This window comes from Meleagris gallopavo, chromosome 5 (assembly GCF_905368555.1).
Source record: "Meleagris gallopavo chromosome 5, MGAL_WU_HG_1.1, whole genome shotgun sequence".
Taxonomy (NCBI): Eukaryota; Metazoa; Chordata; class Aves; order Galliformes; family Phasianidae; genus Meleagris; species Meleagris gallopavo.
The window spans coordinates 4,493,734-4,738,328 of NC_139408.1; the positions used below are offsets into that span (position 1 = coordinate 4,493,734).

General features: G+C 47.3%; 21 protein-coding genes and 4 long non-coding RNA genes across 50 annotated transcripts; 10 read left to right on the forward strand and 15 right to left on the reverse strand.

Moving 5' to 3' along the window:
* Positions 1 to 10,618: 10,618 nt before the first annotated feature.
* Positions 10,619 to 18,310, reverse strand: LOC146544213 (uncharacterized). 2 transcript variants are annotated; one of them, XR_014883345.1, is made up of 3 exons: positions 18,169 to 18,310; positions 16,165 to 16,789; positions 10,619 to 11,356 (listed from the first exon to the last, which is right to left on the reverse strand). It is a non-coding gene; the product is annotated as an uncharacterized LOC146544213 (long non-coding RNA). The 2 variants fall into 2 exon arrangements; XR_014883346.1 differs by lacking the exon at positions 10,619 to 11,356 and adding an exon at positions 11,369 to 15,392.
* Positions 18,311 to 37,345: 19,035 nt separating this feature from the next.
* E2F8 (E2F transcription factor 8) lies at positions 37,346 to 46,984 on the forward strand. 3 transcript variants are annotated; one of them, XM_085223921.1, is made up of 14 exons: positions 37,350 to 37,700; positions 37,797 to 38,036; positions 38,321 to 38,477; positions 39,220 to 39,525; positions 40,124 to 40,285; positions 41,129 to 41,266; positions 41,613 to 41,822; positions 42,186 to 42,270; positions 42,527 to 43,036; positions 43,071 to 43,074; positions 43,994 to 44,212; positions 45,022 to 45,157; positions 45,299 to 45,615; positions 46,226 to 46,984. In XM_085223921.1, the coding sequence occupies exons 1-14, from the start codon at positions 37,683 to 37,685 to the stop codon at positions 46,397 to 46,399; spliced, it is 2,676 nt and encodes an 891-aa protein (XP_085080047.1). In that variant the 5' UTR covers positions 37,350 to 37,682; the 3' UTR covers positions 46,400 to 46,984. The 3 variants fall into 3 exon arrangements, with proteins under 3 accessions (XP_085080046.1, XP_085080045.1, XP_085080047.1); XM_085223920.1 differs by lacking the exons at positions 43,071 to 43,074; positions 46,226 to 46,984 and having other exon boundaries at positions 37,346 to 37,700; positions 42,527 to 43,039; positions 45,299 to 45,455; XM_085223919.1 differs by lacking the exons at positions 43,071 to 43,074; positions 46,226 to 46,984 and having other exon boundaries at positions 37,348 to 37,700; positions 42,183 to 42,270; positions 42,527 to 43,039; positions 45,299 to 45,455.
* Positions 46,985 to 47,704: 720 nt separating this feature from the next.
* On the forward strand, positions 47,705 to 58,029 carry CSRP3 (cysteine and glycine rich protein 3). Of its 3 annotated transcripts, XM_010710734.4 has the most exons (7): positions 47,705 to 47,860; positions 50,871 to 51,007; positions 54,533 to 54,701; positions 56,037 to 56,172; positions 56,840 to 56,933; positions 57,714 to 57,785; positions 57,919 to 58,029. In XM_010710734.4, coding segments are annotated over exons 2-7 (585 nt in total). In that variant the 5' UTR covers positions 47,705 to 47,860; positions 50,871 to 50,895; the 3' UTR covers positions 57,921 to 58,029. The 3 variants fall into 3 exon arrangements, with proteins under 3 accessions (XP_010709036.1, XP_085080055.1, XP_010709035.1); XM_010710733.4 differs by lacking the exon at positions 57,919 to 58,029 and having other exon boundaries at positions 47,706 to 47,860; positions 57,714 to 57,864; XM_085223929.1 differs by lacking the exons at positions 56,840 to 56,933; positions 57,714 to 57,785; positions 57,919 to 58,029 and adding an exon at positions 56,556 to 56,787.
* A 904-nt stretch (positions 58,030 to 58,933) lies between these two features.
* On the reverse strand, positions 58,934 to 71,205 carry ZDHHC13 (zDHHC palmitoyltransferase 13). 6 transcript variants are annotated; one of them, XM_085223923.1, is made up of 17 exons: positions 71,062 to 71,205; positions 70,320 to 70,622; positions 69,841 to 69,963; positions 69,309 to 69,386; positions 68,707 to 68,851; positions 68,080 to 68,144; positions 67,471 to 67,633; positions 66,672 to 66,797; positions 66,204 to 66,337; positions 65,275 to 65,377; positions 63,877 to 63,999; positions 62,887 to 62,949; positions 62,405 to 62,498; positions 61,762 to 61,845; positions 60,708 to 60,865; positions 59,828 to 59,925; positions 58,934 to 59,135 (listed from the first exon to the last, which is right to left on the reverse strand). In XM_085223923.1, exons 2-17 carry the CDS (start codon positions 70,514 to 70,516, stop codon positions 59,003 to 59,005), a joined length of 1,887 nt encoding a protein of 628 aa, XP_085080049.1. In that variant the 5' UTR covers positions 70,517 to 70,622; positions 71,062 to 71,205; the 3' UTR covers positions 58,934 to 59,002. The 6 variants fall into 6 exon arrangements, with proteins under 6 accessions (XP_085080049.1, XP_085080050.1, XP_085080052.1 ...); XM_085223924.1 differs by having other exon boundaries at positions 69,841 to 69,981; positions 70,320 to 70,465; positions 71,062 to 71,202; XM_085223926.1 differs by having other exon boundaries at positions 70,320 to 70,462; positions 71,062 to 71,195.
* Positions 71,206 to 74,075: 2,870 nt separating this feature from the next.
* LOC104916581 (7-dehydrocholesterol reductase-like) lies at positions 74,076 to 80,909 on the reverse strand. The gene is made up of 3 exons (XM_085223928.1): positions 80,877 to 80,909; positions 76,157 to 76,288; positions 74,076 to 75,590 (listed from the first exon to the last, which is right to left on the reverse strand). Exons 1-3 carry the CDS (start codon positions 80,892 to 80,894, stop codon positions 75,126 to 75,128), a joined length of 615 nt encoding a protein of 204 aa, XP_085080054.1. The 5' UTR covers positions 80,895 to 80,909; the 3' UTR covers positions 74,076 to 75,125.
* Positions 80,910 to 81,963: 1,054 nt separating this feature from the next.
* On the reverse strand, positions 81,964 to 97,413 carry LOC104916135 (uncharacterized). The gene is made up of 9 exons (XM_085223819.1): positions 95,748 to 97,413; positions 94,565 to 94,703; positions 93,676 to 93,772; positions 93,213 to 93,351; positions 92,849 to 93,098; positions 89,651 to 89,715; positions 88,853 to 89,550; positions 83,560 to 84,426; positions 81,964 to 83,147 (listed from the first exon to the last, which is right to left on the reverse strand). The coding sequence occupies exons 1-9, from the start codon at positions 97,411 to 97,413 to the stop codon at positions 82,482 to 82,484; spliced, it is 4,587 nt and encodes a 1,528-aa protein (XP_085079945.1). The 3' UTR covers positions 81,964 to 82,481.
* Positions 97,414 to 104,621: 7,208 nt separating this feature from the next.
* Positions 104,622 to 114,744, reverse strand: LOC104910963 (palmitoyltransferase ZDHHC13-like). The gene is made up of 11 exons (XM_085223941.1): positions 114,618 to 114,744; positions 111,981 to 112,058; positions 111,379 to 111,523; positions 110,752 to 110,816; positions 110,143 to 110,305; positions 109,106 to 109,231; positions 108,638 to 108,771; positions 107,708 to 107,810; positions 106,311 to 106,433; positions 105,324 to 105,437; positions 104,622 to 104,944 (listed from the first exon to the last, which is right to left on the reverse strand). The coding sequence occupies exons 1-11, from the start codon at positions 114,713 to 114,715 to the stop codon at positions 104,807 to 104,809; spliced, it is 1,287 nt and encodes a 428-aa protein (XP_085080067.1). The 5' UTR covers positions 114,716 to 114,744; the 3' UTR covers positions 104,622 to 104,806.
* A 63-nt stretch (positions 114,745 to 114,807) lies between these two features.
* On the reverse strand, positions 114,808 to 121,831 carry LOC100550588 (7-dehydrocholesterol reductase-like). 4 transcript variants are annotated; one of them, XM_085223940.1, is made up of 8 exons: positions 121,813 to 121,831; positions 121,422 to 121,522; positions 120,528 to 120,750; positions 119,286 to 119,376; positions 118,392 to 118,605; positions 117,762 to 117,966; positions 116,669 to 116,800; positions 114,808 to 116,104 (listed from the first exon to the last, which is right to left on the reverse strand). In XM_085223940.1, the coding sequence occupies exons 2-8, from the start codon at positions 121,514 to 121,516 to the stop codon at positions 115,640 to 115,642; spliced, it is 1,425 nt and encodes a 474-aa protein (XP_085080066.1). In that variant the 5' UTR covers positions 121,517 to 121,522; positions 121,813 to 121,831; the 3' UTR covers positions 114,808 to 115,639. The 4 variants fall into 4 exon arrangements, with proteins under 4 accessions (XP_085080066.1, XP_003206156.2, XP_085080064.1 ...); XM_003206108.5 differs by lacking the exon at positions 121,813 to 121,831 and adding an exon at positions 121,701 to 121,782; XM_085223938.1 differs by lacking the exon at positions 121,813 to 121,831 and adding an exon at positions 121,617 to 121,757.
* A 78-nt stretch (positions 121,832 to 121,909) lies between these two features.
* On the forward strand, positions 121,910 to 140,612 carry NADSYN1 (NAD synthetase 1). Its single transcript, XM_010710891.4, is given in 22 exon segments — positions 121,910 to 122,105; positions 122,185 to 122,245; positions 122,378 to 122,439; positions 122,442 to 122,493; positions 124,334 to 124,387; positions 124,752 to 124,841; positions 125,935 to 125,986; positions 126,538 to 126,626; positions 128,092 to 128,209; positions 129,421 to 129,552; positions 130,244 to 130,318; positions 130,496 to 130,620; positions 130,795 to 130,843; positions 131,175 to 131,277; positions 131,977 to 132,145; positions 132,526 to 132,661; positions 133,792 to 133,898; positions 134,688 to 134,819; positions 136,056 to 136,125; positions 136,973 to 137,101; positions 137,711 to 137,887; positions 140,099 to 140,612. Coding segments are annotated over 22 exon segments (2,211 nt in total). The 5' UTR covers positions 121,910 to 121,930; the 3' UTR covers positions 140,153 to 140,612.
* On the reverse strand, positions 127,375 to 140,758 carry LOC146544214 (uncharacterized). The gene is made up of 3 exons (XR_014883347.1): positions 140,618 to 140,758; positions 133,819 to 133,917; positions 127,375 to 129,576 (listed from the first exon to the last, which is right to left on the reverse strand). It is a non-coding gene; the product is annotated as an uncharacterized LOC146544214 (long non-coding RNA).
* A 67-nt stretch (positions 140,759 to 140,825) lies between these two features.
* VPS51 (VPS51 subunit of GARP complex) lies at positions 140,826 to 147,760 on the forward strand. The gene is made up of 10 exons (XM_010710888.4): positions 140,826 to 141,035; positions 141,780 to 141,909; positions 141,994 to 142,140; positions 142,803 to 143,025; positions 143,574 to 144,315; positions 144,771 to 144,989; positions 145,412 to 145,633; positions 145,953 to 146,074; positions 146,666 to 146,753; positions 147,140 to 147,760. Exons 1-10 carry the CDS (start codon positions 140,826 to 140,828, stop codon positions 147,398 to 147,400), a joined length of 2,364 nt encoding a protein of 787 aa, XP_010709190.2. The 3' UTR covers positions 147,401 to 147,760.
* Positions 147,761 to 148,808: 1,048 nt separating this feature from the next.
* On the reverse strand, positions 148,809 to 154,156 carry BET1L (Bet1 golgi vesicular membrane trafficking protein like). Of its 2 annotated transcripts, none has more exons than XM_085223945.1 (4): positions 154,034 to 154,156; positions 153,519 to 153,610; positions 152,996 to 153,052; positions 148,809 to 152,304 (listed from the first exon to the last, which is right to left on the reverse strand). In XM_085223945.1, exons 2-4 carry the CDS (start codon positions 153,591 to 153,593, stop codon positions 152,137 to 152,139), a joined length of 300 nt encoding a protein of 99 aa, XP_085080071.1. In that variant the 5' UTR covers positions 153,594 to 153,610; positions 154,034 to 154,156; the 3' UTR covers positions 148,809 to 152,136. The 2 variants fall into 2 exon arrangements, with proteins under 2 accessions (XP_085080071.1, XP_010709191.1); XM_010710889.4 differs by lacking the exon at positions 154,034 to 154,156 and adding an exon at positions 153,787 to 153,947.
* RIC8A (RIC8 guanine nucleotide exchange factor A) lies at positions 153,845 to 164,490 on the forward strand. 4 transcript variants are annotated; one of them, XM_010710884.4, is made up of 11 exons: positions 153,845 to 153,986; positions 154,406 to 154,596; positions 156,927 to 156,974; positions 158,436 to 159,050; positions 159,658 to 159,752; positions 160,642 to 160,792; positions 161,592 to 161,687; positions 161,974 to 162,118; positions 162,265 to 162,409; positions 162,645 to 162,764; positions 163,326 to 164,490. In XM_010710884.4, the coding sequence occupies exons 2-11, from the start codon at positions 154,513 to 154,515 to the stop codon at positions 163,444 to 163,446; spliced, it is 1,620 nt and encodes a 539-aa protein (XP_010709186.1). In that variant the 5' UTR covers positions 153,845 to 153,986; positions 154,406 to 154,512; the 3' UTR covers positions 163,447 to 164,490. The 4 variants fall into 4 exon arrangements, with proteins under 4 accessions (XP_010709186.1, XP_085080062.1, XP_085080063.1 ...); XM_085223936.1 differs by having other exon boundaries at positions 153,845 to 153,982; XM_085223937.1 differs by lacking the exon at positions 153,845 to 153,986 and adding an exon at positions 154,153 to 154,177.
* Positions 164,491 to 166,156: 1,666 nt separating this feature from the next.
* SIRT3 (sirtuin 3) lies at positions 166,157 to 170,894 on the reverse strand. Its single transcript, XM_085223943.1, is given in 9 exon segments — positions 166,157 to 166,834; positions 167,684 to 167,871; positions 167,874 to 167,892; positions 168,301 to 168,462; positions 168,588 to 168,688; positions 168,841 to 169,073; positions 169,223 to 169,417; positions 170,341 to 170,416; positions 170,684 to 170,894. Coding segments are annotated over 9 exon segments (1,206 nt in total). The 3' UTR covers positions 166,157 to 166,813.
* On the forward strand, positions 170,854 to 181,315 carry PSMD13 (proteasome 26S subunit, non-ATPase 13). Its single transcript, XM_085223944.1, has 13 exons — positions 170,854 to 170,987; positions 171,994 to 172,072; positions 173,006 to 173,040; positions 173,119 to 173,174; positions 173,531 to 173,574; positions 173,814 to 173,900; positions 174,477 to 174,648; positions 175,139 to 175,218; positions 175,303 to 175,428; positions 175,987 to 176,049; positions 178,768 to 178,848; positions 179,849 to 179,965; positions 180,499 to 181,315. Exons 1-13 carry the CDS (start codon positions 170,893 to 170,895, stop codon positions 180,592 to 180,594), a joined length of 1,131 nt encoding a protein of 376 aa, XP_085080070.1. The 5' UTR covers positions 170,854 to 170,892; the 3' UTR covers positions 180,595 to 181,315.
* On the reverse strand, positions 180,685 to 183,805 carry LOC116216646 (uncharacterized). The gene is made up of 3 exons (XR_004159806.2): positions 183,620 to 183,805; positions 182,397 to 182,607; positions 180,685 to 182,104 (listed from the first exon to the last, which is right to left on the reverse strand). It is a non-coding gene; the product is annotated as an uncharacterized LOC116216646 (long non-coding RNA).
* A 1,593-nt stretch (positions 183,806 to 185,398) lies between these two features.
* On the forward strand, positions 185,399 to 195,638 carry PGGHG (protein-glucosylgalactosylhydroxylysine glucosidase). Of its 3 annotated transcripts, none has more exons than XM_010710882.4 (14): positions 185,399 to 185,541; positions 186,307 to 186,571; positions 187,318 to 187,528; positions 188,450 to 188,885; positions 189,853 to 189,972; positions 190,127 to 190,258; positions 190,342 to 190,453; positions 191,311 to 191,383; positions 191,827 to 191,963; positions 192,553 to 192,686; positions 192,774 to 192,869; positions 193,318 to 193,415; positions 194,960 to 195,165; positions 195,334 to 195,638. In XM_010710882.4, the coding sequence occupies exons 2-14, from the start codon at positions 186,319 to 186,321 to the stop codon at positions 195,396 to 195,398; spliced, it is 2,073 nt and encodes a 690-aa protein (XP_010709184.1). In that variant the 5' UTR covers positions 185,399 to 185,541; positions 186,307 to 186,318; the 3' UTR covers positions 195,399 to 195,638. The 3 variants fall into 3 exon arrangements, with proteins under 3 accessions (XP_010709184.1, XP_010709183.1, XP_019470858.1); XM_010710881.4 differs by having other exon boundaries at positions 185,524 to 185,639; XM_019615313.3 differs by lacking the exons at positions 193,318 to 193,415; positions 195,334 to 195,638 and having other exon boundaries at positions 185,524 to 185,639; positions 194,960 to 195,128.
* A 1,027-nt stretch (positions 195,639 to 196,665) lies between these two features.
* Positions 196,666 to 198,380, reverse strand: IFITM5 (interferon induced transmembrane protein 5). The gene is made up of 2 exons (XM_019615314.3): positions 197,470 to 198,380; positions 196,666 to 197,081 (listed from the first exon to the last, which is right to left on the reverse strand). The coding sequence occupies exons 1-2, from the start codon at positions 197,644 to 197,646 to the stop codon at positions 196,863 to 196,865; spliced, it is 396 nt and encodes a 131-aa protein (XP_019470859.1). The 5' UTR covers positions 197,647 to 198,380; the 3' UTR covers positions 196,666 to 196,862.
* A 156-nt stretch (positions 198,381 to 198,536) lies between these two features.
* On the reverse strand, positions 198,537 to 200,270 carry LOC100551205 (dispanin subfamily A member 2b-like). Its single transcript, XM_003206112.5, has 2 exons — positions 199,857 to 200,270; positions 198,537 to 198,942 (listed from the first exon to the last, which is right to left on the reverse strand). Exons 1-2 carry the CDS (start codon positions 200,040 to 200,042, stop codon positions 198,781 to 198,783), a joined length of 348 nt encoding a protein of 115 aa, XP_003206160.1. The 5' UTR covers positions 200,043 to 200,270; the 3' UTR covers positions 198,537 to 198,780.
* Positions 200,271 to 200,524: 254 nt separating this feature from the next.
* Positions 200,525 to 202,153, reverse strand: LOC109363691 (interferon-induced transmembrane protein 2-like). Its single transcript, XM_019615315.3, has 2 exons — positions 201,920 to 202,153; positions 200,525 to 200,843 (listed from the first exon to the last, which is right to left on the reverse strand). The coding sequence occupies exons 1-2, from the start codon at positions 202,097 to 202,099 to the stop codon at positions 200,682 to 200,684; spliced, it is 342 nt and encodes a 113-aa protein (XP_019470860.1). The 5' UTR covers positions 202,100 to 202,153; the 3' UTR covers positions 200,525 to 200,681.
* Positions 200,850 to 203,964, forward strand: LOC109367643 (uncharacterized). 2 transcript variants are annotated; one of them, XR_014883348.1, is made up of 3 exons: positions 200,850 to 201,406; positions 203,530 to 203,697; positions 203,877 to 203,964. It is a non-coding gene; the product is annotated as an uncharacterized LOC109367643 (long non-coding RNA). The 2 variants fall into 2 exon arrangements; XR_014883349.1 differs by lacking the exon at positions 200,850 to 201,406 and adding an exon at positions 202,015 to 202,152.
* A 300-nt stretch (positions 203,965 to 204,264) lies between these two features.
* Positions 204,265 to 205,646, reverse strand: LOC100539142 (dispanin subfamily A member 2b-like). Its single transcript, XM_003206118.5, has 2 exons — positions 205,336 to 205,646; positions 204,265 to 204,747 (listed from the first exon to the last, which is right to left on the reverse strand). Exons 1-2 carry the CDS (start codon positions 205,546 to 205,548, stop codon positions 204,544 to 204,546), a joined length of 417 nt encoding a protein of 138 aa, XP_003206166.1. The 5' UTR covers positions 205,549 to 205,646; the 3' UTR covers positions 204,265 to 204,543.
* Positions 205,647 to 206,498: 852 nt separating this feature from the next.
* Positions 206,499 to 226,344, forward strand: B4GALNT4 (beta-1,4-N-acetyl-galactosaminyltransferase 4). 5 transcript variants are annotated; one of them, XM_085223932.1, is made up of 21 exons: positions 206,499 to 206,644; positions 212,596 to 212,708; positions 214,038 to 214,139; positions 214,451 to 214,546; positions 214,806 to 214,896; positions 215,233 to 215,333; positions 215,698 to 215,765; positions 215,943 to 216,021; positions 217,349 to 217,415; positions 218,594 to 218,758; positions 218,927 to 219,070; positions 219,315 to 219,424; positions 219,674 to 219,774; positions 220,119 to 220,201; positions 220,562 to 221,768; positions 222,904 to 223,211; positions 223,567 to 223,720; positions 224,500 to 224,572; positions 224,662 to 224,815; positions 225,138 to 225,264; positions 225,398 to 226,344. In XM_085223932.1, exons 1-21 carry the CDS (start codon positions 206,518 to 206,520, stop codon positions 225,510 to 225,512), a joined length of 3,585 nt encoding a protein of 1,194 aa, XP_085080058.1. In that variant the 5' UTR covers positions 206,499 to 206,517; the 3' UTR covers positions 225,513 to 226,344. The 5 variants fall into 5 exon arrangements, with proteins under 5 accessions (XP_085080058.1, XP_085080057.1, XP_085080059.1 ...); XM_085223931.1 differs by lacking the exon at positions 206,499 to 206,644 and adding an exon at positions 206,849 to 207,733; XM_085223933.1 differs by lacking the exons at positions 206,499 to 206,644; positions 218,594 to 218,758 and adding an exon at positions 206,853 to 207,733.
* A 3,682-nt stretch (positions 226,345 to 230,026) lies between these two features.
* Positions 230,027 to 238,055, forward strand: PKP3 (plakophilin 3). Its single transcript, XM_010710877.3, has 13 exons — positions 230,027 to 230,380; positions 231,095 to 231,171; positions 232,141 to 232,862; positions 233,223 to 233,346; positions 233,486 to 233,690; positions 233,938 to 234,112; positions 234,375 to 234,492; positions 234,773 to 234,940; positions 235,282 to 235,467; positions 235,668 to 235,821; positions 236,227 to 236,419; positions 236,627 to 236,714; positions 237,075 to 238,055. Exons 1-13 carry the CDS (start codon positions 230,149 to 230,151, stop codon positions 237,108 to 237,110), a joined length of 2,478 nt encoding a protein of 825 aa, XP_010709179.1. The 5' UTR covers positions 230,027 to 230,148; the 3' UTR covers positions 237,111 to 238,055.
* Positions 238,056 to 238,150: 95 nt separating this feature from the next.
* SIGIRR (single Ig and TIR domain containing) lies at positions 238,151 to 243,023 on the reverse strand. 2 transcript variants are annotated; one of them, XM_010710878.4, is made up of 11 exons: positions 242,861 to 243,023; positions 242,185 to 242,250; positions 241,343 to 241,456; positions 240,610 to 240,796; positions 240,403 to 240,533; positions 240,063 to 240,203; positions 239,815 to 239,958; positions 239,592 to 239,694; positions 239,364 to 239,514; positions 238,833 to 239,016; positions 238,151 to 238,744 (listed from the first exon to the last, which is right to left on the reverse strand). In XM_010710878.4, exons 3-11 carry the CDS (start codon positions 241,347 to 241,349, stop codon positions 238,548 to 238,550), a joined length of 1,245 nt encoding a protein of 414 aa, XP_010709180.1. In that variant the 5' UTR covers positions 241,350 to 241,456; positions 242,185 to 242,250; positions 242,861 to 243,023; the 3' UTR covers positions 238,151 to 238,547. The 2 variants fall into 2 exon arrangements, with proteins under 2 accessions (XP_010709180.1, XP_031409280.1); XM_031553420.1 differs by lacking the exons at positions 241,343 to 241,456; positions 242,185 to 242,250; positions 242,861 to 243,023 and having other exon boundaries at positions 240,610 to 240,806.
* Positions 243,024 to 244,595: the final 1,572 nt, after the last annotated feature.

Consider the following 244,595-nt stretch of genomic DNA (forward strand, 5'->3'; position numbering starts at 1 on the left):
ACAGAAGTAAGTAGGGCACTTACCCTGCTTAAAGTCACTGCCATGCAAAGGTGAACGTTGAAAGCGTTTCAAATTCATAATTCAGCCCTTATTAGAGAGGAAGGAAAAATGCATAAATGCACCCATGCAGTTCTGACAATCTCAAAGGAAACGCTTTAGCAGGTGAAACTTGGATCCTTTCATTACCTTCTAGGTCTGGTTCGATCCCACAGCCAGCTAACTGGTGTTAGTTAGTTACCAAAAGAACAGCACCTCCATCTGAACATTCCTATCCTCACTGAGTACAGGTGAGGGGGATTCGTCACAGGTGGGGCAAGGAGGTCTTCATACTGCAGGGAACAAGCCTCAGCTAGGACAGGTTTTGTATTGTTTTTATTTCTGCCTGAGCCAACAGGATGGATGCATTCATTGTATGCTTGACATAATGTCATTCATGCAGAGAAAAAGAAGCGTGATGATAAATAATGACTGGATTGGATCGACTGCTCCTCAGCCCCTCCAAGATACCAGCTCAGATGTGACATATCCATGGGCACAGAGCTGTCCTCTCCACACACAGCTGCAAGGAGCCAGCAGGATGCAACAGTGCCAACCCACATCTCTGCAGAGCTCTCTGCTGAGCACGCAAGCTCCGGGTCTGACTGCTTCTCTACCTCTCCACGGTGAGAATGAGACATGGGATGAGATGTGCATCTGGTATGTGAAACAACCAGCATGCAGCTAACAGTGTGGTGTGGGTGCTGTGACCAAGGAAGGCTGCTGCAACAGCCAACAGCTGGACAGAGCACACTTTGTGAAAGGCTCAGCTAAAATTCATTCATCAGCTGTAACTGTTCAACCCACAGCAATGCACTGCAAACACGTGCCTGCAACTGCCACCAGCAAAAAAGCACATGGGAGCCAAGTCAACACTCACATGCACCAAACTAAATCCAAACAGTTCCCGGATCTCTTTACATGTCAGGCAGATCCACATATTAACAGTAAATCCGTGTTATAGCACAAGATACTTCGTAGAAAAACGTGCCAAAGCCATTTCCCCTCTAGGTTTACTTTCTGGACTTACAGCTAGCAACTACTGAATTTATCTTCCAGGTCCTCCCATCTCTTCAAATGGGCATCAGCGTGTTTTTCTATCCAGAAGAAGGGCACACACACCCTGTTAGCAAAGCTATCAGTGCTACCATAGGCAAGATGTTCTCTTTACCTGAAGTCATACTTGTGCCAACACAAGCACAGAGAACACCAGAAATAATAAATAAAAAACCAGCAACAACAAAAAAAACCAGTATCAGCAGGAAGACAAGGGTAAGTATTTGGAAATAGGAAGTTGCCATACCAATATTCCTTTCCCTGAAGTGCCTATACCAAGGCAGATCTACTGTAGAGAGACTTCTCCAACTTAGTCACTTAAACAAAGCACGTTCGTATAAACAAACTTCACAACGCGATTATACATCGACGACTGCTGTAACAAAACTTGTTTTAACCTTTTAAACTTTGGGTTTGTTCTTGGTCACTGAGAACACAACAGAGCTTCATCTGAAGCTTAGAAAACGGAGTGTTAACCCTACACTTCCAATTATGTTCTCATCGTGTTCTCAATGAACACTAACACAGCTGGGGCTAATATTTAAAATCAAGGGTTAACTTATCATGGAAGGAAGTTTCCAAAAGCCACAAACTTGCAAGAAACCACAACCAAAACACCCCCATGGTCTCTCACTGACAAATACAAATCAAGAAGAGGTCACAGCACATCAGCACTGCATTTCATCACAAAAGTGGGTTCCATTGAACATTCTGCTTTAGAGTCAGCCCTTAAATAAAAGGGATGGAAATAAATAATCAGAATACTCAAGAAACAGACTGTGTACCAGAAACTTAGGAAGGCAGAAGATAGATTTTGAAGTACAAACTCATATAGCAAATGCATTATTTTCACTGCAACTCTAACCTTTAAAATGAGTAGGCAGCTAATTGCAGAGCAACTGTCCACGTCTTCCAGTGATACTCAAGCAAGGAAACAGGCTGTGATTTTTATTTATTTATTAAATGTAAAGCTCTTCTAGTAGTGAGAACAGCTGGTCAAAGTAATCATTTGGCAAGGCCTGCCAAGGTCTAAAAACGTATTCGTTGTGGTAGATTACATACTTTAAACCAAAATGATAGGCTTAAGCATACAAATATTTATGAAAGACTAGGGTGTTTTATACATATAGATTGCACAATTTGGAAGTACATGTGTATATACACATCCCGGTTCAGCGTGCTATAAACATATCCCTTTCATTTTCTACTTTGCTGCTTAATTCTTTCCCCTGACCCATCCTCATGAATCATGCATGTTTCCGTCGATACGCACAGAAATAGATGCGTTTCAACGCACAGACTGCCAGCCACATCTGCAGGTAATTGCACTTACCGCACAGCTCTGCTTCCACTTTGACCAACACCATGCCTAATTCAGAGCTGTATGAGAATTATTATGCCTTAGATTTGAACTGAAAACGCTAAGGACACACAACACATCTCTGGGAAACATCCGTAAGAGTTGCTTTCTATTTTTCTGTGTTAATAAACCATATGTTACCACCTAGATGACCTCAATAAGGAAAATATTGATCAAACATTCGTATGAGCGAGCCCTCATACACCCATCATAGCACAGCACACCGACGTTTTAACTCAAGCTTCTTATTTTGCAGAAGAGCCTATGGGACATAGTACACACCAACAGTGAACTCAAGGCTTTATGCTGAGCTATAAGCTAATACAGCTTCACACTGAGCAACCTTCCCATGGAAGAGCCGAAACTTGAAAATCTGGACCACATCCCTGCTAATTCTCTCTCTGGTTCACTGCATGAATAATAAGATAATTAAATAAATAAAGGAACTTTCAGCAATAATCATAGGATAGAAAGTCTTCCAGTATTCATACTCCAACTCTTGGAAAACATGGAGACTTACAGAACCCAAGTCTTCAAAAAATATTTGCTCAGAATTGCTTATTAACATCATTCAAAAACCTAGAAAAGCGATCGAATAAAACTAAGATACAATCTAAAAACAGTTTGAAAGTTAGAATTTCTAACCTCATCTCAAAGCATCTGAGGTGAGCATTCTGCACCAAGCAGCCCAACAAATGGCTCAGGAACTACTTTTTGCAGCGATCTGCTAGTGATGTAGAATTGTGGCAATATTGTCTGGCCTTCTGGCAATTCCAGACCTTATCACTCAACAACAGAGGAGTGCGGACCGCACATTGAAGCGGCAAAGCACAGCCACAGGCATCTAGTGGGGAGCATGATGACAGTGCATGATCAAAGCCTACATTCATTAAAGGATTCAGTTTTTTTGTCTACATTTCAAGATGCATATTCAAGGACAAGTCATACAGGTTGTTCTGGCCTAAGACAGGTATTTCAGCTACCAACCATACAGGTTAAGCAAGCCAAAAGCCCTACATAATAAGACTTATTCTTCCCAGCTCCTGTGCTGTCCATCACACCCTTACCATGTGCACTTCAGCCAGGCTCACAGTACTAGAAGGGAATCCCTTGCATCATGCAATATCAAAGATGCACATACGTTTGTAAAGTGAAACTGAAGGGCCGGATTGGCAAGTGGCCATGCTCATCTTCCAGTAGCAGCACACCAACCTCAAGAATGCACTGAGAAGCCAAATATATTTGTATTATTTTCACACTGTTTGAATCAATATCACAAATTAGCAATTCCTTCACAGATAGAGAATCTTTTCAACTCAGCATGAGTATTACAGTCCAAGCTACTAATTTGCAAAGGACAAGAACAGCAAATCTCCTCAAATCATATTTGAAGCAATGTGCCATAGAGCAATCTGCTTACACATTAAGAATGGCCAGTTCTGGATTCGAAATCAAAGTTTTGTTCCTGTGCAAAACAGCATCCAACTCTAAGCAACGCGATGGAAATCTGAATGTTCCTGATGGAAAAATGTTGCAGTGTTTTGTGGCTGAAAATCACAGGATTTTTCATGTTATTCTGTGCCTCTAGGTCCTCACCTCTAAGCTCTTAACAGCAAGCAATTGTACTGCTGAGAAAGTACATCTTTGTAAACACAGCAGTGGAAAAAGCTGGTGTTCTCTGGCAAGTCTTCTTGCTTTTTGCAGAGGAGCAAGTCTTCAGCAAGCACGTGGCCAGAGCACCACACATTCCTCCCCTCAGTGTTATCTCTGTATGCTGTAGGATCTTCTGCCGGGTCTGGAGTTGCAATGGTACTTCAAGTACAAGTCCAGAAGGAACAAGGAGCATTATAAAGCCTCTTGCGCAAGGCCTAAAATGAGAAAATTCATTTTTCTTTAGAGTGTATCAACATAATCACCAGCACTGAAACCAGCAACTATTCAGTGGATCACATACTGAAATTCAGGGCACAAAAGGCAAAGCCTGACTTTCACACAGGAGCTACAAGTACTCACGGAAATAACACTGGCCTTACCATGAGTACTGGCAGCCTCCAGTAACACACAAGAATACAAGCTCAATTGTGAAAAGACTACAAACTCCTTCCATCCACAGAAAGTCAACTACCACAGCAATTTGTAATCTTTTTCCTTTCTTTTCCACCAGTTGCTGTGCTTTGTTTCTCAGCCTTGAACAGACTGCTGATGCAACACAGTTCACCTACCTCATCCAGATAACTGGAAACAGCACACCCAGAAACTGCTGCTTTGGGCCATGTTTCTTGCTTCTCATTTTCCAATGGAAAAAGAAGGATCAGAGACGATCACAGTCACAAAAACAACAGCGTATCTCTACGGACAGAAAAGTTGCAGCAAAAATCATCACCTAATATTGATGGCACAAGTATGCTGTGTGCCCTTCCACAGAGAGATGAGGGAGTCCTCATCCCAGAGATCATATGTTCTATTTAGACAAAGAGAAGGATGAAGGCTGTGGAATAAAACAGAAGGCAAAGATGCAGACTGCTCAGCACCTGAACACTTTTTCCTTCTCCTTGCATGAATACACTTTGAAATACAGCTCACAATCAAACGCTCAGTGCAAGAGTAAATAATTTCATCTTTTTTAATGAGACCCCTATAATCATTCCTCTGTGCAACACATTTTCCTTTCTTTTTCCAGCTTTATTTGAGCACATATCCCGGCACACAGTTAGAACAACCTTTTAGAAGATATCAGCTTAGTCAGGTTTTTGAAGTAGGCTCAAAACACGAGAGAGGAATGCAAAAGAAAGTCACGGCTGTCTTTTCTCAGCCACAATCCTGTTTCACGGCCCTTCCCATCTTTATCCCACATCCCTCCGTTCCACCGAAAAGTTTCTGCATTTTCTCAGTTGGTCTCTGCTCCAAACCAGAGGTTTTCTGGATTAGAAAAATCTCCACCATAGGAAAGTAAACACAACCCTCCTCCCATCTAACCAGTATGTCCCCAAAATAACTGTTTCTCTGATTGCCCCACCAGTACATCAGCAGTTATATATAGAACATATACACAAACACACATATATATCTCCCCCTACCACTGAAGCTTGCCTGCCTGAAATAGCAGACGATGCCCACTCAAGCAGCTTTTCTGCACTCAGATCCCTGTCAATTGCAATGCAAATTCCCCATGGAACACTAAAAGCAACAGGGCCCTGCAAACATTTATAGCATAATTCAACATGGTTAATGAAGTCACCGTGACACAAACCAGAGAGAATACCCATTAAATGTGTCAGGCGTTAGCCATGTGAATAGAAATTAATATGTACACAGATATTATCTAACCCATGAAACTACAGGTTCTGCATTAATAAACAGTGCAAGTGTCAAAACACTGAAGATCCCTAGGAATCCAGTAGGTAAAGAAGTTCAAAAGACAATTATGCACACAGCAGAAAAGCTATTAACTTCATTTCATGAAAAATCTGGTGTGGAAATTCATCATAGATGATCTAGCAACTCACAGCTCAGTTCTTTTACATCCTAGATATTGCTTATCTTGCAGAGATACCCTGAGGTGCAATCTGCTCCAGCACCTTCAGAAAGGGAAAAAAAAAAAAAAAAAAAAAAGCAGCTTCAGGTTACGTGCCATCAATAAAAGACGTACTATAGCAACTGAATGAAGTGTAATTACATGAAAGGTACCCAAGTGCAATAATACTGTGCATCTCAACTTCCAATCATCAGTTTTACATTTCCTACACAATGCCTAGAAGATAAACATCTAGCGTTCTGTGCTTATCAGCACACACTGGCAATTTCATGCAGTTTTGCCTACAAAAATAAGATTTCTGAACTATAGTCACCTCGCTTTTTCTTTTCCTTACAAGTACTTGCTATCTATCATTAAAAAGAATATACAAGGCACCTACTGATCCTAAAGTTCTTCTTTCTCGTGGTAATTTCTTTTTCAATATGCTTCTATGTTCATACGGTCGTGATTCAGCCACTATAATAGGAAGCTGCTATCAATAAAATTAACAACTTAATATTCTACTCCCACAACATTATAAAATCCTACAGCATACTACCACTCATTACTCTTTTCCAAAAGCAATACCTAAATTACAGCGTGTGAAATGAATTGCATTAGCTCCCTAATTAGATATTCTTTTCCTAATAACAAAAAATTGGTATTTGATGCAATGAAAGCACGCACAACACATTGATAATCACAGTCAACAATGTGAAAGGTTGCAAAGATGACTACTCATCACTATGGAATCTGGGAAGGTAGCCAAGAAAGAAAAACACACGGATATTAAGTTATCACCAATAGTTATGAACAGTTGTTGGTTTCCAGAGTTCAACATGAGGCAGCGTATCAGATGCTGGAGGTCTGCCTATGAAAGCCTTGAATTCAAGAGGGTTTGTAGCTGCAGTCAGCTCACAGTTACATGACACGCGTTGCAGCGCAATACGACTGACAACGTGCATAGACTGTAGGCCCACAACAGTTAAGATCCTGGAGTCTACGATTTAATTTTGATTTATTTGCTGAAGAACACAGACATATTTTCCTCTAAGTGGTATGGATAAAGCTAGCCTATTAAACACAGTCATTTTATTTTACCTTTGACGCTATCTGCAGAAAAGACACTACATTACAAAAAGTCCTCAGACAGGCATTACATAGAAGTCAAAGTAGACTGTTCTCGTTATTTAAATGCCAACAAAAAATCCTAAATCGGAACCCACGTTTTATTTATTGAAGAATAGATGTGATGATAGAAGTCCCTGGAGGTGTTCAAAGAATGTTTAGATGTTGTGTTGAGGGACATGGCTTAGAGAGAACTATTGGTGATAGGCGGACAGCTGGATTGGATGAACTCGGTCTTTTACAGCCTTAGTGATTCTATTATTCTAAGTCAACTATAATGGCGTAAAAAACATTCTAGATTAATAATCTTAATTGGCAACAAAAGCTGTCACTATTCTTCATTATAGGAAATGACTTGCAGTAGAAAAATTTCAGCATACCATTTTCTTACACAAGAAACTCTGCCATTCCAAACTCCCAGAAGAGCTAAGAAGAGACCTGCCTTTGTTTAGCCCTTCTGATAGCTTTAACCCTCCAACTTAAACCATGTTCCCTGCAAAAAGAGAAAAATAAATTCTCTCTGCTTTGAACATTACAAGTACTCTTACTGAAAAGGCTTACTATGGCAGCTGCAAGCTTAGTTGCTACTGTAGTTCATAGAAGGATGCATACTTCACAGTACTGCCTCGTTCATTCGAAACCATGAAATAAATTAGAAGCTTACTTAAAAAACACTGAGTAAGAGAAATTAACCAGCATGTTTAATTGGTTTGTAGGTGTACCTTTACAAAGAGGTTCAAAGCCATGATTGTATCAGTACTTCGTATTCACCAGCTCTTACTGCACAAACACAGTCAAGATTCACCACGGTAAGGCAGAAGAAATAAAAGGGAATGGGAACCTTGGACCCATGGTGCCAGAAGGCTACAGAAGGCCGGCCAGATTCAGTGGACCTATCAGGAGCTGGTACGTTGCTCTTTAAATGGGTGCTCGTACACACAGAAAACAAAAACAGCTGCCACAATGAGCTGAAAATACATTACTTTCAGGTCAAATGAAGACAGAATAGTTACAGAAGACCATCAACAAGACATTGTGTTTATGACATTTTTGGCCACAATATATACTACCACACCTGGATTTTTTTGCTATCATCATTCAACCCCATCATTTGGAAGTTCCAAGCTGCTTTCTGAAGTGATTGCTATCCCATGTTAGAAACAGGCTGCCAATAGGCAGAAGTCTTTTACATTATCTCAGGAACTTTCCCACAGAAAGATGCTGATGGCTAGGAATGCCAGGAGAACCATGCAGATTTGTAGTTGATAGCTTTTTCCATCAACAGCGCTGCCTCTCCAGTTACAGGATCAACAGACATGACGTTGTCATATTTCCATAACTGTCAGGTGTGCTCAGACTCATTGGATTCCATCATAACACCTTCACTTCAGATTCAGCAACTGAGCATGGATGACATTCAACCTTATGCCCCAAAGTTTACTGTTCCATCCTCCTCCCAAAGCCATCATCCACCTATAGAGTTTCCCTCTTTGCACGTTTTCATTCAGCTTGGTGTCTCAACAGGCTGCACCACACTCAAAGTGTATGCAGAGTCTACACAAGGTGAAAATCATTCCCTGTACCCAACTTTCATCCTCTGCCAGATGATTATTATGTTTATGCTTTGACTTTAAAGAGATGCATCCATGTATTTATTTTCCCACCTGATAAATATTTATGAAGATTGTGTTCCAGTCCTAACACATAAGTAGTATAACTTATCTTCCTTTTATTTAGTCAAGGAGAGGAGCTTAAAGGAAAAGGAGTTTAAAGACAAGCTACTCCTACTGCTGAGCCTCAGCTCCCCAGATCAGCACATTCAGTGAAACCATGCAGGTTTGAAAGGCAAATTCCAAGGGAAAAAGATTGTAATCACAGAAACCAGAAACTCCAGGACTCAAGCACCTAGGTCATGGCACGAACAGCTCTTCAGCACTATAACAGCACACAAAATTAACATGAGTTTCACAGCAACAGAGAGGAGTAGGTACCTAAACCCATCAATAATTAAACACAATTGCAAGTAAGATCCCTCCTGGCGCTTGGAGATGATTTTCTGCATTTAATGGCACAGAAGCTGTCAGCCTAATTAACATTAAAGCACAGTTTCACACCACTATCAGATAACCAATGCCACTTCCACTCATTCTAGTATTTAATATTGATTTTCATCAAGTCTTCAGCTCTGGCTGATGCAGAAAGAGCACAGCTTTTTCAAAAACTAAACTCCCACTGTCTGGTCTTTTACATTGTTGGCCAACGCAATTAATGAAATGGAAGCCCAGTTCCTGCTAGTCTCCCAGTGAGTCACCACATCCTTATCTCCAAATTGAAGGGATGTGGATTTGACGGGTGGACTACCCGATGGAGAAAAATTGGTTGACAGGCCATAGACAGAGGATGGTGATTAATGGCTCTGTGTCCAGGTGGAGGCCGGTAACGAGCAGCGTCCCCCAGGGGTTCGGTCTTGGGACCGGTGCTCTTTAACATCTTCATCAACGACACTGATGGCATCGAGTGCACCCTCAGCAAGTTTGCTGATGACACCAAGCTGAGTGGTGAGGTTGACATGGTGGAAGGAAGGAAGGGATGCCATTCAGAGCGACCTCAACAGACACAAAAGGTGGGGCCGGGTGAACCTAACGAGGTTCAGCACAGCAAAGTGCAAGGTTTGGCACTTGGGCTGGAGGAATTCCAAGGCATCTATACAGACTGGAAGGAGCAGTCCTTGAGAGCAGCCCTGCAGAGAAGGACCTGAGGGTCCTGATGGATGAAAAACTGAACATGAGCCAGCAGTGTGTTCTTGCAGCTCGGAAAGTATCCTGGGCTCCATCAAATGAGAGGTGGTCAGCAGGGACAGGGAGGTGATTGTCCCTCTCTACTCTGCTCCTGTGAAGCTCCATCTGGAGTCCTGTGTCCAGGTCTAGGGGCCCCAGTACAAGAAAGACAGAGAGCTGCTGGAGAGGGTCGCAGAGGAGCCACAGAGATGATCAGGGGACTGGAGCACCTCTCCTATGAAGACAGGCTGAGGAACTGGGCTTGTTCAGCCTGGAGAAGAGAAGGCTGTGGGGTGACCTCATTGCAGCCTTTCAGTACCCAAAGGGAGCCTACAAACAGGAGGGGAATCAACTCTTTGAAAGGGTAGAAAACAGCAGGACAAGGGGAAATGGTTTTAAGTTGAGGGAGGGAAGATTTAGGTTGGATGTCAGGGGAAAGTTCTTTGCTATGAGAGTGGTGAGGTGCTGGAACAGCTGCCCAGAGAGGTTGTGGATGCCCCGTCCCTGGAGGTGTTCAAGGCCAGGTTGGATGGGGCCCTGGGCAGCCTGGTCTGGTATTAAATGAGGAAGTTTTTGGCCCTGCATGTGGCAGGGCGGTTGGAGATTCATGTATTCTTGAGGTCCCTTCCAAAGCCTTGTAGTTTTGTGCTTGGGTCTGTAACTCTCATTCCTACTGTGCCCAAGGAAAGCTCACAACTTCTGAATATCACAGCAATAAGTCTAAGACATTTGAAAAATTAATTATTTTGACATAGTACAGATTAATCAATGAAGACAACAGGAGGCATTTGAATTGAGGAAATTCAGAGAAATACACCCAAATAACACAGGCAATTCCATCTGACTTGTTACATTTTTTGAGTACTCCTATCAGATGCACGTTGTTTATTCAAAATCCTCCAAGTTACTGAAGATCTGATAGTCGCTGCTGTCATCACGACGAAGAACTGAAAGACTTCAGAAAATAAACAAACATGGTACAAGCTAACTGCTTGCAGCACGTAGGTTTCTGGCTTGCCACCTATTTAAGAGGTTTTTCCATAACAAGCTTACCTTTTCTGCACTGATATCTCAACTTATTCTATTATCCAGTCTTGGAAGCTATTCCCCAGCCCCTCAGTTCCCTCGAGTACATCTTCTTTTTAAGTGCACAATGCTGAAAAAATAGCTACACAAGTCTGAGTACATATTTATTACCATCAACGTGTGATAGCCTCAAGAGACATCCACGCATCACATCCAGTTAGCACGAAGAGGAATCACAGTCCTCAGTACCACTCTATTTTTGCCTAATGCTTCAAGGACAGGCTCACGTGCAAGTCGGTTTGCTCCTTTCTAACAGATGAATGAGTTTGCTGTTAAGGAGAGAATAAGGCTTGTTCTCTCACTGTATTTTACTGCTATAGGAATGTCCCAGGAGCCTCTCCCCATCAAACGCAGGCTCCCAAAGCCAGGTCTGGTTCCCATCAGAAGCTGCAGCAGGCTCTTGAAGGAACAGAAGAAAAGTCTCGTTAGGCACATGCATGAGATCAACCTCTCCTGTACTGCAATAGGTATGCCTCTACCATCTATGATCATGCCTTGTCCTAACTCTGGGCTACTCTTCATTGCCAGAAAAAGAGAAATAAAGAGTGAACTGTTCATGGGGAAGAGTGGTGCAGGAAAACAGAAGAAGAAAAAAAAAAAAAAAAAAGAGGGGGAGGCACAGATGTACTATTTCTTCCAGTTTTATTCTGCAAATAAAGAAAATGATGGCTTGATACAGAAAACATTAAGAGCATAAAGATACTGCTTCACAATCAAATTCCAGATTGGAAGAATAAGTTAAGATAGCTTAGTCTAGCAGTTTCCTGCCAGTGACACCGAGTTAGACACAGGTAACCTATAACAATTTGAGACAAAGCTATCACATGTATCAGTTTTCACCTGTAATGCAGCTGTTTTACTACTTGGTTGTATTGTGCTCTTGATATTCTTGTTAGCAATCCTTTGAAAATAATACATGAACTTAAATTCATTCACAGACAGTGATTCTCCAATAGAACTACGTAGCTAGGAAACATGTCTCTCACCCTTGCTAACAAAACTCCTTCGTCTGCACTGAAACATTTTAGAAAGCCACAAACTGCATCACTAGGTATGTTTAAAGATGTAGATCTAGCACTACAGACAACACAAATTTAATTTCTTCGCTGAAGAATATGCAGTAGCTTTATTGCTACTCCACATTGCCATTACTTTTTCTTAAATATTTAAGAGTTGGTGCAATTTGCAAGCGTAGGCGACCTTACAACACAGCTGTCCAACTAGACTATACACAGCAGAGAAACAGACAAGTAGAGAGAAAGCCCCAACACTTGGTGCATGGAAATAAGTGCTGATGAATACGTGTCTGCCTCTCTAATGCCTCTCCCCTTCTGCAAGGCCCCTGAGGTAAGCTTAGCCCTGCAATAAGGCATTAAATTAGTAAATAAGTCAGTTTTATCACAGAGATTATTTCCTCTGTGCTCCTTCCCCCTTCTTTCTATTCCCTTTGCCTTTCTTACCGCTTCCTTCGGCACGAATATCAAAACAGATAGCAGACCTCAGGGATATCAACCTTGCTTCCAGGCACAGACATCACAACAAGCAATATCTGACTGTCCAATATGAGGTTCCTGGCTATTTAGGGTTTGAAGAATATTGTGGCCCAGATTTTCTTCGTAGGACAATTACTTCAAGGCCAGGGGCTATCCATTTGCATAATAATGAACGTATTTCTAAAGGATCGTGCAGGAACCTACACGCTAATGAGTTCTAGTGTATGTTATCTGAAAGTCACGCCTGCTTTATAAAAACACTTTAATTAAAAACAACCTTTAAGGCTTACCTACTTGCATCTTTTAAATAACAGGCAATGACAGGCACCTGCTTTGTGCAATGGACAAACACACACAGCTCGTTTCGCAGCACCGACTGACCTGAAGAAATTCGGTAATTCATGTTGGACTGTTCACACATGGAAGGACTTCAGGAGTCAGGATTTGCAAAACACACCCACATGGTCTACAAGGGTATGCTACATTCTCTGGCAAAGCTGCTGTGCTGATACATTGATATTTTTCACTTCCTCAGAACTTGGTATAAATTCTTCAGTAAATTCTTCATTCAGAGTAAAGCTACTGTAACTCAAGCAGCTTTACTCAAGAAGGGGAAAAGAAGAGGGGTCTCAGTGATCACAGGATTTTGTTAGTTATTTCAACCCTGATCAACAAAAGAACAAATCTTTCAATCAATCAAATGACTTACAGAATTTAATCTAGCATCATCAGTCAAAAACAGGATGGAAGCATGCCAACCCACCTAGCCTGAAACACTCCAACGCATTCTTTGAAGCTAGATTTACTCTGATGTACGTGTCGTTCAACACAACTTGACAGATATGAGAGAGTCTCTGCACATCAGGCAAAGTCATTATTTGAACTTTGTTATCTGCTCTTGAGGTATCCCCTTCTCATCATACCACACAATTATCATCAACCAGAACACATCGGGATGGACTCCTTCAGCGATAACTGTTTGGGAAGAGTCAACTGAAAAAAAATGTAATGATAATAACAACCCAGCACACCTCCCTCACAAAACCCATCCAGATACACTCCATCTGGTTTTGGAGTTAGGTACAGCATTTACACGCTTCCACACAAGAAAACAGAGGCAAAAAACATCAATCTGCACAAGCACCAGCTGGACCTCCAAAAGCCACATATCAGCTTCCCCCATGTACAGTAATGCAGACGTGGGGAAAGTTCTGTACTGCTCTAGTACAAGCTGAATGGAATGCAGCTTTGTAATTCTTACTAGAGCCAAAAAAGTTGTGCTGCTAGATGCCACGATACTCTGAACATTAACATTAGAGCCCTTCTGAAGTCCGCACAGAAAGCACAAAGAACCTGCTTCTTCTGAACTCAGCAGTGTCCAACAGTCCAGCTTCTAGTTCTCAAAGATCGGACAAAACACAGATAGCAAAGCCTCATACCACTACACAATAGACACAAGTATTAAATGTTATCTCACTCCAATCAATACAATATGATGTAGATATCTAGCAATATGCTTACAAGAAGAAAAAAGCAAAATTAAGCACTTTATTTCTATACCAGAAATGCCAACCCAGTTCCGTGTTATTTCACTTAGACGAGGTATGCCAGATCCATCATTGGCTGGTATATATACACACAGATTTCTTGGCAGTTCAAAAATACTAAAGAAAGGTTGACTTAATACCCATAAAATATACCACTATAAAAGAAAGTGTCTGTCTGATTTAAAATGAGCTTGGTCTCATTTCCTTCCAGCACAAGTCTTATTTTTCAGTACCAGAAGTGCCTGCTGGTGATTAACTCTATTGGCCCTGGATCACACACACCCTTTTTCCAATCAGAAATCAAAGAACGCAAAGCTTAAGAACATCACAGTTTATACTGCTACCCAACTCCAGAATAATGGCCAAGCTGTATCAACATTTTATTCCAAAAATATTTTTCCCAGTAAACACAAGCCTAAGCTAAGCTTTCCTCAGTAACCTGAAAAATACAATAGGAAATGAAACGTAATACTCTATTAAGACTTGTTTTGCAAACAGAAGTGAGAGAGATCACCCAAGCACGAAGAGCCATTAAAATGGATCTTACATATATCATTATAAATTTAATAATCTCCATGACGGCTAGAGTTCGAGTTAAAATGAATGTCAGCAAAGCATGACCAATTGATGTTATCCCAGCTGCCACCGAGCCTCACTTGGGGTTATATTATACTTTCAGAGGCCCCATAGTACATGTGCACCAAATACCCAGAGCCAGGAGCAGATGGGAGATGTAGGCTTCTATCCCTGTCAGCAAGGAGAGGCAGACATAATTGCGTATTAATCTTGATGCATCAGGACAATTATTGTATACTTTAGTGTCTCAGGTCCCAAATGTTTTTCCCACTACACTCAATATGCAGTACACAGTTGTATATTTAAAGAGGGGAAAAAAAAACACCAAAAAAAACATAGGAGCAGCTTTCAGAAATGAAATCAATAGAAGGATTTTATTTCAACTCTTACTGATTTACTTTGGCCCCAAAACACTTCCTTGAAAAAGCAGAAGGAAGACCTTGTCAGCTTATCAGCTGATAGATTGTGCTTGGTGCTTGGTGCAACAGAAATATATTTTGGGCTTTGAGATGGTTGTGCTCCTTAAATCTGAGAAACAGCTGCATTTTATCTCATATCTGCAAGTTTTCCAGGCTGTTTTGATTTCTAACAGAGCAACATGAAAACCACTGTTATTCTGCAGCAGACTTGAAGAAGTTGTGACACACAGTTTCTCTCACCAATATTCGGCAGCATCTCAAACAGCTGGTGGTCATTTCTGCTTCCAACTCATTTCAAATGCAACAAAAATCACACACGTCTATGCAAAAAGGAAGCTCTTCTTCACACAAGGCCAAATACAGGGGACTGGGTTTCTTTGTTTTTAAACCAACAAACGCTCTGGGAAAACAACACAAGTTATGTACACAGTACAAGCATTTCAAGTGTAATCGTTTGCTTCACTCGTGCCAAAAAAACAACTTAGAAGTCTCAGCTGTTTGCAAGCCACATTCTTCCCAAGATGGCAACTTCATTTAGGTCAATTTAAAACACATAGCCAATCAATTATTATTAAACAACACAATACCACCTTGACACACTAGGCTTCCAGAAAGCCCTTGCACAAAATAGGATCTGGCAGCTGACATTACCTATGTTCCACTGTGTGTTTTGTGTTGTTTCAAGTCAGAGACACGTCTAGAAACTATACAAAAATGATAACGTTATCATCAGGACAATCAGGACACTGACAAGCGTGCCACATTTCCAGTGAAGTTACTGGCCAGATCCCAAGAAAGCAATTTTTTAGCCTCTCTAGTGATATCAATAAGAGTGAAAGCCACAACAAATCAATGATCTAACCAGACTTAGCAAAAGTCACTAGACCTCACTTCATTATAAGCCTCTTCATCAACAACTCTCCAGCATTCTGGGGATTTCTCCCCTCCTTCACTCATACTACAGTATTCCTTGCAGTGTGCTTCGTATACTGCAACGAGTCGGACAGGAAGACAACAATTTTGTGAAAATATCTAGCAAGGAAGAGAGATCTGCAGCCGACTGAGCACAGTTAGCAGCAATTGTAATTGACAGAAGAGTTACAAGAAGCTCTTCTGCCGCTCACGTCTCATGCAGCAATTTAAGCAGAAGCCTTCTGCCTTTTGTCACTTACCCTTTTTTGATCTTCCAGTCCATGTGTCACTGGCTTTCTCTTCTGATGCTGGCTGGATTCAGAGCCAGGTTCCATTTCCCAGCTACAAACACTCCTCTGGCCTTTTTCAGCTTTCTCTAAAAATCCATAGTACGAACAACAACAAAAACCTCAAAGTCATTTAAAAAAAAAAAAAAAAAGCAAGAGAACTCCTTCAGACCTCAGCCATGTTTTTTATCATCCTTCCAAGTTCTCACTTGCCATCACTGCTCATTATTCTAACAGGCAGACAGTCTGTAAGCCTCTGTTCCCTATTTGAGCTCAGATGCAGAATCCCGTTGCCGTGCCTTGCAGAAGGATGACAGAGCTGAATCCAAACCCAGTATTTTGTGCCACATTATTGCCCCATCAGCAGCCGTTTCAGTGCATTCCTGGCATGGATAATTTATATGTCAATAAAGGTGTAAATGTGCATTTAATCCACTGGGTTGATATTATCAGCATCCCTCTCTTGGGCCACCTTCCTCCCATAAATCAATGTAAACACTTCACAGCAATAATTGCCTTTTGCACATCTAGCAGGTGTTAATTACGTAAAATTGTCCAGGCACGCTTGTCATCATCTTCTATGTATTCAAACAAACACCTAAAAGAGACAAGGAAAAAAAACATTTTTTACCAGCTTGAAAGAACACACAGCTATTGATACTCTTTGCCCACCACCAGCGCTCAGAACTGACACAGTAATTATGCATTTTGTACACGTTACACTTTCCACCCAAACCTCTCCAGTCGCTTTGATTCCTGTTTAATGCCTTACCTTGCCTTTGTGGCTTCTTTTACAAAGACAGCTGAGAGAGACAGACCTGTGCACCACTGCTGAGGCTACACAGCCCGATGCCTGGAAGCCTCACACAGTCGCTAAGGTTGGAATAGACCACTACGTTCAGCTAGGCCAATTGTCAGCCCATCCCCGCCATACCACATGCCTGACTGCCACATTCCCAAACACATCACACATCGACCCAAAAAGCTCTGCCCTCCAGAATCGCAGTTCTGCCCCTACGGCCAAATTCAGCGCTGTGCTTCGGCCTCAAACCCAGATATGGTGTGCTACCTCCCAAAAGCACGTGGAGGAGAGACACGTGGAGGAGCAGGTTCTGCCACGAGTCCAGAAAGAAACCCAACACCTGGAGCCACAGGTTCCCAGCTCGGCAACCTTAAAGCACTGAGCTCCTCGGAGCAATGAGAACAAGTTCACACATCACAGCCCAGCATAATCCCCGAGGCAGGACTGATACCAGTCGGTTTCCACACCGAAACACCACAAAAGGTACTTTTACTAAAATAGGCTCCAAAGCAAAAAAGGCCGAGGATTAAACTAATTTTAGGGGCTTTGGCTGAGCGTGGGATAAGCGCACACGTTTAGCTACACGGGTCACACAGCAAACACCAAGAAACGCAATTCTAAGCCGCAGCAGCACGATTTAGGAGAGCCATTCGCCCAGCAGCCGCTGAGGAGCGCAGCAGAAAGCGGCGCCCGCAGACAGTCAGCTCTCGGCGACAGAGCTCCGGCACCAGCCGAGCAGCGACGGGAAAGGCTCCCGAGCGCTCGCAGCCGCTCGGCGCAGCGCGGCACAACAGGTAGGGAGCGCGGCCGCGCGCACTTCCCACGCCGCTCCCCGCCGCCAGCTCCGCGCGGCCGCTCCTCCCGCAGCCGCGGACGGCGGGGAAGCGGCGCCCCGGGGCAGCACCGTCCCCGCCTGCTCCCGCAGCGCAGCGACACGCGCCGCCTCAGCCGCACCGGGACGCAGCCGGAGCCAGCGAGGAGCGGAGCTCCTCCCCGCCGCCCGGCAGCACCGGGAGCAGCGCCGTGCCGGAGACCCGCCGGGATGCTGCCCGGCCCCGCCGCGCCCCGCGCCCCCCCCACGAGTTGTGCTACCGGCGGGCACCTTCCCTTCCCGTCCCGTCCCGTCCCTCCCCGCAGTCCCCCCGGGACAAACTTTAGCTCCTCTCCTCCGGTACCTAGGGCCGGGCGGGCGGTGCCGCGCCCGGGGCAGCGCAGGGCAGGGCGAGGCCGCCCGGCTCCGCCGCTCCGCGCTGCCGCCGCCGCCGCTACTCACTCTCCCGTTACCGGGACAACCGCCTCCCGCCCCCCGCCGGTCTCGGCCCCGCCCCCCGCCGGCCACGTGGTGCCCGAAGGACCAATGGCGGGTGGGGGCCGCGGCCGCCCACGGCGGTGAGGAGCCGCGCGCCGGGCGGGAGGCGCTGCCAGGGCGGGCCGGGGTGCGGCCGCCGCGCTCCGCCCCGCCGCGAGGCGGCTCCGTCCCGGGGCGCCCCGCCCGGCCGCGTTACAGCGCCGCCCTGCGGCCGCAACGGGCGCCGAGGGGCCGCCCCCCGCAGGCGAGGGCGCTGAGCGGCGGCAGCAGGTGCCCGATGCGCGGCGGTTACGTCGGGCGGTTTTGCCTCAGATTCCAGTGCCAGCGCACCTCGTTCTGGGAGAAAGAAAGTCCCCACCCCACGGTCTCTGAGCCGTATCCTCACGCGCCCCTGCCCAGCAGCCTTCAGGACTCCTGCTAACACGGGACTCCATAAACGTACACCTGATCTCGACGGCTTCTTTCACCTGAACACCGCAGCACGGCACCTGCGAGCACCACGGGGCGCCTGAGCTGCGGAACTGGACCTTTGGTACATCCACAGAAAGGAACCGCTGAGGAGGAGCGGCAGCCTGTTTCTGTCGGATCTCCACAGCAGTTGGTGTGGAAGAACACCAGGTTCCCCCGAGTTAAGTGCCGTAAATCATATTCCAAATGCCCTGTTCTCCGAAGCCGTTTGAAAACGCGAGGCTTCCTTTGCAAGCACCTATTTTCTGACACTGCTAAATGACACGGAAAGTTCAGTTACAAAACAGTGGAAGATGCTTAAAAATGCTGACTGTTACTCATATTCTTGAAGAACTACCGCTTTAGAGTAAGTGAAAAATAAGTTTCATAGCTGGAAAACAAAACACGAACAAATACATGCAATTCATCATCTAAAGAATTTAAATAATTCAAGTGAGATAATTCAGCTTTGATCTTCAGACTACAAAAGTCAACATTTCCTGAGGTGTTCTCACAGCCTTCAGGACACTTTTGAGTTCATCTGTCTGTGAATCTGCTTCAGGGTGTGGTGAAGCACTGCAGTAAAGCCAATGGCTGCAGTGGTCGGGGTGTTCGGAGAGCAGCAAACAGGGATGTTAAACTAAAATAGCACCTCTTTCATTAATTTTTCAGGCTCTGTGACATACCTTATAGCTTTTGGCTATAGCTAATCAAATTGAATGTTCATGTAAGTTCTGACTTACGGCAACGAGTTCCTAAAAATGTCTTGTTTTGCCTTTTTTAAATAGCATTTTGTAATGCAAGTGCATTAGAAAGAGTTGCTGCTTTGAGGGATAGAATGCATCTTGCGAATCTATTTACTCCTATTATTAGGATCAACCTCGGATGTATTAACCCTTAAAGGGTGATAGGTTTCCTCTTTGGCAGGCAGACACTGTCATTCTTGGTTTTGTTTTCAGGAGGGCAGTTCAAGTATTAAAGATTTCTTTACGCAGAATAAAATCGACTGCACATCTGATGAATGGAGCAAGACAGATATCCAGTGCCTTTGAAGCTGCTTCACCAATTTACTTCTTCTATGGTCTGAAAACCATTGAGCTAAAGAGAAAGTTCAAATGTTAAATATAAGTGGCAGCTTTGAAAGAAAAGGGACAGCTGTTGTTAGAGAGTTATGGCTGCCCTATCCTCACTGGGACACGGGTAGCCTGTCTCTGGGAAGAAGTACTTATGTGGATGCCTCTCTCACTGCTGATAAGGACAGCTGCTTATTTGGAATAATCTAGTGTAAAACCATGTCTCTACAGCAGTTCTTCTGAACTGAGAATGTGTTATACAGTGCCTTATGTTTAATATTTGAAGGCAACCCTTGTGATCAACTACCGTATTGCAAGTGAGCACCTCTCTCATTCCCAGCACTCTCACTCTACTACCATGGAATACTCATCTCCTCAAAGTAGCAAATGTACCCATAGCTTGTATCCATGCACAGTCCACATCAATCGTTATTACAATAAAATCCATTGGCAATGGTTTGTATTGATTGCTGTAAGCCATTGCCTCAAAGTTTAGCATGATTCCCATGCTGCTTACACAACCTGCTCGCTCCTTTAACCATCACATACACTCTTTCAGAATGTCAGAATTTCCTAGGAAGTAGCATCTTGCTATGCTGTAATTCCATCAATATCAATGGCATTATTCTCAGCCAGTACTTACTGTGCATAAGGGCATCAAAACCTTGGTATTGGCCAACGTGCTTTAGGATAAAACAGAAGAGGGAAGACACGATCTGCTCATGCTTAATCCTTGCTCTGGCAGGTAAGGCTAAAAGCAAACATGAGCTGTTCTTCTGTGTTCCCAAGGTCTTCCCTGAACATCTGCCATATGTGACATTCTTAAAATTCTCTCTGCTGTTACCGTCTCCTGGGCCTCTGAAGCCTGGCTTTGCTGCCTAATTGGAAACAAACCCTTTCTCAGGCTTTCAGAGGAAGTGGGATGTACAAACCTCACATCACGCCTCAGCCTGCAACTGCGTTGTCACGGGAGGATTGGTACTTGGCAGTAGGGATACCACTAACCATGGACATCTTCACCATGCAAAATGCTTATTAACTGCTACTCCCTGGAAAGAAAAGCCAGCCAGCTTAAGTCCATTGAAGACCTGGAATATCCCTCATGATTTCCAGGACAGAAACCTTTATTTTGTCTGAATGGGGCACCCCAAGAGTGTCTAGGGAGATCAACATTCAAACAACTTCTCCAGAGCATATTCTCCATCTCTTCTTTTATCTGAACTGAATCTGTCTTACAAGTTAGTCATCCAGCCTGTTACACCACAAAAGGTTACAGACTGCATATAAACATGTTTAATGAAGCTGAATACTGCAAGCATAAGCAGCAAAAATATTTTGTTTATTTAACATTTACACACACTCAAGTAAAAGCTTGTTAAGTTTGGTTGGCTAAGCTTGTTTTCAAAAGGGACCTAGAAGGCTGAAAAAATTAAATAAAATACGCATAACAACACAATCATTCATGTTAACATTCTAGTTTAGTAAATGATTAATTTTCCTTTGAGGAAGAAGTGGTGTTAAAACAACTCCAGTCTAATATCTAGTAGTAATATTACAGTCAACTAAAAATTCCGGATTATATCAGCATCATGCATATGTAACACAGGAAAAACTTTAAAAGGAAATCTGAATAAAAACATGCTTATTTGAGTATTTGAATACAGATTCAAGCTAGCTACCCTCCATAACTGACTTGCAGATATCTGTTTGTGTAATAAGGAGGTCACTAGAGGTTTGTATCGACATTACGTGACTGATCTGGAAGAGGAGGATAGCAGCACAAAGGAATTACTCTGAAATAAAATGGCTGTAGTTGGAAAGGGTCATATAAACCCTCCAAGAGGATGATGAGAGATGCAATATTTTTAAAAAGCCATGACTAGAGGCTCTGCTTTGGACAACTAGATCCTCACCATCAGAGATGTTTTTGATGAGCTTTGAACACAGGTTGGTGGCGGTGCGTGTCTGCACTGACAGAGCTCTCTATCCTGCTTGTTAATAAAGGTTGCAATAACAAAAAGCTTTACCCAGATGGGAGCTGTGTGAGCAGCACTGGAGAGAAAACTGAAACCTTCTGCAGAAGGTCCGTCTTCTCACAGTGGCTCAGAAGACAGGAAACTGATCCTTTCCTCTTGGGGAAAATGAACGCCACTATGGGGAAGCCCGGTATGGCTTAAGAGGGCAATCGTGAATGCCTGAGAAGAAAACAACTTACTGCAGATTTTATTTCGTGGCTGCAGCAGAGAGGGAAATTCATATCTTAGGAGGGGAGGACTTTCAGTACACATAACAAGAAGCTGAGTTATCTCATGATCCTGTGAAAGCAGAAAATACAGAAACTAATGCAGATGTTAGGATAGAAAATAGTTCCATCTAGGAAACAAATCACACATTCTGAAAAGATTGTGTTATGCCAGTTATTCTGCAGTCTGAAATTCTGTAAATCTGATAGTGGAACTTTTATTTCCTAATACAAGCTTATGGAGACTAGTATGACCCTTTCAACACTTAAGCAGTTCAGCTGGATTTAACCAAGGACCACATTTTCGGGGAGCAGTGAAACAGAGAAAAAGATTAAAACTTCTGAATTTTTTTAACATTAACTTCAATTTAATTCAATTATTAAATTATTAAATTAATATTAATTAATATTTAAAAAATATGGGCATTTGCAAGCTCACATTACCTGTGCATCGCATAAAAAATAAATTGCCTCGATCCTAAGCTAACGTATCATCTTAAAGACCATGGAACAGGTGAGCTAAGGGAAAGAAGGAGAGCAGTTGTGGGTTCACAGTTTGTCTTTAATATTAATATTTTGCACTTCTGTAATCCCTTTCATCTAAGGATTTCAAAGCACTCTACAGACATTAATGAATTAAGCCTCACAGCGGTCCTGAGAGAAAAGGTGATGATTGAGAGACTGGAATTCAAAGAGATGAATGGATAAAAGTGGTAAATGGCATTCTTAAAATATCAAGCAGTGCAGAGCATATGGAAAATCTGCCATTTTCCTCTATTTCCACTATTTATAGCATATGCACCTGCAAAGCAATTCACAGTACTGCAAAAAATTGTTATGGAATGTTTACAGTTGTTTACAACTACTTAAATACAGACAAAATCTGTCTGTATACAGTTTTATCCTGCAGCAGAAACAGACAAGGAATAGATCAGATTGCAATAAACCGATTGTTTCGAGCATATTAAATTTACGGAGGCAACAGATTTTCCAGAGCACATTTGTATTAAAATTGATTTGCTTTACAAATTAAAAAGTTCAGGACTGTACTATCACGTGGAATTCTGTTATTTATTCTGGTGCTACTGATAACACGTCTTGATTTGCCAGCCAGGATGCTTGGCATTCTCCTCAACCTAGTCATGAATCCAAAGGAAGAGATGGTCTGAAAAGGCTCCTGACTTACATCTTTATTAAAGATCTTGATGAGGGGATTGAGTGCACCTTCAGTAAGTTTGCAGATGACTCCAAGTTGGGAGGGAGTATTGATCTGCCTGAGGGGAGAAAGGCACTACAAAGGGATCTGGAAAGACTGGATCAATGGGTCAAGGTAAACTGTATGAGTTTCAATAGGGCCAAGTGTCAAGTCCTGCATTTTGGTCACAACAAATCCAGGCAACCCTACAGCCCTGGGGAGGAGTGGCTGGAAAGCTGCCTGATGGAAAGGGACCTTGGTGTTCTGATGGACAATCGGCTGAATATAAGCCAGCACTGTGCCCAGGTGGCCAAGAAGGCCAATGGCATCCTGGCTTGTATCAGGAATGGCGTGGTGAGCAGGGCTAGGGAAGTCATCCTGCCCCTGTACTCGGCACTGGTGAGGCCTCACCTCGAGTCCCGTGTTCAGTTTTGGGCACCTCAGTCCAGAAAGGACATGGAGGTGCTGGAGCAGGTCCAAAGAAGGGCAACAAGGCTTGTGAAGGGTTTGGAGAATGTGCCCTACGAGGAGAGACTGAAGGAACTGGGGCTGTTCAGTCTGGGGAAAAGGAGGCTGAGGGGAGACCTTATTGCTCTCTTCAAATACCTGAAAGGTGATTGCAGTGAGAGCGGGGTTGGTCTCTTCTCACTGGTGATAGGATGAGGGGAAATGGCCTCAAGTTGTGCTAGGGTAAGTTTAGGTTGGATATCAGGTAAAACATCTTTACAGAAAGGGTTGTTAAGCGCTGGAATAGGCTTAGACACCTAGGTTGAGACACCATCCCTGAATGTGTTTAAAAACCATTTGGATGTGGTGCTCAGGGACATGATTTAGCAGGGGTTAGGGTACTATGGTTAGGTTGTGGTTGGACTTGATGATCTTTAGGGTCTTTTCTAACCTGACTGATTCTATGATTCTCTGATTCTATGATTCTTAGCTCTTCATCACAGTTAAGTGAAAACTGTTAAATATTTTGGCCCAAAGAGTCAAGGCCAAAGTACATGAGTCAAGTGAGGGTACACATCGGTGAAAAGTCTGAAATACCTTAATTAAGACCAGTCAAGTCAGAGAAATCCTCAGCTGCTCTGAACCAAACCCAATCTGAGCACAGAGACCACAGAACAAGGAAGGAGTCTTGGCACTCGGTGAAATGGAGGCAAGGAAAATGCACAGTATGCAATACATTAAAATGCACTTGCTTCTTTATGGCCCAGCCAAATTCCTCTGCCTTTGCTAACCTGACAAGTTTTGTATATAGTTTTCTTGATAGCTAGCAGAGTTTGTCCTAAAGGATGTGAAATCAGATGCAGTGATAAAAATCGTATCTTTCAGGAAGCATGCAAAGCTTGGGGATGCGTGGGGACATGGAAATGGAGGATGTGAGCAAGTATTAACTGAATTCTTGCAACTTTTCTCCCTCTTTCATGTTTTGATTGGTCACAGATACATTTTCACTCTCAGTTCTCCAAGCTGTAAAATGTCATAAGCAGAACAAGATAAATTGCCTTCTATAATCTAGGAAGAATTTGTGCTGTTATCATTTAATGAGAGATCTCTCTTGATGTACATCTTTCATTCAATGGAAGAGTCAACAGCCGTGTTAAAGGCATGTAATTTCCTAGTTCATAAGTAGTTCTTGCTGTCCTGGGGCATTTGGAAATAAACTTCTTTGCAATTCTGATATTTTTTTTAAGGGTTTGGGATGGGGCTGTTTTGTAATTGATTATTCATACTCTGAATAGAGCTAGAAAGTTAGAAGTATCTTCTTACAGAGAAAAAGAGAGATCACCAATCAAGAAAACCTGAACTTAAGAAGTGAAAGCTCATTTCACACTCTCTGTAAAGAGCAAACAGGTAAATAGATGGCCAAGTATAGGCACCCATGCACTTCACGTAATTTCATCTTTTGTTTGTATTAAAATAGGCAGACTTTTGTACTCTGTATTAATTGTCTGTTACTGGGCCAGAAAGAGTCACATAGACTTGGTCATTCTCCACAGCTGAATAATTTAGACATTCTATTGATGTATGAGAAAGACAACTATTCAGCACATGTATCTTTAGTTGCTAAGTATGAGTAAGCAAAACTATGTCCCAGATAATACCGTATACTTTTTAACATCTTTTGAAACAGAGCTGCTTATGCACTAGCAGTTCTTCATCAACAGAGTCTGATTTTTTTCATATAAAAACTCTAACTAACAGTTTTAACAGCAACAAATAAAATTGTTTGGTCAAGACATCACTTACCCCAGGCTAACAGAGCTCAGAAGACCATGGCCTCCCACATCATCTCAGGCAGACTCTTTAATCCAGACCTGGAAGCACTGAAGGTAGAGCAATTTCAGGTCTCAGCTGTAGTTACTTTGTTCTGATGCATAGAGGTATCTTTGGAGTGTTCAAGTGTTTAATTCTTATTTTCTGACAAGCTCTTCCCTTATCTTTGATTTTAACTTTCAAAATCTTTCCCTTAGACCACAGAAGTGTGGCTTCTTAAACTCCACATCTCCAAGTAATGTCTGAGTTTCCTTTGTCAGCGTGCAACATGTTCTTCCTGTGCTATCTGTAAACAAGAATTTTTACCAAATTTATAAATCCAAACATTCAGATACTGTGAAAATCAGATTTACAGCTTAAAAACAGTGAGTAACACCTTTCTTTTTTCATGTTACACATTCAAATCCAAAGTAATTCCACATTTTATGTATCGACTCATTTACTACTAACATTGGCATCACTGTTATCCCATACTTGTAGGGAGATGGTAAACATAGATTGCCTTTGCTTGTATTACTCACTCAGACAGTGAATGCTCAATTACAGTTTATGTATTTCCATGATACTGGCACTACCAAGTTCAAACACCTGTTCTAAAATACTGATGCTAGAAGTTCTGCTCTCTCAGGTGTCCCAGGCTGGCCAGGCAGACTCAAGGAACTCAGAAATCCACTGTAGAAGAACCTTCTTTACAGGAACTGTATGCAGAGACCAGGTAACTTAGAACATGCCTCCCTTCCCCACTTTCCTATTTCTGTTTTTTTGGATGTTGTTTTTTGTTTTGTTTAGTTTTCTACACTGGGGAAAGAACTGAGCAAAGAATGTTTTATGACTATTGACCTGAGACAGTCTCCTGGAAATAATCTGACAGCAGGGAGCAGCAAGTCCTTTTCAAAACCAATGAAGCAAGAAAATGCTGCTGACTAAGCTATTGTGAGAGATACAGGGGAGACAGATAAAAAGATGGAGAAGGAGGAGGACTGATGAAACTACACCTTAACCTCATACCTAACATTCTCTTAAAAGTAGTAACATATTTTCAAGGCCATCACTTCATGACAACTCTACCTTAACTAATCCTCATTACAAAACAGACACTTGTCTGCAGTCAGCTGGCTTGCTTACCCCATGGCTGCAGGGTTTTTGCACATGGTGCTATGTAGCTTTGGATTATAATGGCCTGTGGTAGCTTTGAAAAACAAGAAGGCATTTTTATGAACTTTGTCTCAGTTGATGCTCTTCATCATCTGAGGATACATCTTTTCAGTAAAAGGCCACTGCCTGTGACACAAATGCTGAAATGTCTGCATGTTTGTATTAAAAAAAAACCAACAACCACATACAAAACAAACAAACACATTCCTAGTCTTGATGAGATCATCATCAGACAGCATCTCAGACCACTTCCATAGTAAAATTAGGGCTTCGCAGGAACACTTAGGATGAAGAGGACCATGCTGAGATGCATTTTGTCCAACCTGTACCTAAAAGTGGTGAAAAGATGCAATAATGGGCCTACGTGCTCTCTTAAATAAGTAACAGTCACCATCTTAAATAACTTAAGAATGACTGAAGCCCACACATGGTTGTGCAGGAGAAAGTTCCCACTCGGGATTTAGGTTTCGTTTGTTCTTAATGATTTTTGGTTCTTTATGCTGAGCTCCCATTCTTTTTGTCCACATGCACACAGAGCAGTTTCTCACTGAAATGCAAAACCCTCAGTGTTAATTCATCTCTTGAGTTAATCCATTTACACCAAAAGCCAAGAGACTGAAATTATTACTTTGGAGGGCTGGCAGAGAGGGGCTCCTTTGGGAAGCTGGAGTAGTGGATTTGAATTCCCTGCCCCTCATCGTTTTCCCATATTGTCTGCTAATCCAAACTGCATGTAAACAAAGGGGATTTCATTAGCAAAATTGAAGCTGCAGATGAACTTTAACTTTTACTTATGGCATTTCTTGGTGAAACAGAGGCTTTTTTCTCCCATCACATCATGATGGAGAGTGGAGTCATTAGATAAATGCTATAAAGCACCAGAAATCACCTATTTATTCTTATTCAGATGTGTGTTGCCACTGTCACGCAGAGCAATTTCATGACTAAGTTAGTACCTTGATGTTTTTAACCGTGATATCACACTGAAGGATTCCTTTTTAAGAAAGAATGTCTTGGTTATTTCAAGGAGTAAAAGCCAGAACAGAGCAAGTGGGTTTTCAGAACTTGGAATCGTTATCTATAAAAGAAATTTCCTCTGCTGTACCAAAGGCAGATGTCCTGCAGCAGCACTGATAGCAAGGTACAGAAAACCAAATCTAAACTTTTGATGAAATAATGACAATACTTTTCCACATATTTAGGATCAAATAAATAGCCGAGAAAACATAATAAAGGAATGAAGGAAAAGCCCAAGCAAAGATGCCACAAACCACCTCTGGGATTAAAGCAAGCATGTGTAATGGGAGCCCGAAGGGTAATGTATTCAGAAAGCTGTAAGTGCCTGAAAATGAAGGCTTAGAATGAAAGCACCTCTTCAGCCATAACTCTAGTGTCAGTAACGTAAAGCCATAATCTTTTTTCCTATTTTCCAACTATTATCTAAGCACTAAGTGTCAGTTAAAATGTAACAGAGCAAGAATTTTCAGTGCGCTGGAAACCTTTTTTGTTGCCTCATTTCATATATATAGGAACGTTAAGAACAAAATTACAATTTTGTCATTGTGTTTAACTGATCTTTGGTTTACTGCTGCTGTGACAACCTTTTAAGGAGAGATTGTGAAATGAAATGATACTTCAGCACTCTAATAGACTGAAAGTGTCTTTTTTTTTTGAACCAGAATTTAACACCAGAAAGGTTAAAGCCCAGATCTATGATAAAAGCATGAGAGAAGCATATTTGTTAACAAGCACATGAAGGGATCCTGCTTCAAACCCTTCTCATCTTTTGAGGGCTGACAGACAAAATGTAGCTGTCCGGAGTCAAAGCGTGCCTTTGCTTTACAAATCTTGTTAATGATAACAGAAAAAATATTCTACTTTTTCTTAACTGTTTTGCTGAAGAAAAGTATTGCAACAGGAAAAGTTACGCACAGTGTGCTCCCCGTCCACAGGTTCTAATGTGTTTAACACTTTGCTCTCTTTAGAAAGTATAGAGGCAAGTGATAAATATATATATTTCTCAATAAAAAATTAGATGTTGAGGTTTTAAGTAACGTTTGGTCACTGCTTGCATGAGACAAATGGAGAGGATCAGATGGGAAAAATAGCCATGCCAGTCCCACAAGGGTATTAAGTTGGCTTTATGTAAAGGTTTGTAAATCAAAATACACCATAGGCTGCGTGTTCAAATAAGTAGCTATTAATTGGTGTAGGGGCTAATTTCTTACCAAGTTGCTATACTCAGGCTGTTTCACCTTGAATAGCTGGAAGATGACACGCAGTTCAGCTCCACTCTACCCTTTCTTCATCCTTTCCTTCTTCTCACACATTGACATATGAGCTTCTGAAGCTGATTTTCCTGATTAGAAAGGGCTCTGCCCACTGAGTCGTTTTCATGAAAACATTTTCATTTTTCCAGCTACTATACAAACATTTTATTAACAAAAAAACATCTATTTTCTTTTCCAATAATTAGTAAGTTTTCCATCTAGTATTTAAGAACCTATCGTGCAAGAACTAATATCTCATTTAATCTCATAAAAACAATGAGCCACTTCTCATTGTTTTTCAAGGGACAAGTCAGCTCATTCTCTTCTTCATCCTGTTCCCTACAAGTGCAGAGATGATTAACACAGAAGACATCTTTCAGCATAGGAGGATAGCTTCAGCAACTGTTTAGTGCAACCTGGAGGACAAAACCACCCAGTTCTTGTTCAACCAAAAGCAGTAAAATAAAGAAGTGATGCTCAGGACCCAAACTGTTCTCATCTCAAAGCTTTTCTGTACTCTCTACTCTGAGATGATCAGACAGTAAAGTGCTTTGCTCACCCACAAGGCAAGCACTCAAACTGCAGTCACGCATGCCTGCGTTTGGCATTGTCGTTTGGTTCCTCAATTTCACACTTTGCTAGAAGCACACAGCAGCAGCACGTTTCAATTACTCACATCTAAAACACTTATCAATACTGATGAGTCTGAACTGCAACATTTGGATCTTCACTTCTGACACAGAGGCTGCATCCTTTTAAAATTTTTAGTACAGCTTGGTTACTGTTGTTTTGAACATCGCTTCTGCATCCTAAAAGGAGGAATATGGCAACTCACACATCACATATTACAGATAAAATAAGTGGTAGCTTTTCTCAGCAAAGAAACATTTTTTCCTTTAAACTTAGAAGAAATGAAATGCATCTCCTGCTGCCATAAGCAATGACAGTATTTTAAAAGACTGCTTTCTAAATGGTTGCTCTATTTATTCATACCCACAGAAATTACATTACATTTGCCACGTGCACGAATGGATTAACAGCCATAAATTGCAAGCAACTCAGTAAACTTTAATTCTGCAGAGTGAACTCATTTTTTGGCCTGTCAACTCTGTTAGCATCACATGCATTGCCTGAGAAAATGGGAGATCATCTGAGGGAGCACAGTCATAGAAGGTATCACTCCAGCAGCTCCTGAGCTGGTATAGCAGCAGTAACTTGTACTGACCCCAGCCCTGGAGCCTTTTCTACATCAATACACGCACTTATAGCCAGAGTTAAACTCACTCCCTGGTTTCAGCCAGAAATGGCTAGTGACCAGGAACTCTTGCAGCCTTTTTTCTTATTTTATGTTTAGGAAAAAACAGTAATAGTCAAATTCATATTTAGCTGTCATCTATTTTCCCCATTTACCCTCTTAACCCATGAAAACAAATAAATGTTGGGATTTCTGCTGGAGTTCACTCAGCATTTCCTATAATTATCCCTGCTGAGAAATACATTTTAGAGAGAGTTTTGGGGTTGGGCTTTCTGTTGGTGTTGTTGTTGTTTTCCCCAGTGAGAAGGGAAAACAGATTAATTCCTTGGCAACAAAATCCTAATTAATCAAAAACATGGCTCTATTCATTATTAGCTTCTTCATTAAAATAAAATATCAGATGTTTACTATTGAAATTACAGTCTTGATTCAATGCAAAATCAGGTGGTGCTTCAGCTTTGATTACAAAGATAAAAATTAGGCTTATTGACTCCGCACAAGTGTTTGTCTTGAGCTGTGATTCACTGATTACAGCAACAAATGATTTAACATGAGGAGGACTTTCTGCAAACAACTGGAGAAGCATGCTTTTCTCTAACCCAGCAGCCTGCCAACGATCCCAGCAGCAGAGGGCTGCCTTTGTACCTCCTCAGCCTCGTTCCAGCAATTACGAGAAGGAAAACATTTCCGAGAGCGAGCTGGCCCATGCATCAAGGCCATTTAGGGCACCACTCACTGCCACTGAGATCATGTAAGGCTGCTTACTTTTCAGTGCATACAGTCTTCCTTTGTGCCTGCTTCAGTATGAACAGTAGCTTTGCATGCTAACACCCCATCCATCATATGACTCTGTTTTCTTTGTGAGCCACATCTCTCCTATTGAAGACAGTGGCAACATTCCCAGAACTGGGAGCTTTTGTTTTCTCATAATTGAGTGAACCTGACTGCATTCTGAGTCAAATCAAAACATAACCCTGCTTTTGATTGTTGCGTTTAATTTGCTTAAAACACATCTCTTGATGTTAGATTGCATATACTGTAATTTTAAAAGGAAAAATATTGAACCTGGCTTATCTGATACTGTCTCTCTTTAATCACGTTTGCATATGAAATCCATCTGTTGAAAAAGCAAAATGAAAACCAGCAGCAGTGTTTGCTTTGTCAAATTTTTCCCCTAAGTTTCTTAAATCTGGTGGTTCGGAAAGAAAAGAGATGTGTCTGAACCTCGTCTTTTTCTTCTGCCTCCGAGACAAAAGACATCCCAGATTTTGCCTTTTCTTAAGGAAAAGATAGTAATCTGAACAGACTAAAAGCAATGGATTTATTGGCTAAAGGCGATGCATAAAGGGCATATCTTGTGACATCTACAAACCCAAGAGACAGCAGAAGGCCAGGTGCTTAGCATGCAGTTTTACACCATTTCCTGTGAACACCTATGGGTACAGAGCAGAGGTGCATTGGGGAAGGTTGGGTCTGGACCTCAGTCTGAACTTTCAAAGGATTGCTTTGCTCCCACAAGAAAGCCGACATCTCACAGTCCAAGGCATATATCAATTTTTATCCTTAATTTGGTTCAGGTCTGAAACCTCAAGGATATGAGTTACATTCAGGTTAGTGCTGATATGCCTGGTACTGGGGAGCCGCTGTTTGTACTTCAGGCTTCTGATACCTCCAGAGCTCACCAATATTCAAGTTCAGACCTTAATCAGACTCAGAGGACATTTCTTCCGATATAAAAAAAATGCTATTTTCTATTAAGAAAACCATTTTAATTGGATTAACCCTCTGTTAATCCAACATTTATGATTGGTATTCTCAAAGACAGCAGACATTAAATAACATATCTCCATTTATTAGCTTGTGGCACTTTACCAAAACACATAAGCTCATCTTAAATCTTTTACACTGTAATCACTATGTTGTTTCTTCTTTTTTCCCTTCAAGCGAACTGCGTGTGCCAGCAGAAAACAGATTTTACTATTCACGGATAACAGCTTCATCAAATAATTAAAATATTTCATTAACATAAGCTACTTCTAAACACACAAGTTAAGGTTCTACCTAACACCTAGCAACATCAGTCAGGAGATTAAAAATAGCAACGTATATACATATCGTAAAGGAAACCACAGTAATTATAGGCTTTCTCCCCTGTGGTTTGAACAGAAGTTGTCATTTTCTGTTAGCATAACATCTAATATTCACACCTACTGGCAATCAGATGAAAAGGAGCCTGTTCTACACCTGCACTTTGCAGCGTACTTTTATACACTGAATACTTGCAACATACTTCTAAAGGCAGATGTGCAGGTTTAAGCTGTAACGAGGTTGGATTAAGTTGTTCTTTTGTACTCCATATAATCTCAGGGAGAAGTTTGATGAAAAGCAACGAGGAGACGGACTCAAATTTGACTTTGCTAAGTGGCACCACTGCCCCCTCAGTGGCATCAGTCCACGCCATATTCTAGCATCAGGTACTTACATCTGCCCATTCCTACAGAATGCAGCCAGAAGCTCACAGCTAACTACGACAGTTGAGCTAAACCCAGTTTTCAAATAAACTCCCCTAATACCTGGAAAATCCTTCCTCAGCGGTTGTGAACAGAATACCAAAATAGAGACTTCATTTCAGTTGACATCTCTGGATGCTGATGAAAGCAGACATGAAATAACAATAGCAAATAGGTGTGAGAAGAGCTGGTTGCTGCTCTAGCCCACTGCTGTGGAGGAGCCTGACCCACCAGGTGCACGCACGCTGCCAAGCATCATTCACACTGCAGCGTGTTGCAAAGAAGAGGCTTCCCTTTTCCAAAGGAACAGTGAAAACATGAATCCTGTGTACTCGAAAGGATGCACAGCAAGTGTCCTTGGGATAAATGGCCCTTGAAAAAGGTGCCTCCATGCCTGCTAACAGCCTATTATGCTTCACCTCATGAGTGTGGCACGCTGAGTGTCTTTCCAAGCCCTTGTCATTTTAATGGACAACTCTCCATTGTGGCTGAACACCGTATTCATCCCTTCAGGGGAACAAGGGGCAGATGCTGCACAATCTTGTGTACCTGACTGACAGACCAGGTTTGGGAGCAGCGCCAGCAGGGAATTCACAGCAAAAACCCAAGTTAATCATCATCTTCACTGGATGCAAAATTTCCCCTTGCCAGATGATTCCAAAGAAAAAAGGTTCTTTGTTAAAGCACCACACATTTCCCTGCATTCTCCGTGGGGTTCAAAACAAAACACGAGATAGCTAAGGAATGAATATTCAAACACAGCTAAGCTTCTTTTTCTCTCTATCTTCACAAGAAAACATCCTCAGAGAATTATCATCTCTGCAAAGAAGTGATGAAGCTGCCAAACAAAACAAACTGGATTTCATTTTGATAGGCACACAGCAATGTGTGTTCACCATCCCCTGTGCCTTCTTGGAGTGTGGTATACACTGCTGCAAAGTACTGCCTATGGCCCACCTGCACCACACGGATGTCCAGACAGCATCCTAAGTATCAGTCTAGCTGTTAGCTTCCCTTGCCATGCATTCAGCAGAAATACAATAAAACATGGAGGAAACACATGTTTCTTTGAATAAGGAATTATATAAATTAGCTTATATAATTTCAGTTTATGCTCGAGTAAACACCTTTCTAATGACAAATAAAGTGAAAGATGGATTGAAACATGTGGGCTTAAGAGACCACTGCTGCATGTCAGTGTATCTTTGAGAAGTCTATGCAACTTCAAGACTGATTTAGTCGTTCTTCTTTGCTCTTTCCCCCCTCATTTCCATCACTACTGCTAGTAAAAGTACAGCTTGACTCTCAGCAGAACACACAGCACTATTTTCTACCAATAACACAGCTTTGCAACCTCAATATTTCTCAAAACATCTCCATCTTCTTGCAGATTAAATCACTTTCCAACCTAACAGAGGTTGGAAGCATAAACAGAGGCGGAGCATAAACTCAGCTGGTACTTGAACAAGAGCACCACCACCTGGAATCCATCAGCAAGAAGCCCCACCATCCCTTTTGCAAGAGTGGACATGTGTGCCTGCACCTGCTATGGCAGCAAATAGATACCTTGATAGAGTCTCACTAAATCTCTTGCTGCATGAAAGTTATAACGAATCTCTGAGTTTAGTCAAGGAAAGAAAACGGCCAGAGAAGAAGGCAAAGATAATTAATGCTGACAAGTTTAATCCCCACACAGTAGATAAGATAATTCAGCTTGGTTAAGATGCTCTATCCAGAATACAGAGAAGTGTTTAAATACAGATGGCATTTGGAACAGAAGATTGCAGGTGCAGGTAAAGTTGATTCTAGATATTATGGGCTTTGTGGTGGATTTACTGCACTCAATCAGCATTCTCTCAGGGGAAAATGTAAAAGGTTATCTCTGTAGCAGTGAATAACTCTCTGCGCACACAGAAGATACAGGAAAACCAACTAATGGGAAGATAAGAGTTTTCAACAAAATTTTGCTTTTAATCATATGCAGAAGAAACTCCAAAACCTCTGTTCCCTTTCTGCTATTATAATGCGTGCCATTTCCAAGAATTAAGCAGTTTTATTACCCTTACCACAGTGTGGAATCCACAGAACAGACAAATCAGCCTGTTTCAGACACACTTACCATGAAATAGTCTGGATGCAGGACATACAGTGCTGAGTACTCTAAAAAAGCCAGACCTCCTTCAATAATAAAGGTGGCACAGAGATAGAAAGAGGAATGCTGAAATGCCGTTCAATGCATCCATCAGTATATCACCAATAGAATTACAATGCACTCACATCCCCATCAGTGTGCTGTCTGACAGCCCATGAGAACACACCTCCTGCAGATGACTTTGTCCAGGAGCAGGCTTAAAAGAGCATCAGAATGAAGCAAATGAGCCATTGGAAGTGAAAGCAACAGAGCCTCAGAGCAAGAAGCACCTTGAGATGAAAAGTGTATTCTGACTGAGCTAGCCAGAATGCTCAAAGCAAGGCATGTGAAGAGCAATCTCAAGAGATAAAATATGGTACAAAAATTCTGGGGAGCAACTGAATTGAAGTGGAGAAAAATTCTTAACAGCAAGCACTATGAGCATTCCTGAACCAAATTCATTCTTGGTGAAATCCCCCCAGACCAGTCAGTTTACTCTCTTTGGTGTGAACACAACATGAACCAACAGATGAATTAAGCCAAACAATTCAACATAAGAACATTGTGAATGCATTCAAGTGAACCAGAAGTGGTACCACAGTAGTACAGACTGTTCTGTTAACCCTACAGTACAAAGTCTTCTGCCAGTGAGGCCCCATTTAACATCACCTATCATTTCTCAGCTAAAACACTGAGGGGGATGGAATTTGTCTAGCAATTGGCTTTGAACAAACATTTGCTTTTGGAGATATTTGACTACGAAGAGGAGAAGGCGTCTGAAGCAGAAACATGCCCAAGCACTCTGATCTTTTTGCTCTGTACACTCTGTAACAGCGTGACAAAGGCACCTGTTGAAGCTCAGACGCATTTCATGCTGGATATATGGCCTGTGCTTTTGTCTTCTTTTCTTGATAATTCATTGTAACAGGAAGAACATATCTGCCGAAGTGAAGCACCTAAGTGCTACATTTCTATTTCTCTGTGTACCACGTTATTAATGTCCTTTGAGCATAGCTTCTGCTGCATGCATTAAGTTTTAATTAACATTCTCTGAAATTAGCATGCCTAGAAAAAAAAAACAACAAAAAAAAAACAACACACATACACTCTGGTTTGTTTAGGAATTCAAGTTTCCACATTTTTTTCCCAGCTTTCGCCTCTGATTTGGACTAGCTAGTTCAACATCCCTCATTTAACAAGAAACAAGTAAAAAATATATTAAATTAAAGGTGGTGCTCCTACCTGCAGAGATGCAGGGTGAAGACAACACCTGAGATGGCATCCAGAACTCATGGCTGACTACAAACACACTTATCATTTTGTTTGCCCTCATTTCTCTACAGCACACATTTAATCTTTAAAAGTTGCTTTACTGGGGTGCAACAATTGTTTGGTCTTGGGTGAAGTTACAAGTGAAAACAACGTGCCATGGCAAAAAGCCCCAAGCAGGTCCTCACCACAGTTTTGTAGGGACACAAGGGAGTAAAAGAAGTCTGACCTGCAGTGAGCCCTGGATGCTCCTGTGTTTCTGAGGGGCTGAGTCCAGAGTTACCTTCACACTCTGAAACAAAGATATGTTTTGGTTACAACATAACCCAGAGGAAAATGAGGAGAAAGGTGTGAATGCCATCATCCTCATTGCTACAGGATTTGGAATAAATCAGCACAGCAGAGAATAAGGACAGCACTGCGTTTCCCAGTGACTGCTTCTTGCTTAGAATCCGCTCTTCCTTTCTATTGAATAAGCGAGTTTTCTTATCTGTGCTTAAAAGATGTCAGGCAGTCAGAGTGCCCCATCCCCAGAGCTTCAGCTGAGGAGGCTGAGGGCAATGAGCACAGCCTGAAGTACCTCAAGAACAGATACTTCAGGCTGTGCTCATTGCCCTGAGCCTCCTAGCCTGGAGCAAGCACCCACAGAGCCCTGTGCTTTCACAGCACCCTCCTGGCATTAGAATTAAGGAATAACACAAGGTGAGTACCTACGAAGCACTGTACTCTTCATTTATTGACCAGCGTCTATGTAACTCTAGCTCATCACCGACGGGCTTTGGTCAAACCACGAGATACATCCCCGCAGCCTTCAGACCGCGTGAGGACGCTGTGACTCCCCAGCTCAAGGAGCACAAACAGAGCCGTGTGCTCACCGGGACACCTAGAAGGCCATGCCCTGAGGGGCGAAGGTCTGCCTGAACCCGAGGACGCGCCCGGGATCTCGAGGGGACAATGGAGCGGCCGCTGTAGGCGAGAACCTGGCCGGCTTCTGAAGCACAGCAGCGCGTTTCTCACTGGAGCAGCGCCAGCTTCGGCCGGCGCAGGGCGGGCGCGACTGGCGGTCCCGAGTTGGGCGGTGCCGCCCCGCGCTCCGCAGCCGTTGGGACGGGCGGCGGGAGGCGCGCGCCCCCGCCCTCCGCGCGCCGCTTCCCGCGCCGCCAGCCCGCCAACCCACCGCGAGCCGATTGGCCGAGCGCGGTGCGAGGCCGCGAGCCGATTGGCCGTGCCGCCTCCCCGCTCTCCGCCGGCGGCTCCGCGCTACCGGTTCAAACCGGTGGCGGGAGCGGCGCGCGGCGCCGTGTGGGACGCGGGGCGGCGGTATTGCCGTTGCCGGTCCGCCCGAGGTCCGAGACGGCGGCGAGCGCGGCGGCCGCCGAATATTAAAACCGGATCCCGGAAGCGCTCCGCCCGCCGGCGGGGCCGGGCCGTTGGGCTGAGGGTGCGGGCCGGCCGACGGCGGTGCGATCCGGCGGCCCTCTCGTCCCGCGCGGAGCCGGCGATGCCGAGCGGTGGCGGCCGCCGCTGAGGCCGGCGGCGGAGCGCGCGGGGCGGAGATGGGCGCCGGAGAGAAGGTACCGCGGCCCGGCCCGCCGCTCCCCGGCGCCGCTCTGAGGCGCGGCAGCGCTCGCTCGGCTCTGCCCTTCCCGTCTCCCCTCTTTTCTCCGCAGGAGAACCAGCCCCGGGGGTCGCTGCGGACTCCCCTGAAGCAGGCGGGCGGCTCGCAGCGCGTCCTGGCCGAGCTGCAGCCCGGCTGTCAGCCGCTCGCCACGCCCCCCAAGCCCGGAGGGGCCCTTCCCGCCGAGCCCTGGACGCCCACCGCCAACCTGAAGGTGCTGATCAGCGCCGCCAGCCCCGAAATCCGCAGCCGCGAGCGGAGCCGGGGGCTGCAGGGAGCCCGCTACTGCCAGGTGCGCCCCGGCCGGCCGCCTCCGAACGCTGCCCCTTTGGTTGTCGGCTTTTCCCGCTTTGCAGTGTTTCCCAGACGTAAAACGTCGTCTCGTTATGTACACCTGCTGTAGCAGCGGGCTGGACTGGGTGATCTCCAGAGGTCCCTTCCAGTCTCTACAGTTCTGCCATCTCGCAGGGCCAGAGGAGAACGTCGGACTTTATGCTGGCAGGGAAGCTCTGTAACGTGTTTATATTGACATATCCGTTGTAAAAACTTCTCAAGTTATCATCTTTTTCTACGTAGGAGCACTTATCAGGAGATGAGTATGAAAAATCTCAACCGAGTCGCAAAGAGAAGAGCCTGGGATTGCTGTGCCTTAAATTCCTGGCTCGGTATCCCGATTATCCCAGCACTGTGGAGAACATCTACATTTGCCTTGATGAAGTAGCTGAGGAGCTCAGTAAGTTGGTGTATATCCTACTGCATGTCCTCCTATGCACAAGCTGATAAATCACCCTCCTGTTGCGCAGTACTGCTTCACTCCATAGAAGTTTGAATGCTTAATTTGTGCTCTCATTCACCTAAACCTTCAAACTCCTCTTTCTTACCACAACTCTCTTAAACCACTGTAGTTTCTCCAGTGAGCTGGACTAATAAACTCAGAATTTTGCTTAATATTAAACATCTAAATTTTTGGAGATAACACGAATAACCTGTTGGGGTTTTCTGACATAGAAATGATGGCAAAGATCAGCAGTTGATTGTTATGGCAGTAGCCGGTGTTTCTGGCACCAAACTTGCAGCTTCCTGTCCATCACTACACCAAAGCAAGAAACTGCTTTCTGCTGCCTTTGATAACTCAATTTTCTCGTTTTGCATCTCACCAGTCATCTACCGAGATTTCAAATTGCTGACATAAAGCTGAAGGTTTTCTTCTGTAAGAACGATGGAATTGCAATATTCTGCAGTTTATGAAACCAATATAAACCACACTGCTGTAACATTTTTTGAACGTTATAGCAAATCCTATTTTTAGATTGTTAGACAAAAGAACATCCTGTTAGAAAATGCCTTACAAGCATATTAAGAGGGGGAAGCATACAAACTCATCTTTTTTTCTGTGCAAACTGTATTTCAGGTAAATGGCAAAAACATTTTATGTGACTGAGGTGCCACGTTAATCTTGCATTTCATTTCTGCAGATGTTGAACGTAGACGTATCTACAGTATTGTGAATGTGTTCGAGAGCCTCCACATGGTGAGCCGCCTTGCCAAAAACAGATACATTTGGCATGGGCGGCATAACCTTGCCAAAACCCTGCAGACCTTGAAGAAAGTTGGAGAAGAGAACAAATACACAGAAAAAATTCAGATGATCAAGAAAAGAGAGTACGAGCACGAGTTTGATTTGGATGGCAAAGGAAATGAAGAAGTGGCAAGATCTTTTGTCTCAATTGAGCATTCAGAAATGTGTTTTGTGGAACTCCCAGGAATCGAATTCTGTGCTGGTAAGGTTTCTCTGTATGCCAGGAATAACATGTGCTCCTGATTATAAATATGCACGTGGGGAAAAAAATGTATTGGTCTTTACGTCTAAAATGCTGCTGTCTGTCTGTGATGAGAGTAAGAACTCTGTGCTTTCTTTCGGTTGCCTTACCCACTTAATTCTTAAGAACACGTTTTGGTTTTGAGAGTGCAAGAACAAGGAGGGCATCAGGTGATGTAACAAACATAGCCAAGTAGCAGGGCTTGTTACCTATGGAAGCAATAGAAGCCAGAAGCTTAAATGACTCCGTTAAATTTAAGTTGGATTTGTGGAAGACATGCTCACTGAGGAGTGTAACATACATTGCATAATCTGCAGTTAAGGAGTACAAATCAGGTGGTAGGAGAGGTATACAAGGGAATACGTCACACTCTGTTTTGTAGTTAGACAATGCATCCGATTTCCCGATGCTTGCCATGTAGAAACTTGATTCTGGGCTCTGTGTCAGCCCTGCCTAGTTGCTACTGACAAATTTCACAGAATCACAGAATAGCAGAATAAAAATGTTTGTAGCTGACATGTCACTTAATGCTTTAATCCTCTTCTTCTGTCTTCTGCAGCCTCTGTAAATAGCAGGAAAGACAAGTCTCTGCGAGTGATGAGTCAGAAATTTGTGATGCTGCTTCTTGTATCAACCCCTCAAATAGTAAGCCTTGAAGTTGCTGCTAAAATCTTGATTGGGGAAGATCAGTTAGAAGACTTAGATAAAAACAAGTTTAAAAGTAAGTAAAAGGCTGCTATTCCTGTCTACTTCTTGATCGCTTTCTAAAACAAACGTAAGCTAAATGAGAGAATCCATTACAAGATTGTGCAGTGTAAAATGCTCTCATCTTGCCATAAAGGTATTTGAACCTCCAAAACCTCCTTGCAGTCCTTCTTACAGGGACCCACCTGTGCATCACTGTTCATACATGCCATGTAAGAGAAGTCTGGGAAATCTTTTCAGCCTGAAGTAGCTTCTGCTTGTTGGTAGTGATTTCCCAAGCAACCTGTCAAATGTTTCAGCATCATTTCAGCAAAGGTGCCCCAGCAGCATGCAAATGAGCATTCAGGTCACATTACTTACTCGATGGAAACCTAAAGAAATACTGTAGAAGTCCTGCTAATAGCTTAAACACGTGAGGAAGTGAAACCCATGTTGTAACTGCCAATTGTTTCTTCATCATTTTACCCTTCTTTCAGTTCCCTGCAAGTTTCCTCCTCTTCCCCTCCATTCAAATGTAAAGTACTTTGAGGTTTAGACTGGTGTATTCTAATAGGTGAGAATGTGTTTGCTCTTGAAGGATCAATAATTCATCTTGCATTTCCCTGAAAATTATACTCCTTTGGTTCTCAGATAAACTCCTTTTTTTATTTCTTTTTTTTTTTTTGTGAAACAGTATGAATGCAACAAAAAAGCTGTGGTCTGTCATGTTATTTCATAATACAAATACACGTTCCACAAAATGGTTCTCATAAATGACAACTTTTCCTTTCAACCACTAAAAATACATCATAACTTTTAAGATCAGATCAATGGTAACTCATTATTAAAAATTGCTCTGCTTTATATATGTTTATTTCAGCTAAAATCAGGAGACTTTATGACATAGCAAATGTTCTCAGCAGCATCGAGCTTATCAAGAAAGTCCACATAACAGAGGAGAGAGGCAGAAAACCAGCATTTAAATGGACAGGACCTGAGGTCCCACCAAACACCCATGGTATGGATATGTGTGATCTTCTTTTGTTTTGCTGATGATTGTGATTTCTTCCTTTTCTCTCCTAGAAAAATGTTAATCAAAACACTGAGTAAAAGAGGCAGAAAGTCTTTGACGTTCACATCATTGCACTTGGTTCTCAACAGTGCAGTATTTCTCAGAGGAGCACATCTGAGCCACGCTGTATGTGTTCTTATACTGAGACTTACATTTCCATTTTTTGCCACTGTCCAATACTTCAGTAGTTATAAGCCAGGCTCAAATAATTGCTTTTAATTACTGAATATATTTGTGATATATTTGAACTTACATACGATATACAAACTCTTCTGTTTATTCTGCTTTTTAGCTACAAAGCTTGAAACAACATCTGCACCCTGCATCTCACATATTTCAGAATCCACCACTTCTAAGGAGCAATGTTCAAAAAATCTTTTTCCTTCAAGAGTAAAGCAAAACTTCACACGGCATCCATCCCTAATAAAGTTAGTTAAAAGTATAGAAAGTGACAGAAGGAAGATCCAATCTGCTCCAACCAGTCCAGTTAAAACAAGCACAAGTATGTAGCTGAAAACTGTATTTGTCTATCTCTTTCTAGTCGTGTTTTTCACTTGAATGTGGAGTCTTTTATTAAATACGCAGGCTTGCCTTCTGATGGAAGTGGATAAGTGGATCTGCCTGCTTACAACAATTATTGTTTGAAAAAGTCAGAAACAAACAAGATGGGGGAAATAAGTGTATGTTGTCTGTAAATCTTGAGGCCTTAGGAGACTGATAGTGAAAACAAATCTAAAATAACACGTGCAGAGAATAAGCTCTGCAATTAGAAATAATAGTAAAAATAATGCAATCCCAAGATAGAATTTCACTTAGAACAAAACTGATAGCGAAATGTTTGTTTTTGTTTTCTCCCTTGAAGCAGGTACAGATGAAAACGTATCAGCTTACAAAAGCGAAGTGTCTCAGCTTGCAGCAATCCCTCAATATCAGCTGGCAGAATCACCAAAGTAAGTCTGCACAAGTGTTGTGTTTGGGAGCTTTTTGTCACTGGCTGTTAAATTTAATCTATGCTTGTTTTGAGGTGGGCAGCGATCTGCAAAAACCTGTAACCTCTGGTGCTTTAAGCTTTTTTTTTAATTGGAGTTTTCTGTTCAGTTTATCAAGACATACAAATTCATACTGTCTTTGTAATGTAAAAAACTATTAGGGCATTTCTGTATGAAAATACTAAAATATGTGTTTTGACTTCCTTCTTGTTTTAAGGAGACCAAAAGACATGAAAAATAATCTGTCAGGATCTCTTTGGGAGGACAGTCTGCCCTGGCCTGAGGCAGCTCCTAAGGCCAACACTCACACTGCCACAACCCCTCCAAAGCCTCTTGTCACTCAGCCATTAAGTGCCCTGCCTCCAAGCCACCAGTCAGCATCAGCAGTGATACAACCTCAGCCTCATTCTGGTGCTTCCTATGCAATATATCTGCATCCTTCTCACGCTGTGACAGCGTACAGCCCGAGTTTCATGTTGCAGGCTCTACCATGTGCTAATGTGACAGGAATTAAAAGTATTAATCCAAAAGCATTAAGTGAAATGACCAGCAAGGAAGGAGACAATTGCACAGCTGCAACCGATCCAGGAAAGGCCATGGCAGCTAAAGAAAGACCAGTTATGGAATCTGAATCTTCATCAAAGAGCTGCCTTAAGAGGTCTCAGGCACTACAAGAGAATAACTTGATTAAAAAGTGTAGAAGTGATGAGGAAAGCTTGATAATGCTGTGGTAAGTTAATTTCTGTCAGCCTGGTTTATAGTCTCGTGATGGTGTCATCTATTCATTTTTAAAGTGATTTAAGAACTTAGCAGATGTTGTCATATTTTTCTGCTAACTAAAGAAGCCTGACAAGGGAATCATCTTGGGCAGCTGATTTTTGTTGTAGAAACTGTTTTTGGTTTGTTACATAGAAAAAGTAATCTTGGTATTTGCAAAGCATTAGGCAGAATATACTGGACACAACACAATGTAAATCTTCAAAAAGCCAGCGTGGGATCAGGCTGTATTTTCTCATTTCCCCCTTTGCCCCTCCAAATTTTTTATTTCTGAGAAGGTATGTCAAAGAGTACAACTGTTGACAAAAAGAAACAATTCCTGAAAAGTTATTTCAGGACTTAATCTGTTTATACAGTGGCTCTGGAGTAGCTCCTCTTACTCATTTTTATACAAGGGCTCTTGTTCTTGGCTCTAGAGGTGTTAGGAGGCAAAGTGGACACACAAAAGCTGCTGGACAGGGCATGTCCCCGCATCCTGCTATCTTCTAGCCTTATTTACCCAATGTTATACTTGGTTAAAACATTTTAATACTATACACAAAGAGAATAAGAGATTCAGATACACTTGATGCACATGAGAAACTGGGTCTGGATTATTTTCCACTCCTCGGTTGCTGAATGCTTTAGTGTCTGTAAATTATTAGGCTGCTTCAAATTGTGCTTGTCAAAACTGCCATGAAATGGTACCAGAGGGTTATGACAATGTGTGGCATTGACCACCTGCCAGCTGTGAAGGAGCAAGAGGGGATAGCGTGGAACTGGTTCTCTTATTGACTCAAACTGAGAATCAGGAGAAACTGCTTTTCTGATTTATAAAACATATGGCTATCACAGTACATTTGTAATTAAGAATGTCATGTTTTTTACAATGCCTGCTTTCTTTTTTCATACGCATTTTCTTTTAAAGGGAGAACCTCCTAAACACGAAAGACCACCCTCCATTGGCTCACAAACCAATCACGAAGTGGACAACTTCCAGGAAGAAAAACAGAACAAATTTGAAACACTGGATCAAAGTGTGGCGAGTTGTTCTGAGCAGTACAAAAGAGAATGCGCTCCAGAAGATGAGGACAGAACCAAAACTAAACAAGATATACCTGTGGCATTTGCCAATCCTGCTCATGAGGTGAGCTTTGCCACACAGCACAGCATTTTTTGCCGTTACCTGGAAAACACCACATGAAAGAATCTGCAAAAGAAACACAACTGAATAACTACACGTATATAGATTTGCCTTTAGTTGGATTATTATACAGCATGCTTTAGAAAAAATAAAGCAATCAGCTTAGATCAGGACTCTCCTGAAACGACTTTCAGGCTTTGACTGGGATGAAGATAACTAGGTAGATGAAAGCAGTACTGAGATCTCACACTGCCCCAGACTGTTAATTAGTTTAGTTTAGAATACAAACATTTAGTTTACAATACTTTGATGTACAACAGAACTTTAGTAAAACTCACCACAGTTCCCACTGTTACAGTGAACTTGCAAATCACAAACAGTTCTATGGTCAAAAACAACTTATAAATGCCAAAGGATTGTCTTCCAATATTTGCCATGAGAAAAAACACAATCTAGCAATGAGGTGACACAATTACTAAGCCCAGGTGTTTCTTAAAAAAAAAAAAAACACATGAGGATTTCTTTTGCCTAGCTGAATTGCACTGTGTTAAATTGCATATAGGTCTGCAGTTCCTCTCTAACATATAATTGGGAATTAAGCTGGGCGACTTGTGTGGATGAGGAGAGCCATGTTTTAGAGCATTTAGAGTCAACAGTCCAATTTCAGATGGAGGCCAGTATGGGCATGGAATACCAAGCCCTGGAGATATGAGGAATATAGAATAAGAAAGTGGCAAGGGGAATGTGATTTTGAAGAAAAACTTGTTTTTTTTTCTTACAGCTTTGGAGTAAATGTATATTGTCTTTTTCAGGCCTTTTTTCCATCTGGCTACCTTATTCCTCTTACTCAATGCACTCACCATAGCAATAAGGCAGGTCTTCCTAATAGAGAGAAAGCTGGGCTATGTTCATTGCAGCACACTGTTACCCACAGCTCACCTGCTGCAGGTGAGTACTGAATGAAATATGCACACAGATGCCAAGTTTGAAGGATTGTGAACCAAATTCATCCTACCAGGGCTGTGAAATCACAATGCAAAGTCTCTAGTTTCAATTTTCAATCCTTCCAACATTGTTTTTCTGTTTTAGGTGCCATTCCAGTGATGACATCTGAACTGAAAGCAGTTAACATTCCAGCTTTTCATATAACATCCTTGAACATCATGCTGTCACCAACTTCTATAGCTGCTGCACCTGTACTGAGCAACTCCCATCTCAATTCTAGCAACGCCAGCTCTGTCCCAAATCCAAGTTCTTCACTTCTGAACTTTACACTGCAACATGTAGGACTAATACCTGCTGGTGTGCAAGTTCCTGCAAGTCCTGTTCTTCAGCATATCCCAATCCCATCAAAACCAGAAAGCATTAACCATAGCTCAGAAAACATGACCTTACAAGAAGAAAAGGTAAGAAACAATATATTGCAACTGCTTACCCGTAGCTTGAGTGGGAAAGAATAGTGTAGTAATTCCTTATGCAGGTAAAATTTTAAAATTAACACTTTTTCAATTTTTATGCATAATCCAGCACTGCCTTCCAAAAAAAGTGAAGACTAGCAATAGCACAATAGAATTGAGAGGTTAGAAAGGAAGAAAAAGTATTACTTGTTGAGAAAGTGGAGCCAGCTGGAGGAACTGACAAAGGACAAGGTGTGAAGAGCCTTTGAGAGGATGTTGGATGGATATGAAATGACAAACACTTATAAACTGTTTATTGCCTTATCTTTCCTTAGTATCCTCCTAATTTGCTCTCAGCTTCTGTTTGTATAATGCTGTATTGCCTACAGTTTGTATTAAAAAAGGAGATAGAAGGAAATTATGAGAAATCAGTTTATTTCTATTATGTAGATACAGATATAAATGGATATGTAGATGTATAGCAAGGAAAAGGAGGATACTCTTCTCCACAGAGAGCTGATAGATTTCTAAATGTGTTTGCTAACATTCTGCAGAAACCTACAACTACAACTGACTACTTTTTCTTAACTGAAAGTTAGCTTTCCCTTTTTTTTTTTAGCCTACTGTGCTGAAGGAACCCCCGGAGGCTCAGACAATGACAGAAAACTTTTTCCACACACCAGGAGGGCCAAACACAGTGCCTTTGCTGTCTGCAAACTCAGGTGGTACTGACACAGTCTCTCAAGGAACCTCATATATTCCTCAACGAAAACTTGAAGTGTCAGAAAACTGATCTTTGGATATTGAGTTACTGACTGTTTTAGCAGGCATAATTACTGATAACACACTGCACACAATGAGTTCTACAATGGACAAGGTGTGTTTTGGATGTGAATTGACAAGACAACAATACTGGAATAGCCTGAATGCTTAGGAATTAAAACTGGCTTTACTGAGAAAGTTAGGGCTAAATATTTTTACACAAGGCTTACCTAAAGTATTATAGCAACTGAGTTTTGTATCTCGTGTCTTCTGTGTTGCTTTTCTGCTATGCAAAGTAAGCTGAAATTGTCTTTGTACAGAAAGGTACAGTCTATCAATCAGTACATATTTTGCACAAAGAAAGTACTGTGAGTGTGTACATATTTTATGCTTTACTAAAAGGCCATAGTTAGAATTTCTTTTGCTCCTATGTTCAGTGATCCTCTTTTGTAAAGTTAAAAAAAATCTTTAACAAAAAAAAATCTTAAGATTTATGTAAGTTAAGAATTATTTATACTGTATTGTAAAATAATTTGTTCAGACAAAAATTATAAACTCATTTTGACTTGTTTTTGTTTAATGAAATTAAATGACTGGAGTTGTGTAATACATTGTACATTGATTGTGTTTTTTTTGTTTTTTTTGTTTGTTTGGTTAGAGAAGGATAGATGGATTCTGAAGAAGGGGAAAATGGTATTCAATCAGCAAGGGGTGTAAACAATTCGATCTTGCTTTCTGAATGAGAGATAATCACTATTAGAAAGGGTATAAGGTCTGGATTCCAGCAGGAGGGATTCCCACTTCTGGATGACCCCTTACTCATTACTGACACAGGAAAAGTGGTGAAAGAACCTGCAGGAAAAAAAAAGACCACATACCACAGTCAACTTAGAACTCTGGAAAGCCCGTTTATAACTGTAGAAATAAGTTAAATTACTTAATTACGTGAAAATCAGTGGTGTTTGAGCTTGTTTTGCCACCAAAAAAAGTCACAAAGCAAAAGAAGCATCTTGCTCTGCAAATACTTAAACTCACAGGGGCTTCCTACAAACATAGATACACACATATATAAACATTTATAATTATTTTGGTAAATTATTTTTGGCAATGTGACTATGACTAAGTTCTCATTTCAGGATTCTTACGTTCCACATCCAAGCAACGCTCCAGCAACTACTGAGCTTTCATCTTTATTTATGATCCATTAGGCTGCGTTCAGGAATGCGCCGTAGGTGTCATCTGAGGGGCTGCATTGTTGTCCACCTACTCACAAGTGGACACAAGGGAACAAAATGCCAGGCTTTTGTCAGCAGCTATTTTCAGCTTGCCGATAGCAATGGCATTGCTCAGATCCCCAAAGCCCTCTCTCCTTCCCCTCCCCTCCCTGCCTATAGGGCCAGCAGCAGCAGCCCCTGTATTTAAAGAGCGCAGGAATCCCTCCAGTTCAATCCTTTGAGGCATAAGAGAAGAGGGAGAAACGCCAAGCTACACTGTAAGTACAGCACGTGGGATTCTGCTAGCATTTCATATAAGGCTTTGGGTCTTTTTCCCAACAGGTGGTAGAAATAGCATGAACGTGTACAAAATACTGCGCCTGAGCTCAGCTGTGATGGCTTAGACTTGGTACAGGAACACAGGCAGGAGAGAACGATGTGGAAGGAAGAGGAAAAGCTGATAGCACAGCATTAGGTTTGGACAAAGGAATGGCACCTTTGTGCAGCAGGACATCATTTCCCAAAGTCATGAATCATGCTGGGAGAGAAAGGGTTGGGTTTTTAGAGTTTTTGCTTGTTTGTTTTTTAAGTCACAACTAAGTATTCTAACATCAGGACATCCTGATTTTTGGAGATGCCAGCTTGCATTTCTCCAAAAGCATGCATCAAGGAAGCATTGAGCAGAACTTTGTATTACTATGCAAAAAATAGTAACAGATCATTGGAAATGATATAGACAAAATCAAAAGCTTCAGCCGGGAGAATTGGCTTCCTTCAATCATTTTTGCCCACTTCATACCACATCACTTAAAATCTCTTGCTTCCAGAGGGTTTGCAGAACCCTTATTTTCCCATGTTGGCAAGGAAGATGTCACCCCTTTATCCTCATGGTGCGGGTGAGGTGACAGCACTGTGGGGGGGTTAGATGACAGGCAGTCACAGGATGGGACAGCAGCAGCAACTGAATAGCAGGACCATGTTCTGACCACACTGATGCTTCCCCCAGACAGCTACTGGGATAAGAAATTTCAGTGTGGTCTTACACAGCAGTTCAATGTGATATTATTGTTATCTGTTACATAAGGAATTATTCTTTTTATACTTATAACTGATCCAGGCCAAGCATCTCATACTAGGACTAAAGCAGCACTGCAGGGCACATCCCAGAATACTCACAGAAGGGTTTTACGGTGACTTCTTCCTCCTATGGCTTCCCATCAGGTGATGCCAAAGCAGCACGGAAAATGTGTGTGCATGCCCAGTCATGTTACCATAATTAGCTCAGGAGCAGTCCTTCTTCTAAGAGGTCTAACCACAGCCCAGAACAGCACAAGGCTCACTATCAAGCGCTATCAGCCTTTCCAATGTTACTTCTTTTTCCTCCAGCTAATGACGTAATGAGAATTAGTTTCCAACAAGGATTCTTTTGTCACAGTTTCAGAGACTTATTGCACCTCTGAAGGGCACAGCCGGTGACCAGAGGTGCAAACCACTCTCCTCTACGACAGCTCTCGGTGCTGCTCCAGCTGTACAGGACCCACCCAGCAGCCCAATTTCAAAGAAAACACTGCAAATGGAAAAACCTTTGACTTTTCAATCATAAAACCAATCTTCCTCTCTCATTTTAAAATGGTCGAAGCATTATTTTGATTGTTTTAAAGGAAAAAAAATGCCACTGATAGAAACACACTTAAAAAAAAAAAAAAAAAAGGATATAAAATGGCAGAATGAGACAAGATTTGACCATAGTGAAATATTTATCCCTGTTCCTTCCCCTTCCTCCCCCCCAATTAAAAGAAACGGGAAAAAGACTTCAACAATGCTATTTCACAAAAACATTCCTGAGGAAGAAATTTGTAATCCATTCCTTCCATACGGTTACCTCAGCCACATCACATTTCTGCTTCTGACTTGTTACACTGCAGATAAGCACAGCTCAAGGCAAGCTGGGGTTTTCTCTCTCGTGCATCACAAGTGCTTCATAGCTGTCAGAGCAGCAAGGGAACTGTCTGATAGCCTGAAACAGCTTAATGGCACGGCTGTTTTACAGCAGCTAAGGTGAGCTGAGATGGTTCCATACAAAAATGAAAGGCTGCACCTTGCGGCACAATGACATTGTGCTGCCTACCTCAGGTAACAGAGTGAGGCTGTACTAATAACCCGAATGCCAAGGAGGATATGTTTGGAGATGCTCATATCTTGACCACCACTGTTTGACAACAGTGCAGGTCCTTCTGTTGGATAGTGATGCCTTTTGCTGCAATTGCACAATCGTTTGGGTTAGTAGCCAGAACTAGCTCGAGATTAAGCTTGTGGAGCTGGCAGACAGAAAACAATTCTTTCTGAAAACCAGCAGATGCAGCACAGAAGTCTCTGAGATCATGACAGACAGGACATCAGTGTCCTGTGTACACAGTAAGACACTGGGGTAAAACTCAGGCTGTTTTCAATAACTGCTATGTTACATTACTACCGTGACAAACTCTTTTACATGGCATCAGAAGGCGGCTTGATTCAGCATTCAAAATCCTTTTCTTAGTTAAGAACATCCAGTGGTGGGTTTAATCAAATCCAAATGGGACCAGCAGACTTTGAAAGACCTATAATAAGAAAGTGACTGGTTTTCCAAGAAGGACAGAGGTGGCCCGAGCCAGGAGCTTGAACAGCCTGATAACAGGATGTGCAGATGACCAGATGACGTCCCAGACTTTCCAGAAAGAATGACTCAAACAAGAAAACAGAAGGGCAAACCGTAGATTGTGGCTGCTCCAGCTGCATGATAGCACAATCATCAGGGGCACTTACTGAGCACAGTCCGGTGACCTACGCTCAGCTCCTGGCTCTGACACTGCTCCCTCACATGACCTTGGGCAAGTCACTCCCATAGCCACTGGAATAGGAAGCACAACTTTCTTTCTCTCAGACGTTTAGATTTCTAACAAATGAAAGCCCCTTAGGAACCTACTTTATAACAGCTGTGCAGCAGTCTTGAAGCTCACTGATCAACTTGGTTCTATTACAGTGTCCTCAGTAATAACGTCGTGTATTTGTTCAGCTTCACGGTGGAATTGGTTCAGATACTAACTGAATGGTGTGATGTCACACTGACAGAGAAAATTGCCATTATACAGATCACTGAGAAAGCTCAGTGACAGTCTGAAAGTATCATGGTACAATTCACATGAGCAGATCCTAGCTAGGGGCTACCTGGCAATAGCAGTTCAAGGGAAATAAGTAAATAAATATCACTTTTTCTATTCGATTTACTCACTGAGTTTGATTTTCTAGGTACCATAAACCTCCGCATACCAGGATGCCAAACTGGGGAGGTGGAGCCAAATGTGGTGCCTGTGAAAAGACAGTGTACCATGCTGAGGAAATTCAGTGCAATGGAAGGAGTTTTCACAAGACGTGCTTCCTCTGCAGTAAGTGCAAAGTTAAAGCCATGTAATTCAGCTATTTCCATTACAGCTAGTATACTTCCTTTTGTACTCCTTGCATCCAAGAAGATGTGCAGTGAAGATGGTCACAATTGGCCTAACTCAACCTGTTTGCTCATGGGATATTTAGAGCAGGTCTTAAGACAGCCCAAGCAGTGTGAAGGATGGTAGAAATAACCAGCACCAGAGCAAACTTCAGAGAGGGAAGATTTGTAAGGTTGATGCATCTTACCACAGAGAAAGCTCAAAGCAGAGAGCAGGCACACACTAACCATCCTACCTGGAGAACAGCACAGTGAGACCGACTCTGGGCTGACACTCTCTAGGAACCTTAGGGATCCTATTTGGCCAAAGAAAATACTCCTACCATACACTGCCATGTTTATGGTACTGCCTTTGACACAAGGGAGGGGACAAAAGGAGGGAGCCAAGACTTAACTAAGTTTGTTCAGCTGCAGCATTTTAATTAAAACAGACTCTAGAAAGTCAGTTTTGAGGGCTCCTCATCTGTAAGGATAACTGGTTGAACCTCAGAGACAACACTCACTAAAGAAAAAAACCTGTGTCACATTCCTTTAGCAACTGAAGGACATAAAACAACCGTAACTTCTTGATAGCATCATCCAGTTTTCTGAAAGGCCAGCCTGCCACTCCTCATCAGTTCTCAATAAATCTTTCCCCCTGAGCCACATCTCTCTCAGGATCCTGGCTTCTCCTTTGTGAAGCACACACTAAATGTTTTTTATTAGGGACACCGGAGTGCTACCTTTTGTCCCACAATGTAGCATGTTACAGGTTTCAAACCAAAAAGCCCTGAAGAACTAAACCAGTGCTCTTGAAACAGAAGTCAGTCTCATTAGGAGATATTACTTTTATGGATCATCCCCAAAAAAATCATTTCGCACAGAAAAGTTATCTCTATCATCAATATCTCTCACCATCACCCTGCGAGCACCTCAATTTCCTCCAACCCACATTCCAGATATTCCCATTTCACTTACTCTTCCCTACACACCTCTGATGTTGGGCAGGCGTCCTTCTCTGTGGATAAGCTTGCACTAGAAAAATAAGCAAGAAGGCACCATCAGTTCAACCCCACTCACCCTCAATGAAGAGAATAAATAATTTGCTGGGAACTAAAGATAGCTAAACGCTTTGCAGACAATCTGAAGGCAAACATGCTAATTATTAGAAAAGCTTGAATTGACACATGCTTTATTCAATGATACTAAGGTATATGAAAGGAAAAGCCAAATGAGTAGACTCTCTTACCTAATAAAAATAAACAGCTGTCCTGCTGGGTCATAGTTAATGATATTTCCCTCCCATATAAATTCTCAGACACCTAATACTGGAACAAGTTTAAGCTTCCTTTTTGATATAAATGATCTTTTCTAAATGGCTTGTGATAAATACCACACACTCATTAGGTCTACTGCTTTTATTTTTTTCCCTGTTGGATCCCTGAGTGTGAACTAACCCATCAAAAGGTCAGATACTTTAAAAAAAGTATTCCCAGCAGAAGTCTAAGGTCAAAAAATGAAAGATGCAGCAAAGCGTGGCTGGTAACAGGTATGTTAATTGGCTTTCCTTTTCCTTGATTCACAAACACTAACCACCAGCTTTGGACTGAATCCTTCAGCATCACATACCATGTTCACGGGCTTTTCAGTGAATCAATTATGGGATTTTATTTCTCACCACACACAAAAAATGGATCTTCTCTATACCCAATCTCAGGTACAAAACCAAAATCAATTTAATTAACTTATATTGTATTTGACCCACTAAAACAAACAGCATTTTCAAGCCAACCTGTTGGCACAGTAAGAAACTGATGAGCTGAATGATACAATCATGTCCCTAGCTTTACCTTACAGACATGTAAAGAGCTTCTTTCCAGCCAACCTTAGTTCCCATACAGCCTGCAGTTTGCCTACCTTGTTTCCCTGTCAGGTTTTGCTTACAGCACAGCTGTGATGGACATTTGGCAGGATCCCATGCCACGAACCTGAAACCCCTCAGTGCCTGCTATCTGCTGGCAGGTGACAGGTCCCAAAGCTATTTCAACAATAGCACTTCAAGGGCTTTTGCTCCATCTGTTGTGGTGAATTGATACTCTATCCCTACAGTGCCAGAAATAGAAACACTTTATCTACTGCTAGAGTTTCCATCATCCCCTGGCTCCCTCAGCAAACATAATTATCATCTCAAAGCTGAAGAGACAGCACCACGAAGTGATCAAGTTTGCACATTTACTGAAGCCCCTCATTTTATTCCTTTTAATTAAAGAGCTCCATGCAAATTGTATTCCACTCTACACAGTACGGTGATGGAAGTAAAGCTGTACTGGTTCCAATATTGCCTTAAATCCTTAAATTCTGACTTGAATGAACTTCCAACTGTTTTCCATACTTGTGCATTTCACGGGTTGCTGTTACTTACATCACTTTAGCGATTTATTTCCCAAGCTATCAGCACCCCTCAGTGGCATGCACACTTATTCAAAGGATGTTAGGAGAACACTTTCCCTTTTATCATCCCCCCTCGTCCCTATCGATCACTGTTGATCCAGAGATTGATTTGTAAACAGTGTTACTTTTTTAGAGGGTGCTACAGAACCCTGATTTTCTGTAGGCACTGGTCACTGAAAGCCTCATCTCTCGATGGAGTGGGGGCTGCCACGCACTGAGCTCCCAAAACAGCGCAGTGTATGCAGCCACCAAACACATGAAGAATGTCACTATTATTTTTTTCCACTTGTTATCATCTCCGTTTCCAGGCATAAGCAGCACAGAGATGCACTTGCTGGTAACAGAATTCCACTCGCTGAAGGCTGATCAGGTTTCAGATCTGCAAAGCACCCGAGAGAACTTAGAAGAGACTAACCTGCCTTCCATGCCCATCTGAGGAGAATCAGCAGACATGAGAGTGGTCTTAGCAATGTCTGTTGGCTCCAAGTGCCATCTGTGCCTCTCAGATAAAGGACACATGCCTACCAAGACCCCAGAGAAGCAGCTGCTAGCATTCCAGGACTTTAGGTCCATTCAAGCAGAGGCTAGATTTAAAGCAGTGACACAGAGGGTACAACTTGTACTCCACTAAGTGCATGGCACTGCCATGGCACATTCTGTCCCCAAGTCCCCAGGACCTTTTCTGGTGAGGTAAGCCATGAAGCATTTCTCTGCAACAAGAACAACAAAGAGGAGATTCCTTCCAACACCATAACCTTGTCATTCTGGATATCTAATGGAGCTGAGACCATCAGGAGTTGAGTTCGGGATCACTGCTCCACATGGCACTACAGCCCAAAGAAATGCAACTACATAAATAAAAAGTGCCCTGCTTGATTCTGACTGACCTTTACATAAAACTTAGTGCACTAACATTCTTATTCTCCTACAGTTTTGAAGATAAATAAAAATAAGCAACACCTGTAATTATTCTGACCCATATTAATTCCTATTGGAATATGCAGATGTTTTCACACACCTCTCTTCCTTTCCGTAGTGGCTTGCAGGAAGGCTCTGGACAGCACCACAGTGGCAGCTCACGAATCTGAAATCTACTGCAAAACTTGCTACGGGAGAAAATACGGCCCCAAAGGTGTTGGCTTTGGACAAGGGGCCGGATGTCTCAGCACCGACACTGGGGACCATCTGGGCCTAAACCTGCAACAGTGAGTCCAACCCTACCAGCAGCACCATGTGGCTGTCTGATGCTATCTGTCACTCAGGGCTATTTCAGGTTTCTGCTCTGTTCTCATATCAACACGTAGCACAAGTAGCAGAGCAGAATCTCCCACAGCCTTTCCTTGCTGGATGTGGTAATTTACCAGTTTTCAGTTGAGATCTGACACTGTACTGGTACACAGCGATAAAACCACATTCACCGCAGAACACAAGGATGTTCTTCACTCTATCAAAATCAAGTTACAGCTAGGATATATACCATTAGAGAAAGAACAACAACACACACTGTTAACCCTCCTCTCAACAGTGAAATCATGTTTCTAAACCCTCCCTGTGGCTTGTACAACTCTTACAAGCACATCGAGGACATGACTGAACAAAGGCATTCCCTTGGGATACCATCTTCAAACAGCTTCAGCTGCATGTAATTACATCTGACAGTACATTTCGGTAGTATTTTTCTATTATTCTCAAATCTGTACATTTCAAAGCCAACATTTTCTTCTGGTATCACTGTAAAGAAACCAATTAACAAATGTGCTGTGCAGGAAATAAAAGCTGAACTGCTGTATTGAATTGTACCCCTTCTAAGACACACACCCATTGTGGGCAGAGTTCTGTATCGAGAGCTGCCACGTCCTGGTGCCTTGATGACCTGTTGCAGTCCACCAGTCTAGTAATTCTAAAGTAGTTCTGTGAATGACTAAGCCAGCACAAAGACGTAAGCCACGAAGTCCAGGAATACAAAACAAAGCCACTTGTCTGATGCTTTTGACTTCAGACCAGCTAGGAACCCTGTCAAAATCTTGCAGCAATAGGAAAAAAAAAAAAAAAAAAAAAGCAAAATCTAGAGGTTTTTTCCCCTCCTTTCTTTCAAGATCTGTTCTATACTGAATACTAGCAGCAAAGAGCGGAGGTTCTCTGCTTGTTTTTCCTCATTGGCCTCTCAGTAGAACAAAATTCACTTTCACTTTTCATGATATGCGGTTGTCAGCTTCATGTGCTGAGTCCAAAATGGGCAATAACAGCGGGTGCAGCATTCATTTCTCAACTATGTAACATAGAATGCAATTTAACAGAAGGTCTTTTTGAATCAACATGATTTTCTGATTCTGTAACACTGTACTTTCCATGCTGGACTTTATTATCTTAGTGGTCTTTTGCAGCCTTAATGATTCTATGTCCTAGACCAGTAAGAATGTTTTGACCCCTTACAAAACAAACAAACAAAACAAATGAAACAACCACCACAAAAATCAAATTTCTAGAGTGAAGATAACATTTTAAGCAACGTTTTATAACACAGAAGACTTCTGTTTTAGGGGATCACCAAAGTCTGCTCGCCCTTCTACACCAACTAATCCTTCAAAGTTTGCCAAAAAGATCGTTGATGTGGATAAATGTCCCCGGTGTGGCAAATCGGTGTATGCTGCAGAGAAGATAATGGGAGGAGGAAAAGTAAGTAGTAACTAAAGCACTAGGAAAAAAAATAACTAAACTTTTTTTCATGGTGATTAGCTAGAGCTAATTAATCCTTGAAGATTTTTCCCGGTGTTGATGAAGAAAATATAAGGTTGAATAAGCAAAATGTCCAACGTACTGACCGTCAGATTTCAAGTCAAGTTGAAGTTATGCTTTGCATAAGCCTTCTTCAACATTTTGCATCTTGTCAAGGCCTGAGCAACAACCCTTCCCCTTTGGCTTCCACTGTCATCCTACTAACACCTCTTGGGATAGTTATAATTCAAACATATATCTGCATTTATCACTACAAATAAATTAAAGAGATCCCGTGACTAGAAAAAAACATCACTGTGCGATATGCTGGCCCTCTGCTCTAGGAACTCCTACTCATTATCTCCACGCATGAAGGATGTGGCCAACGAGAGCACTATCTGTAGCTCTCTGCTTTTTACCAGACCTCCATCAACCAGAAGCTCACTAGGTAAGATATTAAAATGGGACAATAATTTGAAAAACTAACCTAAAAGTACTAAAACTGTAAGTCATAAGCCCAAGAAGACAATTTTAACCTCTTCATGCAACAAAAAGCAACAGCTGTTTCTTGCATCTGCTAGCTGTGCATCTTCTGTAACATAACAAGAAATTGTCTTTATTCCCTCAGCCTTGGCATAAAACATGCTTCCGCTGTGCTATCTGTGGAAAGAGTTTAGAGTCTACAAATGTTACAGACAAAGATGGAGAGCTCTACTGTAAAGGTAAGAATTATTCCTTTTAGACCTAGTATTGCCATCATGATTTGCCTTGCTGCATGCTTAATAACAAACCACAAACAGACAGATTTTTAAAGATCAGGGTCCTAACTGGTTTTCCTGTCACTAAGATTCCAAAAGTGATGTTTCCCCTATACCTTAGTAATACAGAAGATGATGCATTCATGCTGAATTACACACCCAGATATTCTTCTCAGATCAACAAATCAGATTTCTTGGAAAGAGATCGAGGAGAAAAAATATGCCAAATTTTTATATCCTAGGCTAAACTATTGAGAATACTAAAAAAGTACTGAAAATGGGCACAATTTGACAACAGCAAGAGATCAAACAAATGTATTGGTAGAAAAATGCTGACCAGTACTTAATATAGAGAAGTTGTGATAAATAAGTATGAACATACTTGCCAATAAAGAGTCATGCTGGATTGCCCAAGAAACCATCGAAAGTTGGCTGGACAACACTCTTGTTCTTCTAACTTCCTTTGAAAATTTCTGATATTCAGTTTGCATGGACAGAAAACCATATTAAATAAATTGTTATTCAAATTTTAAATACATACTTCCCCAATTTCTGTTTGAGAAACTCACATACAACACATGTTTATTTCAAATATTTTTCATTACTAGAATCTCTCGATACTTCTGAGAAAGGCCGCCTCAGATTTCCTTCTTTGTATTAACTTACCTTTGGAATGAGTACCAAATCCAAAAGCCACTTGGGCAAGCATTTAGAATACTCTTCACCCTTTTCTTTCTTTTGCAGTTTGCTACGCAAAGAATTTTGGTCCCAAAGGAATTGGTTTTGGTGGCCTCACTCAAGTGGAAAAGAAAGAATGTGAGTGAAAAGGAGTGGATGCAACAGAGTCAACCTGCTGCTGATGTCAGCAGATAATAGTTGTCAAGTAAAACCAAATCACCACCTACTGCTCATAACCTAGGGCATTCATTAAATATTTTCCATCTTGCAGGAAGCCTTCTGAAGCCTTCTGAAGAAAAAGCAAGTTTTCTTAGAATATAGTGTTTCAGTTTTGTTATTGTACATTTTTCAAGCTACAATAAAGTACTCACATTGCTTCACATTTTTGTTTACTTAATTTGATTGTGCTTTATGTCCCGCAGTGCCACAGACCACTGCATTTCAGGGAGAAGATTACATCTCCCATTCCTTAACTGCAAGAACTCTGTCTCATTACACTGCTTTATTCTGCACTGTCAGTTCTAGACAGTGTTTAACTTTGCTTTTCTGATCTCGATCTGCTTCCCTGCTAGTTTTTGTCATGAAGTATTTTGACTTCCAACACACTGCCCAGCCTGCCACGTTGGAATGATGCTGTAGCCTTCGCATCTCGCGAACGTGACTGATGTGGCAGCTATTATAGATGAACGCATGCAGCTGAGAATAGTTGTCTTTTTCATCTATGCTAATACTTCCTATCATCTCCTTATCAATTTTCATCAGCTAACAAGGCATACACACAAGCAAAATGTAAGGCAAACAGGCTTTTACTTGTGGTTTTGTGCTTACCTGTTCTTAAATACTTCCCTGGTCACATACCTCATGAATCTGTTTCAACCTGTAAAATATTCTTAGAAGCATACAAATTCTGTTTTGTCACACGTAAAACACCCAAATACAGAGTGTCATTAGATTGTGTTCACAATCTAAGATAAACAATTACAGGCCAATTTTTATAGTGAATTTGAAATATGAACTTCCCCCTTCAGGTTTCAAATGCAATTTTATTATTTGCAAAATAATACAAAGGGTACTAACAAAGCTTTCAAATTCTGCCCTAAAAACCACCCTTTTAGAAAGTCTATTTAGTGTCATCTTCTCAAATAAAATTTCAAGAAGTGTCAGCTCATCCTATATATAAAGAGACACAGTAATTGTTTCATATCCACATCTGCTGTCCCTTCCACAAGAGAGTTTGAATATTTAGAACAATAAAATAATAAAAACAAGCAGATTTTGGAAGAATATAAAAATTAACAAAACATCCCATTTTATTTCTTGCTCAGCTCAGCAGCTTTAAAAAATCAAGTAAGAATTCATACACAATGAACATTTTTCTTCTTTATCACATGACCGTTGTATTGCTTGGTCCAGTCAACTCCGCTGGCTTTCACCATACCAAAACATCTGCACTGAAAGAAGTCTGCAAGATTCTGGAAGCATCCAAGACTGAAACACAGAGAAATACTCATTAATAAACCTAACAAAAGATAACTGCAGGCATTAAAAATAGGAAGCAGTACTGGAGGGATAAAGCAGTCAGCAAAGACAGCTCTAAGAGAAGAAGCACAACTATGTTCTATTCAGCATTATTCTTTGTTGACATTTTTTAACCTGCCTTACACTTAAGGTGCATAGAAGATAAAGCTCAACACAAGTATTTGAAGTTAATGCTAAATAAGATTTCACCTGCTAGCACATGAGGAAATAAAGATTTTTAGTATCATAGGGAAACTTCGGTAATAATTTCTTTATGAAGGTAAAATAATTCAGAAAGGGTTGGTTCATAACAAAGTTCTCTCTCTCGATCTGAAGAACAGACACAGAGAATGATGAATGCACTCAAGGACATTGTCCTCCCTACCTCCCAAGTCGTTTCTGCTAATTGGAGAAAAAGACATATTCTGGGGCATATACACAGCCATGCAAAAAAACAAAACCCACTGTAGTTCTTAGGATGGCAGTTTATTCTGCAGCATTAAGGAAGTTCTCTGCCAGGAAAATGAGGTCCAGCTCTTCCTCCTACCATAACCCAGAACAGGCATGACCACAGCTTGCTCAGGTTTGGCATTCATGCAGCAGTGAAGCAGGTCAGTCCTGAAGGGAAACACAGTTCAAACACCGTACACTACATCACTTACTTGTATGGATTTCTCCTGAGTGAAATAGGATGCTTAGAAGATTTGCTCTCCATCAGGAGGTTCATTCTCTCATGTGAGGTCAGTCCCAAGAATGCAATCTTAGAAAAAGAAAAACACAAGTAACGGCTGAAACGTGAACATCACAGATTTAAATACTGGCAACATCAAAAGATAATTTTTAATGGGGAGGAATTGGGAAGAAGTTGACCATATCTAACCACCAAGTAACTCCTGACACATCTAAGGGCTTAAAAGTTGATTTTAAATTTCACTTAAGCTGAAAGAGAATCCTAAGCCATGTTAAAAAGCTGTTTCTTAGATGGTTCAGAAAGCTCTTAACCTCATTTGCATAGCCAACATCTCTTGGAGAACAACAAACTTAAACAAATTTGACAGCCCTTATTAGGATGAAATTTTGGTCACGTTTCCATTCTGGCAATCTAATAACACACTGCTGAACTCTGCCATGGAATTTTCAACTTGGAAGTAACTGTACCATTGAGTTCCGTGCCATTTTGGGACTGTAACAACAGCTTTGTTAGTTAAATATGTTTCACAATCAGAAAAGCAACACAATGGAAAGGTGATACAAGAAGTGTAACGACACAGGGACCAGCACAACAGAAAACAATCTTTTCTCCATATAACACCTCCCTCATCCCCAAAGAGCCAGGCTCACAGGCGATAACTCCACAAGGGAGAGATACCTCCAGAAAGAAATCCTTCCCCAGTGGCAGTCAGCCCTTAACTGAGCTCTAAGAGGGGTGCAGCCAGGCTCCCCCCCTTCCAATCACACAGCTGAATTGCCTTCACCTGGAAGGGAAACATATTCACGTGGTAGCTCATTATGAGAGGAATGTGAACTGAAGCAAAATAATACCTGGTAAAGCTGCATAGTTAGCCACAATGAAGCCCATACAGCATGGAAGCAGGCTAGCATGAAGATGTAGGACAGCCATGGAGAACAAGAAGTTATCTGCGTGAAGTACGTCCATGCTCCATCTGCATGGTAACTTGTTATGCAGTGGTTTGACCAATCTGACAAGATTCACAATCATTTTGTTACCTTTTTAACATAGACCACTCATGTACTAAGCGAAGAATATTTGCACAAAGTGTTGTATAGCAGTGTGCTCTCAAAATACAACTTCCCACTTAACAACACTCACGTGGATATGCGACTGCTTGCTGCTCTTGTTGCATAATCTTTACTTTGTGTGTCCATAATCCTCAAAAGGAACATTCTAACAACTGGCTAGATGCTTTGTTTTTATATTACAAGATACTTCATTTTGTGTTTACATTAAAAGTTAACTAGTGATACTGAAATAAGTTTATTAATTGCCTTCATTGTCAAGCCTTCTGAAATTTTGCTGCACACTAATTATTAGTTTTGGGACAAGAATTTATCATTTATCTTAAACACCACCAACAAAAGAAGATTGTAACAATGACAAGAAAGCAGTACTTTTCACACTATTAAATAAACCAACTGGAATGTTCAGCTTCTGTAGATTCCTAACAGACGCTTAAAGCCTATGACATGTCTTAAACCTATTAAAAAATAAAAAACAAACAAGTAAAGGTTTTGCTGTTATGTCAGTACAGCAATCAAGTGGTTTTCCTCCCATGTTCACGTAAACACAGAAAACACAGAAAACACTGTACTTTTTCCATACACTCTGTGTCCACCACTGCCATACCTGGTTCATTTTACTCTAAGTAGAACACTGACCCATTTCTACAATACAGAACCACAGGACAGCTTAGGCTGGAAGTGACCTTAGAGATCACCCAGTTCCAACCCCTGCGATGGGGATGGAACTAGGCCGAGTTGCCCATTTTGTGCAGTTATAATTAATTATGCTAGCTAGCAATAAAAACCACACACAGGTCCCTGACAGCTGAATTAAAATAAGCTCACTGATACATACACAGCAGACTTCGATAAAGCAGCCAGACACTGGTCACAGTTAAGAAAAACAGGAACAACAGGTAGTAATGATGGTTCCCAACACCTACATTTGAGTCAAGGAAAGAAAAAAAAAAAAAACAGCATGACAATTTAAGAATTCTGCAGTACTTGTATTTCTCCTTCACTTTACAGGAAAAAGAAGAATCTAAAGCACTTCCTACTATTACCTCTGCTGTCCTCAAGAGAGTTGGACAAGGCTGATCTCTCTCAACATTCTCCCGTAAGCCATTTCAATGTATATAATAGAATTAGTTCTGGTAAAGTCAGCCAGCATTTGTCTCTTCTTTACAGCACATCAGTTGTTAGCTGGATGGGGACTCATTATGCTAACACAGCTCTGCCCATGCACTGCACAGTTGTCTTAGAAGACTGAAAAATCTATACTATTCAATTTAATTGCTTCACCTTGATGTGCCTTAAAATTGCCAGCTCTTAAAAAACCAGATTTCTCTCAGATCAGGCTCTCTGGCCACTCTCAGTAACCCCTTCAGTCTCTACAGTGTGTTCTTGCATCAGGTTTGCTCTTTAAGTAGATAAATGTTATTTCTGCAACATCTTTTAAGGCATGAAACTTTCAAATTTGATAAAGCAAAGACTCTTACCTATGCACTGTGCAATCCACAGAGAATGCTGATCATATCTGGCTACACATGAGTCACAAAGAAGGCAATGCACAGATCTCAAAGGCTTCCTTACCTGTTTCAGCACAGAGGAAAGGAATATAGTCAGAGTAAAAGCATCTGCTTTGACCAAGGCTCAGAGCATCACCTCACGGGCACTACCATATTTTATAACTCTTACAATTATTACAATATAGTGGGCCTCAAACACAGAACACACATGAGAATTTTCTAAATCTCACAATAAAAAAAAAAAAAAGGATGGAATTTTTTTTTTAATTAAGAATGTAACCCAACGATCTGAAAGCTTCTTTGTCACCAGAAGTGAGAAAATGAAACCTAGCATAGAACAAGCAGCCTATGTAGCACCCGCGTGACAAGGAGAAAAACAGGTATTGTACTGAACTACTACTGACTGAAAAACATGTTTCAAAAAAACAAAGGAATTTCAAAACCTTACTTACAAGACATGACGTGCAAAATGTTCTGAAGTCCAAGCACCCTGCTTCTGCAAGAGCTACAATGTTCTGAAAGACAGGAGAGTTTCTGCATGCATTTGGATCACATTTTATGAGGACCTACGAAGATTTGCACATGAGGGCTTTTGCAGACACTAAGCACTTGGAGTGCTGAGCATCAACAGGTGTAAATACCTGCAGTTCTGAAACAGAGAAAAGGTCCACAAGAAACAAAATGGCAAGGACTCAAGCAACCTCACTCACACTGAATCATTTTAAAAAGTAGCTCTCCCCCACACAGTCAGCCAGACTTCAAAAGTGATGAGCACAGAACCTTTTTCAACACCGTTGCAAAAAGACTGGTAAATACGGGCTATCTTGCCCTGATAAGCACTCAGTGCTTCTTTATGGGCACCAGATAGCCAATATTTACTGTTCTGTGGCAACAACGTCAAAAAAATTAAAATTGCAGTTTAATCTCCCTGGCAATCAAGAGAAATGTAACCAAGAACAAAAGGAGATTGTAAACCACAGAGTCACAATCAATAGATTAAGGGACCAAACAAGTAACATCCTACTGACTGCCAGCTAGAAAATACCCATCTTCACAGCATCTGATGATTTAAGCCATTGCTGGCCTATGGTACGTCTTACGAGCACAGAGAGCCTTAGGAAAGCACTGTACCTCCTTCTAACCAGAGACATCTAGAACAGAAGCCTTACAAGAGTGTTATTTATTAACTGAAGTATCTGTGAATTTATGCCATAGATTATAGCAAAGGCACGAGTCCATACCACGCTTGGCTGAAGCTCGTATTCCAATGAGAAGACCGAGGCAAGGAAGTAACAGCAAGGTGGTGAAGATGAACCGACAGTAGGTTGGGTTTATCATCCAACAACCTACGTTGCTTGATGATACAACTAAAATCTCAAAGATACGTTTGATGATAAATGAATCAATCAGAAGTGCAACCGTGGTGCAGCATGTCAGCTTACCTCTTTTTTGTCTTCTTCTGAAGACTTAATACATCCGGGATCAGTCCTCCAGGTTTTATAGAAAAAATAAAGAAGACCCACTACGCTGAACACGACAGGGATCTCAAAAATGGTACTGGTCACATGTAACAGTTAGGTTAAGGAATATATCCTCTCATCATGTACTACCACCGTTTGCCAAATAAAATATTCTGCAATCAGAGTGTGGTATTTTACAAGCAATACACAAAAAGGAAAAGAATGGCTTTGACTTTTACAGAGCAAGTGTTTGCTAGTAAGAGCAGAAAGTTACCTCACTAAGCCATAACCCTTAGGAATATTGCTGTGCTCATCATCTTCTGCAGAACGTCTACCTTAAACCCTTACAGTTAGAATTCTTGCCTTCTTTTAATTTGGATGACGCCAAGAAAACCTTAGAACTTCACAAAGCAACAGTTAATAACAGGATTTTCATTGCAACAAGCACACATGTGTATCCCTCACAGGAATACATGTGATCAGTTCATCAAAATGAATCGTGATCACCCTATTAAGATCTTAATTGGAAACAGGACCAAAAGAAATGCCACTTCAAGGATGAAGTAATTAAAAATGAATTAAAATTGGGTAGCAACACATTATAGCTGGTTTAGTACTAAATTATTTACATTTTAAGTATCTCCCTAATGGCCTTCCCTTTCACCAAACTTAATCAATAAATAAGCAGATGCCTTCTGTGTAAGAACACAGTACTGAAAAGTGAGTGTAAACAATTAAATAGAGGTACTCATCAGTCCAAGGCCTATTCAAAGAGAGGTAGAAATGAATGCACTGTGCACTGAGGATGCTGCATAACCTCTGAACAAATGCAGACTGGAGAATGGAAGGTCTGCTTCCAAGGGATACAAATACATTTGTTGGCCCGGTGTTTTTATTTACTTATTTTTAAAGCAGAAGCATGAATACCATCAACTGCCAAATCCTTGTCATTTAGAAACGAGAGATGCTTTTAAAACTGCAACGTGTGATGCATGTGTTAATCCAGCTTTACTGCATACCAAAATACGTTACTGGATGGTCCCAAAGAGGGAACGTTGTCTGTAGTAGCATCTCCAGGTGACTCTACAACGATGCATATAACAAAGACATTTTGATATCCCGGTAGGATTAAAAAAACAAAACAAAAACATCAGAACTACACACAAATACCTGACAAAGAGAAAAGAAAATGCGTATTTCTGGTCTGTTGTAACTTCCATTTAAACACAAAGCTATTTAACCCTGGCCCAACGTAGGTAAAGGAATCTTAACAGACATTCGCAGTCACATGGAATTAGCTGGGACTGTTCATCCCTTCTTGCACAACTGGGCTTCCATTTACTAGAAAGTGAAAGGAAAGTTCTGCTCATTACAAAGGATATCAGGCATGAACCAGAAAAACCACGTCACAGACATCCAAAAGACGGAACTTAGCATCAGTGCTGTGGGAAGATACCTCAGATTCTTGAGTCCCACAGAGTGCCTGAAAGAAGATGAAAATAAAAGAGCATTAAAAATAAAAAGAAAATAAAAGAACAAACTGAACTTCGTGGAGTACAGACTTATCATGGCTAGTTTTTTTAAAATTTATTTTTGAAACTTCACTTGGTATTCTTTAAGCCTTTGTCAAAGCAAACCAAAATTGCCACTCAGAAGCATGCTTTAGCCAGATGCATCAAGGAATTCATGGTACAGGAAAAACATCTACTGAGGAGAGCTCTGTTCCAGCCTAATTTTATGTCTCAGAACAGCTGCACGCTAGGTGAAAAGTACAAACTCTATTTATTGACACAACAATAGTATTGCCATTTCAAGGAATACAATTTAGTAAGTGCTGTAAGAAATGGGAAATGTGAAAACAGCTTAGGGTATCACTAGGAGGTCTGGGGAACAGAGAGGGTGGGAACAGTAACGTAAACTCATGCTATGTTGCAAATACAGAGGGAAAAGTTAAGAAAAGCAAAATTAATAAACTTCATAAATGGGTATCTCAGCTTCTGTCAGGTGCAGGCATTCAGTAACACCCTCTTTATCGTTAAAACCAGCTAACATGCCACCTAAACACTTCTTTTCTCCTCAGGTCTCAAGGATCAGAAATTGCAATTTTGAACATCTAAGGACACTACATTTCAAAATCGTTGTGAAAAGTACATATATTTAAATCCTTCACACAATCCTTTCTACAGTACAGCAAAACAACAACAACAACCTTCTAAGTGAAACTGTAGACTCTGAAAAGAACACTGCATTACATACCACACACCGCATCTACTAGAATTAAACACATAGAAAGAGAGAAATCCACAAACCTCATGAACAGAGCCATCCCAACCAGCAGAAAGAGAAGCAGGCATCCTTTCAAAAGCCAAGAATCAGAACTTAAGTTCATTACGTATCCTATGGCCCACATCACAGTCAAGCAAGATGCCAGCAGCAGGAACAGCTGTTAAAATGATCATTGTTAAAGTATGGCAAAATATTCAAGCAGGATTTACTTCAAAAATAATCACTTAATATAATAATGAATGCTGAGAGACTTGAGATAGGTAACAAAGTGACACATCAAAACACTGAGGATAAGGAGGGAGGGAAAACAACAACGAGGGGAGAGGGGGGTGGGGAACAAACACCCAAACAACAGGAAGGTGCTTCTAAAAATTTCATTTTTGGGTGTCCGTGTTTGGAAGCCTTAGGAGATCCTGTTGTCAGAATGGAGTTAAGTGACATATTATTCTGAACACGGAATGCTGAAGCTTTCCTTCCACTAGTGATATTACCTCGTATTTCTCCATTACTCTCAGTAACCTGTTATTTCTTCTGCTTCTCATTCTTCCTTCCTCCATTAACATATAGACCATGGAGCGATTCTGAGTTTGAACTGCAAGGTCAAGCGCTGTCTCTCCCTTTAACAACAAAGTTTATTTGGTTATGCACTTAACACATGAATGTCTTCCTTTGTAACAGAAACAAGAAAGGAACTGAACTAAAACAAGAACTTACTGGCTTCTTCCCCAAACCCACCATCTTTCTTTAAGGCTAAGGTCAAGTAAACTCAGAGTTCTAACACGCTTCACCTGGTGTTCTGTAGTTCTAAAGACTGATATCTGCAATCAGACTGCGTCCACGTGAATTGCTTGCTGAACTGTCTCTCCTAACCCGAAACACTAAGCAGTCTGTTAGAACATGACAAGCTTACTGAATATGATCCCCTACTGAAAGGGAAGCTTTCTTCTTTATGTTAACTTTTTAAAACCAAACAGTAACATTCTAACAGTCATATATTAAAAAAAAAACAAAACAACTAGCAGCATTATTGTTGAAAAACCTGGCTGAAGGCTTTACTAGTGGCCATGCACTAGAGAACAGCTGACTCACAGCAAGCAAACAAATGAAAAAAAGGGAATCTGCGAAGGCTACAATACATTTGTTCACAGCGATCGGGCGTTCACTAAACTAACATTTCAAATCATCTCCACATTCTTACTTTGTGACACACCACAAGAAAAGTGCTCAATTCTTTTTGGAAAGAATAAGAACTCTTGCTTCATTCCCCAGAAATAATGAAAGAAATTGTACCTTGATATTTTTTATGTCCATGTTAGCACCAGCTTCTAGCAGTAGCTCCACTGCACTAACATTTCCTGATGTTACTGCCCAGTGCAGCGCAGTGTTCTTCTGAACGTTGTCCACAGCATTGAGGGAGGGGTTAAACTTCAGCAGAAATCTTGTGGGCTCTGGTCTAGATGAAAACAGAGTTAAAAAACAGAACATAATCTGCATTGGAAACTTTGGAACACCTTAGTAACAAAAAACACTGCTAGCATCTGCTGTAAAGTAACAGCAGATACAAAAGTTTTGTCTCTCAACAAGCTCATCAGCAACAGACCCAAGCTTAGAAAGCAGAACTCATCCTTCCTTTCACCTTCATTTCTAGGAAAGCACAATGATGCACCACCTGGTCCAGCTGCAAACCTGAACTACTTTAAGATATCTCTTTTGGGGGCGGGCCTTTCTTTACTACACCAAGTTAGCTGCTTCATCATCTCCTAGTCTTGGATACGCACTATTTTACAACAAGTAGAAGAGAAAAAATTGTCACTCTAACAAGAGTGACAGAACCAGAAGAAAAGATGCACCCAGGAATGAGTGGACAACAGATCCTTTTAAAAGCTCTTTCCCACTTACCCCATCACTTTTTGTGCTGATAACATTAAAGGCGTAAGGCCACTGAAGTCTGCTGTGTCTATGTTCTAGGAATAAGAAAAAGATAATAAGTGATGATCACTGATTTCAGTAAACAACGTTAAACGGTCAGATTCTTAGCTACACAGCTACACCACAGTAGCAAAAGGAAACTAAATTGTACCTGCCAGGCAGCCAATTTAAACAATTTTTCTTCCTTCCATGGGTCTTGCACGGCATTCATTTCAGGATATGCTGAGTGCCCATTAAAGTTACTTTAAATGAATCAAATTCATCTACAGGATTCCTTCAATTAACAATATTTCCTGTCTCCTCTTGATAAAGAATACTATAAATAAATTCTACTTTGGAGAGCAACAATAAATATCTTCCTTGTGTAAAGGAACAAAGTGCATAGCTGGATGTTCAAGTACATAAAACTGGTTCATTAAAAGAACAAAATACGATCATGTATCAACACAGAATTATTTCAAGGTAGCACGCATGGCACGGGGAAATACCAAATACACGCTTGTACTTTAGGAGATCACATTTAAATTCCACAAGCTATTTTCAGAGTACAACCAGCTACTTCTAAGCAGAAAATAACACCTGGGACACTGGCTGTACCTGGCCCTTTGATATGAGGTAAGCTACAACGGGCACGTGCTGAAACAGCACTGCCAAATGAATGCTGCTGAATCCTTCCCCATCGATAAGGCTGGGATCTGCTCCACACTTCAGCAATAAGATGACCATGGGTAGGTGTCCTTGTCTGTAACGATATATGAAACAACAGCAATAACACAAAGCTTGAAATCTCAATGAAAGTGTCCCCTTAGCAATTCGTACATACTCTTATAGAAAAATCAGCTTTGGTTCTTATACTTTCAGGAAGAAACTTTTCTAATTTTTTCTTTAAGCCAAAGGTCTACATCAGAACATTAGACAGGACCTAAGAAGCCAAGTCTGCCCAGCACCGCTCTGGGAGAAGTTCAAAATGCAAGTCTGCCTGTAGTACAGATACATGCATAACGCAACCTGGCGGCCCGCAAAGTTGCCAAGAATCAGAGAACAGATTTCAGTGTAATTACGGACATGCTATCAAGTTCTGCGTAACTCAGCAAAGGAAACACACAACATCAATTTATTTAAGATGGCAACAGCTACGCTACACAAAATGCTACTGCTTAGACCAGCACATTTATTATTAGAAGTGGCAAGCACCATACCTAATGGCCCAGTGAAGGGGAGTCGAATTCAAGTCTCCACCCAGCTGATCCACTACTGCACCTTTGGAAATATAGTACCTGCATAACAGCAACAGAACAAGATTAAGATAACACAGAATAAAGCATGAAAATATTTTGCTGAGGATAACATAGGAGTAGTAGCAAGGAGCTTGCAATAAACAAGTTTTCTCTAGAAAAGCAAGTGGATGACAATTTTTTTGCAGAAAAGGATGCTGCTTTGAGAAGACACGTAAGAAAACACGCAGTAAGTAGCAAGGCCCTTACAAAATCCATTTTAATCTTAGTCAAATGAAACAAATCCAGGAAAACCCTTTGATTTCACGTACTACTTAATTTCAGGGAGCAAGGAAGTGTGGTAACTACTCGTCGGTGACATTTTCACAAAAGTAGTTGTGTTAAAATTCAAATTTTAAGCTGTTTCCCCTCAAGCAGCACACAGTGTGGCTTGAAGCACTCGTGATCAATAGCGACAGAATGCCCAAGATACTTTCCCGTGGGCAACAGAGCTTACTTAACCAGCTCCTGTCTGTTGTTTATTGCTGCCCAGTGAAGAAGAGTCACATTTTCTTTGTCTGGTTGTCGAACATCGTATCCTGCTTCCACCAGTTCTTTGCACCGCTCTAGCATTCCGTACCTTAAATGAGGAAAACAACTGACTTTATTTTAAATATCTCCCAATTTAAGCAGCGTCACACACGTGACAAATTCAATCTCTGTAAGTCTTGCTCAAGAGCTCCACATTGCATTCAGCGGATTTTTTGCAAAAAGAGCTGGTCTGAGCCTCGATACGTAGAATTTTCTACCTAGCAGAACAGACTGGGTTGAAGTATTGTTGCTTATGACAAAAATATTTATGATAGTACGTACCCTTCAAGGGATTTCTCTTGGACAAGCAGGTGACAACAGAGCCCTAACATTTTCAATTTACAAACTCCCACGGAATAGGAAACACCTATTTCAAAACTTTGCCCATGTAAGGCAAACACTTACTGTGTAGCCTTCACAATATCGTACGTGCCAGGGTCTTCAGTGATGGGCTGCAGTCCTGGCAGCATCGGCACGTCCTTCTCTCTGCAGATGCTACGGCCGCTGTGCACGTGAGGTCGGTGAGGCCCACGGCAATGGTTTTTACACTGCTGGTTAACAAAACGCCCATCAGCAAAGATCGTGCCAACGCTGGACTCCATACCTCCCTCTTCACAAGGCACCCTTCCTGCCACGGGTATCCGTGGAGATGCCCGGGCACGGTACGGGTGGGTCGCGGATCTCAGGTCTTCTCCAACCCGAACGATTCTGATATAAGTAAGGAAGTGGGTTTCAAACACAAGCGAAACTTGGAGCTTCCACTCTGAGCGGAAACGTGGGAGGACAGAAATGACACAATTACGTTCTAGGAGACAAAACTACACGGGGATTTAATAACCCCTTGCAAAACCAGCTGCCAGCAGCACACCCTTCCCACAGCAGCGACGGCACGCTACAAACCACCACCCGTACCCGCTCGCTCCGAGCCGCAGCACCGGGAGGCCGCCCGGCACCAGCGGAGCACGCCCCGCTCACAGCCGCACAGCGCAGGGTCCCCTAGGCCTGACACGAACCAGGATTCCCCGAGCGGGCCCATGCTCCGGGAAGACCCTTCGCCATCAGCCGTCCGTCCCCCGGCTCTCACCGCCCCCACGGCGGCTGCCGGCCCCCGGCGCCTGCCCCGAGCCCCGAGTCCCGAGCCCCTCACCGCCGGGCCGCCCCCGGCCATGCCGCCGGCCGAGCTCCGCTGCTTCCTGCTTCCTGGTTACCGGCACGCGGGGCGGGGCCGGGAGTTACCGAGAACCGCGAAGGTTGGCAAAGCGCGGCTGCTTCGGCTGGGGTGCTGCGTGCAGACTGGGGAGGGAGGCTGCGAGGATGCTCAGAGGGCTGGAGCACCTCTCCTATGAAGAAAGGCTGAGGGAACTGGGCTTGTTTAGCTTGGAGAAGAGCAGGCTGCTGGGAGACCTCATGGTGGCCTTCCAGAGCTTGAAAGTTTCAGTTCAGACATCTGAACTGTGAAACCCTGATGCAAGCAGAACATATTTCTTTCGCTAGAACATGTGAATGAGTCGGTAAAGAGAAAATAGTTCTGAACAAAGGTACCGAAAGCTGCATGCACTACTACTGCTTGCTTTCCCAGCACTGAAAGGACAGACGTGGGTACTGCTAGGCTGCAAGTTCAGCTAGCAATCCAGATGCCGCAGAATGAATGCAAAATCAAATTCTAGCTGACATGTTAATACAGATCTTCCCTCCGCATGCACAACTGCTACATAAATAGATATCACAGCAGCTCCACTTCATAAATATTTAGAGCTTTAACAGAGCTTGGCGTCACAAAATATTTTCTATGCTTTCAATGTAGAGCTCACGTTAGGGAAGCTTAGGAAGAAACAAAGCACACAAAGATTTGGTAGGCATTTTGCTACCTTGATATATAACGGATACCAGAATGTGGATGCACAAAAATATAACCAAGGAAGAGTTTGTTTTCCAGTTTAAGAATCTGGCGTATAAGAAGTTCTCGTTTGTTAAAATAGAAGTTAGTTCAGCTGAGATTCTCTGCATACGCCTGTTGGTAGCAGTACTTACAGTAGTACACTGGCACTTTTCAGTTTGATAGCTTCTCATGTTTGTTGCCTGTGGGCCTCACCTCCACCACCGTTTTTGCTTATCTATAAGAAGCTTTCTAGAGGGAGGAAGACATGCTTTCCTTCTACTGCACATACAGCTGGCTTTACAGAAGAAACCGTGTTTGAATTTGCAGAATTCTAGAGCAAAGCTCCCAGCAGCAGGCAAGAGTTGGTTCTTGCTGAGCAGGCAGGCAAATGTGCACTTGAAACTAAATATTGTCCTGTTGTATCTGTGGGATTTGGAGCACACAGGGGGCAGAGATTTTTATTGCCAATCAGTTGTACGATCTGACAGCACGCAGTGACAAAGTGAGCTCAGGCAAAGCCTTTGTTAAGTGCCTGAGGACAACAAACTGACTCAGAACCGTTCTGTATTTTTTGCACCGTGCTGCAGTGTGCCCCTAATGCTGAACTGTTCACACATCTCCTTTATTTTTACCAAGTGGATTTGGCTAAAGTACTCGAGTGTTTGCAGGAGCAAAAACAACTTTGAGTTGTTCGCAACGCTTAGGAGACTGCAAGACTTGGACTAAGTGCATTTTCTTCCCAAGTCCTGAAACAATCGTTCTCCCTTCCAGACAACCTTGTATGGGGCCACAGGAATAACACCACCAAAAGCTGCCAGCAGAAGGCACATTTTAACTTTTCCTCCCTTTACACCCCTAGAATAAAACCAAGAGCCGTTTGTTAAATGTAAATAAAATAAAATGGGTTGTGTGCGTTCCCCGAGCAATTTTCCTAAGCAATCCTCCTTTTTCCAAGTTATCTGTGCACAGCCACTCACTGCCAGGAGCAGGGAGGCACCGAGGGGTAAGGCAATAGCTGATGTACCCTGGCTTGCAAGGAAGCCCACGGGCACTGGCCAAGGATTCTGCACTGCCACTCATCCCAAACTGAACTAACAGCTGTGAGCTAACTGCCTGCACGTATGATTGAGAGCCAGCTCTCCTGGCGTATCGTGAGCAAAGCACAGCACAGCACAGCACATCGGACAGAATCACGCTGCTGACTTTCAACCTTAAAAAGCATCTTTTAGAGAACCAACCTTTTAAAGGTTAGGGATGTCCTGGTCTGCTAAGTGTTTTTTGCTAGACAGCAAGAGAACCCACTGGGACAAAGCAACTCCACACAGTCACTCTCTTTGAGCTTATCAGCTGACAGCTGATAATGCAAAAGGGAAGTTTAGGAGAGCCAGGGCGAGGAGAAGCTCAGATGGTTGTCCTGAAAGCAGCTCTCTTGCTCCGCTGCAACTGCAGCTTAAGTTGAAGTTTTGCACAATATTGTACTGCTTTCCTTTTATTTTATTTTATAAAAACACCCAGGATTTACTAAACTGGATCAAATCAGAGGTCTGTCCAGTTCAATATCCAGCTTGGCCAAAAAGGCTTCAGAAATGGTCACCTACATTACCCAACTGTGCATTAGTCACCTCTCCTATAACTCTTCTGAACTGATACAAAAACGTGTCTCGACTTTGTCAAAACCTTGAACTTGAGTGAGCTGGCTAACTCTTGCAGCTTCTGTTATCAGCTCCTAGCCTTGGATAACGTAAATAAGTGACTATGGTTGAAAAAGTAATTGAAATCATCTACTTCAACAATTTCCAGTCGCTACAGGCTCCAGGATGTAATCCCACATTTTTGTGAAAGGTGTTTCATTTGTTACTTCTGTGTTCTGCAAAACCTTTTTCACTTATATCTTTCCCTTCGAAATGATCTAATCTCCATTTCACTGTCTCTGCTTGGAACAGTTTTCCTGTGCTGTTTTCTTGTAATCATTCTCAGGTCCTCTACAAAACCTCTCATGGAAGAAGTGGGGTCACTGCAACATGGAACAATTAAGTTTATGGTGCTGGTTTTTTTGTGGTGTTAATATGCGTTAAGTTCCCTTGAACTGCAAAGTTACTGTATAATAAACTATGTATAATGGCTATTTAGAAGTTACAGTAACCCAATATACTTTTTAAAAGCTTCATTATCTGTCCCGTCATCACAAAGCAGACCCATATCTGTAATTTGAGGGGAAAAAAAAAGGTGGCTGTTTCTCCCTTTCAGGCTTTTCTTCCTGTACAGACTGTAGCAGAAAAATACACGATTCCAGTTTTATTTTCCATCGCACATCACTTTTCAAGCCCAGTAAAGACAGTGCATTATTTAAGTTGGACCAGTGCAGGTCTGTGTTAACCAGGCAGCACATGATCCGAACACTGACAATTTAGAGCAGAACACGTCTTGTGGCTGCCACCATGAGGCAACAACACGCACTGCTGTTGTCACTGAATAGAGCTACAACTGAGTTACCAAGTTTCACTACATTTTACACGCAGTACTGAGCCAGTAACTGGCCAGTTACTGAGTCGTACAGAGCTGGAGATTATAAAGGAGGAGCTCGTATGTTTAATACCTACATGCATCACGTGTGCTTCAGTCTACCGTTGAATTGTGTCAGCATTCTTATAGGCTGGGGTGGAATCAACTGAACCTCAGCTTTGCATCGAGAGTTATGAACCAGTAGTCTTCCTTATGCTGAAAGGTGGAGATCAGATCTCAGCAACGCCGTCTTATTGCAATACTGTCTAGGGACGGGTTGTGAAACATGGCAAGGCCTCCCGCCGGCCACCTACAGATGGGCTACTTACAGTCAATAGCAGCTATCTGCTAGAAGGCTGTGATTCCCCCTCTTAGATGTACGGCACTCTGGAGCGTGCCCAGCCTGTTGCACCTTGCTCATTGGCTTTGGTATTTTTCTCCCTGCAATAGTCCCAAGTCAGTGTATTGAAATACCACACTTTCAACTTCTTTACTGCTCCAAGTAATTATCAGAAGTTTTTGCTACGTGTTCCCACTGGTTTTAAACCAAGGTAAATCAATTTCAGTTTTACAAATCTCGGCAGTCTTACATTCCTGGTAAAACAGATCTTTCTGGAGATCTATTAAAAAGGCCAATTCTCTGCCTCGTTTCATTTTCTTTAAACAGTCTGCCTGTTTACGTTCCCTCAGTACATTAAAGATAGTCTTCCAGGCACCTTTCGTTCCCCAGAGAGTGGTGTCTTTTGCAACATATTTTTGTTAGTTCAACTGTGCGAATAAGCTCTTTTCATTTAAAAGAAAGTCTATTTCCCTCAGCTTCTGTGTCAGCCTTAAAACAGCCCTGGTATGAGCCGGTAGGGCACTGCAGCAGTGTAGCGTTTCCAGTCTTTCCCGTATTTGCTGTAACAACGGTGTTCGTCCCTAATGCAACGGTGAGTTAGCAGAATAGTCATATAAACAATGTAGAAGTAAGGCAAGATGTGTTCAAACCCACAGGTCAGACAGTAGGCCAGGGAGCCCATCAGATCTCCAGTGTAGTTAAAATGGCGTGCCCACCCCCAGAACCCCGAGGTCAGCAGCTTGCTGTAGTACTTGGTCCCATCCACAGACATGTAGGAGCACTCAATGTAGTCGGGCTTCTTGCCCCATATCTTGCAGTTGCCATTGGTACGGCGGAAGAGATCTTTCTGGTGGTTTGTCATTCTGAAGATGTAATAGCCAGCCAAGCCCAACGCCAAGATCCCGATGGCATTAGCTGTGCAGAGCTGCACAGGGTGGTAAACCAAATATAAGCCCTGGGAGACAGAACAGAGACATGCAGTGGTTTACTTTAAAAACACACCCAGGGTGCCAGACGAATTCCTTGACCTACAGTGACCCAGGACAGAGTATTAGAAAGAGCACAAAAATTCATCCTATCAGTCATAACATGGAATCTTTTTCAGGAAATCCTGCATCGTACATCTCCTTTCTTTCCACTGCTGCATTTCTTAGGTTACACAAGGAAAAGGGAGAAACAGTGAGGATGCTGATCAACTGGAAAAGGGGGAGGAGGAAAACACAAACCAGTCAAACGACCATCCAACAAAAAGGAGTACAGAAAGGGACTGAAGAGAATTACAAAAAATACGCAGATGAAACAACAGACAGTGACAGAAAGAGGTACAAAAGAAGAGAGAAGATGTAATTCCATGCAGGGACGGAAGGCTCTCCTACAATGAAATTCTTACAGAGAGTGTTGTAATAGTCAGTATTCAAGCTGTAAAGAAAGAAAATAAGATAAACACCAATCTGCTAGAGAGAACGTTTCTGGAAAGCTTCTTTCCTTTTAGCCCAAACACCAGTTTTACCCTATCTTTACCTGCAGAGTGTAGAGGTAAGGCAACCAAACGCAGTCTCCCCAGCCCAAGTACCATCCAAAGTGATCGTGGCAGATATCAATGGTTTTCAAATACCAGGCTTCATTCCAGAAATAGTCCAAAACATAAATACCCTGAAAAAGAATGATTCTACATCACTCACTACAATGATTCCACATTCCTTCACTACAAAAAAGACATTCAGGCCCTAGAATGTCCAGAGAAGGGCAACGAAACTGGTGAGGGGTCTGGAGCACAAGTCTTATGAGGAGTGGCTGAGGGAGCTGAGATTGTTCAGTCTGGAGAAGAGGAGGCTCAGGGCAGACCTCATTGCACTCTGCAACTTCCTGAAGGGAGGTTGTGATGAGGAGGGGTTTGGCCTCTTGTCCCAGGCAACAAACAGGACCCGAGGAAATGGCCACAAGTTGTACCAGACGAGGTTGAGATTAGACATAAGGAAAATCTCTCCCTCAGCGAGTGGTCAGGCACTGGAATGGCTGCCCAGGGAGGTGCTGGAGTCGCCGTCCCTGGCAGTGTTCAAGAGGCACCTGGATGAGGAGCTAATAGATCTGGTTTAGTGGCTTGTGGTAGCAATGGTAATAGGTGCACGGTTGGACTACATGATCTTGTAGGTCCTGTCCAGCCTTGCAGTTCTGTGATTCTATGATTCTGTGATCTTCTCTCCCACCTTTCACTTCCCTCTTCCCTTCCCTGCTTCTGACAAAGGAGAGCTTTGGGTGCAGCACAGCAGGAGTCAGTGCAACACAAAGGTGCTGTGTCTGTCACAGCATTTCTCCAGGAGCTGCCAAAGGCAGGAGCACAACACCGCACCATTCCTCTGGCGGTAACACCTGTGAGTTGCAACCATGTGAGCACTGCATCATCCCCAGTGGGTCAGTGCTTTGCCACATCGACCTGACTTTATTAACATGAAGGCCTAAGGGAATTAGAGTCATGCTGAAGATGTTACAAAAACATACTTGACTCTGCAGCTGTAATTTTAGTTAATTCTCTTTGTGAAGCTTTCTTAGGAGCTGTTGGTACTTGAGCTGTCTTGTGTCTGATTGCAATAATTGATCCGAGAATAAGATTTTATGCAACAAAAGATTTTATGCCATAAAATCTTCACAGAAATTCAGATATTTGCCTGCATTTGGTAGAGATTATTGCATTTTAAGAAGTAACCTCTCATCCTAACATACACAGTATGAACATTATTAACTGCTGCTTCATTTCCATAAGATACGTAAGGAGGCAATAGCTACTCTACAGCAGCTAAGACTGTGTCTTTTTTTTTTTTTAGAACAGTGCATAAGCTACTGGATGAGATCTGTGAACGTATTCATTGACTGTACAAGCTGGCTGATGTTGTGTCAATGCTGGACATGCTGCTTTTATCTGCCCGTGTCTGCACTCTATGTAAGTTTCATCTTCAGTTCTGTCACGGGCCAGATGAAGACCCTCCAGTTGGAGGGTATCCAGGTTGTCTCAGCTGGTTCTCCAATTGCTACGCCCGTGTCATTTATTTGTCCGAGTCTCACTAGGCTGTAAGTGTCTTTGACCTATCCTTGCAAGTTTTGTAGTACTCTTTCTGTTTCCATTCATTGGAATTATATTTTGCTATTTGGCTGCTGTAAGCCTTCATAGTCAGCCTTTTGAAGACAGCCAGTTTGAGCATATTCTTCTCAAAAGCACAAACTTAACAAACACAGCGCTTTTCTATTCCAAACGGATGGAAGGCAATATAAACAGGTCAACATTAAGTATATACATTAAGAAAAAAATAAAAGGCTATCTTTTTACCTGCTTTGATTTTATAGCACTTTTGGGTATTTGGGGAAGTAAAGTCTTCTAAGGAATCCAGGATTGTATGCTTACCTATAGAGTGTTCGTTTCCTGGGTCAAAAATTTGGTTGTATTACTTCACTGTGTCATTCAACAATGCCAACCCAGTTCTGCAATGTACAAATGAGCACACTATCTTTAGTTAATGCTGACCTGACATACTAATTTGTACTAACAGTACAAACCTGAGGTCCTTCCTTGGAGCACAGTGTGCATAGATATCAAATCAGGTCCGGAAATCCTTCTCAGTAGCTGTGTGAGCTCATCATTACTAATGTTGCTCTGACATTTCCAGTTCAGGAGCAGTTAGTTTGCTTTGGAGAATAGCGCTGATTCTTCATGTTCAGTTGATTCAAACACAGCAGTAACTGACAAACTTGAGTTATCACAGCCTTTTCCCACCATGTGAATTAGAGCAGTTTACACAACAGACTGACACCATAAGGACTCTCTCTAAAATACAAACTGCAACAAAGGGCATAACAAAAATGTGAAGGTGAATGTCTGTAGCATTGCCTGGGGTTGTTGTGGCCAAAGTGCAGGACCCGACATTTGGCCTTGTTGAACCTCATCCCATTGGCTTCAGCCCAGCTATGCAGTCCAGATCCCTCTGTAGGGCCTCGCTACCCCCAGGCAGATCGACACTTCCAGCCAACTTGGTGCCATCTGCAAACTTATGAGGGTGCACTCAATGCCTTCATCCAGGTCATCAATAAAGATATTGAAGAGGACAGGCCCCAGCACCAACCCCTGGGAACACCACTCACTCATGTCTGGTCACCAGCTGGATTTAGCTCCATTCACCACCACTCTCTGGGCCCAGCCTTCCAGCCAGTTCCTTATCCAGCCAAGAGTGTACCTGTCCAAGCCACGGGCTGCCAGCTTCTGCAGGAGAATACTGTGGTAGTGTCAAAGGCTTTGCTGAAGGCTAGGTAGACTACATCAACAGCCTTTCCCCCATCTATCAGTCGGGTCACTAGATCATAGGAGATCAGGTTGGTCAAGCAGAACCTGCTCTTCATGAACCCATGCTTGCTAGGCCTGATCCCCCCCGGTTATGCCACATGATCTCCCTCAAGACAATCTGCTCCATAACCTTCCCTGGCACCGAGGTCAGGCTAACAGGCCTGTAGATCCCCGGATCCTCCTTACAACCCTTCTTATAGATGGGAGTCACATTGGCAAGCCTCCAGTCTTCTGGGACCTCACCAGTCAACAAGAAGCGCTGATAGATAATGGAAAGCAGCTCAGCTATCACCTCCGCCAGTTCCCTCAGCATTCTTAGGTGAATCCCAACCGGCCCCATGGATTTGTGACAGGTCTCTGACTGTGTCCTCCCAAATCGCGGGGGGTTCTGTCCACACCCCAGTTGAGACTACTAGGTCAAAGACTGGAGTACCCTGAGGATAACTGGTCTGACCTTTGAAGACAGACATAAAGAAGGCATTCAGAACCTCTGCTTTTTCCTTGTCCTCAGTGGTCACGTTCCCAGCCTCATCCAGTAAAGAATGAAGATTCTCCTTAGTCCTCCTCTTACTGTTGATATATTTGTAAAAGAGTTTCTTGTACCTTTTTACCCCAGCAGCCATATTGAGTTCAAGCTGGGCTGTTGCTTTTTTATTTACTCTCTACACTTCTTAACAACTTCTCTGTACTCTTTCTGAGTTGCCCGTCCCTTCTTCCACAGGAGATAGATTCTCTTTTTACTCCCAGATCCTGAAGAATAGCTCCCTATTCATCCACGCCGGCCTTCCGGCCCACCAGCTCATTTTGCGGTTCAGGGGGACAGCCAGCTCCTGCGCCTTTAAGACTTCCTTCTTGAAGTGCGACCAGCCATCTTGGACCCCTTTACTCTCTACCACTGAAACCCAGGGGATTCCCCCTGCTAGCGTTCCGAATAATTCAAAGCCCACCCTCCAGAAGTCCAAGATAGCAGTTTTGCTGCTCCCCCTCCTGGCCCCACCAAGAAACGAGAACTCTATCATTTCATGGTCACTCTGTCCAAGACAAACCCACATCTCCCACCAGACCTTCTCTGTTTGCAAAAAGGAGGTCTAACGGGGCAGCTCCTCTCGTCGGCTCTCTCACCAGCTGCATCACAAAGTTATACTCCATACACTCCAGAAACCTCCTAAACAGCTTCTTCTGTGTGCTGTGTTGTATTCCCAGCACATGTCGGAGAAGTTGAATCCCCCATAAGGACAACGGCTGGCGATCGTGCAGCTTCCACCACCTGCTTGTAGAACTCCTCATTTGTCTCTTCATCCTGGTTTGGAAGTTTGTAGCAGACACCCCCAGGATGTCTGCCTTGTCAGCCCTTCCCCTGAATACGTATGTCCCCGATTGTCAGGAAGTTAACTGGATAAATCTATGCCCGTGACAGGGAGGCAATTGGCCCCTGGGCCTCCCCGGCCCCACAGAAGGGGAAGGGAAAAGGAAAGGGATAGGGAGACAGGAGATGGGCTCAAGGAAGGAAAGCAAACAGCGCCCCTGATGCGGGCACGCGCCAAGCAACACGGCTGCGCCCTGCAGGAGCGGCTCCTTGCCTGCAGCGCGGGGCGACGTGCCCGGAGCCGTGAGGCACCGCCACGAGAAGGGGCTGGGACGGGACGGGTGAAAAAGCCCGTTCAGCAGCTCCTAGGAAACTCGGCAGTGCGCCGCCTGGGGTGACCGCGGAGCCGCTCCGTGCCGCTCCGTGCTGGTGCCGGTCCCAGGAGGCGGCGGTGCCGGGACGACTCCACCACAGCCCCGCGACCGCGAACCTCCAACCAACTCGCATCCCGCTGCTGCCGAGTGCGCATTAAAATGGCTGGGGGGAGCCTGCCAGCCCACGGCGGCGACGAGCTAATTGGACGCTCGCCCGAAATCCGTGCGTACCGTACGCTTCGAGGGCATGCATGCGGCCGTCTGGAGGACTTGCGGCAATAAAGATTGGCGGATTCGCTGCGCAGAGCGGTCAAAATACGGAGGTGCCACTTCCGCATCTAGGATTGCATGCGACCTGCTGCCTCCGGCAGCAAGCAAGAGTAGGTCCGCAGTTCCGCAGATAGGCCACGAGGGGGCAGCAGAGAACGGAAACAACCGCTCCGACGGGAATGACGCGGAGGTGCACCGCAAAGCCTGTCCGTCCGTCCTCTCTTTCTTTTGACAGCAGAAGAAAAACACAGTTAGAAGTGGGAGGGGAGGGGGAAAGGGAGAAAAAGACAAAAAAGGAAATCGGGAAGAAAAAAAAAAGCCCAGTTCCCTCAACCTTTCCTCATAAGAGAGATGCTAGGCCTCCTCTGGACCCGCTCCAAGAGCTCCATGTCCTTCCTGTACTGCGGGCCCGAGGCCTGGACGCAGCACTGCAGATGGGGCCTCACAAGAGCTGAGTACAGAGGGACGATCGCCTCCCTCTCCCTGCTGGCCACCCCTTTTTTAATGCAGCCCAGAACACAGTTGGCCTTCCGGGCTGCAAGCGCACACTGCTGGCTCATGCCCAGCTTCTCGTCCACCAGGACCAGGCGTCCCTCCATCTGTGTCTCACCAGCTGTGTCACCAGAAGAGGAAAATGAAGAGCTCACTTCTGGCTCCAAGGAATGTAACCCTCCTATCTCCCAGAGGTTCCCACTCTCTCAGTGTGACATCTCACTGGACAGGAGTGTTCCTCACAGCCAGTCAGAAAAGCAAGCAGAGCCTGAGAGCAAGGAGTCCCTCCCTGACGTGCAGCTCTCAGACAGCTTCCCTTACACAAAGTAAGGCTGGCCCCATCCACATGCATTATCACACGCACTTGCGTGGGCAGTTGATGTCCAGACGTGAAGGAGACTTGTTAAGTGCTCTGCTGACACGTAGGGATGGATTGGTAATTTCAAGGGGGGGCTTCAGCATGTATATAAAGGATGTAGGGACCTGCAATAAAGGATTTGGATTTGCATCTGAGTCCGTGCCTGCAGACAATGCAAGCGCCATGCCTTATCACCCAATGGAAGCGGTCAAACAGCCGCTCTGGGACACAATGTCTGTACAGCTCAGAAAGTGTGGCCTTCCAAGGTACTTTGGGCGTCCCAAAGAAGAGAAGCAAGCAATGATATTCCTTTCTCTCTCGATTCTTATACTTGCAGGTAGAGCGCTTGAGAAAGACTTTGGAGGCTGTCCTCAGCCTCTTCTTTTCCTCGTACCATTACAAAAGCGGACTGCCAGAAAACAAGAAGACTTTACACGCTTTTTGGGTTTGAATATTTTGTATTTTTTTTGTATTTTTTTTAGTAATAATTTTTTAATAAGGTTTTTTAATTATTATTTTTAAGTCCTATCCAATGTATTAAGTTCTCAGTCATACAGCTGATGAATTTTCAAGGTCTTGCTCCTGATGGACCATGCTCCACTTGAACATCAAGTGGAGCAGGAGGTAGACTTCATCCAGAAAAGTGGAATTTTGATGGGATGTTGCTGTCTTATGGAGAGGACAGCACGCGGACACAGATTTCTGGATGGTGACCATCACTCTCGGCCATCGCTCCTGCTGTCTAGTCTCTCTTCATCATCGGTATCCAGCAGGAGGTCACGAAGCTCTGGGGGCACGGTTGTATCCAGGTCGTCATCTGACACTTCTTCCACCAGATTGGAAGGGACCAGTCCTCTTGTGCCATCCGTCAGCTCTCCCAGAAACCAGCCATCCTCATCCACGTCTCCAAAGATGTAAACGTATTGTCCAGCAGTCAGAGGGAGCTCGTTTTCTGGGTCCTCATTAGGGCCCTGAAAAGGATCGTAGCTGTGACGAGCTAAGAATCTCCGAATTAGTGGTGATGTTCGTCTGCGCGTGTGCAGGCTGCAGACTGCCATCAACCGCCGTTCCGACTCCTCCAACCCTTCCTGTGGGTTGGAGCATTCCTGTTCTGGGTTTTTCCCAATCTCCTGGAGCTGCCTGCATTTTTCCTCCAGCCTCTTGCTGAGCACCTCAAGTTTGGCCCCAGCCTGCTGGAGCCGGTGCAGCTCCTGGCGCGCTTCTGGAGAGTGTCCCTCTCTCAGCAGGTGGTTCTGGGCCTGTAGGGCCTGGCTCTGCCTCTCCAGGTTGCTCAGGGCTCGTTGGAGGCAGCTGCGCTGCTCCAGCAGCTTGCTGCTTGTGCTGCCTGGGAGCCCCAGGTCTTGCTTGGACATCTCTGGCACCTAGAACCAGAAAATCATAGAAGAACAGAACGGTTTGGATAGGAAGGGACCTTCAAAGCTCTCCCGTTCCAAGCCCATGCCATGGGCAGGGACATCTTGCACTCGGTCAGGTTGCTCAAACGTGCTCCAGGCTGGCCTGGAGCACTGCCAGGGACGGGGCATCCACAGCCTCTCTGGGCAGCCTGTGCCTCATGGTGCTGAGTCTTTCTTCCTTGTATCTCATCCACATCTCCCCTCTTCTACTTTCAAGGCATTGCCCTTGGTTGTATCACTACTCCCCTGCCTTACAAGTCCCTCTCCAGCCTTCCCTAGTCCAGTCCTCCTTCAGGCACTGGAACGCCGCTCTGTGGTGTCCCCAGAGCCTCCTCTCCCTGCAGGCTGAACAATTCTTACTCTCTCAGTGTCATCTCACCTGGACGTGAGCGTTCTTCACAGCCGGTCGACTGGAGCCCTGCTCTGCACGGTGGTGGCCCAGAGCTCCCTCTCTGTCCTGGGAGCAGGACATTCTGTGGCTTTCCACATGCTGGGGCTCACCCTCCCAGCTTCCCACGATGTATTGGTTGAACAGCCTCCTCTCCAGCTCCAGCTGATGCTGGAGTTGGCGGATGCAGGCGGGCTGTTCACCATCCATCTCCCTGAACAGCTTGTTGAGGATGCCCTGCAGCTTGGCGCGGGCCGCCCTGCCGCTCCTGTGGGGGCTCCTCAGCTCCTCGGCCAGCTGCTGCTGCAGCTCACGAGCCTGGTGCAGGGCCACATTGCACTCCCGCTGCAGCAGCTCCTGCGTTGCCTGCAGCTCGGCTTCCTTCCAGCGCAGCAGCTGCTGGATCTCCATCGCCCGCTGCCGCTGCTCCCGCTCCTTCAGCTGCTGCTCCTCCTGGGCCTGCTGCTTCTCCCAGGCACAGCGCAGTCGGTCGGCCAGGAGCTGCCGCTGCCGCTCTGCCGCCTCCTGCAGCTCACGTCTCTCGGCGGCCCAGTGGCGCTGCAGCTCCTGGGAGCGGAGCCTCTCGCTCTCCAGCTGGGCCCGCAGCGCCTCCAGCTCCCACCTGTGCTCCTCCCGCTGCGCGGGGCAGGCGGGGGGCCGTGCCGGGCCCTGGCAGGAATTGGGCCGGCTGCGCTTTGCCTGGCCCCGTCTAGCGTTGCCCCGCAGCATGCTCACGGGGATATAAAGAGACCCTCGGCCTCCAAAAGCTGTGGCCAAAGGCCACCAAAAGTCGCTCTCCTTCCTGGGGTCTGCAAGGACAGCTGCCCCTGACCCCGTAGCGCCCACTGCCTCTCGTCCCTGTCGCGAGGGTGTGCAGACAGTGAATGCCGTGTTGGGGTGCGCCAGCGGCCTTCTATGCTGCGTGCCTGCCTGGCACATAATGGAGGGCGGGGCAGTGACCTGCAGTGCTATTGGACAGTGCGGCCTTCTGGCCCAGCTCATAATGGAGGGTGGGGCTGTGGCCTTCTGCGCTATGGGGCGGGGCAGCCTTGTTGGCCCCAGCTCAAAATGGAGGCTGGGTCACAGTGGCTTTAAGCTGCGTTGGGTGGTCGAGACGTCACGGTGTTGGGCAGAAGTGCCTTCCGCAGCGCTGGGCCGTAGGACGACCTTTAGCGCTGCCGGGATATATGGACTTCTCTGGCACTGGAGAAGAAAAGCAGTAGGCCGTCCAACTCATTGTGATTTCCATTTAGATTCCAATAAAGGAAATATCTCACCATACCTACAAGCTAGTTAAGTTAAAAGAACCTGCTGCCAGGTTCTCCTCCCTGCTGAAATACGTGGCCACGTCCACAAAGCCCACAGGCTCCTGCAAGCAAAGTGTTCCTTGCTGGGAACAGCCAAGGCCCAGGGAAGCAGCTCGGAGAGGAGAGAAACTCCAATTCCAGCGGCTTCCCTGTCCCCCAGCACATGCCCCCAGCAAATGCTGGCTGAGGGCATCTCGCTGTCTCCCTGCACTCCCATCTCTTGCCCCTTGCCTTCTCCTGGCTGCTTCCCCAAGCCCCCACCTGAGATGGAAGTGCTATGGCCATTTGCTGCTCTCCTGCAGGCTGCATCAATCACGGGGACAAGTGAAATGGCAGGGCAGGTGTGAGGGAATGCAGCAGCCCCCGTCCATGACAACTCTTATAACTGAGAAACAAGAGATCATTAGGGGCTATGAAACAAAGATGGGTGGAGAGGCGTTATCTGCAAAGTGCCAGGTTTGGAAGTTACGTACAAAGCTTCTTTTTGGCTGCCCCTCTGCCTTACAAAGGATAGTACAAAAGAAGAGCAGCTCATGGCCAAGATTTTTCCTTGTAGCTGTCCTGAACTTTTCTTCTCTCTGCCTATTGCCTCTTGCCCGGGGACCATGGTGTTGAGCACGACTCTTCCTTACTTGAAACACAGGCACTTCAAAGACTCATAGAATGGCCTGGGCTGAAAAGGACCACAATGATCATCTAGTTGCAACTCCCCTGCTATGTGCAGGGTCGCCAACCACCAGACCAGGCTGCCCCGAGCCACAGCCAGCCTGGCCTTGAATGCTTCCACGGATGGGGCATGCACAACCTCCTTGGGCAACCTGCTCCAGTCTGTCACTGCCTTCTGTGTGAAAAGCTTCCTCCTAATATCTAACCTAAGCCTCCCCTGTCTGAGTTTAAGACCGTTCCCCCTTGTCCTCTCACTATCTCCCCTCATCAACAGCCATTCCCCTTCCTGATCATATGCTCCTTTCAAGTAGTGGAAGGCCGCAATGAGGTCTCCTCGGAGCCTTCTCTTTTGCAAGCCAAACAAGCCCAGTTCCCTCAACCTTTCCTCATAGGAGAGGTGCTCCAGCCCTCTGATCATCTTAGTGCCCTCCTCTGGACCCGCTCCAAGAGCTCCACGTCCTTTCTGTACTGGGGGCCCCAGGCCTGGACGCAGCACTACAGATGGGGCCTCTCAAGAGCCAAGTAGAGGGGGACGATCACCTCCCTCTCCCTGCTGGCCACCCCTTTTTTAATGCAGCCCAGGACACAGTCGGCCTTCCGGGCTGCAAGCGCACACTGCTGGCTCATGCCCAGCTTCTCGTTCACCAGGACCCCCAAGTCCTTCTCCACTGGGCTGCTCTCAAGGAGATCTTCCCCCAGTTTGTGCGAATACTGGGATTCCCCCGACCCAAGTGCAGCACCCTGCACTCGGCCTCGTTGAACCGTATCAGGTTCCCACGGCCCCACTTCTCCAGCCTGTCCAGGTCCCTTCCCTTCCTGGTGTGTTGACTGCACCGCTCAGCTTGGTGTCATCTGCAGGCTTGCTGAGGGTGCACTCGATGCCATCGTCTGTGTCGTTGATGAAGATGCTGAAGAGCACCGGTCCTCAGACCGACCCCTGAGGGATACCGCTTGTGACCGGCCTGCACCTGACACATTGATCACAACAATTTGCCTGTGTCCAGCCAGCCAATTCCTAATCCATCCAACAGTCCATCCTTCTCATCCACACCTCTCCAAGTTAGAGAGAAGGATGTGGTGAGGGACCATGTCAAAGGCTTTGCAGAAGTCCAGGTAGATGACATCCATCCCCATCAACCGAAGCCATCACTCCATCATAGAAGGCCACCAGGTTGGTCAGGCACGATCTGCCCTTGGTGAAGCCACGCTGGCTGTCTCGAATCACCTCAAATCTAGCTCGTATGTGCCTTCCATAGCTTCTGGAAGGATCCGCTCCATGATCTTCCCAGGCACAGAGGTGAGGGAAAGCCTTCCCTGGAGAACCAGGCTGATCGAGTCCATGCTCATTGGCATCTCCCACAGGCACTGTTCCAGCTCTCACTGTCTTTCTGGCCCTCCCATGACCTGGCATCCCTCCATCTGTGTCTCACCTGCTGTGTCACCAGAAGAGGAGAATGAAGAGCTCACTTCTGGCTCCAAGGAATGTAACCCTCCTACCTCCCAGAGGTCCCCACTCTCTCAGTGTGACATCTCACTGGACAGGAGTGTTCCTCACAGCCAGTCAGAAAAGCAAGCAGAGCCTGAGAGCAAGGAGTCCCTCCCTGACGTGCAGCTCTCAGACAGCTTCCCTTACACAAAGTAAGGCTGGCCCCATCCACATGCATTATCACACGCACTTGCGTGGGCAGTTGGTGTCCAGACGTGAAGGAGACTTGTTAAGTGCTCTGCTGACACGTAGGGATGGATTGGAAATTTCAAGGGGGGGCTTCAGCATGTATATAAAGGATGTAGGGACCTGCAATAAAGGATTTGGATTTGCATCTGAGTCCGTGCCTTCAGACAATGCAAGCGCCATGCCTTATCACCCAATGGAAGCGGTCAAACAGCCGCTCTGGGACACAATGTCTGTACAGCTCAGAAAGTGTGGCCTTCCAAGGTACTTTGGGCGTCCCAAAGAAGAGAAGCAAGCAATGATATTCCTTTCTCTCTCGATTCTTATACTTGCAGGTAGAGCGCTTGAGAAAGACTTTGGAGGCTGTCCTCAGCCTCTTCTTTTCCTCGTACCATTACAAAAGCGGACTGCCAGAAAACAAGAAGACTTTACACGCTTTTTGGGTTTGAATATTTTGTATTTTTTTTGTATTTTTTTTAGTAATAATTTTTTAATAAGGTTTTTTAATTATTATTTTTAAGTCCTATCCAATGTATTAAGTTCTCAGTCATACAGCTGATGAATTTTCAAGGTCTTGCTCCTGATGGACCATGCTCCACTTGAACATCAAGTGGAGCAGGAGGTAGACTTCATCCAGAAAAGTGGAATTTTGATGGGATGTTGCTGTCTTATGGAGAGGAAAGCACGCGGACACAGATTTCTGGATGGTGACTTCTCTCGCTGCCTGCGTTGCCTCTCCATCGGTACACCACATTCTGAGTCTGGGCATCGTGTATTTTGTCAATCTCACTCTCCAGTTTACCTCTGCCTCTTGTGCCCATCGTTGCTCCCCAGAACCAGGCCGTATCCCGCTCAGTGAAGTTCCCCCTACAGGGTTCTGGCGAGGGTGGCGCCCTCGTTTCTGGGCTCTTGGGGCAGTGGCTGTGCGTGACTGAGCTAGTAATGCCGAATTGTGGGTTCGTTCTGGCTCTGGCCAGACTCCAAACGCCTGAAAACAGAGTTGTGGGTTGGACCTCCAGTTCTGTTTCCAACCATGGAGGGCGGATTTTCCTCAGCCTGTTCGTCCTAAGTTGGCCCCAGCCTGTGGAGCCGTGCAGAGGGCATCAGGTTCTCCTGCTTGGTGCTGGCTTATGCCTTGTCTGCCTCTCAGTTCCCTCTCTATTGAGGCATTGCCTGTCACACTACTGCTGTCTAAGCCTGGAGCACAGTCTCTTGATCTCCTTCAGACAGCATTGGATCCAGATGTTTCGATGGAAGACCTTCAACTCTCGTTCATACTGCCATGGCGGGACTCTTGCCTACGGTCGGTGCAACTGCCTGGCGGTGTAGCCCAGGCCCCTGACAGCCTCTCTGGGCAGCTGTGCCTCATGGGCGGCTACCTCCTTCCTGATTATTGCCACACTCCTCTCTATTCCAGCTGCCCTTGGTTGCACACTGCCCTGCTTACATCCCTCTCCGCTCCTGTCAGGATCCCTTCAGGCTGGAGCCGCCTGGTCCGGGGCTCCTCTCCCGCAGCTGCTCTCGCTCACAGCTGGCATCCAATGGACCGTGCGCACTTCATAGCCGCTCGACTGGGCTCCTCTCACGGGTGCCCGATCTCCTCGCCTGGGGCAGCTTCGTGGTTTCACTGCTGGCTCACCGCCAGCTGCTCACGCGTATGGCTGAACAGCCTCTCCGCGTCAGCTGTGCTGGTTGCGATCAGCGGGCTCTTGCGCCATGCGCTCAACCTGTGGGATCCCTGCAGCTTGGGCCGGGCCGCCCTCCCTCCGTGGCCCTGCTCCTCGGCAGGTGGTGCCGGCCGGGCCTGGGAGGGCCATGCTCGCTCCGCCCCTGCGTTGCCCGCCGGCTTCTTCACGGCAAGACTGGACCCTCGCCCGAGCTGCCAGCCCAGTCCGTCACTCCTGGGGGTCGCAACCTGGCCCTCTGCTTCCCCAGGCCACGCCTCGTCGCTCGGAGGGTGTGGCAGTGCGCCTCTGGTCCGCCGGCGCCCTAGTGCGGCCTCCTGGGACAATGAGCGGTCTACTGCGCAGGCCTTGCTCACTCTGGCCCTCCAGCGGGGGGCAGGCGGCCTCCCTGCGGGCCCGGCAGCACTTGGGCCCCGCTCACCTGGCCTGTCAGGTTGCCTCACGTGCTCCTGGGGTATCAAGGACTTGGCAAGAAGCTGTGCCTGCCCCAAGCGCTCCTTCCTGGCCGGACAAGGACATCTCTGGACCCAAAGAGCGCCCTCCTCTGTCTTCCTAGATTTGAGAACATCTCCAGCCTGTTGGTAGCTAAAGCGCCTCATGCTGCGCTCCTCACTATGAGGTGGCAGTGCACATGCAGGCTCTGGCAGTGGGCCTTTCCCGGGCCAGAGGCCAGGGGGTGGCCTTCGGCTAGGGGGCCATCTGTGCCCCAGTCCATGACAGGGCCCAGCGATTTGCTGCGTGGGGTCGCTCACGGTCTGCCAGATGCTTCCGCCAGCGCTGGCGTGCCACCTCGCCCTGCGGTATGATGCTCTGGCACCTGAGACAAACTAGCGGAAAGTCAAATGTGCAGTGATATAAGCAAAGTCCCCATAACTTTAAAACTGGTAAGTAATCAAGGGCCTATGACAAGATGGGTCGGGCTATCTGCACGTCAGTTTGGACAGTCCTCAAGCATTTTGGTCCCTCGGCTCACAAGGCAGGAAAGAGCGAGAAGGAGGAAACTCCAATTCACCCTTCCCTGTCCCCGAACTTGCTCCCAGCCAATGTGCTGGGGCCATGTGTGAGCCCACCCCTTTGCCCTTGCCTAACCGGCTGCTTCCAAGCCCACTGAATGGAAGTGCTAGGCCATTTGCTCACTCAGTGCACAATCCCGGGGCAGATGCAGGGCAGGGGAGGCATGCCGAGCCCCAGCCACCTGACCTTATACTGAACAGGGATCATAGCGCTTGGAACAAGTGGCTTGCAAGCCTTCTGCGGCAGGTTTAGCTCGTAAAGCTTCTTTAAGGCTCCCCTTGCTTTCAAGATGTCCACTTGCCTCAGCAAATTTCATCACTACGCCTGTAACTTTTCTCTCCTTAGTAGGCATGCCCAGAGTGTGAGCACACTTTCACTGAAACAAGCCATTCCCGAACCTTCCTGATGGGGGAAAGGACCCTGCTCTTAGTCCAACTCCCTGCAGTCAGGTGCCAACTCCGACTAGGTGCCCCCAGGCCTGGCCTTGCAATCTAGGTTCAAGCCAAGTCTGGGGAACCTGCCCACCTTCCCTGCGGCTCCCTTTGTAAAAGCTCGCCCTAATACTACCAAGGCTCCGCAGTAAGACCTGCCTCCCAGTTCCTTCACTACGACCCAAGTCCTTTCCACTTCGACTATGCACTTTCAGTTGGGCCGCAATATCCTCGGAGCTTCCTTTTGCAGCCACACCATCCCCTTTCCTCTAGCAGGTCTCCCCTGATCATTCGTCCCTGTCTGGACCCTCTCCTTCGTTTGTACTGGCCCGGCTTTGACGCAGCTCTAGGGTGCCCTCAAGCAAGTGGGTGACAGTCACCCGGCCTCGACTCCTGAGGCATACACGTGCCTCCGGCTGCACGACATGCGCTTTGCCTGTCCACGTCACCAGTCCAAGCCTCCTCCATCCTCTCTCAAGAACTCCCAAGTTTAGCGAGATGGTGATCCTGTCCAAGGCTCTCCAGATCCGGCTCGTGAATCCTCCCATTCCAAGCCTCACTCCCAGCCCAGTTTCGCTCCTGTGTTGACTCGACGCCAGCTGGTGTCTCTGAGCTTGCTCTGGCTCGTAGGCCTCCATGCTTCTGTAGGTCGTTGCAGATCTTGCGAGCACAGGTTAGGGAACCTCGGATCCTGGTGATCGGCCTGCCTTGGCATTGCCAAGCATGTCCGGTCCACTGCTTTCCTCCATCCAAGCATCCATCCTTCTTCCACCTCCGTTACAGAGATGGTGAGGACATGTAAAGGCTCTCGATCCAGGTGAACCTCCATCCCCAAGAAGCCATCCCTTCCATCTGACGTCTCAGGTGACAGGCCTCCTGCCTTGGAAGCACGCTGGCTGAGAAACTCACTGCTGAGTCCTGCAGCTCCTGAAGTCAGCTGACCCCAGCACAGGGTGAGGAAAGCCTCACTGAACCACTGCGGCATTGTGTCGACGATGCATTGCATCACAGGCCTGTACCAGCTTTGTTTGGTAGATCCAGTGGGGGCTCCATCAGTTTACTGTGGTACCAAAAGGAATGATACTACTGCCTCAGAATGAACCCCCTCCTTAGTCCACCTCTGTGACACTCAAACTGCGGAGTGTTCCAAGCTACTCAGAAAGTGGCACCAGGATTTGGCCTCCCAAGGCAGCTCAACGCTTCCTTTACCATAGTTGCCTTCACTGCATTACACAGGACTGCTTGGCAGTTGGTCCCAGCTGATTTCTCGTACCTGCAGACACGAGGAAGGATTGACATTTCAAGGGTGAATCTGTTATTAAATGTTGTAGACTTAATAAGATTTTATTTTGAATTATTTCCTATCCTTCCAAATGCAAGCGCCATCTTATCACCAATGGAATCGGCTTCAACCCTATGGAACATGCTGCACGAAAAGTGGGCTTCAAGGACTGGCGTCCCAGAAGAGGGAACATGTATTCTTTCTCATCTAATTGAGGGAGCGCGAAAAGATTTTGGAGGCTCCTCAGCCTTTCTTTTCGTCCTTACAAAACGGACTGCCAGAAAACAAGAAGACTTTCACGCTTTTGGTTTGAATATTTGATTTTTTCTATTTTTTAGTACATTTTAATAGGTTTTAATATATTTAGTCCTATCCAATGATTAAGTCTCAGTAAAACTGATGATTTTCAGGTCTTGGCTCCTTTGGCCGTCCATTGAAACAGGATGGAGCAGGAGGTAGATTCATATGGATGAATTTGATGGTTGGCTGTCTAACTGAGTTACTCTCAATCTGTTTGGAGTTCCGTACTGTTCCATCTCCTGTGTCTTTTCCACTCTTCTGACTCAAGTTGGGCCAGCGTGACCTCAGGGCGCTTTGGGTGTCCCTCTGAGGTGTCGGCAGCGGTTGCCTCCGTTCTCCAGCTCGTGAGCCTCCTGTCCCAAGTGGCTTGTGCTGCCTGGAGCCCAGGTCTGCTGGACACTCTGAACCAGAATTAGAAGCGGACGCGGATGAAGACCTTCAAGCTCACCTTCAATTGCCGGGGCAGGGACTTTCATCCTGGCAGGTTGCTCAAAATCTCCAGGCTGTGGGCTGCGGGGGCCCAGTCCTTCGACGCCGTGCCTATGGTGCGATCTTTCTTCCTGTTTTTCCACTCTCCCCTCCTCTTTCAGTTGCCGGTGTACACTACCTGCTCAAGTCCTCTAGCGTCACCGCCCTTCGGCACTGGAACAGCTGGTTCCAGGCCTCTCCTCAGGCTGCACCTTACTCCGTCATCCACCTGGTGAGGTCTTCCCGGGCCGAGCCTGCTCTGCACGGTGGCAGACTCTCGCGGAGCAGAACTCTGTGGCTTCCAACTGGCTACCCTCGCCCTTGTATGGTTCAGCCTCCTCTCAGTCCAGCTGCTGGTGCGCAGCGGCGTTCACCACCACTCCCTGCAGCTTGTTGAGGTGCCGTCTTGGCGCCCCCTCCCTCCTGTGGGCTAGCCTGGCCACTTCTCAGCTCACCTGGTCGGGCCATTGCACTCCGCTGCACAGCTCCTGCGTTGCCTGAGCGCTTCTCTGGCCAGCTCTGCTCCCGCCGCTGCCTCTCCCGTTTCACTGTTCCTCCGCAGCTTCCAGCCTGCGGGCGGCCGTCGGGCAGTGCGTCCTCGCCTCTGGCTCAGCCCCGGCCCCGGGTGCAGCTCCTCGAGCCCTGTTTGCTGGCGCAGCGCCCATCCACTTTTTCCCGTGCGCGGGGCGGCGGGGGGCCTCCGGCCTGGCGGAATTGGGCGGCTCGCTGCTGGCCCCAACGTGCCCCGCGCATGCTCGGGTAGGCCTCGCCAAGCTGTGCCCAAAGCCCCGCTTCCTCCTGGGGCTCAGGCCTGCCTACCCCGCGCCACTCTCGCCTGGAGGGTGCGCTGGCCGTGTTGGCGCGCGCAGCGCCTCTGTGGCGCCTGCGGCATGGGGCGGGGCCCGACCCCGTGCTTGGCGGCGCTGGGCCCCGTCATAATGGGGGTGGCTTGCCTCGCCTATGCGGGCCAGGCCCACAAATGGGGGTCACAGTGGCAAAGGGCCCGGGGTCGTCCCCGGGTTGCAGAAGTGCTCGCTGTGGCCAGCCCTTAGCGCTGCGGGGTTATGGATTCGCCTGGAAAAGCTGGGCCTCCATCATGGCCTAGTTTTAGGAACTCCCTCCTACAGCAGTTAGTAGCCTCTGCGGTTCCGCTAATCGTGGCCACGTCCAAAGGGGTCCTGCAGCAAGTGCCTTGCGGAGCCAGCAGGACTCGGAGGAAGATCCATCCAGGCGGCCCGTCCCACAGCCCAGAAATGGTTTGCTTTGGCACCTCCCATCTTGCCTTGCCTCCAGGTTCCCCACCCAATAGATAAACTATGGCCGCGTTCCTGCGGCTGACAACAGGGCAGTGAAAGCGGCAGGTTGGAATCAGCGCCCTCCTGCAACTTAACGGAAAAGGGATAGGGATGAAACAACGGGGGCCCGTTCTGCAAATGCCAGTTGAAGCCGTCAACCTACTCTTGGATGCCCTCTGCCTTCAGGTACAGAAGAGAGGAGGCAAGGATTTTTCCTTGCGTCTAACTTTTTGCCAGCTTTGCGGGGCGGTGTGAGCAGTCTTATGAAACAGCACTCAAATCTTTAGAACCTGGCTGAAAAGGACAAGACAAGATGCCGCTATTGCAGGTGCCCAAAGTCCCGCAAGCCCTGGCCTTGTTCAGAGGGCATCAAACAGGCAACTCCAGATTATGCCAATCTCTTGAAAGCTTTCCAACTCCTAGCCTCCGTCGATTAAGACCGTCCCCGCCTCCCCCCTATACACCAATCCCATCTATGTCATCCGTAGTGCAGGCCGCAATGTTCTCGGAGCCCTCTTTTTCAGAAAGCCGCCCTCATTCAAAAGGTGCTCCAGCCCTCTATCATCTTAGCTCCTCTACCCGCTCCAGGCTACGTCCTTCTTACTGGGGCCCACCTGGAGCAGCCTCGATGCCTCAGCAAGTAGAGGGCCGATCCCCCTCCCTGCGGCCAGCCCTTTTTTTATGCAGCCAACCAGTCCCTTCGGCTGCAACGCCACTCTGCTCTGCCAGCCTCCCCACAAGGACCCAAATCCTTCTACTGGGCCTCAGGTGCCCCCCAGTTTGTCGGCCAAAGTGCGACCTCCTCGCCTCGCTTGACCTTTCAGTTCCACGGCCCACTTCTCCAGCTGCCAGGCCTCCTCCTGGGTCTCCCGTCACGGTCCCAGCTTGCGGGTGCACTCGGCCTCCGTTGTGTTGAACTGGACACCGTCCAGCCGACCCCCTAGGTCGTTGTACCGGCTCACGGCATTCACCATCCCTGTCCCCGCTTCTAATCCTCCAGTCTCCTCTTCCACACCTCCAAGTTGGAAGGTGTGAGGGACTCAAAGCTTGGACCGGTAGATCCATCCCACCCGCCTACCATCTAAAGCCACAGGTGGTAGGCACATTGCCGTGAAGCCTGGGCTCGATACTCAATCACAGATGTGCCTCCATTCTGAAGGACCGCCAGTCTCCCGCACAGGGGAAGCCTCCGGAACCACTGTCATCCCTGCTTCTCCGGCACTGTTCCAGCTCCAGTTCTGCCCCAGGACGGCACCTCCATCTGTGATCCCTGCGTTCACCAGGGATAAGCTACTTCCTGCTCCAGATGTCCCTCCTACCTCCAGGGTCCCATGTGACTCTCACTGACAGGGAAGCCATCGAAGCAAGACCTACGAGTCCCTCCCTGACATGCACTCCGCAGTTCCACACAAAGAAGCGGCCAATCCCATGCATTCACTCGCACCAAGGGGCTGGTCCAACTAAGACTTTATGCTTCTGACACGTGGAGGATTGATTTCAAGGGGGGCTTATGTATTAGGTGGGACTGAATAAAGGATTGGTTGCATGAGTCCTGCTTGAAGCAGCCTGCCTTAACCAATGAAGCCGCAACACCTGGACAAAAACGCCGGGAAAATGTGCTTCAGTATTGGCTCCAAGAGGGCAAGAAGAACAATTTCTTTCTATTCTTACTTGAGGCTTGAGAAAGACTTTGGAGGCTGTCCTCAGCCTCTTCCTTTCCTCGTACCATTACAAAAGCGGACTGCCAGAAAACAAGAAGACTTTACACGCTTTTTGGGTTTGAATATTTTGTATTTTTTTTGTATTTTTTTTAGTAATAATTTTTTAATAAGGTTTTTTTATTATTATTTTTAAGTCCTATCCAATGTATTAAGTTCTCAGTCATACAGCTGATGAATTTTCAAGGTCTTGCTCCTGATGGACCATGCTCCACTTGAACATCAAGTGGAGCAGGAGGTAGACTTCATCCAGAAAAGTGGAATTTTGATGGGATGTTGCTGTCTTATGGAGAGGACAGCACGCGGACACAGATTTCTGGATGGTGACCATCACTCTCGGCCATCGCTCCTGCTGCCTAGTCTCTCTTCGTCATCGGTATCCAGCAGGAGGTCACGAAGCTCTGGGGGCACGGTTGTATCCAGGTCGTCATCTGACACTTCTTCCACCAGATTGGAAGGGACCAGTCCTCTTGTGCCATCCGTCAGCTCTCCCAGAAACCAGCCATCCTCATCCACGTCTCCAAAGATGTAAACGTATTGTCCAGCAGTCAGAGGGAGCTCGTTTTCTGGGTCCTCATTAGGGCCCTGAAAAGGATCGTAGCTGTGACGAGCTAAGAATCTCCGAATTAGTGGTGATGTTCGTCTGCGCGTGTGCAGGCTGCAGACTGCCATCAACCGCCGTTCCGACTCCTCCAACCCTTCCTGTGGGTTGGAGCATTCCTGCTCTGGATTTCCGTGCGGCTCCTGTTCTTTCCCGATCTCCTTTTCCAAATGCTTTCCCTGCAGCTGGTTGACTTCCTGTGCCTTTTCTGTGGCCTCTCTGGATGTGGAAGAGGCCTCCTTGAGCTGCCGGACTGTTTCCCGCAGCTGCTGGGTAAGGAGGCTGAGCGTACGCGTCTTGTCCTTGAGCCGCTGCACCTCCTCCCTCATCTGCTGAGAGCTTCTGCTCCTCAGCAAGTAGTTCTCCTCTCCGAGGAGACTGCACTGTCTCTGCAGGTCCTTCAGCGCCCTCAGCAGATAGGCGTTCTGCTCCTGCAGCTCCCTGTGCTCAGGTGGGCAGGCCTCTTGTTGCTCTGCAGCCTGAACACCCACCTCTGCTACAGCCCGATGGCAGGCCGGCCTTTGCTGTGTGCACGGCCCAACGGCTGCAGCCCTGGCCCCGTGGCAGGAGGCGGGCGGCTGCCCCTCACCGTGCTCCAGGATGTGATGCAGGAAGCGTCTCCTCTGCTCCTGCAGTTCACGCTGGAGGCGCACGACACGGGCGGCCTGCTCTCCACAGGACTTCCTGCAGAGCTGCCGCTGGACTTCTTGCTGCAATTCGCGGGCCATGCTGCTGCTGTCACCACACAGCAGCTCCTTCGCCAGCTGCCGCAGCAGATCCCGTACGTGGCGTTCGGTGTGGTTGTATCGCTGCTGCAGCCGATCCTGCATCTGGTGGAGCTGGGCCCCCTTCGCCTGCAGCAGTTGGCGGATCTCTGCATCCCGCTGCCTCTGGCTCTGCTCCTGCAGGCTCTGCAGCTTTGACACCCGCTGCCGCTCCCACTTGGAGTGCAGTCGGTCGGCCAGGAGCTGCCGCTCCCGCTCTGCCGCCTCCTGCAGCTCGCGTCTCTCGGCGGCCCAGCAGCGCTGCAGCACCTGGGAGCGGAGCCGCTCGCCCTCCAGCTGGGCCCGCAGCGCCTCCAGCTCCCGCCTGTGCTCCTCCTGCTGTGTGAGGCAGGCGGGGGGCTGTGCCGGGCCCTGGCAGGAATTGGGCCGGCTGCGCTTTGCCTGGCCCCGTCTAGCGTTGCCCCGCAGCATGCTCACGGGGATATGAAGAGACCCTCGGCCTCCAAAAGCTGTGGCCAAAGGCCACCAAAAGTCGCTCTCCTTCCTGGGGTCTGCAAGGACAGCTGCCCCTGACCCCGTAGCGCCCACTGCCTCTCGTCCCTGTCGCGAGGGTGTGCAGACAGTGAATGCCGTGTTGGGGTGCGCCAGCGGCCTTCTATGCTGCGTGCCTGCCTGGCACATAATGGAGGGCGGGGCAGTGACCTGCAGTGCTATTGGACAGTGCGGCCTTCTGGCCCAGCTCATAATGGAGGGTGGGGCTGTGGCCTTCTGCGCTATGGGGTGGGGCGGCCTTGTGGCCCCAGCTCAAAATGGAGGCTGGGGCACAGTGGCTTTAAGCTGCGTTGGGTGGTCGAGACGTCACGGTGTTGGGCAGAAGTGCCTTCCGCAGCGCTGGGCCGTAGGACGACCTTTAGCGCTGCCGGGATATATGGACTTCTCTGGCACTGGAGAAGAAAAGCAGTAGGCCGTCCAACTCATTGTGATTTCCATTTAGATTCCAATAAAGGAAATATCTCGCCATACTCTCATGGTTTTGTGATTTTTGGTTTTCGGTGTTCTACATCATAACATCATGTCGTGCTCTGGGAGTTAACGTGTTCTGGGCACCTGTCCCTGTACATCTTGGAAGGCATGGGATCTGGCGCTTCCTGGTTGGGCGATCTCTTATTGCCTTGTAGTGGCTGTAGGAGGGTGCTTCCCAGATGTACCATGATTTTCTGGTTTGACTTGCTCTCAGTAACTCTCTTTCAATCCTATTTTATTCGATTTATCGAGTCTCAATTTCAATTTGATTGTATTATATTCTGTTATCGTGCATTCCGTTATCATATTTAGTAAAATAAGTTTTTCTCCATAGATTGTTGCTGCTCGTTGCTTTCCTTCCTTGAGCTCAGCTCCCATCTCCCTATCCCTTTTCCCTTTTCCTTCCCATTTTGTGGGGCCGGGGTGCCCAGGGGCCAACTGCCTCCCTGTCTCTGGCTTACATTGACCTAGTTAACTCCGTGACACATACCTACAAGCTAGTTAAGGGAAAAGAACCTGGCTGCAGATGTATCCTTCTGAAGGAGCTGCTGGGGCAGATTGGCCAGGCTGTTGCGAGAAATCAGCAGCCTTAGGAGCTCATGGCAATATCTGAGGGGGACAGATAGGAGGAGGTGTGAACCTCCTTCCACGGCAGAAACGCAGCCTCATCCTAAGTCCCTGCAAGTGGGAGTAGCCAATCCAGCTGCTTACCTGCAGGTCAGGGATCTAGACAGCCCGCGAGAGGAAAGGGGCTGGACTCTCGTCTCTGCTCAAAGCAGAAGAAAGCGTCTTCTGCCTCAGCCCCCACAGTGTTGCCAACCCCTGCAGTGTCCCCTACAGCGTCCCTGAGTAGTAGACTTGAGGCTCTCGCACAAGAGAGGGATGAAGGCCTGCAAAGTAGTCCAAACTCATGCCCTGAGAAGCACACTGAGAACACAGGAAGTAACAAGCATAAGGGAGAGGGGCCGGTCAGGGCACTGCATCAATACGAGTGCCACCAAAGAAGGGCGGCGAGTCTTGGTAACTGGGGACTCCTTGCTGGGGGGCACTGAGGCTCCCAGTTGCCACCTGGATAATCTCTCCAGTGAGGCGTGATCTCTTCCAGGGCCACGTGTTAGAGACATCAGGAAGGTTCGTCCATGGCTCGTTAAGCCAGAAGACTGCTATCCCTTTCCTGACATTCAGGCTGGGTCCCAGGATGCTGCAATGAGGAAACTAAAGAATGTTAAGAAGGACTTTGCATCCTTTGGAAAGGTGTTGAAGGGATCAGGGGTGCAGGCAGAGTTCTCCTCTGCCCTTCCAGCGGGGATCTGGCACCCAGGAAGATGGAGGAGAACATGTCAGGTAAATGACTGGCTGAGGGGGTGGCGTCTTGATCAAGGCTTTGGGTGTTTTGAGCTCGGGCAGGCCTTGGAGAAACTCGGTATATGGGCTCCTGATGGACTCCAAGTGAGCAAGCAGGGCAGAAGTGTGCTGGGGAACAAGCTCTCTGGATTGATTACCAGGGCTTCAAGCTAGGACCAAAGGGGGAAGGGATGGGAGTCAGATGTGACAGTGAAGGGCTGAGGGATGTTGCCACCGTTGGAGATTGTAGGAAAAAACCCCTGAGTTGTCCCATTCAGACAGAGATACCCTATGAATCACAAGGGACAGAGTCTTCTGATCTTGGCCAGTTTCCCCATAGTCATTTGAAGATTTTGGCATTATTTCTACTAGGGCAGAGTAGATATTATTCACTTGGACACTTAGTTTAGAAGAATTTGAAATTCTCTCTCTAAAAGGGAGAGCCTTCTGAAGAAAAAGCAAGTTTTCTAAGAATATAGTGTTTCAGTTTTGTTATTGTACATTTTTCAAGCTACAGTGAAGTACTCACATTGCTTCACATTTTTGTTTACTTAATTTGATTGTGCTTTATGTCCCGCAGTGCCACAGACCACTGCATTCCAGGGAGAACATTACATCTCCCATTCCTTAACTGCAAGAGCTCTGTCTCATTACACTGCTGTATTCTGCACTGTCAGTTCTAGACAGCGTTTCACTTTGCTTTTCTGATCTCGATCTGCTTCCCTGCTAGTTTTTGTCATGAAGTATTTTGACTTCCAACACACTGCCCTTGGTCATATACCTCATGAATCTGTTTCAACCTGTAAAATATTCTTAGAAGCATACAAATTCTGTTTTGTCAAAAGTAAAACACCCAAATACAGAGTGTCATTAGATTGTGTTCACAATCTAAGATAACTAATTACAGGCCAATTTTTATAGTGAATTTGAAATATGAACTTCCCCCTTCAGGTTTCAAATGCAATTTTATTATTTGCAAAATAATACAAAGGGTACTAACAAAGCTTTCAAATTCTGCCCTAAAAACCACCCTTTTAGAAAGTCTATTTAGTGTCATCTTCTCAAATAAAATTTCAAGAAGTGTCAGCTCATCCTATATATAAAGAGACACAGTAATTGTTTCATATCCACATCTGCTGTCCCTTCCACAAGAGAGTTTGAATATTTAGAACAATAAAATAATAAAAACAAGCAGATTTTGGAAGAATATAAAAATTAACAAAACATCCCATTTTATTTCTTGCTCAGCTCAGCAGCTTTAAAAAATCAAGTAAGAATTCATGCACAATGAACATTTTTCTTCTTTATCACATGACCGTTGTATTGCTTGGTCCAGTCAACTCCACTGGCTTTCACCATACCAAAACATCTGCACTGAAAGAAGTCTGCAAGATTCTGGAAGCATCCAAGACTGAAACACAGAGAAATACTCATTAATAAACCTAACAAAAGATAACTGCAGGCATTAAAAATAGGAAGCAGTACTGGAGGGATAAAGCTGTCAGCAAAGACAGCTCTAAGAGAAGAAGCACAACTATGTTCTATTCAACATTCTTCCTTTGTTGACATTTTTTAACCTGCCTTACACTTAAGATGCATAGAAGATAAAGCTCAACACAAGTATTTGAAGTTAATGCTAAATACGATTTCACCTGCTAGCACATGAGGAAATGAAGATTTTTAGCATCATAGGGACACTTAGGTAGTAATTTCTTTATGAAGGTAAAATAATTCAGAAAGGGTTGGTTCATAACAAAGTTCTCTCTCTCGATCTGAAGAACAGACACAGAGAATGATGAATGCACTCAAGGACATTGTCCTCCCTACCTCCCAAGTCGTTTCCGCTAATTGGAGAAAAAGACATATTCTGGGGCATATACACAGCCATGAAGAAAGAACCACAGCAGCAGCTCTTTAGGATGGCAGTTTATTCTGCAGCATTAAGGAAGTTCTCTGCCAGGAAAATGAGGTCCAGCTCTTCCTCCTAGCATAACTCAGAACAGGCATGACCACAGCTTGCTCAGCTTTGGCATTCATGCAGCAGTGAAGCAGGCCAGTCCTGAAGGGAAACACAGTTCAAACATGGTGTTGGGCAGAAGTGCCTTCCGCAGCGCTGGGCCGTAGGACGACCTTTAGCGCTGCCGGGATATATGGACTTCTCTGGCACTGGAGAAGAAAAGCAGTAGGCCGTCCAACTCATTGTGATTTCCATTTAGATTCCAATAAAGGAAATATCTCACCATACCTACAAGCTAGTTAAGTTAAAAGAACCTGCTGCCAGGTTCTCCTCCCAGCTGAAATACGTGGCCATGTCCACAAAGCCCACAGGCTCCTGCAAGCAAAATGTTCCTTGCTGGGAACAGCCAAGGCACAGGGAAGCAGCTCGGAGAGGAGAGAAACTCCAATTCCAGCGGCTTCCCTGTCCCCCAGCACATGCCCCCAGCAAATGCTGGCTGAGGGCATCTCGCTGTCTCCCTGCACTCCCATCTCTTGCCCCTTGCCTTCTCCTGGCTGCTTCCCCAAGCCCCCACCTGAGATGGAAGTGCTATGGCCATTTGCTGCTCTCCTGCAGGCTGCATCAATCACGGGTGAGAGGCAGCAGTTGAACTGGAGCCTGCTGGGACAAGTGAAATGGCAGGGCAACTGTGAGGGAATGCAGCAGCCCCCGTCCATGACAACTCTTATAACTGAGAAACAAGAGATCATTAGGGGCTATGAAACAAAGATGGGTGGAGAGACGTTATCTGCAAAGTGCCAGGTTTGGAAGTTACGTACAAAGCTTCTTTTTGGCTGCCCCTCTGCCTTACAAAGGATAGTACAAAAGAAGAGCAGCTCATGGCCAAGATTTTTCCTTGTAGCTGTCCTGAACTTTTCTTCTCTCTGCCTATTGCCTCTTGGAATGTCCCCTGGGGACCATGGTGCTGAGCACGACTCTTCCTTACTTGAAACACAGGCACTTCAAAGACTCATAGAATGGCCTGGGCTGAAAAGGACCACAATGATCATCTAGTTGCAACTCCCCTGCTATGTGCAGGGTCGCCAACCACCAGACCAGGCTGCCCGGAGCCACAGCCAGCCTGGCCTTGAATGCTTCCACGGATGGGGCATGCACAACCTCCGTGGGCAACCTGCTCCAGTCTGTCACTGCCTTCTGTGTGAAAAGCTTCCTCCTAATATCTAACCTAAGCCTCCCCTGTCTGAGTTTAAGACCGTTCCCCCTTGTCCTCTCACTATCTCCCCTCATCAACAGCCATTCCCCTTCCTGATCATATGCTCCTTTCAAGTAGTGGAAGGCCGCAATGAGGTCTCCTCGGAGCCTTCTCTTTTGCAAGCCAAACAAGCCCAGTTCCCTCAACCTTTCCTCATAGGAGAGGTGCTCCAGCCCTCTGATCATCTTAGGGCCCTCCTCTGGACCCGCTCCAAGAGCTCCACGTCCTTCCTGTACTGGGGGCCCCAGGCCTGGACGCAGCTCTACAGATGGGGCCTCTCAAGAGCCAAGTAAAGGGGGACGATCACCTCCCTCTCCCTGCTGGCCACCCCTTTTTTAATGCAGCCCAGAACACAGTTGGCCTTCCGGGCTGCAAGTGCACACTGATGGCACATGCCCAGCTTCTCGTCCACCAGGACCCCCAAGTCCTTCTCCGCTGGGCTGCTCTCAAGGAGATCTTCCCCCAGTTTGTGTGAATACTGGGATTGCCCCGACCCAAGTGCAGCACCCTGCACTTGGCCTCGTTGAACCGTATCAGGTTTTCAGGGCCCCACTTCTCCAGCCTGTCCAGGTCCCTCTGGATGGCTTCCCTTCCTGGTGTGTTGACTGCACCGCTCAGCTTGGTGTCATCTGCAGGCTTGCTGAAGGTGCACTCGATGCCATCATCTGTGTCGTTGATGAAGATGCCGAAGAGCACCAGTCCCCAGACCGACCCCTGAGGGACACCGCTTGTGACCGGCCTCCATCCTGACACAGAACCATTGATCACAACAATTTGCCTGCATCCAGCCAGCCAATTCCTAATCCATCCAACAGTCCATCCTTCACATCCACACCTCTCCAAGTTAGAGAGAAGGATGTGGTGAGGGACCATGTCAAAGGCATTTTAGAAGTACACTACAGCACTTACTTGTATGGATTTCTCCTGAGTGAAACAGGATGCTTAGAAGATTTGCTCTGCATCAGGAGGTTCATTCTCTCATGTGAGGTCAGTCCTAAGAGTGCAATCTTAGCAAAACACAAGTAACGGCTGAAACGTGAACATCACAAATTTAAATACTGGCAATACCAAAAGATAATTTTTAATGGGGAGGGATTGGGAAGAAGTTGACCATATCTAACCAGTAAGTAACTCCTGTCACATTTAAGGACTTAAAAGTTGATCTTAAATTTCACTTAAGCTGAAAGAGAATCCTAAGCCATGATAAAAAGCTGTTTCTTAGATGGTTCAGAAAGCTCTTAACCTCATTTGCATAGCCAACATCTCTTGGAGAACAACAAACTTAAACAAATTTGACAGCCCTTATTAGAATGAAATTCAGGTCATGTTTTCATTCTGGCAATCTAATAACACACTGCTGAACTCTGCCATGGAATTTTCAGCTTGGAAGTAACTGTTCCATTGAGTTCCGTGCCATTTTGGGACAGTAACAACAGCTTTGTTAGTTAAATATGTTTCACAATCAGAAAAGCAACACAATGGAAAGGTGATACAAGAAGTGTAACGACACAGGGACCAGCACAACAGAAAACAATCTTTTCTCCATATAACACCTCCCTCATCCCCAAAGAGCCAGGCTCACAGGCGAAAACTCCACAAGGGAGAGATACCTCCAGAAAGAAATCCTTCCCCAGTGGCAGTCAGCCCTTAACTGAGCTCTAAGAGAGGTGCAGCCAGGCTACACCCCTTCCAATCACACAGCTGAACTGCCTTCACCTGTGCTCCCAGGGCTGACCCAGTCCTTTCCCCAGGTGCTCAACAGTGGCTCAGGCCACGACACAACAGATTCCATACAACAGGGTAGAATTTTTGACAATAGTGAATTTAGAATTCAGACATAGGAATGATTTGCAGAATGTGATCCCACTTTTAACATCAGAATAACAAGTGCACACGTACCCATGAAACTTAAAAGGACTGCTCTACGGTTTAAGGTGAGCACCCAGGTATGACATCAGAATAGGAAAGCAGGTGCAATGCCTTTAAGGCAACAAATCACTTAGGGAAAAAAAAAAAAACAGCATGACATTTTAAGAATTCTGCAGTACTTGTATTTCTCCTTCACTTTACAGGAAAAAGAAGAATCTAAAGCACTTCCTACTATTACCTCTGCTGTCCTCAAGAGAGTTGGACAAGGCTGATCTCTCTCAACATTCTCCCGTAAGCCATTTCAATGTATATAATAGAATTAGTTCTGGTAAAGTCAGCCAGCATTTGTCTCTTCTTTACAGCACATCAGTTGTTAGCTGGATGGGGACTCATTATGCTAACACAGCTCTGCCCATGCACTGCACAGTTGTCTTAGAAGACTGAAAAATCTATACTATTCAATTTAATTGCTTCACCTTGATGTGCCTTAAAATTGCCAGCTCTTAAAAAACCAGATTTCTCTCAGATCAGGCTCTCTGGCCACTCTCAGTAACCCCTTCAGTCTCTACAGTGTGTTCTTGCATCAGGTTTGCTCTTTAAGTAGATAAATGTTATTTCTGCAACATCTTTTAAGGCATGAAACTTTCAAATTTGATAAAGCAAAGACTCTTACCTATGCACTGTGCAATCCACAGAGAATGCTGATCATATCTGGCTACACATGAGTCACAAAGAAGGCAATGCACAGATCTCAAAGGCTTCCTTACCTGTTTCAGCACAGAGGAAAGGAATATAGTCAGAGTAAAAGCATCTGCTTTGACCAAGGCTCAGAGCATCACCTCACGGGCACTACCATATTTTATAACTCTTACAATTATTACAATATAGTGGGCCTCAAACACAGAACACACATGAGAATTTTCTAAATCTCACAAAAAAAGGATGGAATTTTTTTTTTTAATTAAGAATGTAACCCAACGATCTGAAAGCTTCTTTGTCACCAGAAGTGAGAAAATGAAACCTAGCATAGAACAAGCAGCCTATGTAGCACCTGCGTGACAAGGAGAAAAACAGGTATTGTACTGAACTACTACTGACTGAAAAACATGTTTCAAAAAAACAAAGGAATTTCAAAACCTTACTTACAAGACATGACGTGCAAAATGTTCTGAAGTCCAAGCACCCTGCTTCTGCAAGAGCTACAATGTTCTGAAAGACAGGAGAGTTTCTGCATGCATTTGGATCACATTTTATGAGGACCTACGAAGATTTGCACATGAAGGCTTTTGCAGACACTAAGCACTTGGAGTGCCGAGCATCAACAGGTGTAAATACCTGCAGTTCTGGAACAGAGAAAAGGTCCACAAGAAACAAAACGGCAAGGACTCAAGCAGCCTCACTCACACTGAATCATTTTAAAGAGTAGCTCTCCCCCACACAGTCAGCCAGACTTCAAAAGTGATGAGCACAGAACCTTTTTCAACACCGTTGCAAAAAGACTGGTAAATATGGGCTATCTTGCCCTGATAAGCACTCAGTGCTTCTTTATGGGCACCAGATAGCCAATATTTACTGTTCTGTGGCAACGTCAAAAAAATTAAAATTGCAGTTGAATCTCCCTGGCAATCAAGAGAAATGTAACCAAGAACAAAAGGAGATCGTAAACCACAGAGTCACAATCAATAGATTAAGGGACCAAACAAGTAACATCCTACTGACTGCCAGCTAGAAAATACCCATCTTCACAGCATCTGATGATTTAAGCCATTGCTGGCCTATGGTACGTCTTACGAGCACAGAGAGCCTTAGGAAAGCACTGTACCTCCTTCTAACCAGAGACATCTAGAACAGAAGCCTTACAAGAGTGTTATTTATTAACTGAAGTATCTGTGAATTTATGCCATAGATTATAGCAAAGGCACGAGTCCATACCACGCTTGGCTGAAGCTCGTATTCCAATGAGAAGACCGAGGCAAGGAAGTAACAGCAAGGTGGTGAAGATGAACCGACAGTAGGTTGGGTTTATCATCCAACAACCTACGTTGCTTGATGATACAACTAAAATCTCAAAGATACGTTTGATGATAAATGAATCAATCAGAAGTGCAACCGTGGTGCAGCATGTCAGCTTACCTCTTTTTTGTCTTCTTCTGAAGACTTAATACATCCGGGATCAGTCCTCCAGGTTTTATAGAAAAAATAAAGAAGACCCACTACGCTGAACACGACAGGGATCTCAAAAATGGTACTGGTCACATGTAACAGTTAGGTTAAGGAATATATCCTCTCATCATGTACTACCACCGTTTGCCAAATAAAATATTCTGCAATCAGAGTGTGGTATTTTACAAGCAATACACAAAAGGAAAAGAATGGCTTTGACTTTTACGGAGCAAGTGTTTGCTAGTAAGAGCAGAAAGTTACCTCACTAAGCCATAACCCTTAGGAATATTGCTGTGCTCATCATCTTCTGCAGAACGTCTACCTTAAACCCTTACAGTTAGAATTCTTGCCTTCTTTTAATTTGGATGACGCCAAGAAAACCTTAGAACTTCACAAAGCAACAGTTAATAACAGGATTTTCATTGCAACAAGCACACATGTGTATCCCTCACAGGAATACATGTGATCAGTTCATCAAAATGAATCGTGATCACCCTATTAAGATCTTAATTGGAAACAGGACCAAAAGAAATGCCACTTCAAGGATGAAGTAATTAAAAATGAATTAAAATTGGGTAGCAACACATTATAGCTGGTTTAGTACTAAATTATTTACATTTTAAGTATCTCCCTAATGGCCTTCCCTTTCACCAAACTTAATCAATAAATAAGCAGATGCCTTCTGTGTAAGAACACAGTACTGAAAAGTGAGTGTAAACAATTAAATAGAGGTACTCATCAGTCCAAGGCCTATTCAAAGAGAGGTAGAAATGAATGCACTGTGCACTGAGGATGCTGCATAACCTCTGAACAAATGCAGACTGGAGAATGGAAGGTCTGCTTCCAAGGGATACAAATACATTTGTTGGCCCGGTGTTTTTATTTACTTATTTTTAAAGCAGAAGCATGAATACCATCAACTGCCAAATCCTTGTCATTTAGAAACGAGAGATGCTTTTAAAACTGCAACGTGCGATGCATGTGTTAATCCAGCTTTACTGCATACCAAAATACGTTACTGGATGGTCCCAAAGAGGGAACGTTGTCTGTAGTAGCATCTCCAGGTGACTCTACAACGATGCATATAACAAAGACATTTTGATATCCCGGTAGGATTAAAAAAACAAAACAAAAACATCAGAACTACACACAAATACCTGACAAAGAGAAAAGAAAATGCGTATTTTTGGTCTGTTGTAACTTCCATTTAAACACAAAGCTATTTAACCCTGGCCCAACGTAGGTAAAGGAATCTTAACAGACATTCGCAGTCACATGGAATTAGCTGGGACTGTTCATCCCTTCTTGCACAACTGGGCTTCCATTTACTAGAAAGTGAAAGGAAAGTTCTGCTCATTACAAAGGATATCAGGCATGAACCAGAAAAACCACGTCACAGACATCCAAAAGACGGAACTTAGCATCAGTGCTGTGGGAAGATACCTCAGATTCTTGAGTCCCACAGAGTGCCTGAAAGAAGATGAAAATAAAAGAGCATTAAAAATAAAAAGAAAATAAAAGAACAAACTGAACTTCGTGGAGTACAGACTTATCATGGCTATGTTTTTTAAAATTTATTTTTGAAACTTCACTTGGTATTCTTTAAGCCTTTGTCAAAGCAAACCAAAATTGCCACTCAGAAGCATGCTTTAGCCTGATGCATCAAGGAATTCATGGTACAGGAAAAACATCTACTGAGGAGAGCTCTGTTCCAGCCTAATTTTATGTCTCAGAACAGCTGCACGCTAGGTGAAAAGTACAAACTCTATTTATTGACACAACAATAGTATTGCCATTTCAAGGAATACAATTTAGTAACTGCTGTAAGAAATGGGAAATGTGAAAACAGCTTAGGGTATCACTAGGAGGTCTGGGGAACAGAGAGGGTGGGAACGGTATGTCAAAACTCATGCTATGTTGCAAATACAGAGGGAAAAGTTAAGATAAAGCACATTTATAAACTTCATAAATGGGTATCTCAGCTTCTGTCAGGTGCAGGCATTCAGTAACACCCTCTTTATCGTTAAAACCAGCTAACATGCCACCTAAACACTTCTTTTCTCCTCAGGTCTCAAGGATCAGAAATTGCAATTTTGAACATCTAAGGACACTACATTTCAAAATCGTTGTGAAAAGTACATATATTTAAATCCTTCACACAATCCTTTCTACAGTACAGCGAAACAACAACAACAACCTTCTAAGTGAAACTGTAGACTCTGAAAAGAACACTGCATTACATACCACACACCGCATCTACTAGAATTAAACACATAGAAAGAGAGAAATCCACAAACCTCATGAACAGAGCCATCCCAACCAGCAGAAAGAGAAGCAGGCATCCTTTCAAAAGCCAAGAATCAGAACTTAAGTTCATTACGTATCCTATGGCCCACATCACAGTCAAGCAAGATGCCAGCAGCAGGAACAGCTGTTAAAATGATCATTGTTAAAGTATGGCAAAATATTCAAGCAGGATTTACTTCAAAAATAATCACTTAATATAATAATGAATGCTGAGAGACTTGAGATAGGTAACAAAGTGACACATCAAAACACTGGGGATAAGGAGGGAGGGAAAACAACAACGAGGGGAGAGGGGGGTGGGGAACAAACACCCAAACAACAGGAAGGTGCTTCTAAAAATTTCATTTTTGGGTGTCCGTGTTTGGAAGCCTTAGGAGATCCTGTTGTCAGAATGGAGTTAAGTGACATACTATTCTGAACACGGAATGCTGAAGCTTTCCTTCCACTAGTGATATTACCTCGTATTTCTCCATTACTCTCAGTAACCTGTTATTTCTTCTGCTTCTCATTCTTCCTTCCTCTATTAACATATAGACCATGGAGCGATTCTGAGTTTGAACTGCAAGGTCAAGCGCTGTCTCTCCCTTTAACAACAAAGTTTATTTGGTTATGCACTTAACACATGAATGTCTTCCTTTGTAACGGAAACAAGAAAGGAACTGAACTAAAACAAGAACTTACTGGCTTCTTCCCCAAACCCACCATCTTTCTTTAAGGCTAAGGTCAAGTAAACTCAGAGTTCTAACACGCTTCACCTGGTGTTCTGTAGTTCTAAAGACTGATATCTGCAATCAGACTGCGTGCACGTGAATTGCTTGCTGAACTGTCTCTCCTAACTCGAAACACTAAGCAGTCTTTTAGAACATGACAAGCTTACTGAATATGATCCCTTACTGAAAGGGAAGCTTTCTTGTTTATGTTAACTTTTTAAAACCAAACAGTAGCATTCTAAGAGTCATATATTAAAAAAAACAAAACAACTAGCAGATGGAAAAGCTGTGCAGCTCAATGTACAAACCAGAATTACTACACTATACAAGCATCTCTATGGAAATCCATTGTTTCAACATTTATAGTTCTTCCTACCAGATTTTGCAAATCTTAGGACCAAGACTTTCACGTGACGTGCACTTCTGAGTGTGCAAACAGGCACTGACAGACACTGATCTTTTCGGGATGCCACGCTCATCTTTTTCAAGACTTGATGAGGCTCACTGGACACAAAGCAGCATTATTATTGAAAAACCTGGCTGAAGGCTTTACTAGTGGCCATGCTCTAGAGAACAGCTGACTCACAGCAAGCAAACAAATGAAAAAAAGAATCTGCGAAGGCTACAATACATTTGTTCACAGCGATCGGGCGTTCACTAAACTAACATTTCAAATCATCTCCACATTCTTACTTTGTGACACACCACAACAAAAGTGCTCAATTCTTTTTGGAAAGAATAAGAACTCTTGCTTCATTCCCCAGAAATAATGAAAGAAATTGTACCTTGATATTTTTTATGTCCATGTTAGCACCAGCTTCTAGCAGTAGCTCCACTGCACTAACATTTCCTGATGTTACTGCCCAGTGCAGCGCAGTGTTCTTCTGAACGTTGTCCACAGCATTGAGGGAGGGGTTAAACTTCAGCAGAAATCTTGTGGGTTCTGGTCTAGATGAAAACAGAGTTAAAAAACAGAACATAATCTGCATTGGAAACTTTGGAACACCTTAGTAACAAAAAACACTGCTAGCATCTGCTGTAAAGTAACAGCAGATACAAAAGTTTTGTCTCTCAACAAGCTCATCAGCAACAGACCCAAGCTTAGAAAGCAGAACTCATCCTTCCTTTCACCTTCATTTCTAGGAAAGCACAACGATGCACCACCTGGTCCAGCTGCAAACCTGAACTACTTTAAGATATCTCTTTTGGGGGCGGGCCTTTCTTTACTACACCAAGTTAGCTGCTTCATCATCTCCTAGTCTTGGATACGCACTATTTTACAACAAGTGGAAGAGAAAAAATTGTCACTCTAACAAGAGTGACAGAATCAGAAGAAAAGATGCACCCAGGAATGAGTGGACAACAGATCCTTTTAAAAGCTCTTTCCCACTTACCCCATCACTTTTTGTGCTGATAACATTAAAGGCGTAAGGCCACTGAAGTCTGCTGTGTCTATGTTCTAGGAATAAGAAAAAGATAATAAGTGATGATCACTGATTTCAGTAAACAACGTTAAACGGTCAGATTCTTAGCTACACAGCTACACCACAGTAGCAAAAGGAAACTAAATTGTACCTGCCAGGCAGCCAATTTAAACAATTTTTCTTCCTTCCATGGGTCTTGCACGGCATTCATTTCAGGATATGCTGAGTGCCCATTAAAGTTACTTTAAATGAATCAAATTCATCTACAGGATTCCTTCAATTAACAATATTTCCTGTCTCCTCTTGATAAAGAATACTATAAATAAATTCTACTTTGGAGAGCAACAATAAATATCTTCCTTGTGTAAAGGAACAAAGTGCATAGCTGGATGTTCAAGTACATAAAACTGGTTCATTAAAAGAACAAAACACGATCATGTATCAACACAGAATTATTTCAAGGTAGCACGCATGGCACGGGGAAATACCAAATACACGCTTGTACTTTAGGAGATCACATTTAAATTCCACAAGCTATTTTCAGAGTACAACCAGCTACTTCTAAGCAGAAAATAACACCTGGGACACTGGCTGTACCTGGCCCTTTGATATGAGGTAAGCTACAACGGGCACGTGCTGAAACAGCACTGCCAAATGAATGCTGCTGAATCCTTCCCCATCGATAAGGCTGGGATCTGCTCCACACTTCAGCAATAAGATGACCATGGGTAGGTGTCCTTGTCTGTAACGATATATGAAACAACAGCAATAACACAAAGCTTGAAATCTCAATGAAAGTGTCCCCTTAGCAATTCGCACATACTCTTATAGAAAAATCAGCTTTGGTTCTTATACTTTCAGGAAGAAACTTTTCTAATTTTTTCTTTAAGCCAAAGGTCTACATCAGAACATTAGACAGGACCTAAGAAGCCAAGTCTGCCCAGCACCGCTCTGGGAGAAGTTCAAAATGCAAGTCTGCCTGTAGTACAGATACATGCATAACGCAACCTGGCGGCCCGCAAAGTTGCCAAGAATCAGAGAACAGATTTCAGTGTAATTACGGACATGCTATCAAATTCTGCGTAACTCAGCAAAGGAAACACACAACATCAATTTATTTAAGATGGCAACAGCTACGCTACACAAAATGCTACTGCTTAGACCAGCACATTTATTATTAGAAGTGGCAAGCACCATACCTAATGGCCCAGTGAAGGGGAGTCGAATTCAAGTCTCCACCTAGCTGATCCACTACTGCACCTTTGGAAATATAGTACCTGCGTAACAGCAACAGAACAAGATTAAGATAACACAGAATAAAGAGTGAAAATATTTTGCTGAGGATAACATAACATTCTTCCTGTACAGACTGTAGCAGAAAAATACACGATTCCAGTTTTATTTTCCATCGCACATCACTTTTCAAGCCCAGTAAAGACAGTGCATTATTTAAGTTGGACCAGTGCATGTCTGTGTTAACCAGGCAGCACATGATCCGAACACTGACAATTTAGAGCGGAACACGTCTTGTGGCTGCCACCATGAGGCAACAACACGCACTGCTGTTGTCACTGAATAGAGCTACAACTGAGTTACCAAGTTTCACTACATTTTACACGCAGTACTGAGCCAGTAACTGGCCAGTTACTGAGTCGTACAGAGCTGGAGATTATAAAGGAGGAGCTCGTATGTTTAATACCTACATGCATCACGTGTGCTTCAGTCTACCGTTGAATTGTGCCAGCATTCTTATAGGCTGGGGTGGAATCAACTGAACCTCAGCTTTGCATCGAGAGTTATGAACCAGTAGTCTTCCTTATGCTGAAAGGTGGAGATCAGATCTCAGCAACGCCGTCTTATTGCAATACTGTCTAGGAACGGGTTGTGAAACATGGCAAGGCCTCCCGCCGGCCACCTACAGATGGGCTCCTTACAGTCAATAGCAGCTATCTGCTAGAAGGCTGTGATTCCCCCTCTTAGATGTACGGCACTCTGGAGCGTGCCCAGCCTGTTGCACCTTGCTCATTGGCTTTGGTATTTTTCTCCCTCAATAGTCCCAAGTCAGTGTATTGAAATACCACACTTTCAACTTCTTTACTGCTCCGAGTAATTATCAGAAGTTTTTGCTACGTGTTCCCACTGGTTTTAAACCAAGGTAAATCAATTTCAGTTTTACAAATCTCGGCAGTCTTACATATAGAATTTCCAGCATTCCACAGAGGCATATGCTCTCAAAATTTGAGAGGAGGTATCGATAGCACAGTATCAATAAATATCAGTGAAATATCAGAGCCAAAGCTAACCTAACACACGCTCAAAAATCCTTCAGGGCAGAAGGCATATTGATGTACTTTTTGGCATTCTGAAGACAACAAACCCAAACGTGCCCGCACTACAAGATGTGGCATATGTAAGACTCTGTCTGTATTCAATTGTCTTTTAAATGATTCAGTTTTAAAGGCTGACATCAGTTGCACGTGGCTTAGAGCATTGCTGACATGTCACGTTAGCAGGAAGCTTACAGAACTGATCATTCTTTTTAATGCTTCCCCCAGAATCACTTATTTATAAGAAACAGAAGCCTCGGTGCAATTACCACTTTCTTTTCCAGCCAGATGCAAATCCCTCTACACACACAGTTCATTCTGATGCAGTCTGCATGCCACACAGACAGGACGGACATGAAACTCCGTATGGAAAGCAGGAAAGCCTGAAGAGCCAGGATCTGTCATGCTTACATCAGATAGGATGCGAGTTTAACCCAGCGATGGCCCCTTGCTTGAAAAACCTCACGACTAATTGCTTCTTACCCTGGCTTAACAATCTCCCAGTGAGGAATTCTCACTTGCAGCAGCTAGGTTATCTGCAGGGTAAAGTTCTCAACAGCTGCAGCTAACTCTGCACCAAGTAAACAGAGTAAAAGTCCTTCCGCAGTTAGAAGTAACAGAATTGCCCTGAAGAATGGTTTGAATGCATAATGTTCTCATTACTCACAGTATTGCTTTTTCTCTTCAAATTTCCCCAATTTTATTTTTCAAATGCCATGTTTTTGTTGGCCTTAATTGGGCAATTTCTTCCATCGGTCACCCAGGACTTATCAGTGAAAAGTCAGGAACGTGCCATGCTGTGCAAGGCTACCATGATTTAGAGCTCAGATTATCTCACAATATTTAAAGAGCCTTGGCATTAACAGCATGCTGTCAGTACAATTTCCAAGGCTACTCAAGAAAAGGATATAGGTATGTGGTCTCAGGCAAGTTGAGAAAAGAAACTATCCAATTACTCCAGCAAAATCTGGGTCAGCCTAAGAGTGAGGTGCCAGCAACTGATGGGCTCCACCAGCCCTTGAATCCCACACTCTGTCTCCCCTTCCTCCGAAACAAGCGCTCTGATCTGTTACAAGCACTGCCCCTTGGTGAACTGTTAAGGTTCATCTTAACAGAGAAGTTTCTTCACTCCACAGGAATGCTTTAGAACTAGAGAACAGAAGATGATCAGACACTGCTACTCCTAGCTCAATTTCAATACACACCAATGTATGTCATGATTATCTGCCAATCATAAACAGTTATCAGGCCTAGAGACAGTACTGGTGCTAGAGTCAGGTTTCTCCATGAAGGCATCTCTAGGCACACCTGTAAATCCCGCCCTGAGACACAGCCCAACCTCATGCTGCATTTCTTCTCGAGAGCTGGAGAGATCCCTTTTCACCTGGGAAACCATCCCTTCAGGAACACTGCAACAGAACTAAAACGCATTCCAACACACCACATTCGTATCTGCCAGTGCATTCAGCAACTCCTACAAGAAGTCAGTTCATACAGTTCTCTACTTACTGTAAAAATGGTCTATTTATGTGAACACAGCTACCAAGCTCGTTACAAGCATAGTTACTGTTCCGATCCCTCTTTCTATCTGTGCTTCCCTTCTGCATTCTTGAATTTGCTCCTTGGACTGTATTCTTCCAAGAGTTCCCCTTGAATCCTGTAACTTTGAAAGCTCACGATTAACAAGGAAAGAAACAGCTGAAAGGAAAACTGGCTGTATTTTTTTTTTTACTTGTCTTCAAACTAAGCTTTTATTTCTCAAACTGTTACAAACATCAAACATTATTTTAGCTAAAAATGACAGCAAACAAAGTTTTCTATCCACAGTAAAGAAATCAACCTCTACTCAGTACCTTCAAAAAGCAAGTTTGGTTTCAGTATCACAATAATAACTGCTTGGTCACGGACCACGTATCTCCAGTGCTAATGGAATTACTGAGCCACACCAACTTACATCAGCCTGCACAAATCCCTTGTGAGTCAGATTACACCAATCTTCTGAAACACCAGTTTAGATATTTCCCACGTTAACCTCTTCAAAAGCAAACCCAAAGCCTCCTTCAGAGCATTACCCACTGAAGGTTATGACTGTCACAAGCAACCATACTGTTCTCTTCCTGAAGCGATCACACCATTATTTCCCTCCTCCTCTAATTCACTGGTAACTGGCTGCAAGAACTTGGCTGCTGTGAAGAGTGAGGCCTCCTCCCAGCACTGGAGAGATCTCAGGAGTCTAAACGTATGCAACTTTTCTTCAACTCCAAGGTAGTTCTGAGAGAGGAAAGAAGAGTTCCTGGTAAAACAGATCTTTCTGGAGATGTCTATTAAAAAGGCCAATTCTCTGCCTCGTTTCATTTTCTTTAAACAATCTGCCTGTTTACGTTCCCTCAGTACATTAAAGATAGTTTTCTAGGCACCTTTCGTTCCCCAGAGAGTGGTGTCTTTTGCAACATATTTTTGTTAGTTTAACTGTGCGAATAAGCTCTTTTCATTTAAAAGAAAGTCTATTTCCCTCAGCTTCTGTGTCAGCCTTAAAACAGCCCTGGTATGAGCCGGTAGGGCACTGCAGCAGTGTAGCGTTTCCAGTCTTTCCCGTATTTGCTGTAACAACGGTGTTCGTCCCTAATGCAACGGTGAGTTAGCAGAATAGTCATATAAACAATGTAGAAGTAAGGCAAGATGTGTTCAAACCCACAGGTCAGACAGTAGGCCAGGGAGCCCATCAGATCTCCAGTGTAGTTAAAATGGCGTGCCCACCCCCAGAACCCCGAGGTCAGCAGCTTGCTGTAGTACTTGGTCCCATCCACAGACATGTAGGAGCACTCAATGTAGTCGGGCTTCTTGCCCCATATCTTGCAGTTGCCATTGGTACGGCGGAAGAGATCTTTCTGGTGGTTTGTCATTCTGAAGATGTAATAGCCAGCCAAGCCCAACGCCAAGATCCCGATGGCATTAGCTGTGCAGAGCTGCACAGGGTGGTAAACCAAATATAAGCCCTGGGAGACAGAACAGAGACATGCAGTGGTTTACTTTAAAAACACACCCAGGGTGCCAGATGAATTCCTTGACCTACAGTGACCCAGACAGAGTATTAGAAAGAGCACAAAAGTTCATCCTATCAGTCATAACATGGAATCTTTTTCAGGAAATCCTGCATCGTACATCTCCTTTCTTTCCACTGCTGCATTTCTTAGGTTACACAAGGAAAAGGGAGAAACAGTGAGGATGCTGATCAAGTGGAAAAGGGGGAGGAGGAAAACACAAACCAGTCAAACGACCATCCAACAAAAAGGAGTACAGAAAGGGACTGAAGGGAATTACAAAAAATACGCAGATGAAACAACAGACAGTGACAGAAAGAGGTACAAAAGAAGAGAGAAGATGTAATTCCATGCAGGGACGAAGGCTCTCCTACAATGAAATTCTTACAGAGAGTGTTGTAATAGTCAGTATTCAAGCTGTAAAGAAAGAAAATAAGATAAACACCAATCTGCTAGAGAGAACGTTTCTGGAAAGCTTCTTTCCTTTTAGCCCAAACACCAGTTTTACCCTATCTTTACCTGCAGAGTGTAGAGGTAAGGCAACCAAACGCAGTCTCCCCAGCCCAAGTACCATCCAAAGTGATCGTGGCAGATATCAATGGTTTTCAAATACCAGGCTTCATTCCAGAAATAGTCCAAAACATAAATACCCTGAAAAAGAATGATTCTACATCACTCACTACAATGATTCCACATTCCTTCACTACAAGAAAGACATTCAGGCCCTAGAATGTGTCCAGAGAAGGGCAACGAAACTGGTGAGGGGTCTGGAGCACAAGTCTTATGAGGAGTGGCTGAGGGAGCTGGGATTGTTCAGTCTGGAGAAGAGGAGGCTCAGGGCAGACCTCATTGCACTCTACAACTTCCTGAAGGGAGGTTGTGATGAGGAGGGGTTTGGCCTCTTCTCCCAGGCAACAAACAGGACCCGAGGAAATGGCCACAAGTTGTACCAGAGGAGGTTGAGATTAGAAATAGGGAAAATCTCTCCCTCAGCGAGTGGTCAGGCACTGGAATGGCTGCCCAGGGAGGTGGTGGAGTCGCCATCCCTGACAGCGTTCAAGAGGCACCTGGATGAGGAGCTGAGATCTGGTTTAGTGCTTGTGGTAGCAATGGTAATAGGTGGATGGTTGGACTACATGATCTTGTAGGTCCTTTCCAACCTTGAGATTCTATGATTCCATACATTAATAACATAACACTGTCATCCTATTCAACAGTATTGACCTGAACTTTCTGTGCTATCTTGTGGTTAAGGTCTCAAAGTCTCAAAGCTAACCTGTAGTTTTAGCACCTCAATGATAGAGTATTAAGAGGAACATAACATCTACAGGAAGAACTATACTACGTAGATCTAAAACAGTAACAAGCAAGCAAAGCAGCGTTAACCAAAAGAAGTAACACAGTTATTCTCCCTGTACTAACAGATACACTGGATTATTCCCAGCAGCCTTCTGAATGAAAATGTGCAAAGAAGCAAGTCCCAGCACTTTGTGACTCCATGACATTGGTCAGGCCAGGAAGAACAGTGTAAGTTCAAATTCAGTGCAGGTACTTTTCCTACTTTAATAGTAGTTTATTTTCAAATTGATATCTTAATCTCCTCTCAGTTTACCTGAAGGACATTGACAAGGATCATTGAGTTGGTTACGTGACCATACAGCTCCTGCTGTTTAGCAGCATATGAAAGGTTAATCAGAGTCCAGGCTACAATACCAGGGCGTCCATTGAAGAACAGCTTGAAATCAAACCACTTCCCTATTCGAGGGTTAAATTCAATCCCCATCATGTAGTCGTAAAAGAAGTTGCCAGTGAATTTGCTTGAAAATACAAAAGATTAGAAATTTATGTAGTTATTAAAAGTGCTTAGTATTCCAATAATACATTTCAAATTATTTTCCAAGGTGCTTAATGTAACAGTGATAGAAAATCCTAAAACCATGTCATGTTGTTTAAGGTCACACAAACTGATCCAACCAAAGCCTTTCATTAGTACAAGATCCGTTTTAGATTCGGAGGCATCCTAGTTTAAATTTGGTATCACTTTTCAGCGCTCCAAGTATAATCTCACTTGCTGGACACATGCAGGACAGATATATTCATGACACTGAGGCTCCAACAATTACTTGACATGCACCATATTCTGTGTTTTGTACTGCATGTCTTTGTTAAAGAATCACAGTTGTATATTGGCCCAGATATATATCTGATTTCCTATACTCTTGTATTATTAGAAAACACGTACCAATCCTTGGCATTAGTAGGGAAGAAGTAGCCTTTAATCATCGCAAATGTGGAAACTACATATCCCAGGATATTGGCACACCACAGGAGAGGAATCCAATTGTCAAAGATGATGGTAGGTGAGAAGTAGTGGAAATAATAGGCGTTTGCAAACCAAAGTATGTGGGTAATGATCCAAGCTTGGAGTCCATTGATTTCATACTTATTTACTACACCTGAAAAGTGAAGAAGAAATATATCAATATTACTGATAACTCATTAGTACAGTTATTAATATGGACACGCATACAATATCTAGAAGCTCAACACCTATGCTCATGAAAAGAGCAACTCTCCTTTGCTGCCTTGAACGTTACCCTCCCAACCTTAAGGTGCTTTTCTGAGTTCCATTATACTGTGCTAGAACCTCTCAGACTAAGGGCTCTTCTTCACTCTCTTGCAAAATGGTGGATTTGCAACCTCACCTGAAAATTTACTAAGGTTTCACATTACCCTTTGCTCAAATCACACACTTGCTCAGATTTTGCAAGTTACCTTGGCTAAAATAGTGATTGCGTTGTCAGATACTAGCAATAGTCTGCTGCTGATCTGTAATTTTGCTGCTTACAATCTGTATTTTTCCACTGCTGCTACATTGCTTTCTGTATTTTCTTTAGGTATGAATCACCTAATTGCACAACCAACAGTTTTACTAGCAGTAAGACACAGAAATTCTACAACCTATTCTAAAAGAAGATGATGTTGTTTGATTACTTTAAATAAACATATGGAGAGTGAAAACATTTATGTCCAAGTTTCCTCCAGATAGAAATAGATTATTAAAAATGAAGTACAGAAGGGCTGTCATTCAGAAAGAATATGAGTATGTTGTTGTATATTTCAAGGAAAAGCTTACCAGCAGGAGTGACAGCACCTTCTTGTACACCTCCTACATATCCGGGAATAAACTTGTGGCAGAAGTCAGGAACAAACGCATACAAAATCACCTAGAAGTGACAGGCATATTAACAGTAAAAAAGGACAAGATAAAATCCCCAAATGCTGTTTCATACACATAACAGAAGATAACACACAGCAGTTTCAATTAACTACTCAATCAACAAATATTGTAAGAGCGGCTGTTGTGATTTTAGACTAGAAACACGTGCTAGCTACTAAAGAATTTTGAAGATGCACTTCATATATGATTATAGCCCTTTTTTGGCAAGGAGGACAATTGCTAACTAGATTTAGGCTCTCATCTTTTAATTTAACCTGTTGTAAGTAAATAAGTCACTTTCCAATTTGGAACAATGGCAGCAGTTTGCTTTTTTTTTTTTTTTTTTTTTCTTTTTTTTCCCCAAAGAAGCTGTAATTCACAAGTAAATACACTTTTACAGTCTGCCTATAGAAAATTCCACTCCTTCCACAATGAGTTTGATATATTTACTGTGTATTAATTTAAATAAATCAGTATTTTTCTTATAGGTTTATTTTAATAAACCACATAATCTCTGACTCTTGTAAAATTCATTTGAGGCAGCTGAGTTTATATTTGTACAAAATAGTTATATCACAGAGCATCTGCAGGAGCGAGCAATACTGGGATTCATCTGGCAGCATTATTCTCTGGCTCACTGCTAGACACAATGAGTTAGTGTGGTGTTACGTGAGACTTGATGGAAAGAACAGCATTTGTAGGGCAAGCTTCTCTCATAGGTAAAGCAGAACTGGTATCCTGAACATTTAAGATCCAAGTAATCCCCTAGTACTTCTTGACATTTTCATCTGGCAGATTACTTTTCAATTACCGTAAGCACTCATAGGATTCCAATCAGTTCTACTCGTTTCCTCTGAAGAGTAGATGCATGCTTGCACACACATCCATGCTCCTACTTTATTCAGTATCATGACTTATACAAGTATCGTGACTCTACAAGCAACGTGACCCATCAAACTACAGTGGTGTACTCTTCTGACACCAATGCCCTATACATTTGTTTTTCAAGTGTGCAAAATTTGTTTGGATTCCAAGAAGACATAGAAAGTGATAAACAGAAAAAGTAAAAAGACAGCATGACATTCTATTATCTTCCATGTAAATTAAGGAAAGAGCTGCTTTTAACAACAGCCACTAGATCGTAATTCAGTAACACACCTGGAAAGCAACCCAAGCAGCATAGATGCCAGCAGCCGTGTAAGTCAGTGAAGGAGTCTTGTTCCAGATGTCAGACAGATGTTTATTCCCCATGAGCAAGTTGATGAGTGGATCAGTCAGAGAGCACTGGTATTGGTCGCAGGACATGATGAAGTAATACACAATAAGGGGTGCAAATGCGAGTAGGAAAAGAATGCTTGCCAACGAAAACCAGTCTACCTCCCTGTAACCAAGAACAGAACTTTTTTTTTTCTCAGCTTTCAGTTAATAGTTCTCATTAAGTCAGGTTTTTTTTTGTTGTTGTTGTTAGTTTGTTTTATGACAGTCAGAGGTATAACTGGTAGAGGGTTCAGTTGGAAGCGGTAAAGGAATCACAGGAACATTCTGCAAAGCTTGGAAACACAGACAAGACAGACCTTCAACAGCTGAACGTGCTGCAGCACCAATGTCTGCGGAAGCCATATCAAGCCATATAAACAGCCATGGCTGCGTCCAGCTGCACTGTATTAATACTCTAATAACATTTGCACTACACTTTAACAACATGGCTCTTAAATCTTGCTGCAGCATGTAGCAATAGCACAGATAAATGTTCGTTTTCCAAAAGGCAGCAAATGTTTTGTTCAATCTTTGAAGAAACTACAAATTATCACCCCTTTATACAATGTGTTCTCCCTTTTTTGCAAGATGGACTGTGTCGCAACCCAAGCCATCTGACAAGTTCCACGTTTAGAAACCTTGAGGAACTCTTTCTTAACAACTGATACTACAGCTCACTATCATTAGCACTGCACCCATCTTTTAATAACAGCATGCAGTTCAAAAGCAACGTGACATATATAAAAGAAAGAACTAATGTTATGTAAAATACAATGACAATTGAGTTTCTCTCACCATGCTCTTCCCCACTGTGCCTGAGGAGCCTGAGCACCATTTCGGGCACTTTTGTTATTCCTTTCTTCAGATTTTTTCTCCCGATGGGCTGCCATGGTGTTCTGTGTGAAAGAAAAGAAAACATCCAGCGTTATTCCAGCTAGTTCTCAGTTGTTCTTTTATGCTGTACAGGTTGCTAAAAACTCCGACCCTCACTCTTTGCTGCCTGGCTATCAGTTCCGTCGGCCGATCCGCTTATCTCAATTTGTACTTTGATTATCCATCCAACCTCCACGCTACCTGCCAGCAACTCCCACACCAACGTCCGCACCTCCCACGTCCTCTCCTCAGACTGCTGCCCCTTGGCCCCGCCCCTCGTCGTCCTTTCGACCAATCCGCGCCGCGCTCTCACCGCACTTGACTGTCGCTCCGGCCAATCCGCGCCGCGCTCCGTCCCGCCCCACGCTGCCTCATTGGCGGAGCGCGCTCAACCCATGGGCGGGGGCGATGGGGCGGCTTTGGAGGCGGGAATGGAGCGGTCCGCGAGGTGGGCGGTGCTGTCCTGCTGTCTGTCCGCACCGGAAGTGCGCGCTGCCCCAGCTCGGCGGTGGGGAACTGCCATGGGTCGGGCGGTGAGCGTAGCCGCCTGTGCCCTCAACCAGTGGGCTCTGGATTTCGAGGGCAACGCCGAGAGGATCCTGCGAAGTGAGCGGGGCGGAGGCGGCGGGTCTGAGTGGGCCGGGGCCTCGTGTCCGCGTTGTTGCTTAAACTAATTGTTTTCCAGGTATTAGCATCGCTAAGAGCAAAGGAGCTAGATACAGGCTCGGTCCAGAGCTCGAAATTTGGTAAGGGCCCTTGGTTATTATCTGCAATGAGTTGTATGCGCTGTGTGATGTCTTCTCTCTGGAGGAGTTTTCATCCCATGACCACAATGCTGATACAGCCTGAATCTTGTCTTTCTTTTCCTTTTTATGCAGCGGTTATGGCTGTGCTGATCACTACTATGAGTCTGATACGCTCCTGCATTCTTTTCAAGTACTGGCAAACTTTTGGAGTCTCCAGCTACTCAGGATATTATCTGTGATGTGGGAATGTAAGTGTTAAGTGCATAGCTATAGCTAGGATGGAGTGGTGAGCCTTCTGAGAGCATGAGCAGATGCTTCTGGGTAGTCAGGGCTTTGCCCCAAACTTGGAAGCACATCTTAGGAATTACTGTACTTCCTACTCTGGTCTCCGTCAGAATGATTGTAACATACAAAAGGATTTCTGGAAGACAATCCTTTAGAATCACAGAATTGTAGAATTGCTCAGGTTGAAAAAGACCTTCAAGATCATCAAGTCCAAACATGACCTAATCATGCCAGCCTAACTCTAACAACCCTCTCCTAAATCATGTCCCTGAGCACCACATCCAAATGGTTTTTAAACACATCCAGGGATAGCAACTCAACCACCTCCCTGGGAGCCTGTTCCAGTGCTTAACAACACTTTCTATAAAGAAGTGTTTCCTGATATCCAACCTAAACTTATCCTAGTGCAACTTGAGGCTGTTTCCCTTCGTCCTGTCACCAGTGAGAAGAGACCAACCCCGCTCTCGCTGTAATCACCTTTCAGATATTGGAAGAGAGCAATAAGGTCTCCTTCAGCCACCTTTTCCCCAGCCTGAACAGCCCCAGTTCCTTCAGTCTCTCCTCGTAGGGCACATTCTCCAAGCCTTCACAAGCCTTGTTGCCCTTCTTTGGACCTGCTCCAGCACCTCCATGTCCTTTCTGACTGAGGTGCCCAAAACTGAACACAGGACTCGAGGTGAGGCCTCACCAGTGCCAAGTACAGGGGCAGGATGACTTCCCTAGCCCTGCTCACCACGCCATTCCTGATACAAGCCAGGATGCCATTGGCCTTCTTGGCCACCTGGGCACACTGCTGGCCCATGTTCAGCCGACTGTCCATCAGTACACCAAGGTCCCTTTCCATCAGGCAGCTTTCCAGCTACTCCTCTCCAAGGCTGTAGGGTTGCCTGGGGTTGTTGTGACCAAAATGCAGGACCTGACACTTGGTCCTATTGAAACTCATGCAGTTTGCCTTGGCCCATCGATCCAGTCTATCCAGGTCTCTCTGTAGTGCCTTCCTCTCCTCAGGCGGATCAACACTCCTTCCCAACTTGGTGTTGCCTGCAAACTTACTGAGGGATGAAGATGTTAAATAGAAGAAATTTTAGGCTTTTCTTTTTCTGGAAGATAGGAGAGTGAGATTCCTGGTAGCTGGGCCCTTTGAGAGAGTGGAATAAGTATTTCTTGAGAATCTACATTACTGGGACTCACTCCCGTGGGTGAGTTTTTAGGTTAGGCCTTGGATTGTGTGCAAAACAAAACTGACTGTCTTAGGGAATTCTACAGCTCATGTAGCTTGATCTAGGTGGCAGATATCTCTACAGGCAGCATACATGTATGCCATGATCACTGAAACCATTGTAAGTCAGGTGCCAAGAGCAAGTTGTGATAAACTGTGATTATAAAGTTAACATACATACGTATGTGTGTGTTGGTATCGTAAGTAAGCATATAAGGCTGCCTTTTCCTCACTTTGAAATAGCCTAGTAGTAGTGGGGAAAGTCAAGCTTGGTTAAGCTAGGCCAGCCAATAGCATGGTTGTGGTCTGTGTTTCTCAGGTGTGCCGGTGGTCTGGTAGCCATGGGGTATATCTGCAACTGAAAAATGGGCCAGTAAATGAGACTTTTGCAAACTTTAGAAGTTAAAACTTTATACGTTGTTATATTTAATTCCTTCCAGTGATCTAATGTAGAAGTTTTATATTAACAGTCTTTGTGTAGTGGAGTAGATTCTGTAGTGAAGTTCTTTGTTGTTTTTATATTTTCTTTGAACATTTAATCTAATGAGCTTAGCCACTGGTAATTTTTCTCCTTACTTCTGCAGGCCCCTTATGCACAGAAATGTTCGCTACAATTGCCGAGTGATCTTTCTAAATAAGTAAGTAGCTCCTTATGTTCTTTTGCAGAACAAAGCAGGAGGATGTCCTTTCAGAGACCTGTTTGGCCTTCAAGCAGGATTCTTCTGTGCAATCTAATGGACTGGAGTTGTTTTCCTGTCTACTTTCCATTATCTCTTTTTCTCTTCTGTCTTTGTATAAACTAAATTTCCACTGCATTCTGAAGGACGCTTTGGAGAGCCTGGAAGCGTTCAGTCAGAAACCTTTAAAAGGTTGTTTATAGCAGTTGTTTACATCACACTAGAAAAAAGATGAGTGACTCGATTTTCATCAGTGTTCTTATTGTCTTATTTATCTTCACGTCAGGTCTTAATTCGCCCTTTCTGTTTTATTTTTTGTTTCAAGAAAAATTCTTTTAATTAGACCGAAAATGTCATTGGCAAATGCAGGAAACTATAGAGAACTTCGATGGTTTACCCCATGGAACAAAGCAAGGTAGGCTGGCTACTGTTAAATTGTGTTTAAAAAGCACAGCTTTTCACATGCATCTGCAGCAGAAGGAAGGAAATCTCTATTGCAATGTATCAGTGCAGGTAGGTGGAGAACAGGAAGACAGAATCTATAGAGCTGCGTAATTTCAGTTCAGTTGAGCTTATTAAATGTAATCAAACTCTGAACTAATAAGCTTGAAGGAAAAGTGTGGCTAAATGTTCTTGCCATGTATAGTGCCATCACTTCCTTTTTGCATGCTTTCTAACTTGATGCAGTTTGGGATTGGAGGAGCCCATTATTTTTGTTTATCTTCTTGATTGCTGCATGCTGCCCAGTACTGAGCTGGGAAGCAGTGTGAGATGGGTAAGCTCAGTTAGAATATCATGACTGTGGAGGATTGCTGTCCCATACCTAACTGTGTAGCAAAATATGCTTGATGCTCGCCTCTGATGCTGCTTGCTCATTCTGTAGTCAAGGAATGGAGTTTCTGGGAGTCTGTCCTCTTAAATACCAATTGGTTTTGGATAAGTTCACAGTTACTCATGCAGAAGCATTTCAGAAAGATAAACTTTTATTGGATATTTGAAATTTCTGTGTGTTCTTTGTTGGGTCTAGTTAAGAACTAGAAGGGAGCAAGCATGAAAGCTGTGCAGAGGTTATTGTCATTGCAGTGCAACCTCATAACTCTTGGAAGGGTGGTACAATTATTTCTGTTCATTCACCTTAAGCTTTCTTCATGGTTATTTCTCTGTAAAATCAGGATATCTCCCAAAAAGTTTTCCCATTGAAGAAGTCTATCTCAAGCTTTAGCTTTTGCCTGAAGACTTTTTGTTTGAACACCTGACTATTCCCTGGAAAATACAGATACAAATAGTAAGAAGCCAGAAATAAGCAACCTAGTACAGTTACAAAAACTTAAGCTTTTAAATTTTGTTTTCTCACTGTTTACCATGCATTTCTGAAACCTTCCTGGAAAATATGAAGGTCTTCTCTCTTTTTTTTTTTTTTTAAATATACAGAGTAACTGAAGTGCAATTTTTTATTCACCATTATGATATATATAACTATGTATTCACAGTTTGTAAACCTTCCTTAGGCAGGTAGAGGAATATCTTCTACCAAGGATAATTCAGGAAGTGACAGGACAGGTAAGTTTCTTTTCTTTTAACTTTAGGATTCAGCACTCTAAATGCAGAGCATTTGTGACATAAAGTGGTAGAACACCAAATCCTTATGTTAGTTGTCACACATTCAGTGGTTTTAGTGATAGTTGTCAGGCTAACTTAACTTAGCTTATATTAGTATTTAGTAGCAAATCAAGTGACTTTCAAACTTGCCTCAGGTTGCTTCTCCCTAAAACATAAACATGCTTTATAGTATGATGTTCTCTTTTGTAGAACATTTAACTCAGAAGCAGCTGTCCTGATCTGAAGCACTTCACTTGAATAGCACTGCAATTTTAACATGGAATGTCAGTATAACTTGCACGTTTGCAGTTCAGATTTTTTTTTTACGTTTTTTACTTAAATTTGGCAGAACATAAAGTACTTCATGGTTGGTAGTTTGTCATTTCACAGAAGTGAGCATTCAGTTCTGTTCTAAGCTTGTAGATAATTTTTTGGATTGTATGAAATAGATTCTCCCATTCCATTGAAGTAAGGATGTTCTTGATTTTGTTGTTGTTTTTTTTTTCCCTCAGGACACCGTTCCTTTTGGGGATGCAGTGCTAGCAACCAAAGATACCTGTCTAGGGACAGAAATATGTGAAGAGCTCTGGGCACCAAACAGGTAAAGGAGAAGAAATGGAAAATAAATTGAAATATACCTTGGATATGCCAGGAAGAAATGTTTCTGTAAAAATCTGCTCAATATTCCTTTATGTAGTGTACCTTTCACAGAGTGCCAGTAAGTTCAAATATAATGAGAAGCAAGAAATACATCATGGGTAAGATTTCAATAAAGGGATTCCAATTTCTTTTGCTCCTTGTTTTTATATAAAAACTTCTCACTGTTACCTGCTATGTGCCTTGTTCTGGAATTTCTGCTGGGAGAGTGCGGCAGATCTACCAGAACCTGAGGACTGTGTTTACAATCAAAACATTTCATTTGTTTTCTTCATCTTAAAGAAGTTGGTTAGGCACTATTACAGGCCTGTATATAGTTTACTTACAGTCATAAAAGTGTCAGGGAAAGTCTTCTTATCCTTTTGGAATTGCATAGATATAAATGAGAGGCTTGCATTTCTCTTATACCAAATTCAGAGAGCTCAGGTCATTTTCCTGATGAAGGCTTTGTTCTCAGTGATGACCCTTGCCAGGCTACCATTAGATATGTTCAAGTGGATGGATTAGTTCTTGAGAAAAGTGAGTAATTATTGATCAGTAGTAGAACAACGAAACTGTGTTTCTGTAAAACTATTAATCAGCTGCAGAAGTACTAAGTTCAGAGGACAGAAAAGGAGATCTTATTCTGGTGGAAAATTGTAAGTCCTCCTTGTGTGAGTATCAGTGTTCTCCTCAAGTGAACGAGAAGTCGATTAAGCCATTCTTTCATGATTTTATTTGACATCTAAGCCTAATTTCTGATTAAGAATAATCTCATGTTATTCCATTTAAAAAATTTGAGAGTACTAGCAGGTCTTATCATTTTCATAGACAAATAGAGCTTTGTTGCAATTGTCAAGTTAGAGCTTAGGTTCCTCCATTACCTTAGGCTTACAACACTTTGATATATATCTATTTATCTATTAGCTAAATCCTTCTGCTTTATATTTTAACCAACATCATATGATTCACAAAGAATATGCAGAGGGAAACAACTGAAGGTCATTAACAGTAGGGTAGCCCTGGTGCCCTTAAGTAACATTTCTGTTATTACTTGAGTAGTTCCTGTTAGAATTTAAACATCTTCCCAGTGAAAAAATCCTGTTAAGAATGGTCATATAGAGGAGGGGAGGGAGGGGAAAAAAAAAAAAGGTTGAGTGAAAGCTGTTTTCATTAACACAAGATAAATTAAATGTTCCAGATGCCTTTCCAAATCTTCTAGTTCAAGTAATCAATTTCCTTATAACTGCAGCGTGTGGCAGTTTACAGACAAAGGTACTGTGACTTTTTGTGTGAACTCAGAGACAGAGACTCTCAGAAAGAGAGAACTCAGTGACATAAGTTGTATATTTTTTAGTGTTTTAAATGGTACCTACAATGCAGGGTGATTGCCAGCTGTTTTTTTTTTTTTCTGCCTTTTACTTTGCCAGCCCTCATATTGAAATGGGACTTGACGGTGTGGAAATTTTCACTAACTCTTCAGGGAGTCACCATGTGCTGAGGAAGGCTCATACTCGGGTGGATTTGGTGAATTCTGCCACAGCAAAGGTACGTTTAAGGATGGAGAGGTGGAAAAAAAAAGTGACTTGTGCACTTGTCTTCTCTCAGAACAATCTCTTCTCCCATGAGCTTGGCGGCTATGGCAGATCTTGTTAGTTTCTTTGGTGATGGTGGTGCGTTTTCTTTTTTTTTTTTCTTTAATCCTGAAATTACCTCCTCTGATTGAATGAGCTGCTATGCTACTGTGCTTTAAGGAGTCCTACTATGTGTAATGCTCTCATGTGAAGCACTGTAATGGTTTTCAGCGGCCCCAAATGCCAGAGGCTGTTAGGACTAATGATGTTGAATCCACTGCATGCAGAGAAGCAACCAGTTTGGAAGGCTGTTAAGTGCTCATTCTGCATAAAGAACAAACTACCAATGGCTCTGCTTGTTCTCCGCATTCACCTGAGCCAAAGCAGTCTCCTCCTCCCGCTTCATCTACTGAAGTTACAACTCACTGCCAGCTTCTGTTTCAGTCGTGTATGGAGATATTTTTCTGGCACATGAAAGATAATTTTAGATGGTTTTACATTTCCTTAAATTCACAGTTTCTTTTCTGAGCTTCGTTCATGTGGCATCATTTTCTTGGAGAAATAGCAGGAAGGGAAAGTAGAAACCTTAGCCATTACTTGTCATCTTTGTACTTAAAATTTATCTTATTTTTCTGCGTTGAAAGCTCTGCTTATTTTAAAGAGAAACCACTTTGTTCCTAGACTGTCCCCATGTCTGTCAGTGATGAGGACAAAAATTACTGAATGTATGTTACACTATGACAAGTGATTATTTTTTGTAGCATAATTTCACAGTCTTTGGTTATACTTAGCACTGTACTCAAATATCCAGCCACAGCTTCTGTCATCATTTCCCTGCTTTCCTCAATCTCTGTATGAACCTAGCGTTTCAATTTTGAAGTGTAGCCTTCTCCACTTGGGCTTCGTGAATCACTCTTCAGCTGTTAACAAAAGACACGTGTCTTCCAACAGCAAGACAGGGATGGAGCTCATTTTTTACTACTTTCTTATGCTATTATTTGTTTATATTGTGTGTACAGTGTATAAAGTACTTTTTCAAATGAAAAGAGTCTAAGCTCCAAACCTTTCACAACTTAGAGTATGAGAAGGATTCAGAGAAAAAACATTTTGTCTTTTAACATTATCAGGTTCTATAGTCGCTATATCCTGAAAAATTGTTTTTCTGTTTGTTTGTTTTCTTCCCAGAATGGTGGAATATACATTCTGTCAAACCAGAAAGGTTGTGATGGCGATCGTCTGTATTACGATGGTTGTGCCATGATTTCTATGAATGGAGAGACAGTTGCACAAGGATCTCAATTTTCACTCGACGATGTGGTAATCCATTCAGCCTATAATTAACTGAAGTTACAGCTGAAGTTAGAAAGGCTACGTTTACACTCAGGACTTTACACAACATCTAGTGATACTGGGTTCATATCTTAGAGGCAAAAAATACATGTTTTTACTGTACTATTCAACTAGTTGAAAGGTTTTTCCTAATTAAATTGCCCAGATCTACAGTAGGCTGTCCTGCTTTTGCCAGTAGAGAAGAGCTGTCACAGTGGAGAAACTAAGAGAATGTGCATGAAATCAGTATGTTTAGTACAGACTGTTAATTATATTAATGCATTCTAGTAAATAAGTGTGAAGATTGCAGTGTTCTAACTATGGCCTGTGTTGGTAAACAAAGAGTTCTATAGGTTGATCTTTTCTTCAAAAGCTCCTTTCTCAGTAGATGTGCTGTTGCAGCTGTAGGCTTCATTTTACCTGCCATGCTGGTCACTTTTCCCCAGCATGCTTCTTGACTTTCCCTCTAGTTCTTTGCTGCCACTGATGGTAAACCTATTCTTCAGCCACCTGAAAGTGCTATCAATTTGTTATTTTTGGAGTGTTCTAGTGTATTTTGTGAATTGAGGTAGTTGTGTTTGTTCTGTAGTGTAAGTAATTGAACTGAATCAGAGGTGACTTGTGAAGTGAGTGTAAACATCTGTATAGTCATGTGCATTTTCCTTCCCCAACGTTTCAGGAGGTACTGGTTGCCACACTGGACTTGGAAGATGTTCAAAGTTACAGAGCAGAGATTTCATCTCGTAACTTGGCAGTAAGAGTTCTTTACAGACATTGTTCTTAAACTCTACCAAGTTTGAATAGTTACTTCAAAAAATATTTGCATGCTTTGATTTTTTTTTTCCCCACGCAGTATTTTATAGATCTACAGTTTTATAGGCATATGTTACATTAAAATTTGTCTTTTCAACTCTTTTGTACTATTGCTTAGGCAAGTAAAGTGAATCCCTTTCCCAGGATAAAAGTGAACTTTGCTCTGTCATGTTCTGATGATCTAGCTGTACCTATCTGTGTGCCAATCCAGTGGAAGCATCACAGTCCTGAGGAGGAGATCTGGTAAGTACATTGAATCTGTTGCTTGAAAACAATTTTTATAAGAATTTAAAACTAATGGAGATGGGCACAATATCTATTTATATTTAAGGAAGTATCTAATTGGAAGAATTGAAAGTTGACTTGCTCAGGTCTTATCCTATAACCCCATAAAATGAGTGTATTCTGTGATTTCAGCCTTGGTCCTGCATGTTGGCTCTGGGATTACTTAAGGCGCAGCAGACAGGTAAAACCTGCTTTTTGTTCCTCCCATGTACACCTTCTTCTGTGGTATGCAGGCAATACAGGTTGCTATCCTGTGCTGCTGCTAACGCAGGGTCACACTGTTAGTCTAAGGTGCAAAGTTACTGGTAGTTCTTCCAGACTTAAAATAGTTAGGGAAAGTATGCTTTTCAGACCTCTTCCTTAGGAGTCATGCTTTGTTTGAAAGCAATAGTTAAATGAGGGGGATTTTTTCATGGGTGATTCATGTCTATTTATCAGAACATGTTTCTGAGGTAAAACACACATTTTACTAATTTTGCATTTTGGAACTTCTTCCTCACTTTGTTTTCAAGGCAGGATTTCTTCTACCTCTTAGTGGTGGAATTGACAGCTCTGCTACAGCTTGCATAGTATATTCTATGTGCCACCAGGTTTGCTTGGCAGTCAAGAATGGAAGTAAGTAGATATGCATGTCTTGCTAACAATGTCTATTAATGGTTGAGGGCATATTAGTATAAGCTAGGTGCAAGAGTTAATGATAAACTTTTGCCCAGTTATTTTAATGGAACCCTTCACATCTCTCCAGAAATTCCAGCAAAAACAAAAGTTTAGCTTTCAAGTTCTTTGAATTGGCTTCACGGCTTACATTTTGGGTTTAGAATTGATTGTGAAACTAAGACCAGTTTCTGTCTACAGTATTTTTCAAAATGTTGTCTGATGTAGTTTTGGGAATTCAATTCATCATGAGATTTTTTTTTTTCCTGTTAAACTCAACACCGTGAAACACGGGCATGATTTGAGCTCTTAAACCTGGCCTTGAGTAGACTGTGTATGAAGCTAGTCCCTTGTATGTATGGAATTATGATTTCTGTGGAGCTTCCCTAAGGCACACAGAACAAAGGGATTTAATATTTCCACATTCAAAATTAGGAGCAAGCTCATTAATTCTTTTTTTTTTTTTTTTTTTTTAGCATCAAAATATTTTAACATATTTTAAGCTTGGAAAAAGAGTCAGATAGTTAGATGAAGTTATCTTGTGAGGGACAGTGTAAAACTTGATTACAATACAAGAAACAAACGAGGTATTTCCATACCCTGGGTAGCAAGAGCACAGCAATATCTACTACTGTTTTATTTTTTTTCCTTTGTTCTCAGATGCAGAGGTGCTGGCTGATGCACGCAGGATTGTGCATGATGAAACCTATGTCCCTCAGGATCCTAGAGAATTTTGCAAGCTTGTCTTTACCACTTGCTATATGGCCAGTGAGAACTCCTCCCAGGACACTCGCAACAGGGCTAAACTTCTAGCTGAGCAAATAGGCAGGTAGATTGGAAACTGATAGAAAAACTCATGTTCTGGCAAAACAAAACAAACAACAACAACAAAAACCTGCATATAAAACTTTCACAACCTAAAATAGGGAAAAAAGGAAAATATGTATGTGTGTTCAGTATGAGCATTTCAGATATTATTTAAGTGTGTGAATTGAGGCATGGTGGGAAGCATTTGATTTAAAAAAAAAAAAAAAAAAAAAAAAAAAAAAAGGAAACTGACTCAGGAAAATAGTTTCCTAAAACTTCTCCCACCAGATCTGAGTTGCGAGCAGCCTTAAAACATCATTTTATGTTTTCTTATATCACTTTAATGCTTTTTATGTAGTCGGGCCTTACTAACTGAGTCACTTCTGCTTGGATTCTTCTCAGCTATCACATCAACCTGAACATTGATGCGGCTGTGAAAGCTATTGTGGGAATTTTCAGCCTGGTGACAGGTCGAACGCCCTGTTTTTCTGTCTACGGAGGGAGCAGCAGAGAAAATCTGGCACTGCAGAATGTGCAGGTGTGTTTTACGTAGGCTGAATCAGGTCAGACCCTTTGTTTGATGTACTACAAAATGGTTCCAGTAGTGCTGTGGCCCTTCCTTTGAATTGCTGTGAGGACCTAAACTCATTGTGGTGTGTTCCTGAGGATTCGTGACTTTCACTAAATGCTGATCTACAGCAGAAATCTCCAGTCCTGTGCATCTTGGAGAAGACCGAGATAACTGTTGCTTGTGATTTTTAAAACATCATAGAATGGTCAGGAGGAGGTAGTATGTGTCTGGGTCTCATCAATAGCATTGACCTATATGCTATTTAGAAAAGCATTCCAAAAGAAAGTTGCCAGGTCAGGAAAATGAGCAGTATAGTATTCTTACAGATGAGTCACGAGTCCAGTAGGATTGTGGCAGAATAAGACATTGCTAACATATAATAGACTTTCTTCTGATGAATATTAGCAGCTTTTCATAGGCTCTGTGTGATGCTTACTCATTACAATTTGTAGACCTCCGTTTCAGAAGGCAGTTTTTGTGTTTTTTGTTCTTTTAAGCCAAGGACTTGATCTTTCTTCCCCTGCTACTATCAGAGAACTCCATAAGCAAACGTTGAATCTTGTGTCATCTTTTTTGACAGTGGCTTAGCATCAGAAGAGTCTGATAGTTTGCTTAACATCACACACAGTCGGGGCCAGAGCTGGAGACTGAATTTCATGTCTCTGTTGAGTAGTGTTATTTCCTTTGGAAAAAGTTTTAGAGTGGGGACAGAAACAAACAGTTTTAGAGCTCTTGTGTAACAGAAAGTGTTTCTTCTAATACTGTATAGGCAGATATGTAAGATGGTTTATCTGCATGTTTCATCATTCATGCATCGTATCCCTATCAGTGCATGTAGGAGACTGAGAATTGTAATAACTCCCAATTCTACAACTCAGAGTAGAATAAACTTTCCCAATCATGTGAGTCTGTGGCAGTAGCAGATGCTGAACCTGGCTTACACAGGTGTGTGTTTAGCATTCCCTCCTTTGTCTTTCTGCAGTAATGGTTAGCCCTCTCACATCTTGTTCTTCATGGGTTTGTTTAGAGAACTGCTAATTACATATGACTAGGAAAATATATTGCTTCTAAATATTAAGTTTTATTTTGATTTGTAGGCTAGAGTAAGAATGGTCCTTGCTTACCTGTTTGCTCAGCTGACGCTTTGGACTCGTGGGATGCCAGGGGGGCTTCTGGTGCTAGGATCAGCCAATGTGGATGAAAGGTTGGTAAAAGTTACAAATCTAAAACCAAGTGAACCAGGGACAAATCAGTGCTGTTCCTTAATACCTCCAAATTCCAGAAGAGTATGTACAGAAGAGGGTGGGGTTTTTTTTGTTTGTTTTTTTTAAATAAAAAAAACTTAAATTTTTAAATAAAAATACTGATAGCAGTGAAATTGGTTATTTAACTGTTACCATTAGAATGGCAAAATTATGTATTTTTCAGAAGTTTAAGATGAAAGTATTCTTGTAGTTTTCCAATAAACTGCAGATATTTCTTCAGCAAGTTTCAGTAGAGCTTGCACACGCAGTTCCCAGGCTGGCTTTCCAGCCCATTTTTTGTTGAATTTTCAATTACACTATTAGAAATTATGTTGTGAACTTTGAGTTAAAAGATGTTAAAAATCTGGAGTACTGCATTTAGATCTAACTTTTGGGAGATAAAGACTGTGGCACTGATAATCTCAAAAGGTTGGAGGGTAGTATGTGTTGATTCTGTGGGAAGTTGGGATTTTTTGTTTTTAATGGGCCGGGACAGTATCTTAACTGATTTTGCACTAGATATATTGCTTTAGCCCAGGCAGTTTCACAGTGCTTTCTAGCTGTTCAAAATATCTCTCTCCTGGCAGTACCGTGGCGTTAGGATAGCCACGTTTCAGCCAAATGCCTCTTTGTCCCATGTGCTAACAGTGTGTGGTCTGTTCTTGGTTTTATACCACATACATGATCTATCTAATAGAATCTGTTATTGTGCTGATGTTACATCACTGTTATATAAAACTTCTGCTCAGTCTTCGAGGTTACTTGACAAAGTATGATTGTTCAAGTGCTGATATCAATCCCATTGGTGGAATCAGTAAGACTGATTTGAAGAACTTCATACAGTACTGCGTTGAAAACTTCCAGCTCACAGCCCTCAGAAGGTGAGTAGTGAAGCAGTTATGCTTGGTGGCTGTATTTGCATGCTGCATTTTGTGGATTTGTTTGTGTTTGTTTCTTTTCTACTAAGATAGCTGAGTTGCAGTAACATAGAATCATAGAACCATTCAGGTTGGAAAAGATCTTAAAGATCATCAAGTCCAAACACGACCTAACCATGCAGCCTAACTCTAACAACCCTCTGCTAAATCATGTCCCTGAGCACCACATCCAAATGGTTTTTAAACACATCCAGGGACGGTGACTCAACCACCTCCCTGGGCAGCCTGTTCCAGTGCTTAACAATCCTTTCTGTGAAGAAGTTTTTCCTGATATTCAACTTAAACTTACCCTGGCGCAACTGGAGGCCATTTCACCTCATCCTGTCACCAGTGAGAAGAGACCAACCCCGCTCTCACTGCAATCACCTTTCAGATATTGGAAGAGAGCAATAAGGTCTCTCTCAGCCACCTTTTCCCCAGCCTGAACAGCCACAGTTCCTTCAATCTCTCCTCGTAGGGCACATTCTCCAAGCCCTTCACAAGCCTTGTTGCCCTTCTTTGGACCTGCTCCAGCACCTCCATGTCCTTTCTGGACTGAGGTGAGGCCTCAGCAGTGCCAAATACAGGGGCAGGATGACTTCCCTAGCCCTGTTCACCACGCCATTCCTGATACAAGCCAGGATGCCATTGGCCTTCTTGGCCACCTGGGCACACTGCTGGCTCATATTCAGCCGACTGTCCATCAGTACACCAAAGTGCCTTTCCATCAGGCAGCTTTCCAACCACTCCTCTCAAGGCTGTAGTGTTGCCTGAGGTTGTTGTGACCAAAATGCAGGACCTGACACTTGACCCTGTTGAAACTCATGCAGTTTTTTTTATTGCAAATGCTGTTAAAGTAGTCTTCTGCTCATCCTTTTGTTTCCAAATGATCGTGTGTAATTACACAAGACCAATCTAAATGGCTGAAGGCTGCAAATGCCAGCAGCCTTAGGAGTGACCCTATGCAAGAATTTGTGTTAATTCCATTGAGGAAATATTTTGAACAGATTGAATTAAGGAAACACGTTTCATGGTTTTGATACAAACTTAGCTTTTTTTAAACCTGGGACAGCTTGCAGGTAACCCTTTTTGCAGATTATGCCCTCTGAAAGTTTTGAGTAAAGCATTTGATTTTTAATAAACCAGACTGTTTGTACTAATGAGACTGGATAGATTATTTTTTTTTTCTTCCTCTTACAGCATCATGGCAGCTCCACCTACTGCAGAGCTAGAGCCCCTGGTGGATGGACAAGTGTCTCAAACTGATGAGGTAATAGGCAGAGACTTAGAAATGCTCTGGTAAGCTTTATCCCCACACTTGCTTTTTGTCCAATTGCTGTTTGCTTTTGTACGTATCTGTGCTTATCACTAAGTGTGTAATAAATGTCTTGAAGCCACTGACAAGGCTTGGTGTCTTGCACCAGCATTACCTACACTGCCAACAGTCTCCAAAACAGCAAATCAAATGTTTGTTGTTGTGTTTATTCTGTTTGTTTTGTTTTGAATGATTTTTTATTTTGGGCACTTAAAAGATGGCCATTCTGAAATGTTTCCAAAATGCAGTTTCAGAGTTACTTAATTTCAAAGCACCTGTTAGTGCCCTGCTGTTGCTGAAGTTGGTTGGTGTTTAACCCCAGGCCTCTTCTCCCCATCCCCTCTTTTTTGCTGTCTACTTACATAAGAGAGGACTGATAAGCACGACAGCTACTTACCGTGGCTGTAGGTTATTCACCTGCAGGATATTATAAAACTTTTTTTTTTTTTCCTAAATAAAGGATTGCTTAATTAAAATGTCAGTTTTCTCCATTAGGAATTATCGTACTGATATATACTACATCTAAACTCCCAGAAGGGAAAATGAACAAATCTTTCTCTGGAAAGACATGCTTTCACTAGCCAAATAAAATGTATTCCTTTAAGGTTCTGAAATCTCGTATTTCAGAGATCCCAGTTCTTTTCTTCCACTTGTAATACTAATCTTCTGTTTGTCTTTTTGAGCACTGAGAATTTCGTTTTGGTGTATCTTGGATTAAACAGGTTTATTGTAATTGCTCATAAAACTACTAATTGTAATTTAAATAGTTTTTTTTCCTGTTACTTTCTGTGTGTGATTTCAGGCAGATATGGGGATGACATATGCAGAGCTCTCAATCTATGGTAAATTAAGAAAGATTGCAAAGGCTGGACCATACAGTATGTTCTGTAAGCTGATTAATTTGTGGAAGGAAATTTGTACTCCGAGAGAGGTAATGCACAAATTAAGGCGTGTAATGTCTTTGCCAAAATAAACTGTTTAAAGGATGGTCAAATGAAGTTCCTTTCACTTGAAGGAGATGGTTTAATTATTCTCTCATATTTAGAGATATTCTACAGTTATAACTGAATATGCTGGTAAAGCTTGTATTGCTCTCTTAAATTAATGTGATTTGTTATATATGTTAGAAATGGTTAGAACAGTAATTGGAGAAAATTATTCCTCAAAAAGGTATGGCTAACTGCTCTTGAAGCTTTTGGATTATGTATTCTGGAAGTCTTTCCTTTTTTGGCATAAAGGAGAACGTTCAGGTGGTCACCTAATCTCAGAGGCTAGTGCTTACTATTAGATTTCCTGCAGGGCACTTCTGTGTTGGTAAATGATAGTGCAGAGACCAGGGTGGGCTGAAAATAGTCAGAAATGCCTCTACCTGAAGGAATCATCCACAGTGATTTGTAGTGGTGGGTAACTTATGTACGTGTTAGTGGTGGAAAGTGGGTGTGTAAAAGCTAGAATACAGTCTCTAAGATGCTGTTCTCATCGAAAATTGTAAATTTTAAGGAAGTTTGGCTGACTGAAAGCTATATTCTTTGTACACCAGGTGGCATCAAAGGTTAAGCATTTCTTCAGGATGTATTCAGTGAATAGGCATAAAATGACCACCCTCACTCCTTCCTACCATGCTGAAAACTACAGCCCAGACGACAACCGATTTGACCTGAGGCCTTTCCTTTATAACACCTCCTGGTCCTGGCAGTTTAGGTGTATAGATAACCAGGTAAACATTCTCTGCTTCTCAGATGTCTTTATTTAAAGCTCTCTCAATGGGGTAAGCTCAGTTCCTGTGAATCGTCCCTTACATTTTTTTGCACTTCAGCTGCTTTTGATAATATATCTATACATATAATAAAATGCTAATTAGCTTGTCTGTGAAATGGGAGGCATTAGTGTTTCCTCACCCTGATTGTATTACAATCAAGTAATAGTGTTTCCTCACCTTGAAACCCAGAGTAAAAGCTACCTTGTGCAGCATTTTTGTTTTGTAGGTCTGCATATTTTTTTTTAACAGTTTTGAGCTCCTTCTCACTGAAGATCAAGAGGGAGTTGTGTAAAATATTTTTGTAAGTTCTGAACCAAAATGCAATTTAATGCTTACAAGAAATGTGATTAAGATCTTGTAATGATCTAGGATATTGTTAGCCTTTAACTCAATTTTGTATGTAGTAACATTTTTGCATGCAAGAGCATGAGCCATTGCAATTAGCTGCTGAAAATTACACGTCAAGCTTGGGAAATAATGTATTATTTGGGCAGGAGTAACTTTCAGTGATGATTGTTTATGATGGATAGCCTTCTGCAAGGCTGGAAAATAATGACTCACAGTAATGAGTCAACTTTGCCCTAATCAAGAAAGGGAATGTTCTCAGAGTTTCTATTTATTGTACATATTCAGCTAATCACTCTAGGATTACTGGTGATTGAAGTCCTGGAACTTTACTTGCACTTAAGGGTGTTTTTTTGTTTTTGTTTTTGTTTTTTTGTTTTTTTTAATAGTAACAGGACTGTGAAAATATGGCATAAACTCTAAATGATATTGTGCTGCCAAAAAACACCTTTACTTTGGCAATCAGTGCTGGGTTTTCTTGTATGAGAATGATGCTACCTCATGCCCATTTGTGAAGGAAAACTGGTTTGATTGTTAACAGAAGGGAAATCTGTTGGATTTGTGGAAAACAGTTTTCCATTTATAATGTTTTATACATGTGTATATCAAGTTGATTCAGTTATCCACCCTTTTAAAGTGCAAAATTCTTTCTATATATGTTGTAGAAGGAAACAGTGGTAAGACAAGGAGGATGGGATGTGCATGTGCTTGCAGGGAATTACCAGACTTCCCCTTGGAGCTCTAATGTCATTAATCTGTACGTAGCTGAGCGTTCCACCTGGGTGAGGGAATCTTGAGCAGTTTGGAATAATAACCCTTGGAGCTGCAGCAGCACTATCTGCAGCTTCTGGTTTTGAATTGTGACTGACATAAGGATGTATGGCCAGAGCAAGTAATTTAACAGCTTATAGTAGCCAGAATATTAATTGCTGTTTTAATAGCTGGTATCATTTGACTGAACAGCAAATCAGCTCAGAAGAAAGTTGGTGTGACCATCTCCAAGGATGAGTTATCTGCAATCTGTTTCCTGCTTTTTCCAGTGCTTACTGGTCATACCACAATAATAGGCACATTTGGTGAAACAAAAATGTCTGCCAAGCTGAGTGTCTGTGTGACCATGTCATGACCAATAACAGGTGTTGAGGGCAGAAGATATGAATCATCTATTTACAGTATGATTTTCCTACCTTTATATTGTGGAAACATAAAACTGGACTTTCCAGAGCCAAGGATACCATCCTGAGCCATCATGTTGTTGCTGTTGGGCTACCTTGCCTGAGTTTGTGCATTTATACTGTTAATCATAACAGTAAATGAACTAAATGTAAAGTAAATCAACTTCTTAAGTGTTAAGAAGAGTGAAGGTCGGTCTTATTATTTGTGCACATGTGAGAAGCATTTCCCTGTGTTCATTTTTTTTTTTTCCTAGTTTTTCTTATGGGCAAGGTTCTAGCTTCTGGCCTAATTTGATCTGACGTTTGTCATTGAAAAGGGTGATCTTACCTTCCTTTCTATTTCTCCTGAGATGGCTTTAGTGCTTACTCCTTGTCAGCTAAATTAAGTCACCAAGCGGCCACAAAAATAGGAATGAATGGGAGCATGCAGCTGGGAGCAGCTGAGAAGATGGCAGGAAGAAAGTTTGAATTTCTCTTTTTACTGCAGCTAACAGAGCCTGTTCACCTCTGTTGTCCCCCAGAGCACATCTCACTGTCAGTTTCTGATAAATCTGGGCTCTGTGCTGATTGGAGATGAAAGTCAGAAAGTACCAGCGATGTTAAATGCACCTTAATTTTACTACTGAATCTGTTTCTTTTTATCTTGCAGGTGTCCCATCTAGAAAAAAAGGAAGGAATATCTGTAGCTGAAGATACGGATTGATTTGCTGTCTTGTTTAATACTGGTAATTACTTTGTCAAACAGCATTCAAATCTGGAGTGTGCTGTGATGATGAGGAGAGACGACCCAAACAATTGTTGGAATGATCATTGTGAGTGGTATTTACAATCAAGGTCTTTTTTGCTCCTCTTTGATTTGTCTCTGGTTTGTTCCCAGTACACTTCAGCCCTAGTCTAGCTAAAGAATCATTAAGGATTTTCATCAGCTACTTCAATTAATTGCCTTTAATTGAAAATATTTGGATAAGCTCATCAAACGTAAAAGCAGGGGAGTCTTGTGAAAGTGTATGCATGTACGAATACTGATTGGTTCTGGTTGTTTGGAAATTATTTTTAATATTCCACTGAAAGAATAAAACTGAAAACAGGTCTGGCACGTGCTGTTGAGGGGGGGAAAATCATTTTCCTTGGCAATAAACTTCTCATTTTGTAATGGTAATTTACTTACATTTGACGCGGCTGTTGTGTATCTAGCGTTAGGTGTGTAACCGGTCCGGCATTTCTCTTTCTTCCTGAAGCTGTCAGGGAAAGAAAGAAGGAAATGCTTCATTTCTTTCAAGCGAATGAAGCCGGTTGCCGTGGTGACGAGCGGCTTCCGCCGGAAGTGACGTCGGGGGGTGGGATGAGCTGTCAGCTGGACCGGAAGTCTCGGCGTGATGGCGGAGGTGGAGGCGGCGGGGACCGGGACCGAGACTGTAGGCAGCTCCGAGTCTGGGAACGCAACGGGGAGCGGGAGCGGGTGGCGGCGGCCCCACGGTCCGCTCCAGCGGTATTATGGACCGTCTGCGGCCGAAGCGGCAGAGGCAGCCCCGGACCCTGCTGACATCAACGGGCCCCACTTCGACCCGGAAGTTTTTCTCACCAAGGTGACCTTTGACCCCACCGCGACCCTCTCCCCTCGCTTCCCATGGAGGACCCCCCTTTCCCCCTCCGATGTGTTCGTGTAGGTCTGCTTACAGACGCCCTTGTGTGGACCCCATAGGCGTTCCCGTAGGGAACTCCTTGCGTGCAGTTCCAGGGGTGTTAGGTCTGTGTTCAGGGCCCCATTGGGGCCTCAGAAAGGCTCTGTGATATCGCCTGTGGAAACCTTTGGAGAAGATCCTGTCGCTTGCTGATACAGATTCTTATGGGAACTCCTCCAGTAGGTCACCATTGGGTCCCTGAAAGACCCTCAGAACCCAAAGGACCCTGTTGGGGATCCCATAAAGGGGCTATTTGGGCATCCTGTAGATCACTTTCCTCCAGAGAGACTTCTTGGGATCTTATAGATCCTTTTACAAGGGTGGTATTGTGGCTAATGTGGACTTCTGGATTTCCAGCAGGACCTCGAGCTTCCATTGGAAGCTCGTTTGCAAATTCCATTGGAAGAGGTGGAGTCAAAGGCACATTTAGGGGTTTGAATGGCAGTTAAGGCAGTACTTATGGCTATGGAGGAACAGCTGGAGGGCCCTAGGAGTCAAGTAGAGGTGGAAAGGAGCATTTGAGGATCCCAGAAGCACATGTAGGGGCTTGGCTGAAGGGATTGAGGACCGGCTGTTGGAGGTTCTGGGCGAGCCAACAGGGTGCAGCAAGGTCAGAGGAAAGTTGTACTACTATTGCTGTTCCTCCAGGTGCGCAGTGAATGTCGCCTGGGGGAGTTGTTGTCCCGTGAAGCTACGCTGGGGCGGGAGATCCGTGCTCTCGACAGTGACATGCAAACGCTGCTCTACGAGAACTACAACAAGTTCATTTCTGCCACAGGTGAGTGCCTGGTAGGGACCCAGGCATCCCTGGAACCCAGGGCTCCCAGGAGTATGAGGTACCTATGTGTCTTGTTCTCTCCAGATACTATCCGAAAGATGAAGGTTGACTTCCGGCGCATGGAGGCAGAGATGGATGACTTGGCCTCCAACATGGCAGCTATCAGCGCCTCCAGTGCTCGTGTCAGTGCTGCGCTGCAGGACCGGCACCGCCGCGGTGCTCAGCTGGCTGGTATGGGGATGGAGAGACCCCAAGAGGGCAGATCTGGGGGTGTCGAGTGGCAGATCTTGAAGGTGGGGAAGTCTGGGAGGGGGCAGAACTTGGGGTTTTGTGGTGTTATATGAAGATCTTAAGGTTAGAGGAATGTAGGAGTTAGATCTGAGGGGTTGGAGGAACAGATATGGAGGTTTGGAGGCTCAGATCTGGAAGTTGAAATCAGGTCTGGAGGTTAAGGGAAAAGATTTTGAACTTTGGAGGTACCTTGGGGTTGGATCTTGGGCTTGAGGAAATCAATCATGGAGTTGAGGGAAGTTTAGGGGTAGACTGAGAAGGGCTGGGATGGTCAGATGGAGCCAGTTTGGGGAGTGATGACAGGTCTGGTCTTTAGAGATACGAATAACAGGCTGTTAGGGAACCCTAAGGTATGTGTTTAGTCAGGGGGGGAGGCAGATAACAGTGAGTGGGGAAGATCTGGGAATTATGGATGCAATAAGGGTAGATCTGGGGTTATTAGGCAGATGGTTTGGGGTGGGGTGAGGGCGAGGGTGTTGGGTACCGAGGGGCACATCTGAAGGTTAGGGGAATCCCAGCGGGAAGATCAGGCTCTCAGTCCCACCCTGTCATTAGCTCCTCTGATGGCCCCAGCCCTAACTGCACTCCTAACACCCTCCCAGGGGTGCAGGCACTGCTGCGGAAGCTGCAATCCCTTGTGGAGGTGCCAGGGCGGCTGCGGCGGTGGGCAGCACCAGGAGCTGATCCTGCACGGGCCCTGCACTGCTACGCCCGTGCCCGTGCTGTGCTGCGCCACTACCGTCACCTGCCCTCCTTCCGTGCCATCGAGGATGAGAGCCACTCCATCATGGCTGAGCTGGCCCAGCGCCTCCGTGCACACCTCCGGTATGTTCGCTGTGGAGCCGCCTGAAAACAGCTCCAGGAAATGTTGTGGGTGGTGTTTTTTTTTTTAATGTGTTCACTCTGGAACCTACTGATGACAGCTCTGGGAAATAGATGTTCTTGGGAGTATTCACTCTGGAAGCTAAAATTCCGGAACCATCCACATTGCTGAATATTCATGGAATACAGGGCTAATTCTGAAGAGTACTGAGAACTTTTACAAAATTATGGTATATATATTTTTTTTTCTCATGTGTTTGTGGTATAGAGCTAACTCAGCAAACTCCCTAACAGTTATAGTTTCTTTTTTACTACTAGTTTAGCTATTGTGAATACTGGAATAATGATTTTAATTACTGTTACCAGCTGTTAGCTCTGGAATATACTGATGATATTAAGTAATTTTTTCTTCTTTGTTATTCAGTAATTATTGTTAACCCTGAAGCCTACTGATTACCTTGATTGCTTTCCTTCTTTTTTGCTGTGCCACCATTAACCCTGAAACCTCCTACCACTCCCAGCTAACCCCTTCATCCCTTCCCTCCCTCCAGGGATGACACCTTGGACCCGAAGGAACTCACTGAGTGTGTGGAGATGCTGCTGCAGCTGGAGGAACCACCCGAGGAGCTGTGCGAGGAGTTCCTGAGCCAGGCTGGTGCCCGCCTTGAGGCTGAGCTGGCGGCGCTGGAGGCTGAGCTGCCCCCATCTGACCCCTCTGGCACTGCTTCCACACCACCTCCTGCCTCCGACATCCTTGACTTTGTTGACCGCGGCAGCTCAGCCTTTGTGAGCAACCTGTGCCTCCTTGCGGCCTCGTACCGCAGCCTCTTTGAGGGGCGCCCCGGGGCCGGGGATGGCCGCCTGGAGGCCTTTGCCTCCACCCTCACCACCCGCTACTTCGAGCTCCTGGAGCGACGCCTGGCCCTGGAGCGAGGTCTGGGCGACACGTCACTGTTGGTGCGGGCGCTCGACCGTTTCCATCGCCGCCTCCGTGCTCTCCTTGAGCTGCTGCCCGCAGCCGGGGCCGAAGCAGGTGCTGCACTGGTGGCCCGAGCAGCGCGTGAACGGGTGGCCCGCTACCTGCGGGCACTGCAGACCTTCTTTCTGGGTTGCCTGGGTGATGTGCGCCAGGCGCTGGCTGCACCCCGACCTCCTGGCAAGGATGGTCCTGGACTGCCTGACCTCTTGGCCACACTCTCTTCCTCTGTTCTTGGTCAGCTCAAGGCTGTCCTGGCCTACGTGCAGCTCTTCACTGCCAGGGATGTTGCCTTTGCCAGCCTGCCCTACTTCAAGGTGAGCTTGGGGGCAGTGAGAGGTTCACAGGGATGATTTGGGGTTGGTTTTGGGATTGCATGGGGCACGTTCTGCGTTGCAGAGGGCAGATTTGGCTTAATTGGAGCTCTTTAAAGGTCACTGGAGCTTGTACAGGATGGATTTGAGGTTGCAGAGCTCATACTGGGGGACAGTGGGGAAATGTGTGAGGGGCTGTTAGAGACTATGGAGGAGACATTGAGTTCCAAGGGTATTTTTGAGGATGCAGGGGAGCTTTTTGATGGTCCCAGGGTGGTATTTTTGGGGAATACTCTCCTGTTTTGTCACAGTCATGTCTGCATGGTGACATGAGTGTGATATCAGCGCCCAGAAGCAGTTCTGTGGGGTGCAGATGAAGCTTTTAATGGTGCTGTAACAGCTTTTTGGGGTGTGAATGTGGTATTTTTGGAGTGTAACCCTCCCATTTTTGGCCACAGGGGGAATTCTGTGTCGAGGCGGTGCGTGAAGGGCTGGTTGTAGCCTTTGTGCGCTGGCTCTGCCGTACTGCTCGGGGCTTTGCTGACAGCCCAGCTGAGCGAGGTGCCCCTGCAGCACCCCCAGCACTGCTGCTGCTCCTTGCTCGTCTCTGCCTTGACTACGAAGCCACCACCATCAGCTACATCCTCACTCTTACTGATGAGCAGTTCCCTCCAGAGGTAAGCCTCCCCAGCTGCCCCCATTGGCTTCAGAATGGGTGAGAGGGGACCCTGACTGTTTCCAGATGTGACAACATGGCCCTGAGTTCCTAGGTGTCCCAGTGTATGTCCATGATTTGGTAGTGTTGAAGAGGTATAGAGACCTTTCTTCTAATAGCATGTGATCTGGGGACTCCAAAATGTCCTCAAGGGGATCCTCCATGTGTCCCACTGTGTCTCCGTCTCCATCCAGAATGTGGTCCCCCCTCCGCACATGGATGCGGAAGTGTCCCCCAGGTGTCCCAAAGGGCAGCACAGAATGTTCCCAGGAGGCAGTGGGGAAATGCATATCCCCAAGTCCCTCCAAATGCATCAAGAACATGAAGACAACAGTGACACAACAGCATATTCAGCAGCCTGGAGAACATCCTTTGTACCTCCAGGACACGGGGCCAGCGGTGACGCCAGGGCCAGCGCTGTGTGCCGAGGCACGGGGAGCGGCGCAGCGGCTGCTCGACCACTATGTACAGGTCCAGGGTGCTGCGGTGGCACAGATGCTGCGGAAGAGCGTGGAGACACGGGACTGGTTGGGCACCGTCGAGCCTCGCAATGTCCGTGCTGTCATGAAGCGTGTGGTTGAGGACATCACTGCCATCGACGTCCAGGTCAGGGCAACACTTGAGTCCCTAGGGAGTCTCCCTTGGTGTCCCTAAATCTGGTGTCCCCAGAATGTCCCAAATGTTCCTGGGAGGGTTTTTGAGTTTCAGAGGGTCCCTGGTGGGGAGAGGCTGACATCCCTGGAAGGTCTAGAGAGGATCCCTGTGGCCCCAGTAAGATCCTTAATGATTTTAAGGGGATCTGGAGGGGTTTGGAAGGATCCCAGGGGGACTAGGAGGTTTCAGAGGGTTTTGAGGGATCCTGGTTGGTTTTGGGAACCTCAAGATATTTTGGGTGGATTTGGAAGACAGTGATGTGATGCTGCAGGTGGGGCAGCTCCTTGAGGAGGGAGTGCGGCGGGCGCAGAGCAGTGACTCGAGCCGACGTGCCTTCTCTGTGTACAGCAGCTCACGGGCACCGGGACGCTATGCCCCCAGCTACACTCCCAGGTCAGCTCTGTGCCACCTCTTGTCACTCCCCCAGTTGTCCCGGGTCACACCTTTGTCCTCACGTTCATGATCATCCCCGTGTCTTCCCAACTGTCTTAACATCTCCAAATATTCCAACTTTCCCCTATTGTCCCCATGTCCCTATTGTCATCTTCACATCCCAAACTGTCTCGATATCCACCCTCCTCCTCTGGCTGTCCCTGCATCCCAAACAGTCCAAATATCCCTTGTTTATTCCCAACTTCCCCAGCTGTTTCCATCTTCCCTTCTGTTCCCATGTCCCCAGGCAGTCCTAGTATCCCCTGATGATCCCCATGTGCCCTATGTCTATGTCCTGTGGCTGTCTCCATGTTCCCTGACTGTCCCCACATCCGCTGCCCATCCCCATGTTCTACTGACTGCTTTTGTGTACCCAGATTGTCCTCGTAGCCCATCTGTGTTGGTATCCCGTCAATCTTTGTGTTCTCTGTCTCTCAGTCTCCTTCCCTTGTTCACTGACAATCCCTGCATTCCCTGATTTTCCCCACGTATGTTCCCCTTGCCCTCTGATTGTCTCTGCATCCCTGATCGTGCTGTTGTCACCATCCTCAGTGCCCCCATGGACACCCACCTGCTCAGCAACATCCAGAAGCTCTTCTCCGAACGCATTGACATCTTCAGTCCTGTTGAGTTCAACAAGGTGAGGCATGGGAACATGCCAGTGTTCCCAAGGGCGGCAGCTCTTGACCCCACATCCCAAAGGCCCCAAAGCTGTCTGCCTTCCTACCTGTCACATGTCCCTGGTGTCCCTGTGTCTCAAGCATGCCTGGACTTGAGGGAGGTCCCTGGGATGTGGACCAGGATGAGGGAGTCCCCATGTCCCTGTTGGTGAGACTGGTCCACCCCCAATAGCCCAACTGAGGGCATCCCTAGCCTCTCATGTGACATGTCCCATGTGTCAGAACTCATGACATCCCTGGGGGGCTGATGACCAAGATGAGGATTGTCTTCTCATCCCCAAGTAGTTGTGGTGCAAGGCCTCCCTGCGTTGGGCATCCCCTGATGCCACTTGTCCTCATGGCCCAGGTGTCAGTGCTGACAGGGATCATCAAGATCAGCCTGAAGACACTGCTGGAGTGCGTGCGGCTGCGAACTCTGGGGCGCTTTGGGCTGCAGCAGGTGCAGGTGGACGGCCACTACCTACAGCTCTACCTCTGGCGCTTTGCTGCTGACGAGCGTGTGGTGCAGGGGCTGCTGGATGAGGTGGCTGCCAGTGCTGCCCACCGCTGCCTTGACCCTGTCCCTATGGAGCACAGTGTCGTCGAGCTCATCTGTGAGCGTGGGTAGGACCTGAGAGCAGCTGGGGGACACTTGGGGACATGGGTTGATGCGCAGGTGAGGGGGCACAGGAGCCATCTCTGTGACCTCGTGTATTTAAGGACATCCCATGTGTTCCCACATATGCAATGACATATACAGACATATCACGCCCTCACACCTGTAAGGTCATCCCATGTGCCCCCCCAGCCCCAATAACACCCCACAGTCTCTCCCCATCCCAGTGATGCCACCCCCATGTTCCCCCCCAGCCCCAGTGACATGCCACTTCATTCCACTTCTTTGGTGACATCCCCCTACACGTGGGACATGCTGCATGCAGCCCGTGTGTCACAGTTGAGGACAATAAATAAAATGCATGCAAGTTAAGCGTTGTCCCTGTGCCTGGATGCCTGGGGGTGGGAACATGTGGGCCCTAGGGGTTGGGTCTCTCTGGATGAGGGGAGCACTTGAACACCTGAGTTCCTGCTAGGTAACAGGGGGACCCAGCCCCTCATGTGAGCACCCAATGCCTCATGCAAACACCCATTTCTTCCTGGCAAACTTGTACAAGCACCCTCTGTGCACCATTGCACCCTGCGTAGTAGTTACCACCAGCAACAAAACACATCTTTTAGTGACACAAGGTTGAAAATGTGATAAGTGAAAATCAAGGTAAGAGAATGTTTTGTAGAGCTCTTTGTTGTGGTTGCTGCTTGTGACCCAGCTTTAGCAGGGGAAGATCTGACATTTCAAAGCTTCTCACTTCTGTTCTTGTTTAATGGGAGGAAACTTGAGAATGTCTCTCATTACATTCCCTCCCCCTTCCCAAGCCACTAATTTGAGATGATGTGGAGAGAGAAATCATCAGAGGCTTCTGAGTGCAGGACAGGAGGGAAAAGGACAGCAGGGTTTATTTGCCTCACACTCTTCTTCCCTAGTTGGCCTTTGCTGACAGGTTCAGAGCTGCATCTGCATGCCTCAGCCAGCCTGCAATCACTGTGCCAGCTCTGCTGAGGCAGGGAGTTGAACTGGCACTGAGCTAACACTCAGCCCTGACCAGAAGTAGTGTGTTAATTGCATTAACAATTAAGAAAATTTGAAGTTATTTTGTGTGTAACATGTTAATGCAACAATTGAGAGGGCTACCATTAGATGGTGCCAGAAAACAATATTTCAAAGAACAGCTCAAGCTTCATGCGAATTCCTGCTTTGTCCTGCTGTGGCAGGGACAGTTCAGTTTGGATTTGAGAATCTTCATGTTCAGCTTTTCAATTTAAGGTTAATTAAGGATTTAGCATGTATATATATACGCATATATATAGTGCACTTTCTACAGGAAAAGCATGACTAAGTTCTGTACAGTTTAAGAACAGAATGCTATTATCTTGATTTGCAGCCTAGCAAACAGATGACCAAAAGAAAAACACAAAGGAAAAACTGGTCTAAAACCGGTGCTTTATTTACAACAGCTAAAGCAAATTGAAACTGCCACCACTGTGAAGATCAGGCTGTTCTGGTGGCACTTCATCATAAGTCATCAGCATCAGAATGGACAAGAATTGGGAGCTGCCACATTTAACGGAAGCAATAGTAAGAACCAAATGAAGTCATTGCTGCCTCCTTTTCTACCCACCTTCCCTGCGCATCCTTTCTCAAACTTGGAAAAAAGACACCTAATCCAGCTACAGTAGGACTTAGTGTTTTGGCACAGTTGAACAAAGGACAACACTGTCTATTTCTGTCTGGACCTGGATTAGTCCAAAGCCAAAGGAAACTTGCAGCCATTGATGAATGTAGGCTTGTTAGAGAGGAGGAAGACTGAAACAGGAGGGGGAACGTGTCAGTTCTGCAGAGGTTACTGGAGGACAAGAAAGCCAAATAAGCAGAGACTTGGAGCAGGGAAAACCAGAACATACAAGTATTTGGTACAGAGAACAGACAAGATAAAACACAGTGCCTTTGTACAGCTGCTTTGTAGAGTCAGAGCAGGAGGCTTCTGCAGTGGAGATTTGTCTGGTGTAAGAAAGAGCTTTTTGTTTTTTGTCTTTTCCCAAACAGACATGGTGTTTTTAAAGTCACAAATCTCTTACTGGAATTAGAGGCACCCTTGAATAATTCAGCTATGAAAGAACACAGCTAGGGTGTAATGCAAGTGAGATGCTGATCAGCCCAATGCAAAGACAGAAAGGGGAAAGGAACTTTTATTTTCCAGCTACTACACTGCGTTGCACGTTTGTGGGGAACACCTGTTTTGTAAACCAAACTGGTTGGGGTGTGCTTTGCCACATGCCTGACAGCAGGACTGCAGACACGGATCTGCAAAGCAAGTTAGTTGTTTGTTAGGTTGCCTCCTAGGTTAATAAATAAATAAATCCCTTAACCTTCTGATTGAATCTTTCCTCAACCTCTCCAGCATCACCCCAACAGCATGGTTTAGAAGTTTTACTTGACCTCAACCATACTTTCCAAAGTGCTTTAATACCTGAAATTAACTGTAACAAGGCTGTAATTAGCCTCCTCTTCTGTCCTCTTAAAATCTTTTGCACTATGTGTGTGCAAATCAAGGCAGCTGGTGGGCTTTGACCCACCCTTCCTGCTGGGTCCATTCAAAGCTTTACCTAGATGGATGATAAAGAAGACCAAGCGAGCAGTCAAAGTTGTGCTCCTCAGCAACTCTTCACTGAAACCATCAGAGAGTATCGGGGTTAATATCTAAAGCTAACTTCATTTCAAAACTACAGATTTCATTTCAACACTGTGACACCAAGGGTATTAACAGGTCTCCAACTCAACAGGAAATTCAGACCAAGCACAACAATCATACAATCACAAGGTTGGAAAGGACCTACAAGATCATTTAGTCCAACCCTCCTCCCATTACCACTGCTACCACAAGCACTAAACCAGATCTTGTAGCTCTTCATCTAGATGCCTCTTGAACACTGCTAGAGACAGCAACTCCACCATCTCCCTCGGCAGCCATTCCAGTGCCTGACCACTCTCTGAGAGAAAAAAGTTTTTCCTTATGTCTAAGAGCTTAGTGGCTACAATGGAATAAGTTGCACATTCATAATTCCAAAGTTTATAAATCATCACCCTAAACTTTGCAGCTTCCAAAGCTCTGCTGATTTATTAAACTTGTATTGACAAATGTCTGTATTTGTCAGATTTGCCAAGTATTGGTAACGGAGATAAGACAAAAGTATCCCTTAAGAATTGGCTGCAAGACATGAGTAACGAGGCAAGAGATAAAGGCATGAACATCAAAACCATGTGATATGTGGAAATCCATTTAGAATGTAGTGGTCATTGCAGGGCAGGTGGCTGTCCAGATGGTGGCTAATGAGTGGCTGGGGGGCTACAAGCACAACCAGACCACCGTGTTCCTGCAGCTGCTCATCTTCATCATCCACTCCTGCAGCTGCCAAGGGATGGTGAAAGAGCAATGCTGTGGGAGATGGGCAACACCGACATCATCCAGTAGCTGATGGAGCTCTTCCAGGAGCACTTGTCCAAGTACCTGCTGTCCCTGCAGATACAGCCCTGATGCTGCTTCCGGGTCCCTTTAGGGGACCTGGTTATGGCAGTGGCCCTGTGGTGCAGTCAGTGTCCTGTACAGTGGTTTTCTGCTCGGTGGCCTCATGGAGGAGTTGAGGACGTAGATGCAGCGCTTCCCACCATCATTCCTCACCGATGGACACCTCGAGTACTTGGGGTGGACCCTGTAGGACAAGCAGGTGGAGTTGCAGCCACACTGCATCCGGGCACTGCAGGATCTGTAGGTGCTGTGGAACATGGCTGCTCAGATGCAGCTGTTCACTGGGCGTTCCAAAGGCTGCCTGTTGGCCATGGTGCTGGATAAGGACGTGGAGGTGGGGGTGGAGTTTGCAGGGCTGTTGATTGAGGAATTCTCCCGGAGGAGCTATGATAGACTGTCACCAGGTGTACTTGGTGGTGTTTCGCACTCACTGCGTTGCTACCAGACTGTTACTGTGCCACAGGCTGTGGGACCCTCATCGTGACAGTGACAACTAACTGTTCGTCTGCCTGTTGTGACATTTCTTCCTCTGCAGCGAGCTCCATGAGCATGCCACGTTCCTGGTGGACAGCTTATGGGACTGCACCAGAAAGAGGCTGCATGAGAGGGACAGGATCAGTACCATGCTGCTGCAGATGCCCTGACTGCCAGAAGGCCCTCCTGGAGCTGTTGGCCTCTGCCACCACATGGGTGACACAGAGACACCCCCAGAAACTGCAGCATAAAGTACAGGTAGAAGAACACATGTCTTAGCCATTGCTTGGCACCAGTCATGAACTGTTGGCCAAGTTCTCAGTGGACATGGAGGTGATGCTGCTGCTGGAGGTGTTGGGGTGTATTGAGCTCGGGGTGTACTGCACCAGGTGGATGGAGAGGGAGGCTGGCGCAGGCACGGGCCCAGCTCCAGGAGCTGGTACAGAAACATATGGGGCTGGAGGTTTTGAGGGCAGATGCCTGTGCTTCGGGGTCATTCTGTGACCAGCAACTGCCACTGTGTGGGCATGGGGACCTCGTCTGGAGCTGCCTGGTGGATGTGCTCTCATTAGAATACTCATTTTATCTCCAAAACCAGCCAGAACAGTGACAAAACGCTGGTGAAAAGTTATTTGGAATGTCTGTTGGGAAGTCCCAAAGATCCCGAAGCACGGCAGACCTAGAGAGGCGCTGAACAAGTCTGTCAATCACATAATTTTAGTTCAGTAAAACTGCTGCACAAGAACCAAGATCAAGTCCCCACTTTGGACACAAGATAGTAGAAGATGAAGAAAACAACAACCAGTCCTATAGAAACAAAGCAGAGTAACTTGCGGTTCTCCCTCCCGGACCGTGTCATGGTGGTGAAACGCTTCACACTGCCAGTCAGCAGGCCAGTCACACTCATAAAATCTGAATCCTGGAGGAGAAAGAAAACGCAGAAAGAGGCATTTTAGATTGGAGAAGCAGCCCATGAAGAGTCTTGCTTCCTGCTTAAAAAACAATTGCAGCAGGAGCTGCACAGTAACTGCTTGTGTCTCTATATCTATCATGTCTCTCCCAGGAGGAACCTCCCTGCCTGTGCTCATGGCAACGGCACAATGCTTCACAGAAAGGAAATGTTTCTACATAAAGCTAGCACCGCTAATGCATGCCAGGTCAGGCTAAAAACCACCAAAATCATGCAGTTTCTTTCCATTAGTTCCCTTTTCAGCATGCAGCAGCATACATCTGTACCACCACCAGGTGGTAGCAAATAGGTCTCAGATCAACATAGTTCGTTATCATTTTGACTTCTTGTCTGTTTTCCTTACTCATAAACTACTTCCCAGTTCTTACTCACGTTTCTCCTGAAATATCTCAAAATCTGCTCTCTAACAGAAGCACAATTGCATGCTGATTTGGGGCTTCTCCTTTAAGATCTCCTGCCTTTACACCTCTTATTCCAGCTCTCCATTCTTCTAATTTCTGGGCTGAACAAATACTTGTTTCAGTTACTCCAATGCCATCAGCATAACACTGCTATTAAACTTCCAAGCTGATCTCCCACCTTTGACCAAACTGGTTTCAACACCGAAATTCATGCTTTTTACACTGTTCTTGTTCCTTACCATGCCATCCAGGTATCGGTTTTGTTCATCAGCATCTTTATCAATATCCAGAGCCAGCTACAGAGCATAAGAGAGGACACTGACATTAATGAACTTTTAACACGAAGACAACCCAGAATGAATGCATCTAAATGCTTGTAAAACCTGAAACGCACGCTAGAGGATGCAGTGGCTTGTTCTTCATCTGCCACACAAACAGAAGGTTTGTTAAGCACAGACACAAAACAAGGTTCTCACTGCTGTTTCAGGCTGTCGGAATTCCTCAGCTGTAGAAATAAAGCTTGGCAAGCTTTATATCAGACATATGAAAATTCCTTCCTGAAATGCTGCCAACAGATGATGGACCAAAGATTCAGAATTGCTTTTTACTGGTACAAGTCATGCCATCGCATGACCACAGGGCTCCTTGAGGGCCGTTAAGAAGTAGGAAGCCTACTGACCACATATTTGTGTTGCCCGTGAGACCCTGCAAGCGTACAACCACAATAACCGCCCTTCCTTCATCACAGCGCCAGCAACTCACCGACTTCAGCCTGGTGACTTTGCTGGCCAGACTGTCTGCCATGCGCTTGTTTTCCACGTCCAGCATATCCTCCATGGCAACCGCATTCTGTCCTGAGGAGAAAAAAGATGAGTCTCATCAGCCTGACGCGGTGCACCGCACATCCACGCGGCGCACCGGGCGCACTATCCAAGATGGCGGCGGGGCGCCCCAAGATGGCGGCGGGGCGCCCCTCGGCCCCGTTTGGCAGCCCCTCGACCCAGCGCGCCGCTCGCGGCCTTCCCCTCACCTCGCCCCCAGTCCGCCATGGCGGCACCCGGCGCGACGGGAGGCGGCCCCGCCCGACAGGAGGAGCCCCGCCTCCGCAAAATGGCCGCCGGGCCCCCGCCTTCCCTGTTGGGTAGCGGGGCCGGGTGCTAGCGCCGCGTGCCCTTGTAATTAGCGGGACCCCGAGCGCAGGAGATGCGGCAGGGCGCCGGGGACAGGCAGGTAACGGTGCTTCCTCCCGCCCCCCCCCACCGCCTCGGTCTGCCCGCCTCAGGCCGTCCGCCGCCTGTCCTCCCCAGCTCAGCTCGCTCCCCGGGGATGTTTCTGGGTTTGTTTGTTTTTGTAGCAGGAATCAGGGCAGGCCGGGGAGGAGGAGCGGGGAGCTATTTCGGGGAGCGCCGTGATCTGCTGCGGTAATCCTCGGGCAGGGAGGGGGGGCTGTCCCAGCGCTGTGCTGGGAGGGCATGCGTTAAACGTCGGAAAGCAAAGGGGAAGAAGAGGATTAGAGGGGCAGAGAGGAGGGCTGGCCGTACGCGGTTCACCCATCTGCTCTGCTTTACGGACGTAACAGCGAGCCGTCTCACTTGATTTTTATTTCTTTTTCTCCTCCTTTTCCCCACCCCTTTCTCGCTCCCTCTCAGCTCACGGGATTTAGATCCCTTTGCACCACTGTTCTTCAGGAGCCCTGGAAGCCCCTCGCTCCCCTTCCTCTCTGCTTCCCCTTCCTCTGTAGCTGAGTGTTGATGTAATGGAGCTCAGGACTGTAGTGGCCACGGTGGAAAGCGGGGAGCAAGATGCGGTCCTCAAGGTGCTTCAGATCTACAACCAGGAGGTGAGTGAGCATCACACCTCAGCCTGATGTCACCTGCTTCTGCCGGCAAGCCTGGAAGCAGGTTGGCCTTGTTATGGGATCGCAGTGCTACCCAGCTGTCCCCAGTTTGTCTCCTCTGAGCATTTGCCTCTGTATTACGTCCCTGGAGATGTCACAGACTGCTTTGTCTTATTACTTGCAGGCTGCTTCTTGCTTGATGCTTTGCTAGGAAGCAGCTAAGCAGCCTCCCTCTATCTCGTTTATGCTGGAAGAAAAGCACATGGGAAGGATTTTCTTTATTATCCAGATCGCAAGTTAAACCCCATGGGGGAATAATCGTGGGCATGAAGAGTGAGTAGGAGGAGCCTTGATGTTGGGCAAGGCTTGGAGGTAATAAAACTCACACCTAGGGAGGAGCTGCAGGTGGAACTGTTGTGATTTGTAAGTGAAGGATTATTAGAAACTGGTGTTAACGGAGGCTGGAATTGGATTCAGGTGCCCGATCTGAAAGCTGACACATGAAATAATGAGTGTAATATATGAAAAAGACTGTGTTGGGAAGCTGAAATGCAAGTGACTCTAGCCTTACAGTGGCAAAGATCATCTGCAGGGGTAGTTCCCTTTTGAAACTGTCTGACAGGGAAATTTCCTTCACAGGGTTTCCACCAGGCTAGAGCTGGCCCTGCAGATCTGTGACTCATTCTGCACCATTCCGAAGTAGGAGGGAAGCTGGTGGGGAAAACCTGTGAATGTTTTATAAGAGTGTGCAAGAGGGGAAGAGCACTTCTATTTCCAGCAGTCGGTTTTGAAACAGGAGGGGTCTTAGCTAAGGACAGTGGGTCCCTGTTAAAAGGACGGTCTGCAGGATTAGCATTGCTGGCAGCAGCTGGCATGCTGGAAAAATTAGGATAGCAAATGGCATTTGTTGTGCAACCATGTTGAGGCATCAAAACCAATGATTTGAATTTCTCCAGCTGGTTTCTTTGTCAACGTATCAAGCGTAGGAAACTTGTGAGAATGTCAGTGATTTTGCTAGCCTGTCTGGAAGAAATGGAGCAGCTGAAGAGATGAAACTGACGATAAACCAAGTGACTTCCTTACATTGTTTTTTTACTGCAAAAGCTGATGTTATATCCTTCTCTGGGGTGTGTGTGTGTGTGTGTGTGTGTATATATATATATACACACTATAAAATATGGAGTCAGTTCCTGGTTGCCACTAATAAAATACAGCTAAAGCAAACCCACAGGTGTGTTATGAAAATATATGTAAATGAGATTACAGGAGCCTGCAAAGAAGCTCTGGAAATGCCTTGTGCAGGAGATCAGTCTGGCTAACGTTCTGACTTGAAAAGATTCACTGATACAAGGAGAAGCTCTGCTCTGCATGGAGTGGAGTGTTTACCTGTTCTAATTGGCTGCGTTTAAAGAACATGAGCTGAATAACAGTCCTATTTCAGGATGCTGTAGGAGCAAAGAACATAAGGATTTGTTTGCAAGTAGCAAGGAGGTGATACTTTCTTTTAGGAAGGAAAAGAAATAATAATGAGGGGAGAAGAGTGTAGGCATAGCTTCTTGGTGTCACTGAGCATAGTCAAGGTGTTTTGCCCAGCAAGGCTGTGGATATCCAGTATCTGGAGGTGCTCAGTGCCAGTCTGAACGATGTTTTGGGCAAACTGATCTGGTGGTGTTCATGCCTATGGCAAGGTGTTGGAATTTAGATGATCTTTAAGGTCCCTTAAAACCCCAACCATTCTATGAGTTATGGGATATTTGGAATGTGTTGAATACCCATCTCATAGCTGCAGTATATAAAATTAAGCTCGTCCATCAGATGAGCACAGCTCATCAGTGACATGCATTGTCCACCGCTGAGCCAGCAGAAGAGTGCAGTGGGTATTCATCAAATGTTTTTCAGGGATGAAAGAGAAGGGAAACAGCTTTGACCTGGCAGCATGGGCTGTATCTGGGCTTTTCAAACGAGTTTCATTCCCTGCTTGTTGTGAGATGTAGTTGGAGTTGCTGGATACAAACTGTGTTGAACAGAGAAGGCAATAATGAAGCAAAACTCTCAGCAGCAGGGAAACTGTACTCGTGTTTTGCTCCTCAGGAGCCTGTGCTGCTTATTACAAATCCTGTGAATACTGCAGACCTCTCTAAGTCCTCTGATGCTCCTTGCCACTTTGATTCCCTGCCTCTGTGCTGGTAAGAACTGTTCTTAAGAAGGCTTGCATGCCTTTGCAGCGTGTTTTTCAGACCTGTTGCTTTCCAGGCTTATGTCCATTCCCTGTTTGGGGAAGGCAGTTTTGTGGATTTTTTTAAACTTATACTTTGTTTCTCTTCTGCCTACAGAAATCTCAGTGCTTCACCTTTGATGATGAGGAACGGGAGGAGAGGAAGGTAGGCATGCTCTTTGGCTTCTTGTTCTTGTTGGACAATGAAATCTGCAGCTCTGAGTTTGTGTGGCAAGGCTCCTGCAGGGCAGGAGATGGTTTCTTTCTCCTGAACCTGATGAAGTACCTGGTTGGGTTCTAGTAGATGGTGGTTGAGGATAAAAGTCAGCATTCTTCCAACATTAGCAATCCCTTTGTGTTTGGTGATGCATATAGCTTCAGCAGCATGCATGAGAAGCGTGATCCTGTGTGTGTGTTTGTGTGATCCTGTGTGTGTTTGTGTGTAAATGGTGCAAGTCTGCTAGGCAAAGATCACAGGAGCATGTGGGTAAGTGCTTTTGCTCAGAGCCATCTGCAGGATTTGACCAAGGCTGTCTATTAACAAACCCTTTAAGCTGGAATAATCTGGCACTCAGTGGAAATACCCCTGTCCATTTCCACTCGTGGTGTTTCTCTTATTCTGGGGCAGGCCTTTGCACAGCTGCACTGTGGATATGCTTGGTGGGATCTGCTTTAAGAAAAACACCTTTGTTTTTCTTCTGCCTGGGTTATCTTCCATCTGGATCAGTTTTGTGGTGGATTGTGTGTGGAAGCAGGGGATTACTGGTGGAGTGTGATGTTTTGCTATGTGTAATTAAAACCTAGCTGCGCTGGGTTTTGTGAAGCTTTACCTTTTGCTCTTGTACTTTTCCATGTTTGCTATCGTGTATATTATTGTTATCCACAAGAGTTAGATCTTCAGCTGTGATAAATCAGTGTTACTGGAGCTCTGTCAGTCCGTACCTACTGAGGATCTGGGCTAGTAGGTCTCCAGACAGCACTGAGATTCAGGGAGGTTCTTTTTATTTGAATCTTCTGAGGTCTTTTCCCCTCCTTTCTTACCACATCACACGCGCTTCTGAACCCGTTTAGTTCCTTTTCTCCTCCCACAGCAGTTCTCTGGTGTTTCTCAACCTCAGCAGTTTGTTTTTTGGAGCACCCAAAGCAGATGTTTCTCTGGTCTGGGTGTGGCTGAACCACCGCTGTTTAATTGACTGCTGGACCTCAGTGAAGATATAAGGGACTTTTTTGCCCTGCTTTCTTAGCTTATTGCAGCTGTCAGGTAACCCATGTTAGCCAAAACCATCGTAACAATGGTGAAGCTAAAATAAGTAGTTATTCACTCAGTCAGCAGCAGCTGCATTTTCCTGTTCTCCACTTAGACCTGACAGCACTCCCAGCTGTTCGTTGTCTCTTGCTGGTTGTCCTTGCTTGACTTGGGTCAGCATCAGGTGCCAGAGGCAAACGCTTTGAGAGCTGCTGTGCATGGCCTGGATCAGAGCTGTTAGAAGGCCTGTATCTAGATGATGCTTTGTGTCTAGATGTTGCTCCCATCTTTCAGGGCAGGGTGTTACAGCATGCTACCTTGCACTGGGGCCGCACTGTCAAGTGTCAGCATGTGAGGCATTCTTTGTTTCCAACCACACAGAAAATGGCCCAGTTGCTGATCAAGTTCCTGGAAAGAGAGCTCCAGCCATCCTGCCAGGTCACGTGCTTGGAAAGCATCCGCATCCTGTCCCGGGACAAATACTGCCTTGAGCCTTTCACCACCGAGGAAGGGCTGAAGACCCTCTCCAGGCATGCTGGCATTGATTACTCAGAGGAGCTCATCCGAGAGATCCCAGACTTGGAGGTCATCCTGGAATCTCTCAAATGCCTCTGCAACATTGTCTTCAGCAGCCCGAGGGCTCAGGAGCTGACAGCTGAAGCCCGGCTGGTTGTGGGCCTGACAAAGCGCATCAAACTCTACAATGAGAGGAGCCTTCCTCACGAAGTCAAGTTCTTTGACCTGCGTCTTCTCTTCCTGCTGACAGCGCTCAGAGTGGACATCCGACAGCAACTAGCCCAGGAGCTCCGGGGCATCAGCCTGATGACAGACACCCTGGAGCTGACTCTTGGTGTCAAGTGGATGGACCCCTATGAAGTTGTCACTGAGGAAGGACTGCTTCCACCTTTGCCTCGGCAAGAGACGGAGCGAGCCATGGAAATCCTGAAAGTGCTCTTTAATATCACTTTTGATTCCAGCAAGAGGGAAGTGGATGAGGTAAGCTCCTCGAGTGTTGCACCATGCTACATTCGCTTGTCTACTGGTTTTGCCTCTTCTTGCACATCCTTGTGTTAGATACTAGCCCCCATGCTTCTGCAGAAGCAAAAGCTTCTGCTTACATGTAAAGGTAGCAAGAGACTTGTGTGTCTGGACCTTTTTCTGTAGGGCATTGCCTCTGTCTGATGCATTAAGACTTTTCAGCATTAAAACCTGCAAGTTGGGCATTTTTCCTTCTTAATGATATTAATGACTTGTGCAAGTGGGAAAGCAGACCCCCTCTTCCTCCCCACGTAACTCACTTGTGTGTGCCCTGTTGCCTTTCACCTCTGGACAAGATCAGAAGGAGGTCTGACATCATCTCTGCTTTATCCCTTAGCCTGCTCCTGGGTCTCTTCCAGCCCTTGACTTGGTGCTGTAGAGTGATGGGGAGGGTATCTGGCAGCAGATTGAGAATCTGGAGAATATTTGCATGTATACACCCTGCTATAAGTGAGCAGGTTGTTGAAGGTCAGGGATGGGGCTGTGGGTTGTAGGGGCAGCAGACTTTGGTTTGTGGAGAATCCACTTTTCTGATCAAGGTTTTCATTTTCTGTTTTGGGACCAGGAAGATGCTGCTTTGTACCGGCACCTGGGTGCCCTCCTGCGCCACTGCCTCATGATCTCTGCTGATGGGGAGGACCGGACAGAGGAGTTCCACAGGTCTGCTAGATAACTAGATAATGGCCTTCACTGGACACAGCCTCGAGGTCTTCCCTGCGCTGGCCCTGCCTAACCTTGGCATTAACATCCTTTGCTTATATGGTGATTGTTAGGACCACTGCTAAGAAACAAGCATCTTTTGTCTGGTTTGCGAATTCCTCATGCTGCCAGAGTTCAGAAGTAGCCTTGTCCTTTGCAGTCAGATTGTGTGCAGTAATACCACAGCCTGGTTTACAGGAGAAAATGTTTGGTCTGAGCCTTCCTGACTGCTAAGGTCATGTTCAGTGTAATACATCAAGTCCCTCTGATGGTGCTACCCACAGTGAGCCAGGGCAGATGTTTTTTTTGCCTTAATTAAAGAGTCCCTGGGCTGGTCTTAATTAACTGTACGTCTCCTGAGCCATGCTGAGAAATTGCGTGTGTTGCACTGCTGGGCCTTATTGGTTCAGGGCTGTCAGCTTTGAGCAAGCAGCAGCATCCTAGGAAGACCACAGTAGAAAGGATCCTGAGCAATGCATTCTAGCAGCCGTCAGAGCATGAATGAGTGATGCAGCAGGAGATCGTAGAGACCACCCTCTCACCACCTGGTTTGGTCCTGCTTGGCCTCTGTGTCAAGGTCTATGGTTTTTTTTTGTTGTTGTTGTCACTGAAGTATTTTTGGACTTCAGCAAGTTGTTCAACTATATTTGGAGGTGGAGGAGGAAAGCAGTTTCGCTTATTCAATTCTAATGGTGTAGGTAGCTTGGGATCCAGCCCAAAGAGAGCTTGGGTCTGTTTTCAGAGTCCTTTTGCTCTTGGAAGTTAGTAGTGTACCTTGATTCCTGTATAGTTGGTGAATTTCTATGAACAAAGATCCCTGACTATGTATTCACCTCTGTTTTTTCTTAAGCCACACAGTTAATCTTTTGGGCAACCTGCCCCTGAAATGTCTGGATGTTCTCCTGACCCCAAAAGTCCGTCCAGGATCACTTGAGTACATGGGTGTCAACATGGATGCAGTTAATATCCTGCTGGATTTCCTAGAACGACGCCTTGACAGGGTAAGCCGAGAGGCTGCTGTACAGAGCTCTTCACTCTTTCACAAGTTCACTGCAGGGCACATTTCCTTAAGCTTGCATTCAGCCTTGGTGCTGAGCTCTTCAACTCATCATCATGCCAAAATCACAGGAGTAAGAGGCATGGTTACTTTGAGACAGTGCTGTGTAGAAGTGGCAGTTCTAGTTGGTAGGACTAGAACATTTGTGAGCTGGGAGGGTCACTGGCGCTGCTGCTCTGGCAAGTAGTGAGATTGACAGAGCCAGCAGATGCTTAGCTGTGTGATTCAAATATTCACTCAAGTCAGTTATGATTTGGTGGGCAGCTTAATTGGTTGATGCAGACAAGTCTCTAGACTGGTAGCTTGTTATGACACTGTCCCAACAGTCTGCTGTCAGAAGACTGGCAGTCATAGTGTTACTTGTCAAGACCATTTGTCTTTCTTTACTCCTCCTGAGCGCTTGTCCCCCTCTGTTCCATTGCTTTTGACAGCCTGATTTTGCACTGTTATTGAGCTAGTGGCCATTTTTTCGTCCTCTGGAGTTATTCCAGAGGGTCTTCAGATTTTACTTCTGCAGTTATCTACTCTAGATGTTTTGCATTGAGTAGAAATGCTGAACAGAAGGACTCAAAAGCCTTACTGTTGGAGTGATGAAACATTGAATTTCCTGTAGCAGAAGCTGTTGTTATGTCTCAGTGTCCGTCTGTTTCCCTGTGGCTCAGTACTGATGATTTCCACCATGAGCCAGGGAAGTTGTGCTCAGTGTAACTGACATGTTGCTCATCTTGTGAATGCTTCTGCAGGGACATAAGCTGAAGGAGAGCTTGACCCCTGTGTTGAACCTGCTGACCGAGAGTGCCAGGGTCCACCGCCAGACAAGGAAGTTCCTGAAGGCAAAGGTATGCTGTGGGTTCAGCTGAAAGTCAAGTGGTGGTGCTCTGAGGAGAGAGGAAAATAGCAAGCTGCCTAAATATTGCCATTCTCCAAGGAGACTTCCTCTCTCTGTTAGATTCGTATATACGTGGGGTTGAAGCCCATGACACGCACAGTGTTTTTCTCCACCTCTCCCATGCTCTGTGGATTTGTTAGACTTAGCTGACCTGTACAGTGCACTCACTTCTTTCCCTGCCTACCCTATGGATGCTGTTCCAGCTCCAGTTACTGCCCCTCGCTGTGGCTTTGTAGGTGCTGCCTCCGCTGCGGGATGTGAAAAATCGGCCAGAGGTGGGGAACTCGTTGCGGAACAAGCTGGTGCGTTTGATGACCCACATCGACACTGACGTGAAGCACTGTGCAGCTGAATTCCTCTTTGTGCTCTGCAAGGAGAGCGGTGAGTCACGGGGAGTCCTGGAGCGTGGGATGGGTGACCCTTTGCAGACATCAGGGACCTCTGCTTCTCCATGGCCTTCAGCTGAGCTCACTGTTGGCGCACACAGCAGGAGGATCAACATGAGGTCCGTCTCTCTCTCCTGTTAGTGTCGCGCTTTGTGAAGTACACAGGCTATGGGAATGCAGCTGGGCTCCTGGCAGCGCGAGGCCTGATGGCTGGTGGCCGGGAGGAGGGAGAGTACTCAGAAGATGAGGACACTGATACAGAGGAATACAAAGAGGCAAAGCCCAAGTAAGAACTTTACTTCCTCTCTATTAGCATCCCCCTTCCTCCACTTCCTTCCTGCTCCAGTTCTCTTTTTTCATACCTATCCCTGCCAACTCCCTTGTCTTTCTTCATTACTAAAGTTTTGCCCTTAGTTTTGATGTTGTTTCATCTTTACCACCTTCTTGGGTGAAATACTTCTGTGGCATGAGCTCTTACCTCTTTGCTTCCCTCCTTTGCCCTGGTCTCACTGTTCTTGTAGCATTAATCCTGTGACTGGACGTGTTGAGGAGAAACTTCCCAACCCCATGGAAGGGATGACTGAAGAGCAGAAGGAATACGAAGCCATGAAGTTAGTCAATATGTTTGATAAGTTGTCCAGGTATGAGAAAATTGTGTGTGTTTATGCCTGTATTAGCGTCTGTGTGATTTACATTTATCACTGGCCTCTGCAAACTGTAGGGTCATGAGACTGGGGGAGATACCTGGAGAAGTATTTCCAAATTTGTGTAAGCTGGGTCCTGTTAAATCATTAAGAGTGCCACAAAGAGGAGCCTAGGGTCTGCTAAGTGTTCTGATTGCCCTCCTGATGGGCAGGAGGGAAAGGAGCAGTGCACTTGATGCATGAGTTTTTCCACTGTTTTTAAAGGGTGGGAACGGACTTTGATGTCTCTGTTTTCCTCTGGCCATCCTGCACCGCAGAATGAGACCCTAAAAACAGATTCTATTTCAGGGTAACTGAGAACTGCAACATCTGGGTTGTGTTTCCAGCTGTTGCCTCACTGTCCTCATCTCTTACATGGGATTTTTGCTTTTGGTGCTGGCTTGAGGGATTGCTCTGGGCTGCTTCATGCCAGTTTCCTATAGTTCTTGCTGCAGAACTTCTGTTCCTCCAATGCTGCTGCAAGTTTGTTACCTTCTCCCTTCTCCTCCTTGGTTGCAGAGAGCAAGTCATCCAACCCATGGGCATCACACCGAGTGGCAACCTGGCCCCCATGGAGAATGCCATCCATGATATAGCTGACGAGAGGTCCTCATCTGACTCGGACCTGGGGCTGGACTGATCCTGACCTCTTGCCCCAGCCTCAGAGAGCTGGGCGGCCTCCACCCACTCTCCTCCAGAACTGGTGCTGCACCTGGAGGCTAGTACCGGACCGGGACTCTCCCCATGGGATCTGAATCCAGCCTGGGCCCCTCACACTTCGCAACGAAGAACCTCCAGCCTCCTCAGCTGGAGTAATCACCCCTCCTTCTGGAAGGTCATCATGGCCTGGCTCCACTTGGTCTCTTCCATTGGCAGCTTTGAGAATATCGCACTCCCAATTGCTTCCAGGACTTTTCAGTAGGATTTTTTTTTTTAAATGTGTGATGTCTGTGGGGGGGGGAAAGGGTCAGGGGAATCTTTCTGTCAGATCATCGTGCTGATATTTGTGTGGCTGTGTATCAGCCTGTGTGTCCCCATATGTGGTCAGCCCTGCACAGGGGAGCTGTTCTTCAGGAATGCAGGTGGGGCTGCAGGCAAGAGTGGGGGTTGCAGGGAATACAGTCTGTGGGATGCCTCAGCATAGTGCACCCTTGTCATGAGCAGTGCATGTGGATGTGCTGTGTATGGCAGTAAGGATTATGACATCTGTGCAAACAAGATTGTGTGGATGTATGTGAGCGCTGTGGGGAGCGTGGTGTGCGTGCTGTGGGGCAGGCAGGAGTTGGGGGGGACTTTGTGAGACACTTCTGTCGTCTGCAGGAAAGGAACTTGTGATGACTGCCAGAAATGCTCTGATATTTTGTCTGTGGCACTGTGCAACCTCCCTGTTACCACAGAGATTAGTTAGTGGTGTTCTTACCTTTCCCCATCTTACCCTGACTGAAAGGTTGAAATAGGGTCTGTGTGTGCTGGCCTCCTCGCCTGCCTCAGCTTTCCCACAGACTTGCTGCTGTTTGCACCCAGGGGCTGCTATTGGTCCTCTGCTATGGCTTACATTTCTTTTATGTATTTTTTTTTTCCTTTTTAAAGAAAATCTAGTTTGTCTTGTACCAGGAGTTCCAAAATGTAACTAGCAAGTAGGAATGCAAATGTGATGCTAGAATAAAGAAAACCTTCTGACAAATGGGTGCATGGCAGTGCTTTCATTGAACGAGACAGGTCTGAGCAAGCAAAGAAGGATCATCTTCTGATTGGCATGTGGTTCTACTCCAGAATAATGCCCTGAAGGATAAAATCCAGAAAGACTGCTTCCAGAAAGAAGTACCACCACATTTCTTTCATCCACCAAATAAGTGGTAATAGGGGATCATGTTACCAAGACAAGGCCTTTCTTGATGAACCCATGCTGACTGTGCCTGATAACAGCTTTGTTCTTTAATTACCTTTCAGTAGAACCCGGTGTAATAGTCTCCATAACTTCTCCAGAGGCTGAGATTGGACAGATAGGTCTGTAGCTTCCTCGGTCTTCTCTCATGCTCTTCTCACAGCTCAGGGTAATGCTGTTCAGCTTTCAGCCCCAGGGACCTCCCCAGGCTCCCAAGATCTTTGGTGAATTGTTGAGAGAGATTCAGCTCCTGTGCTCTGGGGTAAATCCCATCGGATCCCACAGACTGATAAACACTGAGCTGATACATCTGGACCCATATATGGCCACATGGAATGCCACTGCTCCTCAGTTGTGGTCCTCCAACCTAGAGGGCTGGACAGCTCAAGATCTATCACAAATACTAAAAAATGAGGCAAAAAGAGCATGAAATACCTCTGCCTCTTCCTCAGCCTTGATTGCTAGGTGACCATCTCCATCAAGGATCTGTCCTGTGTTTTCCTTAGCCCTTCTTTTGCTGTTAACATACTTATTAAAAAGGCTTTTTATGTTACTGACTTGCTCCTTGTGCCTCACAGCAAGCAGCTGTTTACAGGACTGTTCATCTTTGCAAATGCTCTATAAAAATTATCCACACCAGCTGTTCTCCTTCTGTGGAACAAGAATTTGCTGCTTGGCCTTTGCAGCAGGACACGAGCCAGCCTTGGATGATTGCTTGGTCTCTGACAGCCCCAGGCACCAGTAGATCTCTGGGGGAAGGCAAGGTAGCCTGGAGAGGCTCTGGTGGGACATCCAGGATGTCTGGGGCTGTGAAGCTGCAGATGTGTGGCCAGGGGCTGCATCAGAGGTTTGCTGTTGGTCCTGCCCAGGTGGTGTTAAGAACTGTGAAAGGCTGTCTCTTCGAGAAGCTGAAGGCATGCTTTGTAACTGCAATGCTAGTTCATCAGTGATGAAGGTATTTTTAGCAGTAGTCATTAAAATTCTGCAAAAATCACATCACTCTAAAGTAGCAACAGCCCCTCTGCTTTCCCTGATGCTGCACGTTCAGATGCATCTGCTGAGATCCCGGCTGTGAGGACCACACAGATGTATTTGAATTGTGCTTTTGGATAAATGAGCTTGTTTGTCTGAATGCACATTTGTTCAAACCTTTCTTCTAGGAAGCTGCTAGGACACCAAGCATGGAAGTCTCTGTTCCTGTAGCTGTGCCAGACGTCAATAGTGTCCCTAGAGCTGCTGGATGTACAGCAGCTGTGTATTAGGTCTAAACACGTGTAATTATACAGGCAGCCATTAGAGCTTTTGGAGGCTGTAGCTTTGACTTGGAAGCTGCTTTGTAGAGCAGAGAGTGCTCAGTGTCGTGTTAATAAGACACCTATGTACTGTGTGTGGGGATAGTATGTACTCAAACATAAGGGACTGTGTGAAACTTACAGAAAAGAACTCTCTGCTGGCATCAGCAAAATAGTTATAACTCTTTATTATTAATAATCACCCCTACACTGAAAATTTCCAGCAGTTGAGCTGGCCTTTCTGAACAGGAACAGGCCAGGCACATTAAGAGCAATCATCTCCTGATCAGCAGGTTTCATCCAAAGACTAAACATTATCAGTCTGCAGCAGCTGGCAGTTCATGACTAAAAAGTATCTGTGGAGGAGCTGTGCACTAGCACATCTCATCTGACATGCTGGTAAAACTCGTGGCTGGACATTGTCAAATAGTGCTTTGACAGAGCCACGCAGAGTGAAGTATCTGCTACTGGGTGCTGAAATGAGGTAAGGTGAGGAGGAACAACCTTCAGTGGCTACATCAACTGTTTTGAAGTCTCAGATAGAAAAGCCTTCACGTGTGGAAACCGCAGCTTGGCAGTGGGGCTGTGCTCCTTTTGGCTTCCTTCCTTCATGGGTTATGGAGTCTCACTGCTTCCAGGCTGGCTGGAATGAGCCATGAGCATCCTCCTTTTCCCAAAGTGCCAGTCCTATGTCGATTTGCTGCTGCAGACCTGGATGGACTCTTCCACAGCTCCCTGCCATTGCCTCTTTCTTTGTTCATGCTGGGCATGACAACATCTCCTCCTCTTCAGGATGAACACTGCTTTCCAGCAGCAGGGAGCCAGCTGTCCTATTTGTCTTTTGCATCCAGCTAAAAATAAAGACCACAGTGTTTGCTTGGGTCTTTCAAACCTCCCACCCCCCCACTAGCTCAGTCAGTGATGCTGCTAGCACCAAAATCCCAGAGCAAGGAGGTTTTTTCATGCTTTGCAGCACTTGCACTAGCTTTGTCCATCCATCCGTGGTTTAGAACAGCACAAGCATTAAATGAAACCAAAGCAATTAGATGAATGTACTGAAAGAGCAAAACTCCACTAAGATGATGCTTGGCTCCCTGTTTAGTTGAGCAGTTACTCACATTAATGCAGCAGGTAGCATTAGCAGCATCTCAGGATCACAGACAGGGCAAAACACTATAAAAACCAAGTCCTTTACTGCCTTACAAGATTGAACTGGATTAAGATAACTTTTTTTTTTTTTTTGTCTGTGACTCCAGGCTACTGTCCTTAAATCTATATGGTGTATTCCACTTGGGAATAAATAAATAAGCAGCTTTTCAGTAATCAAGCATGTCACTGCTTGACGATGCCTTAAAGCACTCACAATCAACCCTGAGCTTGGCATTTTCCACATTTTTCCTGTTTCCCCTGAGACTGGCAGCTCTGTCCTCCCCTTCTGCCCCACTGAAACATTTAGCAACACAGCAGTCTGCTCTGTGGCACTGTGCCTGCCCTCATTGCAAAATACCACTGCTGTTTGCTTTTTTAACCTTCCTGTACTTTTCCCTGGTTCTTTTCTCTGAATGCTGACTGTGAGTGTGGCAATGCCTGTGGTGCAAGTCTCTAATCTCAGCAAGCACTGCCTGTGTTCCCCCCAAGATAACTCAAGCACCAGGAATGGAGGCCAAAAGAAGGAGATGGGGCACCAGGCTCCTTCCCACCTTTTCTTTTTCTTTCTGAATTAGTGTTTGCATCTCTTCGTTCCAGTCCAGCAATTCCACAAGCTTCTTGACCCCAGTGACCACATCCTCCAGCTGGGCTATGTCATTGTAACGTTGCTGCCCGGCAAACGGTCCTACAAGATCTCGGTTGATGAGGACCCGGGGAACGGAGTTGCGAACAGCTCCGCCAGGCTGGCAAAGGGCTCCACCTAGAGGGAGGCAAGCCCACGGATCAGAGAGTGAGGTGGTCACCCCACTGCAGGGACCAATTCATTGTGTGCTACATTTCAGAGATTTCAGACTGCTGGGTTTGTGCTTAACAAGTTCTCCCACCATGGGCTAAGCTACCCCAGCTTTGAACTGGTTATGGAGTTGCCAGTTATCCCATGGCCTTTGCTCAGGTTGCTGCAAAAATTACTTCTTCCACTCCAGGTGCCCACCTTCACCAGGAGCACTCAAAGTTTTCATACAGCCTCTGAGTGCATACACCCTGTTTCCCGCTACCTCCAATTTTACCTAGATAACCCAGTTCCTTGCCTTCTGTAACCCCTCTCTCTCCTCCAGAGCCCCTCAGGCCCTTTTTGCCTTGTGAACAGGGACATCCCCTAGTCCCAGACCTCCAGGGACGTTCCGATGACAAAAAGCAGGTCTGCCATGGGGAAGTCTGTCAAGTGCAGGAAGAAGCGCTGCGGGAGCTCCTCACCAAAGAACACGATGTCAGGCTTGACGATTCCAGTGCAGACGCGACAGTGAGGGACCTTGTCTGCCATAACGTCCCCCTGAAGTAAAAGTACCCAATGCCAGTTGATATGGGGCAGCACATATATACACAAGCAGGGTCACAACCATGTTGGACCCTCACAGTAACATTACTTCGTGTCAGTGCCCAGCTGCAGTTACTCACCCTGAAGTCCTCTCCTGGGAATTTCCTCCGACAGACTGTGCACGTGGCAGTAGCAAAGGTGCCGTGGGCTTCCACCAGTCTATCAGGAGGGATCCCAGCAACTGGAACACAGCAGGTGGGAGAGGATCAGCTTAGCATGAGGTGACTAAACCAGAAACTCCATCTTCAACAGGCATTTCCCCAGTTCTCCTGTTCTGTTTCTCATCCTCATCTTTTTCTGGTACCGTACTGCTGAGAGCTGGAGAAAACTCACCTCGCTCTAGCCCATCAATATTCTGAGTATAGACACGCAGAAGGAGCCCTTTGTCATGCAGGAGTCTCAGGAAATAGTGGGCGTAGTTGGGTCTATAATTGCCAGGATAGAGCTCCTTGGCCAAAGTGAAAAATGGCTTGGGGTTGATGAAGAAGTAGGCCAATTCAAAGATGGCTTCGGGATAAGGGATGCTGTACTGCTCAAGGTTACTGTAGAGGCCACTCCCTGGGGACCTGCAGAGAGGAAAGGAAGGCAGGCAGTCAGAACACGGGGGAAAGCCACCCACATGCCAGTACACAAAAGAGCCAGGTCCTTGGCCTACGTTGAAGAACCTGTTAGTCCCAATACTAAACAAGGGTAAATAAAACAGTGAAGGCACTACCTGAAGTCTGGGATCCCACTGGGGGTGCTAATCCCAGCACCGGCCATCACCACTACTCGACGACACTCCTTCTTCCGAATGAGCTCTGCCACATCCTGCAGGGTGAGCTTCTGCTTCCCACTGTCACCTCCCCAGCTGCCCAGTCCCAAAACAGCTCTGGCAGCAGTCAGAGAGAAGGGCCTGGTCCCTTGTACGCTGTTTGGAACAGAGGGAAAGCACAGTAGGTCATGTGGTGAGAGAGCTGCTCGGTGGAGTAGGGGGAGAACCACACCAAGAATGCTGCAGAATGCTCTTCAATCTGCAAGACTGTACTAGTACATAATCAATGAGGACAAAGCTTAAGCATTAGTCTACTCCAGAAAAAGATGCTTTGCATGGCACTGATTTTAGAAGATCTTAAAAATACCAGATCAATGCTAAAACACACCAAATTTCCTTATAAGAAGGCTATTTTTTTTTCTGCAGGGACTAGACACAGGACTGTGGGAACTGTGCTTATGGACTCAGGTCTTACAAATTATTTACAATACTGTTTTCAATGCTCCGGGTTTCAGGAAGCTTCTAACAGAGTGCTGTGGCCAGTCTGGAACAGCACTGCCTGGGTTAGAACAGACATTTCATCAGTTCTCTACTTCCCCCTGAAAGAGTCTGCCTTGGGAGAGCTCCATGAACAGCTGGAAAGTCAAGGGAACTGCAGGTCAGCAGTGTGTACAGATGGGGCTGAGAACACCCATTATCATCTAAGGAACACTTTCTCCACAGACAATGAGTGCTTGCTGCAGCAGGATATTAAAAGCAGTCCAGGCAAGGCGTGGGAATGTGAAGAGCCAAGAGCTGCTGGATCCTGGCAATCTGCAAACAGCAATTACTGTGTCCTAACGCTGTGATCAGTGTGGCTGACACTGACACCACAAGGATATGGTTCTGCCGTGCCAGGTCAGATCCCCACAGAGCTAAATTCACAATCTGGCAAACGTTAACATTTCTCTGTGCTTTGTTTCTGAGCTCCCAGCTGCAATCCCCAGCTCAGGCTCAAAGACACGCAGGCCCACGTGCCTGTTCAGACAGGAGAGGTGAAGCTCCCCGCACCAGTGCTGCACGAAACCATCCAGCCCTACCTGCATGCCCCACAGTCAGTCCTGCACCGAGGGCGGAACCAAGCCAGGCCACCACGCTCCCACAGGCTCCTCCACGCTGCAAGAAAACACAGTCAGCGAACGGAGAGGCAAGGGAGAAACGGAGGCAGCAAAATGCGAGGAGGGGGCTCCCCTCGGCCTGCCCCAAACCCCACTTTCTCCCCTCAGCTCCCTCTCAGAGCCCAGCACCTTACCTCAGGCTCCCCTCGGGGCCTGCTCCCTTACCCCAGCTCCTTCCCATACCCTCATGCCCTGTCCCTTCCACACAGGCTGCCCCAGCACCCATCAGGGCCCACCCCCTCCCCTCAGCCCCACACCCCCTCACCCGCCACGAGCGCCGCTCCGCGCCGAACCCCCCGCTCCATGGCCCCGTTGCCATGGTTACGGGAGGGGGGAGGGAAGGGGGCGGGGGGGACGGGCAACGCGAGGCCTTGCGATGCCCAGCGTGCCCCGCGCCGCGCCGGAAGTGAGTGTGCATTTCCGGTGAGGGCGGCCCGGGGCTCGGCGTCGCTGCCTGCTGCGGTCGCCGCCGCCATGAAGGACGTGCCGGGCTTCCTGCAGCAGAGCCAGAGCGCGGGGCCGGGGCAGGCCGCCGTGTGGCACCGCCTGGAGGAGCTCTACAATAAGAAGTGAGAGCCGGGGGGGGCTCCGCGGGATCGCCCCGAGGTGGCTGCCGGGGTCCTCCTCGGGGTGCTGGGCTCCGGACGGGGCTGGGGGGAGCGGGGGCGGCGGCTCGGTCAGCGCTGCGGTAAGGCGCGGGGGATGGCGGAGGGTGCTTTCCGTGTTCCCCCCGGTGCTGCGGTCGTTCGGCCGGGGAGTCCCGGTTCGGTGTTGTGGGGTCACCGCTGTGTCTCGTTCCTGAACGGCGGGGCTGGTGTCAGTGTGAGCTGGCGGGATGCTCTGCTTGTGCGTGGCCCCGGGTGTTGCGCCGGGGGTAGTGACTGAAAGCTGCACGTGGGGAAAAGTGTCTGGGGGTTAACTGACAGCGGCTGCTGAACGTGAGCAGGCAGCGTGCCCAGGTGGCCGAGAAGGCCAGCGGCTTCCTACCTTGTGTCTGTAGTAGCCTGGCCAGCGGGAGTAGGAGCTGATCGTCCCCTTGTACTCAGTTCTCTTGTGGCCACACCTTGAGTGCTGTGCTCAGTGTTTGGTCCCCCACTACCAGAAGGACATGGAGGCCCTGGAGTGTGTCCAAAGAAGGGCAATGGGGCTGTGAGGGGTTTGGAACACATGCCTTATGGGGAGCGGCTGGGGGAACTGGGATGGTTCAATCTGGAGCAGAGAAGGCTTGGGGGAAACCTTATCACTCCTAACAACTGCCTGATAGGAGGTTGTGGTGAGGTGGGAATTGGCCTCTTCTCCCAGGTAACAGTGATAGGACTAGAGGTGACAGCCTCAAGTTGCTGATCAGGAGGAGGATCAGGTTGGACATTAGGAAACATTTCTTCTTGGAAGGAGTGGTGATGCAGTGACACAGGCTGCCTGGGGAGGTGGTGCGGTCACAGTCTCTGGGGATGTTTGAGAACTACAGAGATGTGGCACTGGGGGACGTGGCCATTAGGTGTGATGGGGATGGACTGGACTTGATCTCAGAGGTCTTTTCCAATCTTCACAGTTCTGTGATTCTGTGTTTTGAAGGCTCTGGCACCAGCTGACGCTGCAAGTTTTGGACTTTGTGCAGGACCCTTGCTTTGCCCAAGGAGATGGACTCATCAAGGTGAGGTGCTCAGCTATCCCTGAGCCTTTGTTCTCCTTTCTGTGACAAAGATGAGTGATAGTATTTTCCTGCTAACAAAACTAAGTGCTCTGTGACTTATCTCAGGAGAAATACTGAACTAGAGAAACTTATTCTGGGAGGAGTTTGTGAAGCAGGTGTGAGTGTGTGTGGGATTTGGGTAGCTTTTTTGGAAGTGTGCAAAGATTAAACGTGCTGTGTAGCGAGCCTCAAATTAATGTTATTGTGATTTTTGTCCACTCCAGATTTTGGACAGGGGGTGTAGTGGTTGTAGTGGCTTTTTTTTTTCCCCTTTTGTAATAGGGTGGTTTACTGTTGCAAATACAGGATAGTCTGGCTGCAGTGTATATATAGTAGTTACAGAGCATTGTTACAGTAGTTCACCTGTGCTTTGTCAAGTTCTTCCTTTATGAAGATAGGGGCTTACTCATATCCTCTGTGTGTTACAAGTAAGCGTTCCTTCTTTCCTCACTTTCCTTTTCCTTTGTGTCTCTTTTAAAATTCAGTTTCCCATGAGGTAATTGCTTCCTTGATGAAGGGCCACTAGTTTCTAATGTGTGTAAAGGAGTTGGATAACGTGTGCAGGGAGTTTTGAAATGTTCAGGCCTGTGCTATGTGTGCATTGGTAGTAGAAGGCAAGCACCAAGCTGGTCTGCAGAGAGGCATTGTGTTTCAGTATCTGCTAGCTCATAAAGTTCATGAAACGCCCCTTGCAGGTGGGAGGATACTGAATGGATAGAATTATCCCAAAAAAGCAATTTTTGGATCCTGTATTTTGTGTGACATAGCTCTTTTCCTGTATTGGATGCTCCCTACTTTATTGGAAAAATGAATGGGAATACAATGAAGAAGTGAATGTCGTGGATAAAGCAAAACATCTGTTTTCCCTGACTGTTCATATCTTTGTACCCACAGCTTTATGAGAACTTCATCAGCGAGTTTGAACACAGGTGAGTTTATTTGTCTGGAAGTTTTTAGATAACCTACTGCTGACAAGTACTGCTCTGACGATGGGTTCTTCATTCTAGGGTGAATCCCCTGTCCCTTGTAGAGATCATTCTTCATGTAGTCAGGCAGATGACAGGTAAGTGACCTTACTCATTGCTTACAGCGTTTTTAAGGAGTGATGCCCATGAAACTAGGTAGTGGTAACAGCTAAAACTTCAGTGCTGAGCTGTTGTCTTCCTTGCGTATGGAAAAAGGAAAGCACCAACACAAAGAGTTTGAGTAATTAGTGCCGTGTAAGAGCATCAGTACTGTTGCTCAGCTGAGAAATCAGCTAACGTGCAGAAAGCCTGGCCTACAGGTAGTAGCATACTGTCCAAACCTTTAGAAGTTTGGACAGTATGCTATAGGAAAGAATTCTTGAATTTAGGTAAAGCATTTACTCCTAGGTTATTTTAGTGGAATTTCTCAGTTTTTTTGTTGTTGTTGTTGCAGATCCCACTGTGGCCCTTACATTTCTGGAAAAGACTCGAGAAAAGGTATTCTTGAGATCACCCTTCCTAGTTGTTCACCTATGTGAGTGGTAACATGTATTTCATATGCAAAACAGCTGGAAAGACATGTCTATATGTTGAGAGCTATAGTGGAGAATCCTTAGAGTGAACGCCTGTGTTTCAGTGCTAGAGCTTGTTAACAAATGAAGTATAACTGGGTTTAGGTTTCAAGAGCCTGCCTGACTGGAATGGAAACACTCAAGTATGGGTTTCTGTAACTACAGGTAAAAAGCAGTGATGAAGCTGTCATTTTGTGTAAAACGGCCATTGGGGCACTGAAGCTGAACATTGGAGACCTGCAGGTGACAAAGGTGAGGTGGTAACTAGAGTTGTACAAGTACTCAAATAGTTTGGAGCTCAGTGATGCAGTTCAGTAGTGGGTGTGTCTGTGCTTCAGTTGTGAATGAGATGATCATAGACATGCAACTCCTAGGACTTCCAGGAAGACCTGCAGTTCTGCTTTCTGTCTCGTAAGCCATAAAAATGTAGGTGTAGTGCTTGTAGCCAATGAATTTTCAGCAAGATTCTGAGAACCATTTTTTAAAGTTTAGGATTTTCCATGCAGTTCTGCTTGAGCCTTTTGCAAGTTCAAATATTTTAAAGGATCATGGTATTAAGTATCTATTAAGTATATATAGATGGAGTTTGGGGTGTTTTTTTTGTGTGTGGTGTTGGTTTTTTTGCTTTTTTCTTTAGAGGAAAAATGCCATTACTTTATTGTTAATACTGTGGTAGCGGCTTTGGCTGTGGTCTCATCTGTTCTTACTACTGAATGGATGTTACCTGCAGAACAGATATGATAACCTTTAACTGTAAACTGGAAGGATAGGGAGTGGATGTATATGAAGCGTACCCTTCTGTAACAGACGAGTTTTCTACTCTGCTAGGAAACCATTGAGGAGGTTGAGGAGATGCTGAACAATCTCCCTGGGGTGACTTCAGTTCATAGCCGCTTCTATGATCTCTCCAGCAAGTACTACCAGACGATTGGGAACCACGCCTCCTACTATAAGGATGCTCTGCGGTTTCTGGGATGCATTGATGTTAAAGATCTGCCAGGTAACTCTTCCTTTGCTTAGCAAAGAGAACCTCAACTTTATTCTCTGTTCTATCACTTCAGGCTAAATAAATGCACTGGTTTTCTCAGCTTTGTTTTGAGTGTATTGTTGGCTTAGGACTTCCCTAGAAAGAAGACAGGGAGGAGTGGACGGTTGGGAAACACATGAAGAATGAGTAGGATTCTGCTCCTAATGCACTGAGGTGATGAGGCAGGGGATAGTGCTGCTGGCAAGAGGGATAGTTTGTTCTAGTTCCCAAAATCTTCAGTGTAGGTTCAAAAAACAGCCTCTCTTTTTTCTTTTACACTCTTGTGCTTGTTATAAGTTTCTGAATTTCAGTCATGGGAAAGGATAAGGAGAAGAGCTGGAGATGAAGTAATACAGACAGAGAAGAAAGTGAGGGAGCGGCTAATGGGACTTAAGCTGCTGCTCTATGCAAATGTTTATTGACACTTTGGTGTTGTTTGTATGTTTTTTTTTTCTTTCTACAGTATCAGAGCAGCAGGAGAGAGCCTTTACCCTGGGGCTGGCAGGGCTCTTGGGAGAAGGTGTTTATAACTTTGGAGAGTTGGTAAGGGATGCTACTTTTCTTTCAGCTGTTGAGTACTAGGAGTTGATTTTATCCTTTTAACAATGTTTTGCATATGTCCTACAGCTCATGCACCCTGTTCTGGAGTCCCTGAGAAGCACTGATCGGCAGTGGCTGATTGATACGCTTTATGCCTTCAACAGTGGTAATGTAGAGACATTTCAGGCTTTGAAGTCAGCATGGGGTCAGCAGGTGAGTGAGCTGATACACTGCTTGATGCCTAGGCTTGATATTTACAGAGGTCACCTAGGAGATTCCAGGTTCTTTAACTTTAGATTTCCTGACTATTTGGGTATAATTTTAATCACAGAACTGCACCTTTCATCTTGGTTGGTTTTGTCAGAAAATACAGGGACTGCAAAGTTAAAGAAAGTAATCATGGTGAGAGGGCACTTGGACAGCATCTGCCTCTTTGCTCCCTTGTTCTCTCCTAGGTGACTGCAGACACCTAACTTCTGTAGTATTATGGACATGACAGTAGTTTGCATATTGACTTGTCTGCTTATACAAGGCTGTGGCTTTTATTAAGAGTCTGCCTACCTTGTGGGGCAGTGTGTTTAACTCAGTTCTCGGACTTGCTTTATGGAACCATTGCCAAGCAGTGGGTGGCTTGTAGTGGCCTCAGTTTCGTACAAGAGGATTTATGAGGCACCATAAATGGGTCTCTTCGGCTTACTCCTGTGTATAGCATGCTTTGCCAGCAGGGAAGAATAAGTAATAATGGACTTGTTGTGTTTTACCCTCTCACAGCCAGATCTGGCCGCAAATGAAGCGCTTCTGCTGCAGAAGATTCAACTGTTATGTCTTATGGAGGTGAGCTGCTGAACTGAGAACTGTCATGTGGGAAATGTGGGGAATGGAAAGGTGCTGCTCTGACTTCTTTTTGATGGGGTTAGCATCAAAGTCAAGTGCTGCATTCTCTGCTGAGCAGATTCATTTGTATGATTCTGAGAAACTCTGGAGTGTAACTAGCTGGTTGACAGCAAGTTTTGCCTCTAGGTGGTGCCAAGAAGCAAATATTGTGCTTGTTTGTGGTTTCAAGGATTCAAAGGTTTCTCTTTCAGTCAGGGGATGGAGGTGGAGAAGTAAGGAGCAAGCTTTGTATCTAAGGGTAGTATCTGAAATAACTCTTCAGATATGTTCTGGTGTAAGAAAATGTGGTTAAAGTCTTAACCAATTTACGTCCTTTCCCTGGGAGGTAACTCAGTGTTGAAAACATTTTTCTCTGTCACTTGAAAACTTTGGTTTTATTGTTACCAAATAGTGTTTATGTGTAAACCTTGACTCTCAATCTGTTTTCAGTGTTGCATTATCTAAATCATAATGTGTGTTTATACATCTATGTGCACACATTCTGTGTGTGTGTTTTCCACTTCTAGTGTTCTACTGGGAACTGCTTTTACCACCATAGGCATTGTCTTGTGTCAGGGGTTCAACGTGGTCTGACCTGCTTTATTTGGAGATTGTGGTGTTGGTGGGGAAATCTGCTCAGAGCAACGAGGTTTGTGGAGGAGTGAGGAATGCTACTCTTTTCTGCCAGCAGAAATAGAGTTTTCTTTGAAATATTTTGATTAAATATGAAAAAAGGAGTTGGTGCTGCAGGTTGAGATCTCAGCGGGGCAGTGCAATGAAAAGCTGTGTGTGCTGTAGAGGGGGGAAAAAAACAAACAACATAAGAACAACTATCAATCTATCAATATCAAATATATCAATGGTAATAGAAGAACCAAGGAGAATTTCCATCCTTTACTTGATGCAGCAGGGAATGTGACCACTGAGGGTAAGGAGAAAGCTGAGGTCCTCAACACCTTCTTTACATCTGCCTTTGAGAGGCAGATCAGTTATCCTCAGGGCACTTTATGCCTTGATCTGGAAGTCTGGGATGCTACGCAGAATACACCCCCAGCAATTCAGGTGGAGACAGTCAGAGAGCTCCTCCTCCATATGGACTGTCACAAGTCCATGGGACCAGATGGGCTCCACCCTTGGGTGCTGAGGGAGCTGGCAGGGGTGATTGCCGAGCTGCTCTTAGCTGTCTGTCAGCACTCCTGGTTATCTGGAGAGATCCCAGAGGATTGGAGGCTTGCTGATGTGACTCCTCTCTACAAGAAGGGCTGTAAGGAGGATTTGGTGAACTACAGGCCTGTCAGCCTGACCTCGGTACTAAGGAAAGTTATGGAGCAAATCATCTTGGGTGAGATCACACGGCATGTGTGTGGCATCCAGGGGATCAGGCCCAGCCAACACAGGTTCATGAAAGGCAGGTCGTGCTTGACCAACCTCATCTCCTTCTACAACTGGGTGACCAAACTGGTGGACGAGGCAAAGGCAAAGTTGATGTAGTTTACCTAAACTTCAGCAAAGCCTTTGACGTGATCTCTCACAGTATTCTCCCAGGGAAACTGGCTGCCCATGGCCTGGACAGATACACCCTTTGTTGGGTAAGGAACTGGCTAGAGGACTGTGCCCAACAGGTAGTAGTTTAAGGAGTTAAGTCCAGCTGGTGACCTGTTAAAAGTGGTGTCCTCTAGGGGTCAGTAATGGGGCACATCTTGTTTAGTATCTTTATTGATGACCTAGATGAGGGGATTGAGTGTACCTTCAGTAAGTTTGCAGATGACACCAAGTTGGGAAGTGGTGTCAATCTACCTGAGGATAGGGAGGCCCTCCAGAGGGATCTAGATAAGCTGGATCGCTGGGCTGAGGTGAATGAGATGAGGTTCAACAAGGCCAAGTGCTGGGACCTGCACTTTGGCCTCAATAATCCCATGCGGCACCATGGGCTTGGGGATGAGTGGCTGGATGACTGTGAAGAGGAAAGGGACCTGGGGGTGTTGATGCTTGACTGAATGTGAGCTGACAGTGTGCCCAGGTGGCCATGAGGGCCAATGGCATCCTGGCCTGCATTAGAAATAGTGTGGCCAGCAGGAGCAGGGAGGTGATCATCCCCCTGTACTCAGCTATGGTGAGGCTGCCCCTTGAGTATCGTGTTCAGTTTTGGGCCCCTCCCTACAAGAAAGACATTCAGGCCCTGGAGTGTGTCCAGAGAAGGGCAACGAAACTGGTGAGGGGTCTGGAGCACAGACCTTATGAGGGCTGAGGGAGCTGGGATTGTTTCATCTGGAGAAGAGGAGGCTCAGGACAGACCTCACTGCACTCTACAACTTCCTGAAGGGAGGTTGTGATGAGGAGGGGTTTGGCCTCTTGTCCCAGGCAACAAACAGGACCTGGGGAAATGGCCACAAGTTGTACCAGAGGAGGTTGAGATTAGACATAAGGAAAATGTTTTTCTCTCAGTGAGTGGTCAGGCACTGGAATGGCTGCCCAGGGAGGTGGTGGAGTCGCCGTCCCTGGCAGTGTTCAAGGGGTGTCTGGATGAGGAGCTGTGAGATCTGGTTTAGTGCTTTGTGGTAGCAGTGGTAATGGGAGGTTGGTTGGACTAGATGATCTTGTAGGTCCTTTCCAACCTTGTGATTCTATGATTCTGTGAACTGTGGGGCCTTATTTTTTGTTTTCTTTTCTTGAACTCAGATGACTTTCACCCGCCCAGCCAATCACAGACAGCTCACTTTTGAGGAGATTGCTAAGAGTGCCAAAGTCACTGTGAATGAGGTGAGTTCATGTTTTGATGCTGAAGTTTTCAAGTTCTAAAACCTTCTGAACTGGATCCACTCCCTCAGGTGATCTCTAAGTGTGAATCTTCTCCCCTGTTCTTGTGTGTTTGGAGAACTCTGTTAGAAGAAATTGCTCCTGCCTGTTACTAAGTGGATCTGGAAGATTCTTAGGTATCTGTTCCAACCTGTTTTTGCAAGCAGGCCTTTCATTTATATTATCCAGGACTCTGTCAAGCTGTGTTACTGTTTCCAGCAGGGAGAGATTTTTGTCTTGTCACTGGTGTTTAATTTTTCTCACTGTGAAGAATTTATTGTTTATCCAGCTAGAATTCTCTCTGAAACAACTTCTGCCTCTTGTTTCCCCTCTTTTCACTGCATCCATGTGAGAATAGCACCTCTGTATTCTCTGTTGCTGCCCTTTTATATGTTAAAAGGCTATGATGAGGCTTCCCCTGGCCTTCTTTCATCTAGGCTCAGGACTTCATGCTTCTTGTCACTGAGCTAAGAACTGTGTAGTATGATCTATAGAGATCTGTCTTTCTAGTGGCTCTTATTTCCAGCATCTTTGCCTTTCCTACCATTTTGGTGTCATCTGCAAATTTGCAATCCTACTAGTGTTAAAGAGAACTTATTAGTATTAGACCCAGTGAGAATATCATGAGAAACTCGATAATCAGCTGCCTGCTCAACTCTGAGACATTAACCCTGCCTTTGAACTTGCAGGAAGAACCTGCTAAAACTCTCATCTTGTGGTTTCTCTGTATGCTCTAACTAGGTCGTTCAGCAAGGATGTGGTAAAAGTTCTTGTTGAATATTTTGTGAAAAGAAAGATGTGGCTCCTCACCCACTCTACAAATTATTTTATTTAAAGCAGGATGGGTATGAGAGATGCTGCAGGCCTTGATCTTGACCCATTTAAAGGTTTTGTACATCTCTGGGAAAATGAGTGATCCCCTGTTTTCTTGATAATTTTTTCCTTTTTTTTTTTTTTTTTTAAGGTGGAACTGCTGGTGATGAAGGCTCTCTCAGTAGGCTTGGTAAAGGGCAGTATTGATGAAGTGGATAAGAGGGTGCACATGACGTGGGTGCAGCCACGTGTGTTGGATTTACAACAGGTAATGACCAGCTGGAATACTGTGGCAGTATTGATGTATTTTCTTGTGCCTTAGTTGACCTCGAAGCTGAAATAAGAACTGCTAAAGGTCACTGAGAATGGATTTTTATTGCTCCTTGAAGGTGTGCAGGGAACTCTGAGTATATCAGCTTTTCTTCCATTATTTACATTGCCTTTAACTGTTTCCTTGCATATATGGTGCATCTGTATGTCTTTTCCAGTAACTGCTTATAGATCTGTGAGGAGATAGACTGATAGAAACACTTTCCTTTGAAAAACCACCCGAACCACCAGAAAACTTCAGTGAGGTCACTGTTTTCCAGGATGTGGCTCCTTCAAACAGAAATGCGTAGAAGAATTGAGCTGCAGCTGGTGATCTTGTCTTGGGAAGAGAGTAGTTCAGGGTGATAGACAGAAGGTGCTGAGTTTCTCAAGTTCCCCTTCATAACAAATGTTTTGAGAAGTTGGAGATCTGAAGTATTTTGCCGTTTGTAGGGATTGGAGCAGTCAAGTTACTGTGGGTTTGTCTTCCAGATCAAAGGAATGAAAGATCGCCTGGAGTTCTGGTGCACAGATGTGAGAAGCATGGAGATGTTGGTGGAGCATCAAGCCCATGACATCCTGACATAGAGGACCTTGCACTATCCTGGGAGAGGAATTTCTACTGCTACTGATGCTAGCAGCACTCAGACCACTGACTCTGTACTGAATTATATTGAAGGGGGGTGGGTGGGCAAAGGGGAGAGCAGCTTTACGACACGTGTTCGGAGGAGTAAGTGGCCTTTTGCTGTGTAACCCTTTGGTGCTTGGAGTCAAGATTTCCCTATGCGCTAACATTAGTGGCACTGACCATGGGAGCTCCCATCCTGCTCTCGAACAAAGAGGTCAAAGGCTCCGTGGTGGCTGATTTATCAGCCCTGCTGGTCAAACTGTGGGAGGATGTGAATACTCATTGCATGTCACGGGAGTGGAGGCTATTTGCCCGCTAAGGGGGTAGCAGAAGCTCCTCTATAAAATGTGCTAGAGAGGTGCCTGACCATTGTATGTGGTATTAGTGGTGTTGGCCTTAGGAGGGCATGACCTTCCCTGGTACCCTCTCCCTCCCTGCCCTGCAGCAGCCTGAAGGCAGCTTTATCAAAATCATTTCTACTGCCCTCTTTCTCCACAGTCCCTCCTCTTCATTTGCAGTAGAGGGAGTGTTTACTCCATCAAAGGGTTTTTTCCAGGATTACCATTCAGTGGATTTGGTTTTATATACTTCTGGGGGTGGTTGTCTTTTACGAACACTTTGTGCTAAAGTGAATTGCAGCAGTATTGCTGGAATAAACTACTCTGCCTTCCCTTTTCTGTAGTTCTGTAGTGTTTCTTTTGTAGTTGGGTCTCTGGACTGATTACAAATATGCTTCCTTTAGAGTTTTGTATTTAAAAAAAATCAACAACAAAATAACCTTTTTCCCAGAGCAGTGCAGCTTAAATTAGTCTGCTGATCACCAGCAGCATATAATTCACTTAGTATGTATAACTTTAGTACGCACATACTTTATTTTCAAGTTTTTTTTCTTTCTGGGAATCTGCGATGCCTTTTTTCAAGGAAGTATCACTGCAAAGGTCTGAGGAAGGCCAGAGATGACACCGTGGTTTTGGGGTTTAGTTTGGTGATTTTTTTTTTTTTTTTTAACAACAACTTTTAAAACTTCCCATAATTTAATTGTTTTACTTTGCTGTTGCGGATGTGTTTATAAGGACAGAAGATGATTGTGCACATCAAGAATGCGAACCAAGTTTGAAAGGCGGCTGTGTTCAAGTAATCTTTTGGATGCATAGTACTTGATAATACGTGGTACAATAATTGAACAGTGGTGTAATAGCAAGATTTGTAAGAGTAATTTTAAACTGAACGGGGCCATGTTAGTGTAACTGGGTACACTAATGTTTTTGTTTTTTTTTTTTTTTTAAGTGCTGCTGCAGCCATGGGTAGTTCTTGTTTCAGTGCTAACCTGATTGCTGCTGTGATTCAGGTGCCTTATGTAGCATTTTGATTCTCTGATTATTAAATATGCTGCGTCACCAGTACAGAAATGTTGATCCTTATGATGCTTTCTCAAGGTTGCTGTCTTGACTCTGGTTTTAATGCCAGCAACTGGAAAAAGAAAGAATGGGCTGATGCTATGCTGCTGTGTTGGTGCTAAGATGTCTTGAACAAGGAAGAATTAAGCTTTGAAAACACAACAAAACCAAAATTGTCGAAACCTGCATCTGGTTGTGCCCCACCCTTCTCCCTCTAATCAGATTTGTTCCAAATTTCCTCTTGGTTCAGAGTGACTCAGTTCTGAATGCCTGCCCTTCCTTCCCTAGTCCATTGACTGTTATGTTTTGCTCTACCCTGCTAGCTCAGCTGTCAGATTGTGTGGCACCAGAAAAAGAGAACAAACCTATTTTCCTGCAATGGAGCACATGGTCCAAGAAAAACCAGCAGAGCCAGATGTTTCATGCCAACATGAGTTTTAATGAACATGCTCTGAGGGTTCTTCTCAGTTCTTCTCCTCAGTCTGCTCTGCTCCTGTAGTGCTTCACGTTGGCCAGGACCCAGGCTGCAGGTCCCAGCAGGCACGTGAACATCACAGCCATCGCAATGGCTTGCTCCTGCCAGCAGGAAAGGGAAGAGAGGGATTAGTAAGGAGACTGCACGTGTGGGATTTTCAGGATGATGGTACACTAGTACAGTGTCTAATGCAATCTGTTGCACTTCTCCTGCTCTTTCTGGGCTCAGATGAATGCCTCTTGGGGCTGTGGGAGGAAGTTTGGGTAAGCCCTGCAGCTCCCTCCAGCAGCAGCTCATGCTGGCCACTCTCTGAGTTGGATCCTATTGCTCTGTCTTTCTCAGTCACATTGGCTGGGGAATCAGAGCGACTGGTGGCTGTCAATCAGCAGTGGGACCCAGGCCTGGGCTCATAGCATTGCCGAATCAGCTGTGCTTGACTTTCAGATGACTTTGAGAAGGGAAGAGCGGCCTGCAGAGGACTCTACCATTCCTGGCACATAAAGGCAGCACTTATCCCCTTGTGCTGTCCTTTTTATTTCTTATTCACCTAAAAGAAGAGACAGGACTTGGGGAGCAGCTCTCTCTCCTGAGAGTGGCAGACCTTGAAAAGGCAGATGGGATAAACTTCCCAAACCAAGGCTGGTGGTGTGAACCATCCAGGATTTCTGACATAGATTCCTTCTTCCTACCTCCTCTCACCTAGCTCAGGAGGGTCCCTGCAGCTGCTGCTTGGGTAGGAGGGTAATCCCCGCTGCAGAAGGAAGGAGTGGTGCCAGGACCCAGCCCTGCACTATCAGCAGCTCCCCCTGCCCTTGAGGACAGCTGCTGTGGGAGTGAGTGCCCCCTGGAATTGGTGGTTGGGGGGGTAATAGGATATGGGGCTGCCCTGTACTGGTGGGGGACCACTGCCACCTTCTTCCTGGTGCTTTCAGGCTGGTCAATAGGGGTATACACTTTGGCTGTGCCACTGGAAGTTCCTTCTTACTCCCACCTCCAAACACACAAACCTTGCTTTAAATTCCCCCAAAAAACCCACATTGATCTATGACCCCAGCTATTTCCCTCTTCCCCATCCCCTTATTGTTCCTCGCAACCCCCCCACCAGCTACTTACAGCAGGAGAGACAGGGTGCTCGGGTGGCTTGGAGGTGACCCCAGCCCGGGGGACCCTCTGTGCCTGCAGCAGTGCAGCAAGCAGCCGGGAGCCCCTCTGGAAGCCCTGCATGGCGCTGACGTGCTGAATGCCTTCTTGCTGGGCTGCAGCTGCGTGCCCTGTTGCTGTCACCACTGGGCACAGGGCCCAGGGCTCTCCTGAGAGCTGCAGGGGCCTGTAAATGTCAGGGTCTTCCTAAAGGGCTCTGTTTTCATCCTTTGCCTGGAATGTCGCCTCTCTGCCTTTCTCCTCCACCTCCAGGGGAAGAAATAGGGCACCACAGAAAGGTCCCTGACTAGAGAGCAAACCTATTTTTTGGGAGGTTTTCTTTAATCCGTACAATTGAGAAATACATCCTTCAAGTGATGCAGATCTGATGCCTGAAATCACTTGTCCAAATCATCTAATCTTTCTTCTCTTGGGGTTCAATAGGTGCACAGGCTCATAATCGCACACATTGCAGGTGTTTGCATAGAATCTTGGAGGCCTTTTCCAACCCTAATAACTCTGTGCCTATCAAATCCAGCCATCAACCCATCATCACCATGCCCACTAAACCATGTCCCTAAATGGAATCATTAAGATTGCAAAAGACCTCACATGTCACCAAGACCAATCATCAATGCATCACTAGCATACCCACTAAGCCATGTCCAAGTGCCTCAATGTGGTATTGTCTGTCCTGCAAGTTGTGGACTGTCAAAGCTGCCAGCTGAAGCTTTCTGCTTGCCCTGACCCTGCAGCAGAAAGGGTTGGAAGGCTCCAGCCTGGCTCTTGCCCCCATGGTGTGCAAAGGGAAAAGTCGTGTCCTTTCCCTCTGACATGTCCCTGCTTTGCTGAATAACCCGGCTTTGTTCTCTCCTTACAAACAGCTCCATAGAACGGCTGCCAGCAGTCATAGAGCTGGGAGTGCTGCTTTGCTCTCCGTGACCCTCTTCACAGCTTCCAAAACTCCGTGGTGCAGATGGGGTTGGGGTCGGGTGCCACACCAAGGGTTTGCTTCCTGAACACCGATGGCAGCTTTGAGTCAGGTATTGGCTTCTGATGGATTTGCAGCCTGTGGAACAGCTGTACAGTATTTACTCCATCAGCACAGGATTGATAATTGTTTTGAAGCAGCAGCCCAGAGGCAGGGGGTTGCTAGGAGAGGTCCAGCATCTGGCTGCTGTGCTCTCCATGTCCCCGTTCATCCACAACCGACCTTAGATCTTTCTGCTCAGTGAGATTTGTTTGTCCCTGTGAGTGCCACGTGGGCTGTGCTTTCACTCTCCTCGTTTGATGGAGTGCAAATGCACATCTGCAGAGAAATGCTCACCTCCCTTTGCTGAAGGAGATGATAAGGGATGAGTTTCAGGCATTGCAGCCTGTCTATGCCAGTATGCAGGGGCTGGGAATTGAAATCAGGTGTGAGAAGCCCTCCTGTACTCTGCCTGTTTGTGATTTAAACAACACCCAAAGGCACTGGGGTTAGAGGAATGGGGTGGATGGTGCCTGTGCCTTTATCACACTGCAAGTCAGAGTGGGGGCCTCCAGCACTGGAAAAAATTGCAATGCTAGCATAAGTTCAAAGACTGGAAACTTACACAGCAGTAAAGTTGGGTGATAAAGCCTGGCTCTTCAGCAGGTAAGCAAGAGGGTCACAACGTGGTCAGAGACAAAGGGTGGCTCTTGTCAGCGATTGCTTACGTTGCTGATCACTCAGGGAGTGTTACTGTGGCTCTCTGCCAGGAACGCAACTGTTGCTGCATTTCCTGGATTGCTTTTGCCTGACCACTTTTCTCTTTCGGTTCCTCCCTGCACAGTTCCATGCTGAGCGCAGTTCCTCTGAGCAAACCCACATTCCAAGATCAAGGTTGTTTGATTTTGCTAGTAAGGAAGGGGAGGTAAGAAAAAGCAATTTCCTTCCTCCTCTCTGTGTTGAGCAACTTCCGCTGTTCCCTGTGCAGGGCCCCACGGCAGCAGCTTTCACCCGAAACGCAAGGCAAGGCTTCACCCGCACACCTCCCACACCCTTCACCCCCCTAGCAGGCAGGAGGAAGGCTTTCCTCGCCATCCAACCTCCTGACACCAGCAAACTATGCTTATCCCGTGAGCTTTGGGGCACAGCCAGCCCGTGTCCCAGCTCTGCTTGCAGAGCCCATCCGTGTCCCACCTCCGTGGTTTTTGGTGTTATTGCAGTGCCGAGTATCCCCAAGTGCTGGTGACAAGGCGCCGTTTGTATGTTTGTGGAGATGTACCCAAAAATTCATTAATTATAAAGCTCCTGCCCCAGCCTGCTGACAACATGCTGAGCTGGAGATAAAAGAGTGAAGTGTAGGAGTAGTATGAGGATAAAGGATAAATGAATACTTGATAATGTTGGGAGGAAGATGGCCATGTGATGGGATGTGCTGGGAGAAATTGGTGAGACCCCAGCCTGGGAGGGCAACAGAAGAGGGGAAAAACTGGAAAAGCAGCAAAAGAAATGAGCATGTGAGGTTTGGGTAAGGTAGGCAGGCCACCTAGAGATGTCTGAAGCTTCACAAAGGGAACTTGTGTGGAGCAGTCCCACCTGAGAGACTGGAAGGAAAGCTGGTGGGAACCATTGGCATCACCCTGTCCAACCCACCTCTGATTTTTTGTCGTCTTCTTTTCCTTTAATTTTGCAGCTCTGGCTGGTGATGGCTGATGGCGAAGAGGACCCTGCTGTGTTCACCTCTACTTGTTTGCCCTCGGACCCACGGCTCCTTGCTACGGTGACTAATGCTTACCTGGGCACACGTGTCTACCGCAACATCCTCCATGTCAGTGGTGTGTATAATGGGGCGGTGGGGGACACACACCGTGCTGACATCCCCAGCCCAGTCAATGTGAAGATGACAGTGCCTGATGGGGATGTACCTGTTGAGACCTTCACCTTGAACACACGGACAGGTAAAGAGCAATGCATGCTTCATCTTTCTGTTGTTAAAAGATGGTTGGTCAATAAACTCAATAGTTTGTGAAGAAATTGGATGAATTGTACCCTAAATTCCATTGACTCTCATAGACGTCCAACTGCATTGTTCAGATGCAGGCATTTGTTTTGTAGACATCAAGTGACTGTATTAGGTGAACTCCATTACGTGTTTCTAACAGAGCTAGAAACTGATATGGCACTGTTTTTTCTCTTATCTTTGGACAGTAGCCAGCACTGATCTTGGTAGAACATTAGGAAGTGTAATTGGGAGAATGGTAAGGAGAGTGTTTTTGCTCATCCTTCTGGGAGCACTCATTTTGCAGATTTCAGGTTTGGGCTGTATGGAATGCTAAGTAATCTCTAAGTAATGCAGCGGACACAGCATACAGAAGGCCTTTCTGTCCCACATTATTCTTCTAATTTGGTGTTGGAGCAAGCGGAGAAAAAAGCTAGCAAATTTGAGACCATATCCCAGACCCTGCTGGTGCTAAGCTCAGCAAATGCTGCTCGATCACAAAGCTTACTAAAATATATTATGGCATAAATCACTCCTCATCAGCATGGTCAGGTTAAGGGTGTTAACAGTATTGCCCAGTCAAGACTTATGTTTGGATCTGGACCTGGGAAAGACAGTTCCATTGCCAAAGGAACTGGTAGAACTGGGAGACTAAGGCAGAATATCAGGACCCAATGGTTAAAAAGGCTCTTGCTGCACTTACAGGAACCTTCAGCCATAAGCTTCAGTCGCCCAGTTATACAGCCACACACAGCATCTATGCTCACCATTCCCTCGTCCACCTGATGGCCTTCAGCATCACCATCCGGCGATCAGCTGGCACCAGCCAGCCCATCACTGTGCAGCTCCAGACTCCTTTTGTGCCAGAAAGCCAGGACTTGGACCTGCAGCAAGGACCAGACTTCCAGGGAGCACAGTGAGTGTCGACCATGGGCACAAGAGCTTAGCTCTGAGTGAGTCCTTCCTAGGCTATATCGTATTGCTTTGCTCAAAGATGGGAGACAAACTGAAAATATACAGCTAGAGCTAGAATGAAATGGTAACTATCATTGAGGTTTGTGCACATCTGCTTCTTTCTGCCAGGCAAGGCAAAAAGAATTAAATATAGAAACAGTTTTTATTAGTTGTGACTCTGAAATTACTACTTACGTTTACATGTAAAATGGCATCAGAGATGACAGAGACCACAGAGATTGCATGTGGTTACAAAGAAATGAGTTTGGAAAAGATAGTGAGCTTGAAGGAGACAACCTTTAAACATGGCTTCCATGAGGGAGCTGTAATCAGTCTGTCATCTGATGGGAACAGGGAAAGATACTCAGCTGCTGGGGGCAGTTCAGCCTGCACGGCTGCCCTGCAGAGCTGTGGGTGCCCCATTCCTGAGATGCCCAAAGCCATGCTGGACGGGGCCGGGGGCAGCCTGAGCTGCTGGGAGGCACCCAGCTCATAGCAGGTTTGGGGTTGGTGGGCTTTGAAGTCACAGAATCACAGAATGGCCTAGGTTGGAAGGAACCTCAAGGATCATGAATCTCCAACCCAGGAGATCTCCCACCACAGGCAGGGCCACTAATCTTCACATTTAATACTAGAACTAGGCTGCCCAGGGCCCCATCCAACTTGGCCTTGAACACCTCCAACTCAACTCCAACTCCTCCATTTCAATGTGGTTTAAGAAGTGGAGCTAGTTACTGGAGCTTATTGCTGCAGATGTTTGATGGAAATAGAGGGCAGAACTAACTCCTCCTAGGTCACTTCCTCCCTAACCGTTCTGTGGTTCTATGTGCACGGCACCATCTACTTTGCTCTTCCCTTCCCCATTCCTCACCATCTCCTGCAGTTACATCTATGGGCAGACACTGGTTCCTGAGGTGGAGGGGGGACCCCAGCCCACTGTGCATATGCTCTGGACTCCTGTGCCGCAAGCTGTCACCTTGCATGAGGAGGAGCAGGAGCGACGCTGGGAGTTCCTGACGGCTGTGGCTGAGAGTGAGGAGGAGGCCAAGAGGAGCTACAGCGAAGGGCTGACACGCCTGGCAGCTGGCTCCTTGCACTCCTCCCATACCCATGCCTGGGCTGCTCTGTGGAGTGGGTGCTGTGTGGAACTGGAAGGCCCACTGCCTTTGAGACAGGCTCTCTATGGGTGTCTCTATTACCTGCTGAGTGCCATCCCCCCTCAAGATACACCGGGATTCCTCTTCCACGGCATCAGCCCTGGTGGCTTGTCCAATGGCACACGGGGCGAGGACTACTGGGGGCACATCTTCTGGGATCAGGTGGGTTGAGGCAGTGCTGGTGTTTGCTTGGGGGCTGTGAGGAGTGACTGGGGTAGAGAGGCTCAGCATGGGACTGCTGGTCTCCTTACTGGCAGTAGGGATGTTTGGCAGTGGTCTCTTGTAGAAGAGCATCCTTCTTCTCCTTTGGAAACACCTACTGAGGTCCATCTTCATCCATAGAGCCCCTGATCCCTTTGTCAACTTAAAATTTGAAGCACAGATTGGGTTGCTCACACAAGAGAGGCTAATGCAAAGGGATCTTCAGCAACTAGTTTAGAGTAAGGTCACCAAATTTTTGCTTCTTTAAATGAATTGACACCTGCCCACCTTCTCCCGGAGTTGGTGGCAATGGTGAGCCTTGTTGTGCCCAAACTACTGCAAGAACAGAAATATTTTTTCTGCTACGGACACATTCTGCTTTTCAAGTTAAGTTTGGTGTGTACTCAATAAACAAGTTGTTCTGGGTGGCTTTTCCCCAGTAAGAGGCTTGGGTTTGCTCTCAGAGCAGCCACACCAAATGAGTACACATAGCTCCGCAGCTGAGTATTTCATCATGTGTGGTGTGAACAGGAAGGACAGCTGGATGGTGCTGAGACTCCTACCTAGTCCGGTCTTTCAATGGGCAAGGGCTTTTCAGTCCTGTGGACCTTGTTGATTTTCTTCCTGGCAACATTCTGTTTTGACCCGTCAGATTCTCTGGCCTCCCCTCTCTAGCATGGCAGGAGATCCTTCTGGGCTTATCCTAGTGAGATACCAGGAGGTGACTGGCAGGGAAGGCATGGGCACCTGGATGCATCTCTGAGGGCTGAAACAGTCCCTCGTGCATTGGACACATCTGATGGCATCTTTAAGTAACGGTATGGTCATGGTCATAGCATTCAGCACTGGGGGTGGACTTGAAAAGGCAGGAGCATTTGGCTGCCCTACCAACCCATTTTACCACTTTGCTTTGCCTGCATGTTTCCAGGACACCTGGATATTCCCGAACATCCTGCTGTTTTATCCCAAAGCTGCCCGAGCCATCTTGGAGTACCGGATTCGCACGCTGGAAGGAGCTCTACTCAATGCGCAGGAGCAAGGCTATGAGGTGGGGATGGAGATGTGGGGCTGAATGTCACCTAGAAGGATAGTCAGGCTTTTCTTGAGCCAGGGGCTGTGAGCTAGGTTTTGCCTGCATGTGGTAGATCAGGATGATCGTTTCAAGATGTGCTCAGTTGGTCCATGGATGTCTTCTCCAACAGGGTGCCAAGTTCCCATGGGAGAGCGCAGCTACTGGCCGGGAGGTCTGTCCTGAGGACATTTATGGAGCCCAAGAAATTCACATCACCGGGGACGTTCTGATGGCCTTTGAGCAGTATTATTATACCACGCAGGTAAAGGGAGTGTCTGTCACAGTTTAGACCCTGTTGAATCTCCCTCATGCTCCCTGTCTTTCTCTGGCTTTGGCTCCTTCCAGGACCAGAAGCTGTTCAGGACTGATGGAGGCTGGGAGCTGGTGAATGCCGTGGCTCAATACTGGTGCAGCAGGATGGTGTGGAGTGAGGAGGAGCAATGCTACCACATCCGAGGTACTTCTGAAGGGAAAGACTTGAGCTTGGACCTAGGAAAAGACACACAGTTAATGACTTAAAGGTCGCATTGCCTGAAGTGAGGAAGATGCCCTCAGAATGAGGTATCTGCTGCCCGATGATCTGCCCTTTCTCAGCTCAATCATACAATATCCTGACTTATAAAGGACCACAAGGATCATTGAGTCTGTTGAGCTGATCACAGTGAGAACGCTTGGGCAGCATGTCTCCCTCTGTCCAGTGGTTGTAGAGAACACACACCCACACTGTACACTGTACCAAAGAAAGGAAAGAGGTGAGGATGAGTGTTCTGAAGTTATCAAAGCCGGGAGTGCATTTTGGGAAAGAATAGACCCCAGAAAATCAGAGAATCATAGTGATTTGGTTGGAAGGAACCTTAAAGATCACTGAGCTCCAGCCCCCAGCCATGGACTAGTTGCCCCCAGCAGGTCAGGCTGCCCAGGGCTCTTGGGCTGGCCTTTGGCTCTTCTAGGGATGGGGAACCCACAGCTTTTGGGCATTTCTGTGTTGATGAAGCCAAATTCATGGGAGGGATGGCCACCTCAGGGATTTTGTTAAGAACTGAATCCATGGTGGGGCCTGTGGGAGCAGAACACCCAACATTATCTTAGCTCAGAAGTAAGAGCTAGTTTTGGTTGAAAGGACTGTACTTTCATCGGGGTACACTTCTGAGTCAGACCTCGTATATCAAAAATACCAACACTTTTTCCACCACACAAGTCAACATGGGCAGGCATCAATACAAAGGAGGTGTTCCTGTTCTTGTGCCACTTCCCTGAGACACACCTTGGGTGTACTGCAGAGTGAAGTGTACCCTTCCTCTTCCCTTCCTCCAGGTGTCATGCCCCCAGACGAGCATCACCACCAGGTTGATAACTCTGCTTACACCAATGCCGTGGCACGGAGGAGGTAATGTGCATGCTTTATTGAGACTCCGGCCATCTTCTCATCTGCCTAGCAGGAGGACGAGGCAGCAAGCACCTTTCTTTTCTCTCCATACCTCTGTTCAAGCTGGTCTCCTCTGCCTTCCTCTGCATCAGCAGAAAGAAGTAGGTGTTCCCATGATGACACATCTGATGTCTCAGGTGTCTACGTTAGACAGAGAGAACTCCCCTTCTCAGCAGTGCTTATCTCCCTGCCACGTGTGACGTCTAAGTAATTAGTCATTTGGAGATTCCAAGTCCCAGCAATGAAAGCTGTTACCTGAAGACTAGACTTTGATCCCACGTTCTTTCTAGGAAACTGCTTCTTTGCAATGCCCACTCTTTTCTTCCCTTTTTCTTCTTCCTCTCTCTCCGTGATGTCATGCAACCCACGCATGACATGAAGCACTGTTCCTCGCTTCTTTTCAGCTTAAATTTTGCAGCCAGCATTGCTCGGGACTTCTTGATCCCTGTGCCAGAGGAGTGGGTGGAATGTGCAAAGAAAGTCAAAGTGCCCTTTGATGCAGTGAGGAAATATCACCCTGAGTATGACGGTTACAATCCAGGTGAGCAGAGGGGCACGCAGTTCAGAAGTCTGCCTCTTTCTTTTTAAGCCTGCAAGAGAGGAAAGGTGGGCTGAAACAAAACCCTTGAGCATTGGCTCTCTCAGTGCAGCATTTGTATTGCCGCTACAGAGGACCTGATTTGCAGTGTTACTTTCTGCCTTTTGGTGGATCCTTTCTCATTATAGGATGCATCTAATTAAGAATTTGGGGTACAGAGAGGATAGGCCTTGACAGTTTGAGATGCTGGCCTGCAGGCATCGTGGTGGCTATGAACTAAATGCTGACGGTTAGGCTTATCTTTCCAAGGTCAAATGCTGCGCATTGAACGTCCTGTAATCTCTGGTTACTGGAAGTCTGATACAAGAGGAAGAGCACGCCCAGCTTATTGCCCCTTTCCTCTGTGTCATTTGCCTTACAGAGCAGTGTTGAGCTGTCCCCCAGCTCTTCAGAAAAGAATTCCACCACTTTCCCACTGCGGTGTGGATTTTATTGGCCTAAGTTTACGATTCTGTGTCAGATCTGTTCCCTCTATGAGTTAATTATTTGCGGCAGGCATGTGGTCGGGCTGAGTTTTGATCCCTTCTCTCAGGTGAGCCTGTGAAACAAGCTGATGTTATCCTGCTGGGCTTCCCTCTGATGCACCCAATGCACCCTGAAGTGCGGAGGAACGACTTGGTGATGTATGAGCCCGTCACCGAGCTGAGCGGGCCAGCCATGACCTGGGTAAGGGGAACTCACCCACAATGTGGTCCTTTCTATTTGAGCCACTCAATACCAATGGGCACTGACCCTCTCTGCTCTCTCCTGCAGAGCATGTTTTCAGTGGGCTGGCTGGAGCTGAAGGAGACTCAGAGAGCGCAGTGCCAACTGAACAAGTGTTTCAGCAACATCACTGAGCCCTTCAAGGTCAGCTGCTTCCCCGTGGCCAGTGCCACTTGGTTCTGTCTTGCCTGCTCCCCGGCAGGCCCTGTCTCGCTGAGAGAACTTGTGGTTCCTTGGTTATTGGATTATTGTACTGAGCTAGGTGGTTGCTCACTCCATCTCCTTTGCATGCTTCCAAAAAGCCAGGAGCCACCTCCTTCCAGTCAAGCAACACAAAGCCGAAGTCTGTTATCATGGTCACCCCAGGATGCCCTCTGCCTGGGAAGATGGGGAGGGATGGGGATGTGGGACTTGGAGACCCATCAGAGCCCAGACACCACCTCGTTCCATGATGAGCAGCAGGATATGATCATTGCAATGCCCCAGATATATGACAGCAACAGCAAGCGTGTACAAACATCTTTAACTGTGTGAAGAGTCCCAACGCAACTGCTGACATTTTTCTTTTTGTTTCCTCTTCTCCCTGGAACAGATCTGGGTGGAGAACTCGGATGGGTCAGGGGCTGTGAACTTCTTGACAGGGATGGGCGGATTCTTACAGGCTGTCCTCTTTGGTTACACAGGGTTCAGGTGAGACCCATGTTGTGTCTCATTTAATTTCTACGCAACTATCAGTGGCTGGAAAACTCAGTATTCCTGTTGCTTGTGAAAAAGAAAGGCTTTGAATGAACTGCACCATTAGTGGGTGAACTAGGAGTACTGGGGTTGGCCACTGGTGTTCCTTTTGCATAATAACTCCCAGTGGTTGTGGATGTCACTGAGGGGACAGTTTGTGATGCTGCTGAAGCAGCAAGAAACCAGGGAAGATTATTTGCTGTTCTCATGCCAAAAGGCCAAAAATAGGATCTGTACAAAATGGGAAATGTCCTGCTGAGCCGCAGGAGCTGTGTGAGTAGGAAGCTGGTGTGCTGCTCAGATCATTTCAGGCCCGTGCCTCAGCTCTGAAGCAGCCGTGTGGTTTCAGCCCAGAAGCTGTAGCCGCTGGAGTGTATTCTTAGAGTTTAATTGAGGATGGATCAGATTGAAGAGCTTTCTGGTTGCCAGCAAAGCCTCCTCGCCCTAACAATGTGTTTTTATGCTGTGCCACTAGCTGAAAGCCTCAATCTCAGCTCGTGCACAGCTCAGTGTCTTCAGAATGTGCTTTTACATCCCTGTGCACAGCCCACAGGGTAGGGTCTGGGAGAAAGGATTCCTCTTTGCTACTTAAAGCTCTTCAGCCCAACCACCATGGAGCTGAGAGCAGATATTTGCCGCTAGCTTTGCTGGTTTGTTTGTTCTTGATTTGGTTGGGTCTTGCTGAAGCTGAATGTGCATCCCAAAACCCCCAGCTGCAAACATTGTGGTGCTTTCCTGAGCTATTTGGGTGTTCTGTTGCTCAGTTTTAGTACGTGGCCGAGAGCCCACGCTTGCGCTTTGTGTGTGGCTGCATTTCAATGGTGATTGCAGCCAGCTCTGCCTCCCACTGCTTGTTCCTGTACTCCTTCCCCTCCCCGACCCAGAGCAGGGCATTCCTGACACTATGCCAGCAGAGCTGCTGCTAAGGCATCACCATCAGGTGAAAAAACATGGTGGATTTTGTGTGTGTGTGTAGTTTTTTTTTTAAATCCAACCTCCAGACCCCAAACTGAGGAACAGAAACACCTTAGGGTGTTTCTGAGACGAGGGGTGACAACCCAAGTAGCCCTTCAACAGATACTTGAAGATGTGGACGCTCCATCCCTGTGGCCTTGGGAATCCTAATCTGGTGCCATATTTAATTACTGGGAATCCTGCACGCAGCAGGGGGGTTGGAACTAGATGGTCTTTGAGAGCCCTTCCAACCAACCATTCCATGGTTCTATGATCCTTAAGGTCCCTTCCAACCCAACCACTCCATGTTTCTATGATCTTTAACCCTTCCAACCCAACCATTCTATGGTTCTATGATTAGTAGGTTTGGGATTAGTAGTGTTTGGGATTTGCCTAGGACATCTAGGATGCACCTAGGACTTTTTCTGCCAAAAAAAAAAAAAAAAAAAAAAAGGAGTCATGGGAGAGGGCCCAATAATACTTCAGGGTGTGCTTGCTCCATAAAGCTGTTACCAAAGCAGAGCTGACTTGCCCTGCCTTTCCAGGATCACAAAGACCAACCTTCGCTTTGACCCTGCATTTCCCAGTGAAGTCAACAAGTTGGAAGTCACTGGTGTCTCCTACTTGGGCAGCAAGCTGAAGTTCACCATCACCAAGGAGGAAATGAGGATTGGAGCAACTAAGTGTCCCCTTTACCCTCCCCTGGAGGCGGTGCTGGAGGAGTCTGGGCAGTGCTTTCCTCTGCATGAAGGTGCGACCTCTACCAGAGTTAATTCTGTGCACTGACCTTGAGGTTATCAAACAGCACTTCCTGCTCCATAGCTATTGAGGAAGTCTTTGCTTGAGCATGTTTCCTAAAAATTAAGGTAATACAGAGAAAAGCCATTCCTGTGTCTCACATGTGTTGTTTTGATTCCAGGGCAGAGCATCTCCTTCCCCACAGCAGCTGGATGCATTCGGAGGGCGCCCAGCAAAGGACTTTGAACCTCGTGGGTCTGGGTTTTACGTGATGGGCATGAAACCCACCCGTACTGATGTGTGGACATCCTGCACCATCCCCTTATTGATATGAATGTGCTGAAGCTGCCAAGGGAACGCCCTGCTCTGTTAATTGTGAATGTGAGATTGCTTCTGCTGCAGGACTCACAGCACTGGGAAGTGGGAGGAGCACAAACAAAGCTGAGTGCCTGAAAGTGATTAATGTAGACATGTTTCCTAAACATCCCCCATTCGTTTATTCTTGAAAGTTCTCCATCTCTACAGCAGCCTCCAGATGCACAGAGCTGTGTTTAGCTCTGGATGCCCTGCTCCAATCCTCCTGCTTTCAAGTTTTACAGGGCTTCGGAGGCAGCGTAGACAACAACAAGGCTGAAGCTGGGTGTTATTCTGGCCCTGTGGGTTCAGGGCTGCATTCCCCAGCCGCACACGTTGGTTCGAGCAAGGGGAAGGAAGGGTGCTCCCTGCTCTGCTCTGTAAGCCAACTCCAGGAGTTTATAAAAAGCCCTGTGGCTGCTCGGCATGTGGAATCACTTAGGGGAGGCAACATGGCGGGTCCTCTGCCTTGTAATTAGAGCTGGCTCTTCATCAGGCCCTCATCAGTGGCTGCAGGGTGGGATGAACGCTCTCCTCTGTCCCCTCGCCCTGTGATAAGGGTCCTATGGGATGCTTATTGAGGGAGAGGGGGATAAAGTGCTGCTCGTGGTCTCCTATGGTATCCATTCCATGTGGACGGCTGTTTTTGCCTTTGGAGCAGTACTGCAAAGCACTGGGGAGATTCAGATGGCTGAGGCCATGCCCTAAGGGTGAGGATTTTTTCTGACCTTCTTGGAGCCATAGGGAAATTCCATCTGTAGTTAAGCGGGGTGTACTGCGGGATGCAGCATTTCTCCTGGCTCACAGTCACCACAGGCAGATCCCCTCTACCCTGGCTTGGGGACTAATGGGGGCTTGTGCTGTGCTGCAATGAGTTGGTCCACCTGGGAGGGGTCTGCTTGGCCCAACTGTTGCCTTCCTGATCCAAGAAGTGTCTCCCATCCCTACTGTTTCAGGCTGGCACACCCTAAATCAATGTGGATTAAGGCTCCCCGCTATGAACTGGAACACTCTGAGTGTACAAAACACATTTGGTTGGACTAAATGATCTTGTTGGTCTTACCAACCTTAGTGGTTCTGTGATTTTAAGAGTTATCTCATCTGTTAGCACAGCCCCTTCCCTGTGCGCACATACACACACATACACACACAGAGCAGATTCGAGATGGGTGAAATGATTTAATGATTTAAATATTAAGCACCAAGGAAGAGATTAAAAAAAAATAACAAACACTACCACCAACACCAAATAACCACACCAAATAACATAGCTGCCCCAAGAAGCATGGGGTTGTGCACGGCAGGGCTGGATCAGCAGCGCTGCGGAGAGGCTTTTGCCATCCCCTTGCCCACCGCTCACTTATCCTCATCATCGCTGGTGCTGAACTGGTTGCTGAAGAAGCCCACGGAGTCCTGGGCGAGCTTGGAGAGGTGGAGGACACCAGTGACCACCAGAGCAGTGAGCAGGATAGGCAGCAGCACGCTGCCAGCTGTGGCCAGCGCGTTGTAGCAGCGGGCTTTGTAGCTGAAGCGCCGAGCAGCTTCCACGTCCCCTGCCACCTTCCGGTCCCGTGCCTGCAAGAGCCAATACTGGGGGCAGCAGTGGATCCCCATAGGTACCCCTAGGCATCCTCCCAGCTTCCTCCAGCCTGTCCCTGGTCCCTCTGTCCTGCTGGAGGTGCTGCTGCTGGAGGACAGGTCTGACTGGAGACACCTCCAGCATCATTTCAGGTTGGATATTAGGAAAAGCTTTTCCAAAAGAGCGTTGAGGCAGTGACACAGGCTGCCCAGAGAGGTGGGGATGTCACCGTCCCAGGGATGTTCAAGGAACACGGAGATGTGGCACTGAGAGATGCAGTCAGTGAGCACGGTGAGGTTGGACTTGGGAATCTTAGAGGTCTTTTCTAACCTTAATGATTCTATAACCCTGAACACCCCAACTTGGGACCCAGCCATGCCTTACCTTGACAGAGAAGGCAAGAGCCACGAAGCCGAGGCAGCAGAAGTTCATGTAGATGGTGTTGAAGATGGACCAGATGAGGTGGTCGCGGGGCGGTGCAGAGGTGACAGTGGTGGGAGATGAGTCCCGCTTGTGGGATGTCATGGGCAGGTAGTCCTCCCGGGGATAGGATGTGTCCATGGCCACAGAAAGGGGCACCCCGCAGCTCTCCGGCTCCACCAGCCTGGCTGCTGGAGTGGGGCTGAGCAGACCCTTTTATATCGTCCTCGTCTCCAGCCCAGCCTCAGCTCCTCTATATATAAATCAGAGAAATTACAGCCCTTGCCAAGCTGTGGTTATCAAAAATGCTTGGCTGGAAGCTAGGAGAAACAAAGTTGGTTTCGTGAGCTTGCCTTCCTTCTGCACCAGGGGCACGGGTGGCTCCAGCCCTGCTGTGGGACAGAGTAGGAACCGAGTGGCTGTCACTCCCAAGGACATGACACAAGACAGCTCACGGTGCTGGTGCCTCCACCAAGCCCTTCAGGTCGTGTTGGCTAGAAAATCCCTCATCCAGAAGTATGGTCGGGATGCTAGAACAGTGTGCTGAACTTGGCTGGAGCTTCCCCTGTGCCAAAGCTGCTGTGATTGAGGATGTGTTTGTGTCATGCACCTTTCACTGCTGCTCAGAGCAATTGTTTCAATAAGGGAAGATCCCTGTTGGTACACAGCCTGGGGTAATGGAACCAAGTGCTCTTAAAAGCTCCACATTTCTCTTTTCCCCAGCCTCACAAGAATGGAATAAACAGGAAATTGAATGCTAAAATGCCTAAGAGTTACTTCTAGTAAAAAAGCGCTTCACGGTTCCCTGGAAGGAGATGGGGCTTTACAGGAAGATGGGGTGTTTATGGCCAGAAAAGTATGGAAATTTGCTGTTACCTTCTTCTGCTGTGCTGGAATCTATAGGACAAAATGTGGCTCGTGCTGGAGATGCCTGGCAAGGCAGTGGGGTTGGAGGAGGAGGAGGATGCCAGGAAGGTACTCCAGGTCACTCTCCTCCATCCATGCTGTGAATAATGCAACAGGAGCAGGGCTTGGTGAGCAGGAGCTTTATTTGTGGCAGTGGCAATCCATGCGTACGTTGTAGCTTGGTTAAATACCAGCACGGCGTAGGAGAAGTAGAGAAAGGAGCTCCCCACCCATCCCTGCCATGCCACATGCAGTGAGGGGGCAGGGTTCTGCACCCCTTCCCCAAAGCAGAAATTCCTTGGGACACATTTTTGGTAGTGCGTTATAGGAGTGAGCACAGCACAGGACAGTGGGATGGTGGCAGAAGTTCTATATCTGTCTGCTGCTCATGGTGAGGAGCACGATAGCAATGGTGATAGTGGACAACACACCGATGGCTATCAGCACAGAGAAGATGATGTTCAGAATCTTGGCCCGGGTTCCGTACCGCCGGGCACCTTCCAGGTCCCCCAGCACTTTGCAGTCACGGGCCTAGGGGGACAAATAGGGATTCAGTGGGGAAGACCCAACTTCAGGATGGGGATAGGGACGGTGGGGGACCCAGCCTGGCTTCATGGGGGTGTCAGGTGGAGATGGGACATCATGGGTGCTTTGGTGGGACCTTGTGGGAAGTAGAGGTTGAAGATGCCCATGAGCTCCCACACAGTCCCATATTTTGGGGTTAGAACGCTCAGAGGGGTGCAAACTGAGAGGGTGTCAGGGAGGGCAATTGGGGTCACCAAATTAGATGGTCCCAAATCAGGGAGTAGTCATGTTATGTTGAATGGCAGTTTGGATCAGGAGGGATACATCAGGTTAGAGCTGGGGCTACTGTGAATTGGGTGGGACAGGGGTTGGTGTTTTCAATTTGGGCAGCATTAGGTGAGATTGGGGTCAGAGGATCATGTTATGTTGGGATGGGTTGGGAGCACTGTGGATTCAGTGGATCGCGGGTTAATGGGTCATGTTGGGCAGAACTAGATTGGGGTTCTTGGGGTTGGAGGATCATGTTGTGCCCAGATGGGTAGGGAGGCATCATAGATTAGTGAGTTATGGGTTGGAGGACCCAAGTCTGCATGTTGGGTTGAATGGGGTCGAGTTGGGCAGCACCAGATTGGAGTGCCCGAAATTGGGATGTTATCATCCCAAATTGGGATGTTAATCATGTTCTGTTGAGATGCACTAGGGAGCATTGTGGACAGGGGGTAGACCTGGGTTAGAAAGTCCCAAATAAGAGAGTTGGGGTGGATGTAGTAATGTTGCGGGCCACCAAATCAGAGGGCATCAAATGGAAGTGGAGGGTGTGGGTTGGGGGGAGATCAGCTTGGGGGACCCTGAGTCGAGGGATCCCAGGACGGGTTGGCAAGGAGGTACCGGGTCAGGGGTGGGGGATTGGAGGATCTCACCTTGATGGAGAAGATGAGCGAGGGGAAGCAGAAACAGCCGAGGTAGGCGAGAGCGAAGCCTGCCAGGACGTTGAAGAGAGACCAGAGGACGAAGTCGCGGGGCTGCTCTTGGGGGACGCTGGAGAGGGGCGGTCCCCGCCCGGGTGGGTGCAGCGGGATGCTCACCTCCGCCTGTTGCGGCTTCATGGCCGGGAGCGGAGCGAGGATTGGAGGGAGGTGGGAGCTCTGCGAAAAATGAAACCTAGCCCCGCACCGCCCCTGCGCCGGCCCCCGGGCTCCCAGAGCTCAGGCGGAGCAGTCAGCGCTCTATGGGCTCGTCCCCCTCCTCTCAGTTCCCGGGTGTGGGGGCACTGACCGCGCGGGCGCAGGGAGACCTAGCGTTCTGCCAGGGAGCAAAAGGGCTTCTGAGGAACAGGAAAACTGCCAAAGGGAGGAGCAAAGAAAGAGCGGGACCCTACAGTTCCCCCTTTGTAGAGAGCCTTGGCTATCTGCGTGGGTTGACGCAAAAAAAAAGTCTGGGTTTGGTGGCTCTGAGAGCCCCTAGGAGCCGCAGGAAGGCGAATTACTGAACGGCACAGACACATCACTTCTTGCCCAAGCACCTTGTCTCCGCTGTGGGGCAGCCCCAACCTCATGAACTCTAAAACCACAACATTTCCAGGCAGAAGTAGAATGAGGAAGAAGCTTTATTTGTCTTGAGCTCACCCCAAGGGCTCATCTCAAACAGAGTCACCTCAGTGGGGGTGGCACCAGGACACTGATGGGAGCAGGGGTAGAGGGGAGAAGGAGTGGGACCACGGCACTGCTCCTCTTCATCAGGCCAGATCAGGGCTGCACAATGTAGATTGGAAGGTAGAGAACCACCAGGACGATGGAGAGGATGGTCACTGAGAGTCCCAGACAGAGCGCAATGATATTAAAGATCTTGGCTGTCCTCCCGTAGCTGCTGGCACCAACGAAGTCCTTGGCAATTATCCTATCCCTGGACTGCAGAGGGGGAGAAGGGAGCTGGTGAAACCCAAAACATCAAAGGCTCTGTACATCATCATCACCCGACCACCCTCATTGGCATCCATAGGGTGTCAGACCCTCAGGAAGCCAACCCTGATGGGAAATATAGCTCACAGCAGCTTAACAGCAATTTCTTAATGGCTAATTAAAAGTCAGCAGTCTTGTAGCGCCAACTCCTCCTGTTGGAAGTAGAGAACTGTGAGGAAGGCCAGGGATCCTAGCATGCCTATGTGGTGCTTCTTGGGGCACTGGCAGCTGCTGACCTTTCCTCCCAGAGTTCTTGTTAAGGATGATTAGCTTTAAAGGTAATAAAGGGAAGGTACACAGGGAACAGCTGCTCCTTACTGGAAGTAGGGTGGGTGGAAGGACAAAGGGAGGGAGTGGGAGCTGTATTTGCAGTTTCATGGAGGTGCCAGCTGGTTTGGGGCTCACTTAAGGATTATTTAGAGGAGCCAAAACCATTGTGCCTACTGGGAGCCCCTCTTCTGTGGCTCTTGGAGAGAGCAAAGCACCCAAAGGTGGCAGATCGTCCTCCAAAGGTGGGTGTCAGGGAAGTTAGATATGGGACACTGTGGTAGGGATGGATGTGGCAGAAGGAAGCGAGGTAGTGATGATGTCTGGGGCAGTGTAGGACAGGATGAGAGAAGAGGGGATGGGATTAGGAAGGGATGGGGGAAGGTGGGACACTATGGGATGAGACAGGATGGGATTGAGATGAAGAATAGTGGGATAAGACAGATGGGATTGGGAGGGATGGAGGAAAGTGAGACACGGTGGGACAAGATGGGATGGAATTGGAATGGGATGAGAAAAGGTGGGGTAGGACAGATGGGATGGGATTGGGAATGGGTGAGGGAAGGTGAGACGTGATGGGACAAAACAGGGGAAGCTGGGACAATATAGGATGGTAAAGGGATGGACAAGGAAAGATGGGATGGGACTGGGGGAAGTTGAGACGTGATGCAACAAAAGGGAATGGGATTTGGGAGCCACAGCATGGAGGGCAGACCTCAAAGCTAAGCAGAGAGGCGCTGGGTTGAGTTTTGCCTTACCTTGATAGAGTACGAGAGTGCACAGAGGCCCAGGCAGAAGGCATTGCACAGCACGAAGTTGAAGAGAGACCAGAGTACAAAATCCCTGGGGGGCGGCTGCGGTGAGATGGGAACAGCAGTGATCACATTCTGCCCATAGGGTGGCATGTCAATGCTGGTGTGCTGCGGGTAGCTCTGCATGGTGCCAAAGGGCAGCTGCTGTGCCTGTGTCCTTACAGCCTCGCCTATTATAGGTGAGCAGAAGGGTTTGCTGGGGTGGAGATACCCCGCCTGACACTGGGGTGTGGGTAGTTCTCATCCTACCAGGGACAAACTCCCCTTGGGGATGTTGAGAACTGGTTTATGCCCATGGTGCCAGTGTGGGCATGGTGATCTGAAAGCTGCGGAGTAAAGGATGACATGATGGCACAGGACAAAGTCCCTTGTGGCGGGTGTCTGGGGGAATGTGGGTTGCACTTGACCCCTGGGGGGACCTGGGATGAAGGCAGCTCTCAGTTTTGAGGCCCACTCAGACAAGGGCTCGTGCCTGGAGCATCAGCCGCCCATTGTAAAGGCCACCTGCGTGCAAACCCAAGTGCTCCCCAGTACTGCTCATACCAAAGCTATCAGCTCTTTTCCTGGCATGATCTCAAGTTAATGAGGTTCATTAAGTCACAGTGGTAATTAAGTGGAGAGGCTGAAGGGAGGGGAAAGGGTGCGAATGAAGGAGGGGATTTTGGAGCTGGCTTTGTGCTCAAACTCAGCACCAACCCACAGCTGTGCCCCCAAAAAGCTGCAGGTGCCCTTCTCACTGTAAGTGGGGTTAACTGCTGTCTTATCTTAATGAGCTTGGCGTGAACATCCCGCTGGCATCACCACCCTTCTGTGCATTTTCCTCTATTTGCTTTTGCACCCAAACAAATGATGGGATGGGAATACATTGGGGAGACAAAGTCCTAGGGTGTGAGCAGAGTTAAGGGGCTGAGCAGCAGAGGGTTGGGGTGAGAAATGCAAGGGTGGAAAGCGTCTGCAAAGTGAGGATGGGGTTTGGGGTCTGCTGGATGTCTTTTGGGGTGGGATATGCGGGGAGCCAAGCCTGCTGCCTGCTCCCTTCTTGCCTCTGCTGTTAGGACACAGAGTTCAAGGCTCATTGGCCACCTGCCAGCAGCCTGGAGCAATTGCTGCAGGAGGAGGAACAATCTGCCCTTGTCCTGCGAGCACCACTGCTCTGCCCATGCATCCCCCTGATGCCCCCATCTGCCCACTGGTGCCCAGCCCCAGGGAGCGTCCATGCACGGAAAGTCCCTATGGTGCCCACTGGGGCTGGGGATGTCCTCCCCAGGGGGTGTCGGGATGTCAGGATGTCACATTTTGGGCTGTGGGATGTACTGGGTTTTGCATGTGACAACCGACTGGGGAAGTGCATTGAAAAAAAACATGATTTTGGGGGGGGGGAGATTTCAACTAAATCCTGGAGGGGCCAGCAGGGATGGAGTGAGAGGAGGGGAGCGCTCAGGGAGGGCACGATCCAGCACGTCTGTTTGCTTTTACGGGAAGAAGAGTAGGAATCAATGATTCACCCAGCCGAGGCTGCCAGGGATCCTGCAACAAATGGCTGTTGTGTTTTGCAGGAAGGATTTCTGACGTTCTGCTCATGAGTGCAGCTTCTTGGCAGGAGTCATTGTTCTTCAGGGGGAAATAAAGAAAAAGGCTTTCTCCATCCAGCCTTGTGGGGCCCCAGCCCTTACAGAGCTGGGGAGCAGGAAGCCAGGCCAAGCACATAGCTGAACCCCTGCCAGGTCAGCTCTGTCCGGGAGTATTGGTCGGGTGCCTGGGGCCTTTCCAGGGTCATTTTGGACATGGCTGGAGCTGTAGGCGTGATTTCTGCCTTGCCCCAAAGCTGGGATGGGGGTGTTGTGATATTGAAAAGCTCCAGGGAGGAGGGAAGAGGTATCGTCATCTCACTTTCCCTTCGAAGCTTTTCAGGAAAGCACAGCATCATTGGAGTTTGGGATACGGCCACCCCACCCAAATGAAGCCCACTCATGCATACCACTGGAGATGGGGTAGGAAATGCTTCACCCCTGTGCCCTTGTCATTGCCACGGTCCATTTTGTCCAAACCTGTGAGTTGCATTCACTCAGCTGGGTCCTGTCACATCTTGGAGCTTAGGGACATGGTTAGTGAGCATAGTGGTGATGGGTTGATGGCTGAATGAGATGATCTTTGAGGTCTTTTCCAACCTTAATCATTCTATAATCCCTGTCATGCTCCAGAGGGTGACAAAGGGGACAGTTGTTCAATAGCATCGCTGTGGAGGCTCTCCTACTCCCACCCCCATCCTCTAAAAAAGAAGAGCCATGAGACAAAAGTGAAAGATACCTTTACTGTGTTTTTGTTTTGTTTGTTTTTACAGATGAGGTGCTTCCCTTAGGGCTTTTACAGGCACTTGGAGCAATAGCAAAAAGGCAGAGTGAGGTGGCAAGCGGCAAAGTCTGCGGGTTCCTATTCCTACAGCCAGTTTTTGCGGGTTCCTGCCAGAGCAAGGAGTGTCTTGAGGTGCTTTTCTATATGGTGACTGGAGAGGGGATTGAAAGAAGCAAGGAAAGCATGGCCCCAAGTGAAGCTTTGCCCATGGAATGCAACTAAGTGGGTCCAATGAATTCGGGGTGCTGCTGCTGGTAGCGGTTGAAGATGTTGGCCACCACGATGGTGCCGCTGGCAACCAGGGCGATGAAGAGGATGATGAGGAAGACGTTGATCAGATGGGCCGTGATGTTCAGGTACTTGGCAGTGGAGCCATAACTGAGCGCCCCACTGTAGTCACCCAGGACTTTGCGATCTCTGGACTGGGGAGACCAACAGGAGAGTCAGTGGGGCTGGGTAGGAGAGGTTCCCTCGCGTGGGGGCTCTGTGGGATGCATGGGGCAACCTGGGGTTAGGGCTCTGTATGGCCTACAGGGCTCCCTGCAGTGATGATGGGCCTGTGGGTTCCATGAGACAGCCCAGAGTCGGGGTTTCTTGGGGGGTCTATGGGTTTCACCAGGGTCAGGGGCTCGGTGGAGTTCATAGGGCACCTCTGAGTTGGGGCTTTTGGAGATCCACAGGATTCTGTGGGGTCCACGTGGTACCCTGAGATTGGAGGTCTTGAGGGCTTGATGGTTCGAGGGTCCCCGGGTCTTTGTGGGGCCCACAGGGCACCCTGGCAGCAGAGATCTCGGGACTCCATGGATCTTTTTGAGGCCCGGGGCTCTGTAGGGTCCACGGGACACCCAGAGCTGGGACTTCTGGAGCTCCACGATTCTGTTTGGGATCAGGGAGCTCTGTGAGCCCCACGGGGGTCCTCCATGACCGCCCCCCGCCCCCACCCTCCCCCCATTCCTTTCCAGATGCCATCACTTCCCCATCCCCCGTCCCTCCCTTTCCCACTCCCCAACCTTCACGGAGAAGACGAGCGCCAGGAAGCCGAGGCAGCAGACGTTGGCATACAGCGTGGTGCACAGCGACCAGGCCAGGTGGTCGCGGGGAGGAGGCACCAGGGGATTCTCCACCGTCACCACCGTGCTGCGGGTCTTCTCCTCCATGCCCAGCCCGTCCATCAGAGGCTCGTACGGTGGAATCGCCGGACCCGGAGTGCGGACCCGCTCCATGCTGGGGCTCGGGGGCTTTGAGGCTCGGGGGCGGCGCCGGGAGGGGAGGATGGAGGAAGCTAGTTTCGTTTCCTCGCAGCCCGGTGATGGGGAGGGCTGGGCGAGGGGGAGGGAAAAAAGGGCCGCCCGCCCCCTGCGAACGCCAGACGCTGGCCCCGAGGTTGTCCCCTACTCGGCCTCCACAGGTCGGGCTGTGGGGTGCGGGGCTGGTAGAAAAGTAGTGAAGTCGGGGGGGTCAATGAGGTAAAGCCTAAACCGTGTCCCCACCGTGTGGCAGTGGGGTTCCCGTGGCTAGTGGTGAGCCTGGATGTTTGGTGAAGAAACCTTATATCACATCTCCACCATAGGATATTGGGATCCCAGTCCCTGAAGTTGACTCCAGGCAGCTGATGGAGAAATCCTAAATTGTGTCCCTGTCAAGATGCAGTAGAGCTCCCATCCCTGTGGTCAAGCCTGGGTGCTTGGTAGAGAAACTCTACATTGTGTCCTTGTGAGTCCATCATATAGTACTCGGAGCCTTGAGGTTGGGCTCAGTGTTTGGTGGAAACCCTACATAACGTCCCCACCACATGGCACTGGGAGCCCAAGCCCTATGGTTTACTCCAGGCACTTGATGGAGAAAACCCACATCATGGCCCCCACCACATGGTGCTGGGACTCCTTTCCCCCCACGTTCCTCATGCTCTCTCCTAGGGCTGTCCTAAAAGGCACTGGAAGCCAAAGCTCAGCCCTACATCCAGCTCTGGGGAAGTGCTGGGGGGAGGCCGTAGGGTGCTGCTCCCTGGGGACAACAACATGAATTCCGCTAGTGTCCAGTTAGACTCCACAGCCGGTGGCACAGCTATACGAGCTGCACTGTTATCTAAATTACACATAATTATGAGCCAATTAACCTTCTGCACCCGCCTGTGAGCACGGCGGGGACATGAAGCCTGGAGCACGGGTGCCCTCTAGTTTCCCCAGCTGCAGATGTCTTTTTTTTTTTTTTCTTTCCTCATTGCTGAATTCTTCCTCTGTTTTCGTTTCCAGTCCCGCACTGCAGCGAGGACGAGAAAAAATTCCACTTGTTCTGAAAAGGCTGGGCAGCGGGGATGCGGTGAGTTGTGGGCGGTCTCAGCCTGGCTGAGCTGTGGGATGGGATGGGAATGGAGATGTGATGGGGAAGGGATGGGGATTGGGATGGGATGGGATGGAGATGGAATGGGGATTGGGATGGGACGGGATGGAATGGAGACTAGGTTGGTGATGAGATAGGGAGGGGAAGGTCTGGAGATGAAACGGGTTGGCATGGGTACGGGACGGGGATAGAAATGAGGATGGGGATAGGGTTGGAATGGGACGGGGCTGGGAAGGGAATGGAGATGAGATAGAAAGAGGACGAGATAGGAAGAGGACGGAGAGAGGAAAGGAACGGATCCCAGCTCGCACCGCGGCCGCTCCCCGCTCCCCGGCCGGGCCCCGCAGCCCCTCGGCACGGCGGCACGCAGGGACGTACCAAACCCGCGCCGGGGGGCGGTGGGGTACAGAGCCGCTCCGCGCGCGCCTCGTGTCACCCGACCCGCCGCCCCCCTCGGGCACGGACAGCTCCGTCCCTCCCGCCGCTTCGCACCGCCGCTCCCACACACTGCGGGGACGGCGCCGAGGCCGCTCCCCCCGCCGCCTCTATGGCCCGGCCCGCGGCTGCCGGCCCGTTGGCGTGGCGACGCGCGGCGCCCCCTCCGGCCCCGCCCTCGCAGCGTTCCTATTGGCAGAAACTCCGTCCCGGCGGGTGGCTATTGGCCAACGCCCCCGTCGCTCGGCACGGGCGGCGCCGCGCCTCCTCCCTCCGCTCCCGCCGCCGCCGTTCCATTCATTCGCCGCCCGGCCGTGTCCGCTGCCGGCGCGACGGGGCGGCGGCGATGCACCGGGCAGCCGCGAGCTGCCGCCGCCGCCCCCCCGTTGCCGGCCCGTAGCGGCGGGCGGCCGGGGGAGGGGGGCCCGATGGGCCGGGGCTAGGCCGGCGGCGGGCCGCGGCGGCGGCGGCGGCGGGCGGTGATGCCGCGGCTCCCGGTGAAGAAGATCCGCAAGCAGCTGAAGCTGCTGCTGCTGCTGGCGCTGCTCACCTCGGCCGCGTGGTTCACGTACCTGCACATCAGCCTGGTGCGCCAGGGCCGCGCCCTCCGCCTGCCCTTCACCTACGGCAGAGGTAACCCCCCTCTCCCCCGGGGTTCGGGGTTACCCCCCGGGGCTCGCTCCATCCCTCGATGGGGTCACCTCGGGGCGTGGGGCGGGCTGCGCATTGGGCTTGGGGGGTAGAACCCATTTCTCATCGGTCCACACCCTGATGGTGAGGATGGGAGAGGGGTTGGGGGTTGGATTGGGTGGCTTTCGAGGGAGTCAGGGCGATCTGGGGGCCGGCCACATCTCGTGGGTGCGGAACATGAAGTTGGCACAGCAGCGTGAGCCTGCAGATTTTGGGCCTCGTGGTGCAGCGGGTGCCGTGGGGTTGGTGCCAAGTGGGGACGTGGGAAATGGGATTCGGTCCGAGGAGCTCTGCTTGTGTCCTTCACTGAAGGATCATTGGGAAGCCTTTGTTTTGGGGGAGCAGAGTGGGAAATTGTGCTCGGAGGGAGGATGTGCTGGGTGAGGACTGTGGTCCAGAGTTTAGGCTCTTTCCATTCAGTGGTATAAAAGATGCTCAGAGACGTGGCTGTGTGTCCTGGTCCCAAGTCCCGTAGGGATGGGGTGACGGAGGCTGTCTGTGCAAGAGAACCCAAAGGGTGTCCAAGACCCCATGCCCTGCTGTGGAGGATGCTGCCTGTCTTGCATCAGCCACCAGAAGATGCTCAGAAAGGTTAATTACTCATTAAATAGAGCAGCACCGAGCTGATGTGTCTTCAGCCTCCAGAAAGCATTGGGTGTGAGTTCCTGACAGGAAGTAAGGTGGGGGGCCAGGCTAAAAGGTGTGCGCTTGGGGTTATTTGGGGTGTTTTGGGGTATATGTGTCCCTATGGTGTTCCTATGGCTTGGATGCTGCTCACATGGGGAGTGCGGTCGGTGACTTGGCTGGAAAGCACGCTGGCATTCCGTCCCTGATAAAATGCTCCCCCTTCCCTTATCTTCTACAAGTAGATAATTACCCTTCTCTGCCTAATTTAACACGCAGGCTCCTCATCTGAAATAATGAGGCCATTACGGTGTTCTCCCAGCTGGAAACTGTGCTGAGTCAATGGGGTGGAAATGCTCTCATGCCAGGTGGGAAGGGAAAAAAAGATAGAAAAAGGGGGAAAAGAACAGGAGGAAAAAAATGATAGCAATGATGTAAAATGGCTCTTAGCAGAGTGCCTGGCTGGCCCTGCCACCTGGAGCAGTGACTGAACACGTGTGGCTGTTGCCAGTGCTGATGGATGGGCTGGGATGTAGGTTTGGGGAAAGCTTTGGTGGCACCTGCAAGGGTGAGATGCTGGTGCGTGCCTTGGGGAATATATCTTGGGGCTGGCAGACAGAGTGACACAGAGGGCTCTCCAAAGTGCTGTGAGCAGGGGCAGCGCTGGCTTACGAGGCACCGAGATAATAAATTGCATCATGGTTGGGTTGGAAAGGATCTTCAATCCCCTCCAGTTCCTACCCTTCTCCGTGGGTGGGCCACCTCCTGGTAACCAGGTTGCCCAGTGCCCCATCCAAACTTGAGCACCTCCAGGGAGCCCACAGCTCCTTTGAGGAGCCGTGCAGGGGGAGTTGCCAACACCTCAATATCTTCCTCTGGGACCTGCCCCCGGACTGCTGAACCTGAGCTGGGAGCACCCTGCCTGTCCCTCCCCTGATGGCTTTGGGATTACACATGGCACCCCTAGCACATCTCACAGACTGGTGTGCTGCAACACTGGGTGCATTTATTCCTTTCTTTAGAGGTGCAGGTAGGGGAGAGGAGTAGACAAGAGCCCTTTGAAGAGCTTCGGTGGCCCATGCAGAGGGGCAGCGGTGCCATCCGTGGGCCGCTCGATTTCCCCTTCGGCCTCTCTCTGAGAGAGCCCTCGTCCCCCTCGCCTTGAATCGGCTCTTTGTGAGCACTCCCACCCTGCCAAGAGCTGCTGGGAGGGGAGGAGGAGGCAGGCAGACAAGCGAGCCCTGTCCTTGGGCAGCCAGGGCTGTCTCAGGGCTTTAGGGCTGGGGAACAAAGTGGCACGGAGCTGGGAAACGTGGCAGCACAGGTCTAAGCCGTGGGGCTGGAACAGCAGCAAGGCTGGATAATTGAGTGAATGCATTACACTGCATTTATCCCTTTGCTTCCCCCGTTGTGGTGTCTGGAGGGGCTGAGAGCTCGTGTTTATGATTGCTGGGTTTCGGCAATCCCATCTCTGTGATGGGTGATGCTCACCCCTGGGCTTGTCCCCGAGGAAAGTCCCCATGTCTCCAGCTGCGTGGTGGCACTCGGTCCTCTTTGAGCCATCAAAGACACTGTGGCCAGGAGCTCGGCTGTCCCTTTTTAAGTGCCTGTTGCCTTGGCAATGGCAGGACTGAAGGGATTTGGGCTGGACAAGGAGATTGATGGGAGCTGGCTGCTGACCGATGACTGCGACATGAAGGGAGGTTTGGGGGGGGGGGGGATGCATAGGTCCCCCTCGTCACCTCCTTAAGGGAGGCTCTGCTGGATTGGATGCTAAATTTAGATTAAAAGCAAGGGAAAGGATCAAAGCACTCAAGACTGGTGGAAACGGGGTGCTTTGGAGGACCAGTGTGGTTAGACCACAGGGCTTGGTGTTGGCATCTTTGGCTGGTTTCTTCTTCATGTCCCCCATCTTTCCCATCTGGGTTGAGCTGCTGCTTCCCAAGGCATCCACTGACCAAAAGGATCAGCCTGGAAGGATCCAGCCCTGAAGGCACCTTGATGACTTTGGTAATCAGCGCAGCCCATTGTGCTGATGTTTTGGGGATGGATAGAGAAAGGGCTGATGGTGATTGAATTGGAGGAAGACGTACCTTGCTTTGGCATCTCCCTTTCTGCAGGGGGTTTTCGCTGCAGGATTGGAAAGATAAAAGCAGATGCTCCCCGCTGGGGAGATCTGTCAGTCGGGAGCACCAGGCTACATCTGCCTGTTCCCATTTGCTCTGGATATGGGTCGCTCGTGTGGTGGCTGCAGCACCCTTTACCCCAGGTGCTAATGACTTTTGTGGTGCAACCAACCCCCAAATCCCTCAGTTTGGCTGGAGCCCTGGAGACTGGGGAACCAAACCCCATCACCTGGTAGGCATTTAGGAACTGCATTCTGTTTCTAGCACAAGATTTCAGGGGCTTGAGTGCGAACTCAGTATTTTACGTCCATATCATTTGCCCCGAACCCCACCTGGTTGAGGTGCTTAGAAATTTGGTGCTGGGCTGCATTTCTGGCAGCACCCAGATGTTTGGCCCTCTTTGGGGAAGGGAGAGGAGAGGGGATGCTCCTCCCCAGCCAGCATCTCGCAGGCAGGAGCCTTTTATTCTTGCTGCTGCCTCGCTGCAGGACCAGGAGCCAAACAATACCGCTCTGCAGCGCCTTTTGTCCCTGCTGTGGGGCTGGGCTTCCAGCGGCGTTGGCTTTGGAAAGCAGCGGGGCTTGGGGAGGGGAGAGAGGGCTCTGGGGCTGGAGGGTGAGATGAGAAGGGTTCATTCTCAACTTGCTGCTTGCTGGTAGTGATGCTGGCCTTTTCCTCCCTTTCTCAAGGAGGGGGTGTTTATTTTCAGTTGCAGCCAGGCTGATTAGCATTTGTTTTTTTGGGCAAAGACTGTCCTTGACTTTCCTATCCAGTATTTGAATTGCAGAAGAACAAACATTGCTGCGGAAACCTTCTTCTGTGGCTTTGCTGGTGCTTTTTTTCTCCTCCTGGCTTGCAGCCACTTCTCTGAGCACACCCCATCCCTGCTGAAGAGACACGTAATGGCAGAGAAGGGGTACAGGTGAAAACATTGGCAAGAGCATCTCTTGCTGTGGTGTCCTCATAGAGAGCTCTTCCTGGGTGACACGGTTGTCTCCAGGGTGGGCTAGAGGATGTAGGAACAGCTGCTGCTCTGCCTCCTTCTTGCCATAGGGGGTCTCCAGCTGGATCCAGTCCCATTCCTTCTTTCAACACTTCCCATCCCCATCAAGGCTGAGACGGGGCTGTGGGAGGAACGATGTGGGTCTGAAGACATGGGAGGGAGGCAGGGAGCTGCCAGCAGAAAGCTGGGGCTGCCAGGGCTGAATAATGGCTGAGAGCAGAATAAGGGGGCTTTAGAGCTTAATTTCCTGTTCCCGCGCTGCAGCCGCGCTGAGGATGGGATTTGTGCTGCCATCTCCAAGGAGATGTGGGCTGTGCGACTGCCCGAATGCTAATGGCATCAGTGCACGTACATCAGGAGGCTGCTGGGTCTGGAGGCTCCCCAGGCCTGTCCTGGGGCAGGCAGGAGCTCCCCAGAACCCTCAAGTGAGATGATGAAGAACATGGGAGAGTCTTGTTGATACCTGCCTTGCTGTTCCTGCTGTCCATGGGAACCCAACACTGCCACTGGGTTCCTCACTGGGCTATGGGGTTGGCATAGAGTCCCCTTTGGGGAGCTGCCACATCCCACGCTGGTTTTGAGGCTGTGGTGGGCATGGAAGAGACTGCCTAGGGCAGTGGGATGGCCCTGAGCTGCCAGAGCTCAAGAAGGCAGTGCTCTTAGATAGTTTGACTCTTGGTTGCCTTACGTGGAGCCAGGAGTTGGACTTGATGGTCATCTTGGGTCACTTCCACCTTGGGATATTCTGTGATGGTACGGTGCTTGGTCTGATTTTTGTTCGGCACCATCCCGACAGCTGGATGGGGAGCTGAGGTCCCACAGGAGCTTATCCCATCTGACGTAAAAGAGCTGTTGTGAGAAGAGTAATTAAAAGCAATGCTGATGAGCCGCTGCAAGCTGCTTAGTACGAATGTAACGAAGGGAATTGCAGCCAGGGCTATCCATGTCCACCTCTGCTGCAGCCTCAGGAAAGGCCCAGGAGCATCTGGTGGTGGTGAGACTGGAGGAGGCAGCCATGGTCTCACTCAGCAGATCCTGTGTTTGCATTGCAGATGGGGAGCGGCCGGGGGAGGTGACAGACCCCGGCAGGCGACCAGCAGTGGCCCAGGCAGTGGCACGGCAGAGGAAGGCCGAGGACTCCAGTGAGAGCCACGAGGAGGAGCAGGTGGGAATGAGAGAGCCGTGGTGGGAACAAGGTGGGATGGCAACTGTGAAGGTTCCTGGCCTGTGTTCCCTACAGACATGTGGCTGAGTAGAGCAGGGCACTCCAAGCCTTGAGTAGGTCCAAGGGTGGACAACCTTTTTGGTTCTCTTCAACAGCCCTGATGGTGAAAATTGAATTCCCTGACAGCCAGTTGAAACTTTCAGCGTTGTGACTCATGCCTGCTGCCTCTTGCCTTGTCTGAGAAGTCTGCCATGATCTGCATCCGTTACTTAGTTGTGCATGGCAGTAAGGTCCTGCTTTGCTGGGCGAAGCCGCCCTCTCCTGTGTCCTCTGCTCCATCCTAGGAGCCTCCTCTTGACTCAGTCCCATTTGTCAACATCTGTCTTACAGTGGAGAGCCCCTGAATTCAGAGCAAACAACTGCAGACCGAAAACTGAGATGAGAAGCTTTATTCCTGGTGTGCTCTGAGCCCCAGCTGGGCATTGCTGCAGATCTTGCTGTTGGCACCGCTGCTCCTTTGTTTGTCATCTTTTATTGTTGCAGTGTCCCCACCTGCTTGCAGGACAGTCTGGCCCTGATGCTGGAATGTTATAGCGAGGCTGTAATTGCATCCTTGCTTTCCGAGTGAGCACAATTATGCCTCCACCCTAACAATGCCTCCGAAGAGCATTGCTCCCCTCCTCCAGAACACTAGTGACATCATTTAGGAAAAGTTTGCTAATTATCTTCTTTGTACTGCACATTGTAATGGGCTGTGCTTTGTGCCATGGTTCTCCAGAAGAGCCTGACTTTCCCTCTTCAGCAAGCTGGAGGCAGGTGACTGCTCCCCTAATCCCTCTAAATTATGAGACACGAGTGATCGGATTAATCTAATCCCCTTTAAAGGAAGAGGGAGAGTCGGGAGGAACCCTGCTGCCTCTGCCTGGAGGCAGAAGTACAGATCGCATTATTGCCCAAGCTCCTGCTCTTTTGGAAACGCAGCCCAAAATAGTCCCTTTCCTATAGCCTGCCAGACTGGCGTTTAGTATGAACAGCAAGCATGCTGTTTTGGAGCAGGAGTACTTTCAGCAGAGAATGGGAAACAAGTTGAGGTGGAACGTTCTGAAGCCCTGCACTCTGGGATGCCTTGCCAACATTCTTCTGTAGAGAGGTGCCCCACTTTCCTTTGCATTCAGCCTTGAAAGCGTTCCCCTTGCTTTGGAAACGCTTGGCATCTCAAGTGAGGTATTTAGGCATGAGGAAGCATCCTGCAAGCACATCAGAGCAGTGTGCTGGCTGTGGCCCCACTGCCCCACACCTCTCATCCCCCATCTCCTGCTTCCTTGGCAGAACGATGGACAGGATTTGGATGGACGGTTTTCCAGAGGCTCACGAGCCACCAGACGCCCCAAACTCAACCTGACCAAGCAGGCTCTGCCCTGGGATGAGAAGGTACATGGACAAGGAGGTGATGGTGGAAGGGAAGCATGGCCGTGACCATGGTTTTGAGGGGTGGGGAAGAATCACGTGGTGTCTTCCTCCTGGTTCCAATGGGATGGGTGATGGTGGGGCTGGGCTTTTGCTGTTGTATCCAGAAGGGGAACAGTCCTTGCGTGAGCCTGCTTGGGAACTAAAAGGGTGCCCTCGCAGCACTGGGAGGAAGATTATCCACTGGGTTTTGGTGTTGTGAGCGTAGGGTTGACCCTAATGCTGTCCCTGGGAGGTGACTCACACATCTCTCCCTTCTTCGCCTCATTCTGCAGTACAAGGGGAAAGCGAACCTGCATGTTTTTGAAGACTGGTGTGGAGGAGCTGTGAGGCACCTAAGGAAGAACCTCCATTTTCCACTCTTTCCGCACGTGAGTCCCAGACCAGATGGTGGTGGGTTGGAGGGAAGGCCCGCTCGTCTCTCTCTCTCTGGCATGCAGGCTTTTGGGTTCCCTTTAGGGCATGTGATTGCCATAAGAGCCAGCCAGGCTTAAGGGCAGAGATGGAGAGATCTGGGTGATGATGGGACCTGTATGACCCCTCTGGTTTTAGGGGTACAAAGCCCCAGGAGGATGAGGGGTGGATAACGTTGGCACAAGGTGTGACCTGTTTGTACTTCTGCATCCCCAGACCCGCACCACGGTGAAGAAGCTGGCGGTGTCACCCAAGTGGAAGAACTACGGGCTAAGGATTTTTGGCTACATCCACCCTTTCAAGGATGGTGAGTGGGGATCTTGGGCCTCTTCTCCCCTTGCAGTGGTGTGGGAAAGCTGCCCTCTCCCTTTTCTTGGGCCACGTGAGGGCAGAAGGGGTTTTGGAGAGTCCTTGGCTCCCAGGCAGGAGGGTCTCTCTGGAGCAGAGATCCTCTTCCATGGTTTTCAATGAAGCTGAAGCACCGGTCCTATCCAGGACAGAGCAGAACGTGGGGTCCATGGCACCATGTTACTTCTGTCCATCCATCCCTCCGTTTCCTCATGCCACAAGGAAACGCTGTCACCTTCATCCAGCCAGCCCAGGACACCAGCACTGCTGTATACCTCTCCTCTGCTGTCCTCAGGAGATTTCCAGTTTTCTGTGGCATCAGATGACAATTCGGAGTTCTGGCTCAGTTCTGATGAGAGCCCATCCAACTCACGGCTGGCTGCCTTTGTGGGCAAGGTATGCACATTCACCCTCCAGACTTCCCTGCACTGGGGATGCTCCTGTCCCAAGGTGGGAGGTTTAATGTATGCTGTTGGATTTTCCTGGGGAACTGGAAAACCTATGGTCTTGATTCACACTTACATGCTTTTGGAATCTTGCTGCTTGTGTCCGGTGACAAGCTCCTGTGCCAAGAGTGCCAGCAGAGGAGGGGACAAGGGGACCCTGGGGTGGAGCCCTCTTTCCTGTCTGATGAGCCTTTCTGCACTTGGCACGGTGCCCAGTGGAGGCAGAGGAGAGCTTCTGTCTGTCTGTCTGGCAGGGTTTGGGCTTGTGCCTGCTTAGCTGGCAGCTCTTAGATGTTCATCTTTCCTTTCCCCAGCTGGGTACCGAGTGGACAGCTCCAGGGGAGTTCACCAAATTCAGCTCACAGGTCTCCAAGCCTCTACGGTAAGCTCCACACTGATCCTGACCTGCTCCCACCACAGCCCCTTCCCAAAACACCCAACACTAGCCGACACCTTAAAGGTGTTGGACACCATGAGTTAGGGTCCAGGGGCTCCACCCCATTGCCCTGACAGCAGTAGCAGCAATGTTTCCTAACCAGCATCTCCCTGTCTTGTGCAGCCTTATGTCGTCCAGGCGCTACTACTTTGAGCTGCTCCACAAGCAAGATGACCGAGGCTCGGACCACGTGGAAGTTGGTGTGAGTAAATATCCTCCTGTGCTGCTTCCAGGCTTGTTTCTGATCAGCAGCTCTCTATGGCCCATCCCATCCTCCCTTTTTTTTTTTTTTTTTTTTTTTTTTTTTTTTCCCTCCTCTTGCCATATTCATGGAGAATTGGGCTGGGTGGGAAGATAAGGTCCTTTTTAGAGGAGCCCAGACTGTGGATAAGATGGAGACAGACAGGTACCATCCGGGATACTGAGATACTGACTGCTGCCCTGAAGAGCTGTCAGCCCACTCTACTGCCTTAGGTCCCTTTTTTCTTTCCTACCCCTCCTTTGTAGATACCAGCAATTTCAGATCTGAACTTGCCCACCTGGCTGCACAGCCCTGCTGTTCTCAGGAGCTCAGGCTTTTTTTTTTTTATTTTTGGGGGGGAGGAGGGAAGGGGAAGATGTTGGCTCTTTCGCAAAGGTTTCCTTTCTCCCAAACACTCATTAATCACTGGATTCAGACTTGTGCTAGCAAAGCATCTCAGAGGCTGACAGCTCCCCTTTCTTGCGTTTCTCCTCCCCAGCACTCAGTGCTCTGTCTGAGTGCATGCAGTGCTGATAAGATCTGAATTTCTGATGTGAAAAAAAAAAAAAGAGGGGGAAATGTTTTCTTGCTGGAGGGAGGGAAGCCTCTCAGGTGCTTGTAGAGAGACAACAAAGGACCCTAATGCAATCCCTTGCTCTGGATATGTAAGGGCTTGTCTGTACAAAGGCTCACATCCATTTGGGGCATGCTTTTAAATGGCAGTCAAATCAGTGCAGGCAGCTGTGAAGACATTCTGAAGTCAATGCATATTTGTTGTTGTTAATGTGCTCCAAATCAGCTGAAGCTGGTCTAAAAGGCAGCAGCAGAGATCTGCAGGGGGTTGCTTCAGTCTGTTCCTATTCCTGCTTTTGCCAACACAGATCTCAGTGCTTTGCACTGGAGAGAGGCAGGGGAAGGAGGAGCTGGTTTAGGGGTCAATGAATGACAGCTGTGGGTCAGGGTCTTGAATCCCACGTTTGTGCTCCCCTGGTCATAAATGCTAGTTGGGAAGAAGCTGCTGCCTGGCCCAGAAGAACTACATGGGTTTGGGATATGTGGCAGCCAGGGGATATCCCCACTTCTAGGAGTCTTCCCTTTTCCAGCCATGCAGGGAACAAGCCCAGAGAACTACAGTTTAAAGAATGAGGTAGGTCTGGACCTGTGCTGGGATAGGGTCAGCCCTCCATCTCATTCCACTGCTGTGGTATTGGGTTGAGGATAGTTTCTGGGAGCTGAGGATGGAGAAGGACCCGTCCTCCCACTGATCCTCCATCTCCTTCTTTCCTAGTGGCGAGTTTTCCTCCCTAGCTTGAAGTTCGAGGTGATTGACTCCTCCTACATTTCTCTGTACACAGGTAAGGACCCTCTCAGGTGCTAGCAGCCAGCAAACCACCATGCTGCACTCACCTGGGCTCAAAATGTTGGTTGAAACCAGATGCAAGGGAAGATGGGTCCGAAACCCCCAGGGCTTCTGCTGGATAGGAGGAATGAGGCTGCAGCAGGTAGGGGTGATGGCTGCAGCCCTCTCGAAAATGGGATGTGTAAGTGCTGTGCCACAGAAATGCAGCTCCTGTGTCTGCTGCTCTCCAGCTTCCTCCTTGCTAACAAGGCTTGGCTCCTTTGGCAAGCAGCTCGGCTACTTGGCCTTGAGTTATGAGGAGCTGTCATGGAGGTGGGAATGGATGGCATAGGATTTAATTAAATCTATAGATCTTCTGCTTCCTGCCCCTTCGTCAGTCTGGCAGCAAGAAAGAAGATGATGGATGGGCCCTGCCCTGGCGCTCAGTGCTCATGAGGACTGGTCATCAAACACGCCCCGGAAGGTGTCACTGAAGCAACACGCAGGGATCAATAGGGAGAAAAGGGGTGGACGGGCAGGAGGTGGATGAGGTGCAGATAAATTTTCCCCAGCTGCTATCCATCAGCATCGATGTTCTCCCGCTTGCCAGCTCCCTTGGAGTCCAGCAGCATTTCCCAGGGTGCAGCCAAACCACTTTTGAGTGCCTATCCCCTGGGCTTAAAGCTCTGCCTCTTCCCTTGCTCCAGCATTTTCCTTATTTGGCTGCATGAGGATGCAGTGCAACGTGTCCCACGTCTCCCTATGCTCCAGCATGTCCCTATTGCACAAAGGAGCATTTTGGGGACTGCACTTGGGATCTGCCTGCTTCCCCCCAGTGTCTTTGAATACTGGGAACAGACAGCCCCACCTGGGACCAAGGTGACCAGGGCACGGTGACCTCCCTTAGTGGCACTGTGGGGGTTGGTGAATATCCAAGGACAACGTGTCACCCAAATCCTTAAATGGGAGAAGGGCAGAAACCAAGCTCATGTTGTATTCACTTGAGGCTTGAAGGGGAAGGCTTAATCCAAGGCTTAATTCCTGTGTCCCTGGGAGCCAAAGCCTCTGAGTGTTTCCACGTCTTGTGTTTGTAGTGAGCGATGCTGTAATCAGAGCTGGGGATCGTGGCTGAGATTGCCTGTACCCTTTTCCTATCTGTCATTAGCTGATAGCAATAATTGTTTGTCTCATTAGTCACAGGGTCTGCAAGCCTGCAGGCGGGCTGGAGGGGCTGGGTTTGCCCTCCCAGGAGCTGGGGACCTATGGGACATGCTGTTCCTGTGTGGGACACAATTTGGGGACACAGATCATGTGTTTGTGCACATGCCTCCTTTTGGGGGTGCATCCCTTTTGTCCCAGGTGGGTATCCCTGCTGAGACAGAGGGATGCAGGAACTGATGCTGAGTGGTGGGGTTCAGCCAGGATCCTCCCCCAGAGCCTTTTGGGGGGTCCCCAGGGCTCCCCTCATCCAGAGGATGAGTCCTGTGGTGTACCAAGGGATTCAGCCACCATCCTCTCCTCCCTCAGATGAATCGACTTTGAAGATGAACCATGTGGAGCACATCCCGCAGTCTCTGGCCAGCCACAGTGGGAGCTACCTCTGGGAGGCACAATGGGATGAGCACGGGGCTGACATGCTCAAGTCTGACCCCAGGGATACCTTCTTCCTCAGTAAGTGGCTGGGACTTTCCATTGCTCTGTGACTTCCTTTGGTCCCTTCCAACCCAAACCACTCTGTAATTCAATGAAGAAGACAGGACCTGGATGCTCCAGGTACCCAGAGCACCCCTCCTACTTTCTGCCCATCTCTGGGGTGAAGGACATCTCTTCTGGGGGCAGTTTGGGATGGTTTGGGCTACAAACTGTAACGTGGGATGGGCAGAGGTTGGGCTGAGCCACACCTGCCTCTCCTCAGCCCCTGCAATAGAGCCGTCCCGCGTGGAGAATGTGTTGGTGCCCTGTGCCTACAGCCCCACCTACGTGGTGAAGGACTTCCCCATCGCCCGCTACCAGGGCCTGCAATTTGTAAGTGTCTCTCTGTGATGCCTGGGAGGGGAACTTGCCAAAGCTCTTGCTCCTGTAGCAAGTCTTGGTTTGCCTGTGATGTTTCAACATGGTTAAAATCCAGGAAAAAATGTCTTTTGGTGGAGGGTTAAGTTGAGCCTTCCTCTCTTGACCCAAATGGGTTTGGGATGAGCGCTGTGTGGTGTGTTTGGTGTGCTGAGATGAAGCCAGCTGGGTGCACTGGTGATGGTGGAGTGCTTGGCTCCCCAGGTCTACCTCTCGTTTGTGTACCCCAATGACTTCACGCGCCTCACTCACATGGAGACGGAGAACAAGTGCTTCTACAGGGAGTCCCCGCTCTACCTGGAGAAGTAAGTGTTGGCGTGCATCCCCAAGCCCTGTCCACAGCAAAGGGCCACCTCCAGCCTGGCTCCCAGTTCATCTCCTGGGGATCTGTTCAAGAAAAGGGGAGATGTAGCACCTGAGGACATGGTTAGTGGGCACGATGGTGATGGGCTGGCAGGTAGACTAGATGACCTCAGAGGTCTTTTCCAACCTTATTGATTCTATGACCCCAGTTCCCATCCCAGGATGTTCCCCTGCACATATGTTTGTGTATGTGCATGGCAGTACATGCATGCCTGCTCGCAAGCACCTTTCCCCTGTGCACCCTTCTCTTATCTCTGAGACCTCATCTTTCATCTCTGTTTCACAGGTTTGGCTTTTATAAGTACATGAAGATGGATGAGGAGGAGGAGGACCCACGTCAGCGAGCATTTCTCTTCCTCAACCCAGACAGTGAGTCATGCCTGCCCACTGGCAGCTCTCAAGCATCTCTCAGTGGCTTGGCATGGGGCTGAGGACCTGGCATCCTAACCCACCAGCTCAGCTGATGGGAGATGGAATGCATCAGTGTGACTCCAGTGATATGCTTGGAGGGGTTAATTAGCCAAGGTTTGGAGGGCTTAATTACTGGAGTCTTTAGCCCCCATCCCTGCTGAGCATCACTCAGTGCCTGTCAGCTCTCAGTCTCCCTCACCCAGGGACAGTTTTCTCTTTGATCCCCTTAAGGAGACAAGCTTTGCCTGCTTGTCCCAAGCCATCGTGCTGCAGAGAGCAGGGACCCTTGAGAAACTTATTTCTGTCTTTGTTCCCTAGATTTCCTTGAAGATGATGAGGAGGATGAGGATACAGTGGACAGCCCTGAGGCCACAGACCCACCTCCCAAAGCCAGGAAGAACCTTGAGCTGGTATCTGAAGCCCAAAGGAAGGAGATTCTGCCCGTCACCAGAGATTATGGGGACTACCTGGACTACTACAGCTTCCGCCGCAAGCAGAGTCGGGCACGGGATGAGGTGGGCATGGGAAGGTGGAGCATGCCCCCTGCCACTCCCAGCCCCACAGCCACTCCTGTGGGTCCCCATGGCAATGGGGACACAGGACCTGGGCAGGAGAGAGTCCGTGGGAGGATGCTTCGATGGTTACCCCAGCAGCCCAGTGAGGAGGATGAGCTGGGGCTACTGGTGTCCTCCAAGCGTGCTGGGGTGCTCAGCCTTCAGTCTCACCTCTCTGTTCCCATCTTTGGTGGCAGAGCCAAAACACCAGGTCCCAGCAAGTCTGTAGTATCTAAGGAGGACAAAAAAACTCAGAAAACCCAGGAGAAGGTGTATGTGACCAGGCTGCAGCCCGGCAAACGCAAAGCCCCAGCCCAGGAGCCCGCCTTCCCCAGCATCTTCCTTTACCCAAAGCTTCTGAAGAAAGTGCAGCTTCGCTCCAGGACCCCTCAGAAGCATTCCATCACCTCCAACAAGCTTCGAACTGCCCCTGGCCACCGGGCCCCTTGGCTCTTGAGCAACATCTCCAAAGAGAGAGAGTCAGCCAGGAGGAAGACCAGCCGGGCGGGTGACAGGAGGTGGCAGCTGGTGAGCAAGCAGGAAGAACTTGGAGCTGAAGGGATCTTCAGCAAGGAGACCCACGAGGATGTGACCACTGCCCCGGGCAGGGTGGCGGTCACCACCGATTACAACTCCTCTGAGGTGACTCGCTCGCAGGGGACACGGGTGACGTCCTTTCTGAAGACATCAGAGATAACAGCATCCCAGCAGGAGGGAAAGGGCCAGGAGGAAGAGGAGGAAGAGGAGGTGTCAGACTACAGTTATGAGACAGGGGAGCTGCCGCAGAGCTGGCTGGAGGACTCCATCAACTGGCAGAGGACGTTCAGCGTCAGCTCGGTGGACTTCGAGCTCCTGCGCTCCGACTGGAATGACTTGCGCTGCAACGTCTCGGGCAACCTGCAGCTGAGTGAGAGTGAGGTGGTCGATGTGGTGGCCCAGTACATGGAGAAGCTCAACGAGAAGAATGGGGGGTAGGGAGGCAGCAGGGTGTGGGTGGGAAGTGGGGAGGATAGGAGGTGCCTTGGCCCCACTTGGCTTTTTGGGACCAGGTGGACTGGACATTGGGTTAGAGTGGTAAAGCAGCCCGTGTTGGAAGGGACCCCCAAAGATCATCAGGCCCAACCTCTGGGGTGGGAAATTACCTAGCACCCTGTCCTACCACACCATGAGAACCTCCAGAGGCGGAGATGCTGCCATGTCCCTGGGGAGATGGTTCCAGTGAGTGTTGTTTTCTCACTGAAAAAAATTTGTCTTTTACCAGGACAAAAACTCTCCTGGTACAGTCTGTACTTGTTGCCCCTTGTCTTCTCTGTCTGTAATACATTGATGAGCCCTTCCTGAACCTTTTCTTCTCTTGTGTGGAAAAAATCCAACTGCTTCAGACTTTCCTCATAGGACAGGTTCTTGAGCCCTCTGGCCATTTTTGTGGCCCTCCCTTGGACTCTCAAGGGGGGTTTCAACTCTTTGAAAAAGTAGATAATGGCAGGACAAGGGGAAATGGTTTTAAGTTGAGGGAGGGAAGATTTAGGTTGGATGTCAGGGGGAAGTTCTTTACAGAGGGAGTGGTGAGGTGCTGGAACAGCTGCCCAGAGAGGTTGTTGATGCCCCATCCCTGTAGGTGTTCAAGGCCAGGTTGGATGGGGCCCTGGGCAGCCTGGTCTAGTATGAAATGTGGAGGTTGGTGGCCCTGCATGTGGCAGGGGGGTTGGAGTTTCATGATCCTTGAGGTCCCTTCCAACCCTGGCCGTTCTGTGATTCTGTGACCCTCTTCAGCCTGTGCTGGGCTCTTTGATTATACCTTTCCAGGTGAAGGAGTGGGCACTTGTCTTTGTTAAACTTCATGCCATGTCCGCTTTGCCACCTTGCTCTAACTTGGTGAGGGTGCTATCAATCCCATTGTTCAGATCATTTATGAAGATACAGAATGGCATGGAGGCTAACATCCATCCTTAGGGGACCTCGCTTGTTACAGTCTGCCAGCCTGAGTATAAACCATTGCTTGCCATCCTCTCAAGTGCAGCATGCCAGGCAATGTCCAAGCCATCTTACAGCTGGCCCGCTCAATCTGTCTTTTGGCTGTTTCACCTGTTTCTCCTTCCTCCACAGTATCTACACCCTCTTGAGGATCATCAATGTGGAGAAGCGCCGGGACACAGCCCGGGGCAACCGCTACCTGCTGGAGCTGGAGTTAGCAGAACGGGGCCAGCGGACAGTTCGGCTCTCTGAGTATGTCTATGTCCTCTTGCACCAAGGCAAGCAGGATGACAGTGCTGAAGCCAACCCTGAGGGGCCAGCCCTGGGGGCCACCGAGGCCCAGCCGAGCACCTGGAGCATCCTCTATGGAAAGCCCATTCTGTGTCGGCCTCTGCAGCTGAGCTGGAAGCAGGACATCATGGTGCACTTCGTCGTACCTGGTAAGTGACAGCAGGATGCATCTCTCTGGCATGTCTCTTGCTGCCCACAGCATTCTCTGGTGGGATTTTGCATCCTCCTGGCAGATTCAAGGGGCTGCAGGCAGCCAGGAGGGCATGGCTGTGGCTTGAAGCAGTCTATGTCAGGCATTGGGGTTGAGGGACATGCCCACGGCTGTGGTACTGCCAAGTGCCCTTCCATAAGACAAGTGCTATCAGGGCTCCCAGGAGGCCAGACCCACAGCAATGTTGAGGTTATCTGGTGTAATATGACAGATTGCTGGTTTGGGGGGTGTTTTTGGGACCTCTAGAGTGGGGATCCCAAGGTCTGAAGAATGTTTGTGGCTGTGCCCGGCAGTGAAGAACCAAGCGCGCTGGGTCCAGCAGTTCATCTCAGACATGGTCAGCCTGTATGACATTACGAAGGATGCCAACTTCAACGTCATCCTGGTGGACTTTGACAGCGACGACATGGACGTTGAGAAAGCCCTGCAGGATGCCCGGCTGCCTCGGTAACCCATCCCAAGGATCCCTCCATCCTCTCCACATACCACCGTAGTTCTGCGCTGGTGGTCTCATAGATGGGCAGGGTGGTCCTGTCACAACCATTGGCTTGAAGTGACCCCTTTCTTCATAGAGTCATAGGATGATTTGGGTTGGGTGGGACCTTACAGCCCATCTAGTTCCAACCCCCTGCTGTGGGCTGGGATATCTTTTACTAGACCAGGTTGTCCAAAGTCCCATCCAACCTGGCCTTGAGCACCTCTGGGGATGGGGCATCCACATCTTCTCTGGGCAGCCTGTGCCAGTCCCTCACCACTTTCTGAGTAAAGTATTTCTTCCTATTGTCTAACCTAAATCTCCCCTCTTTTGGTTTAAAACTGTTACCTTTTCTCCCATTATCACACTCCCTGATAGAGGCCACACCAACTTTCCTGTATGTCCCTTTAGCTACTGCTATTTGTTCTCCCCAGAGCTTTCTGTTCTCCCAGTTCCCTGACTTTCTCTTTGGGTTTTCTCTGATCCAGGTGCATTACCTTGCACTTGGTCCTGTTGAACTTCACGAGATTCACACAGGCCCATCTCTCCAGGCCTGTTGAGGTCCCTCTGGATGCCATTCTTTCCCTCCTGCATGTCTATCCCCGCATGGTTTGGTGTCATCCACAGACTTGCGGAGAGTGCACTCAATCTCGCTGTCCATGCCACCAACAAAAGGTGTTAAATAGTGTTTGTCCTCTTGAGAAGGTCCCTTCTCATCACCAAAGCTAACTACCCTGCTCTCTCCCCTCAGCTACCAGTACCTACGGCGTACAGGGAACTTTGAACGCTCAGCAGGGCTGCAAGCTGGTGTGGACATGGTTGAGGTGAGGACACACTGCTCCACTTGGGGCTTCTGGAGCTCCTGGTGTGGCTTGGCTGTGAGCCTCCCACCTGTGTCTGTCCCCACCCTCAGGATGGGCACAGCATCGTGTTCCTGTGTGACCTGCACATCCACTTTCCCCCCAACATCCTGGACAGCATCCGGAAGCACTGCGTGGAAGGGAAGCTGGCCTACGCGCCCATCGTCATGAGGCTGAGCTGTGGCAGCTCCCCACGGGAGCCCAATGGTGAGGGGTCCCCTTCCTTGTGCCACCTTCCAGATGGGAGATATCACCTGAGTGTTGCTGTGATGCTGGGTTTGGGTTACAGCTAGGATAGGGTGGGTTTGTTCTGCTTTGGTGAGGTGAGATTTGAGCCCAAGGGTTCTCCAGAACTTGAAGTGTTACTCTGCGGACCCCAGTAGGAGGTGGCAATGATGGGGACAGAGCTGTGGTAGGAAGGGAGCACTGGGAGACAGATTGGGATGAGGTGTGAGCATGGATGTGGCTTCCTGGGAGCACCAGGGGTGATGGTATGGTAGGATGGGGATCTCACCGCTCCTCCCTCCAGGTTACTGGGAGGTGAATGGCTTTGGTCTCTTTGGCATCTACAAGTCGGACTTTGACCGTGTTGGAGGGATGAACACGGAGGAGTTCAGGGACCGTTGGGGCGGAGAGGACTGGGAGCTCCTGGACAGGTGAGGCTGGAGGCACCAGGACCCCTGTACCCCCACCTTTGTGACGGGAACCCCCATACCCCCACCCAGGACAGGGATTTGTCTGTGTCCATCCCTCATTTCCCTGAGCAGCTGCCCATCTGTCTGACTGCAGGGTCCTTCAGAGCGGGCTGGAGGTGGAGCGCTTGCGTCTCAGGAACTTTTATCACTATTACCACTCCAAGCGCGGTATGTGGAACGCTCACAGCAAGAAGTCGCCCAAGGACTAACACCCTGAGCCCAGCCCACAGCTAACAGACCACAGCCAGAGGTTGGCCACCGCTGGTGCCCACGTGTCCCCAACCCTCTGGTGCCAGCACAGAGGGCATTGTTGCCACCGGGGTCTCCAAATGAACCACGGTTACTTCGGGGTGGATATGGGGAGGGAGGGTGGGTGGAAGCGGGAAGGTGGATTTTTTCTTAAGGGTCTAATTTCTTAGTCAGAAATGAATTTATTAACTCATTAGCGCCAGGCAGTGGGCGTCCTGCTGTTGAGAGAGCAAAGCCTCAAGGCTGGGGGCCATGTCTTGCTGGTGATGCTGAAGGGATTAAAGTGGTACCTGAGCTTGCAGCCAGCACTAGCTCTGCATCCCCTGCACAGTGCCCAATGCCAGGCTGGAGGGCAGAACCCTTGTTGGGGGGCTGCTGGAGCAGATACCCTTGGGGTGGTGGGGTGTCTGCTCAGGGCTGCCTATCTTCTCTGTGGCACCCCTAGAGCCAGTGGTCACCTTGGATGGGAGAAAGCTCTGCCTTGACTGCTTTGGCTGAAGTGGACAAAGGGCAGAGCCCCTTCCTGGCCCCCATCAGCAGGGTGGGCTGGTGGGAGGGGGGGGGGAAGGGCAGAGCCCAAAGCAGGTACAGGACTGGGGAGAGCAAATGATGTTTCCAAGCTAATTTCTGTGAAATTATGAGGTAGGAAGCTGTTTTCAGAAAGTTCTGTCTGTTTGTTTTTTTTTTCCTTTTTGTTTTTGTTTTTTGTTTTTGTTATTGTTGTTGTTCTGTTGTTTTGTTTTGTTTTTGTTTTTTAATTCTTAAAAATTAAAATCAATGTCTTGACTGGGATTTCCTTCTCGCAGTGTCACCCTCTGCCTTGTGGCTGCAGTCCCAGGAGGGCTGGCAGCATGCAGGGAAGGGGAGGAGGATGCAGCCATGTACCTTTGATGTCCCGATGCACGCTCGGGCTTGCAGGGAGCTTGGGGAGCCTCCACCCCACACTTGTGTCTCGCCCCATTGCAGGAGCATGGGCTAAAACCACCCTGTGGTCTGGTATTGCTGGGCACTACCGGCCCTGAGAGTACCCCAGGAAGTGTCCCCAAAGCCCCCCTCTAAGTTTGCCCAGTCTCTGTCAGTCTCTGCAGTGGGATTTTCTCCCCCGCAGTGCCACTCATCTACTCGTCTCCTTGCCCAGCTCCCTGTATTTTTGAGCTTTTTTTAAGCACTTTGTTGTGGGCGAGGGCTTTGCCCGCTACACCAGGAGGTGGCCTGGGGGTGGAGAAGTCTTGGGCAGGGTGGATGGTTCGATCCCCAAAGCCACTTCTCCTTAGGCACAACTTTTCCAGCCACTAGAGAGGGCTGAGCTGCCTTTGGAGCTCCCAATGAAGCCATCAGCACCAAGGGACGCTTAGCATTGAGCTGGCATGGTGGTGATGGGTTTATGGTTGGACTTTATGATCTTTAGAGGTCTTTTCCAGCCTTTCTAATTTTCTATGACATAGAGCCCCTCTCCCAGTGTTGGAGGTCTCTACTTTTTCAAGGAGCAATAGAGAGAGGCATTTGCCAAGCAGCTCTCCCTGCCCTGGAGGGAATGTCACGTTGGGGCTTGTTGGGTCTCATGGTGTGGGGGGGGACAGATTTGAACCTCAGCCCCAAGCGGGTGGCTCAGCACTTCCCTATAGGGCTAAGCAAAGAAATGGTGGTGGGCAAAGGAATCGGCCAGTGCTGGCTGTGGTGCTGTTGAGAGTGATGGCCCTGGAACTGGTTTAGCTTGTTTGGAATGCTCCCTCTCAGCTTATCTGGTCTTCAAAGGGATCCTGTTCAATCCCACACATGCAGACATGCTCCCTAGGAGCCTCTAGGGTGTGGGGAACCTCCTGCCCCAACGGCTGTGCCCCCCACCTCTGCCTCCACTCCCTGTTTTTCTTTTTGGAGCCCCTCTTGTTGGGTGCCCATGCCAGAACAGGGGATTCAATTGAATGTCTTGGAATGGACACTTTGGCCAAAGGCCATGGAGTAGGGACCAAAGGTGCTTTCCAGAGCATCATGAAGGTGGGATCTCCATTGGCAGCAGATCCAGGAGGTGGGTCAGTATGGCATCATGCAGAGCCACCAAGAGCCAGAACCCTGCCACAAGCCCCAAAAGCACAAACTTGACTGAGAGGCAAGTGGGTTTGGAGCGCACATGCAAAACAACGGTGAAGGGACTGGTTGGGTAAGCTCCCGGGGCGGGCCCTGCCACGGCCCCACGCCCACCACCGCACAGACGGATTCACCGACCCCACGCCGGGACTCCCCAACAGCACCCAGGGGTGCACCCAGCCGGAGGATGCTGCAGGGCACCAGCCCTGTGGGGCCACCCAACAAGGTAAGTGTTTTGCGAGCGTGGCTGTCCCCAGTGCGGGTTGACATCATGCCAGGGGACGCGGATGCCATTGGGAAACTGATAGAGTCATCCATCAGCTGCGCGCTCCTGGCCAGCTCTGGCCAAGCAGCGTTTTTGACCCCTCCCCAGTGTCCTCATGTCTCGGTTTCCCTGCTGTGAAAGGGACAGTCTGGGCACATGTGTTGCTGTGCTGTTGGCCACTCCCTGTTGCTGGTGGCATCGGTGGCCACAAGACCGGCCGGTTCGGGACCGGCACTCAGTGGGGCTTTGGGAACAACAGGCATTGGTGTATTGTGGGGGCCATGGTGCGCAGTCACCCTGCAGAGGGAAGTGCCGTTGGGGTGCAATTCCTGGTGTGTCCATGCTGAGTTTATTCATCTCTGCATCTCTGGGTGTGATCGCATCTCCTCAGTTTTGCTCCAAATAGGGTTTTTGTAGCAAATTACTGTATTTATTTATTTTTTATTTTATTTTAAGCATCCAGTCCAAAGCCTTTTGCAGAGCTGTAGAGCCCCAACTCCCTGGTTTGGGGATGTAGGGATGTACCTGGAGGTATCCCCCCACCCCTTGGAGCCTGGTACACAGCCATGAGCAAGCAGCAGCATGCATGGGGAGTGAACCTCCTGCTCCGGGGGGGGGACTATGATTCATGCAGGCTGGGAGTGCCCTGCTGAGCACTGCCAAGTGCGGTGCACCCGTGTGGGTGGCACAGAGCTGTGAATGGTCCCCTTAGGGCTGTAGACCCCAAAAAGGACTGGCTGTGACCCCTCCTCCAAACCCTATGAAACCTCCCAGATAAAGATGGGGAGGGTCTAGGGGTCATAGGTCCCCAGGCACAATGGGGTTGGCCACCACAATCAGGGGCTTTACCACTGCAGGGAACAGATCCCTGCCCTCGGAACACTCTCCTGCCCCGCACCAAGCTGCTCCTGCTGACAGCGGCACATTCCTCACCGCTCTTTCTCCCCCCTCCTACCAAAGGACAAAAGCCATCCTGAGCTGTCAGCACCCGGTGTTGCAAGCCCGAGCCAGCTCACTAGCTGCCAAACCCCAAAACGCTTCTGCCAGGCGGGGCCAAAGCAGTGACGCTGAGTGCTGAAGCCACCAGTGGCACTGACGTTCCCATTCACTCCCGCCCCAAGGCTGAGAACGTACACAGCTTGTGTCAGGAGTGCATGGCTCCCTCCAAGAATTCGGGCAGGGGGAAAGCAGTGGAACAAAGCCACTGGGGATTTTGGGAGCAGGCATGTTCCACAAGCTGGGGTTGGTCAGGGTGGCTGGGCGGGTGGGGCGAGCCTAATTAATACCTGTGCACAGCAGTGGCTGAGTCACCCCGCATTCATTGCCTCTGTGCTCAGAGCCACCAGCCCGGCGGCACTCAGCTGCCTCATGGTTTTACTTTATTTATTTATTTATTTATTTATTATTGTTGGGTTTTTTTGTAATTCCCAACTGATTTGGAAAGCAAAGCAAGGAGGGATTGGCCACCATGCTCTAAAAGTGGTGGTGGGCTCTTGTAGGGCTTTATCAGGGAGACTGCCAGGTGTTGGCTGGAGGTCCAGGGCTCGCCATGGTGCTGCCCAGGGTTCTAGGGGTCAATGAGCGGCATGCCTGGGGCTCCAGGCCTCTCCTGGGTGGCCACGTGGGGGTGTCTGGGGCTTTCCAAGGAGGGCTGGGGTCTATAGGTGGCTGGTGAGGCCATGTGGGGGTCTGGGGATGTTGGTTCCCGTGGCTCGCTAGAGGTCAATGTGGAGGCTGTGTGGGGCTCTGGGACTCTCTGAGGAGGCCGCCTGGGATCTAGGGCTGGTTGGTGGAGGGCTGGGGGTCAACATGGAGGCTGCACAGGGGTCTGGGTATTGATGTGTAGGTTGAGCCTGGGGCAGGCTGATGGGAGAGGCCACGCGATGGTCCAGAGGTCAACCTGGAGGCCACACGGAGGGGCTTTTGTGTCCTTGAGCCTATTGGGGTCCGTGGGGGAGCCTGCCTAGGCAGCCCGTTCAGCTCTTGTCACTGTGGCTGTGGACACGTCCACCTTCTCTGCTTGTGGGCACGTCCACCTCCTCTGCTTGTGGGTACCTGGGGGGGCTTCTTTGGTCTCGGGGCCCACGTTGCTCCTGTCTCTGCTCAGGTGGCCGCAGCACCGAGGCGTGGCAGCGGCGGGGCGGGCCGGGTGCCTCCCTACAGCTCAGGGAAGGCCCCGCCGCCGTCACAGCCACACACACCTGCACAGGGCGGCCGCGCTCGCCTCGGCACCGCTCACCGCCGCCATGCAGGAGACTAACGCCTTCTTGCTGTCGGCCCTGCAGCCCGAGGCCGGCGTCTGCTCGCTGGCTCTGCCTTCGGACCGCCAGCTGGATGGTCGTGGCCGAGAGGCGGCCGAGGCCCAGCGGCTGCGCAGCGCTCGCGTCCAGGAGCAGGTCCGCATCCGCATGATGCTGCGGGGGCAGGCGGCTGCCCCAAGGCCTGAGACCGCTGTGCTTGACCCGGTGGACGGCAGAGGTGGGAGACCGCGGGACGGCTTTCTGTGGGTGGAGGGTTCCCCTTTTCCTTTGACCTAAACAGGGGCTTCACGTCTCGGAGGAGCATGGCTCCAGCCTGGGTTGGTTGTCCCCAAGCCTCAGTTTGCCCCATAAGGGTACTGGAATCCCATGCCCCACTTTGGGCTGCTCTCAGTGCTGTCTTGCCTTGCTGGCCGGGCTCCAAGTGCCTCCATTTAACGTCTGAGCTCACGGCCTCCGCCCTGCTGCTTCACTCCATTGTGCCTCGGGCTGCGCCCCAGTGACAGGAGAGCCCCCCCCGGCACCCTGCGCCTTGTTTGCCCTAAACTGGATGTCCCTATCCCTGCTCTGGTGGCACCCAGGTGATAGCCACCCAGTGGGACCAGATCATAACTAAGCCTTGCAGCAGAGCATGGCCGGCCCCGAGCCCCCATCTCAGCTGAGTAAGGCCAAGGGAAGCCGTGCTGAGGTGCCGTGTCCCCACCAAAGTAGCAATTACTGCTCTCACCATTGGGCATCTTAAAAGGCGGAGAGGCCATGGGAGGCGTGCTGTCTCCTCCGCAGCCTCTTCCTGCACCCCATGGCTGGAAGCAGGCACTTCTCCAGCCCTCTGACTGTCAGCCCCCTAGCAACCCCCCCCAGGGCAGCAGGGTGGGAGGCAGTGTTGGTCCCAGATGTTCAGACGAGTGTATTATTTCCCATCTCCATCCTGCAGGCGGTCCATATGGCACGACCGTGCGCTCCTCCTTTAGCTCTCGCTCTCAGACCAATGGCTTGGACTCCAAAGGCTCGGTATGTCTGAACCAAGCACACATCTCAGTGCTAGCTGGGGATGGCTTAGACAGCTGAGTGCTGATAGACAGCTTAGTGTTGACCTACCTGAGGGTAGGAGGGCCCTAGATGGATCTGGAAAGGCTGGATCGATGGGCTGAGGCCAATGGGATGAAGTTCAGCAAGACCAAGTGCTGGGTCCTGCACTTCAGTGACAACAACCCCAGGCAGCGCTACAGGCTTGGGGCAGAGTGGAAAGTTGTGTGGGAGAAAAGCATCTGGGATTTAGTTGACAGTGGCTGAATGTGAGCCAGCAATGTGCCCAGGTGGCCAAGAAGGCCAATGGCACTCTAGTTTGTATCAGTAATAGCACAGCCAGTGGGAGCAGGAGGTGATTCTTCCCTTGTACTCAGTTTTGGTGAGGTCACACCTTGAGTATTGTGTTGGGTGTTGGGCCCCTCACTATAAGAAACACATAGAGGCCTGGAACATGTCAGAGGACAGCAGTGAATCTGGTGAGAGGTCTGGAGCACAAGTTTTAGGGGGAGCTGGGATGGTTCACTCTGGAGAAGAGGATGCCTGAAAGGAAGTTGTGGCGAGGTGGGAATTGGATTCTTGTCCTCAGTACAGGGATAGGATGAGAGTTGATGGGTTCAAGTTGCACCAGGGAAGGTTCGGGTTAGATATTAGGAAAAATTCCTGTAGAAGAGTGGTGAGACACTGGCATAGGCTGCCCAGGGAGGTGGTGGAGTCACCATTCCTGAAGGTGTTCCAGAACTGTGGACATGTGGCACTGAGGGATGTCGTCAGTGGGCACGGTTGTGGGTGGGTTGGGGTCGTATGTAGTCTTAGAGGTCTTCTCCAACCTTAATAATTCTATGACTAGACAGCACCAAGGAGGCTTTTGGCTCTGTCCTTTCCTTTTCCTGTGGTGAGGATGGAGGAATGTCCATGTGGTCACTCTCCCTTAATCCCATGCTTCCCCTCTAGCTGTACCAATCCATGGCCAAAAAAGATTTTGGCACGCTCAAGGGAAGCAGCTGGTCCTCGCGGTCGGCTGTGGACCTCACACCACACAAGCGGATGGCAACTATCAGCAACGGGGGGATGCCAAAGGGCCGGAGCTACGGCGTGGGCTATGCCATGTCACAGGCTGCCAACACCTCCCCACGGCCCAGCTCCTTCCACGAGCGCAACTACCGTGCCCGGCAGAGCTTTGACACGCTGTCGCTGCGCTCCCTGCGGCTGGCTGACGGGCCACTACCTCCCAGCACCGCAGATGATCGCTACAGTATCATCTCGGAGCAGCTGGACCCCATAGGGCACCGGTCCCTCTACAAAAACCAAGGCAACGGTGGCTTCAGCCGCTCGTACACCTTCGAGAGGCAGATGAGCACAGGTTCCAATGCAAAGAGCTCCGACTGGTTGGATGGTGGAGAGGTGCCCCAGAGCCGCACCATTCGGGCGCCAGCCATGCGCACACTTCAGCGCTTCCAGAGCAACAACCGCTCACGGCTCAGCACCAGCTCCTTTGGCAGCATCCAGCCATCCTCGCAGGCGGCCGTTGGGAGCTCCTACATGGGCATGGTGGAGCACAGCTCCCGTGCGCCCTCCGTGCGCAGCCTGGCTGAGTCCAGCCACCACCTCCAGGACCAGCGTGCCATGGATATGTACAACGGGCACAGCACGCTGCTCACCCAGCAGTCAGGAGGGTGAGTACCAACCAACCTAGTCCCTTGTTCTCATGAGTCACTTGGCTGATTTAGGGCTAAACTCCCAAGTTCTTCCTTTGCTGCAAAGGAAAGAGGAGAAGTGAGGTGGTTGGCATCATTTGGCCTCACAGGCATGGAGCGTGGCGTAAGTTCACCTTTAAATGAGTCCTGCATATGCTTTTAGGTCCTAACATAAAAACATAGAGGTGGGAAGGTGCTTGCTAAGCCAGAAGGAGTGTGGTGGGGAGGGAGATGGGTTGACACATCTCCTCTGAAATGTGGGATGTGGTGTGGAGCAGAGATGGAAGACCCTTGTGATTGCCTTTTCTGGGCTCTTCCTCATCTGCCTGTGGCTTCCAGGTTTGACGACATTGACCTGCCCTCAGCAGTGAAATACCTGATAGCCAGTGACCCCAACCTACAAGTCCTGGGCGCTGCCTACCTCCAGCACAAATGCTACAGTGACAGTAATGCCAAGAAACAGGTGGGCACCAGAGGGGAAAGTTCTCATGAGCCTCTCCAGTATGGTGGGGCACACCTGGGAGGATGAAGGAGATGGAGGGAGCCTCAGACCCCATGGGAAGTTGGCTTGGCCCCTCCACCCAACCTGTTTCCCGTTGTAGGCTCGCAGCCTCCAGGCCATGCCCAAGCTGGTGAAGCTCTTTAACAGCCCCAACCAGGAGGTGCAGCGCCATGCAACAGGTGCCATGCGCAACCTCATCTACGACAATGCTGAGAACAAGCTGGCGCTGGTGGAGGAGAACGGCATCTATGAGCTCATGAGGACGCTGCGGGAGCCTGATGATGAGCTCCGCAAGAATGTTACAGGTCAGAGATGGTCACAGGGCTGGACTGGGGTCCTCCTCCCACTGAGGAGGAGGCATCTGGTTCCCCTGGCCTGTGAGTAAGGCCAGGGTGATACTACATGAGGACAACTTTGTGTTGTCAACACACACCTGGGTGGTGTCCCCAGCCATGAGCTGCCTCATGGTTGTGAGCAGCCAGTGTGAGTTGGGCCAGGGCAGACATGCTCTCTAATTGTCCCCAGGACTGAGGATCCATTTCTTCCATGCAGGGATCCTATGGAATCTTTCCTCCAGTGACAACCTGAAGGATCGCTTGGCTCGAGACACACTGGAGCAGCTCACAGACCTGGTTCTGGTCCCCCTCTCTGGCCTAGATGGTTCTGGTGTCATCCAGCAGAACCCCTCTGAGGCAGAGATCTTCTACAACTCCACAGGCTTCCTCAGGTACCTGCTCTAGACCAGCCTTAGTCCTACTGTGGATAAAGGTTTAGATGGGAAGAAACTCCATCTGCACTGCCAATCTAGGGAGCAAAGGTCGCTAGAGCTTGTTTTTGAGGTCCTCGTTCCTTGCAGTGCTTGTGCATCAAGGCAAAGTGTTGTCAACCCCATAGGACAAGCTTTAGTTGCCCTCAGTGCTGTAGTGGGGTACCAGGATGAGTGGCCGTGATGCCACTTCTTGCCATGATGGACCCTTTTCCCCATGCAGAAATCTGAGCTCTGCAAGCCAGCAGACCCGGCAGAAGATGCGTGAGTGCCATGGGCTGGTGGACGCTATGATCCACTATGTGAACAGCTCCCTAGAAGTAGGGAAGTCAGAAGACAAGGTGAGCCTCAAGATTTGCTCTGCTCAGAAGGTTTGGGGCTTCAGTGCCCTCAGATGGGGCGTTGCTCACTCCCTTGTGTCCCTTGGGGTCACCAGACATCCTCCACAAAGTGGGGAGAACAAAGCTGGGTCTGTCCAAGCTTACTGGGGGTAGTGGGGTACAGTCAGTGGTGGTGCCACGGATGTGACTCTGAACATGGAGTCCATGGGACTGTGCCCTGGAGGGTGTGCCAATTCACTAGGACTGACTTCCACTCTTCATATCCCATTTCTTTCCCCAGAGTGTGGAGAATGCTGTCTGTGTCCTGCGCAACCTCTCCTACCGCCTCTACGATGAAATGCCTCCCTCCTCCCTCCAGCGCCTGGAGGGCCACCGCAGGAATAATGGTGGAACCATGACAGGGGAGCTGGTGGGCTGCTTCAGCCCCCAGAGCAAGAAGGCTCGAGAGGTCAGCAGGTGGTGGGGGGTGGACCGTGGCATTTTTGTGCTCTGACAGCTGCATCGCTTGGGGTGTGGAAGCATGGGAAAACAGCTGGTGAAACATGATTGTGGGTGGAGGTGGACACCAGCCTTGGCTGCTGGGTGGGACACATTGGTGAACTCAGAGGGTGAATCAGGTGCTACTTGCATGTAGCAATGGGTGCAAACCCCTCTCCCCCAACGCTGAGGGGTGTGACACAGCTGGGTTGACATGTCCGCTTCCTGCCAAGCTGGAGGTGCCCGCAGCCAGAGGACAACACAGAGGGATTGTTCTCTCTGGGTATAACACTGCTCTCCTTGTCCCCGCAGCACTATCTGAATGCAGACATTGTCACTTTCACGGAGGTGTCCAAGGACCCCAAGGGCATGGAATGGCTCTGGAACCCACAGATTGTGGGCATCTACAACCGACTGCTGCAGCGCTGCGAGCTCAACAAGCACACCACTGAGGCAGCCTCGGGTGCCTTGCAGAACATCACTGCTGGGGACCGCAGGGTGAGGACACAGGAGGGGAGCGTCCCCTGGGCTTGTAGCATCTTGTTTGGCTGTCGCTGCTGGTCACAGCGCTACCTGGGTGGGGGAATGTGGCCATCACACTCCTCGCCAGTCAGGTCATCCTGCCACACTGAGCAAGAGGAGGAGGAAGATGAGGCAAATCTGGTAGGTGCCTCTACTGTGTATTTTTGCCTCTGCAGTGGGCAGGTGTGCTGAGCCGGCTGGCCTTGGAGCAGGAACGCATCCTGAACCCTGTGCTGGACCGCGTCCGCACCGCTGACCACCACCAGCTGCGCTCCCTGACAGGGCTCATCCGCAACCTGTCCCGCCATGCACGCAACAAGGATGAGATGTGTGAGTGCTGGGGAGGGCAGGGCTGAGGTGGCACAGAGGAGCTCACTGGACGCTTTCCGTCCTTTTGATCCTCAGTTTGGCCTCTGCTTACCTTCAGGCATGTCTCAGCACCTTCCTGTGTCCATGCTCACAGCTAGACGCATGCTTGTGTGGTGTCCTCTCTCTCTCCAGTGACCAAACATCCCTGACATTCTCTGTCTTCCTTGGCTGTGCATCTATTGCCCCAGCCCATCTCGCACACAGCTCCTCTCCCAAGTGCCACGGAGATTTAGCAGAGAGCTTGAAGCACCCCTGGTGCTGCCTCATGGCTGCCTCATGGCCCCTTGGCTGCAAGGCTCCTCCCTAGGTCACCATGCATCCTATGGGGTTGGCTCCTAGACCTGATACATTGCCTTTGCCCTTCAGCCACTAAGGTAGTCAGCCACTTGATTGAGAAGCTGCCAGGGAGTGTCGGGGACAAGGCACCGCCTGCTGATGTTATCGTGAACATCATTGCTGTGCTCAACAACCTGGTGGTGGAGAGCCCCATGGCTGCTCGTGACATCGTCTACTTTGATGGCCTCAGGAAACTCTTCTATGTCAAGAAGAGGAGGGACAGGTGGGAGCTCGCTTGTCTATTTTTCCATCCCAACCACGGTGTTTCCCATCACCGCAGCCATCTGTTTTTCCATCTGGGTGCTTCTTACCACTTCTAGTAGAAGCACTTTGCCCTCGGACTTTATGGGGTGGTATCCTTGGGCTGGTGAGTATCATTCCATGCCCTCTGTTACCCAAAATATGATTGTATTTTCTCTCTCTGCTCCAGCTCAGACAATGAAAAGTCTTCCAGGGCAGCAGCCAGCCTCCTGGGCAACATGTGGCAATACACCAAGCTCCACCGGGACTTCAAGGTGGTACGTACCTCCGTCTGGTGTGGGAGCCTGGGGAAGAGCCCAGGGGAGTCATGGCTGGGGGCTTCACCCTGGAAACATGTGCCACCCAAATGCTTCAGGGTGTATGACTTGCCCTGACTCCACACCTTCACTTCACGTGGAGGTGGGAACATCCCCAGAGCATCATCCTTAGGGTGCCAGGTGCCTAGAGGGATGGGAACACACACCTGCCCACGGTGGGCACAGCATGCCAGAGAAGAATATATTTGCGTTCCCAGTCTCTACCTCCTGGCAAGGTGTGGCCACAGGTGCCCATGAGCAGGGGTAGTGACAGCACCAGGGGTGACCCCACTGGGTGACAAGTGGCCTTTTTTCTTGCAGAAGGGGTACCGGAAGGAGGATTTCCTCAGCCTGTAAGAACAGCCCCAGGGAGAAGGGACTGCACAGCCCTCAGTCTCCCCTCCGGGACGCGCCTTGCTGCCTCCTGTGACCCCGGAGGAGCCGCTCACCTCAGGACTCCTGCTCTGTAGCATAGTCCCCACTGCTCCTCGTGTCCCTTGCGCCTACCCCCTGCTGCTGGGAACCCTATCTCTGGGCTGGGGATGCAGGAGCTGAAAATATCCCCCCCACCAAACCATTTTTGCACCACTTCAAGCTTGACAGAGGGGCAGGAAGCTTTTGGGGGTGTCCCTATCCCAGCTGCCCCCACTAATTAGGGCTGAGCTCCCAGAATCTCATTGTGCTGGGCTGTGCCCTGCATGGGGATGGGGCTTTGTAGAGCATGGGGGGGCATCCATGATGGCTGCTGGTGTCTCCCCAAAGTTTTAAGGGGCTGCAAGGAGCCAGAAGCACCATCAGTGCACTTTGCAGCAAGGACCCCGTAGCTGCCCTGTTAAGGACCTGGGGCTATTCAGGACCAGTGCTGCATAAGCAAGATCCAGGCAGGGCCAGCTAGCTTGTGTTTGCTGGGTGGCGTCTCCCCGCAGGGTGGGGAGATGCCCTCGGTGCCCGGTGCAGGTGGGGCCAGCGTGAGTTTAAAGCTCACCCAGCAGAGGCAGAGGGTTGGGGTGTGCGGGAGGCTGTGGGTTGCTTGGGTCTGCCAGTGGGGTTTGGGACTGGGGAGGGAGACCCTGCGCTTGGGTGTGCCCCATCTGGGAAATGGAGTAGAGTAGGTACAACAGGGGCTGGGAAGTCAGCAGATGGGGGTGGGGGGAGGGGGGAAGACTGAGCAGTGTGGCAACAAGGGACCTCCCCCCTACTGGATGTGACATGTTGGGACGATGGGGCAGTGCATTTGTCCCACCAGCTCTCCACATAGAGGCTGTGCACTGTGTATCCCCCAAATAAAGACCTTGAATGATATCCCTGTGCTTGAACAGCACCTGTGGACACTGTCTCACCACTCATTGTGGAATCCACCAGTGCCATCCGTGTCCCTGCAGATGGACGACACCCACTGGAACAGCAGCATTTTATTGCCATGAGGATTTCTGTGGGGCAGAGGGTGATGCTGCCTCAAGCAATTAGGGTAGGGGAATGAGGGGCAAAGGGATGTGGGTGCAGGGTGCTTCTCCAAGGGCATCATCACTCCCAACATTTGTCCGTCAGGCAGGAAAAATGTCCCTTCTACCCAGAGCAAGTGAGGAGGACCTACCACCCAAGGGTGCCCAGGTACTGTGGACAGGAATGTCCCCCCATGATGGCTTTTCACCATGGAGCATGTTGCTAGGAGCCAGCTCCTCTCCACCCAGCTTCAGTTCTTCTGAGCCTGGGATCCTGGAACCATGACCAGAGTCTGTGCAGTCCCACAGCGTTTGGGGATGCTGAGATTCAGCAGCTTGGCTGTGGCTCTGCTCAGATATCATCCTCTGTCACCAGGCAGTAGAAGTCTGTGCGGGCCCCATAGTTGCGTGAGCCCAGGTCAGAGACGTCAATCTCGGATCTGTGGCTGTCCTTCAGCTGTGTGTCCTCCTGCGTTCCAGTGGCCAAAGCTGTGGGCCCCCCGGGGGCACTGATGCGGGGGGGACTTCTGAAAGCATATCCACGGAGGCCTGGAAGGAGCAGATAAGGGTCAAGTGATGGGGAAGGGTCAACCTAACCTTCCCACCCAACTGAGAAGAGGAAGTGGGTGACAAGTACCTGTACCCAAGTCTCCATCTGGGTGGGGGTCCCCCTGGCTGCTGTCCAAGTAGCTGCTGTGCAGAATGAGCATGGGGTCCTTGTCCTCCTGCAGCTGGGTCTGTGGGTCCCCCATTGTCCCCCGGAAGGCCACCTTGCGTGGCAGGGCCAGGCACAGCTCCTTCCAGAAGTCTGACGATGGGGTCTGCATGGGGTAAGAAGGAGATGAGCTGTACTGGGTTGCAGAACAGCCCTGGCCAGCCCTGTGCAGGTCTGGAGAAGGCTCCTCCTGCTGCTGGGAGCTCAGCCAAGGTGAAGGCTGTGCTCTGCCGTGGCAGCATGCCTGCACAGCGATGGAGAAACCAGCCTGACCTGCTGGAGAGCTGCAGCTCCTAGCCTGGCCTTACAGTGTGAGCTGTGCTGCCCTGGTTTCCTTGGCCAGGGGACACCCTAGAGCAGAGCTCCTTCCTGTGCACGTTTGGGACGTGAGCATGCAGATCTGGAGCCTGATATGAAATGGGGCACCAGGGTTGGACCCTGCTTGGCCCTTACCATGGAGCCTGCTCGCCAAACCAGCAAGGTCACTGCACTCCTGTGATGCTTCAGCAGGCTGATGGCAGGGTGTGTGATCTCCCGGTACTGGCTCTCAAAGACGATGAAGATGGGTTTCTTGGAAAGCTCTAGCAACCTCCAGAGCCCTTCCCTGTGAGACAGGCATGGGGCAGGAGGTGAGGAGCCGCCAGCCCTCTCTCCCAGAGGCAGGCAGGAGTGGACTCATACCTAAAGCTGCTGTTGCACCAGTCTTGCTCCAGGTATGCCACTGAAAGGACCACAATGAGACGCCGGCATCTGCTCACATTCATGATGAGGTCTGCTGATGGCTCTGTGCCGGGGAGAGAAAGCATCTTAGCCCCTTGCCCAGTGCAACCTCTCCCCTCTTTGGGATTTCAGATTCAGGTGTCAGCACTGTCCCTCTGCCCAACGCCATAGAGATGGTGCCTACCAGCATTAGGCAGGATGTTCTGCTCATCCAGGTAGAGCTTGTAGCCATAGCGGTTCTCCAGCTGTGGCTTGACAATGAAGTGGACAAACTTTCGGTCATCTGGAGCAGTGGCATGGGACACATAAGCATCATACAGCTTCCCATCTGTGTGGTTGGGGGGAAAAGGGGAGGTTAGTACCAGAGAGGAGCCTGCCCAGGCCCAGAGGTAGCTCATCCTGGGGCCACCCTCTTCTCTGCTCCCTTCTCACCGTTCATCTCCAGCTCGCCGTAGTGGTTCCTGTACCAGAGGAGCACGCTCAGGCGGCATCTGATATAGAGCCCTGCCAGCAGCACCAGGAGGGCCAGGACCAACAGGGCAGCCAGCACTGCACTCACATGCCCCACAGCCTCTGCAAAGATAGTGAAGAGCATGGTGAGCACGGCTGGTAGCCCAGAACCAGCTTTCTGTAGTTCACCTCAACATGCAGCCATTTCTCTTTCTCCCGCTTCGTGACACCCATGGGGCCACCACTGTCACCCCCAAGCCAGAGCCCTCCTTGGGTTTCCCACTCCTGTCCCCACCAGGGCTTGCTCCCAGTGTCTCCCTACCTCCTCTCCGCAGGGTGAAGGTGGCTGTGGCATTGCTGACCCAGCAGGCAAACACCCCGAAGTCGGCATTGTGCGTGAGGTTGACCTGCAGGACGGTGGCAAGGAGACGCTCCGAGGCATTTTGACCAAACCTAGGGAGAGAAGGAGCCACTGTGGGTTGGGCAGCCCAGAAAGCCAGACGGACGTACCCTGGGGCAGGCTCCTTACCACGTGCTGTCTTGTCTGTTCTCACTGCCCAGCCACTGCCCATCCTTGGTCCAGGTGGGGACAGGCTCACAGTGCTCACTAATTGCCCAGCGCACAGTGCAGTTCAGCACAACCTGGCTTCCCAGGGCCAACTCCAGTGTCTCGTTGGCAGCTGGGGCAAGGATTTCAGGAGGTACACTGCAGAAATCTGGAGGCATAGGGAGAAAGGGAAACCATCAGGAACCCAGCTTCTGGCAATGGGGAATCACAGAACTGTTGAGTCATTATGGTTCGAAAAGATCTGTAAGGTCATCAGCCCACCCCCACCACACTCATTAAAACATGTCCGTCATTAGAACCGTAGAATCATTAGAGCTGGAATAGACCTGTAAGATCATTGAGTCCAACCCCTGCCCACCCCCACCATACCCACTGAACCATGTCCTCCGGTGCTGCATCTCCACGTTTCTTGAACACCTCCGAGGATGGTGACCCCACCACCTCCCTGCATCACCGCTCTTTCCAAGAACAAATTTTCCCTACTATTTAACCTGAGGCATAACAGCCCTGCTGCTGTCCTGGCTTCCCCAGAAAAACAAGCTCTGCTGCCAGGGTCTGGCAGGGAGCAGTGCTCTGCAGCAGGCTGGGCCGGTTTTTGAGGCTGGAGCCCACCCCAGAGCAGCAAGTGGAACCTCCGCCGTGCTTGAGAGTGAGGGGGCTGAAAACACTTGAAACATTGATTTTCGCAGCCTACCTGCCATGACGTGGTCAGAGACATTCAGCTGCTGCCATTGCGGAAGGAGGGACCTGGTGTCACGTATTCCAGGAGGACAAAGTCCACCTGTTTCTGCCACAGGGTGGATCGGGGCTGGGACAGAGGACAAAATGGAATTTGGGTTAGGGTGTTGCTGCGAGGCCACGGTGAAACCACAGCCCCTGGGAGCCTCAGTCCTAACGCAGCCGTTCTTTGGATGTGCAACTGGGGACCCTCCTTTGTGCTGCGTGGCTTAGCTGTGCACTGCTTCCAGCCCAACGTGCCTGTTGAAATTGCTAATTAAACCACAGGGTTTATTTATAGCAGCACGGGCTTCCTATCTTGTGAGCTTTCACACCCAGTGGGCACAGCGGCCACAGTAGGAGGCACAGTGCTGCCCTGTGGCTGTGCCCAGGGACCATCCCTGGATGGCATTGCCCTTTGGGAAGAGGGGCTGCAGGGAGGACAGCCCGCACCTCACCAATACATCACACTGGGAACAAAAGGTGAAGCAGAGCCTGGCTGTGGGATTGGGCTCCTCTGTCCCTGAACACCCGCAGAGCCCCCAGCATGGGTACTGTGCCTGCTGGGAATAACAAGGATGTCATGATGCTGGTGTTTATGCAAGGCAGCACTACTGTAAACACATCCAGTCAAACTGCTGGGGCCAGGAGCAATAAAATCTGCCCTAGCTGCCTCTGCCCCAGAGCTTCTTCACTCCTGATTGCAAACTCGTTTGGAAATGATGAAACCTGGTTTTCCCCCAGAGAAACTGTGTCTGTGTTGTGGGTGTTATGGGGAAGGGGTGGGTTTGCAGTTGGGGATGGAGGTACCTCACCTACCTGTGGCACAGCAGCTGCAGCTCTGGGCAAAAATGGGGTCAAGGTACGCAGGGGACGCTTGAGCAGCTGGAAAATAATTGATACCTAAAGCATTAACTGATTTTTTTCTGTGGTCAAGGATGGAAGAGCAGGGGCTGGAGCGCCTCACTGCCAGGCTTTTGCATGGGGAAGGGATGGGAGGTGCCACACTGGGGTGGTGTGAGGCTTTCCCAGCCTGCTGGCAATGCTCTGGTTGCGCTCAGTCCTGGCTCACCCATCATTTTGTAGCTGGAAAGAAGGAAGTCCCAACAGGGTGTGGGCTGGCTGGAGAGCTCAAGGAGGCCCCCAACATGTCCCTAGCCACACGGGGAGGCATAACCTTTGCGCCAGGGGATGAAATGGGTGCTGAAAGGGCAGTTCTGTGCGGGGCTGAAGGAGGAGCACAGGGGAACACAAAGCACACTCCCATTTCCTACGTTTTGGTTTGAGGGATAGCCCAGTTTTGTAGTGATCCAAGCATGATAGCTGGACTGTGGTATCCCCCTGGAGAAAAGCCATGGGGAAAGCAAGGCAGACAGGGAGCACACAGCAGGGATGGAGGCTAAGCAACAGGGCTTATGGGGAGAGGGTGAGACTCTACTGACCCCAGCCGAGAGACTTCAACACAGAGTGGGAAGCAATGGAGAGCTGTGTTTACCTGCAGGAGATTCCTCCAGACTTCCTGCCAGCCGTCTTCCCCCTATGCCACTTGAGCTGACTGCCGGCCAAGTGCTTTTGTTGGGCTTTTCTCTGTGCTTTTTTTTCTGTTTTTAAGTTATTATTCCCTCCTCCCCCCTCCCTTCTTCAGTCCATGCCCTTCACTGGGTTCCCCAATCATTGGGTGCCAGGCCTGCAGAAGGGGTTGGCCATCCCTCTTTCCCTCCCACCGCTCCACCTCCACCTGAACCTGTGGGAGAGGAAAAAAAACACCTAAATAACTTTGGCTTTATGGGAGGGGAAAAAGAAAAAAGAGAGAAAAATGGAGAGGAAAGGCAAGCCAACCAACCTGCCAGCCTCAGGGAGCTGGGTGCACAGCTCCTTGCAGCTGGAAGAGACATTGGGCTGAGACAAAACCTGCATCCACCGGTAATACCAGCTCCTCAGGCTCCATGGGAGCTCGGGGGTGTGTGCTCCTTGCAGAGCTGTGGGCAGAGCCCAGGGTGTAATATGGGGTCATGGTCTGCTGAGCACCCACAGGCTCAGGGCTCTGGGACTTGGTCAAGGAGGGTCTCCAATAGTGTGGAGTGGACGTGGTGTCTTGGCAGGACAAAGCTTGTACCATGGAGTCATTCCTCTAGCTTGTATAGGGAGCTGGAGCCAGCTGATATGTGAGCAGCAAGTGATGGCTGTGATAACTGTCAAAGAGGTAATTAAAGCCACAACACAGCCTAGGTTCTGGTTAAGTTCACAGTGACAGTGGTGTTTGGTGAGAGGCCAGTGAAAGAGTGCTGCCATCCTAGCAATGCCTAACAGCACTGAAAGTACTGGAGTCTTCAATAAGGTAATCACACCATTTGGGGCTGAGAAAAAGTGGCTGTTTCCAGAAGTGGTTATTTCCTCCTGAAAAGCCCCAGTCCAGCAGACCACTGATGGAGGAGGTGGGGTGGTCTGCATTTCTGAGCGTTGCACGCTCCTGGGATTTTCCAGGAATAAAACTGTATGAACAACAGCCATCAAACACAGCAGTGTTGTGTGGTCGTGTGGAAAGAGCTGAAAATGGGGGGTTTCTGGCTTCTTGGGGATTTTGATGGTGGGGAAGGGTGGCTGGGCTATGGGGTCAAAAAGAAGGTGGGAGACGATATAATGGCCCCAGTGCTTCACCTTTTGTTTGTCTGTTTCTTTTTCTATGAAGCTTTTTCTTTGTTGTTGTTTTCCTTTAAAGCATACAAAATAGTTTTGGTTTACTCAAGGCTTTCTGTTCAAAGGTCTTGAAGTGCTCTGCCTCCGGTGCAGCTCCTTCTATCTGCATTCCATCAGAGGGTTGTTGAAAGCAGATTCCCATTTACAATAAGTTAAAAATTAACCCTGCATCAGGACTGCAGGGCTCACTGTGTGCCCGCCCGCCCCTCGGGCCACTGCAATGCTGTTTGCATGTCGAGCTGCAGCCCTACAGCTCCCGGCAGGCCCTGCATGGGAAAAAGATGGTGGGACTCCTCTTAGCGTGTGGCCTTTCCCATCATTTGTGTTCTCTAGACCCTTCACCAGCTTCATGCACACTACTGTGCTCACTTTAACATACGGACTGCAAACCCCAGTGTAAACCAGTTGGCTCTGTGGGATGATAAAGGATTCCAAAGAACAAATGGCAAGGGCAGGGAACGAGGGGCTGACTATACCTTTCTTGTCCATCCGAGCTATTCCTGTGGGCAAGTGAAAACTGGAAAGGAGTGGAG

Excerpts from the sequence above, each read along its gene's own strand:
- SIGIRR (XM_031553420.1), bottom strand. The coding sequence starts at position 240,806 with ATGCCTCCAGATTTCTGCAGTGTACCTCCTGAAATCCTTGCCCCAGCT. Across the intron at positions 239,695-239,814 it reads GAACATCCTGCCTAATGCTG|AGCCATCAGCAGACCTCATC; the intron begins GTAGGCACCATC and ends TCCCCGGCACAG. Across the intron at positions 239,515-239,591 it reads TGGTGCAACAGCAGCTTTAG|GGAAGGGCTCTGGAGGTTGC; the intron begins GTATGAGTCCAC and ends CCTGTCTCACAG.
- B4GALNT4 (XM_085223931.1), top strand. The coding sequence starts at position 207,583 with ATGCCGCGGCTCCCGGTGAAGAAGATCCGCAAGCAGCTGAAGCTGCTG. Across the intron at positions 214,140-214,450 it reads CTCTGCCCTGGGATGAGAAG|TACAAGGGGAAAGCGAACCT; the intron begins GTACATGGACAA and ends CTCATTCTGCAG. Across the intron at positions 223,212-223,566 it reads GGTGCACTTCGTCGTACCTG|TGAAGAACCAAGCGCGCTGG; the intron begins GTAAGTGACAGC and ends TGTGCCCGGCAG.
- RIC8A (XM_010710884.4), top strand. The coding sequence starts at position 154,513 with ATGGAGCTCAGGACTGTAGTGGCCACGGTGGAAAGCGGGGAGCAAGAT. Across the intron at positions 159,753-160,641 it reads CGGACAGAGGAGTTCCACAG|CCACACAGTTAATCTTTTGG; the intron begins GTCTGCTAGATA and ends TTTTTTCTTAAG. Across the intron at positions 160,793-161,591 it reads TAGAACGACGCCTTGACAGG|GGACATAAGCTGAAGGAGAG; the intron begins GTAAGCCGAGAG and ends ATGCTTCTGCAG.
- LOC104910963 (XM_085223941.1), bottom strand. The coding sequence starts at position 114,715 with ATGCAGAAGGGAAGCACAGATAGAAAGAGGGATCGGAACAGTAACTAT. Across the intron at positions 110,306-110,751 it reads TCAGCACAAAAAGTGATGGG|ACCAGAACCCACAAGATTTC; the intron begins GTAAGTGGGAAA and ends GTTTTCATCTAG. Across the intron at positions 104,945-105,323 it reads CATTTTGCACGTCATGTCTT|GTAAGGAAGCCTTTGAGATC; the intron begins GTAAGTAAGGTT and ends GTGCTGAAACAG.
- PKP3 (XM_010710877.3), top strand. The coding sequence starts at position 230,149 with ATGCAGGAGACTAACGCCTTCTTGCTGTCGGCCCTGCAGCCCGAGGCC. Across the intron at positions 232,863-233,222 it reads CTCACCCAGCAGTCAGGAGG|GTTTGACGACATTGACCTGC; the intron begins GTGAGTACCAAC and ends TGTGGCTTCCAG. Across the intron at positions 235,822-236,226 it reads ACGCAACAAGGATGAGATGT|CCACTAAGGTAGTCAGCCAC; the intron begins GTGAGTGCTGGG and ends TTTGCCCTTCAG.
- LOC100550588 (XM_085223940.1), bottom strand. The coding sequence starts at position 121,516 with ATGGCAGCCCATCGGGAGAAAAAATCTGAAGAAAGGAATAACAAAAGT. Across the intron at positions 120,751-121,421 it reads GCACAGTGGGGAAGAGCATG|GGAGGTAGACTGGTTTTCGT; the intron begins GTGAGAGAAACT and ends TCTTGGTTACAG. Across the intron at positions 118,606-119,285 it reads AGGTGCTGTCACTCCTGCTG|GTGTAGTAAATAAGTATGAA; the intron begins GTAAGCTTTTCC and ends TTCACTTTTCAG.
- PGGHG (XM_010710882.4), top strand. The coding sequence starts at position 186,319 with ATGGCTGATGGCGAAGAGGACCCTGCTGTGTTCACCTCTACTTGTTTG. Across the intron at positions 189,973-190,126 it reads CGCAGGAGCAAGGCTATGAG|GGTGCCAAGTTCCCATGGGA; the intron begins GTGGGGATGGAG and ends CTTCTCCAACAG. Across the intron at positions 192,687-192,773 it reads GCGGGCCAGCCATGACCTGG|AGCATGTTTTCAGTGGGCTG; the intron begins GTAAGGGGAACT and ends TCTCTCCTGCAG.
- E2F8 (XM_085223921.1), top strand. Across the intron at positions 38,478-39,219 it reads TGAAGTAGCTGAGGAGCTCA|ATGTTGAACGTAGACGTATC; the intron begins GTAAGTTGGTGT and ends TCATTTCTGCAG. Across the intron at positions 42,271-42,526 it reads CAGCTGGCAGAATCACCAAA|GAGACCAAAAGACATGAAAA; the intron begins GTAAGTCTGCAC and ends TCTTGTTTTAAG.
- CSRP3 (XM_010710733.4), top strand. The coding sequence starts at position 50,896 with ATGCCAAACTGGGGAGGTGGAGCCAAATGTGGTGCCTGTGAAAAGACA. Across the intron at positions 54,702-56,036 it reads CTGGGCCTAAACCTGCAACA|GGGATCACCAAAGTCTGCTC; the intron begins GTGAGTCCAACC and ends CTTCTGTTTTAG. Across the intron at positions 56,173-56,839 it reads AGATAATGGGAGGAGGAAAA|CCTTGGCATAAAACATGCTT; the intron begins GTAAGTAGTAAC and ends TTATTCCCTCAG.
- ZDHHC13 (XM_085223922.1), bottom strand. The coding sequence starts at position 70,516 with ATGGAGTCCAGCGTTGGCACGATCTTTGCTGATGGGCGTTTTGTTAAC. Across the intron at positions 68,145-68,706 it reads ACCTCATATCAAAGGGCCAG|AACATAGACACAGCAGACTT; the intron begins GTACAGCCAGTG and ends TCTTATTCCTAG. Across the intron at positions 65,378-66,203 it reads GGGATGGCTCTGTTCATGAG|GCACTCTGTGGGACTCAAGA; the intron begins GTTTGTGGATTT and ends ATCTTCTTTCAG.
- LOC104916581 (XM_085223928.1), bottom strand. Across the intron at positions 75,591-76,156 it reads CTTACCTCTACACTCTGCAG|GGCTTATATTTGGTTTACCA; the intron begins GTAAAGATAGGG and ends TCTGTCTCCCAG.
- PSMD13 (XM_085223944.1), top strand. The coding sequence starts at position 170,893 with ATGAAGGACGTGCCGGGCTTCCTGCAGCAGAGCCAGAGCGCGGGGCCG. Across the intron at positions 172,073-173,005 it reads AAGGAGATGGACTCATCAAG|CTTTATGAGAACTTCATCAG; the intron begins GTGAGGTGCTCA and ends TTGTACCCACAG. Across the intron at positions 173,901-174,476 it reads GAGACCTGCAGGTGACAAAG|GAAACCATTGAGGAGGTTGA; the intron begins GTGAGGTGGTAA and ends CTACTCTGCTAG.
- LOC104916135 (XM_085223819.1), bottom strand. The coding sequence starts at position 97,413 with ATGTGCCAGGCAGGCACGCAGCATAGAAGGCCGCTGGCGCACCCCAAC. Across the intron at positions 94,704-95,747 it reads ACTAGGCAGCAGGAGCGATG|GTGTGGAAGAGGAGACTGGA; the intron begins GCCGAGAGTGAT and ends TCCAACTTGGAG. Across the intron at positions 93,773-94,564 it reads TGCACCCGCAAGCTGGGACC|GAGGGCGCTGATTCCAACCT; the intron begins GTGACGGGAGAC and ends GTTAAGTTGCAG.
- LOC100539142 (XM_003206118.5), bottom strand. The coding sequence starts at position 205,548 with ATGGAGCGGGTCCGCACTCCGGGTCCGGCGATTCCACCGTACGAGCCT. Across the intron at positions 204,748-205,335 it reads CGCTCGTCTTCTCCGTGAAG|TCCAGAGATCGCAAAGTCCT; the intron begins GTTGGGGAGTGG and ends TGGTCTCCCCAG.
- VPS51 (XM_010710888.4), top strand. The coding sequence starts at position 140,826 with ATGGCGGAGGTGGAGGCGGCGGGGACCGGGACCGAGACTGTAGGCAGC. Across the intron at positions 141,036-141,779 it reads CGGAAGTTTTTCTCACCAAG|GTGCGCAGTGAATGTCGCCT; the intron begins GTGACCTTTGAC and ends CTGTTCCTCCAG. Across the intron at positions 141,910-141,993 it reads CAAGTTCATTTCTGCCACAG|ATACTATCCGAAAGATGAAG; the intron begins GTGAGTGCCTGG and ends TGTTCTCTCCAG.
- LOC100551205 (XM_003206112.5), bottom strand. The coding sequence starts at position 200,042 with ATGAAGCCGCAACAGGCGGAGGTGAGCATCCCGCTGCACCCACCCGGG. Across the intron at positions 198,943-199,856 it reads CGCTCATCTTCTCCATCAAG|GCCCGTGACTGCAAAGTGCT; the intron begins GTGAGATCCTCC and ends TTGTCCCCCTAG.
- BET1L (XM_010710889.4), bottom strand. Across the intron at positions 153,053-153,518 it reads AAGTCACCAGGCTGAAGTCG|CTGGCTCTGGATATTGATAA; the intron begins GTGAGTTGCTGG and ends TATGCTCTGTAG. Across the intron at positions 152,305-152,995 it reads ACCGATACCTGGATGGCATG|GATTCAGATTTTATGAGTGT; the intron begins GTAAGGAACAAG and ends TTTCTCCTCCAG.
- IFITM5 (XM_019615314.3), bottom strand. The coding sequence starts at position 197,646 with ATGGACACATCCTATCCCCGGGAGGACTACCTGCCCATGACATCCCAC. Across the intron at positions 197,082-197,469 it reads CTCTTGCCTTCTCTGTCAAG|GCACGGGACCGGAAGGTGGC; the intron begins GTAAGGCATGGC and ends TGGCTCTTGCAG.
- LOC109363691 (XM_019615315.3), bottom strand. The coding sequence starts at position 202,099 with ATGCAGAGCTACCCGCAGCACACCAGCATTGACATGCCACCCTATGGG. Across the intron at positions 200,844-201,919 it reads CACTCTCGTACTCTATCAAG|TCCAGGGATAGGATAATTGC; the intron begins GTAAGGCAAAAC and ends CCCCCTCTGCAG.